General features: G+C 40.0%; 1 protein-coding gene and 2 pseudogenes across 3 annotated transcripts; 2 read left to right on the forward strand and 1 right to left on the reverse strand.

Moving 5' to 3' along the window:
• Positions 1–22,004: 22,004 nt before the first annotated feature.
• On the forward strand, positions 22,005–46,068 carry LOC307051334 (small ribosomal subunit protein eS17-like; annotated as a pseudogene). Its single transcript has 2 exons — positions 22,005–22,198; positions 45,593–46,068. The product of its transcript is annotated as a small ribosomal subunit protein eS17-like (transcript).
• A 19,259-nt stretch (positions 46,069–65,327) lies between these two features.
• On the reverse strand, positions 65,328–65,672 carry LOC307052445 (large ribosomal subunit protein eL33-like; annotated as a pseudogene). The gene has a single exon. The product of its transcript is annotated as a large ribosomal subunit protein eL33-like (transcript).
• A 33,443-nt stretch (positions 65,673–99,115) lies between these two features.
• On the forward strand, positions 99,116–219,600 carry MARCHF11 (membrane associated ring-CH-type finger 11; the record flags this gene model as incomplete). Its single annotated transcript, XM_079702839.1, has 4 exons — positions 99,116–99,658; positions 100,815–100,970; positions 198,744–198,936; positions 219,278–219,600. Exons 1-4 carry the CDS (start codon positions 99,143–99,145, stop codon positions 219,598–219,600), a joined length of 1,188 nt encoding a protein of 395 aa, XP_079558965.1. The 5' UTR covers positions 99,116–99,142.
• Positions 219,601–288,358: the final 68,758 nt, after the last annotated feature.

The following is a 288,358-nucleotide window of genomic DNA, read 5'->3' on the forward strand; positions in this document are numbered from 1 at the left end:
AAAATTAAGACACTATATTCCCAACACAAAAAGCACTTTAATAAAGATGGCTTTATATTTTTATACATATGAATCTTTTACCACATGAAATAGTATGACATATAATGTGTAGGGAGTGATCTTCTTCTGTCAGTTAATACTTTTTATTTTTCCATGTAACTAAAACTATCCCATGTAGTATCCAAATCATATTAAATTGCCCCAATTATATCCAAAATGTCTTTATAGCTGGTTTTTCCAAGAAGAATCTAAATCAGTACTGTATAAATCTAAAATCTAAATCTAAATCTATATCTAGAATCTAAATCAGTACTGTTTTAAGTCTGTAATCTAGAAGAGCTGAGGGCAAAGCCATCAGGTTGCCTGTTTTTGTAAATAAAGTTTTATGGGAATACAGACACTCTCATGTATTTAAGAGTTGTCCATGGCTGTTTTCACTCTATAAAGACAGAATTTAGTAGCTGTGAAAGAGGCCATATGGGTCACAAAGTCTAAAATATTTATTATCTGGCCCTTTACAGAAAAAGATGTGCTCACTCCTGATCTAGAAAAGTCTTCTTTTTCACGACACTACATTGTTGATTTGTCTGGAAGTGTTATCCTCCAGAACGTCACACCCTCTGGATTTATCTGGTTGCTTCTTATAATATCTTAGTTTATTCTTCTTACTGGCTATTTTTGCCCATGCACTACAATAGTCTCAGTTACTTCAGTGTCAGTATGACTGGGCTTTCATACACACTAAAAGGACACATGCAAACAAATGAATGTAGGGAATTCCCTGGTCCTGCCAAATTTTTCTTAGTTTTTTTCTGAAATTTCTTTAACCTGGGATAAGTCTTTTCATTTTCTCAATAGAAAAAATGATTTCAAATGAAAATGCCTCGGGAGAAAGAAGAATGGAGGAGACAGCACAGAAAAATAGCTGGATTTCCAGGCAGGGGATTAGGGGAAGTAGGGAGGATAAAGCATAGTGGGAAACCCAGTCATACAAGGGGTGAATTACAGATAAGATCCAGGCTGGTGAGCAATAAAAGCAAGAAGCCCACAGGAAGATTTTGGTTTTCTGAAAGGGTGGAGAGAAGAAAAACTATAAAGAAGGAAAAATGGGAATTGCAATGACAAACCATGTCAGTTCCAGAATTTTGCCTGGAGCCAATTCTGAGCAGTAAATATTGAGTGGGTAAGATGGATTGCAAGCATTTCAAAACTCTTTCATGTTTCCATCTTCCTAATGGGAGGCATTGCATAGTCATATAGATGAATAAGACAGATGTACCACTTGCCTAGTTCAGATTATATTTCTATGACATCGTTAGCTATAAACTCCACGTATCCTTTAATGGTCTAACTCTATCCTTTACCCTGCAGTATTCATTTTCAGCCAATGACTTACAACAGAATAATTGAACACTATCATAAAGTTTACTACTACTCTAGCTTTTTAAGTACTGGGTAATTCTTTTGCGATCTTTGATTTTAGCATGCTGATTGACTCTAGCCCAAGACCAGTTGGCTAATCAAAGCCAAGTTCACTAAATTTCCTGCAGCAAAGGAGATCATCACCTTATCTTAAAAGGAGGAAGTTAGGGAAGGAGTTTTTTTTTTTTTAAATAAAGTTTTGAGGTATAGGCCAAGTGCTTAAGATGTCTCTTTCAAACAGGGACTGACCCCAACCATAACCCTAGCCCTATCCCTAAGACCCATGGCTTGAAAATACAGGTTTGGTGAACATAGCAAAGCAAGGTTCTGATGAGTAAGCTGTTGACACAAGGTGAGCAAATCATTCTGATGGGAGAGCTATTTGCCCAGATGAGCAAGTTGTTTGCCTTGATAAACTGGCTCGCAAGGATTTCCTGAAGCAAATGGTAAAGTTAATTATTAGTTTACAGTCTTATCTTCTGGAGCATGAATTACCTGGAACAATCCAGGAGACCACATTAACATAGGTGGTCTCAGTTCTCAGTCTCAATGCCGAGTTACGTTGTTTGCCAGGTGGTCTCAGGCTTCAAGAACTTCAAGTGAAGTGAAATTTTAAAAAACAAAGACATAAATCATTGCCTTAATTGTTTTAATGTATTAATCAGAGAGATTTATTTTATTATACTAAAATTATGTTGGAAATTTTCCAATTTGCTTTCAATGATTATTTAATTTATTATGATCATTTACTTTGAGTGACATGATTTGTTATTTATAAGAACAAATATTGGGCTTCCCTGGTGGCGCAGTGGTTGAGAGTCTGCCTGCCGATACAGGGGACATGGGTTCGTGCCCCGGTCCGGGAAGATCCCACATGCCATGGAGCAGCTGGGCCCTTGAGCCATGGCCATTGAGCCTGCGTGTCTGGAGCCTGTGCTCCGCAATGGGAGAGGCCACAAAAGTGAGAGGTCCACATACCGAGAAAAAAAAATACATATATATATATATATATATATATATAATTTCTAAAAAAAGTTAAAATATGATTCTCATGCCACTGTAGAATGACATGAGTCAGAGTTTTATTAACTCATTAATAAGGGAAGCACTAAAATGATAAAGAGCATTTTGAGGAACTGGGTCTTTATTGGCACTTTGAGGAGAGAATGTTAGAATATGATGGGTAGGTTAAATACAAAATTGGTAAAGGTCTAAAGGGCAGTAAAATCGTAACCTTGAGGATTGTGTTTTCTACCAGAATAAAATGTACAAGTAAACATAATTTCACAGAGTCTAAGCCCTTAGTTAATAGTAAATAGCAAAGTCAAATGGGGCCTTTCCTGAGATAATTAAATAATCTTTATATGAGCCTATTTTATACATGACATTGAAAGTAGTGTTTTCATGCGGAAATTCCTATATGACATTTCTTGGGGATGTCATTCGAAATCCTGAATCCCAAGAAAAATCACCTGAGATAATAGAAAACAGGAAGAAGTATTCTAATTCTTCTACAAGAATTAAAGCTTAACAATCAATGTAGAGGCATTATTGGTTCAAAGGAATCCACTGACACCTACTTGAAAGCAAGAGCAATAAATGATCTTACACAGAGAAGAAGGTTATGGTCAATGTTCCTAGGGACCAGGAAATTTTTAGACAATTTTTCTTAACAGACATAAGAAGAAGGATCAGAAAACACTCTTAGAGAAAACTGTTGACAAGGTGTAATTTAAAGTTGCAAATGCAGATAGGGTGCGGGTAAGGAGAAAAGAAAGGCTTTCCAAGCAGAGGGACCTCTGTGAACAGAAGGTGTGAGGAATCTATAAAACTTAAAAAAAAAAGAAATTAAGGTGGGACCAGATGGTAGAAGGTCTTGAAATTCCGTGATAGGATTTGAGTTTTAATCTGTGAGCAGAGTGATTATATGATTACAAGTGGGTTTTGTGTGGGTAATTAAGGCTGCAGAGTGTTGGGAATGGGATGAGTGAAGTTAGGCTGAAGGACGGATGAGGCTGGAGTCAGGCAGATGGGTTAGGGCGACGTGGGCCCAGTTTAGGTTAGATGTAAATCTGGTCTTAGCTAGGTTATGGCAGTAGGACGGAGAATAAGGGGAAAACAGGTATGCTATTTTGGTAGTAGATCCCAAAAGGCAGGGCAGGTTCTTGGATGTGTGTATGGGGTGGGAAGGGACTGATAGGAAGGGAAGAAGAGTTAAAAAATAACTGTGAGACTGGAATACTCATATAGGAAGCCTAGATTTTCTGCTTTGCCATGATAATAAGCTTGAATATTCATCAAAAGAAGGGTTTTCTATAAATTATTTCATTTGAAATAAATTTTGTTTCTGTGTCGAAGTTGCAGAAAAATGAAAAAAAGATTCCAAAATATATTCTGTCTTTTGCACGAGAAGGTCATTTAGATAATAACCAGCATACAGTGAGAGCAGTGGTCTTTGGAAATAAGCCAGCCCAGATAGCAAGGGTCTGGAGAGGACCTCATCAGCTGAAAACCCAAACTTGGGTTCTTTTCAAGCCAGTCTGTGTCTTGGTCAATATCTCGTGGCCATTGGCATTGTGAACTGGCAGTGAGGAAAGCAAGGGAAAGTGCTTTGGAGATAAAAGGGCTCAGGGGAAGGAATAATTTTTCCCTGACCTTGGACAGCATAAGAAGAAAGAGAACAGCTCTATTATAAATCCATGAGAAAATGGAAAATTAAAATCAATACAAACTATTCATTCATCAATTCATTCAGCGCCATATAATAATTCTTATTCAGAGGATCTTGGATTAGCCCTCTGTTTTATGAAGTTTTCTGGTTCTGTACTAAAGAGAATCCTGAATCAGGACACTTTTGTTCCTTATTTTTCTAAGCTATAAAATGCTTAGAATGCTATACATGTATACGTAATGGGATGTGTATATTTGGTATATGTGTGTGTGTGTGTATACAACGCTTAGTTACCTATGTTTCAGTATTCTATCTTACACAAAAATTATCTTGATATTCAAAGACTCTCCATTAACTAACTCATTTTAATTATTGTCTAAGGTGTAATGTTATCTAAGAACCTTAGAAATTCTGCTCAAGCTGATATACTACAAAACATAATTACTGTTCTAAAAATGTTAGACTCATGTTTCAATACACTTGAACACATAAGTTTATATTTTTACATTCCTACACATTATGTAGAATGTTAGTTTTCTGGTCAATAAACCAGTATAAGTCATTTAAGATATCAGATGAACTAGTGTCTTCATGCGAAAACAAAGCGGAATTTCATGCTTGTGTTACATGCTTCACTGATAACCTCAGGGAAGAGACACATAGTTGTTAGGTGTTATTTGTGTTTTGTAATTCAAAATTATTAAAACAAGTCTGACTTGTCCAAAGATTCACCTTAAATATGGGAACCCAAGTTCCTATTTAAAAGAAGGTTCTGGGAATTCCCTGGCAGTCCAATGGTTAGGACTTGGCGCTGTGACTGCCGGGGCCCCTGGTGATTCCTGGTTGGGGAACTAAGATCCTGCAAGCTTTGCAGTGTGGACAAAAAAAATTAAAAATAAAAGAGCTTCTGAGCAGTTTCTGATACAAGTTCATTTTGGTTTTTGTTTTACTTAAAAGGCTAGCATAATAAAATATTAGAAAGCACACATTTATTTCTGTAAAACAATCAGAAGAGAAGTTTTTTAACTTAAGAGGTGTTATAATCTAATTTAATAACAACCTCTGGAGATAGGAGAATATTTGAGTGGTAAAGATCTTTTCTGGTTACAGACACCCAGGTATCCAAAGAGCTTGCAGTTTCAGTCACAGACCTCACAGGTCAAAGAGAACACAGAAACACAAAGCCTCACCCGTCTAGCTCTCAGAAAGCTTATTCTCTCTGAATTGATTTGTGATCACATGTAAGCAAGAAAAGAGAAAAGACTAACCAACTGGAAACTGCCACCCTTCACCAACTCAATCAACACAACTCATTAAATGGGCAAACCATTAAACCAGGTTCCTAGTCATCATTCTAATAACAACGACAACAGCAATCGCAACAATAAGTTACCAGCTATGTGCAAACACATAAGCACACAGACACAAAGAGAGCTTGCAGACTTCCACACAAACCAGAACCAGAACCAAATTTGGCCAAGATTTGAAAGGAAAAGGAAGGGCTTGGCATCAGGTTAAAGAAAAAAGAGAAGAAACAGTGAAGTTCCAGTACTGCTGGAAAATTACCCTGGAGGCCTAGAAAAGACAAGTCCATGTGGAATACTTCTTGGAAAAACACTTTAATTGGTTCTGGCTCGGGAGTCCACTTGGACATGTTCAACTATCTCCAAAACAAAGTCTAATTTTTGGAAACTTAAAAACATTGTCCTTGTTCAATTATAGAATGAGCACATGTCAAAAATTGTATTCTTGGGCTTCCCTGGTGGCGCAGTGGTTGAGGGTCTGCCTGCTGATTCAGGGGACACGGGTTCATGCCCCGGTCCGGGAGGATGTCACATGCCACAGAGAGGCTGGGCCCGTGAGTCATGGCCGCTGAGCCTGCGCGTCCAGAGCCTGTGCTCCGCAATGGGAGAGGCCACAACAGTGAGAGGCCCGCATACCGCAAAAAAAAAAAAAAATTGTATTCTTGTTAGTTAATGAGGGAACCAGCAGGATCACAAGGCTGATTCAAAGAAGAATTCGTGGACCAAAGATGTATATAATCAGAAAGCCAAAGGAATGCAGAAACAAATTTTCTAATAGATAAAAATTTGGTTAGTGTCTTATGGGACCATACAAGTATAATAATTGGAGTGTTATATCTACAAGACTGAAATCTACAAGTAGACTTCTAACTTCATAATGTCTATGCTTTGATCAAATAAACAGTGAAGTCTCACACAGTTGCCTTTGTCTAAATAATTAATTATGACATGTGGGGACCTTGAAGGCTTTGAATAGACTTTGGATTTACCCAATGTGCAGTGTTTTCAGGATAGTGACGATGGTGATGTGGCTTAGGGTATTGGCAAGGGAAACCGAGAATGCTCTGTGGATTCTAGATATATTTTAAGGAGGAAGATATCCAGGATGATGATCAGATTACTGACATGAGCAACTGGGGGTATTTGGGTGTCATTTACTGAGATAGAACTGGAAGTGGAGCAGATGGAGAGGGGGATGGGAAATTTAATTTGGGAAGCAATAGGTGGGAGATGTTTGTGAAATAACTAAGAGGTTATTTTAAGTAGACAGTTGGACATTTGGGTGTGGGGCTCAGAGGAGAGGTCAGGATAAGAGATAATTGACAATTTGGGGATGGGAAAGGGAGGGCATGGATGACCTCAAGGAGGGGAGACTCAGAGTGAGATATGTGCTCAGAATGGAGGCCCTGGCACTCCAAACCTGAGAGGTCAGGTAAGAGAGGAGGAGTCCACAAAGGAGACAAGATGAGGGGCCATTGAAATCGGAGAACCTGGGGAGTGAAGAGAAGAGAGTGGTTTTTGAGTCTTCATCAAAGAAAACTCTGAGAATTGGTCACTCTTAGGGTTTGGATTGTGTCTCCCCAAAAACATATGTTGAAGTCCTAATCCCTAGTACCTCAGAATATGAGTGTATTTGGAAATAGGGTCTTTGCAGCTATAATTAGCCGAGATGAAGTCATACACATGCTGAACATTCATGACTTGAGCGAGAGTGGCCTTGCTAAAGGGGGAGGCAGAGCCATACTGGAGTGGTTGGTGGAGTAAGCCATGGACACGTGGAGACAGCTTGCACAGAGCTAGGATCCCCAGACTTCATGGACTCATAGAAGCTCTAAGAAGTTTTGGAAAACTGTGTACCCCCAGCACAGTGGTACGTGGACAATGTTCATCATAATTTTAAGTAATTTCAAAATATATATGTTTAAATATATATATGTTTCAGCATTCTTTTGGGTTCTGTACCCAATTTCAACGTGTGTGTGTGTGTGCCTCCCACTGAAACTAAGTAGGACCCTGTGGGGGTCCTGGGCATGGAAGCCTTTCTGTCCCCCATTTCTTGTAGGAAACAGACTCCAACCTCCATGAACTTTCCTGAGTTCCAAAGGGCAGATTCGAACAGTTGCTAATCCAGGAAGGGAAGGGATACAAAGACAAGGGAGGGGCAGCCAAGAAACAATGGTGCATCCTAGGGGCAGGGTCCTGGTTCCTCCTCAAGGAAGACACACAACAATGTCTTTAAACTCTTTATAGGATTAAAACCCAACGAATGGAAGATGTCAGCATTCTTCATACCAGAGAAGCTCATCAAGATTACCTGAGACCAGATTAGAGGAGTGCAGACCCTGCACACACCCTAATCTTATCAGCAACCCCACCCTTGAACCATTGCCATAAAACTCCTTATCAAACTCCCCTGGGTTGGGACACATAGTTTTTGAGGGCAGGAGCCTGCTGTGTCCCCCTTTGCCTGACAAAGCAATAAAGCTATTGTTTTCTACTTCACCCAAAACTCTGTCTCTGAGATTTGATTTTGCACCAGTGCACAGATGCTGAGCTTTCAGCATCACCACCAACAAGAAATTTTTGGACACCAGCAGGGTGTCCTACAATTCAACTGAATTCTGACACTCTTTATCTGGAGCTAACATTAGATTCCACAGGTTGAGGGCTCAGTTGTACAGACGGCACCCTGCCTTCCCTTCTGACGTCAATCACAAGTCCAGGTTGTCACCTGTATTTCTGTGCTTTAGATTGGGGGTTCCAATGACCCAATCCCCCTCCCTGGGTTTGATTAATTTTGCTAGAGGGGCTCACAGAACTCAGAGAAACATTTTATTACTAGATCACTGGTGTACTAGAAAAGGATATAATTCAGGAACATCTAGATGGAAGAGACACAGAGGCCAAGGTATGTGGGAAAGGGCTTGGAACTTCCATGCCCTATGAGAGCACACCATTCTCCTCAAATCTCCATGTATTTGCTAACCTGGAAGCTTTCTGAACCCCATCCCTTTCAGTTTTATGTAGGTTTCATTACATGTTCATGATTGATTAAATCACTGGCTATTGGTGACTGATCTCAATTTCCAGTCCCTCTCCCCTTCCTGGAGGTCAGGGTGTGGGACTAAAGTTCCAACCCTCTAATCACAAGGTTCTTCTGATTATTAGAGTCCATCCTTAGGGAGAGTGCCAAAGCCATCTTATTAACACACTAAAAGACACTTCCATCACTCTTTTACAAATTCCAAGGGTTTTAGGAGCTCTGTGCCAGAAATGGAGATGAAGACAAAGGGTCTATATATACTCGTTATTATAAATCAAAATATCACAGGCATGTTGAAATCTTAAGAAAAAACTATTGTATGGTCTTTTAAATTTTACTTAGGAAATCCACATGCAATCACAATTTGATATTCAGAAATTTTACTTAAAATATCCATGAATGAGTTGGAAATTTTATGTCATTCTTTTTCCCTTATAATCTTATTTCCATTTGATTTCTTCTACAGAATTTTATCATATTATATCTTTATGCTTGGAAATCATTTTTTGAGCAATGTTTGCAGCAAATTATAGACACTGAAATTAAATTTTTAAAAAGTCCCATAACCATAATCTTCTAAGTATTAAATATTTTTCTTCTTCAAAATATTAAATATTTTGTACAATTAATATTTGCATACAATTAGTCAAGACAATAGGATGCATTATACAATTTGATAAATTATTGTTAAACATATAAAAGTTACTAGAAATATGCCTGTTAAAGAGATAAATGGAGGTTTTTCTTCAAGTAATTTAAGTATCCAAGGTTCAATATTATTTTTTGTGAAAATGAGACAGAGTTCTGCATCAATACTTTTCATGTTTTTCACTTTTATTAATATATTCCCTGAGAAAACTTTTCACAAAATTAAGTAGACAAGAACAGAAGGACTTTGGTTCTAGCAGTGCCATTCATTTCTTTAAAAGCCTTCTGAGCTTTAGGCAAAAATCAGAGAGTATATATCAAAAATCATTTTATATAGCCTATTGGTTGACAAAAGGATGCAGTTTTTCCTACAGTTAGGTTGAAAGTAAGAATTAGAAAAAGATCTTTTACCCAGTTGCTACAATTATTCACTTTCTCAATGTCTATACCAACATTTTGAATTGCCCCTTTGTTAGGCATCAGAGGGGTAGGATGGTTGATACCTGAAGGCAATGAAACTCATGAAGTTTAAGCTTCTTGATCCCTCAGAAAAAATTATAATTCAAAAAGATACATGCACCTCTATGTTCATAGCAGCACTGTTCACAATAGCCGAGACATGGAAACAACCTACGTGTCCATCGACAGATGAATGGAAAAAGAAGATGTGGTAACTATATACAATGGAATACCATTCAGCCATAAAAAAAATGATAATGCTATTTGCACCAATGTAGTTGCAACTAGAGATTATCATATTAAGTGAAGTCAGAAAGAGAAAGAAAAATACCATATGATATCACTTATATGTGGAATCTAAAATATGACACAAATGAGCTTATCTATGAAATTGAAACAGAATCAGGGACATAGAGAATAGACTGGTGGTTGCCAAGGGGGATGGGGATGGGGGAGGGTTGGATTGGGAGTTTGGGGTTAGCAGATGCAAACTGGTATATATAGAACGAATAAATAAAAAGGTCCTACTGTATAGCACAGGGAACTCTACAATATCCTGTGATAAACCATAATGGAAAAGAATATGATAAAAAGTCTCTCTCTATAAATATATATGTATAATTGAGCCACTTTCCTGTACAGCAGTAATTAACACATTGTAATTCAACTATACTTCAATAAAAAAGAAATTATATATAAAAAAATGCACATGCCCCAGCAAATGCTGTGAGTTAGAGTCTCGCTACTTGAAGTGTGGTTCATAACTGGGCAACACCAATGTCACCTGGGCATGCCCTGGGCATTGTCAAATATGTAGAACTTCGAGATAGCCTCATCCCCCAGAGGGCAGACAGCAGAAGAAAGAAGAACTAAAATCCTGCAGCCTGTGGATTCACAGAAAGAGAGACAAGATGAAAAGGCAGAGGGCTATGTACAAAATGAAGGAACAAGATAAAACCCCAGAAAAACAACTAAATGAAGTGGAGATAGGCAACCTTCCAGAAAAAGAATTCAGAATAATGATAGTGAAGATGATCCAGGGCCTCAGAAAAAGAATGGAGGCAAAGAGCGAGAAGATGCAAGAAAAGGTTAACAAAGACCTAGAAGAATTAAAGAACAAACAAACAGAGATGAACAATACAATAACTGAAATGAAAACTACACTAGAAGGAATCAATAGCAGAATAACTGAGGCAGAAGAACGGATAAGTGACGTGGAAGACAGAATGGTGGACTTCACTGCTGCAGAACAGAATAAAGAAAAAAGAATGAAAAGAAATGAAGACAGCCTAAGAGACTTCTGGGACAGCATTAAATGCAACAACATTCACATTATAGGGGTACTAGAAGGAAAAGAGAGAGAGAAAAGACCCTAGAAAATATTTGAAGAGATTATAGTCGAAAACTTCCTTAACATGGGAAAGGAAATAGCCACCCAAGTGCAGAAAGCTCAGCAAGTCCCATACAGGATAAACCCAAGGAGAAACACACCGAGACACATAGTAATCAAATTGGCAAAAATTAAAGACAAAGAAAAATTATTGAAAGCAGCAAGGAAAAATGACAAATAACAAACAAGGGAACTCCCATAAGGTTAACAGCTGATTTCGCAGCAGAAACTCTAAAAGCCAGAAGGCAGTGGCATGATATACTTAAAGTGATGAAAGGGAAGAACCTAAAACCAAGATTACTCTACCCGGCAAGGATCTCATTCAGATTCGATGGAGAAATCAAAAGCTTTACAGACAAGCAAAAGCCAAGAGAATTCAGCACCACCAAACCAGCTCTACAACAAATGCTAAAGGAATTTGTCTAAGTGGGAAACACAAGAGAAGAAAAGGACCTACAAAAACAAACCCAAAAACATTAAGAAAATGGTCATAGGAACATACATATTGATAACTACCTTAAACGTGAATGGATTAAATGCTCAAACCAAAAGACACAGGCTCCCTGAATGGATACAAAAACAAGACCCATATATATGCTGTCTACAAGAGACCCACTTCAGACCTAGGGACACATACAGAATGAAAGTGAGGGGATGGAAAAAGATATTCCTCGCAAATGGAAATCAAGGGACACCTGGAGTAGCAATACTCATATCAGATAAAATAGACTTGAAAATAAAGAATGTTACAAGAGACAAGGAAGGACACTACATAATGATCAAGGGATCAATCCAAGAAGAAGACATAACAATTATAAGTATATATGAACCCAACATGGGAGCACCTCAATACATAAGGCAACTGCTAACAGATATAAAAGAGGAAATCAACAGTAACAAAATAATAGTGGGGGACTTTAACACCTCACTTACACCAATGGACAGATCATCCAAACAGAAAACTAATAAGGAAACAGGAGCTTTAAATGACAGAATAGACCAGATAGATGTAATTAATATTTATAGGATATTCCAGCCAAAAACCACAGATTACACTTTCTTCTCAAGTGCGCACGGAACATTCTCCAGGAGAGATCACATCTTGGGTCACAAATCAAGCCTCAGTAAATTTAAGAAAATTGAAATCATATCAAGCATCTTTTCTGACAACAACACTATGAGATTAGAAATGAATTACAGGAAAAAAAAACATAAAAAACACAAACACATGGAGCCTAAACAATATGTTACTACATAAACAAGAGGTCACTGAAGAAATCAAAGAGGAAATCAGAAAATACCTAGAGACAAATGACAATGAAAACATGATGATTCAAAACCTATGAGATGCTGCAAAAGCAGTTCTAAGAGGGAAGTTTATAGCTATACAAGCCTACCTCAAGAAACAAGAAAAATCTCAAATAAATAATCTAACGTTACACCTAAAGGAACTTTAGAAAGAAGAACAAACAAAACCCAAAGTTAGCAGGAGAACTCATAAAGATCAGAGCAGAGCTAAATGAAATAGAAACAAAGAAAACAATAGCAAAGATCAATAAAACTAAAAGCTGGTTCTTTGAGAAGGTAAACAAAATTAATAAACCATTAGCCAGACTCATCAAGAAAAAGAGGGAGAAGTCACAAATCAATAAAATTAGAAATGAAAAAGGAGAAGTTACAACAGACACCGCAGAAATACAAAGCATCCTAAGAGACTACTACAAGCAACTCTATGCCAATAAAATGGACAACCTGGAAGAAATGGACAAATTCTTAGAAAGCTATAACCTTCCAAGACTGAACCAGGAAGAAATAGAAAATATGAACAGACCAATCACAAGCACTGAAATTGATACTGTGATTAAAAATCTTCCAACAAACAAAAGTCCAGGACCAGATGGCTTCACAGGTGAATTCTATCAAACATTTAGAGAAGAGCTAAAACTCATGCTTCTCAAACTCTTCCAAAATATTGCAGAGGAAGGAACACTCCCAAACTCATTCTATGAGGCCACCATCACCCTGATACCAAAACCAGACAAAGATACTACTAAAAAAGAAAATTACAGACCAATATCACTGATTAATATAGATGCAAATATCCTTAACAAAATACTAGCAAACAGAATCCAACAGCACACTGAAAGGATTGTACACCATGATCAAGTGGGATTTTTCCCAGGGATGCAAGGATTCTTTAATATACGGAAATCAATCAATGTGATACACCATATTAACAAACTGAAGAATAAAAACAATATGATCATCTCAATAGATGCAGAAAAAGCTTTTGACAAAATCCAACACCCATTTAGGATAAAAACTCTGCAGAAAGTGAGCATAGAGGGAACCTACCTCAACATAATAAAGGCCATATACAACAAACCCACAGCAAACATCTTTCTCAGTGGTGAAAAACTGAAACCATTTTCTCTAAGATCAGGAACAAGACAAGGTTGTACACTCTTGCCACTATTATTCAACATAGTTTTGGAAGTCCTAGCCGTGGGAATCAGAGAAGAAAAAGAAATAAAAGGAATCCAAATTGGAAAGGAAGAAAACTGTCTTTACTGACAGGAAAACTGTCACTGTTTGCAGATGACATGATACTATACATAGAGAATCCTAAAGATGTCAGCAGAAAACTATTGGAGCTAATCAATGAATTTGGTAAAGTTGCAGGATACAAAATTAATGCACAGAAATCTCTGGCATTCCTATACACTAATGATGAAAAATCTGAAAGAGAAATTAAGGAAACACTCTCATTACTATTGCAACAAAAAGAATAAGATACCTAGGAATAAACCTACCTAAGGAGACAAAAGACCTGTATGCAGAAAACTATAAGACACTGCTGAAAGAAATTAAAGATGATACCAACAGATGGAGAGATATACCATGTTCTTGGATTGGAAGAATCAGCATTGTGAAAATGGATATACTACCCAAAGCAATCTACAGATTCAATGCAATCCCTATGAAATTACCAATGGCATTTTTTGCGGAACTAGAACAAAAACTCTTAAAATTTGTATCAAGACACAAAAGACCCTGAATAGCCAAAGTAGTATTGAGGGAAAAAAATGGAGCTGGAGGAATCAGACTCTCTGACGTCAGAGTATACTATAAAGCTACAGTAATCAACACAATATGGTACTGGCACAAAAACAGAAACATAGATCAATGGAAAAGGATAGAAAGCCCAGAGATAAGCCCAAGCACCTATGGTCAACTAATCTATGACAAAGGAGGCAAGGATATACAATGGAGAAAAGACAATCTCTTCAATAAGTGGTGCTGGGAAAACTGGTCAGCTACGTGTAAAAGAATGAAATTAGTCTTGTTTATGGTTTCCTTTGCTGTGCAAAAGCTTTGAAGTTTCATTAGGTCCCATTTGTTTATCTTTGTTTTTATTTCCATTTCTCTAGGAGGTGGGTCCAAAAGGATCTTGCTGTGATTTATGTCATAGAGTGTTCTGCCTATGTTTTCCTCTAAGAGTTTGATATTATCTGGCCTTACATTTAGGTCTTTAATCCATTTTGAGCTTATTTTTGTGTATGGTGTTAGGGAATGATCTAATCTCATACTTTTACATGTCCCTGTCCAGTTTTCCCAGCACCACTTATTGAAGAGGTGTCCTTTCTCCACTGTACATTCCTGCCTCCTTTATCAAAGATAAGGTGACCATATGTGCGTGGGTTTATCACTGGGCTTTCTATCCTGTTCCATTGATCTATCTTTCTGTTTTTGTGCCAGTACCACACTGTCTTGATTACTGTGGCTTTGTAGTATAGTCTGAAGTCAGGGAGCCTGATTCCTCCAGCTCCGTTTTTCGTTCTCAAGATTGCCTTGGCTATTTGGGGTCTTTTGTTTTTCCAAACAAATTTTGAAATTTTTTGTTCTAGTTCTGTGAAAAATGCCAGTGGTAGTTTGATAGGGATTGCATTGAATCTGTAGATTGCTTTGGGTAGTAGAGTCATTTTCACAATGCTGATTCTTCCAATCCAGGAACAAGGTATATCTCTCCATCTATTTGTATCTTCTTTACTTTCTTTCATCAGTGTCTTATAATTTTCTGCATACAGGTCTTTTGTCTCCTTAGGTAGGTTTATTCCTAGATATTTTATTCTTTTTGTTGCAATGGTAAATGGGAGTGTTTTCTTGATTTCTTTTTTTAAATTAGTTTCTGCTTTATAACAAAGTGAATCAGTCATACATATACATCTGTTCCCACATCCCTTCCCTCATGCATCTCCCTCCCTCCCACCCTCCCCATCCCACCCCTCCAGGTGGTCACAAAGCACCGAGCTGATCTCCCTGTGCTCTGCGGCTCTTGATTCACTTTCAGAATTTTCATCATTAGTGTACAGGAATGCCAGAGATTTCTGTGCATTAATTTTGTATCCTGCTACTTTACCAAATTCATTGATTAGCTCTAGGAGTTTTCTGGTAGCATCTTTAGGATTCTCTATGTATAGTATCATGTCATCTGCAAACAGTGACAGCTTTACTTCTTCTTTTCCAATTTGGATTCCTTGTATTTCCTTTTCTTCTCTGATTGCTGTGGCCAAAACTAGGTTGAATAAGAGTGATGAGAGTGGGCAGCCTTGTCTTGTTCCTGATCTTAGTGGAAATGGTTTCAGTTTTTCACCATTGAGGACTATGTTGGTTGTGAGTTTGTCATATATGGCCTTTATTATGTTGAGGAAAGTTCTCTCTATGCCTACTTTCTGCAGGGTTTTTATCATAAATGGGTGTTGAATTCTGTCGAAAGCTTTCTCTGCATCTATTGAGATGATCACATGGTTTTTCTCCTTCAATTTGTTAATATGGTGTATCACATTGATTGCTTTGCGCATATTGAAGAAGCCTTGCATTCCTGGAATAAACCCCACTTGATCATGGTGTATGATCCTTTTAATGTGCTGTTGGATTCTGTTTGCTAGTATTTTGTTGAGGATTTTTGCATCTATGTTCATCAGTGATATTGGCCTGTAGTTTTCTTTCTTTGTGACATCCTTGTCTGGTTTTGGTATCAAGGTGATGGTGGCCTCGTAGAATGAGTTTGGGAGTGTTCCTCCCTCTGCTATATTTTGGAAGAGTTTGAGAAGGATAGGTGCTAGCTCTTCTCTAAATATTTGATAGAATTCGCCTGTGAAGCCATCTGATCCTGGGCTTTTGTTTGTTGGAAGATTTTTAATCACAGTTTCAATTTCAGTGCTTGTGATTGGTCTATTCATATTTTTTATTTCTTCCTGATTCAGTCTTGGCAGGTTGTGCATTTCTAAGAATTTGTCCATTTCTTCCAGGTTGTTCATTTTATTGGCATAGGGTTGCTTGTAGTAATCTCTCATGATCTTTTGTATTTCTGCAGTGTCAATTGTTACTTCTCCTTTTTCATTTCTAATTCTATTGATTTGAGTCTTCTCCCTTTTTTTCTTGATGAGTCTGGCTAATGGTTTATCAATTTTGTTTATCTTCTCAAAGAAACAGCTTTTGGTTTTATTGATCTTTGCTATCGTTTCCTTCATTTCTTTTTCATTTATTTCTGATCTGATCTTTATGATTTCTTTCCTTCTGCTAACTTTGGGGGGTTTTTGTTCTTCTTTCTCTAATTGCTTTAGGTGCAGGGTCAGGTTGTTTACTCGAGATGCTTCCTGTTTCTTAAGGTGGGATTGTATTGCTATAAACTTCCCTCTTAGAACTGCTTTTGCTGCATCCCATAGGTTTTGGGTCGTCGTGTCTCCATTGTCATTTGTTTCTCGGTATTTTTTGATTTCCTCTTTGATTTCTTCAGTGATCACTTCGTTATTGAGTAGTGTATTGTTTAGCCTCCATGTGTTTGTATTTTTTACAGATCTTTTCCTGTAATTGATGTCTAGTCTCATAGCGTTGTGGTCAGAAAAGATACTTGATACAATTTCAATTTTCTTAAATTTACCAAGGCTTGATTTGTGACCCAAGATATGATCTATCCTGGAGAATGTTCCATGAACACTTCAGAAAAATGTGTATTCTGTTGTTTTTGGATGGAATGTCCTATAAATATCAATTAAGTCCATCTTGTTTAATGTATCATTTAAAGCTTGTGTTTCCTTATTTATTTTCATTTTGGATGATCTGTCCATTGGTGAAAGTGGGGTGTTGAAGTCTCCTTCTATGAGTGTGTTACTGTTGATTTCCCCTTTTATGGCTGTTAGTATGTGCCTTATGCATTGAGGTGCTCCTATGTTGGGTGCATAAATATTTACAATTGTTATATCTTCTTCTTGAATCGATCCCTTGATCATTATGTAGTGTCCTTCTTTGTCTCTTCTAATAGTCTTTATTTTAAAGTCTATTTTGTCTGATATAAGAATTGCTACTCCAGCTTTCTTTTGATTTCCATTTGCATGGAATATCTTTTTCCATCCCCTTACTTTCAGTCTGTGTGTGTCTCTAGGTCTGAAGTGGGTCTCTTGTAGACAGCATATATATGGGTCTTGCTTTTGTATCCATTCAGCCAATCTGTGTCTTTGGGTGGGAGCATTTAGTCCATTTATATTTAAGGTAATTATTGATATGTATGTTCCTATTCCCATTTCCTTAATTGTTTTGGGTTCGTTATTGTAGGTATATTCCTTCTGCTGTGTTTCTTGCCTAGAGAAGTTCCTTTAGCATTTGTTGTAAAGCTGGTTTGGTGGCGCTGAACTCTCTCAGCTTTTGCTTGTCTGTAAACGTTTTAATTTCTCCATCAAATCTGAATGAGATCCTTGCTGGGTAGAGTAATCTTGGTTGCAGGTTTTTGTCCTTCATCACTTTAAATATGACCTGCCACTCCCTTCTGGCTTGTAGAGTTTTTGCTGAGAGATCAGCTGTTAACCTTATGGGGATTCCCTTGTGTGTTATTTGTTGTTTTTCCATTGCTGCTTTTAATATGTTTTCTTTGTGTTTAATTTTTGACAGTTTGATTAATATGTGTCTTGGTGTATTTCTCCTTGGATTTATTCTGTATGGGACTCTGTGCCTCCTGGACTTGATTAACTATTTCCTCTCCCATATTAGGGAAGTTTTCAACTATAATCTCTTCAAATATTTTCTCAATCCCTTTCTTTTTCTCTTCTTCTTTTCGAATCCCTATAATTCAAATGTTGGTGCATTTAATGTTGTCCCAGAGGTTTCTGAGACTGTCCTCAGTTCTTTTCATTCTTTTTTCTTTATTCTGCTCTGCAGCAGTTATTTCCACTATTTTATCTTCCACCTCATTTATCCGTTCTTCTGCCTCAGTTATTCTGCTATTGATCCCATCTAGAGTATTTTTCATTTCATTTATTGTGTTTTTAATAGATGCTTGATTCATCTTTACTTCTTCTAGGTCCTTGTTAACTGTTTCTTGCATTTTGTCTATTCTATTTCCAAGATTTTGGATCAGCTTTACTATCATTATTCTGAATTCTTTTTCAGGTAGACTGCCTATTACTTCTTCATTTGTTAGGTCTGGTGGGTTTTTATCTTGCTCCTTCAATTGCTGTGTGTTTTTCTGTCTTCTCATTTTGCTTATCTTACTGTGTTTGGCATCTCCTTTTTGCAGGCTGCAGATTCGTAGTTCCCATTGTTTTTGGTGTCTGTCCCCAGTGGCTAAGGTTGTTTCAGTAGGTTGTGTAGGCTTCCTGGTGGATGGGACTAGTGCCTATGTTCTGGTGGTTGAGGCTTGATCTTGTCTTTCTGGTGGACAGGTCCACGTCTGGTGGTTTGTTTTGGGGTGCCTGTGGCCTTATTATGTTTTTAGGTAGCGTCTCTGCTAATGGGTGGGGTTGAGTTCCTGTCTTGCTAGTCGCTTGGCATAGGGTGACCAGCACTCTAGCTTTCTGGTCGTTGACTGAAGCTGGATGCTGGTGTTGAGATGGAGATCTCTGGGAGATTTTCGCTGCTTGATATTATGTGGAGCTGGGAGGTCTCTTGTGGACCCGTGTCCTGAAGTTGGCTCTCCCACTTCAGAGGCACAGCACTGACTCCTGGCTGCAGCACCAAGAGCCTTTCATCTACCCAGCTCAGAATAAAAGGGAGAAAAAGTAGAAAGAAAGAATTAGTAGGAGAAAGAAAGGAAGAAGGAAAGAAAGGAAGGAAGGAAGAAAGAAAGAAAGAAAGGAGGGAGGGCGGGAGGAAGGAAAGAAAGAAAAAGAAAGAAAGAAAGGAGGGAGGGAGGAAGGAAAGAAAGAAAGAAAGAAAGAAAGGATGGGGGAGGGAGGGAGGGAGGAAGGGAAGGTAGGAAAAAGAGAAAGAGAGAAGATAAGGTAAAATAGAATAAAGTATGTTAAATATAGTAGTGTTATTAAAATAAAAAAGTAATTATTAAAAAAATTTAAAAAAGAAAAAATGGACGGATAGAACCCTGAGACAAATGGTGGAAGCAAAGCTATACAGAGAAAATCTCACACAGAAGCATACACATACACATTCCCAAAAAGAGAACAAGGGGAAAAAAATCGTAAATCTTGCTCTCAAAGTCCACCTCCTCAATTTGGGATAATTCGTTGTAAAAAGAGGAAAAGGGGAAAATATCTTAAATCTTGTTCTCAAAGTCCACCTCCTTAATTTGGATGATTTGTTGTCTATTCATGTATTCCACAGATGCAGGGTACATCAAGTTGATTGTGGAGCTTTAATCCGCTGCTTCTGAGGCTGCACAGAGAGATTTCCCTTTCTCTTCTTTGTTCTCACAGCTCCCTGGTCTCAGCTTTGGATTTGGCCCCACCTCTGCATGTAGGTCGCCGGAGGGCGTCTGTTCTTCGCTCAGACAGGACGGGTTTAAAGGAGCCGCTGATTCGGGGGCTCTGGCTCACTCAGGCCGAGGGGAGGGAGGGGCACGGAGTGCGGGGCGAGCCTGCGGCGGCAGAGGCCGGTGTGAAGTTGCACCAGCCTGAGGCGCTCTGTGCGCTTTCCCAGGGAAGCCATCCCTGGATCCTGGGACCCCGGCAGTGGCGGGCTGCACAGGCTCCCCGGAAGGGGGGCGTGGACAGTGACCTGCGCTCGCACAGGCCTCTTGGCGGCAGCAGCAGCAGCCCCAGCGTCCCACGTCCGTCTCCGGGGTCCGCGCTTTTAGCCGCGGTTCGCGCCCGTCTCTGGAGCGCCTTTAAGCAGCGCTCTTAATCCCCTCTCCTTGCGCACCAGGAAACAAAAGGGAAGAAAAAGTCTCTTGCCTCTTCGGCAGCTCCAGACTTTTTCCCGGACTCCCTCGCAGCCAGCCGTGGTGCACTAGCCCCTGCAGGCTGTGTTCACGGCGCCAGCCCCAGTCCTCTCCCTGCGCTCCGACTGAAACCCGATACCCGAGCCTCAGCTCCCAGCCCCGCCCGCCCCAGCGGCCGAGCAGACAAGCCTCTCAGGCTGGTAAGTGCCTGAGGGCACCGATCCTCTGTGCGGGAATCTCTCCGCTTTGCCCTCCGCACCCCTGTTGCTGTGCTCTCCTCCTTGGCTCCAAAGCTTTCCCCCTCAGTCACCCACAGTCTCCTCCCGCGAAGGGGCTCCTAGTGTGTGGAAACCTTTCCTATTTCACGGCTCCCTCCCACTGGTGCAGGTCCCGTCCCTATTCTTTTGTCTCTGTTTTTTCTTTTTCCTTTTGCCCTACCCAGGTATGTGGGGAGTTTCTTGCCTTTTGGGGGGTCTGAGGTCTTCTGTCAGCGTTCAGTAGGTGTTCTGTGGGAGTTGTTCCACGTGTAGATGAATTTCTGATGTATCTGTGGGGAGGAAGGTGATCTCCGTGTCTTACTCTTCTGTCACCTTCCCCCGGGCTCCTCTTTTTTTTTTTTTTTTAACGTGTGCAAGTGGATTATCAGAAAAAGCCAGCACAATGGATGTTTTCCTTAATTTGCATTTTTGGTTTTTCTTTGCATACAATATTTCTTTTGTTCTGAATACAAATTATTTTTTTTTAACATCTCAGCTCCGTGCTTTGTGACCACCTAGATGGGTGGGATAGGGAGTGTGGGAGGGCGAAGCAAGAGGGAGGAGATATGGGGATGTATGTTTATGTATAGCTGATTCACTTTGTTATACAGCAGAAACTAACACACCATTGTAAAGCAATTATACTCCAATACAGACGTTACAAAAAAAAGATATGTTGTTTTAACTGAAGTTTATAGAGAGAATTTGGCTTCATACAGATATGTCAGTTGGAAAGAGAAGGATAGAGAAAAAAAATGTGGACCCTCAGAGACCATCCAGACCTACTGAATCAAGATCAGCATTTTCACAAGTTCAGAAATTCAGAGGTACTTTGAGGTTTGAGAAATGCTACTCTTGGGTATTCTGTGTTAGGAAGGTAAACCAACTTGAAATCAGTAAGCATTTCTGGTAGATTGTCTAAAGAAACCTCAGAAGAAAAGGACCTGGATTCCGGAGTCTCTAGTGTTTTTTGTGTTTTCTTTGCTCATTTAAAATAAATATTCACTTTCAGACCAAATTTTATATTTGTAATTTTTTCTCTTGAAAGGGATTCCCAATACTGTGTAACCCCCAGGGCTTCCAAAACTTGTGTCTGTCCCTGGACAAGGACATGTGTTGAGAATAGAGAGCCGAGGGGAAGGTGCAGAAAAGACAGTAAACTTAGTGGGGAAAAGCAGCAAGGCTGAGTGTCGGTGAGGATGGCCTACTTGAGGCCGGCACACCAGTATAATGGGCTGTGTGATATTTTTTTAGCATCTCGCGGTGACAGACAGAGAGCTTGTTGGTGGGGGCTTTCTTCCTGTGTTGGAGGTTTACAGGATGCATGCAAGAGAGGGAGGAGAGGGATGAGAAGATTAAAGTCCCGTGACTCTCATTTTTATCCTCACGATACTCACGACATGGGAGGACATGTATGTGATCAGCATTTTAGAGCTGAAGAAACCGAGACCTGGGTCAGATAATTTTCTAAAGTGCCACACTGTTCCTGGCCCCGTTCAACAATCCCCAAGCCCCCCGGATACGCTTAGCTTTGCCTGCTTCCTGGGACTTGGCCACCGGCTCAGTGGAGAGACGCATTGAGCCTCCATTCCTGGTGGGGTGGGGGCGCCGGGGGTGTTGGCCTTGGGCACGGCCTCCATGATGCCTCTGAAGGAAGAGTTGCCCCTGCTTCGAAGGTCAGCCTGGCTTAGCCGTGGTCCTGCTCTCTCCCATCGCCCCAGGGCTCAGATGAGGCGCTGTACTGTAGGCAACGCAATATGGCTGCTCCAGCAGTTGTCCAGCACAGCCAGGTCACACCACTCACGTGTGGGACAGTCAGTGTTGCCGCGGGTAAAGTGAGGGATAGGACACAAGTAGGAGCTGAAAAAATAAATTCCTCTCCTCTGGTGGATGGATCTGAGGGTTTCTACATGGCATATTTGGATGGCATCCTGTGCTGGGAACTAGCTGTCTCTGCAGCATATGTACCACCTTCAATTTGTTTCTCCCTTATTCCTACTGCCTTGGGGTGGGACCTCCCAAGGAAACCATAGCACAGAGCTCCGCCTCAACTTCTGTTTCCAAAAGTGTCCTGGACCAGGACACTTACCTAGGAGGCAGCAGAGTTTGTAGCAGAAGTCCTCATTTTGAGTACTCTCTATGTGCCATGCACCAAGCTAAGTTCTAGGAAGGTAAAATAAACCAAGAAAAATGTGACCCCTTCCTTCAGGGGGTACAGATCCAGGTTTTCCCATCTCCTCATGCTCTGTTCTTTCTAGACTACAGCATAGTGATTGCAATGGATGATTTGTTTCTAAAAACTGGATGGAATGTTTCACCAGATGCATCCTACTGCAGAAAGTGAACTCCTCCTGTCACTCTTTTGTTTTCTGAGAGGATTTTATGTGAAAGTATAATATGCTCTTTCTGTGTATATGAAACAGAAAGAGAGCAGCAAACAATATACCTCACAAAAATAATTTACTTCAAATGGGCTTTTTTTTTTTTTTAGAAAACACGCTTTTTGTTCACTCCTTTGAATCTGACACACCTTGTAGTAATTGAGGTTATTAGCCACTCTACAATGAATGACCACATATGCAGCCTTCTAATTCCCTTGTCTCCTATATGTGTCATTATTCATATTCCGTTCATTCATTCATTCACAGAGATAGGGTTGTAGCACTGAATTTAACAAAATAAAACATTGACTTCTGGTGTAATCTTAGTCTCTGGTGAAGAAGCAGCCTGCTTTGAACAATGAGGTTGGACACTTGGGAGGATTCAAAGTTGTCACAGAATGGGTCATAGGGATCATCATATTACACAAGAAGAAACCGAGTCCCAGAGAGGGTAGAGGGATTCTCCAGCATCAATGATAGAGCTGGGGCTCAAGCAGCATCAGGCCCTTTTACCATCGTGATGTTTGGGAACTCTTTTCTTTATCAGAAAAAACAATTTCTATTTAGGTATGGAAGTATTCATCCAGCTCCTGCAATCCCCTCTTGAACAACTGGGATGAAGCCTACTTCTTAAAGAAAAGGCCATAACCTTGGAGTTACACATTTATGAGGAAAGCATTCCTCTTTGCAATTGCCACACAAGAATTTGGCAACAGCTGTAGCATAAGCAACAGTGTAAAGTGTCTTCTCTCTCACTTCAGTGGCAAAGCCAAGACTACGTTTGCTAAATTTTCTAGGTGATTTCCCCTGCTTTACATCTTGTCCAGATTAAAAATGTCCAGAATACCCCACATGCAATTTTGCAGAACTGACAATATTTAACACTGCTAACATCCTGGTAATCATTACTTTGAAAATGTGCACCTAAATGCTGGCCCTGAACATGGAAAAATGTTTGCCTCATTAGGCTGTTTAGTGGATTTCAAAATGATTGATCCACTGAGAAAGAGTGTATATGAAATTGTTCCACTCTTTTTTTTTAAGTGAATTTTTTGAAATTTGCTACATAAGAATAATAAAATGAACTCCAATGAGATTAATTTAGTATAATGCTTTCTATAATTAAATCTCAGCTTAAGACCAGTGCTGCAAATATGAGTAAGCAACTAAATTAAATATGTTTTAATTAGGCTTTAATAGTCTACGAGGAAAATCGGTGCTGGAACCAGGAACTCAGGTAGTATATCAATGAAACATCTCTCCTATGATATCCAACTATAAAATGGAAATCTTTGTTAAAGCTTTGATAAAAATCTAAATACTTTGCCTTCTTACTTTTTAAACACATTCTTTCCCTAACCCCTGCAATTTTAAATATTTGCTATTTTAGTGAGAACATTCAGGGGAATATCTCCATAGTTAGTATGGAGTAGTTAAAAGAGCCCTACATTTTGATTTAAGGGTTCTAATTCCAATTCTACAACAAAATGGCTGCTTGACAGAACCACTTAATCTGTTTCAGTATCTGTCAAATGAGAAGTTTAGTCTACTCAACAATGTCTGTGTTTCCTGTTCCATTCAATGACTCAAGTGAGTATCAGTTTGGGCTGTAACATTTAAATGAACATTTAGCCCTTGCTGTGATTTTTTACCATCACATATTTGGAGATACTGGCTTAAGTTACTTTGAGAAATAATGTTGTACAAGGAATTAATTTTACAGATACTCATGTGTAACAATCAATAGTGGCCCTTGAATTACTCAAAGCCAATCAGATTTTAAACCATTCAGAAACTTCATATTCCCAAAATATGGTAATACATATCTTCCTAGGAGACATTCCTAAGTGAAAGAAAATATTGAATATCTATAATATTTTCCAATTAGTGAAGAAAGACATGTGGCCTCTTGTGGTTTACCACACTCAGGTGAAAAGCTTAGGTGGATAAATTGTTCATTTGGAGTATACTGCATAGTACAGCTTTCTAAATTTGCATGCATTCAGTCAAAAATTTTGCAGTCAAAGAGAAAATATCTTCCAAGAGCAAATATCTACCTGTCAAATAAAAGATGATACAAATATCACATTTGTCTATTGACCAACTCTGTGAGTTAGACTGAAGTCATATTTATATTCGAACTTCACAGTTATTTTAAAAACTGAGTTTCAGAGAGTTTAATCACCTTTGCCAATTTTACACAGCACTTCAGATGGATCAGAATCTAAGTCTTTTAGTCAGTTACTCTATTCATTACATCACAGGTTCTCTGAGATGCCTAAAAGGAGAAAAATAATCATTTATGCAAGGTAAGAAGTGCCATCATAAATGGATAAAGGGAGTAACAAAACAAGAGCAGACTGTTTGTCCAAGGGAACCAGGGGAATTTGGAACTATGCAAATAATTTCTCTCACATATAATTGCTCTTGTTTCTCTAGTCCTTATTAGAAATGGAAGTTAACTGTTGAAAAGACAGGTTGAAAAAATAGCTTTTATAATCAAAGTTAATGCTTGAATTAGGCAATGGAAGCTAATAAAATCTCAACTGTTGAGGGAAATGCTTTTCTGCTCCATACCTAGAATGCAGAGCAAGAGACAATGCAACAGTGAAGTGAAGATGCCAGTGGGGATGGTGGTCCTTGATGGAAACCTCAAAGGGCAACTGAAAAAAACCTGAATAAAAATAATATGATTCAGGGCTTCCCTGGTGGCACAGTGGTTGAGAGTCCGCCTGCCGATGCAGGGGACACGGGTTCGTGCCCTGGTCTGGGAAGATCCCACATGCTGTGGAGCGGCTGGGCTCGTGAGCCATGGCTGCTGAGCCTGCGTATCCGGAGCCTGTGCTCTGCAACGGGAGAGGCCATAACAGTGAGAGGCCCGCATACTGCAAAAAAAAAAAAAAAAAAAAAAAAAAAAGATTTGATTCAAACTTATGTAGATTAGAAAACAGAGAGTTACTAGATATTTAATTATGTATTCCAAGTCAGAAAAAATATCAATAACTGATTGCAGAACAAATATAGTCTGTTTGACATATTAGAATTTTTCCAGATAAGAAGAAACAATTTATCTTTGTATGATTAAATGTTCATTAACACTCATTAACAAAAGGCACAGTTGAATCATCAGTGAACAGATTACTTGAAAAATAAATGCAAAGATTTCATTTCTTTGTTCCACTATTTTGCCTTTTGGGAAATTTCCTTGAGAATGTAATTTTTTCAAATTGTTAATCTGTATTTAACTATAAGAAGTGTTAACAAAAGGAGTGTAAGGCAGTGATTCTCAACCCTGGATGTCCATTGGGCAATTCAAGTGTACAGACAGGGTGGAGAACTCCAGTTGTAGTTAGAAGGTCATGGACCCTAAAGTCAGAAGAGTTGAGTGTGAAAACCAGTTCTCAAATATATTAATTTAACTTAATGAATGAAAAAACATTAGATTAATCTTACTAATCTATTGTCTATAACATTTGAATTATACTCCTTACCCAGGGCTGGTACAGGTGTGCTGCAGCTCATGTAATTTGGGGGACCTCTTTGAGAAAAAGAATATGAAAATAAATTACCTTTGCAAATACTAGAAAACTGCACATCCAAATGAACACAAGGCTAAATGTCAATATCGTCACAGTAAATCTCATTCTGACTTTCCTATCAAGTTATTGACAGTGTCTTGTTGAAGAGTGGCTATAAGATTGCATTACGCGGTGGGGGGGGCTTCAGATGGAGGAAGAGTAAGACGTGGAGATCACCTTCCTCCCCACAAATACATCAGAAATACATCTACATGTGGAACAACTCTTACAGAACACCTACTGAATGCTGGCAGAAGACTTCAGACCTCCCAAAAGGCAGGAAACTCCCCACGTACCTGGGTAGGGCAAAAGAAAAAAGAATAAACAGAGACAAAGAATAGGGACGGGACCTGCACCAGTGGGAGGGAGCTGTGAAGGAGGAAAGGTTTCCACACACTAGGAGCCCCTTCGCGGGCGGAGACTGCAGGAGGCGGAGGTGGGGGGGCTTCGGAGCTGCAGAGGAGAGCACAGCAACAGGGGTGCGGAGGGCAAAGTGGAGAGATTCCCGCACAGAGGATCAGTGCCAACCGGCACTCACCAGCCCGAGAGGCTTGTCTGCTCAGCTGCCGTTGTGGGTGGGGCTGGGAGCTGAGGCTCGGGCTTCAGCCGGATCCCAGGGAGAGGACTGGGGTTGGCGGCGTGAATACAGCCTGAAGGGGCTAGTGCGCCACGGCTGGCCGGGAGGGAGTCCGGGAGAAAGTCTGGAGCTGCCAAAGAGGCAAGAGACTTTTTCTTCCCTCTTTGTTTCCTGGTGCGCAAGGAGAGGGGATTCAGAGCGCTGCTTAAAGGAGCTCCAGAGACGGGCGCGAGCCGCGGCTGAAAGCGTGGACCCCAGAGACAGGCGTGGGACACTGGGGCTGCTGCTGCCGCCGCCAAGAAGCCTGTGTCCGAGCGCAGGTCACTCTCCACACCTCCCCTCCCGGGAGCCTGTGCAGCCCGCCACTGCCAGGGTCCCAGGATCCAGGGACAACTTCCCCGGGAGAGTGCACGGCGCGCCTCAGGCTGTTGCAACGTCACTCTGGCCTCTGCCGCCGCAGGCTCACCCTTCATCCGTCTCCCTCCCTCCCCCCGGCCTGAGTGAGCCAGAGTCCCCGAAGCGGCTGCTCCTTTAACCCCATCCTGTCTGAGTGAAGAACACATGCCCTCCGGCGACCTACACGCAGAGGTGGGGCCAAATCCAAAGCTGAGCCCTGGGCTGTGCAAACAAAGAAGAGAAAGGGAAATCTCTCCCAGCAGCCTCAGGAGCAGCGGATTAAATCTCTACCATCAACTTGATGTACCCTGCATCTGTGGAATACCTGAATAGGCAACGAATCATCCCAAATTGAGGAGGTGGACTTTGGGAGCAATGATATATATATATTTTTCCCTTTTCCTCTTTTTGTGAGTGTGCATGTGCATGCTTCTTTGTGGGATTTTCTCTGTATAGCTTTGCTTTTACCATTTGTCCTAAGGTTCTGTCAGTCCATTTTCTTTTTGTTTTGTTCTCTTTTTGTTTTTTAATATAGTTTTTACTGCTTATTATCATTGGTGGATTTGTTTTTTGGTTTGGTTGCTCTCTTCCTTCCTTCTTTCCTTTTTTTTATTACATTAAACAATTTTTTAAATAATTATTTTTTATTTTAGTAACTTTATTTTATTTCATTTTCTTTCTTTCTTTCTTTCTTTCTTTCCTTTCTTTCTCCCTTTTATTCTGAGCTGTGTGGATAACAGGGTTTTGGTGCTCCAGCCAGGTGTCAGGGCTGTGCCTCTGAGGTGGGAGAGCCAAGTTCAGGACACTGGTCCACCAGAGACCTCCCAGCTCCACATAATATCAAATGGCAAAAAGCTCCGAGAGATCTCCATCTCAACACCAAGACACAGCTCCACTCAACGACCAGCAAGCTACAGTGCTGGACATCCTATGCCAAACAACTAGGTAGACAGGAACACAACCCCACCCATTAGCAAAGAGGCTACCGAAAATCATAATAAGGTCACAGCCACCCCAAAACACACCACCAGATGTGGACCTGCCCACCAGAAAGCCAAGATCCAGCCTCATCCACCAGAACACAGACACAAGTCCCCTCCACCAGAAAGCCTACACAACCCACTGAACCAACCTTAGCCACTATGGGCAGACACCAAAAACAACAGGAACTATGAACCTGCAGCCTGTGAAAAGGAGACCCCAAACACAGTATGTTAAGCAAAACAAGAAGACAGAGAAACACACAGCAGATGCAGGAACAAGGTAAAAACCCACCAGACCTAACAAATGAAGAGGAAATAGGCAGTCTACCTGAAAGAGTTCAGAATAATTATAATAAAGATGATCCAAAATCTTGGAAATAGAATAGAGAAAATACAAGAAACATTTAACAAGGACCTAGAAGAACTAAAGAGCAAACTATCAATGATGAACAACACTATAACTGAAATTAAAAATTCTCTAGAAGGAATCAATAGCAGAATACCTAAGGCAGAAGAACTGATAAGTGATTTGGAAGATAAAATAGGGGAAATAACTACTGCAGAGCAGAATAAAGAAAAAAGAATGAAAAGAATTGAGGGCAGTCTCATAGACCTCTGGGACATTAAATGCACCAACATTCGAATTATAGGGGTTCCAGAAGAAGAAGAGAAAAAGAAAGAGACTGCGAAAATATTTGAAGAGATTATAGTTGAAAAATTCCCTAATATGGGAAAGGAAATAGTTAATCAAGTCCAGGAAGCACAGAGAGTCCCATACAGGATAAATACAAGGAGAAACACACAAAGACACTTATTAATCAAACTATCAAAAATTAAATACAAAGAAAAAATATTAAAAGCAGCAAGGGAGAGACAAAAAATAACACACAAGGGAATCCCCATAAGGTTAACAGCTGATCTTTCAGCAGAAGCTCTGCAAGCCAGAAGGGAATGGCAGGACTTATTTAAAGTGATGAAAGGGAAAAACCTACAACCAAGATTACTATACCCAGCAAGGATCTCATTCAGATTTGACAGAGAAATTAAAACATTTACAGACAAGCAAAAGCTAAGAGAATTCAGTACCAACAAACCACCTTTACAACAAGTGCTAAAGGAACTTCTCTAGGCAGGAAACACAAGAGAAGGAAAAGACCTACAAAAATAAATCCAAAACAATTAAGAAAATGGGCATAGGAATATACATATAGATAATTACCTTAAATGTAAATGGATTAAATGCTCCCACCAAAAGACATAGACTGGCTGAATGGGTATAAAAACAAGACACATATATATGCTGTCTACAAGAGACCCACTTCAGACCTAGGGACACATACAGACTGAAAGTGAGGGGATGGAAAAAGATATTCCATGCAAATGGAAATCAAAAGAAAGCTGGAGTAGCAATTCTCATATCACACAAAATAGACTTTAAAATAAAGAGTATTATAACAGACAAAGAAGGACACTACATACTGATCAAGGGATCAGTCCAAGAAGAAGATATAACAATTGTAAATATTTATGCACCCAACATAGGAGCACTTCAATACATAAGACAAATACTAACAGCCATAAAAGGGGAAATCGAAAGTAACACAATTATAGTAGGGGATTTTAACACCCCACTTTCCCCAATGGACAGATCATCCAAAATGAAAATAAATAAGGAAACACAAGCTTTAAATGACACATTAAGCAAGATGGACTTAATTGATATTTATTGGACATTCCATCCAAAAACAACAGAATACATTTTCTTCTCAAGTGCTCATGCAACATTCTCCAGAATAGACCATATCTTGGGTCACAAATCAAACCTTGGTAAATTTAAGAAAATTAAAATCGTATCAAGTATCTTTTCCAACCACAACGCTATGAGACTAGATATCAATTACAGGAAAAGATCTGTAAAAATTACAAACACATGGAGGCTAAACAATACACTACTTAATAATTAAGTGATCACTGGAGATATCAAAAAGGAAATTAAAAAAACCTAGAAACAAATGACAATGGAGACACGACAACTGAAAACCTATGGGATACAGCAAAAGCAGATCTAAGAGAGAAGTTTATAGCAATACAATACTACCTTAAGAAACAAGAAACATCTCAAATAAACAACCTAACCTTACACCTAAAGCAATTAGAGAAAGAAGAACAAAATCCCCCAAAGTTAGCAGAAGGAAAGAAACCATAAAGATCAGATCAGAAATAAATGAAAAAGAAATGAAGGAGACAATAGCAAAGATCAATAAAACTAAAAGGTGGTTCTCTGACAGGATAAACAAAATTGATAAACCATTAGCCAGACTCATCAAGAAAAAAAGGGAGAAGATTCAAATCAATAGAATAAGTAATGAAAAAGGAGAAGTAACAACTGACACTGCAGAAATACAAAGGATCATGAGAGATTACTACAAGCAACTCTATGCCAATAAAATGGACAACCTGGAAGAAATGGACAAATTCTTAGAAGAGCACAACCTTCCAAGACTGAACCAGGAAGAAATGGAAAATATGAACAGAAGAATCACAAGCACTGAAATTGAAAGTGTGGTTAAAAATCTTCCAACAAACAAAAGCCCAGGACCAGATGGCTTCACAGGCAAATTCTATCAAACATTTAGAGAAGAGCTAACACCTACCCTTCTCAAACTCTTCCAAAATATAGCAGAGGGAGGAACATTCCCAAACTCATTCTACGAGGCCACCATCACCCTGATACCAAAACCAGACAAAGATGTCACAAAGAAAGAAAGCTACAGGCCAATATCACTGATGAATGTAGATGCAAAAATCCTGAACAGAATTGTAGCAAACAGAATCCAACAGCACATTAAAAGGATCATAACCCATGATCAAGTGCGGTTTATCCCAGGAATGCAAGGATTCTTCAGTATACACAAATAAATCAATGTGATACACTATATTAAAAAACTGAAGAATAAAAACCATCTGATCATCTCAATAGATGCAGAAAAATCTTTGGACAAATTCAACACCCATTTATGATAAAAACCCTCCAGAAAGTAGGCATAGAAGGAATGTACCTCAACATAATAAAGGCCATATATGACAAACCCACAGCCAACATCGTCCTCAATGGTGAAAAACTGAAACCATTTCCATTAAGATCAGGAATAAGACAAGGTTGCCCACTCTCACCAGTATTTTTTTTTTTTTTTTTTCGTGGTACACGGGCCTCTCACTGTTGTGGCCTCTCCCGTTGCAGAGCACAGGCTCCAGACACACAGGCTCAGTGGCCATAGCTCATGGGACCAGGCACTCCATGGCATATGGGATCTTCCTGGACTGGGGCACGAACCCATGTCCCCTGCATTGGCAGGCGGACCCTCAACCACTGCGCCACCAGGGAAGCCCTCTCACCACTATTATTCAACATTGTTTTGGAAATTTTAGCCACAGCAGTCAGAGAAGAAAAAGAAATAAAAGGAATCCAAATCAGTAAAGAAGAAGTAAAGCTGTCACTGTTTGCAGATGACATGATACTATACATAGAGAATCCTAAAGATGCTACCAGAAAACTACTAGAGCTAATCAATGAATTTGGTAAAGTAGCAGGATACAAAATTAATGCACAGAAATTTCTTGCATTCCTATACACTAATGATTAAAAATCTGAAAGAGAAATTAAGGAAACACTCCCATTTACCATTGCAACAAAAAGAATAAAATACGTAGGAATACACGTACCTAAAGAGACAAAAGACCTGTATGCAGAAAACTATAAGACACTGCTGAAAGAAATTAAAGATGATACCAACAGATGGAGATACATACCATGTTCTTGGATTGGAAGAATCCTTATTGTGAAAATGACTCTACTACCCAAAGCAATCTACAGGTTCAATGCAATCCCTATTAAACTATCACGGACATTTTTCACAGAACTGGAACAAAAAATTTCACAATTTGTATGGAAACACAAAAGACCCTGAATAGCCAAAGCAATCTTGAGAAAGAAAAATGGAGCTGGAGGAATCAGACTCCCTAATTTCAGACTATACTACAAACCTACAGTAATCAAGATAGTATGGTAATGGCACAAAAACAGAAAGATAGATCAATGGAACAGGATAGAAAGCCCAGAGATAAACCCACATGCATATGTCTTTGATAAAGGAGGCAGGAATATACAGTGGAGAAAAGACAACCTCTTCAATAAGTGGTGCTGGGAAAACTGGACAGCTCCATGTAAAAGAATGAAATTAGAACACTCCCTAACACCATACACAAAAATAAACTTAAAATGGAGTAAAGACCTAAATGTAAGGCCAGACACTATCCAACTCTTAGAGGAAAACATAGGCAGAACACTCTGTTACATAAATCAGGCAAGATCCTTTTTGACCCACCTCCTAGAGAAATGGAAATAAAAACAAAAATAAACAAATGGGACCTAATGAAACTTAAAAGCTTTTGCACAGCAAAGGAAACCATAAACAAGATGAAGAGACAACCCTCAGAATGGGAGAAAGTAGTTGCAAATGAAGCAACTGGCAAAGGATTAATCTCCAAAATTTACAAGCAGCTTATGCAGCTCAATATCAAAAAAACAAAGAATCGAATCCAAAAATGGGCAGAAGACCTAAATAGACATTTCTCCAAAGAAGATATACAGATAGCCTACAAACACGAAAGAATGCTCAACATCATTAATCATTAGAGAAATGCAAATCAAAACTAAATGAGATATCATCTCACACCTGTCAGAATGACCATCATCAAAAAATCTACAAACAATAAATGTTGGAGGGCTTCCCTGGTGGTGCACTGGTTGAGAGTCCACCTGCCGATGCAGGGGACACAGGTTCATGCCCCGGTCTGGGAAGATCCCACATGCCATGGAGCGGCTAGGCCCGTGAGCCATGGCCGCTGCACCTGCACATCCAGAGCCTGTGCTCCGCAACGGGAGAGGCCACAACAGTGAGAGGCCCAGTACTGCAAAGAACAACTACAACAAAAATGCTGGAGAGGGTGTGGAGGAAAGGAAACCCTCTTGCACTGTTGGTGGGAATGTAAATTGATACAGCCACTATGGAGAACAGTATGGAGGTTCCTTAAAAAACTAAAAATAGAACTACCATACAACCCAGCAAACCCACTACTGGGCATATACCCTGAGAAAACCATAATTCAAAAAGAGTCACGTGCCACAATGTTCATTGCAGCTCTATTTACAATAGCCAGGACATGGAAGCAACCTAAGTGTCCACTGACAGATGAATGGATAAAGAAGATGTGGCACATATATACCAGGAATATTACTCAGCCATAAAAAAGAAACGAAAATGAATTATTTGTCGTGAGGTGGATGGACCTAGAGTCTGTCATACAGAGTGAAGTATGTCAGAAAGAGAAAAACAAATACCGTATGCTAACACATATATATGGAATCTAAAAAAAAAAAAAAAAAGGTCATGAAGAGCCTAGGGGCAAAACGGGAATAAAGACACAGACCTACTAAAGAATGAACTTGACATGGGGAGAGGGAAAGGTAAGCTGGGACAAAGTGAGAGTGTGTCATGGACATATATACACTACCAAATATAAAATAGACAGTTAGTGGGAAGCAGCCACATAGCACCGGGAGATCAGCACAGTGCTTTGTGATCACCTAGAGGGGTGGGATAGGGAAAGTGGGAGGGAGGGAGATGCAAGAGGGAAGAGATATGGGGATATATGTATATATATATATATAGCTGATTCACTTTGTCATAAAGCAGAAACTAACATACCATTGTAAAGAAATTATACTCTGATAAAGATGTTAAAAAAAAAAGATTGCATTACAGCTTTACAGAACTTTGTGGGGTATTACTGTGACAGTAGAAGCCCAGAAGGAGGAGGTGTTGGTCATGACATTTGTAGAGCAGATGGAGTTTATTTTACAGTTTATAGGCTAGAGGAGAATTGACTCTTGCTGAACATATGGTGTCTTCATCATTAGTACAAATAGGTTGAATATTTTTCCCTAATATTTTATAATCAAGAGATAATCACTGACTGTTAGCTTTTCTATTGTTGTTCCAGTACCTTCCTTTAGGAGTGAAAAGATGTCATCCTTGCAATCGCTCTCAGGGTTAGGAATGTACAACTTAGATCTGGAACAAGGAGAGTTTCTTGCTTACATAGAAATTATATATTTATAAATATAACATGAAAATCCCCTCTGACATTACCTATGTAATGTCCTCTTTCTATATCTTGGAGATCTCTTCTATTCACATGGCTACATCAGCCACATATATCTTTTTTTCTCATTTTATGTATAGCTTGGTTGCACATTCATTTCATGTGCTGATGAAACCCAAATATCAGTCTCTAGTCCTCTCTCCTGAGTGCAGGATATATACAAATGCCTATCAGACCTCACATTTCACCTCAAACCTCATCAATTCACAAGTGCAAGCATAGTAAATCCCTAGTCCCCTAGTGGGACCTCATCTTAGTGAAGGACATACTATCCACACAGCCATCTGAGCAGGAAGCCTTAGAATCAGCTAGACTCCTTCCTCTTCCTCACCTCTGATGTTGGATCAGTCACTGTGTCCTATGGACTCTGCCCCTGTATCCATATGTATCCCTTTCTCTGTTCTCCACTGTCTCTAATTTTGATCAGGACCTCATCGTCTTGCACTAAACTACTGCGATATCTGATGAACAGGTCCACCCTCCCTCAAATGCATGATCAGAGTATTCTTTGCACATTGCAAATTTGATCATGTTTGCAATCCTTCATTAACTTCCTTTTTTTGAAGATAAAATCCTCAGGAGGATGCCACATTCAGATGTGATCTGTGATCTACCCTGACCCCTCTGCCCCGTTCCCCCACCTCTGCATTGCTCTTTGGTCCAATATGGAGGAGCCTCTTACAGTTCTTTAAATGCAAGCTTTCTCGTTTCTGTGCCTTTGGCCATGCTGCTTTCCTGGCTTCTTTGGCTGCTTCTTCTGCATACAACACATGTGCATCCTTCTGAGCTCAGCATAGGCATCACGTCTTCATAGGAGCTTCCCTGGCCTCTCTCCACATCCAGGCTGAGGTAGCAGCTTCTTTGCTGGGAATGGGAGAAGAGAGAAGATACAGCAAATTTAAATGACTCATATGAAAGAGAAGAGAAAAATGAGGCAGGATACTAGGATCATATAGTTTCAACTCAGTATAGGATACCTGTGACAGAGCATGGTAAAACCTATCTGAACTCTCACTTAGTGCCCTCAGCTTCCTACCTAGCTTAGGAAAGAATGACAAATATCAGTGCTTTGAATTAGATTCTTGTTTTCATTTAGTTTTATCTATATCCTCAACACAGTTTTTAAGATTTTCATGATTGCCATATCATTTAGAGATTGGGCCAATCTCTAAAACTAGTGAGCTACTCCTAAAATCAAAGAATAAAGACAAAAACATGTTTTGAACTCTAATACATTTTGTAAAATTGATATTATTTTTTCTTTAATTGTTTGGTAGAATTCATGAATGAAGTTATCTGGATTTTACTTTGGGAAGGTTTTTGAATAAAAATACATGTCTTTAATAGGGCTACTTAGATTTTCTGTTTCCTCTTATGCCAGTTTTAGTAATTTGTTTCTTTCAAAGAATTTGCCCTTTAATCTAAAGTGTTGAATTTATTGATATAAAGTGATTCATAAACTTTATTATTCCTTTAACGTCTATGGATCATTACTGATGTTCTTTCTTTCTTTCTTGGTATTGATAATTTGTGCCTTCTCTGTTTTTATCTTAATCAGTTAAGGTAGGGTGTTATCAATTTTGTTAACATTTCAAGGAACCAAATTTTGATTTCATGATTTTCTTTATTCATCAGTTTTCTACTTCACTGATATCCACTCTTACCAGTACTGTTTCCTTCCTTCTGCTTATTTTGGGTTTAGACTTCATTCCCTAGATTCCTAAGGTGAAAGCAGTAACTGTTGATTTTAATCCTTTCCTCTTTTTCATATAGGCAAGTAGAGATATATAATTTCCCCCAAACACTACATCCCACAAATTTTGATAGTGATATTTTTATTTTCATTCACTTAAAAATATGTTCTAATTTCTTCTTTGAGCAAGGAGTTAAGACATAGATTTCTTAATTTCCAAATATTTGGGAATTTTCTGATATCTATTTTTCAATCATTTTTAATTTAATTTCTTTGTTGTCAGAGAATGTACCCTTTATGATTTCAGTTCTTTAAATTTTTTTGTAATTTGTTTTGTGACATGGCGTATGGTCTATATCAATGAATTCTCCATGATCACTTGGGAAAAAATGTGTATTGTGTTAGTTAAGTTATTGATAGTGCTGTTCAAGTCTTCTGTATCCACACAGAGCATTTTGTATACTTATTCTATCATTGAGGAAAGAGTATTGATATCTAAAACTTTAGCTGTGGAATTTCCTATTTCTCCATTCTGTTCCATTAGTTTTTTTTCTTGTATTTTGAATTTCTGTGATTAGGTGTATACACATTTATGATTTTAATGTCTTTTTGTTGACCACGTTTTTATTATAGAATGTCCCTCTTTACCTCTAAAAATTTTCTTTTGTCCTGAAGCCTAATTTGATAGTAATATAGCCAGCCCAACATTCACCTGAATATTTAAGAGGTATACCTTCTTCCATCCTTTTCTCTCTTATAAACAGCATATTGCTTTTTAAAAAATTCAGTCTGATAATCCTTTCCTTTTAATTAGAGTCTAGTACTATTTGATGCAATTACCAAATAATTGATTGTGTTTAAATATGCCATCTTGTATTCACTATGTTTTTGTCCCATTAGATCTTTTTTCTTTTTTTCTTCCTTTCTTGCCTGCTTTTGGATTAAATATTTTTAAAGATACCATTTTATGTCCTCTACTGGTCTTTCAGCTATGCCTCTTCTCTTCTCTTTCTCCTTTAAATTGGTTGCTCTTCAGTTTACAATATTCATTCTTTACTGACATATATATATATACATACATACATATATACTGTATACAAGTATACTTGTAACAGCATACTTCCATTTTTCTCTGGAATTAAGCCACAAGAGAAAATAATTTATATTTATTTACATATTTACTTTTTTTGGAACTCTCCATTCTTTGTGTAGACTGAATTTCCATCTGGAAACATTTTTCATTTAGTCGGAAGAACTTCTCTTAATATATCTTGTAGTGCTTGCCTGCTGATGACAGATTCTTTCTGTATTTGTTTGCCTAAAGATGTCTTTATTTTTCCTTCATGAGGATATTTACAAGATTTTAGGTTTAGTTTTTCCTTTCAGTACTTTAAAGATGTCACTCTAATGTAGTCTGGCTTACATTGTTTTTAATGAGGTTAGTGGTTGGTCTTTTTATTTTTTTTCTTTCTGACTCTTTAAAAATTTTTTCTCTTTGTGCCTTTATCTATTTTGGAAAAAGTCTTTTCCAAAAAAGCTATCATACTTCAAAACATTCAAAGTTTTTTGAGATCTATCTCATTTTGCTAAAAATAAACAATTTACATTTCTATTGACTGACTTTTGTTTTGGTTCTGCATCACATTTTGCTGCTTCTTCACAATGTCTAGTAATGTTTTGTTATATACTGGATACTATGGATGCTATGTTGCTAAAGAGCTGGCTTTTACATTCTCCCTAAACAGAATATTGAATTTTGTTCCAGCAGATAGGTAATTCATTTAGTTAAGCTGAACTTATTCAAGGATAACTTTTACGCTTTGTTAGGGACACTTCATAGTAGTTTTTACTGTGGAACTAGATTAGCATGACCTTCCCTGCGTCTCCATTGAATGTCAGGGATATTTAATGAATTGTCTCCACTCTGGTCAGTACTCAAGTGCCTCCCAGACTAGATGAGTTCTAATAGTTTTTCAACTCAAATTTCTCCAGTATTTTTTCTTTATTAGATAGCTTTTTTTTACCCTGCCTTATGGATTCTGCCCTATGCATACACACTTTTGTATTGCACCAAAGAGTAAGGGGAACCACGTGCAGAATTCTGGAGCTTCATTTCTGTATGACTCCCTTCTCTTCATTCCTGTCCCGCAATTTCCAGCCACCCTTGTAGCCCAGAGCTATGACATCTGCCTTCTCTGTCCAGTGAGACACCTGCACCCTCCTGGGGCTTCCCGCCCTGCCCCCGCCTTACCATTTGCAGAATGCCTCCAGGTAGAAGCTGGTATAACTGTGATCTTAAGGCTCCCCTTGGGGATCACAGATCTGTGTTGCCTACTGTCTAACATCTAAAAATAATCATTTCCTATATGTTGTTCAGTTTTATAGTTGTCTCTGGTGAAAGGATTAGTCTGGTAGAAGTCACTTTGTTATGGCCACAAGCAGAAGACCTCTAACATGTTTTGAAATATCACCTGTGAGGTTTAGCTCAGCCAGCTTTGCAAGTTTTAAAAATACATTTGTCTTATGAATATTCCATGAAGAATAGTTTTCTTTTTCTATTTCAGCAATATTGACTAGACTTTCCCAAGTCCTGAGAAGTAAAGTTTTCACTGTATAAACCTGGGATACTTTCCCAAGGTTTGCCATTTCAAAACTGAAATGGCAAGAAGAAAGAAAAGATCAAAAGTATACAAGCAATTTTATACTCTGTGCATCTCTGTGCGATCTTAATGCTGTTTTATAAAAGGCAGAGGGAGATATATTTTTTGAGTTTGGAATGGTTGCCAAGTTGCAAAGAGCAGTAGACTAAATATCAAATGATATTGAGTCGTCTCTTGGTTTTATCAATTTCTAATCATGTGATCTTGGGTAAAGGTGACAGTTTCCTCATCTGTGAAATTATACCTGGTTTGTCTGCTTCATGAGATTAACATGTGGTTTAGATGTAGTTAAATAGATCAAAAAGGACATTGCAGATGGTAAAACACTGTATAAATAAAGTGTATTGCTCCTCATACTTTCAGAAAGATGAGATAAATTTATGAGTAAAGAGGGTAATTTCAAGTGCAAAACTTTTTTTAAATTTATTTATTTAATTAATTTATTTTTGGCTGCATTGGGTCTTCATTGCTGCATGTGGGCTTTCTCTAGTTGTGGCAAGTGGGGCTACTCTTCATTGTGGTGCGCAGGCTTCTCATTGAGGTGGCTTCTCTTGTTGCAGAACACAGGCTCTAGGTGCACAGGCTTCAGCAATTGTGGCATGCCAGCTCAGTAATTGTGGCTCACGGGCTCTAGAGCACAGGCTCAGTAGTTGCGGTGCACGGGCTTAGTTGCTCCAAGGCATGTGGGATCTTCCCGGACCAGGGCTCGAACCCGTGTCCTCTGCATTGGCAGGTGAATTCTTAACCACTGCACCACCAGGGAAGCCCTCAAGTGTAAAACTTTCAAAACAAGGGGGAGGTCAATAATGGAATGAAAATAAGCACTTAGAGAGGATAACTAATTTATTTTTTATTTCTAGGAATTTAATTGAAAATCACGTGTTCTTAGAAAGAAAGCAAATTTCACTCAACTTAGTCAAAATAAGTTTAAATGTGATATTGTAACCTAAACTGAGCTCACCGCTCAAAAGCCAATGAAGAGGCCGGGTTGGTGGAAAGGAAATTTGCTTTATTTCAAATGCCAGGAATGTGTGGAGGGGGATGAGGAGGGCAGATGCCTGTCCAAAGGCTGACTCCACCCCACACTGACAATCAGGGGGCAAGAGCTTTTATGGACAGAGGAAGGGGGCTACATGCAGAAACAGCAGTCAGCTCTGACAGTCATCTTGATATTGGTCATGTGGTGGTCTGATCAGCATCATCTTGATTGTTTTAAGTACAGTTAGTCTTTAGCTCCAGGATCAGTTTGTTCCCATTTCTTTGAGGCCAGTTCTCGGAACTGTGGCAGCTTATGTCGTGGCTATAGCCTGGTTGTCATTTAGTTAACTTCTTCCACCTGGTGGGGGTCTCAGTATCTATAAGACAGCTCACAAGATAGGGCTCAGAATATTATCTATAGCCCTTGAGGAGGAACTAAAGGTCCTTGACTCTGCTTAATGACTAAACTATTATTATTTAGTCTTCTTGTTATCCTTTGTTTCTGCATTTTCTCATTTAATCATTTTCTGATTAAACTTGTTCTATGGTTAAACTTTTTCCACAAGCAGAAAGCAGGTTGAGGACCTGGGGGGCAAGGACTATAGGGTCCTGCTCCATTTGAGTATGATCAATTGTTTTGGTATTTTAATCCCATATCCTATCTTAGTTTTAATTATGGGGGTGTATTCTGGAAATAGCTATTACACTGATAAAATTTCATTGAAGAAAGACTATCTCAATACCTATGATTTGTTCCAGTAGTTCTGACATAACCATTAATGCTATGTCACCAAATTTTGACCCAAATTCAAAGGGGTCTATTGATGTTCTTGAATAGTGTTTTCCAAAAAGAAAATCATACCTTTGAGAACTTCGAAGATTAAGATTTATCCCTTAGTGTTAAAAATAAACTATTTTCATTTTTTTTGAGCCAAACGGTTACTGCAGAACATCATCAGAGACAGCGCTCTTCCTTCCCCAGTTCATGGGCTTATTTACGTCAAAATGAACTTGCTTCTCTCCGTAATCTTATAATCATGGAATCACAAGACATGAGATCCAGAAGACACCACAGACCTGATCTGAGCCAAGATTCCATTTTACAGAATTACACACTCTGATCGTGACCAACTCCAGGGAGTCCATGTGTAATGCAGACAGGAAAGCACTGCATACAACATGGAAAAATATATCAATGCCATGTCCATCCACAACTATAGAGCATATCACTTTGTTTTTTAGAGTTAATCTATTGATATTTTTGAATGTGTTCGTCATCAGTAGTAAAAAGCACTGCACTCAGTATTTTGGAAAGTTACAAAAGAAGGGAACAACAAAGATTCTTCCCTCAAGTACCTTATGCTGAGAAGAGCAAGAAAGCCCAGTGCAAGGACATTTCATTATCATTTCTATATATATGAGTTTCGGTCGCTGACTTGAACTTAGTTTCATGAGGGCTTACCATGTACCAGGTTGCAATGGGTACAGGAATGTAAAAGAGGCAAGAGGGAAGAGATATGGGGATATGTGTATATGTATAGCTGATTCACTTTGTTATAAAGCAGAAACTAACATACCATTGTAAGGCAACTATACTCCAATAAAGATGTTAAAGAAAAAAAAAAAAGAGGGCTTCCCTGGTGGCGCAATGGTTGAGAGTCCACCTGCCGATGCAGGGGACACGGGTTCATGCCCCGGTCCGGGAAGATCCCACATGCCGTGGAGCGGCTGGGCTCGTGAGCCATGGCCACTGAGCCTGCACATCCGGAGCCTGTGCTCCGCAACGGGAGAAGCCACAAGAGTGAGAGGACCACGTACCGCAAAAAAAAAAAAAAAAAAGATGGGAAGTGGTAGGCTTCAGAAAAAAGATGAAGATTTTGACTTGAAGTAGAAAAGACACATTATCTCAGGTCATGGAGAGAAGAAGTGAGAAATGTGTTTATACAAATTAGAGGAAGGAATGGGCAGCAGAAGCCAGAGAGGTGATATTATCCTTTGCCCTTAAATGGGAGAGGATTTTGTTTGTAGAGAATGAAGGGGGTGGGTGTTGGCATGGAAGCAGGAGTGGCCACATTCTGCATCCTTGGACATGCTCAAACAGCTGCCTCTTGGTTGACTGAAGAGTGGAATTAGCCCAAGAATCTGACCCTGTTAAGTCATGCATCTCTTCACATCCAAGTGAATGAGAGGCCATTGGATTTGCTACTATAATTAGGTTAAAGTACATGCCACAGGGCTTTATCAAGATTTGTAGTGATCCCAGGAGATATGTGACTGCATCAGCAAGATAAAAAAAAAAAGTAAAAGATGAATTAATGCGTTAAGGATAAAAAGGCAATTTTTGCAAAATTAAAGAAGCCATTGTATCTCTAGGGTTTGATATCTTGTGACTTGAGTGTTTCAGCCTAGTACCTATGGAGTGATGAGCAATGTTCTTTTTATTTTTAAATTAAATACATGGATAGTCGTTTGAGCATGATGTGTATGTTCCCAGGCTTCTGGCTCATGTAGACCATTTGCATCTGAGAATCCAGATCTTGTCAATCCTCTTAGCACTCTTAGGAAAGATGGGGAATATAGTGGTCCTTAAAAGGAATCTTGGGCCACTTGATCGAAATATTAAAAAGTGAACATAAGAACTAGACATGATATTATTAACTATTATTTTCTACTGATTTATTAAACAGCAGCAACTACTCAGCTTGGGCCTCTCTTTTTGTATCCCTTGTACTTATTTCGTTATCTATTGCTGTGTAAAGAATCACAACAAAACGACAAAAATCACTTTATTATTTTCTCTCATTGTTCTGGGCGTTGACTAGGTTCAGTTAGGCAGTGTTTGCTTGGGGGTGGGGTTTCTCATGCTATTGCAGCAGATGGTGTTTGGGGCTAGAGTCACCTTGTGACTCACCTAGTCACATGTCAGAAGGTTGATGCTGGCTACTGACTGGGACCTCAAAAAGAGCTTTAGCCAGAAAGTTAGACCTGACCTCCGTGTGGTCTTGCCACTTCCTCATAGCATGGTGGCTAAGTTCCAGAACAGTGTCTCAGGAGCTCCAGGTGAAATCCATATAGACTTTCATGTCCTAACCTTGGAAGTTCCATAGCATCAGTCCTGCTGTTGTCAGATTCAAGGGGAGAAACAAAGCCCCTACACCTCTATGAGAGAAGTTACAGCATCACATAGGAAGAAGAAATGTGGGATGGGAGCTTTTGTTGCAGTCATTTTGGAAAGTACAATCTGCATACTGCTTGACTGACAGAGCGGCACTCTGTCTAGACTACAGTGTTAAGGCAAACGCCTTGCATCTCTTCCAACCCTACTCTGCCCTTTGGAAATTTTGTCTTTGTGTGCTTACTAAGGATGTCTTCGAGGGTCATAAATGGCACCTATGTATGCCATCTCACAAGTTAAATCTGGGATTATTCCTTGCCAGAGACTTCTTTTAAAGCAGAATTTAATTTTTAGAGCAGTTTCAGGTTCACTGCAAAGTTGAGTGGAGGTACAGAGATTTCTCATATACCCCCTGCCCTCTCACAAGTATAGTCTCCCCTCTTTATCAAATTCTGCGTCAAAGTGGTACTTTTGTTACAATTGATGAACATACATTGATGCACCATAATCACCCAAAATTCATAGTTTACATTAGGGTTCACTCTTGGTATTGCACATTCTATGGGTTTGAACTAATGTATCAGATGTGTATCCACCATTATAATACCATACAGAACAGTTTCACTGTCTTAAAAATCCTAGTTTTGCCTATTCATCCCTCCCTCCCTCCAACCCTTGGTAACCACTGAGACTTTTTTTTTTTTTTGAAGTACGCGGGCCTCTCACTGTTGTGGACTCTCCCGTTGCGGAGCACAGGCTCCAGACGCGCAGGCTCAGCGGCCCTGGCTCACGGGCCCAGTCGCTCTGCGGCATGTGGGATCCTCCCGGACCGGGGCACGAACCCGTGTCCCCTGCATCAGCAGGTGGACCCCCAACCACTGTGCCACCAGGGAAGCCCAACACTGAGACTTTTTAACTAAAGCCCACTGGTTCTTCTATACTGTACACTGTTATCAGAATTATATTTTCTATAAAAAATTCTGAACACTTATTCTCCTGATCAACAATCTCCAATGGATTTTTCCACTGTGTATAGATTAAGCTGAAATGCTTCATTTTTTGGATCCCATGTTACAATAGTTAAATGAAAGGAAAATTAGTTGATTGACAAATAGTGGGCACTCAAAAACTAGGTTTGGGGATTACAAATATAGCAAAATGGTATTTTTCTTCATCTCCCATCTTTCCACTTCTGGCTGACCTTTTTCTTGGAATATATTACACACCTAGTTCCATCCTCAAGCCCTGGCCCAAATGAGCTAAATTAGCAGAAAGATGTCTTTGGCAAAACTAGAAAAAAGAGAGACACTTCAAGCACAGTAACACCCTAGAGTTGTGCTAAGAGTTTTGTCTTCTAGATCCTTCATCTTGAAGTTCAGACAAGAAAAGACCATCCTTTTTATCCTTGCCTCCAAAATCAGGTCCTACCCCAGATTCATCCAGACTGGAAATTGATGATTTCAAATAACTAGCAGTCTTGACTGAAGATAGAGAATAGGAACAACTAAAATCCTTTGGAGAAGACAAAGGAGTTGATAATCCTAGAACAGGGGTCCATAAACTATAACCAGTGGTCCAAATCTGGCCTGCCATTTGTTTTTTAAATAAAGTTTTATCAGAATACAGCCACACCATTGATTTACCTATTGTCTATGGGTGCTTTGATTCTTTAACAGCAGTGTTGAGTAGCTGTAAAAAAGAATGTTTGACCTGTGAAACTTAAAATATTTACCATCTGGCCTTTTCCAGAAAATGTTTGTTGGCCTCTGATCTAGAGAGCCATGGTGAAGAGAAAAGGTATCAGAAGCTAAAGAGGGGAGACTGACTTGGGACCCCCTGAGATGGATGCATTACAGGATGAAGTGTTGTCAAGGGGAAATGCATGAACTGTTCGGCATCATTTTCTGGGTTCTGGATAGTGTTATGGTAGGACAACACATTCTGGAAAGGGAATATATGTTTATGTACATCCAATAATGACAAAAAAATTACAAAAGGATAAGTAAGGCATTCCATCTTTTTACAGTTTTATCTCCCACTTCATCCCATCACATCCTCTATACATCCCTCATTGTAGCCTTTTTCCTAGAATGGAATCTGAGCCCTCAAGCTGCTGGGACTTGGTGCAAGTTCCTTCTTGAGTCTGTAACACTCTTCCACTTTGTTGAAGACCTCAGAGCTTCAACTCAATGGTCAACACTCAAAAGGCTTTCCCCGATAATCACATCCCTACCACCCCCAATGAGTCTGAGCTTCCTTTGCATCACTTGGTACAACTCAGTTTGTACCAGATTATTACGACATGTCCTCATGTCTTCAACAAGATATCAGCAACTGGAAGGCAGAAATATGGCGTTTTGTTTGTCTTCATTTTTCAGTTCGATCTTACCAACTCTTCTAATCCCTGTCTTCTCATTAGTACAGTGCTTTATAGACTTTAAATATTTATTGACTTGAACATGAGAGTTTTGAAAATAAAACTTTGTAGTTCTATTCCCCTTCTGGTAGAAATCTAAAGAAAGAATACTTTGGCTCAAGATTATTTTGTGTAGCTCTTCTTAAAAAGCAAAAATTCTCCTCTGAAAAATACTCTGGAGACCTAAAGTCTGTCATCTAATAAAGAAATGGACCTCTTTTACCAAGGACCGCCAACACGGGCCACGTCCGCACCAAAACCATGAAGAAGGCGGCCTGGGTCATCATTGAGAAGTACTACACGTGCCTGGGCAATGACTTGCACACCAACAAGTGCATGTGAGAGGAGATCGCCATCATTCCCAGCAAGAAGCTCCACAACAAGATCGCAGGCTATGTCACACATCTGATGAAGCGGATTCAGAGTGGTCCAGTGAGACATATCTCCATCAAAGTGCAAGAGGAGGCGAGGGAGAGGAGAGATAATTACGTGCCTGAGGTCTCAGCCCGGGATCCGGAAATCACTGAAGTAGATCCTGACACTAAGGAAATGTTAAAGCTCTTGGACTTTGGCAGTCTGTCCAACCTGCAGGTCACTCAGCCTACAGGAGGGATGAATTTCAAAACACCATGTGGAGCCGTTTGAATCTTTCTTCTGTGCTGTAATATTTTCAGTAAACCTCAGACAACAACAACAAAAGAAATGGAACCCATGTTCTTAAAGCAACGGGCTAAATGGAGATTATGTCTGGAGGAAGAAACCAGTGGAGAAGTAGAAGCTACTGCCCACCCCACCTTCTAAACCAAGAGGTCAGACCATCCTCCTTGACTGACATCTGCTTTGTGATTCTCCCCTTCAGCCGAGATTAAGCCAGATGGAAGGCTGAGTAAAGGAAGCTTGACTCTATCCTAGAAAGTACATTTTGTGCTAAGGGGGAGAGAGTACTAATTTTGTACTTGAAAAAAAAGGATCTCATTCAAATATAAACTAATTTCCTCTCTTCAATGGTGGTTGCCATCATTCCCAAACTGAGGTCATCATTATAGTCTCTCTGGGACTTTGACTGGCACAGAAGAAAGTGACTTAATCGACTGTATTAAAATGTCTTTAGAAAACATCATTTTAGACTTGGACAAATGATAGAAACTTTAAATCCTAGACAATTTTCTTAATAAGACTAAGAGAAACTAAGATAAGGAGAATTATATCACAAAATGTGTTTCTACTGTCTTTGTTGTTCTAAATGCTGGACAGTTTATTGTTATTCCTAGAGTTTAGTCTAATATTGAATGAGTCAGTAAGGGCTAAAATTATAGCACTCAGAAGGATGGATATTAGAGGGATAATCTTGACAAAAGTAGTTTCAGTAGCAACAGCAAGTGCACTTTGCACAGTTCTTTTTTTTTTTTTTTAAGTGAGTAAATAGATTTTTCTTTAGAAATCTTTAATATTTAATGTAAATTTACTTACAATGCTTGGGAGAATGTTTCTTTAATAAAACACATTTTGTTCTTAGGAGTCTACTATTTCAACATTGTTTTTTCCCCTCATTGATTGAGTCTTAGAATATCCTCTATTATTATTCTAGCTAAGAAGTATAATGCTTATTCTGATGTAAAGAAAGAGGAAAAGAGCATATTATTTGCAAAAATAAGGCCCTGAATGGTACTCAGTTGAAGAACATCATATTGGTGTATAAATCAGTGTTCCTGGTTTAACTCAGTGAAGGTAGGTAAAGCTTAGCATCTGGGTCACAGCCAAGTATTCTTTAAGAGCCATAAAGTACAGACACTAAATTTCCCTTTACTCATATATAAACCTACTGCCTAATGTTAAGCAATTTTCATTGAATTGATGTTCTTCCTCTCAACTTATTTTACTTAATCATATTTATTAGGGAAGCTTAGCACATCAAAAGCACATTTGAAAATAATGCCATGATTAACCTTAGGGCAAAAAGTTAATGCAATGTATATTGGCAAGTTCATTAACTATCTTCTTGATGGACTAACAGCTGTGTAATGAAGACATTATAGCCATCAATTAAATGAACAGTGATCTTGAGACCAGAGTTTTCAGCAGGGAATAGTCAGCTCTGTTATGGGCAATGAGAGGCAACAACTGAATGGGCGTATTTCCAAGCATTCCTTAGTTTTATGCCTTATGAGATAGTATTTGTGAAAAGCCTATGAAAACTGGCCAATTTGGAAAGTCAAAACACATTTAAATGGTTTGGGAGGATTATAATAAAAACTGAGTTTTAGAATAGCATTTAACATATCATATAATTACAGATTCACGTTCAAAAGTTGTTATTTAAGGTATAAAGAGAGGTACATAATAAGACTTATAAATTATTGAGCTTGCAATTGTCCTTACTTATTTATAGAAAGATGCTATTAAATAGAAATGCAATTTTATAGAGACAGCTAAAACTCATACAATTAGTATGAGTATGAAGTAGACAGAAACTATTTTGGGGACAAGAGTCTACTAACATATGAAAGTAAGAAAGAAATGCTTGTGAATCTTATATTTAAGTAAAGTGTATTATAACATGATTACTCTAAGGCTGGGGTAACCACTGTTAAAAGGTATAAGAGCAAAAATAAACAAATGGAACCTATTTAAGCTTAAAAGTTTTTGCACAGCAAAGGAAACCTTTGACAAAATGAAAAAACAACATAATGAATGGGAGAAAATATTTGCAAATGGTATGACTGATAAGGGACTAATATCCAATATATATAAAGAGCTCATATAAGCCAACATCAAAGAACAAACAAACAAACAAACAAAAAAACCTAACTAACCAGATTAAAAAATTAAAAAAAGAACTGAATAGACATTTTTCCAAAGAGGAAATGCAGATGGCCAACAGGCACATGAAAAGATGCTCAACATCACTAATCATCAGGAAAATGCAAATTAAAACCACAGTAGGACTCACCTCACACCTGTCAGAATGGCCATCATCAAAAAGAACACAAATAACAAATGTTGCTGAGGGTGTGGAGAAAAGGGAGTACTTGTGCACTGTTGGTGGGAATGTAAATTAGTGCAGCCACTGTGGAGAACAGTATGGAGGTTCCTCAAAAAACTAAAAATAGAGCTACCATATGACTCAGCAATTCCACTCCTGGGTATATATCTGAAAAAAACAAAAACACCAATTCAAAAAGATACATGCACCCCAATGCTCATAGCAACATTATTTACAATTGTCAAGATATGGAAGAAACCTGTGTCTATCAACTGATGAATAGATAAAGAAGATGTGTGTATATATACAATGGAATAGTACTCAGCCATTAAAAAGAACAAAGTTTTGCCATTTGCAACAACAAGAATGGACTTGGAAGGCATTATGCTAAGTGAAATAAGTCAGACAGAGAAAGACAAATACCATGTGATATCACTTATATGTGGAATCTAAAAAATAAAACAAACTAGTGAATACAACAAAAAAGAAGCAGACTCACAGATACAGAGAAAAAACCAGTGGTTACCAGTGGGGAAAGGGGAGAGAAAAGATAAGGGTGGGGGAGTAAGAGGTGCAAGCTATTAGATATAAAATACTGTACAACATGGGGAATATAACCAATATTTTATAATAACTACAAACTGAGTATAACCTTTAAAAATTGTGAATCACTATATTGTATGCCTGTCACATACAATATTGTACAGCAACTATACTTTAATAAAAAAAGGTAATATATCAAAGTATCTCTCTCTCTTCTTGTACAGTTTGCAGAGGATCAGGAAGGAAGTTGTTCAAATGTTGATATTCATTAAGGGCATATTCCTAGAGGTTATAGACACTCGCCACAAAGGCAGCAAAAGACCCTTCTGGTCATTGTGCTTAGACTAACCCAAGAGTTGGTCCACGTGAAGCACTTAGTACAGGACCAGGCACTCAGGCTAAGTACTCGAGATACTTAGCTATTATCATTATTATCCCAATAAAAATAATGGCATAAAAACTGCAGGTTGTCCATTCCCACCTTAAGGTATAGTCCCCTTAATATGTTGATTTACTACAGCATTAACATATTATGAGAAGGAAAATCAAGGGTGTAACATTAATATTCTCCCTTGACTAAGCAGAAAATAAAATTCTGTTTAGCCATTTATTAACATTAAGAAGTTTCATTAAACCTGAGGGCATTTTATCCGGGAGAAATCCAAAGTGTGATTAGAGTCAAACTTTGACTGAGAAATTGTCTCTACTGTTCTAGAGATTGTTAAAAAATATTCTAAAAATGTTACTTTCCCATGAAACCTTGGGTAGATATAAAGACATTTGTGTCCATCAACCACTACTATTGTTTTTTTAACAGCTTTATTGGAGTATAATTGTTTTACAATGTTGTGTTAGTTTCTGCTGTATAACAAAGTGAATCAGTTATACATATACATATGATCCCATATCTCTTCCCTCTTGCATCTCCCTCCCTCCCACCCTCCCTATCCCACCCCTCTAGGTGGTCACAAAGCACCAAGCTGATCTCCCTGTGCTATGCAGCTGCTTCCCACTAGCTATCTATTTTACATTTGGTAGTGCATATATGTCCATGCCTCTCTCTCACTTCATCCCAGCTTACCGTCTTCACCCCTTGTCCTCAAGTCCATTCTCTACATCTGTGGCTTTATTCCTGTCCTGCCCCTAGGTTCTTCAGAACCTTTTTTTTTTTTTTTAGATTCTCTATATATGTGTTAGCATACGGTATTTTTTTCTCTTTCTGACTTACTTCACTCTGTATGACAGACTCTAGGTCCATCCACCATACTACGAATAACTCAGTTTTGTTTCTTTTTATGGCTGAGTAATATCCCATTGTATATATGTGCCACATCTTCTTTATCCATTCATCCGCTGATGGACACTTAGGTTGCTTCCATGTCCTGGCTGTTGTAAATAGTGCTGCAATGAACATTGTGGTACATGTCTCTTTTTGAATTATGGTTTTCTCAGGGCATATGCTCAGTAGTGGGACTCCTGGGTCATATCCTCAATCACTATTATTGAGAGCTGGCTTTGAACATGGTAGAACTGAGCTAGGTGTTAATTTCTTCACAAAGAGTTAGTGAGTCATTTTTCTTTTCTGGATGATGTAGAGACTGCAGAGAATAAAGAAGCCAAGTTCCTTTCTATCCAGGAGCTTACATTCCCATAGGGAGTGGAAGGTTAAGTAGAGACAATATACAAATAATAATAAACAATGGCAATATACAATAAACAAAAAACAATGAAATGAAATGAAGACAGTAAACTCAGAGTGACTGTAGGGTAATGTGAGATGGGTGGAGTTGGCAAGTACCTTGGTGATGAAGGCCAGTGATGACATTTGAGCTGAGACTTGAATGCTGAGAAGGAGGCCAGTGGCCATGTTAAGATCTTTGGAAAGAACATTCCAGGCAGAGGGGTCAGTATGATAAACAGCCTTCAAAGATGGCTGCTGTCAATTCCTTGCCTTTCTATACGGGCATGCCACTCCTACTATCCAGAGGCAGTCTTTTTTTCCTTCACTGGCAGATGCAGAGACATGCCTGTTCCAAGCCTATCTTTTAAGCCTGGTAGCTTCTGCTTTCCCTCTTTGAAGCCAGCTGCCTTTTAAAGAGTTCAACTGCTCTGAAACTGCCATGCTATCAAGAAGCCCCAGCTATAAAGAGAGGCTACACTGAGCACCATCTGGGTGAAGACTTCATCAGTTTTCCAGGCCAACCCAATTGAATGCCTCCAAGTGAGTGAACACAAATGACGCAGAAGAGAAGGACCACCCAGCTGAGGCCAGTCAACCCACAGAATTGTAAAAAAGAATAACATGTTGTTTTAAGTCACTACTTCTGGGGATTGTTTGTTATGCATGGATGGATAATGAAAGCAATCAGAACAGAACAACTTAAGGAATAGGGTTTTTCTTTTTAGGGTGACTAAATTCCCGAAACGCAGTGCAGTGGGTGATAAAATCTCCCCAAGTTCTGAAGAGAGATACTAGAAACATCCCCTACAGGACTTGCTAGGAGGTGCACGTGGCGCTCATACAAGGAGGGTGTATAAGAAAAGGCTAGAGTCATCGAGTGCAGCATGCTCTGAAGTGCGTTTGTAGGGAAGAAAATGCAGCAGCGCTTCCCTATCTTCCTCCATGGGTAGAAGGGAATTAGTTCTGGTCCTTCGTCTAAGTCATTGGCAAGAGGCAGCAGCTGAACATTTTTGGGGGGTGGGGGGATGGGGGACGGGGGTGTTCGCAAGAAGGGAAAACTGGAATTCTATTCTGTCTCTCAGGACTTGCTTACAGAAGCTCAGACACCAGCCTCCCAGCAAAGAAAAGTGAGGGGCACTTCTTGGAGAATCTGGGATTTGAGTGGCAAGAAGTCGGTTACCCAGGTTTGGGCTGGAAAAGTCTGAAGATAGGAAGCTGGCTGGGGAAACCGGCCATGGTAGAGCCAAAGGAGAGGGCAGCAGGGCGACACTGGCGGCTCCAGGGCTTGGCAGGGCCCCAGTGTGGGAGAGTGCCCACCAGCCCTGTAGGCTCTGCAGAAGGCAGCACGGCCTGGAAGGACCCCGACCCACAGGCTGACTGACTGCAAGGGAGAGGATTCCAAGGGTGTGCATAGGATGGGGCAGCTGGGGATGTAGGTCTGAATAACCGCTCCAAGAATGCATGGCTCACATCAGGGAACAGCGCTCTACCAAGGCCCCTGTGGTTGGCAGCGGTGCTGCTGTCTCTGAAGAATGTATGGTGAGCCTTACAGGGAAGAGCTAACACTGGGTGTCAGCCCAGACTGAGGGCATTTGAAAGCCAGAGACAAATCAAGTTAAGACAACACAGGTCTGTAAACCAGCCGTCGCATCTTTCCCACAAATCCCACTCCTTGGGAACCTGTGCTGCTTCCCGAGCGGAGAGCTAACTTCGCACTGGGGGTGGGAACACAATTTTTATTTAGAAAATGAGCAGAAATCTAAGAGCACCGTTGGGCATCGTTTTCACGGGAAGGGAAGAGCAGTTCAACAGAGTATTTTTCAGCCCAGTGTTGGGAGAAGAATAAAACTCTTTCCTGATTGGACCCTCTCTTCCAAGTTTAGCCCATTCAGTTACAAGTTCAAGGGCCCTTAAAGAGAAGTAGGTTTACTGGGGAGCTGAAAGAAGGCATCTGTGTCAGGGAAACGATGACCAGAAATCCAGGGGGACGATGGTGTGAAATGAGGCTGGAGAGGGGAAGAGGACAGGGATTGGGTCCTGTGTTCCTTGGTGGCCCTGGAGACGTATCTGGATTTCATTCTGAGTGTTCTGAGTGTTTCAGAAAGCCACTGGAGGGTTCTAAGCAGGAAAGTAAGAGGAAGTTATTTTTCAGAAAACTGGCTGCTCTCTGGGGAATTGGGTGGGAGGAGGCCGTCGGAGGTGTGGAGGGGAGAGATGAGAGACTCCAGAAGAATGTTCCACCACAGAGAGTTTCACCCTTCAAAGCATTTTGATACCTGGGAGAGGTAAGTGAGAGGTATATTTGGTTTTGTTATTTGATGAATTAAAGACCATCTAGACAGGTGGGGATGAGCCCAGTGTTATTTTTCAGTGCTTTGGGCTGAATATATAAGCAGCTCTCAGAACATATTGTGCATATGAATCACGTGGGAGGTGGTTAATGTACAAATTCCTGGGTCTCATTTGAGCTCTTCTCACCCAGCAGGGCCAGCACGGGGCCCTGGAACCTGCATTGTTAAGAGCATCAGGTTTTCATGCTGGTGGTTCAGGGATCCTGAAAAACCCTGAATCCTTGCTCTGAAAGGGTCTCTATTTCCCTGCAATTTTGGTTTTCTCAGATGTCCAGTGGACTCTGCACCCTGCATGTCAACACTTATTAAACATTTTATTTCACTGCATTCTACTTTTTCACCTCCTTTTTTTTTCACCCCTGGAGCTTTATACACTTTGAGGACTAGCTTTTTCCCCTCCTCTTTCTTTGTCTCTCTTTTTTAATTTCCCTCCCCACAGAACAGAATTCCAGGTGCATAAGTACTTTTAAACTGTTTTTAAAGCAATGCCCTGCTCACAGTGTAAAAGCATTTAAAGGACAATGTATGAATCACAAGCAGAAAAATTTAGAGACAGAAGTGGTTTAGTGATATAAATAAAGGACCCATTTTCTTTAGGAAATAAAAGAAGCACAGTCTCCAACCTTTCCCTCCCATAACCAACGACATTTTAGGAGAATCGAGTTCTGAGTCATAGGCAATAAATGGTAAAGGAAGGACACCTTGCTTTTTTACCTACAACAAAATGGAATTCGCTCCAGGTATCTGGATAACCTTGATGCAGCAGGAAATGTATGATTCAATCATACGTGGGCATAATAATGCATATTGGTACAGACTAAAGTTCGTAAATGTTCCAAACTGTCCCAGACAAGATCATCCAGAGGCAGATGGGGGGAGACATTATCTCCTTGATGCTGACAAGGGCATGGAATCATTCAGGTCATTGATGGAGACAGAAGCAAAACGTGGGTGTTATAAGAAGTCTATTCTTTTCTTCCAAGGAAACAGCTTTTGTTTTTGTTTTTTTTCCACAAAAAAAAGTCCAAATGACTCTTGAAGAACAAAATATTTTTCTAACAAAATTTGTGTAGAAAAAAAGTCAAGAATTAGTTCTATCTAGTCAAAGGACTTGATAAAAAGAGAAACGTGGACCTCAGAAAAGCACCATGTATGAGTGAAAAATAAATTTTTCTTCTCTTAATGTTTGTTTTCCTAAGCCCAGAGACACTGCCAGTCAATGCAGACAAGTTCTCAAAGAAAATGTATTCACCCCAAACTGAGGCCAGATTGACATAAGACAACTCACCAGAATATGGTGCTTGCCACACCTGGAGAGCGGGTGGGGTACATTATAAAAGCACCTGATCTTTTGTTGGGTATAAAAGTACCCAATCTTTTGTTCCACACCCCTGGGCCTCAGACAGGGAGACATGTGAACTGCACGTCCTAAGCTGAAAATAATTCAACATGCCTTGTGTAATTGCTTATTTGATTGCTACACACAGCATACAAGTGGAAATCAAATTGGTGTTCTGTCATTTCCGATGGGTAAGCTAGAATAACATTCATCTGAAACAGAACTAAAACAAGTCATCTATCAGTTGCAGGCCAAAAACTGGATGGTTAATTGATACACACCTGGAATATATTAACAAGTTTTATGTGGGGAAAAGTAGTTCCCTAAATATCAATAATAAAATCTTCTTAATGTGACTGAATTCCAAAGTAGAATATGGAATCTTTTGACTTTTATACCTACAGAAAAGGAGATCACTACTTCTTCCCTTTCTTGAGGAAGACATTTCCTTCAGGCAAAAATGAATGTCTGATAAAAAGTATTATTAATGTGAAAATATCACCTCCTCAAGTGTTATGTCATAACACAGTGTTAAGAAAAGAAGTGATCATGTACCACAATGTTCATTGCAGCTCTATTTACAATAGCCAGGACATGGAAACAACCTAAGTGTCCATCAACAGATGAATGGATAAAGAAGATGTGGCACATATATACAATGGACTATTACTCAGCCATAAAAAGAAACGAAATTGAGTTATTTGTAGTGTCTTGGATGGACCTGTCATACAGAGTGAAGTAAGTAAGAAAGAGAAAAACAAATACCGACGCTAACACATAAAAAAAAAAAAAAAAACTTCTGAAGAACCTAGGGGCAGGACAGGAATAAAGACACAGATGTAGAGAATGGACTTGAGGACATGGGGAGGGAGAAGGGTAAGCTGGGATGAAGTGAGAGAATGGCATGTACATATATACACTACCAAACGTAAAATAGATAGCTAGTGGGAAGCAGCTGCATAGCACAGGGTGATCAGCTCGGTGCTTTGTGACCACCAAAAGGGTGGGATAGGGAGGGTGGGAGGGAGATGCAAGAGGGAGGAGATATGGGGATATATGTATATGTATAGCTGATTTACTTTGTTACAAAGCAGAAACTAACACACCATTGTAAAGCAATTATACTCCAATAAAGATGTTTAAAAAAAAAAGAAGGGAAATATTTGATGAGCTAATCAAGTGGAAAAAAACCCCAAACTTCTTAATAATTATTTATAAAAGTTAGTTTGGTGCCTCAGTGGAAATAGCCTAAAGGCCTGCATTATTTCAATGGTATTAAAATCCAAGATGACACAGAATAGTTTGAGATGATTGATCTATTATCTCAAAGTAATGTCGCCACCAGAATCTGCTTGATAGTTTTTTTTTTCATTTTGTTTTAATATAATTCTTTTTTTTTGTTGGAGTAAAATTGCTTTACAATGTTGTGTTAGTTTCTGCCGTACAATGAAGTGAATCAGTTATATGTATACCTATATCCCCTCTCTCTTGGACCTCCCTCCCACCTCCCTTCCCCATCTCACCCATCTAGGTCATCACAGAGCACCAAGCTGAGCTCCCTGTGCTATACAGCAGGTCCCCACTAGCTATCTATTTTACACATGGTTGCTAGATAGTTTTTACAAACTCCTCGAAAAGTGTCCAATTTGAAAAAAGAAATTGACGTGTCTGCATGATGTGCAGAAGTATTTTGTCATTCAGTTCTTTTCTCAGAGGAAAATTTTTGGGACCAGAATGCTTTTTATTCTTATGGTATCAGAATGATCAAGCCACTGGACCACAGGTTTTCAATTGAAAAAGGAATTTGTTTGATCTGGTTAATTAATATGGTAGGCTCTAGATTATAGCGGGACAAGCCAGGATCTAATCTCAGAAAAGGACCTTTCAGGGAACACACTTCATTACCTTCATTTCTATGGAATGCTTGCAAAGCAGCATGCAGACTTCAGCAAGGAGGAAATTCTTTAACCTTGTCATTTACATCATTTACCTTGGAAGGGGGGCAGGGTATCACAGTTTGTCCCTCCCTGTTTCCCTTAGTGCACATGAAATTCCCTTGAAATATTTACCTTTTTCAAAATAATATCTCCATTTGCCCTTCAGCTTAAAAGTCATAGAAACAACCTGACAGACAATAGAAAGCAACTACACAAAGACTGAGACTTTTAAAAATGGCACAAGCAAAATATGCTCTTTCTTTGATATCCCATGGTTTGAAATGATATGTGGTATGTGGTATCCGACGAGTGGTTGGAAATGTTTTGTCATCTAAAAAAGTTCAAGGACTTATCTGGCCAGGGAAACCAACGGATAAAAAAGAGAGGCAACTGTTTAATTTTGTTTGTTTTTGTAGCTAAATAAAGTGATTGTCCTAGATATACTCAAATTTACCATCTGGCTCTCATTCCATATTCTCTTGTTTTAAAAAGTCACTAGATCCAGGACTGCCTATCAGGCTATTCTGATTAAGAAGATATGGGAGGACAGATGGTAGAATTATGTGGTGGAGAAAGTGATGGGGGACAGTGAACTACTTAAAATGAATACTCTGCTGGTGTAGAGGCTGTCACATTGTTGGGTGGAAACTCTAAGTTGAATGTCATGTCTAGAAAAATTCCCATGCAAAAATTATCACTAACAGAGGGTAACAATGTTTGACAAAAATGTGTGTACGTTAATATAAAAAATCTAATTATGTGTGGATCATTATTATTATTATTGCTTGTTGTAGTTAGTACTTCTTGAGAATGTATGCATTGGAGATTGCACTAATTTCTTACATGCACTATCTTATTCACCCTTCAAACAACCCTAAGAATCAAGTATTACTGCTACTTCATGTTTTCAGACCAAGAAACTGAGACTTCTAGAGTTCTACAACTTGCCCAAGGTCCATCAACTAATAAATGGCTGAATGGGAGACACAAAACTGGTCTGATTTTGAAGTTCTTACCTACTAAGCACACTGCTTTCTGTTACTTTGAGTAATTGGGAATGCTGCCAGTTCGTATTTATCTGCTTTAATCCTCCATTCAACTTGCTTTTTCCAATGTCAATCCTCTCCTTCCATTCTTCCTTTGATATATGACTTCAACTTGTCTGTGATTGAGGGAGTTTCCAAGTGATTACACATCCAAAGCAATATCAAATTCTAGATGTCATCTCACCAGTCCTCTACATTTTCCTTCCCTACGGTACCTCCTTACTTGTTGTACAAAACAGCATTGATCATTTTCTAGCCCATCTCAGTTCTAACATGCATGATTAAGTTTGCCATTACCCTCAGGTCTTTTAGGACATTAATATTTGACTGATTTCACACATCCATTGACAGTTCATGTTGTGAATTCTTTTTCAGTTCTCAGATATATTAGATTGTAACTTGCTAAGTTGAATTTCAGTTACTCTGTGGTTTTCTCCTCAATTTATTCCTCTGTCATTGCAGCAACTCCCAATTTAGAATCAGATTTCATTACTGTGGTGTTTTCACATTCTTCTCGGTTGCCAACAAAGATGTTAAACCAGACCAAACCTTCAAAGTGACCCCTTGGTTCCCGTTTGTATGCTCTTTCAGGGAGCCCATCCAGGAAGAGCTTAGAGTGAATATAAACTGTGAATATGGATTTCAAGAAGCTTCTAAACTTGTTATCAAGGGTCAACATAATTCCCCATGCAGTAATCAAATGGAAAACAGCTTGGACTAGAGCATGAAGTAAGAAGCAGAAAACGTAAGGAAAAGGATGAAATAATTTTAGTTCTTGTTGCTAGAGATGACATAGGAGCAATGTTTATAGTGGACAGAATATGGTAACTAGTTTTAAAAATCTTTCTCCAATGCCAAGAAATAGTTAATATCACATTACTTTCACAGCACAGGTCTTGTTTTCACCTCTTTAAAATCATGATACCAGCGGTGAATGTTATTGCCATTTACTTCAGAAAAATAATGAGGGACACAGTGACTGAACAAAGCCACACTCTCTTTGGCTTCAGACCAAGGTCCACTAATATACACTAGGTCTTGACAGGTGTCTGAAATTTAATGATGCAACTAGTGACTTGTACATAATAAGCATGCAATAAATATTTGTTTAATAAAATTCTTTATAATCAAATCAGAAACTCTGTCATGAAGATTTGAGATGTGTTTCTCTAGGATAGACCATACCTTGATCTTCCCTCACCTCCCCCTGATGTCTGTGGGGCATTTGACTCCTATTTATTGTACCTGAGATGAAGACTTGCTGTCCTAGTTGGATGGGCTGCCATAACAAAATACTACAGACTCGGTGGCTTAAACTACAGACATTTATTTACTCCCAGTTCCGGAGGCTGGAAGTCCTAGAACCAAGTTCTGTCAGGGTTGGTTTCTGGTGAGAGCTCTCTCCCTGATTTGTAGTTGGCCACCTTCTCTCTGTGACCTCACATGGCGTTTCCTCTGTATGTGTGTGGAGAGAGATCCCTGGTGTCTCTTCCTCTTCTTATAAGGACACCAATTCTAGTGGATTAGGGCCCCACCCTTATGGCCTCATTTAACCTTAATAACTTCCCTAGAGGCCCAATCTCCAAATCTCACACTGGAAGTTAAGGCCTCAATGTATGAATTTGGGGGGATGTAATTCAAGCCATAACACCTGCTGATGCTTCCCGTCACCTCCAAAGTTGAGATATAATCTGCTGTACGTGTGTTACTACTCACCTGTGGCTAATGCTCCAGTCACAACCCTACTCTCCCTCCAGAGCTAAGAGGTAGAGTCTCCATGTACTTAACACTCTTTACCACCTCATTGCAAGACCAGGCTTCAGAAGACAATGAGGTAGTTCTTAGCCTCATGAGCCTGAGTGACACCCTTGCCTGAGCCTGTGCTGCCTGACTGTTTACTTAAGAGAGAGCAGTCCCTTGAAGAGAACCGTGCAGACCCCTTGGTTACTGTAGTGGGTTGTGTAGTGTCCCCTAAAATTCTTGTCCATCCGGAGGAAATAGGGTTCTTGCAGGTGGAATCAAGTTAAAGTGGGCCTTAGGGTGGGCCCTAAGTCCCATGAGTGGTGCCATCATTAAGAGAGGGAGACACAGACACACAGAGAGTAAAGACAGCCTTGTGAACATGGAGGCAGCAAGTACAGTGATGCTGCTACAAGCCAAGGAATGCCAAGGATTGCTGGCAGCCCACTGCAGAAAATTCATGATTTGTTTCTTTCCCTCCACACGTTCCCATCCAATTCATCAGCAGCTCTCACTGAGGGTCTTCTAGGATGTGTCCTGGATCTGACAACTTCTTGCTGTTTCTATTCTTGTTGACCTCATCTAAGCCATTGACAACTTTCATGTAAGCTCTTGTGATAGTTTCTTAATTTGTTTCTCTGCTTTCGCTCTTGATGACTTATGAACCATCCTGTGCACAGTGGCCAGTGCGATTTTTAAACATTTAAATCTCATCTCATCACTTTCCCTCTTAAGACCCTACAAAGGCTTCCCGTAGTAAGCGGGATGAAATCCAATCTCTTTTCCTGCTCACGATGCCCACTTTCTATGAGCCGCCAGCTTACATCTCCACCATCACCTAACACCCTCCCTGCTCATCCACCACATTCCAGCCACATCTGCCTCCTTCCATGCCAAAGCACATATTTCCTCTGCTTGGAATGTTCTTTCTCCCAGATCTTCCCTTGCTTGCTTCCTATTGCCACGCATACTTGCTTAATTTAATTATTGCCTTCTTAGAGAAACCTCCAGTCACACAATTTAAAATGTGATATATAGATATATATATAGATATATATATAGATATATATACACAGACACACACACACAGAGACACACACACACACAATGGAATATTGCTCAACCATAAAAAAGAATGAAATATTTCCATTTGCAGCAACATGGATGGACCTAAAGATTATCCTACTAAGTGAAGTAAGCCTGACAGAGAATGACAAATATCATATGATATCACTTATATGTGGAATCTAAAAAAATGAAACAAATGAACTTATTTCCAAAACAGAAATAGACTCACAGACGTAGGAAACAGACTTAGGGTTACTGAAGGGGAAAGGTGGGGAAGGGACAAATTAGGAATTTGGGATTAACAGATACACACCACTATGTATAAAATAGGTAAACAATAAGGATTTACTGTATAGCACAGGGAACTATATTCAGCATCTTGTAATAACCTATAATGGAAAATAATCTGAAAAAGATTATATATGTAACTGAATCTCTTTGCTGTACACCTGAAACTAACACAATATTGTAAATCAATTATAGTTCAAGAAAAAAAAAAGGAGTCACCATCTTGATCCATCACATCAGGTCTCTCAAGAGCACTTTGTCACCATCTGACTTTTTTTGTGTGTGTATTTGTTTGCTTGTTTTCCTGCTTTACCTGTAATGTAAGATCCACAAGAGCAGGTAATGTTTCTATTCATACAAACAGTATGAACATGGTGTGACACAGAGTAGTTGTTGAGTAAAAATATGAGTGAATAAATGTAGGGTGGAAGAAATTGTCACAATTGTATTCATGGAGGTTGCCAAGGATCATTCAAACTTCCATCACAGCTGAATGATTACAGAAAGCATGGGCTATGTAGGCTAGTAACACATAAGAATATTGCAGGGCTTCCCTGGTGGTGCAGTGGTTGAGAGTCCGCCTGCCGATACAGGGGACACGGGTTCGTGCCCCGGTCCAGGAGGATCCCACATGCCGTGGAGCGGCTGGGCCCGTGAGCCATGGCCGCTGAGCCTGCGTGTCCAGAGCCTGTGCTCTGTAACGGGAGAGGTCTTAACAGTGAGAGGCCCCCCAAAAATATTGCAATAAATGGTAATGAAACCCGCCTTTCTTTTGTTGAGAAGATCTCCTATAGCCAGCCCTCAGCTTTACCCACAACCATTACATTATCCAGTTTTGCAACATGCTTAGTCTCTCATCATCCTGAATATTTCACGTATTCAACCCTAATAAGTTATCAGCATTGCCAAGTTATATATTTTTGCCTGCCTCAAGGGCAAAAAATAATTAAAATTATGTAAAATACACAAGTAATAGATTCCACGGGATTGGGCAAAAAACTTTCTTTGACTGGTCAATGATGCCTGAAATTCCTTTACTGAGGCAAAGTTTTACATTCTAAATCAGAGATAAAGTTTCAAGATAAAAGACCTGGGAAGAGGCTTAGTGGGCAAGCACTTATTTGGTAGCTGAAAAGAGGCATGGGGGAAAATGCCTTTAAGCACAAAAGTTGAAGAACATCAGTTTTTGCCTATGGCTTCTGGCAGGTACTGGCAGGATTCTTAACCATTACACAACCAGGGAAGCCCCCCTTTGCAATTTTTATTCTGGTAGAGAGGTGCAAATGTGGGTCATGAGAGCTCTATAATTCTGAATTGTTGGCACATAAACATATAATACCCTGTTATGCATCATAACTGCCTGTGAATCCCTTCCTTCCCTTGTTTTGGTCAAATTTCATTCTTCCTTTGCCCATATAGAGTCTTTTCATGATTTTCTCCAGATCTTGATATTCCCTGTTGCCCTATAAAATTTTTTAGGCTGTTTCTTATGTGTGAATAACATATTTCTCTTAGGCTTTTCTCAGCAAAATCCTTCCCTTGCAAATTTGTTTTCAGAATTATGTTTCATCAAATCTTTTGAATCTGATCCCCTAGTAAAATTCTCCCCCTTGGAGGAGAAGACATGCGAGGTGGGTCAGGGAAGAAGAGAAATGAGACGGAACATCAGTAACATCTCATCCGTAAAGCTCGCCTTCCTCTGGACTCATGTTTCTGACTTACTTGGTCTATTTCCTATTGTGTCCTTCAACCGCAGTCCCAGTGGACAAAGGCTGTCCCTCTTTTATGTTCTCAAAAGCACCCTATAAATAACAAGAACACCTGCTTTCTGTTTTGTGGTCATTTTCTAATGTTATCTGAATTGCTTACCTTATGCATATTTTTTCACAATGATAAATATCCACAACGTCTTGATATGACATCTGTTTTCAGTGAGGGGCACAGAGCTGATGTTAGTTCAAGTGTTCAGAGCATGCAGCACAAAGCCCAAGATACGGATCTAAATGTAGGAGTTGTGCATCCTTACTCTGTACTTGAAATTGAAATTCAGACCATATTTTATCTGAGAACCTCTATTTTATAGTAAGAAAAGGGAAAAAGGCAAGGTGAGAGTTGTATTGGAACTCAAAAATAAAAATAGATGTTCATAGAAATGAATAAGATAAGGGATACAGATACACTTTGTAAAATATATTCATGTACAAATATAAAAAAATAATGTGTTATACTGACAGTTGATTTTTTTTCACCTTCAAACTGGATGATTGTTTTAATCTTTCAGAGACAACTTCTTTGAATTTCCTATCATGTAAAAGGGGGGGGGGGAGGGTGGTAAAAGGCAGTAAAACTAAGCAAACTTAGCTTTCTCCTTCCATGATTGTGATTGGTGGTTGTCAGAGCTTGCTAAAGAAAATGGGTGGAGAATTTACTCACTTATTTTCATAATATGTTTGAGTATTACTTTATTATCTTTATTTCCTCAAGTTATGAATAAGCCAGTCAAGATTGTATATGTCCAGTCTATGTCCTACTCTCAGAAAATATTTTCTCCTTGACATGTCACTAATAATCAACGCTATTAGTTAAAATTTATTATTCAATTTAAATTAAATTCTTTAATTTATATTGTCAAAAGTTACTGAATATTGGAATAGTTAAAAAAATTTTTTTTTGCCTTAGTTAAATCTTAACATCTCTGAGAAGACAGAGAAGCAGATGTGTTATGCCCACTTTAGGGATGGGCAAACTGAGGGCCAGGGAAATTTACACCTAGGATTACAATCAGTGGTGTGTTCTTAGATGTTTAAACACCAGCTCTCCTGGGGAGAGGGGAGGGAACCCCAAGTCCCTGAATTGTAGAATTTACTAGTTCTTGTGGTGTAAATACTCCCACCATGGCTGACCCAAGCTACCCATGTGAGGTCGTTGACATGAGGTTGGAAGAGGTGGACATAATTGGTTCTTGCAACAGTAGCTCAGAACCCTAATGCTTCATGGCAACTGACTGCAGCATCTTTAAGAGTGCTTTTCACTCTTTTAGGTTATTTTGAGTGAAATTAAAATAACCAAGAGCCAGCCTAAGCAAAAAACCCCAAAAACAACAAAAAAGGAAGAACCCATAGGATGTGTGTGGTGTAAGGTGGTGTCTCAGGGAACACAAAGAAGAGCTGACCCACTGGACCTCTTGATGTATGAGGACCATGGTAGCTCTGAGGGCCTCTGCAGTGGAATGGGAGGGTCTTTCCTCTGGAGTGCTGGCATTTATTTGCCTCGATTACTGATAACTCCTAATTCTCTCATCTGGGATCAAAGTCCAAACTCTGAGGGGAGATCGTCCAGTTGGTCCAACTTGGGTCCATCGTCCACAGCCAGGGGAATCCACAGCACAGATGCTGCTGCTGGGGCCTCACCATCATGACACATGCCGTTTCTAGAGAAGCAGGAATCACTGTGCCCTTCAAGCTCCTCTTCATTTAAGAATTAGGTACCTGGTGTGTGCTATTGCTGGGTCATCCAGCAGCCAAGCACCCCTTTTCCAGACAATACAGTGTCAACATGTCCTCCATATTTGAGGTCACGCTTCTCAGGCTCCTACGTTCTTAGCCTAAATTGTAAATATAATCACCACCAGCATCCCCTGTATATAACCATCGGGGAAGAGGAGAAAAGAGAAAGAGAACTTCTGTTTTAAAATGGGGAAGGAAATAAAATGAGAGACCTTCAGTTAAATGTGTAGATTTGATTACACATGTACAAACAATTCTGCCCTTGCAAAACCTCATTAAGATAATTAGAGAGCTTTTGAAAAGGAAAAAACTCATAGGGTAAAAAGAATAGAAGTAAAGAGAATACCAACATAATTTTGGAAGCTGGAAAGGAAACCGGCGAGTGGTAACTGAATTAGCAATGCAGAGGAAATTGAAATAAAAATTGGAGAGGCAAAGCCAAGTCAAGTTTTATCACAGAAGTCCAGAAATGGACATTTTTGGAAATGGAAAACACCATAGGCCTCCAAAAATGAGGTATTCAGCATGGGGTTGAAGACGACAGATTGTCTCCAAGTATTTATAAGCAGTTACCATCCTCCTCCCCACATCCCCTGCCTTCTTCCCGTTCAGTCCTGATTCCAGCTCTTTTTACCTGGCAGAAGACTTGAGAATCGGTCTATGAAGAATCTGAAACAGGAAATCCAGGCTCGGGAATTCCTGGCTGAGGATGGGGACACTGAAAACAAGGGCATTAAGTGAAACGCTAGACACTTTACGTGGACAGTTAGACCTCCCAATCCCTTTTCGATATTGAGCTCCAGAATTCTTGCCGCTAGATGGATACCTCTGAGAAAGGAAGAAAGCAGCCCCTTGAAGCTGAGAATCAGCTAGCTGCTGGGGTGGTGAGGGGCCGGGGTGTGGCCGGAACAGTCACACAAGAACTCCCACACAGCAAGACCCCTTGCTTGGGGTTTCCTGCAATTGCCGCCGTGAAATTCTTCAGTTTTAATTCATCCGAATGCGTGCCGCGTAAGCGGAGCCTATAGGACGAGGAAGCATGCACCATGGGCTTGGAAGCAGGTGCAGATCTACCTTCCGACAGGTTTCCCTCCTGCCTCCCCAGAAGCAGTTCTCCTGAGCCCCTGTGCCCCACTCAGCCTGCCTCTCCATGGCCCTACCCTGTGAGTACCACTGCCCTCTGCCCGGGACGGAATCCCATGGGTCAGCTGGGGAAGGCAGCCCTCCAGCCCATCTGGGCCCTGGGCACAGGTAGGGGAGGTTCAAGTTCAGGCAAGATCCCCTGGCAGGCAGTGCCAAGGAGCGTTTGATGAGTGCCTTTGCAGAATCCCTTCCTCCTTATTCAGGTGTCACCAGCACAGAAGTGCAATCCATTGGAAGGGGTGGGGAGGGCAGGGCTTGGGGGCGTGTCTGCTGCAGGCTGTGCCTTCTTGTCTTTTTTTTTTTCCCCACACTTTTATTTATTTACTTTTCAATAAGTTTAAATCCTTGAAGTGTACAACATCACATGGATTCTGTGTCCAGTGGCCTTAGCAGGAAGGTTGCTTCGGAATTTGGCACAAACCATGCCACAGTTTCCATGAGCGCGAGTTATCTTTCTGCAGATTACTCTGGTTGTGTTAGGTTTTCCACCAGGAATTACTGTGTTCTTTGCTTTGTACACATAAGCACATCTCTTGCCTAGATAGAATTTGGTTTCATCTCGAGCATATACACCTTCAATTTGCAGGAGAGCTGTGTGCTCCATCTAGTTCCATAGACCCCACTTATAGCCAGCAAAAATGGCCTTAGACCACAGCCGTCCAGACATATTTGTCATTTTAGAAGTCCTCCACAGGGTCCAAGATGGCTGAAAGAGTGTGCCTTATTTTCTTATTTAGCTATTTAAGAAAATGCAGTGTCCTAAAGCTAGAACCGTAAATAATGCCATCAGGACTCTCTTCTATGTTCATTAAAATGTGGAAGAAACGGACAAAGCCAGTTTGTTCTTATGTGAGTGTCCACAGTAAGGGAGGTTCAGAACTGCAGAACAGAAATCAGACTTGCATGATCAGACGTGGGAAACTGCTGGAATGGATAGTTAAACAGACATGTTCTTGGTTTCAGTTCAGTTTGAAATAAGCTATTGAGTACAGTTAAGAAAACTTTTAGTGTAGACACCGAACATGCACAAAGAACTTCTATGGATTATCTAATTTGGAGAGACAGAGGGAGAGACACCACATGGTGGTTGGTCTGCCTGATATTGTACCAAAGAACACGTGCTCTTAAGTGAGAATTAAATGGGAGGTAAACCTGATGTTGATCCCAGGCGCCTCTGGTTTCATGATCATGTCACAGTACTGAAAATAATTCTTGTTTGCATATATGCTGTTCATACAAAGTGGCCCTTAAATGCAAGCCGGTAATTTCATTTGGTGTGGAAATGATGAAACAAATCCATGGTGATGTGAGAAGAGATCAGGCTGCTTTGGACTTGGGAGAGAAGGAAGGTCTGCCTTTGTTTGGCAGACGGGTAATTTTCTACACATGATTTTTGCCAAATAGGCTGATTTTAGAATCTAACCTGGATACAGTGCAACTCTACTGGAATTAAAATTTACATTCTCAAAATAATCAGTATGTTAACACTTGAATTAGTATAAGCAAACATGTTTTCAAACATGTTTTCATATATATTAGAAACTATAAAAGATTAAACATAATTTGGATAAAATTAACCAACTGCTAAAACAATCTATCCTCAAAATCATATGAACACCCTCTTTTCTTCCCAAATCTCAATATAGGTGCAAGGGTATTTATCAAGTATTGAGGAAATTAAGTTATAGCTACTATAAAATAAATGTTGATGCATCTAATTGTAGTAGGTCAGGAGTAATGTTCCAGAAAATATAAAATCTCACAAGAAGAGATTCAGAGTCAGAATTTTCCAGGGCTAAGTAAACACTGTCCAGGAGGTAGACCAGGAAATTTTCTACTTCTTATCACCCAACAGATAAATAATGCACAGACTTGGTGAGCACACAATGGTAGCAAAGGGAGTTGAACTGTTCTGCAGGCTATATTATCCAGGTTGTGGTAGACTGGACACTCTGGCTATAGAAATTATCCTCCTAGGAGGTCCTGATTGAAGACACGGGAAACTTACTACAAAATCCTAACAGAAAGCATGCAAACTATTATGTATGGACTAGACTCCAAAGGTTCCCTACCAATTTGTTGTTTGAAAGAATGTATTCCATATAATTATAAAAGTCACAACTAACCATCTGTTTCCATATCCTAGCATCATGTTGGTCAGCAGTGGAAAAATGAACATCTTGTTGTTTTTCATGAGCTCCATTTAGGTTTATCTGAACATATGAAACACTAATGATAATTTAATTCAGCTTTTATTGTGTGTCTAGAATGTGAACAGCATGGTAATAGACAGTGGGAGAAAGACTTGGGGAAAAAAGTTCTGATTCTCAAAGAGTTTGCAGGCAGCAAAGGAGACAAAGAATGTAGAGTGTGGTCATAGAAGGTGCAGTGGGGTTACTTACATAAAACATTTATTGAATGTCTACTAAATGGCTGGTACTATGCTTAAAGCTGCAGATACAGACATAAGAGACACAGTCCCTGCTCTCAAGGAGGTGATGATACAGTTGCAGGGGGCAGTGGGAAGAGACAGGGTTACTGACAGTTACAATATGCTGTTCTAAGTGCAATCACAGAGGACAACCCAGTGTGCCGCAAGGAAGATGATCATACACTATCCTCCTTTGGGAGCATCAGGGAAAGCTACCCAAAGAGTTGAAAACTGGGCTGAGCTTTTAGGACTGAGCGTTTATTCACTGTTTTATTGGACACATGTGGATTGACTTCCACCCTCTTCTGGGCACTGTTCTAGGCATATGGGATCTATAGCAACAACACAGCTGAGGTCTCTGGCTTCATGGAGTGTATTTTCTGGGTGGGGGGCACCTGGGGTGGAGGGAATAAGTGGGTAGATATATAAGGTCATATCAGCTGCTAAAACTGCTTTAAAATGTTCTATGGGGACAAAACTGAGAAATGTACTTTAACACTGAATCATCTTAATAGTCAAAAAACCCAGATACTTAAATTCTAATACTTTCATTATTTTGCTGAGTTACAAACACATCTTCTAAATACAGCAATAATTTGTTAATATTTGGTTTATCTAATTCATCTAATTAGATTAGCCATTAAGAAAGGGGTAAGATGGGAGAAGGATATACCAAAAATATGAAGAAAAAAATAATAGAGCAAAATGTCTCATTGGCAAGTCATAGACATGAAAGAGTATGATGCACTCAAGGAATTGCAAACATACTTAATGTGACCAGTGTGCAGGGTATGAAGCAGCAATTGGTGGAATTGGAAAGGTGAGCAGGGATCAGATCATAAAGCCCAGCCTGCCAGATTGAGGAACTTGGACTTGTTTCTCAAGGAAGATTCTAATCATGTCACCAAGATCATCAAATGTTTATTTTAGAAGGATAAATTTTTCACTGGAGTGGAGAATAGTTGGCCAAAGGACAAAGTTGGAGATGGGAGTTAATTAAAAGACTGCTGCAATAGTCCAGGGGAGAAATGATGAGGGTCTGAGCTAAGGCAGAGTCAGTGTAGTTGGACGTGAACTAATTTAACAGAGGCAGAATCCTTAGGATCTGGTAATTGATAGGATACGGCGGCTCTGTCAGATGCTTCCATGAGAATAGTGCTAGTCCCCAAGGTGGAAACCTTAGGAGGAACATATTTAATCAGGCAGGTGATGAGTTTGGTCTTGAACCTGGAGCATTGGAGATAACCGAGGGACGAGTAAGTGGGTATCTCCAAGAGGCAGCTGAATCTATGAGTTTAGGGCTCAGCAGAGTGGTTGGGACTGGGAAGCATTGAATTGGGAGCTGTTTGGGTGACTGAAGAAGCTACCGGAGTGTCTGAGAGCATTGAGGTGGCCCCTCAGGAGAGAAGCAGGAACATGTGAGAAGTGAATATTCACACATGTGCAGGGAGAGAAAAGAGGCCACCCGCTTCCCTGCCCTCAAAAACAAACCCCAAAAATGAGAAGGAGTTGCAGGGGTGAAGAGAGAATGGTGTCCTGGAAAGCCAAGGGGGTTGTAAGCAGGGGGATGTGGGCAACTGTCAATCATAACAGAGGGTTGTGATGTGGAGACTGAAAACTGTCTGCAATTTAGCGACAATGAAGTGAGTGGCCACATTTACCAGAGAAGTTTTAATAGAATGAGTATGTGATGGGGATGAGGGTGAGGGCTGTGTATAGGAATGAGGAAGTAGAAATTATATAAGATTAAAGAGTCAATGAGGGATTCAAAGTGGAGACGATGATTGCAAAGAACTCTTCCAAGAATGTTGACTCTGAAAAGACAAATGAATGGATTTAGAGAAAGAATTCAGAAGGCTTCTCCCCCTTTATCAGTGTGAGAGGATTTGGGTTATTATTTTAAGCTGGAGCTAATGAAGGGAAAAGAGAGAGAGAGAGAGACAGAAATTTTGGAGAAAAAAGGACCCAGGCTCCCAGAGTTCAGGGACTGTGTATCCAGAGCAGAGACAGCGTGGCTTTCAATTGAAGAAAACAAGTTGTTCTATGAAAATGTTGTGATGGTTAATTTTGTGTCAACTTGATGGGGCTAAAGAATGCCCAGAGAGCTGGTAAAGTGGGTGTGGTTGTGAGAGTGTCTCTGGAAGAGATGAACACTTGAATCAGTAGACAGAGGAAAGAAGATGGTCCTCACCAAGGCTGGCAGGCATCATCTAATTTGTTGAGGCCTCAACTAGAACAAATAGCCAAGGAAAGAGGAATTCGCTCTCTTTGCTTGAACTGAGACATCCTTCTTCTCCTGCCCTCAGACATTGGTGTTCCTGGTTCTCACGCCTTCTGACTTGGGCTGGGGCTTACACTGGCCCTATTCTCAGGCCTTCAGAATGGGACTGAATTATACCACTTGTTTTCTTGGTTCTCCAGCTTGCAAAGGGCAGGTCAGGGGCTGTCTCATCCTCCATAACTGGTGAGTCAATTCCTACAATAAATCTCTATCTATCTGGCTGTCTATATCAATATCTATCAATATCTATCTGTCTACCTATCTATCTATCTATCTCTCTACTTACCTGCCTATCTCCTCTGTTTCTCTGGAGAATCCTGACTAATACAGGAGGTTGCTTGCATCACAGATGCAGTTGTGTTTGTGGATTGGGGAGTTGGAAACCAACAGAACTCAGTGCTCACAGGTTCCATTTTCTCTATGAAGTGAGTGGAAAGGCCAGATGCTGAGTAAGGATGATAATATGTAATATTAAGCTTGGGAGAGGAGGAGAAAAAGAGCAAAAGTCAAAATAAGGGATGAAAGTAATTCTGCCTAATGGATAAGACAAGGTTTTGTGAACAAGGTCGTATTGGATTTGGCCCTAATGTGGACACGATTTAGGAAAATGGAGAGGGAGAAGTAAGTTCCAGGGAGAGGACCAGCATGAGCACAAGCAAAAAAACAGAAGAGTGAAGGTCATGTCAAGGTCACCAACTCACAAAAGTGTGAATGTTGGTTTGATAACAGGATGCACAAAGGGAATTATACAGATACAATGATTCAAAAATGTCATATTTGTCTATGTGTCTCTGGGACCCAACATGATTCCTGGCACCAATATGGGCCCTCAATGAATATGTGTTACATGAGTGAGAGCAACTTCATTTGCTCCTCAGCAAATTATGAAAATTAAAATAAACATCCAAGGACAAGAAATGAATACTAATTTCATTTTTTTATTAAATAGCAAAACATCATTACTTCTCACTTTTCATCTATATAGGTGCTCCATAGCATACTAGTGCTACATAAAAACTGTCCTAAAACATAGTGGGTTAAAAAAGCAGACTTTTTAAAAATTAAATGTCATAGATTCTGTAGGCAAGGAATTCAGGCAGGGCTGGGCTGGGTCATTCTTCTGCCTCTAGTGAAGTTGACTGAGATGACTCAGTGGTACTCAGCTGGCAGATGGACTACTCTGAGGGTCCAGAATGGCTCCTTTCACAAACCTAGCACCTTGGTGAGGGTGGCTGGCAGGCTGGGCTCCAGCTGGGACTGTGCACTGGGGAGCACCTACATGCAATGTCTCTAGCATGGCAGTCTTCAGTAGTTGAGCTTCTTCAATGTTGGCTGGCTTCCTACAGAACAGAGGCTCTCAGCAGAAGGTGAGTTTGCCCTCCCAGAGGACAGCTGGCAATATGATCAGGAGCTAGGTTTGGTTGTTACAACTGGGGGAGAAGGTACTCCTGTCATCTAATGGGTAGAGGCCAGGGATGCTGCTAAATATCCTCAATGCATAGGACAATGCCCACCCACTCCTCCCAACAAATAATTATTCAGCCCAGAATATCAATAGTGCTGATGTTGAGGAACTTTGCAGTAGATCCAGGGAGCCACAAGAAACAGACAACAGCTGCAAGGCCTCCCTAAGGTCAGGCAGAGTCACTTCTCTCCATTGTGTACATGACAAGAGATTCACAAAGCCAGCCTGGTTTGAAAGGGGAAGGGAACAGACTCCACCTGTTGATGGGGGAGATGGCAAGGTCACACTGTGTTAGAGCATGCGGATGGCACAGCTTTGAAAAATACAATTTACTGCAATAGAGATGGAAGCATAAACAGATATGTGGGGTTGGATGTGCAGGGGAGGGGGACGGTTTAGCAGTCAAAGCCATTGAAGTTGGAGTCCTGAACATACATCATATCAGATGAGGAAAAGGAATGGACCCAGTTAACATGCTTCATGGGAAAAGCTTCCTTCCAATAGGAAAGCTGAGTAGGAAAATTGCCTTTCTCCCATCTCTGTTCCAATTGACAAGCAAAAAATCAGTGAAAAGTGGACTCATCAGAAAGAGTTAGATTCTCCCCCTGCTGATTCCTTGGGACACCAAGGCCTAGAGTCTTCACTGATGGTGAGAGTACTGAGCTGAGGCCACCAATGTTTTCACCAGAGATTCTCTCTCCCTGAGCTCTTGGTGCCCATGGAGGTTATAGAGAACAGTTTGTTGGTTTGTATTCAATCTTGCATTGTCCTCTCCTTAAGGGGACTCTGTGAGGTCTTTCGTACTGGGTTGAGAACAATCTGAGTGCCAGATTCAGTGCTGTGCTCAGAACAAGCCCTTCCCTCCCAGCTGGGCCTTTTGTCCCTCCACCAAACCTCCAAGCCTCCACTCTGCCCTCCATTAGCATGAGTTCTTTCCCAAGAGTCTCCTTTTGTCCCATAAAGGATAAACTAGCCACGTTGGGTTTGTAGCTGTATTTTGTGTATTTCTTTTTAAAAGTTTATTTATAGTATATTTTTTTTAAAAAACATTTGAACAAGTTGTCAACATCTATTACAAATTAGGCAATGTCACATAAAATTAAAAAAAAAAAAAACCTTTCTTGCTTGTTTTGAATCCCTGAAAGATCTGGACATATTGAACCCACAATCTTAATGGCAACAACTGTCTAGATTTGGGTAGCATCTGCCTTGGAAGATACCTTGTCAAAAGAATCTGTGAAATGCTACAAGGGAAATTCCCCATTTTAGGGATTCCCATTGTATGGTAGTATGTCTAACTCCCTGAGAAGCCCTGAATAATGCTGATATTACTGATAATGATAAAAATAACTGTTTAATTTTGTTTAATGCAGGATTTTCCAATGGACAATAATACTTTTTTTTTTTTTTTTTTTTTAGAAAGTAAATATACTTTGACACATGTAGAAGCAAAATGTAAGCAGGACCTCATGGAAGCCAGTGCTCCAGACCTGCATGCAAATGCCTGAATCTGGGATCCTTGGTACATGACATACATGGAATTTTTTTTTGCAAAAATGGCTACAATAATTTCCCTCTCTGTGTCTATGCCCTTGTTAAGTCACCCTCCACAGTGACTTAGGCCTTGGCCTAGTGACTTGTTTGGCTAATAGAGCAAAAACAAATATGACACACACATACACTTAAGATTCTTTGTGCATTAGGTCTTGCCTTCACTTGCTGGGCTTAGAATTCTGAGACCATCATTTGAATAAGCCCGAGCTAGTCTGCTGGAGAGATCACGTGGTGGAGAACTGAGGTGTCCCAGACTACGACCCAAGCCAAATGCCAGCCTTCAGTAATTTCCAACTTACTACAAATATGTACGTGAACCCAGCTGCTATCACCTGGTGCAGGTAAATCTTCCCAGCTGAGCCCTGCCCAAATAGACAATGCACAGAATCATGAACAAATAAGTGGATGTTATTTTAAGTCACTAAATTTGGGGACTGTATACCAATGGAAGACAGATACCCATCACTATCTGAAATTAGTCTACTTGCTTATTTGTTGCCCTCCCTTCCAGGATTTAAGCCTTGTGAAGCCAAGAACTTTGTCTTGTTTACACTGTGGTCATCAAGCCTAGAACAGAGTCTGGGAGCCACCCACAGAAGCCCAAAGGAAATATTTCTTGAATGAATGAACCATTTCTCATGGGGTGACCTCATCTGCTTCTCCTTTTTAGGGAACGGCAGGGAAGAGGTTAAAGAGAGGAAAGAGAAGGAGAAGTTAGGAGAAGTGAGGGGATTATAAACCTAGGTGTCAACAATGCTCAACATTTTTTTTTAACACTGGAAAATTTCAACCTACACAAAAGTAGAGAAAATGACTTAATAAACTCCTTTTGAACCTGAATTCCTGCTTCAGTAATTATTATTCACTAATTTTGAGCAAAAATATTTCTGAAATATCTGGATAGGCCAACACCATTAGATACAAGGTGTGTGTGTCTGTTTTTTAACTCAATTGATTCTTAGTCTATTAGAGAGAAAAATGACTTGAAGACCTTTTAATTATTTTCCTAAATACAATATTACAAATGAAGCAGCCATTCTTACTCATAAAACTTCAATCCTTTCAAAATCTTGGCATGTTATTTTAAAGACTGCTATAGATTAACTACATTATAAACTCAATCCAGCAGTCTTGGATGAAAAATTGCAATAATTTTAACTGGTAAAAAGGAAGAAATGAAAGGAAATGCAAGATTAAGACCAAGTTTTTTTTTTAATATGAAATCATCAACATAGGTGAAATTATTTCAGAGCAAAGATCAAAGACCTGACAGTTTTCAAGGAAGCTAAAGAATGTACCATATGTGTACTGTGGATCTACACATATGTAGACACGTGGGCTTACATCCTGGATTGGACAGGTGTTTTAAATGTCATTTGCTCAAGTTCTGGGTCAATATTAATTTCAAATGACCAACGTTTGAGCATTGGCTATTATTCTTCAAAGCTATTTTACTATCTAATGAATTTACTGCCAAGATACCTCTGCAAATAATTTTGCCTCCATTATTTTTTTAAATTAGCCTTTATTTGGTTTATAAAATTGCCTGAGGATCTTAGGATCAAAAGTCATATTACTCCTGCCTCGATTTTTACCATTAAAAATACACATGCAGAACAGTTGAAACACTTGTACATAAAAAAATGGGCAGCTGTATTATGCAATCTCATTAAGACTTTGATTGTTGTATTTTTGAAATCATGTGTATTGTCAAATATCAAATGCTACAGAAGCCTCAGAGTAAAAAGTAACTCTGTATACCACCCTTTCCCACCTGTCCCACAGTGCTTTTTCTAAGAGTCAGTAATATGACTTGTATCATATTATTGTTTCTTGTATCCTTTTAGAACTAATCAATGCACATCCAGCATTTAGGTAGGTGCTTCCTTTTTATTTCTCTCAGGTGATAATATGCTATAAATACTATCCAGGACTCTGTTTTCTTTTCTACTATTTCCAATGCATCTCGGCAATTATTCTGTGTTTGAATGACCAGGGTTATGTCAGTGTTTTCAGTGTTGCATGGTATTCCATCATATGATGTCCTATAATTTATTTTATGATTTTCCTATTGATGGAAATTTAAGTTGTTTTAATCTTTTGCTGCTATAGAAGATGCCACAATTAAAAAGTATAGTACACTATCTTTAAGCATATGTGTAAGTGCATCTGTAAGATAAAAGCCCCAAAGTGGAATTGCTGAGGCAAGAGGTATACAAATTTTAAACTTTAATAGCCATTGACAACATTCATAAAGATTGTACACCACCAATAACAATGTATGATGTTCCTATTTCTCCAAACCTTTGCCCACTCAGCGTGCCACATAATTTTGCCAAGATGACAGGTAAGAAATGTAATCATATTGTATTTCATTTGCAATTCTCTTACTTTGAGGTAAATATATTTTCATAAGTATAAAAATATTTATATTTCCTTTTCTGTGAATTATCTATTCATGACATTTGCCCATGTCTATAAGATTATTAGTTTCTTTCTTATCAATACATTATAATAAATCAGTAATATTTATAGTAAGCATTATATATATTTATGGGCATTAAAGACATTAATCTTTACATGAATATTGCTAAATATTTTTTGCTATTTGTCAGTTGACTTTGATCACGTTATGGTGGAAATTTTTTATATGTTAACCTATTTTATAAGCAACATATTCTGCCTTTGAAGTTTCCTGTTTGGAAGTCAAGACTATACCGAATATACCATATTTGTTCTGTGACTTTAGATTTAATCTAAATTTTAAAAAAATGTTTGCTAGGGCCATGCAGATCATCATGCTTTCTAGGTGAAATCTGAGATGATTCTAATAGCAACCAGGTGGACAGTGAGTCCCCAGAAGCAACTTATATTCCTCATACTAGTGGATCTTTGAAAGGATTCTGCATCTCAGATGACAGAGAACATAGCACTTAAGATACAGGAAAAGAGTCTACATTTAAAATTTTACTATGGAGGGCTTCCCTGGTGGCGCAGTGGTTGAGAGTCTGCCTGCTGATGCAGGAGACATGGGTTCATGCCCCGGTCCGAGAGGATCCCACATGCCACAGAGAGGCTGGGCCCATGAGCCATGGCCACTGGGCCTGCATGTCCAGGGCCTATGCTCCGCAATGGGAGAGGCCACAACAGTGAGAGGCTCGCATACCGCAAAAAAAAAAAAAAAATTTTTTTTACTATGGAAAACAAAGGTTAGCTGGGGGAAGCATTTGCTTTTATGCTCAATAAAATTTAAGAGTAGATAAATTCTGGAAAGAAGAGATTGCTGAAGAGATGAAAATCCCAGTCTCACATGAATAAGAATACACCTGAGAGGCAGGTAGAAATAACTGATTGCAAAGGGGAAGACTGAAAATAATGCAAAGAAAAAATTACAGAAGTCAAGTTGTCATCTGAAGACCCATTGATACTGCAGAAAAAAAATCATTAGGTGAAACACACACACACACACACACACACACACACACACACATATCTTAGAATACACAGCAAAGGACAAAAATACAAAAAGGTGAGGCTAAAGAAGAAAGAAAAATAAATGAAAATGGAAGATGAAGAGCAAAGATGGAGAGCTGCCGATCTTGATGAAGACACTAGAAGGAATGGAGTAAAGTGATAATGAGGACATTTGAGCACTCAGCTTTCTTCACTGCAAGCTAAAGAAAACCATTCTGGTTAATCTAACAAAAAAGAAATTTACTTAAAAATATTGGTTAATTCACAATATCTCCCAGAGGGTCCCAGAATCATGCTTGGAGTCTAGGTAACCAGGAAGTAGGCAGATAATCAGGCAAAGATATTACAGCTTGGACTGCGGAAGTATTGAGTGCTGGATCTGAAGTGCTTCCACCTCACTGCTGTGCCTGGCACTTGGATACCACTGCCCAGTTGTCACCACCCTGTTTCTTCCCATAAGATGCTTTTATTTCAACGTCTACAGTCGCACACCTCAGTGAATAAGCATAGATCATGTATCTGTATGCCAGCCGCCAGGAAGGTAGTGAATATGCAGCATCTGACATTTTCATTTTCTGTAGAGGTTTATAGGCTTTTCCAAGTACAACATGGGATTCTTCAAACATAGAAAAAGCCTAGATTAACAGGCACAAACTTCTATGTATAAAATAAATAAACTACAGCTCAGGGAATATAGCCAATATTCTGTAACAACTTTAAATGGACTATAATCTATAAAAATACCAAATCATTATGTTGTACACCTGAAACTAATATAATAATGTAAATCAACCATACTTCAATAAAAAAGAAAGAAAGAAAGAAAAAGCCTAGAGGGTGGGCTGGACCCAGGGACTTGCTTCTAACAAATAGAATACAATAAAAGTGATGGGATATTACTTCCAAGAGTAGGTTACAAAACACCGACTTCCCTCTTGCTGAATTCCCTCTCTCTGGCTCTTCTCACTTGCTCAGGTGATGAAGCCAGCTGCCCTGTTGAACTGCCCACCTGGCAAGGAACTGAAGACCCACAGGGCAGCAGCCAGGGTGGAACTGAGGCCCTCACTTCAGTATCCTTTGGAAAAATGGAATTGAGCCAACAAACCCATGAGTGAGCTTGGAGCTTTTCCTAGTGGAGCCTTAAGGTGGTTCAGTCCTGGCTGGCACCTTGCTTGCAGCCTTGGACAGGTGCTAAGCCAGGGGCACTCAGCTGAGCCCTGCCCAGGTTCTCGACCCATAGAAATGGTGAGATAATTTATGCTGTAGTTTTAACCTACCAAGTTTTAGAGCAACAGAAATAGAAAACTAATTGACAAAAACAAAACCCAGTATACTTCTTAATGATTCTTCAGCCAAGAGTTAATCAAAACTAAAACTCTTAATTATTTAGGGAAAAGTAGCAATGAAAAAAATCACAAATCAAAACATACAGATGAACTTTCACTTCTGACCTCAATGATATGATATGTAGTAGACCAATGCTTCTAGGAGAACTACCAGGAAAGCTGGATATATTGAAAGAGGGATTCTGTTTGAAAGCTTAGATACAGCTGAAGTAGCTTGGACTTGAGGGACCAAGTTCCTGGAGAGAAAGGAGCTTATTGGGTTGGATTTCTGCCAAGGCTGGGAATTGAGGAGCTAATATCCCAGAGAGAAAGAAGAGGATGGAAGCTGGTAAATTATTTCCCCTTCCTTGCCAAAGAATGTGCCATTCTTCCCCATTCCCTTCACATCCCCCGACACCCGCACCGCCAAGACTGGAAGTGCAGTTCACATAGCTCCTCAGGGGTGCGTCCTGGGCTTGGAGCGAACACACCTACAGACAGCCATCTCCGTAGCACATGTTCACATGGAATCCCCCATCTCCTCCTCTTCACCTCCCTTGTGCCTCTTTCCTGCTCCCAGGAATGGTAATTCCTGATAAACTAATTGCTCATAAGCCCTCTGCCTGAGGCTTTGTTCAGCATTAAAACTAGATTCACAATAAATGAACAGAAACTAAAACATTTTTAAGACACCAGTGATGGGTAATTAGGAAACATAATGGAAAACACACCCCATAATTTTTATTAGGTTGTGTTTTCATTATCAGTTCAAAATATTTTCTAATTTCCATTGTAATTTCTCCTTCTGAACCATAGATTAATATATGTGAAGTGCTTAAAAGGTACATGGTAAGCATTATATAAGTGCTAGCCTTTATTATTGAAAAGCATAAAGATATGTACACACACTCCTATATATATATATATATATATATATATATACACACATAAACATACAGAATTACAAGTAGAAGACAACTTTTACAATATATATGACAGAGAAAATAATAACAACAGCTAGATTTTATGGAGTGCCCTGAACAGGGTCTCTCTATGGCAACACTATGTCTTATTATTCACATTTTGCAGATAAGGAAACTGAGGCACAGTAATTTGTCCAAGTCAAACAGCTGGTAAATGATGGAGCCTAATTTTGAACACAGGCAATCTTATTACATAAAGAACATTTGAATTCTGGTCCAGTTTACATAATGAGAGGCATAGTTATCACCTTCCCTTCTCAAACCCTATTAAAATAAGGATATCTAAATAAATCCACAAGATATTGAAAAGCCAGTGGGGGGTGCCAGTGGCTTAATAAAATGGAAAATTCTGTGACATACAAAGCAGTTGGTAATTGATTAATAGTAAATGCTAATGGAGTTGAGAAACTACAACCTTACCACTCTGTAACTTGAGCTCCAAAAAATTCGCAGGACCAGGAGAAAGCACGAGTACTGGTGGTCTGCCAGATTCTGAAAAGGCAACAGCTGAGAAAGAATTGGTTTTTTCCCCAACCCCACCCCTAGAGAGAGGCTGCTTCTGGAACTGATTCCCATCTCACTCCCTCTGGAACTGTGAAGGAGGAATTCTGACATGGGAGGCCTTGGGAATGGGCCCCGGGCTGGAGCTCAACCCAAGATGCAAGGTTCCTTAGGATCCCAGGTCCCCTAGGGCATGACAAGGGATGTGGGATCTCACATCCACAAACATGGAATATAGCCAATATTTTATAATAAGTATAAGTGGAGTATAATCTGTAAAAATATCGAATCACTATGTTGTACACCTGAAACTAATATTGTAAATCAACTCTACTTCAATAAAAAGAAAAAAAGAAAAAGCCTAGAGGGTGGGCTGGACCCACACTTTCTTCTAACAAACAATACAATAAAAGTGATGGGATATGTCTTCCAAGAGTAGGTTACAAAAGACTGACTTCCCTCTTGCTGAATTCCCTCTCTCTGGCTCTTCTAATTTGCACAGTTGATGAAGCAAGCTGCCATACAGAGCAGTTCCACATGGATCCAGCTTTAGATATCTACATAGTTTTGCAGGAAGCCAAGGTCAAAGACCTATCTCAACAAGCACAGCCAGCAGCTGTTGAGATTCTCAAAGTTCAAGGCAGGGCCATCTGGAACCTAGAGAGCAACTGCAGCTTGGTTTTACACCTGTACTGTGTCCATCCCATTATGGTTTCAGTTTTATACTGCTTGGCCCATGGGTTCTACTTTAGTGATTTTCCCTTAGGAAATAATCAGAAAAATGAAAAGAAAAATGTCTGTATTGATGCATATACAAACATTATTGCTAATAGCCCTGGTCTGCCCTTCTCCCATAAAAAACAAAAAACAAAACAAAACAAAACCCAAAAGTAGAAAAAAGAGAAAACAATAGGCAATAACCAAAACATCCTAGGAGGAAATAAATAAAGGAGACATCCATGTAATATATGGTGGCATCTCTCCAATAAAAAGTATATTTTAGAAAGATATGAAAAAAATGCTCAAAATATACTCTCTGTAGAGTAGAATTCCCTTAGCTGAGCCATAATGCTTGGGAGGACTAGAGGGTTTAGTTAATTAACTAAAGGAAATCTTTCTGATGAGTATGCATCCTAAAGACTAGCTTGTAGAGAAGATTTCTTATGCTGATAAGGGTGTTCTTGGTCCTTATGTCCCCTCCTAAAGTAATTGGTCCGTCTCTCCTCTGGCTCTTACTCTAGCATTAAAACCCATCTTAAGGTTTCCTTGTCTTTGTCTCCCTTGGAGGCTATTGCAACCTAGTCAATTGGTACTTTCCTGTTTACCCCCACCCCCAGGTGGAATGGAGGGGCTTGTGGAAGGTATCTCTGGGTGCTTCAGAGAAAAGTATGAAACAAAAAGAAAGCATTTGCACAGCATAACTTTTCCCTCCAGGAGACACACTTTGACTCTACCTCTGCTGCGTCATTCTTCCAGTGGAGACTGTGGTTCTTTTCCTCCTCTTACCAAAGATCCTCCTCCTTGGAAGGGGTTTCTAGAGTGGAGAGAAAAGTTGCTTCCCTACAAATGCACATGTTTGTTTTTCCCGGATGGTAGAATTAGGAGTCACTGTTTTCTTTTTCTATTTGGTTTTCTGTGTTTTTCAAAATTTCAGCAAACAACATATATGTAGGGGAGAAAAAAATAGTATTTTCTTTACCTTTCTGGACTCTTGGCTGAGAAGCCTCCATTAGTAAAAGATAGATTAACAGGAGAAAAACAAACAGAAGTTTAATGACATGTATAACTCCTGTATACACTTAAGATATTCAGGAAAACTGAGTAACTCCTTGAAATGGCCCAAGCCACCACCTTAACTACCATCTTCAACTAAAGACAAAAGATAGATATGTGTGTGTTGGGACAGTGGGTAGAGTTATGGGGAAAGCACAGTAAACACGGGTAAGGTTGTTTTGCAGATTTAGGTCATTGCCTTCTCCATTGACAAGAGTTTCTAGAGATTTAGAATCATTCTTCTCTTCCTAATACGGAGAGGGATACAAACTTACAAATGGAGATTTTCCTTATAAATGTAAATGTCCCTTACAAAGAGCAACTTCTTAGTTTTCAAAGCTTTTCCTGAGTCTGCTGTTTCTTAAAAATAATCAGCTCAAGGTAATCCTTATGCCAAAGAGGCATATTTTGGGGTGGCATATTCTGCTCCTCTTCATATATAAATGATAAAATTTGAAAAAAATGCAACTAATATCATATTAAATATTTTCTTTTTGTCTGTTTAAGAGTTACTAACGATCTTTTTAATGATTGAGGATTTCTTCTGTGTGTTTTTGGTTTCAAACTCACTTTATTAGGATAACGTTTTCTTACACTAGTCGGATTTTTTTTCATATCATCACTAACACCTCTTCTAGAAATACAGATATAATTCTCATTACCATCATCAAAATATTTATCATTGTTTAGTACATGTTGTTTAGTAGCATGTCCCTTTACTTTAGGAGTTTCAAAATCTAAATGACCAGGAGTCAATAATTTTTAATGTCTAATTTTTAGCTTCTATAAAGCTAATCTCAGAGCCAAAATATACTTTGAAGTAAGTGGGAAGGCTGTCCACTGAGCATTGGAAAAGATGAAAAATAAGCTGAAAGAAAGTGACTCTCACCAGCCTGAGTTACATCATGCTCATGCATTACTTTAATCTATTTTAAATTATCGTTTTATTTTAAGCATATGCTCTTGCATTATGCACAGCCTGTTCAATTAGTCTTTGGACATTGTCCTTTTTTCCTAATTGTTTCTACTGCTTTCAAGATTTAAAAGACTCTAATTTTAACCTTTCTTTTTTTTTTAATTCTAAGAAAAAATTAGAATATCCTCCTTTGTATAATTTATCATTTCCTTTTTAGTGTTGCTTTAAAATTTTTAACTCTTTCTCCTTTACTCAGATCTTTGGGGAAATTCTGCTGTTATTTAGGGTGAGAGTTCTCTACCTCAGAACTATTAAAATTGGGGGCCAGATAATTCTTTGTTTTGGGGGCTGTTCTGTGTATTGTAGGATATTAGGCTGCACCTCTGGCCTCTACCCAACTCCGGGCCAGAAGCAGTACCCCCATCCCACTAGTTGTGACAATCAAAAATGCCTCCAGGGCTTCCCTGGTGGCGCAGTGGTTGAGAGTCCGCCTGCCGATGCAGGGGACACGGGTTCGTGCCCCGGTCTGGGAAAATCCCACATGCCGCGGAGCGGCTGGGCCCGTGAGCCATGGCCGCTGAGCCTGCACATCCGGAGCCTGTGCTCCGCAACGGGAGAGGCCACAACAGTGAGAGGCCCGTGTACCGCAAAAAAAAAAAAAAAAAAAAAAAAAAATGCCTCCAGCCACAGACAACTGTCCCCTGGAGATAGGATCGAGAGGGGGCAAAGTTGTTTCCTGTTGAGAAACAAAGAGCTAGGGTAAGTTTTAGGCTTGTGTTTCTGTTTTCAATCATGATTTATGAATGAATTATTCTCTGAAGCATTAAAGTAAATAGGCCTTCTATGGCAGGATTGTTTTTTCAGTCAGTACACAGAGAAAGGTGTGCAAATTAATAAAGGGAAGCTTCAGTAAAAAGTGAGTGAGGAGATCAGAAGGGAGAGCTGTCATGCACATACCGCTGGACGTCAACATAAATCCCAATAGGAAGAGACATACCTGCATCTCTGGAGGGACGTGACACTACTTTACCACTGCCGGGAGGAGGAAGAAAGATTTTCTCCTAGCCTGGCAACAGCTCAGCCAATCAGAGACTGTCACAACTCAGCCAATGAAAAGCCACTATATTTCAAATTCCAAGTTTCCTCCAATGGATTTTTTGTTCATAACAGTCCTTCCCAGTTTGCCTCTCTCCTCTATAAAAGAGCTACCTCTCCTTTGCTTTAGTTGCACGTCCTGAATTGCAATTCTTTGCGGCCCCCAAATAAATGCTGGTAAAATAAACTGTCTGTTTTATTGTTTTAACATTACACCAGGAAATGTATGTCATACTTACTCAACTCAATGTCCCTCCACTCTTGTTATTTTCTTTCTGTCAGTAGCATCAAAAAACAATTAAAAGAGTATGGTTATGACACTTCATGCTATCAATCTCAAAAGGTCAGGCATGTAACACCCCCACCCCCTAAATTTCCCTGCTACTCAGGAGCAAAAATCTGAAAATGTAGATGAAAGTTCAGTTTACCTCTGTTAAAAACAAGACAACAGACGCAAGATGGATTTACTTATGCTAAGCCCAATGTCACCAAATTGAGACATAATTATAGTTTCAGCTCTTCCAGAAATGAAATTTTAAACCAGTCAATCAGGAATCACCTGATCAGTACTAGTTAGGTAATCTGCATGATAGCTTGCTGCCATCCCCTAAAGAAAAGTAATCTTCCAATAACTAACCCACTTTGTTTTACCTGATATAACTTCCTTGTTCCTGCTCCCTTCTACTTATAAAAGTCTTTCATTTTGTACAGACCTCTGAAGTTCCTTTCTATCTGCCAGATTGGTTGCTGTCCCATATGAATACATTTTTACTCAAACTCTTAAAAATTTTAATATGCCTCAGTTTATCTTTTAAGACTGTACTCTCATTTCCATTGTGGCATTAGTCACAATAGCCAAAATATGGAAACCATCTAAGTGCCCATCAGAGGATGAATGGGTAAAGAAAATGTGATCTATAAATACAGTGGAATATTATTTAGCCTTAAAAAAGAAAGAAATCCTGAACTGCTGAACAATCATCAACAGGAAGACACTGGAACTCACCAAAAAAGATATCCCACAACCAAAGACAAAGGGGAAGCGGCAATGAGGTGGTCGGAGGGGCACTATCAGAATAAAATCAAATCCCATAACAGTTGGGAGGGTGACTCACAAACTGGAGAACATTTATACCACAGAACACAGAAGTCCACTCACTGGACTGAATGTTCTGAGCCCCATGTCATGCTTCCCAACCTGGGGATCTGGCAATGGGAGGAGGAATTTCCAGAGAATTAGACTTTGAAGACTAGCAGGATTTGAGTGCAGGACTTCGACAGGACTGATGGAAACAGAGATTCCACTCTTGGAGGGCACACACAAAGTAGTGTGTGCATCAGGACCCAGGGGAAGGAGCAGTGACCTCATAGGAGACTGAACCAGACCCACCTGCTAGTGTTTGTGGGTATCCTGCAGAGGTGAGAGGTGGCTGTGGCTCACCAAAGGGACAAGGACACTGGCAGCAGAAATTCTAGGAAGTATTCCTTGGCGTAAGCCCTCCCACAGTCTGCCATTAGCCCCACCAAAGAGCCTGTAGCCTCCAGTGCTGGGTCGCCTCAGGCCAAAAAACCAACAGGGAGGGAAATCAGCCCCACCCATCAGCAGACAAGCATATAAAAGTTTTACTGAGCCCTGCCTACCAGAGCAACAACCAGCTCTACCCACCACCAGTCTCTCCCATCAGGAAGCTTGCACAGGCCTCTTAGATAGACTCATCCACCAGAGGGCAGACAGCAGAAGAAAGAAGAACTACAATCCTGCAGACTGTAGAACAAAACCATATTCACAGAAAGAGACAAAATGAAAAGGCAGAGGACTATGTACAAGATGAAGGAACAAGATAATACCCCCTAAAAAACAATTAAATGAAGTGGAGATAGGCAACCTTCCAGAAAAAGAATTCAGAATAATGATAGTGAAGATGATCCAGGACCTCGGAAAAAGAATGGAGGCAAAGACTGAGAAGATGCAAGAAAAGTTTAACAAAAACCTAGAAGAATTAAAGAACAAACAAACAGAAATGAACAATACAATAACTGAAATGAAAAATACACTAGAAGGAATCAATAGCAGAATAACAATAACTGAAGCAGAAGAACAGATAAGTGACCTGGAAGAAAGAATGGTGGAATTCACTGCTGCGGAACAGAAAAAAGAAAAAAGAATGAAAAGAAATGGAGACTGCCTAAGAGACCTCTGGGACAACATTAAACGCAACAACATTCGCATATAGGGGTCCAAGAAGGAGAAGAGAGAGAGAAAGGACCAGAGAAAATATTTCAAGAGATTATAGTTGAAAACTACTCTAACATGGGAAAGGAAATAGCCACCCAAGTCCAGGAATTGCAGAGAGTCCCAGGCAGAATATATCCAAGGAGAAACACACCGAGACACATAGGAATCAAACTGGCAAAAATTAAAGATAAAGAAAAATTATTAAAAGCAACAAGGGAAAAATGACAAATAACATACAAGGGAACTCCCATAAGATTAACAGCTGATTTCTCAGCAGAAACTCTACAGGCAGAAGGGAGTGGCACGATATATTTAAAGTGATGAAAAGGAAGAAACTACAACTCTAATTACTCTTGCTGGCAAGGATCTCATGCAGATTCGATGGAGAAATCAAAAGCTTTACAGACAAGCAAAAGCTAAGAGAATTCAGCACCACCAAACCAGCTCTACAACAAATGCTAAAGGAATTTCTCTAAGTGGGAAACACAAGAGAAGAAAAGGACCTACAAAAACAAACCCAAAACAATTAAGAAAATAGGAACATACATATTGATAATTACCTTAAATGTGAATGGATTCCAACCAAAAGACACAGGCTCACTGAATGGATACAAAAACAAGATACATATATATGCTGTTCTACAGGAGACCCACTTTAGACCTAGGGACACATACAAACTGAAAGTGAAGGAATGGAAAAAGATACTCCATGCAAAAGGAAATCAAAAGAAAGTTGGAGTGGCAATACTCATAACAGATATAATAGAATTTAAAATAAAGAATGTTATAAGAGACAAAGAAGGACACTACATAATGATCAAGGGATCAATCCAAGAAGAAGATATAACAATTATAAATATATATGCACCCAACATAGGAGCACCTCAATACATAAGGCAACTGTTAACAGCTATAAAAGTGGAAATTGACAGTAAAACAATAATAGTGGGGGACTGTAACACCTCACTTACACCAATGGACAGATCATCCAAAATGAAAATAAATAAGGAAACAGAAGCTTTAAATGACACAATAGACCAGATAGATTTAATTGATATTTATAGGACATTCCATCAGAAAACAACAGATTACACTTTCTTCCCAAGTGCACACAGAACATTCTCCAGGATAGATCACATCCTGGGTCACAAATCAAGTCTCAGTAAATTTAAGAAAACTGAAATCATATCAAGCATCTTTTCTGACCACAAGGTTATGAGATTAGAAATCAATTACAGGAGGAAAAAAGGTAAAAAAACACAAACACGTGGAAGCTAAACAATATATTACTACATAACCAAGAGATCACTGAAGAAATCAAAGAGGAAATTTAAAAATACCTAGAGACAAATGATGATGAAAAGACAATGATGCAAAACCTATGGGATGCCATAAAAGCAGTTCTAAGACGGAAGTTTACAGCAAAACAATCTTACCTCAAGAAACAAGAAAAATCTCAAATAAACAATCTAACCTTACACCTAAAGAAACTAGAGAAAGAAAGACAAGCAAAACCCAAAATTAGTAGAAGGAAAGAAATCATAAAGATCAGAGCAGAAATAAATGAAATAGAAACAAAGAAAACAATAGCAAAGATCAATAAAACTAAAAGCTGGTTATTTCAGAAATAAACAAAATTGACAAACCAGTAGCAAGACTCATTAAGAAAAAGAGGGAGAGGACTCAAATCAATAAAATTAGAAATGAAAAAGGAGAAGTTACAATGGACACTCAGAAATACAAAGCATCCTGAGACTACTATAAGCAATTCTATGCCAATAAGGTGGACAACCTGGAAGAAATGGACAAATTCTTAGAAAGGTATAACTTTCCAAGACTGAACCAGGAAGAAATAGAAAATATGAACAAACCAATCACAAATAATGAAATTGAAACTGTGATTAAAAATCTTCCAACAGAGCTTCCCTGGTGGCGCAGTGGTTGAGAATCCGCCTGCCGATGCAGGGGACACGGGTTCGTACCCCGGTCCGGGAAGATCCCCCATGCCGCGAAGCAGCTGGGCCCATGAGCCATGGCCGCTGAGCCTGCGCGTCTGGAGCCTGTGCTCCACAACAGGAGAGGCCACAACAGTGAGAGGCCCGCGTACCACAAAAAAAAAAAAATCTTCCAACGAACAAAAGTCCAGGACCAGATGGCTTCACAGATGAATTCTATCAAACATTTAGAGAAGAGCTAACACCCATCCTTTCTCAAACTCTTCCAAAAAATTGTGGAGAAAGGAACACACCCAAACTCATTCTATGAGACCACCATCATCCTGATAACAAAACCAGACAAAGATACTATAAAAAAAGAAAATTACAGACCAATATCACTGATGAATATAGATGAAAAAATCCTCAACAAAATACTAGCTAAGAGAATCCAACAACACATTAAAAGGATCATACACCATGATCAAGTGGGATTTATCCCAGGGATGCAAGGATTCTTGAATATACACAAATCAATCAATGCGAAACACCACATTGACAAATTGAAGAAGAAAAACCATATGATCATCTCAATAGATGCAAAAAAGCTTTTGACAAAATTCAACACCCATTTAGGATAAAAACTCTCCAGAAAGTGGGCATAGAGGGAACCTAACTCAACATAATAAAGGCCATATACGACAAACCCACAGCAAACATCATTCTCAATGGTGACAAACTGAAAGCATTTCCTCTAAGATCAGGAACAAGTCAAGGATGTCCACTCTCACCACTATTATTCAACATAGTTTCGGAAGTCCTAGCCACGGCAATCAGAGAAGAAAAAGAAATAAAAGGAATACAAGTTGGAAAAGAAGTAAAACTGTCACTGTTTGCAGATGACATGATACTATACATAGATAATCCTAAAGATGTCACCACAAAACTACTAGAGCTAATCAATGAATTTGGTAAAATTGCAGGATAAAAAATTAATACACAGAAATCTCTTGCATTCCCATACACTAACAAAAAAAGACCAGGAAGAAAATTAGGGAAATAATGCCCTTCACCATTGCAACAAAATGAATAAAATACCTAGGAATACACCTACCTAAGGAGGTAAAAGACCTGTACACAGAAAACTGTAAGACACTGATGAAAGAAATCAAAGATGACAAAAACAGATGGAGTATACCACATTCTTAGATTGCAAGAGTCAATATTGTGAAAATAACTTTACTCCCCAAAGCAATCTACACATTCAATGCAATCCCTATCAAGTTACCAATGGCATTTTTTACAGAACTAGAACAAAAAATCTTAAAATTTATATGGAAACATAAAAGACCCCAAATAGCCAAAGAAATCTTGAGGGAAAAAAAAAAGGAACTGGAGGAATTAGACTCTCTGACTTCAGACTATACTACAAAACTACAGTAATCAAGACAAGATGGTACTGGCACAAAAACAGAAATATAGATCAATGGAACAGGATAGAAAGCCCAGAGATCAACCCACACACCTATGGTCAACTAATCTATGACAAGGGAGGCAAGGATATACAATGAAGAAAAGAGCCTCTTCAATAAGTGGTGCTGGGAAAACTGGACAGCTACATGTAAAAGAATGAAATTAGAACACTCCCTAACACCATACACAAAAATAAAATTAAAATGGATTCAAGACCTAAATGTAAGACCAGACACTATAAAACTCTTAGGGGAACATATAGGAAGAACACCCTTTGACATAAAGCACAGCAAGATCTTTTTCGGCCCACTTCCTAGAGAAATGGAAATAAAAACAAAAATAAACAAATGGAACATAATGAAACGTAAAAGCTTTTGCACAGCAAAAGAAACCATAAACAAGACGAAAAGACAACCTTCAGAATTGGAGAAAATATTTGCAAATGAAGCAACTGACAAAGGATTAACCTCCAAAATATATAAACAGCTCATGCAGCTCAATGTTAAAAAAACAAACAACCCAATCCCAAAATGGGCAGAAGACCTAAATAGACATTTCTCCATAGAAGACATACAGGTGGCCACGAAGCACATGAAAAGCTGCTCAGCATCACTTATTATTAGAGAAATGCAAATTGAAACTACAATGAGGTATCACCTCATACCAGTGAGAATGGACATCATCAGAAAATCTACAAACAACAAATGCTGGAGAGGGTTTGGAGAAAAGAGAACCTTCTTGCACTGTTGGTGGGAATGTAAATTGATACAGCCACTATGGAGAACAGTATGGAGGTTCCTTAAAAAACTAAAAATAGAATTACCATATGACCCAGCAATCCCACTACTGGGCATATACCCTGAGAAAACCATAATTCAAAAAGACACATGCACCCCAATGTTCATTGCAGCACTATTTACAATAGCCAGGTCATGGAAGCAACCTAAGTGTCCATCGTCAGTTGAATGGATAAAGAAGATGTGGCACATATATACAATGGAATATAACTCAGCCATAAAAAGGAATGAAATTGAGTCATTTGAAGAGATGTGGATGGATCTAGAGACTGTCATACAGAGTGAAGTAAATCAGAAAGAGAAAAATAAATCTCATATATTGTCGCATATATGTGGAATCTTAGAAAAACCGTACAGATGAACCGGTTTGCAAGGCAGAAATAGAGACACAGATGTAGAGAACAAACGTATGGACACCAAGGGAGGAAAGCGGGGGTGGTGGTGGTGTGATGAACTGGGAGATTGGGATTGACATATATATACTAATATGTTTAAAATAGATAACTAAGAAGAACCTGCTGTATAAAAATAAATAAAATAAAATTCAAAAAAAAAAAGAAATCCTGCCATTTGCAACAACATGGATGAACCTTGAGAGCATTTGTTAAATGAGAAAAAAAAGAATAATGTATGATCTCACTTATATACAGAATGTAAAACAGTTGAACTTACAAAAACAGAGGGTAGAAGAATGATTTAAAAACTGAGTTTTTTTCAAACTGGTGAAGCTACGTTGATGATCTTAGCCACCTCTTGTAGCACAAGTTGCTTTTCGGGTCTGTAATAAATTCGATGATGTAGGAGGCAGATAACTGTGTGGTTAAGGGTGCAGGCGTGGGAGCCAGAGTGCCCACTTGTGAAGGCAACCCCTTGTCTCTCACAATTCAGCTGCCTGAATCGTCACAACTCATTTTCCTTGGCTTCACTTTCCTCATCAGTGTAATGTGGGTAATAGTACCTGCTTCACAGACTGTGGCTGAGGATTGAGCAAGTTAACACATGTGAAGTGCTTGGACCAGTGTCTGACGCAGTAAATGATCAACCAATTTTAGTTATCATTGGTAAGTGCAAAAGAATTCTTCACATAATTGGAGGCTCATTCATTTTTAACATAAATCTTCTTTAAAAGTGTTACAAAAACTTCATTTTTCTCTTGTTCATCATATAAAACTTTTTTGAATAACCATTATGTACCAATGCATTTGTACTAAGTGCTGGGGACAAACTATAAATTTTATATGTATATAAATGATCTGGCCTCAAATAACTTGCCATCTGCTGATGGAGTAAGGGGAGAGCGCTGGTAGCGCATGCTCCAAAGGGCGCAGTGCGATTGAATACGGGCACAGCCCAGGGTTGGGGGTGGAGGGAGGCCCAGAGAAGGATAAGGGAACTTTCTAATCTGGATATTTTAAGTGGTAAAAATTTGTAATTAACCATGTTGAAAGGGGGTCTTATGAACACATGTCTCATCATGCAACATACATGCCCAGGTGTAAATGTTTCTTAGATATTTGCACCCTTCATTAAAATTACCAGTGATTGTGCAAGTCTAAAAGACAGACAGACCTCCAGTGGCTTACTACACTGCCTATAGAGCTGTCTGCTTTTAAATAAACTCTTAAACTGCGGAGGTTTAAAAATCACTGGATCTGCTTCTTCAAGAAGGCTGGATTATTAGCTGTTGTTTCCCGAAGCTGCTATTCTGCTTACATTTCTAAGTTTGTTACTTGTAATTTGCTGTGGACAGAGAAATTAGGTAAGCATGTTTATTAGGATTATATTTTAAATCAAATATAACAGATTTAGTAGTCTCACCTGACAGGAAAGTTGAAGCATTTGTAAACGGATTTTTATGCGGTAGTGTGTGGGGTGGACTGTAGCGGTTTTTGGAGGCTGATTTGCTTATTTCCTGGTCCTCAGGTGGCTCTGGTTGCATTTGATGGGACAGTGACTTCTTGGTAATTAAATGATCTAACTTCTACTTATAGTGACATTTTTCTAACAGAAGGTGTGCCTCTCTTCTAGTATTTCAGTATGTAGTAGGTTCACTTTTATCCTACTTGTCACCATCTTCATTTTTTATGAGCTCGAGTCATATCCTCTCTCATCCTTCCTTGTCTCTATAGTCCTCACACTTAAGTCTAAGGTCCACAGCAGTTTCTCTAACCTACTGAGTTACTTGCTGAGATGGATCATACCTGACGCACTCCTATCTAGCCTTCAGAGCCCAGCTCAAATACCCACTCTGAGAAATTTTTTCTTAGGATGAATCATCTTTCTCATGCAGAATTGTTTATATCTGTACTTTCATAACACTTTTACTCCTCCTATTGTAACTCTTAATGTATGTAACATGTTTATATCTATGTGCCTATCTTCTTAGTTGGACTAGGGCTTTTTTGAGGTCAGGTCCATCCATCTCTCAAAGTGCATTACCAAAAATTGTCACTTGCTGATTATTGATTGCACAAAAAGGTGGTGTTTTATGGCTTGCACTCATTTTCTTTTTGACGATACCCATCATTTGTGAGATACCCTACCCAGTCATCCACTCATCCTCCCACCACACAGACATGTGGTCACGTGCGTGTGTGCACTCACACACACACACACACACACACACACACACACCGGTATGTTGAACTTGTGCTTATAATATCAAAGGTTATTTTTCTTTAAATGTACTGTTAGGTCCACTTATTTAAAACTTCCTGCATTTAAGAAGCCTTGCTATAGTTGCAGTTTATAACTCTCGATTTTGCATTTCTGTATCTTTTGGAGTGCAATTTAATGTTGTTGGCTTAGCTTGGAGGAGCTAAGTTCAGGAGTTCAGCTGGACAGGAAGGAGGAAGGAGCTGACAAGTACTGTATATTGTATGCACTAGATGTCAAATTCCACAATGTGGGGAGAGTTGGCATCTAGTTGTATCTGTCAAGCAGTCATTCCCCTGAAAGCATCATTTCTCTTTGAGGAGTCGCTGTTTACCCATAACGATGTAATTCTGTTGAGGATGACTTCAGCGACTGGTCAGCAGCTCATATTCCAGACTGAGTCACTCATGGTCCTTTCCCGAAAACTTTAAAGTCTGGAAAAGGGGTGGATTGAGGTAGAATTGGGGGTGGGGTATGAAATTTGTGACCTGGTGTAGGTGTGGTGTTGCCTCCTCTTCTTTTCTGAACAAGGACTTTTCTAAGACAGAGGGAAACAGACCAGTGATCCTCATCTGGGCAGAGGCCCTGTGGAAAAAATAGAGACCCCAGGATTCTACGGGTAGAGAAACCAGGATTGAGACCAGGAACCCACTGGAGCCAAGCTCTGGCATAGCATCCTTGCATGTTTCCTGCTTCATTTCCACTCTTCTCAGATTGGTGGTGAAACTGATCACATCCTAGGTGAGTGAGATAAATCTCCTAAGGGAGAGTGGGCAGAGGAAAGGAGAAGAGAAAGGACACTCAGGTGTTTCACTGTACTTATTAACCTCAGATTGATCCTGAGGGACTCTGAATCCTTTACCCATACAAGGGTTTGTCTTTGTCTAGCAAGTTCTCTGTCTAGTATATAAACTAATTTACTGCACTTCATCCAAACATCATGGAAGCATAGCTATCTTTGAGTTGTTATTTGTGCAGAACTCTATCAATAACTTTTAACAAGGAAATAGTAGTTCTTTTGAATTAAGACTTCTGTTAATATTTACTTAGTGCACATTTATTGAGCTGCCACTAATGTCAGCCATCGGAGTATATGAAGATAAAAGGTTCATTTAAACAGATAGGCTCAAACTCCAAGTAGCTTACAGTCTAGCACAAGAGGAAAAAAAAACCACAAAAAACGCAGATAAGTGCATAACAAACCACAAGGCAAGGTATAATATAATAGAGGTCATAAAAATCATATTTAATATGTGAGTTTGGTAGAAAAATAGATGATTTTCAGCTGAGGGGAATCAGGGCTAGCTTTATTCAAGATCCTTGTAAAGCTTGGGTGGCCCTGTCAGGTCCTGCTGATTCAACTGCATTCCAGATGTCGGTCAGGTTTAGGATTTCCAGTGTACACAGTGACTCAACATATTTCCATGTTTTCAATCTGTCAGGTAAAAAGCCCTTCTACATTTTCAGGTTTCACGGTAGGGAGACCAAGGGAGAAGGGGAGACCAAGGGAGACCAAGGGAGACCAAGGGAGACCAAGGTAGGGACAGGGAACTGTGGAGAGATACAAGAGGCAAAGATAGAAAAATGGAAGGAGAGTATGGTATCAAATTCTACAGGTAGAACTGACAAATGTTAGAATGCAGTGTAGTATAAAATCAAAAGAGGAGCATGATTCATGATCAATGAAATTGGTCAGAGATGGAGACCATCCATCACACTCCTTCACTTTCCCTTAAGACCAATGGTGTGCGTTTTCAAATTTCTGATATCTTCATTGAATGTGAGGATCAAGGTCAACCAAGACTTTGACTTCACATACATAGTAGCAAATGACAAATTAGGCAGCTAATATAAATTACTAAGGGACAGAATATTTTTAGGTAAGTTGGTTAAGCAATGAAAAAAAATGACGTCACACAGAGTGCACCAAAATGCTGTGATGACATCCTTCCTTGTCCTACAGATTGCATTCCCACCTGGAAGCTATGGTTTAACAAGCTGCACAGTGCCTTAAACACAGAAGCTGATTAATAATTACCTGCTTGATTGCTTGAATTCTTCATATAATTGTTCTCTAAGTATTGGCCGAGCACTACTCTGACCAGGCACAGTTCTAGGCACAGTTAGGACAGAGCAGTGAACAAAATAGTCTCCAATGGAGTCAGTGTTCCAGTGGAAGATATTAGATGAGAAAAAAAAAAAACAAAACAAACGCACACAATATGTAAATATCAATATATAATGTTGAATAGTAAATTGATATGAAAAAGAGTAAAACTGGGTAAAGGTTAGAGTTAAAAAAATGGGAGTGGAGGATTCTATTTCAGTTAGGAAGGTTGAGGAAGGTTTTTTTTTTTTTTTTTTTTTTTGTGGTACACAGGCCTCTCACCGCTGTGGCCTCTCCCGTTGCGGAGCACAGGCTCCGGACGTGCAAGCTCAGCGGCCATGGCTCATGGGCCCAGCCACTCCGTGGGATCTTCCCGGACCGGGGCACGAACCCATGTCCCCTGCATCGGCAGGCGGACTCTCAACCACTGCGCCACCAGGGAAGCCCGAGGAAGGTTTTTCTGATGAAGTGTCTCTGAGCAAGATCTGAGAAGAGTGAGGGAGTGAGCCATGATTACTGGAGGAGGAGTGAGGAGGGAATGTACTTGGGGAGTGGCAAGGAAGTCAGTGGGGTAGGAATGAATAATAGGGAGGATATGGAGATTGATATCTTCAGAGACGCAGCCAGGAGCTAGACTGAGGATTGGTAGGGCATGCTAAGAGTTTTGACATTGCACCAAGTGTGTTGGGGAGCCATTGGTGGGTACCAAGCAGTGGGATGACATGACTGGATTTACATTTGAATAGGATTATCCAGGCTGTTGTCGGGGACAGATTCAAGAATAAGAAGCAGGGTGACAGGAGGCTATTTTGATGATCCTGGTGCATCACGTTGGTTTGAACTGGGATGGCGGGAGTGGAGGTGAAATATAGTAGTGAAATTTGAAGTATATTTTGAAAGTACATGCGAAATAACTTTGTGATACACAATATATGACGTGAACAATTAAAGTCAAGGGATGACTCCAAGGCTTAAGTAACTAGATGAGTGAACAACTGGTTTACCGGCATGATGAAGACTGGAAAATGAGCAGGTTTGAGAGTGTTGTGTGCTTTTGGACTGGGTTAGTTTAGAATAGCTCTTAGGTATCTAAGCAGAGCAGTCATAGAGGCGACTTGACACAGAAGGCTGGAATTCAATCAAGAGGTTAGAATGGGAGATATAAATTGTGGACGTTTCTGTACATGGCATTGGGCTGACACTACTTCGTTTCTGGTGTACGACAAAGCTATTCTCTGCACCAAGTACTCGCAATCCACAGATCACACTTCACTGTCCTCTTTAAAAATTACCCTCCCACTCACACAACGTAACCTTATTGCTCTATAACGTACTTGGAGTTCTCAAGTTCTTTTCTCTCAGATATTTGAAGACAGTTGAGAATTCTCTGTTCTGTACTCAGTGACCACAGAGACAAATAAATGCACCCCAAAGGTGCCAAGTGAAAAATTTTCGAACGTCTCTAAAAGCTAAACTTAAAAAGAATTGAAAGACCATTTTTTAATTTTAATTTTTTACTGAAACTATACTTGGTTTACAAAGTTTCAGCAAAGTGATTCAGATATATATACGTATATATACATTCTTTTTCAGATTCTTTTCCATTGTTACAAGACAGTTGAATATAGTTCCCTGTGCTATACAGTAGGTCCTTGTTGTTTATCTATTTTATATATAGTACTTTGTATCTGTAAATCCTGAACTCCTAATTTATCCCTTCCTACCCCTCCCCCTTTCCTTTTGGTAACCATAAGTTTGTTTTCTATGTCTGTGAGTCTATTTCTGTTTTGGAAATAAACTCATTTGTATCTTTTTTTTTTAAGATTCCACACGTAAGTGATGTCAAATAATATTTGTCTCTGTCTGACGTACTTCACTTAGTACGATAATCTCTAGGTTCATCTGAAAGGCAATTTTAAAGAGCTCTTCAGGCTAACTCTCCTATTGGAGGACACATCAAGGTCATCACACCTAATATAGCTTCAAAGTCATTCTGAAACAACTCTGACCTAGTGTAGCCTGGACTGTTTTCTACCTAATATCCCTGAGGTGACTTCAGGGGACACCTTCAGGACATGGTCACTTGGGAAGTTCAAGGAGAATATCCTACAGATATCCATTAATATCACCAAAGAAATTTTTGGGACATACTTGCTTGGGACGCTCCCACCTCCCCTCCATCCTTGGATTCAACTCAAGAGATTCCTGGTGTCTAAAGAGTTTGCATGTTCATAATGAAAGACCTCTTTTGGTAAAGGGTATATTTAACTCTCTGCATGTATGGGTGCGTGGGTAGGGAGAAACATGAGAATGAAGACTTTTCAAGCATTTGTTATATTTATATCTTTCTCTTCATTTATATAGGTTGAAGCAGGTTGGATGTGCCTTTCACTATTTGCTCAAAGTGATAGAATTGCCTCTCCCTTCATCCATTTTTTTGTTGGTGGATCCATGTTGGCTATTGGATGGCTGTCAGCGGCTGTGGGTGCCCTGTTGTTCTTTATGCAATGTCTGTGTCTCTCTAGCAGCTCTTCTACTTGGGTCCCAGCAGCTGAGAGTGGTTCATCCTTTTTGTGTTCCCCATTGTTCTATATTTTTATGGCAGAGGATGCAGTCAAAGTAACAAAGGTATTTTTCCTTGATCCATTGAAAACTCACTGAGTTAACTGAAGATCATGAACAAGTTTCCCTTTTTCATGGAGAGGTCAGCTTTGGAGGTCACAGATGCTAGGAAATAATGTTTTTATGTGGCTACTCACCATATCAAGGAAGGTTAATTCTCTCTTACCGGAGTTATTTTCCAACAATCAACTGAGAGGATACATCTAGCATTGTGGCCGTCTCCTCTTCCATCCATGTTACTTTGCTGCCTGAGTCACTGAGCATTGTTTATCCAGAACCCACAGCTTTTATGCTGTCCTTCAAATAATAATGTACTTTATCATACTTGGTAGAAATGTATTAGTCATAAATTGAATTTAGACACCGTTTAATTCAAGAATTTAGAATCAAGGCTTATGATTATCTTATGACTGTGGCAATACACAATCTTGTGCAATGTCATTTTGACAGGTGAAGACTGAAAATGAAAGCATTATCTACAACCACATTTCTTCAGTGTGATAAGTTCCTAGGGCATTCAGGGATTATTATTTTTAACAAAATGTGCTTGCTGCTTGCCATTCCGCCACCAAAAATAAGCCGGTCTGAGGGGGCTAAGTGTTAGAGGACATTTCTGGTAACTATTTCATCTGGGACCATTTGTAACAAAGCATTCTTGACTTTTTTTTTTTACTACCTCCTTCTCTGCTTTCCAACCAGACGAATTTCTGTCAAAAGAGCTGGACCTTTTTTTTTTTTTTTTCTTAAACCAAATATACTTCTTACTGCCAAAATGTACACTGGAAAAATTAACTTAAGCTGGTAGTTTATCTTAACCATTTAAGAACATCTAACTATTAACGGGAGTCAGTGTCACCAAACACACCAGGTACTACATACTGTTTTAGGAGGCAGGAGGAGAATTGGGGGGGAAAAAATCATTCAGTGTTTGAGCTGGAAAATCTGGAGTCAGTGAGCTCAAAAGTTCTTCGTTAACAGTTCTGTGACCTTGAACAAGTTACTTTGCCTATCTGACCCCGGCTCTTCAGCTATGAAATGCAGCCAAAAATGACTGCCGGAAGAGCAAGTCGGTTGCGTCAAAGACATCAAAGGGTTACACTAGCGAAAATCACCAAGGCTTTGACTAGACACATTGCACTATATATAAATCTATTGCTTTATGCGTTTACACTGTTCTAATTTAGAAACTACTGCCTGTACACTGTTTTCCGTCTACTTTCCTGCAGGTAAGGTAGTTCTTTTCAGAAAAGAATTGAGGGCACTGTTGCCCTGCCGGAAGATAAGTCCCAGAGAGGTTTTGCGGAGTGGAGTTAACTATAGAGGAACCAGCTGGCTTCGGGGTGCATACAACCGAAATCCGCGGATGCAGCAACTTCTGCACGAGAGGTGTCCTTTGAGTCCTTTTTCCTACGGCAAGGGTGGAAGAGCCCGCCCGCCACAGAACGTGGCACCAGCGTTCACTAGGAGGAACCACGGCAGGAAACGATATTCACAAAGTCACCAGAACAGTTTCAAATAAACCCAGATACTCCCTGCAGGAGGGAGAGGGCAAGGAGGGCAGAGGGAGGATGCAGGTTCCAGAGGCGTCTGTTCTGGGGGCTCTGGAGGGTCAGTGAGAGTGCCCTCGAGGGAGAGGGCGCACAGGGCTGGAAGCGGTCTCCTGGGAGCGTCCGTTCGTCCTCGGGGCCCACGCGCCCTTCCCCTCGCCCCCCGCCTAGCCGGCTCGGGCGCGCCCGCGGCGTCAGTCTCGCGAGCCCCTTCGCCCTCGCGAGTCTCGCGTTCGATCATCCCGGCCCCTTCCAGCCCCGCGCCGCGGCATCCCACTTGCCCAGCCAGTAACGGTTTCTGGACCCGTGGCCCCCGACCCTTCCCCCCACCCCCACCCCCACCCCCACCCCCAACCCCGCTCACGAGAGCTGCAGCGCCGCGCGGCTTGGGGAGGGGTAATCCGCCCCGGAACACACGTGAGCGTCCCCGGGGCGGGGTCGGCGGAGGCGGCTGAGGGGTTTCCCCCACGCCCCCAATGCCGGCCCGCGGTCGCCGCACCTCCCGCGGGGTTCGCACCCGGCCCTCCACATCCCCCTTCCCGGGAACGACCCTCCGCTCCTCCACACCTACCGCCCCGCTCCAGTTCCCTCCAAATACCTCCCCCCCGGCCCATCCCCTCCGCTGCGCCGCTCCTCCCCCCTCCCCCGGTTTCCCTGGCCCCCGCCCGCGGCCACCCCCCGCCCCCCAGCGGCCCGGCTCGCACGCGCCGCGGAATTCGGCACCTCCTCCCTCAGAGCCGAGCCCGCGGCTCCGCGGAGCAGCCGCCGCCGCCGCCGCCGCCGCCGCAGCAGCAGCCGGGCCCTCTGCGTGCCTCCCCGTCCCGCCCCTCGGCCCCTGGCGCCCCAGGCCCCCGTCCCCACCGTCCTCCCGCCCCGCTTCCCTCCCTCCTTCCTCCTCCCCCCTCCTTTCCCCCTTCGCCTGCAGCCCGAGCCGGGCGCGCTAGCCGGGCTGGCAGGAGGGCGGCGGCGGCGGCCCCACCACCATGAGCTTTGAGGGCGGCCCCAGCGGCAGTCGGCGCCGCGGGGAGGAGAGCGGGGACGCCGAGCCGCCCCCGTCGCCGCCGCCAGGAGAGCCAGCCTCGGTCCCCGCGTCCCCGCGCTACCTGCCACCGCTGCCCGCGCCGCCCGCGCCGCCCGCGTCTCCCAAGCGCCCCGCGGGGCCCGACGAGCCGCCAGCGGAGGTGGCCCCGCGGCGCAGCGGCGCGGAGGAGCTGCCGCCGGCAGGGCAGGAGGTGGCCGAGGCTGGCGACTCCAGGGCATGTCCGAGGCGCCTTCCGGAGACGACGGTCCCGGAGGCGGCGGCGGGGAAAGGCGGCCCCGGGGAGCCGGAGGTCGGCGCGGGTGGGGACGGCGAGCGGCGGGGCTCCGGCGACCAGCCCGAGACGCGCTCGGTATGCAGCAGCCGCAGCAGCAGCAGCGGCGGCGGCGACCGGCGCTCCGGGCACCAGCACCAGCACCACCAGCCCATCTGCAAGATCTGCTTCCAGGGCACCGAGCAGGTAAGGCCCGGCGGGTCCCGGGCGCGCTGGCTGTGGGGTCCGGCAGGGCTGGGCTGGCTCCCGCTCTCGACGGCGCCCTGTCAGCACCACGGACAGCGCCCGCCTCTGGGTTCCTGGGCTGAGCGGTTGCCTGGCGGCTCCTGCGCGTTCCCTTTCCCTTTCCTGTGAAGGCAGATAAAATTGTCCCGGTGGCGAATAGTGTTTGCTTTGGGCTACACTTGATTTTTTCCACCTGGTTTTGCAGTTACACATTCCTCAGGTGTTTTAGTGTTAATGCCATAAGTATCTCTTGTATGAATTCCTTGATGGTTCTGGTTTATACATAGAGACAAACCTATATTCCTTTTCTACAGGTGTATCGTGAGGCAGATAGTCTTAGAGGACAAACAGGGGGTGAGTCACGTCAAAACCAAAAAGGGCAGGGTCTTTCCTTATTGCCCATTTTGGTGACTCAATATCACTGCGGTGAAAAGCATGTTAGAGTTTTCATAAGAGAACTAAAACTACTTTGACCTTGTGAAAGAAAGAAACACAATTCTAGAATTATAAACTCCATTAGAGGTGCATGCAAACTTACATGCGAGTAGTCACAGAGACAACAGGGATAATACATCTGTCTTACAAAATGTGTGGTCTGAGCAAACATTAGGTTTAATATTTTTCAAAGTAAGGAAATTGCATAAGAATATGCAGGCTTTCAGGAATATAGTCCCCTAAGTCAATATTTATGATGCTACAGTTAGAAAAAATGAAAGCGTAATGCTATTGCAAGCTACTTTCCGGGATGGCATGCATTTCTTCTTTAGCAATGATTAAGAATAACTGCAGAGGAACTGCATCTGACCGTCCACTTAAAAGTTATTAAAGAGATTTAATAGTACAGCTTTTCCCCTAGGGTATTGGGAGCTGTATCCTGCAGACATTTCGTATGTTGGTAGAACATTTATGTCATAACTCTAAGTAATATCTTTGAAATAGTTTTAAGACTTTAGTTGCATTCCCACCAGAGGTATGAACATTTAATTTCATTTTCTATGATAGAGTTTGATGCTTGTATCCTTCTGGGTAAGTGGCTTTGAAAGAAAAGAAAGCAACTGTTGGATTTTTAAAATAGAGACACAGTATAAATATTCGTACTGAGTTGTTTTCTTTCCAGGGGGAGCTGTTAAACCCCTGCCGATGTGACGGGTCCGTTCGGTATACACATCAGCTGTGCTTGCTGAAGTGGATCAGTGAGAGGGGTTCCTGGACCTGTGAACTCTGCTGTTACAGATACCATGTCATAGCCATTAAAATGAAGCAACCTTGCCAGGTAGACATTTATGACATTTTTCCCCCTGAAATAATTTTGCTAGACATGAGAATATTTGCATATGCTACTTAAGAATTTTATGCAAATCACACTAAAACCAAGATTTAGAATTTGTAGAGATGTGCTTTGAGAAATCTGTGACATTTTTATCTGAGAAACTCAAAAGTCATTTTTATTCAAATGGTCTCCTTTATTTGTTGTTTATTGATGAAATTATACCCATCCTCGTTTCTAAAAGGGCAAGTTGGTACAAATGTCTTACACTCAATTAACTCAATTTTATTCATTAGAAGTGTTACACAAATTATTTTGTTAATTTAAGCATTGAAACTTTAAATGGGCTCCATTTACAGAAAATAGATACACGTAAAGCAAAACTTTACTAGTCTGGAAACTTTGGTTGAACCCATTAGTTCTAATCTGAACAGTCTTTTCACTTAACCAAGCTTCCTTTTTCATCTGAGTTTTTTTCACAGTTACGTTTTGGCTACTTTCATTCACGCTCTGTTCAGCTACATAGTGGATGCGGAAGTATTCCCAACAGTTACTCTCAGTAATACTACTGAAATTGTATATGTTCTTAAAACTTTTCGTGCATAATCACATAATAACATAATGCCCATAACCTGACAAAAGCCCATGGAAAAATAGGCTTTTGGGTTTTTTTGGTATAGTGGAATGGATTCAGGTTCTTGGAATAGACTGGTGGATGTAAAATAATATTAAGAATGACATCTTAGATTAAAGCAGAATAGTGTGTAATTGATGAGATCTGACAATGACATGGGACTGAAGTTCAGCGGACATAAAAGAGGACGTTCAAAACACAGAGACAAAGGAGGTAATGGAAGGAAAAGGAAGAGGGACTTAGGAGGGAAACAAAGTGATAAGGTCTAGTGTTCTCTATTTCTATTTAAATTAAAGGTCTAGTGTTCTCTATTTCTATTTAAATTACCAAATTTAGTTTGCATTGAGCAATAAAACAGGTGAAATTGTTAGTGATTGCAGAAGGAATCTGGATGCTGAATTAATAATTTAAATTTCATACTTTTTAATTTGTGCATCCTTCATATAGTTGCAATTAATTTGCATCTCTGATAGTCACCGTTTAAGGCATGACTAGCAGGTATGAAATGAAAGTATGAATTTTCTCAAGCTGATCTCAGGCTTATAAATAATTTGGAAAGAAGATGAATAACTAATGTGGGTGAATGATGTTATCATGGTGAAGATAGGCACAAACCTGACATATTTTCTCAGAACTAATTGATTGCACTACTTGGTATCAATTTATTGATCCATCATAGTTCTCTTGAAAAACAGAGGGAACCGTGTCCAAGTACCAGAATATGAGTAGTATAATTGAATCTGCAATAATTTTATGAATAGAGTATGTGGAGATGAGAAATGGAGAGCTTTGAGACTCCAGTGGAAAATCCCATGAGAAGTGCTATGGTCAGATGTTCAAAGCTGAAATAGATTGCTAAATATTTCAAAAACTTTAACTTATGGCCACAATATATTAATTCACTTGGGCTGGTTACTTCTGAAGTAAATATAAATAAGTCCTTGATATAATTTTAAAATAGAGAAGAGACAAAGGGTTGGGGCAAAAAGTACTATTTACTAATTCTAATCCTATGGCAAAATGAATTATTACTGTATTTTGCTTCATTTAAAAAAATCAATAGTCATTTTAACAAAAGCAGTTCCTGAAGTGTGTATACGATATGACCAAAAAAATCAAAAGAAAACAAAAAACAACCAAAAGCCAAAAACTAACCTGGTATTACTAATACCTTTAGGATTAATTTTATTATGACATATGCAAAAACTGCCATAATCTGTAGCCTGATCTGTTTGTTCCAGTGAACTTCAAAATAATATTTAGAAACAAAATTGATATGAGTATGATGGTGATAGTTCAGATCATGCCTGAGAACATAACTTACCAGGACTGCATTATATGTTTATAAAGCTCAGGACACTTAATGAAGAGAAATCAGTTATAAAATCCAAAGTGTGGATTATTATATCTAGCAGTAGTTTATTCTCAGATAAAATGTGACTGATTGTCTGACATTTCTATTACTGATGACCCAGAAACTGAGCATTTACTCTGATTTTTGGTTTTCTCCCTTACTGGTGTGAGGCTAATCAGATTTAGCATTTATCATATTCAAGCTTTTATGGCATGGCAGAGATCCATTTCCTCATGGTACAGGATCAAACAGGAACCATGTTATGACCCTCCCCTTCACTTTCCATATCCCTTTGTTCTAAGTATAGAGCCCTCCCAGAGCTGTGAGTGGGTGGTTCCTTGGATGTACAAGAGAATAATAAACATTTACCGAACACTTACTTTGTGCCAGGCACTGTTCTAAGTGCTTTACACATAGTGATACTGATATTTAGTCTTCAAAATAAACCTATGAGGTAGAGAATATTATTATCTCTATTTTATATGAAGGCAAACTGAGGCACAGAATAGTTAAATAACCTCTACTAGGTGCATATCTAGTAAAAGGCAAAGCCAGGATTCAAACAGTCTGGCTCCGAGGTTCATGGTCTTAGCCACTGTGCCCCCCGTTGGAAAGTGTTCTTTTCAACTTCATTGTAGCCATCCTGATGTTTTTGGGTCCACCACAACTTATCCTGTGTTATGCTAAGTCAAGCAGGAACTGGTTTCAGCCTGAGTCTCTATGAGGGTCTAGAAAGGCTTTGACTATCTATTGCTGTAGAGTCAAACTCCCTCATATACTTAGTGGTTTAAACAACAACCATCATTTATTATCTCAAGAGTCTGTGGGTTGACTGAGATCAATTGGGAGGTTCCTCTCCACATGTGGCATCATCTGGGGCTGTGATCACTAGAGTTTTGACTGGATGGGAACATCCAAGGTGGCTCACTCATTTGACTTGCTGTTTGTGCTGGCTGTTGGTTGGAAGCTCAGTTGGGGCTGTCAGCTGGTTACTCACTTCTCTTTCCATGTGATTTGGATGTCTCACAATGTGATGATATAGTTCCAGGAGCATAAAAGAGGAAGTTGCAGATCTCTTAAGGCCCAGCCTTGGAAGTGACATGGCTTTATATCTGCTTCATTCCCTTGATTGAAGCAAGTCACAGGATCAACCAGATTAAAGAGAAGGAAAAATAGACTCCACCTCTGGAGTCTGCCCTTCTTTAAAGGGAGTGGACATCTTTAATCCACAATAGGAGATAGCTTCTAAAATGGCACTATCTACCTACTCTGGTCTTTACATTTGGTCCTCACCAGGTCCAGGTCAGTCAACAGGCGTCACCATAACTTCCCTCCCAGGGCTCAGAAATCAAGAAGTTTAAAAAATATATGGGAGTTTGACTTCATCAGTGGTGCTTGATGCGTATACTAAACCACTTTCAGAAGTGATTATTGCCTTGATGTACCTCTGGGTGCTCAGAGGGACATGGGGACAGAGAAGGAAAGGAAGAGCTAACCAGGAAGCAGGTGTGTGTGAGGAAAACATGTTGCACTGTGTCTAAAACCTTAGTTTTAGACACAGAATTCTAATCTCAATGAGAATTTGGGTCTAAATCTCCCCATTTCATGAGATTTTAGTGATGATTAATCTGTTTAATCATGTTTAATGCTTAAACATGACCCAATAGAAAACTGATGTATCCTCTACAATATATTTAAACCTAAATTACTGTATCATTAGCAGTAGGAGTTAATTAAGACATTAGAAATAATTAACACGCATTTACGTTCCTACCTCCTTGCAGAATCTCTTTTATTGATTACCATATTCAAGATGATGCATTAATGATATTTTAAGAGTAAAAGCTAATTCTGTTTTGAATCTCACAGTATGGTATAAAATAAGTGCAATCTAAGAACCTATAAGATCAAATTTATTTTGAGATGGTGATATTTTAAACTAATTAAGCGAGTATATTTAAGTTTATGAATGCGTTCAGTACTTTTTCGAGAAATAGAGATGTTTGAAGAGATAACATTTACTAGATGAAGTGTTGTATGGGAAACTTTAAACTTTTTGTAAGAGATGGACTATAATGCCTAAACATAGGAAAATAGAGTGTTAACGGAAGGCAATAGCTATGTTGCCATGGACGAGTTACTTAACTATTTGTGCCTCAGTTAACTCATCTTTAAAAGATAATAATGGCACCTGTTTTGTACATATTTTGAGGATGAAATACATATATACCTATAGAGTGCTTAGAATAGTGCTAACACACAGTAGGTGCCATTTTAATGTTGGCTCTGATGATTTTTACTTGTTCAGTCAGCTAGCCGATGGGGACCTTCATTTGCTCACAGCAACAGTGCTCACAGGTCCCTGTTGTCTCCTTCAATCTCTTGTCAGCAAAATGAAGTTAATGACTCTTCTTTCCATATCATTCTTTATCTCTGGATATTTATTCCCTGCTTTTTCTAGGCGAGCCACCTTGGTTTCTGACCAAATTTGTTATTGTGAATAAAGAAGGAATCAGCATTTAAAAAATCAGATGTAGTGAGCGATAATGATCTCAGCACATGGGAGCGTATTTACTCTCCAGTCGTCCCTCCCCATGGGTCTTCACTGGAGTCAGCTCATAAGTGGAGTTATGAGATGCTTTTGCATGTGGCCAAGCACAAGGCAGCACTCTTCGGCATCACTGGGTACCAGTGTGTGTTTATGCTTTGGAAAGGCCCCTGGTGGTTGGAGTGTATGTGAGCAAAGCAGGAGGTTGAAGAACCCCCAGAGATCCCAGGCAAGGGGCAATCGCAAAGGGCACAGGCAGGTAGTCCAGCATCAGTCACAGCGAATCGTGGTGTCCATCAGCTTTCTTTCCTCCTTTGTTACTCAGAGCACCAGAGGAAAGGACTGGCAAAGGACTTGCAGAGTAGGGATTGAAACTTGCAGATGGGCCACCCGTCTTTGTGGATAGTAGAGCCCTGGCCATGTTTACCAGCCTTTAACTTTTGTATCAGTCTCCCCCTTACTGCTTTTCCTTTAAACTCTTAAAATGGGCTGTCAGCAACAAGTCTTCTTACAGCAGTGAGAATGACTGGAGAGACTCCTAGGAAGGAGAGTAGTTTTCATTTTTATCCATATTCTTATCATGATGGGGTTCATCATGATAGTTTTGAATTAGAGAGGAAGTTGGCACCAGGTAGGTTCACCTTGGCTACTGTTCTGAGGTGCAGCTTCTGAGCCTATTTGTAAAGCGTTTATAGAACTTTAATGAAATTCTTGAGGGCCCTCTGATCATTATTTTCCTAAACAGGGCTCTGTCATGAAAGAGGTATTTCCTTCTTCAGAACTGATTAAGTTGTTCTCATGACATAGCTGACGCACTAGAAGAAGCCAACAAATCCTCATTGAAAATTGACTGCGATTTTGAAAGTGTATTAAGAAAACGTCAGCACATGACAGTGTTGCATGCTGTCAGTTGAAATACTTGAAGGCGTTTGTATTCTATGGATTAAGAATGTCTGCATACATACAGCCTGGTTGAAGTGGTAAAGCCACCACTTTTCTTTTACTTTTTCTCGAACTGTTGCTCTTATTAACATTCTCTGTAGGTTTGATAGCAAATGACAAGCAGAGGGGAAGCTTTTCATTACCATGCCTGAATAACTAAGAAACAACGTTAAAACATAATATTTAAATACATGTACTGACATATTTGATAGGTAATTAAAAACATCAGAATTAACAAAAAGCACATCACAAGGCCACTCTCTGACCTTTGAGGTGATTTTTGTTTCATCTGCTTACTAAATCTCAAAACACTCAAATCTGCATTTTACTCACTAGAACAGATTAATGATCCTCTAGTGAATAAAATATGTAAATTATACTTTGTCTACTACTATAGCCATCTTATTTACTGTATAGACCATATGTACAGTGATTTTACAATTTGTTTCAAAGCCAGATGGTTCTGAGATGGTAGTAAAAAAGAAAAAAAAAAGATGGGGACCATTTAGGGCATTGTGGACTGGTGTTTGCTTTTATCCTGTATGCAGAGAGGATTGGGGCTGATGTGGTCCCGATGGTGATAACTCTCCAGAACTTTCTTCTCCACATGTGTTTGCTTTTCTACATTCTTTCTAGCTCTTTTTAAAATGTATTTTCCTTTCGACGCCTTTCTCTTCTTTGCTCTCTTGGCCTCTCCAGTCAGCTGCCTGTAGAAGAAAGGAAGATCTGAGTGGGACAGATTTTGGAAAAAATTATGTGACACAGCTCAATGTAGCTTGACAGCCATTTTCTTGGTCACTTTGTATGTATTCAGTGAGTATTTGTGGTATGAATGAGTGAATGAATACATGAGTGAGTGTTTTAGAAAGGTAGAGAGAATCATAGGGGTCATGTTCATATTTCTGCAGTGAGAATATGACTTAAGGAAACAAGTTGCATTTACCGCTCACCCATTAGCCATCTACTGTCAATTTTCAGCTTGTTCTTAAATTGATCTGATAATTCTATTCTGAATCTGCCTGGAAAAATATGTTCAATTCTTCAGACCACAGGAAGAAGTCTTAAGAGCAGGATCTATTTTTAAAAACCTAAAATAAAAAAAAATGCTTCCAGTGAGACATATCTGCTCTTTTCAGAAAATAAAATGTCATGAGAAAAGACTCCATGAATGTGAAATTACCCATGTGTGACACACTTTGTTTCTTGAGGTTGTCACTGGTTGAAGGATTTCATCTAGCATTTGTTCAGAGAATTTGAATAATTTGTTGGAAATTTCACTGTATGATTGAAGATATAGATGAACTGCTAAGAATGTCTACTCGGTATAATTTTTTTGATGTGAAATCTGCCACTGGGCTGAAAACAAGGTGACGGATTTTTTTTTTTTTTAATGAGCAGTTTGTACAGCTGCAACATAACTTCGAAAATGAGTTTCCACTGGTGAGTACAATACTCCAACATAGGGAAAGGCAGCAAGAGAACAGACTCTTTATTCCTTACTCATTTCCTGCTTTGTCTTGGCGTGTGGCTTTGCTGTGATATGACTGATGTTTGCTGAAAGGATTGGAACAAAGGAAACTCAGCTTCCTTCTTTTTTCGGACCTTCTAAGAGTAGAATGGGATGACTCTGAGGGCAAAGCTAGAGTGCTTCCGACCCTTCAGAGTGGCAGGGAGGGGACGAGATAATCACCTACAATTACAAGTAAATGGATGGCAGACACTGAGGACTTGGCCAAGAAAAACTGCACTTGTGGCTTGTGCTTTCTGTATCCTTGGATATTTGACAGCTTCTTGCCTGTGCCCATAACTCATAATTCAACAGCTGTTCTTATGATTCAGCTAGATGAAGTCCCACGTAAGTAGAGGTGGGCTGGAAGCAGTCCCGTGGGAAGATGCAACAAAAGCCTGGAAGCGTTTCTGTGTAGGTAAAGTCAATAAGAGAACTTATTGGGGAGATATTTCTTATTCAGTCCTTCCTTTAGGTATATATGCTCTGGAAGCTACTGTCTGAAAACCTGTTTTTTCTCCAGTTTTCATCTCTTTGACATAGTTCATTTTGACTGATGACACCTGGGCAGTGTATCCTTAACATGGTAACAGAGTTGCATTGCCCTAATGTGCCTTTTGGTTTCATTTCTCATTTTGGCATGCTAATTATGTGCAAGTGGCCAAGGCTTAATTTGGGCATAGGGGACCCTCCTCCTATGAACTGAGCATCAAGCTCTTATTTCGGGAACCTTCTGGGCACTCCTTTGTTATATATGGACCTGCAGTTGTGCGCTGACACTTATGTGTCATGGCTCCGAGGTACAAAATAGTTCAAGTAAACAAGGAACTATTTCAAGAAATGTACACAGGCTTGCCTTGGTTTGTTCAGCTTGTCTTTTTTTTTTAAAAAAAAAAGATTTTAAGAAGGGTAACATCTCGCACAAATACTAGGGGATTTTACTTATATTATTATGAAAGAATATTCCAGAAACCACGGGAAATACTTTTGCTCTTTTCTCCCCCCACCCCAGTATTAACTTCTTTTCTGTGTTACATTTGCAGATTTTAATATCAGTATGTATGTAAGTGTCCCCTCTATTAATTTAAAGGCAAAAAATAAAGAAATTTTTTTAAAAATTACCAAATTTTGGTAAAATTAGTTGTAATCTTGAGAGTCGAGTAGTAAAGAGCACAGGATTTGCCAGGCATACATTGAGCATTCAGTATTTCTCTTACCCTCCTTCCACCTCTTTCTTTCTTTTCTTGACATACCCGTATCTTTTTAGTGGGAGCAAGTAGATGGGAGGTTTCCGGGGAAAACTCCAGTTCTTTGGTGAGAAAGACACAGTGAACACGGGTGACAACCCTTGCCCACGTTGTGTTCTCTAGGACCAACAAGCATGCCCAAGTGCAAACCGGGAAGGTTAAAGAAAATCTCGAATGCAAAATCCCTTTCAATCCCCTCCCAAACTGTCTTTCTTTACCTTTCATACCACAGTAGCTTCTATGAAAGGCATTTTCAGATCCAGACAAGACTTTTCAGCAATTTGAGAAGTAGTAGAAAGAAGTAGGAAAATGCTAAGCCAACAAAATTACAACTAACTGTAGCTTTGAGTGACACATCGTCCTTAGACTATGGGGGGAAAGACACTGAAACCTCCTTGGGTAGTTTAGTGAAACATGTAAGGATAGGTGAGGAATCTCCCTACCTCCTGTCTGCCTCTTCTCTCTGACCTACACCCTACTAAGACTAAAGATAGTATATGTAACATGGGAGGAAATCTGAGGAAGAAATACGTTACTTTCATTTTGGACATGATTAAGCTCTACTACAGTGAACTCTAGGGGAAAATTGTCAAGCATTCCTTGAATTGCTTGTGGGGGAAATTTCAATGCCAAGTGATGGTGAATGCGTGGAGATTATTAATATAACAGGGCATAGCATTGGATGAATATGTGTTTATTTTTCATTTAGAAGATGATCTTACTCATATCAAGGGGTAGCCTCAAAATATTTCATCTTTTTTTCTACTATAAATTAAATAATCAGTACTTCTTTATTGATTATTTTTTCACTGATCAATAAACCACTGCTATGTTGCAGGCACTGTTCTAGGTTCTACAGCTCCAGAATTTGGTAAAACAGGCAAGACCTCTGCTTCTAAATTTAAATTCTTGATGATGAGGGACAAGCAGTAAGTAAACAAACTAAGTAATTTTAGATTATGTTAATAATTCCAGTGGAAAAGAATCGGAGTGATTAAAAAAATGGAATCCTACAACGAACCATGTGATACTGGATTAGAGGTGGGAGCATCAGTATAAACTCATGTTTTGCTTAATATAGATACAAACGGTTACATATGGAAATATTTATAGATCTGTGCTTGTGCATGGGTTAGTATACACACATACATTTCCTAGCTCTGTCTATTGAGAAGGCCTAATAGTAACACCCCAGTAACAATAAGTTTACTTAGCACCAGATCTTGGTTTCCAAAACCATTCTCCAATAAAAGGAACCAGTCTCATACAAGGTGCTATTCTCACACAAGATGAGACTGGAGTATCTTGTTCCAGAAAATAAAGTGTTCAAAAAGACAAAAGGATGAGGCATAGCAAAGGAACATTAAGAGACAACTTGAAAGAGCCCCCAGTGGCTAAACCAGGAATGATTTGAGCAATGAAACAAACAATGTAGTTTTGGATTATAACCTAAACTCTAATATGAACATCTATGAGTGCATATTGTTATAAATAAATGACTGAATGAATCAGTAAATGGGGGAAATAGACAATCTCCCTTACAGAAGAATTCCTAAGTATTTATTTATATACCGTCCCCTCCAGGAGGTGGACCTCAACTCCCCCTGGCCCTTGAGCGTGGGCTGTACTTAGTGACTTGTTTCCAAAGAGTAGATTGGTTACAGAGTGGCAAGTGGGGAGAGGGAGTAACTTTACAGTGGAGAAGCCTGGCAAATGCTACCTAAACCCGGTGGCCAAGTTTAACATTATCAGTGATGTCATGTTGATACTGTATGCCTTCGGTATGATGTAATGAGACTACTTTATCTCTGTGGTCTTCACCCTAAAAATCCATAGCCCTAGTTTAACCATGACAAAAACAGCAGATCAAACCAAGTCGGGGGACAGTCTGCAAAATACCTGACCAGTACTCTTCAACACTGTGAAGAAAAAACAAGGAAAGTCTGACAAACTGTCACAGAGCAGAGAAAGCTAAGGAGACATGATGACTAAATGTCATGTGGTGTCCTGGATGGAATCCTGGAAGAGAAAAAGGACAGTAGGGAAGAACTAGTGAAATCTTAGTAAAGTGTGGAGCTTAGTTAATATTATAGTAACGTACCAGTGTTGGTTTACTAAGTTGTAAATAAATGTACCTTAGCAATGTAAGAGGTTGACAGTAGAGGAAACTGTGCACAGCATGTATGGGAACTCTTTGTACTATCTTTGCAACTTTTTTTTTTTATTAGTTTCTGCTTTATAACAAAGTGAATCAGTCATACATATACATCTGTTCCCACATCCCTTCCCTCATTCATCTCCCTCCCTCCCACCCTCCCCATCCCACCCCTCTAGGCGGTCACAAAGCACCAAGCTGATCTCCCTGTGCTCTGCGGCTGCTTCCCAACTTTTATGTACATCTAAAGCAACTTTAAAATTCAGTTTCTTAAAAATTAAAAAAAAATTTAAAATTTTTGTAGGCGCTGTGTGGCATGTGGGATCTTAGTTCCCTGACCAGTGATCAGACCTGCACCCCCTGCAGTGGAAGCACTGCAGTCTTAACCACTGGACCGCCAGGGAAGTCCCCAGTGTTTTGCTTGTTTGTTTGTTTTAAAGGGTATGGGGAAGGCTAAGTGTATTTAGGTAGAAGGGGTAGGGAAAGTCTTTCTGAAGAGATGACATCTGAGCTTAGATCTAAAGATTGATGATGATTCCCCTCTGAAAAAACTCTTTGAAGAGCATTCTGGAAGGGGGAACGGCTAGACTAAAGACTCTAAGTAGGAAAGAGCTTGTTGCGTTGAAGGGAGTAAGAAGAAGTCCATGAGTGAGGAGGAGTAGGAGATCTTGGGGAAGTCGGGATGCACCTTACCTTGTAGGCCATCGTGAGGGAGGCGTGTTTCATTCTAAGAGCAATGGGACATCATTGTAGAGTCTCAGGCAGAGGAGTAATATAATAAAAGTAACAAATGCCTTTGGTTACCTTGTAAAGACTGGATTGGAAGGAGCCTGGGCTGAGAGCAGGGGTGCTGTGAGAATGCTCCCTGATGGGTGGGAAGGACATAACAGGGGCTCATATTAGGATGATGGCAGCAGAGATGAAGAAAAGTGGATCCATTTGAAAAATGCTTTGAAGGTAAAAGCAAGAGTTAAATAATTTTTTTGTAATTTATTTTGTGACAAAACACCTGAACTGAGTTGAAGCTATTTATAGTCTTTATCTCAGGTAGTGTCAATTTTCATATATTTTGCCATAGAAATATTGTGATTGGTTACAGGATGTTGACCTAGATCCTGCTGAGCATGTGGGATATTACATAATACAATAAAAATGTACCATGTCATATTTTAAAAATCTGGAAAATTTGGAATTCTGAAACACATATGGCCCAAAGTGTTTTGGGTGAGGGATTTTGGTCTAACATATTGTCTATCTTGTAGAATTGTTCCATGTGCTCTTAAGAAGAGTGCGTATTCTGCTGTTGTTGAGTGGTGTGTTCTATAAAGTTCTGCTTGGTGTAGTTAGTTTTTAGTGTTGTTCATGTCTTTTATTTCCTTGTTGATCTTCTGTCTAGTTGAAAGTGGCATATTGAAGTCTCTAAATGTCATTGTTGAATTGTCTTTTTCTCTCTTCAGTTCTGTCAGTTTTTCCTTTATATATTTTGGGGCTCTGTTATTAAGAGCAAATACATTTGTAAGTGTTAAATCTTCCTGACAGATTGACTTTTTTGTCATGAGAAAATGTCCTTGGTCTCTGGTAACAACTTTTATCTTTAAGATATTGGTATAGCCACTCCAGCTCTCTTTTGGTTACTGTTTTATGATGTATCTTTTTCATTCTTTTACTTTCAGCCTATTTGGTTTTTGAATCTAAAGTGTGTCTCTTGCAGACAGCATATAGTTGGATTATTTGGACCTGTATATAGTTATTCCTGAAATAGAGCCTTACAAAAGTCAACGAATGTTGTTGAGATTGCTTTTTTGTGCAATTATCAATTTAGAAGGATCTATTATTCTGTTGGAACACGTACATTTCTGCCAGGTTTTGGATTTGTTGTATTTATTCATCCATTTAATAATCCAGCAAATATTTATTAATTACTTTACTAGGTGCCAGGCACTGTTCTAGGGACTGGAGATGAACAAAAGAATAAACAAAAGAAATAAAATCCCTGCCCTCAGAGGGCATACATTCCAGAGAGGGAGATTGATAATATACAAGTAAAAATTCCAAGTAAAAGAATTAGTAAATTAATTAATGGTAAGTGCTAAGGGAAAAACACTGGGCAAAGAAGGGGGATATGAAATGTTGAGAGGGATGGTTAAAATTTTAGACGAAGTGGTTAGGGAAGGCCACCAATGCATGATCTTTGATACTGATTGACAGAAATTCTTCATCTATAGCTTTCTAGAAATAAGATATACTAGTGAATGTTTACCATGATTAGTTTTCCTGCTGACGTACATTTCATTCTGAGTTTTAGTTTTCCATGAGTGCACTGGAGAGGTCAATATTTTACAGCCTATAGTTTTATAATTTGAATCAATATATTAAATGCCTCAATAGGGGCCCAATTTCCTTGATCCATTGTATGTATATCTTGGATATTATGGTGAATATTCAAGACATTGGTTTTAAAAGCCAGGAAAAAAGTGTATGATCAGACAGGTATTAAGAGAAAAAGAGTAGTGAGAAATAGTGAAAAATGTATTCTAGATTCTAAGAATCACAAATGCTCAATTTGCTCTTCCTGAGTTATTTAAAATATATATTTATGTTGTCACATTCACTGTTTAAGCTACAGAATTATCAAGGGGTTAGGATCTTAAAAGCCATCATCATATATGAGAAACATGAGAAATTCAGCCTATTTGGATTATAACTATTTTAAATACTGATTTTTTTTGTTTGTTTTTTGCGGTACGCGGGCCTCTCACTGCTGTGGCCTCTCCCGTTGCGGAGCACAGGCTCCGGACGCGCAGGCTCAGCGGCCATGGCTCACGGGCCCAGCCGCTCCGGGGCATGTGGGATCTTCCCGGACCGGGGCACGAACCCGCGTCCCCTGCATCGGCAGGCAGACTCTCAACCACTGCGCCACCAGGGAAGCCCTTAAATACTGATTTTTATGAGTATATTTTATAAATATAGTGATAATAAAACACTCTTCTAGGACAAATACTTTTTTTTTTCTGTTGAAAAACACATTTTCTGAGATGGATTGTTTTGAAGAGAAGCTCCATCATCTCATGGAATGCCATCTAGGAAACTTGGCTCTTTGGAGAATGGATGTGTGAGGCTGTAATTTTCAAGTTACTATAATTAGGAGCTATTGATGTGGCTTGTACATGACTTGGCCACTATGAAAGTCATGCAGTGGCTGAAAGAGGGGAAATGACTTTTTATGTTGCTCTGAGAGCTACAGAAATTGATATTTGGGCTTCCAAAATCCACTTGACATAAATGGCTTCCATTAAAATCAATGCAGTGGAATGCCGGGCAGCCCATCTTTGTTGAATCACTGTCATTGACAGAGAATGAACACAAAGGAGTTCTGGAGGTTGAACACTTCTTCCTCCTCTTCAGAAGACTTTTAATCATATGGAGACAAATTTTGTTTGAGCTTATGGTACTTGGAATAATCCGTTCCCCAAATTTGATGGGAAATGTCATCTGAAACTTAAAACCCCTAGCTTTCGAAGGCATGAGCATAAGTGGGTTAGCAAGATCTTTTATTCAGGAGAAAAGTGATGGTCGTTTCATGGGGAGTGAGATGTTATAGTCATGAATATGTGCAGGAAGGAAGATAGATCATTCTTAGGACAAGTATTCTCCATGGAGCCCTAGTGTGGGTTTCCTTTGTTTGTTTGATTGTACTGGACTAGTTTAGATCATCTGTTAAAAGTCTAAAACCTTTCAAGACAAGTCAGTATCTTGAGGGTTTATATAAAGAGCAAGCATCTGATTATTGGTATCCCTTTTGCTAATTAGATGTCAGAAGAGCTTCTCTGTGCAGCTCTGCCCTCTAGTGTCTCCTGATAACTACAGTCATGTTCTCGAAATTTGACCCATGGTGCCCAGAATTCCATTAGGTTAGAGATATTTATATATATTTTTTCCATCTCATTTGAAAATAAATTTGGCCTAGGTTCCATTTACTTAAAAGGCTTTGACATCTGTTATTATTTACCTAATTTGTTTCAGAAAAGGCACTTCCCCCACCCCCCAGTTTGATTAGATTTTGATTATATCAAACATTGTCTGTTTTCTTTATTCCACTTTGCAAGTTTGGGGGTTTAAACTTTAGTCTGTTCAGAGATTTTGGAATAACTGCTTATTAAATAGTTTAAGAATATAAATCATGTGAACTCAAGAAGAATGTTAAATCCATTTAAAGTTATTTTAGGGAGTATATTCACATTTTGATTGCCCATTGAATATTTGGGTACAACAAGTTTAAATAGAAGATAATTATGACATCTAGCGTTTCTGCCAAAGTATTTGTAACATATTGATGATCAAGTATTTTAGATATTTTTGAAATAAGACAAAAAGAATATCCCTTATTTGGATTCATGTATTTAAGAAAAACTGTTGACCAAATATTGGGGCAGTTTTATTATTTGAAAGAGAAACTGATTATATTTCAGCTTCTTTTGTTCAGCTTTAGTCTTTTTCAAAGAGGGCCTTTTATTTTGCTCAGGGCAACATTTTTAAAGAGTATTAGATGAGAAGCAATTTTCATGATGTAAAACTTAGGAACTGTGTGTGAAAATGAGGTTTTTAATTACTGCTGATTGCTTTTACTAATGGCAGGTCATCTTGCTTGAGGGAGACAATTTTTTCCAAGAGGGTTAAGTTCTTAGTTAACAAACAGAGGAACCTTAATTAAGCAGTAACTGTTGAGGTCCCGGCCATCTCCTGAGGTTCATCACTTGGGGGACAGACCATGAAGAGTGAGTGTTTCGGTCTGGTTTTGAGTCCCCAGGAAATGCTTTGTACCCTGGAAATAACTGGAATAAATAAAAAGAAATAGAGGAAGGAAAAAGGAAAGATAAATAGAATTTTCTTTTTCTAAAGGGGAACTATATTTTTATTTTGGAGGTACAAAGCATTTCAAGAACATTAATAGTGGGTATTAGACAAACAGATTATTTGTCTGGAAGCATGTGACTATCCTTTCCAGAGCAGTGAGGCCACAGTTACTCTTGGCTCAATGCTTGGAAAAGATGACCTATTAGTTACTGAAAATGAACAATACATAACTAGCTCAAAGAACTTGGTTAGTAACACTGTCCCTGCCTTCTTGGCTGAGTAACTCATTTATTAAGAAGGACAGGAAAGCATGGTAAAAGGTGGAAAGGATGTTATGCTCTGTCAGGGAAAACCATTTCAACACTGTGGTTTCCAGCATCACAGGCAGGGCGGGGGCCTGTAGGTATATGAGGCTTCCAATAGATGACTATGGGAGCATAACGTTCATTAAATACATTTTAAATAGGGATAAAGTAGGGGGGGATTTTAAGTGAACAGATAAATATATAAAAGAAGTACACTGCCTTTTACATAAAGATACACGTGTAGTACTCTTGCCTTATTAAAAATTGGGAAGTATTTTGAGGCCAGCATAGATTTCAGAGAAGATTTAAAAAGCTAAACATGATCATGATTGCATAAATTAGCATGGTTAATTTATAGCTGAATATCTTGATCGTGTATGTTTTAGTTTGGACAGCTAGAAAAATGTTCTTCATCAGATTTTCATAGGGTGAGAAAAATGGCTTATGTTACTTAGTAAATGCCTTTTTGTCTGAGTAGCAGACCATTAGGTGCTAATGAAATAAACACAAGTAAATAAAAATTATTTTGCGAGGACAATAACATGTTTTCAGCAGTTAAGTCTTTAGCAAAATTCAGAGCGTATTCATTTTATGGTGCTATCGCAGCAAAGGGTTGATAGCAAATTGGGACAGTTTTCAATGAAATAGCATGAAGTTTCATTGAGAGTAAGGAGAGAAATTCTTACATCAATAATGTATCTGCATTACATGTTCTGTATTAAAACATATTCATTTAACCATTTCCCAGCAGCTCCACATCGGCATAAGACTAGTATTTCTATAAAGAACTAGGAGAATATTGACCATCGTTGAAGGCAGTTTTAGTTTATAGTTTGAAGGCAAACTATACTTCAGATAAGGTGCTAATTATATATGGATGACAGTTCTATGATATAAAAAGTAACACAGAACTCCTTATCAATTGTGAGTCAGAATTTGGCCAGCGCTTTAGAAGCGAGCTCATTTTTCATGTGGTATCAGAGTCTGATAATGGAATTCCTTCTACATGTCTGATCAAAACCAACCAGTGCCAGCAAAGTGACTTTACAATGATTAAATTATACGATTATTATTTTTTAAGGATCTAGTAAATCCATTCAGAACTCAGTACAAAAATTATATTGCTTTGTATACTTAGAGATATTTATGGATTAAAACTAACTTGATTGCATGGCAAGCAACAGTGTAAAGTGATGTAGATCAGACAAGCATTTACTTTAAGCAAATCCCAATATGTCATTTCCAGGACTGAAAATATTTCTTAAGTGTGGTTGAGAGCGATCTGGTGTAGGAGGATTAGAGTATGTTTGGGCATCTCCCCTTGTACACGCTTTCTCAGGCTGACTGTGGCTGAGCCTTTGATGAGCTTGGAAAATAAGCACGTTTATTGTAAAGTTTGTGTTGCACTACAAGGACTGCTTGTAGAGATTCTAACTGATAATAATAATAATAGCTGCCATTTATTGAGCTCTTATGTGCTTAAGAGGCATTGCCTGACTTAATTCTCACAAATGCTATAAGAATGAACATCTAGAAAAATATATCTCACTTGGAGGTGCTTCAGTATAAGTTGTGCCCACATTTACAGGATCAATCAAACTCTCTGGCCTTCAGAAAAGTTTCAATCATTTTGGGAAAATGGAAAAACACTTTCTGATCTGTTAAGGAGCCTGAATCCTAGTTTATGAGTCACCACACATCACTGTGAGATTTGGGGTAAATTTAATAATTCACTGAACTGTTTTAACTACACAAGTAACTGAGGAAAACATAATAAAAAGTATGTTAAAATTTTAATAATTCAGATAATATAGAGACCAGTAAAAATGGATAATTCCTCTCTTTTTTTACCCCCAAGGCCCCACCCCAATCCAGGTAATCACTGTTAAAACATTGGTTTGTAGCCTTCTAGTACTTTTTGAAGAATGCATTTACATGTATATACATATATGTTTGTGTATTTATAGTATTTTTCCCTCACTTTGTGCCTTATTCTTTAGTTTCTTTTACTTGATAGTATGTCATCACATATGACTATTATTTTTTTAACTAATGCATTAATTATATTCTTCAGAATGAATCTAACAATTTATTTAACAGTTTTCCTGTTGAGGGACACTTAGGTAGTTTATAATTTTTCACTGTTACAAAAATGCTGCAGATAACCCTACACACATGTTGGGAACATTACGGTAGGATTGAGCCAGTTGTGGAAATGTTGGGTTATGAAGTATGTGCCATTAAACTTTTGAAAGACACTTCCAAATTGACCACCATCAGCACTGTATTAATATGACTCTCCATCAGCAGTGTAAGACAGTGGCTATTTTCTGTATCTTCACCAACACTGGAAATCATCAATTAATTAATTATTAGTAAACTAAATTATTAATGTTTTATAAAAGTAATACCTTGTTATTTTAAATTGCATTTTCTTAATTATTAGTGAGGTGGAATACTGCTTTCTGTGTTTACTAACCATTAGCATTTCTGTGTGTGTGCAAATATGTTCATATCCTTTGCCTGTTTTTGATTGAGATCAAGTTTATTTGTTTAAAAATATACGTTCACATCATTACAAACTTTTCCCCTTTTCTTGGACAGCTTGATCTGTCAGTTTCTCTTATATAACTTAGAATCTAATTGGGATATAGACATTAACAAGTCATCATGCAGTTAATTTTTAAACGTATGAGGATTATCTTGGTGTTACTGATAGCCTTGTGATTAAAAAACATACTTGATATGAATTCAGTCTTTGAATATTTGGTGAGACTTGAATTTTGGCCAGCTATATGGTTAATTTCTGTAAATGTGTAATGTGTGCTTGGAAAGAATGTGTTTTCTTCAGTTATTGGTTGCAGTTTCTCAAGTTTAATTGGATTGTCCAGTACAACTTGCCCCACCCCTTACAGAATTCTTGAGTTCCTAAGGTGAAGCTAACAGATTTGTTGGACATGTAGCTACAGAAAGCTCCTTTCCCAACCACGTCAGATAGGATTTGGTTTAGATGCCAGTGGTGAATATCCAAAATATCTGAAGTTCAGAGAATATAAGAATTTCTTTCTTTCTTTCTTTCATAAAAATGTCAGGTAAGGTGCTCCGGGGCAGTGCAGGTGCTCCATGTGTCAGAGTCCAAGCTCTTCCTCTTATTGTCCTGATATATGTGACCTCCATCTCACGTTCATCTTATTGCCCATAATGGCTGCTTCAGCTCCAGACATTACATCTGCATTCCAGGACAAAGGAAAAAAGAAGGGAAAGGACACTCCTCTAGAGATGTGTGGAGATGTCTAGAGGCCACTTCTCAGAAGTGGGGCACAGTACTTCAGACTATGTCCCATGGGCTACCACTTAGTCTGATGATCACATCTAGCTGCAAGGCAAACTAGGAACTGTTTGGTCTTTATTCTGGTAGCCTGTGACCAGCCTAATTTTGGGAGTTCTTTAACGAAAGGGATAAATAGGTATTGAGCAACGATTAGCAGTCTCTGCTATAAGTTCTATCAATACATACATCTATCAATTAATACTCAGTTTATTGAATACAAGTGTCCTGAAGTGTAAAGAATACCACACTTAAGTTTGTGTGCAATCTTTGTTAAAATACTTAGAACTCCACCTTTTCCACACCTTAAACACAACTCTGAGCATGCTGTACCCCTTCTTAAGAGCCTCTTCAGCAACTACCAGTTGCCTACAGAGTGACATTCATGCTCCCTAGCATGGTGTCGACGTCAAGGTCTTACTGAGTTGGCCGTATCTGAAGTTACCAAATGTATGCCTGCTTCCTGTGCTTCTTCTTGTGATCCTGCCAAAGAGTGATTCTTGTTTTCCCAGCACAAACCGTGAACGCTGTCTTAGTTCCTGTGCCGATGGCACTCCTTTGTCATCTAGGAGTGCGATTTCTCTATTTTCTACATGGAGAAATCTCCTCTTGCTTCTTGAGTCTAATCTGAAAGCCACGTGTCCTTTGAGACATCTCTGATCACTCCAAAATGTGCGTAATCTTCCTGTTGGAACCACCACGACACTTTATCTTTTCTGTGCTTCTGTAACTGTGTCCACATTTTGTCTCTCCACTACACCAGGAAGCACTTGAGGGCAGAACTTGTGCCTGAGTTACTTTTCCATCCTAGCCATGTGTATATCATTGGACACTGATACATCAATAAAGGAAGTTAAGTAAAGTGAATGATTGATTGACTGTAAAATGTGTGCATCTAGTGCCATAATATTTATTTTATACAAATCTACAGTATTACATTACATTAACGTAATCTATTCTCTGTGTGGTCCAAATGACATGGTCAGTGCTTGATCACAGTAGTAAGCAGAGATGCTTTTAGTTCAAAGATACCATAAGTAGCTGCAGGTGGTGAGAGAAAACATGATACCATTTACTGGCATATCTTAATATTTTAACAGATTTATTCTTAACCAAATAGAGGAAGCAGAATTTAGAAACAATGCCAATTCCTGAAATTGGATTCATCAGGGGGCACTTTGTTTCATAAACTTTGGGAAGGAGTGATGAAACATCTTGGGCTCCATTTGTGTCTCACTGAGGGTAAGAAATGGATGTCTGATTTTGCTGTGAAAGCTGTTTATAGGTAATCTTATCCTGTGGTTTTATATCTATCTTGTCTCAAACAGCATTTCTTTACATCAGACTGGATCTTGCCAAAATTTGGCTTAGTTTCTCTAAGATGAAATTAATCCACAGGGCTTGATATGTTTTGTGACATGGATCTTGATAATACTTATTACTCTTATGCTGTACATATGCTCAGGACATGTGTTTTAACTATATTTTTGCACGTTAGTCCAGAAACATGGAACAAACCTCATGTTTGGACAGAAAATGAAAAAGTTCTTTGTTAGACAGATGGGTAAGCAGGTAGAAACTGTCTGGTTTATATCACACCCATTGTAAGCATCTGAATCAGTGTATATTTATCCTGAAAGATACGCAGAAACTTCATTTGGTAAAAGTCATTTAATTATAAGCAAACTGTGAGTGAAATATAAATAAAAATATAAAGTTCAACTAAAAACTTTTTTGTGCTTGATGACTGAGATGCTGGAAATACCACTACTAGTGTCAGGATCAGAACATGCGTGCTGCTATCACCACAGTAGTTTGAAATTTTTCTGGAAGTGCTAGCCACCGCAATTAGGAAAGAGAACCAAAAAATGAACATAAGTGTCTTTTCCCCACACTTGAATCAACAGAGAATATTATTCTTTGCCTTCACCTCCAAATGACAATAAGAAAATAAAACCAAGACAGTCATTATTATTTTATTTGCATTCCTTTGATTAGTGGGGAGATTGGGTATCTTTTCATATGTTTATTGCCGGTGTTAAGAGTGAGAGTTGAAATGTTTACTTGTGGCAATAACTAGAGACATGGAAGGGAGAACTCTGATTGACATCGCCTTTCAATAGTGCACGCGCGTACGCACACACACACTCTTAAGGCAAAATGCAAAATTAAGCTGCCAGGTTTTTGTCCTTCTAGGAGAGAAAGTAATTAATCAGTCTCAAAGAGTGGGATGTAGTGGAGGAGTGGTTCTGGGCAAAGGATTTGGGCCTGTTAACTGACACTGTGTTTTTGGAAAGTAATCTAGGAATGTTTATACAAATATAAAATCTTTGACTCTTTGACTTGGCAATCACACCTCAGGAGGTTTACTCTAAGGATATAATTATATCAGTCTGAAATGATGTATGTACTAAGATATTGATTTCTGCCTTGTTTGTGATAGAGAAATATTGGAAAACACTTAAATGCTCATCCATAAGGGTGTAGTACACCATACAGTGGTGTACTACGAAGGCAATGAAGTGTATTGAGTTGGGAGAATTTCTACAACCTATTTCGAGGACAAAAAGGAGGTTCCAGAACACATGTATGCTCTAATTCTACTTAGTGATTGAATAGATATGTAGATTCATATCTATATATCTAAACATATCTATGAATGTAAAGAGATACCTAGAAAAAACTTTTGCTAAAATATTGACGTTAATAATTAAAAATCTAACTGGGAAGATACATGCAAACTCGAAGCTGATGGGGAGTGATGAGAGATACTTACAATGAACCCTTAAAGGCCTCAGGGTTTCAGCGAAGGGGAAGCTCAGTGTAGCCAGAGAGGTCAAAGAGAGTCTCACACAGGAGGAAGCACTTGAATTGAGTCATTTATCCAAGTTAGGGTTTGGATGGGTGGAGAGGCGGGAACAGCATCTTAGGTTGGGGTAAAGCATTCCTTTGTCAACAAAGTTTGTGTGATGCAGTGAGGCAGGCACCAAGAATCACATATACGTTGTGGCCTTCAGACTCAAGGAGCTTATAGCCTAGCAGAGAATAAAAGCACATAAATTACAATCCAGTGTGGGAAATGCACCTAGGAAGCTGTGCCCAGGGCACTGTGAGAATACTGGAAACGGGTAACTACCTAAGCCTAGAGTGTGGTGAATCGGGGGAGAGGGTGAGGGGCTGTGTGTGGGGAGTTTGCAGGAGTGGCGAGTGTGAGCTGAACTCAGAGGATGGGTTAGCAAGCTGGGGAGTAACCAATGCTAGAAATAAACATGAACGTTTACACGGATAGAAGAGGCTGCCTTCAGCCTACCAACGGGTAATGCATTTAACTTGTCTGGAAATAGCAGTACTTTTTCACTCACGGAGACAGTGTAGCTTTAGCAGGCTTGCCCTGGAGGCCAGTCAGCCTGTATGTCCAGAAGCAGCGCATATTGTGCTTCTCAGGTGAATTGATTTCTGGATTTGAGGGGGCAGGAAACACACGTCTCCTCATCTCTACTTTCTCCAACTGCGTGACGGGCATCCAGGGCCTGGGAAGTCAAGCCCCTCCTCCTACTCTATCCTGGTTCTGAGCTGTGCAGCTTCTTCTCTTGGTGCAGCCAGAACTGGTTCTCAGAGCTTCCTGCTGTTCCTGAAGCAGACACACGACCCCTCTAAAGCCTCAGAATTATGTAATTTATTTGTAATAATGCACTCTTTCATGGAAGAATGATTCATAGAGAATGAAGTGCAGAAATCTAGCCTGATGAATTTTTACATGTGTATACAACACACCTGTGTAAACACCATCCAGGTCAGTCCCCAACACGCTTCCTGGTGCTCCCTCCCTGTAGATGGTCTCTCAAAGATAAGCATGATTCCAATGTCTATTAAACTAGATTGGTTTTATCTGTTTATGGACGTCATAGAAATGAAATCTTACGGTATTTACTGTTTATCTTGGACTTCTTTAGCTTATCATTACATCTGTGAGATTCATCATTGCATGCAGCAGTAGTTAACTCTTTCTTATTGCTGTGTAATACTCTGTCATATGGCCACCCTAGAGATGCACATCCATTGGTCAGCTATACTGCTGTCTTTCCCCTTGGACCACTGGACATGTTGTTTTTAAGGAGGTGGCTTAGGCACAAGAGAACGTGACAAAGCATGCAAGCAACATCTGCCACCATTCCATCGGCCTGAGCCAGTCACATGGCTGGGCCCAAAGTCAAGGAGCAGAAGGTGTATCAATAGATGTGGGAACACCTGCAGAGTTACACTGCTAAGGACATGGATATAGGGCCAGGTGAAGGGCTTGGGCCATATGTAGTCGGTGACACTGGGTTATAGGCCATGTGTGTGTAGAACTGCAGTAGACTCCACCAAAGAGTTTCCTAAGTGCTTGTACGAACTTATATTCCCACCAGCAGCATAAGGAAACTCAAGCTGTTCCACATCCCTGCCAATACTTTGGTACTTACGACTTTTAATTCTAACCACAGCCAGGAAGCATGCATAGTGTAGAAAGGCTCTTTCCTCATCTCAACTTTCCATTGCCCTTATTCTTTTTTCATTTAGACACCAGGTCTTTGAAACAAGATGTATTCATGACTTTCCGGGAAGACCTCACTTAGGTTTCAAAAGAAGGCCTTGGAAGTTGGGGTGAGGGCTTGGGGGAAGAGCAGGGCTCCGGGGCAGGAGCAGTGCTGGACAGGGTAAGTAGGACACTGGGTAAGGAGATGGGTAAGGGGCGGCTCACAAGGTACCTAGCTGTTGGCTGGGGGAGAATGAATAGGTGGCATGGGGAGCTGGCCATGAAAAGATGGGAGACTTATTCTCTCTTTCCCTGTCTTCATCACCAAACCCACCACTGTGCACATGCGTTTGGACAAGGGTCAATACTAATTATAGTTGGACTTTGGTGCCAGGGGTAGGGGAAGATGGCCAAATGTCAGTGGGGTCTGTGTAGGCTAGTGAGGAAAGAAGGAAAGAGGAGAGGAAAATCCCACGTGGCCACTTGAATTTGGTCAATTTCTGGGTAGCCATTGTTTTGTAAGGGGTATAGAAATCATCTGAACTTGGGACCGTGAAGTAGTGTTCCATTTATGATGTGTATGTTTTTTGACTCATTGTGTGTGTGTGTGTGTATATATATATATATATATATATATATATATATATATATATACACACACACACACACACACACACACACGTATAGACATATATGATTTTCCCATAACTTTAATCTTACAAGTTGTTTTTCTTTTAACAAAAACTAAATTCATGTCCTCTGCTTCCTAATAGCACGCTTACTTCATACTCTGATCATTCATTAAATAGATATGCTGTTGAATGCAACTGCCTCCCCGTTTTTCCTGAAAATTCCTAAAGTGTGCAAAATTTTAGAGGCAGATTAAGAAAAACACACTTTATAGAAATTTCCTCATGACATGTTAGTGCCACCGAGGGTGCACCCCAGTGGCCTTGCAGGTGGCGTAGACATTTCCTGGAGTATACAGTTGTATAAACCAGCCGTTCCTCCCTGGGTTCCGTAGCTGATTCAGTCCATCGGGGTGTGCTCATTGAATGTGAATCATTCTCAAGACACCGGGTAGACAGTGTGGAGGAATGCAGTGATGAATTATGTTTCCTGCCTTCAAGGATATCTAGTCGGACATAGACATGGACCCAGATAACTACAAACCAACGTTCAGAGTGTTAGGAGTTGCTATGTGTGCAGCATGATATTAAATTAGCATAAATAGATCCAGTAGGCTCCACTGTCCAGGACAGGCTTCTCTGAAACAACTAAGACAGAGTCATGGTCTTTCAACATATCTGGGCGATCCCAATTTTAGATTTCCCTGGGCACATTAGAGATCATCTAGACCAATCCTCTTTACTCAAAGAAGGGATGAGGTAGCCAAGCTCCCCGAGGTAATTAATGGCTGAGCCGTGTCAAGAACTAGGGTCTGCTGTCTCTCCAAGTGGCTTTGCAGGTGAGGGCCTGGTTTAGTAATCCCACAGGTCAGGTTTTGAGTCTGTCTGCTTTTCCTTGCTTTGTAAACTTGAGCCAGTTTTTAAACCTCTCAGTGTCCCAGTTTTCTCTGTTGTCAAGAGCAGATGATAATAATAGTAACTGTGTCATAGAGTTTTGGGGAGGATTAAATGAGGTGATGCATGTAATGCATTTAGCAGAGTGATGCACGGAGTAAGCACTCAGTGAATGTCAGCTGGCGTTAGCAAGGTTTCTCTAAAGGAAGGGCTTTACAGTTCAAGGCAAAGAGAAACTAAGTATTGATTCAAAGTGTTCTAGGTGTTCATAGAAGCACCTATAGATTAACCTGTCAAAACCAGTGCTGTCATGGCTGCGACCTACTCTAAACACAGTCACCTCAAACATGACATCTACCATGACAACAAATGAAGGGAGTTCTTTGAAATGTTCCTTCTTTTGAGAAAATTGATCTGAGAACTCTTGAGCTACTTCCAGTGTTTCCACTCTGGTTGACTTGAAAGCTGTTATAGCTCAGCATCTTCTCTGTCTCTGTCAGTCAGTCTCTGTTTCCATCTTTTAAAGATTTTTAGCACAGAATAGCTAAGCTAGAATTTCCGGTTTTACCCTTAATATCTAGTCTCCTACAAAGCACTGTAATAGAAGGCAGGAGTTGTACTGCTTAAGCCACGTGCCTGCTACAGCCTGTATTTCTGCTTCTGCACTAGCTGGACTGCTTTCAAATTGTGTTACAGCAGAAAGCTGAACTGAGATGATTGATTATCCTCCGGTTTAGCTTGGTTTAAAAACTTGGACACAACACACCCCAAACAGTTTCTTCTTCTTCTCTCAGCCTTTCAAATCAGAACCTTGAATTAGTTTCAGGTTTTTAGTTGTTCGAGCTGCAGGTACTTCAGACATCATATACTCCAAACCTTCAAGATCATAGAGCTGGTGGAGTGAGCCCTGAAGTCCCAGTCCCCCAGTCCAGGGATATTTTCACTCTTCTCCAAGTGGTGGTGAACCAGAGAGAATTCTGCAGTCTTGAGTTGAGGTCTTCCCTTCTTAGCAAGAATACTCTTTTTGAAACTATTTCAATCATCAGAGCCAAAGAGAAAAAAAATAGGATGCTTTTAGCAAATCAAAGACTGCTTGTACCTTGTGATTTTAACTGATGCGTAAGTAGTAGGCATCAACTTCGGTGAGTTAGAATGATTGATATAATACAAAGAAGGCCACTGTGAGAGATTATAGGGACACTGCCTGCCCCTTTATTTTAATAAAATAGAAACACATTGGGTCTTGGCAGTTACACAGGGAGATGAACGAGATCATCAGCCGCTCATGATTGAGGAGCTTGACCTTATGTCCCAATTCTTTTAATTATTTACAAAATCAAGCTGTTTTCCCCTGTTCTTGAAAATTATTATGAGCTTTGCATTCAGATGTTCACTAACTGAATGCAACTGGATGATGCACCCCAGTTATGAAATTTGGGGGAGTATTAACTGAATTAGACATAAGGGATTTGAAATGCTTCCACAGAGGACCCTCTTTTAAGATCCAGTGCATAGAAATGGTAAAATTTTATCTGATTTTTTCCCTGGATAAATATGGATAAAACTTATCTAGAAAAGGAAGGAAATGTACTGTGTGTAGGGCACCCATCTGAGGGTCATGTGTCACATGCGTATTGAAATATGGAGATAGTGATTCAGTGAATCACTTTTTTCCCATAAAGAAATAATCTTTATGCATTCAATTGGATAAGAGCGTGTGCTGGAATGAGAAAAAAAGGGACAGGGTTTATACTTTGCCAAAATACACTCTGTCAACATTGACAAACTGATCTTTCCAACAAGTATCATTTTATATAGAGTAAATATGTTTGCTCCCATATTCTAAAACTACTTTTTCTTTCCTAAAGAACTGTATTAGTCAGCTTGTGCTGCTATAACAAAATAGCACAGGCTAAGTAGCTTAACCAACAGACCTTTATTTCTCACAGCCCTGGAGGCTGGGAAGTCCAAGATCAAGGTGCTGGCTGGTGCGATTCCAGGGGTGGCTTTCTTCCTGGCTTGTAGACGGACATCTTCTTCCTGTGTCCTCACATGGAGGACTCTCTTCTTCTGTCAGATTAGGGCCCCACTTTTATGACCTCGTTTAATCTTCATTACCTCCTAAAGATCCTATTTCCAGATATGGTCACATTGGGGATTAGGGCTTGAACATACAAATTTTGTTGGGAGACATAATGCAGTCCACAGGAAGGACTTACTTTTGGTCTTAAGTAGATAACTACAAAATGAAAGCAGTTTAGTTGTTGATTTTCTTTAGAGTCTGAGTAGGACACTGAGATTAGTTTACACATTCCATCCAGCTGTCTCCTTGAAGAGTGGGCCCTCTAACATTCCCTGGGCATGATGGAAAAGTCCAGAAAAGCTTGCTTTACCCCCCAATTTATGGACCTTTCACATTAAATTCATTTTGTTGTCTTTAAATGAATTACTCCAGGTGACCTGTAGATTACTTAAGAGCTATTGATACATTAACATCAATAAATGGATCATTTACTCCCAGGGAACAGGGGGTGGAGTTCAGGGTAGAGCCAGGAAACGGATTAAGTTTAGGGCCTTTAGAGGGAGAGCTGGCTAGAGATGGAGGCCTGTCCTTGGCAGTTTAGTGGCAGCAGAAGACACCTAGCACCAGGGCAGAAAGGGGGACAAGAAGAAGATGAAAGAGAGGCCTGATTTGGAATTTGAGGTTGTAGAAACAACAATAAAACAAAATTTACCTTCTATTTATCTGAGCCCTATAAAGTGCTGGCAATGAAAGTAATTAATTTTAGTTTTTCCAGTTAATGATCGGTGATATTTTGATAAACTTTTTATTTTAGAATAGTTTTACTTTACAGAAGGGCTTCAAAGATAATATAGAGTGTTCTTCTTAAATTATTTTTATTGAAGTATAGTTCATTTACAATATCACATTAATTTCAGATATACAATGTAGTGATTCAACATTTTTATAGCTTATAACCCATTTAAAGTTATTATAAAATATTGGCTATACTCCCTGTGCTGTACATTACATCCTTGTGTCTTATCTATTTTATACATAGTAATTTGTACCTCTTAATCCCCTGCCCCGATCTTGCCCTCCCCCTTCCCTCTCCCCACTGGTAACCACTCATTTGTTCTCTATATCTGTGAGTCTGTTTCTGTTTTGTTATATTCATTTATTTCTTTTTCAGACTCCACATATAAATGAAAACTTACAGTATTTGTCTTTCTCTGTCAGACTTATTTCACTAAGCATAACACCCTCCAGGTCCATCCTTGTTGTTGCAAATGGCAAAATTTCATTCTCTTTTATGGCTAATTAATATTCCACTGTATATATGTACCACATCTTCTTTATCGATTTATGTGTTGATGGACAGTTAGGTTGCTTTCATATCTTGACTATTGTAAATAATGCTGCCATGAACATTGGGGTGCATGTATCTTTTTGAATTGGTGTCAGTTTCTTCAGATATAGAGCCAGGAGTGAAATTGCTGGATCATATGGTAGTTCTATTCTTAATTTTTTGAGGAATTTCCTTATTGTTTTCCATAGTGGCTGCACCAATTTACATTCCCACCAACAGTGTACTAGGTTTCCGTTTTCTCCACTTCCTTGCCAACATTTGTTATTTGTTGTCTTTTTGGTGATAGCCGTTCTGGCAGGTATGAGGTGATATCTCATTGTGGCTTTGATTTGCATTTCCCTGCCAATCAGTGATGTTGAGCACCTTTTCATGTGCCTGTTAGCCATCTGTATTGTTTTCTTTAGGAAAATTGTCTATTCAGGTCTTCTGCCCATTTTTAAATTTTTTTTATATTGAGTTGTATGAGCTGTTTATATATTTTAGGTATTAACCCTTTATCAGATGTATTATTTGCAAATATTTTCTTCCATTCCATAAGTCGTCTTTTCATATTGTCAGTGCTTTCCTTTGCTGTGCAAATGCTTTTAAGTTTAATTAGGTCCCATTTGTTTATTTCTGCTTTTGTTTCCCTTGCCTGAGGACACAGATCCAAAAAAATATTGCTAAGACTTATGTCAAAGAGTGTATTGCCTGTGTTCTCTTCTAGGAGTTTTAGGTTTCAGGTCTTACATTTAGGTCTTTAATCCATTTTGAGTTTATTTTTGTATATGCTGTGAGAAAGTGTTCTAATTCATTCTTTTTCATGTAGCTGTCTAGTTTTCCCAGCACCACTTGTTGAAGAAACTGTCTTTTCCCCATTGTATATTTTTGCCTCCTTTGTTGTAGATTAATTGATCATATGTGTGTGTGTTTATTTCTGGGCTCTATTCTGTTCCATTGATCTATGTGTGTCTGTTTTTGTGACAGTACCATACTGTTTTGATTACTGTAGCTTTGTAGTATAGTCTGAAGTCAGGGAGCATGATATGTCCAGCTTTGTTCTTTTTTCTCGAAATTGCTTTGGCAATTCAGAGTCTTCTGTGATTCCATATAAATTTTAGGATTATTCTACTTCTATGAAAAATTTCATGAGTATCATAATAGGGATTTCTTTAAATATGCTGATGGCTTTGGGTAATATGGACATTTAACAATATTAATTTTTCCAGTCCATGAACACAGGATATCTTTCCATTTCTTCATATCATCTTCAATTTCCTTCATGAATATCTTACAGTTTTCAGAGTATGGGTTTTTCACTTCTGTGGTTGAGTTTATTCCTAGGTATTTGATTCTTCCTGATGCAATGTTAAACAAGGTAGTGTTCTTGTTTTCTCTTTCTGATAGTTCATTATTAGTGTATATCTCCCTTTATTTCTGTTAATCTTTGCTGTATATATTTACTCCTATATTTGGTGCATACATGTTTATGAATGCTATGGTCTCTTCTTTATTGAGCCCTTTATCATTATATTGCTTATGTAATGCCTATGTAATATAATTATTTGTCTTTTGTTATAGACTTTGTTTTAAAGCCTACTTTGTCTGATATGAGTGTTGCTACCCCAGGTTTCTTTTTGTTTCCATTGGCATGGAATATCTTTTTCCATTCCCTCACTTTCATTCTGTGTATGTCTTGAGCTCTGGAGTCTCTTGTAGGCAGCACATAGATGGGTCTTGTCTTTTTATCCAATCGGCCACCCTACATCTTTTGGTTGGAATGTTAAAGCCATTGACATTTAAAGTGATTATTGATAGGTCTGTACTTATTACCATTTTGTTGCTTTTTTTCTGGTTGTTTTTATAGTGCTTCTCTGTTCTTCTTCTTTTGTCTCTTCCCTAAAGAGTTTGATTTTCTTTAGTGTTATGCTTGTGTTCCTTTCTCTGTAGTTTTTGTGGATCTGTTGTAGGTTTTAGATTTGTGGTTACCCTGGAGTTCATATATGTTGAATATAACTATATCTACATGTTTTAAGCTGATAGATCATGCCACTTCCTCTGTCCTGCAAAATTTCTGTGGAAAAAGCAACTGATAGCCTTATGGGGGTTCCCTTGTATGACTCTGTTTTTCTTTTGCTGCCTTTAAAATTCTCTCTTTAACTTTTGCCATTTTAATAATGATATATATGTCTTGGTGTGTGTGTTTCTGGGTTCATCTTGTTTGGGATTCTCTATGTTTCCTGTACCTGGGTATCTGTTTCCTTCTTCAGGTTCAGGAAGTTTTCGGCCATAATTTCACCAAATACGTTTTCTACCAATTTTGCTCTCTCTTCTTCTGGGACCCCTATAATGAGAATGTTAGTATGCTTGATGTTATCTCACAGGTTCCTTAAACTATCCTCATTTTTTTAAAATTTGTTTTTCTTTGATTGGGTGCTTTCCATTATTCTATCTTCCAGATTGCTTATGCATTGCTTATTCATGCTTCTGTATCACCTAGTCTGCTTAACAGTGTTCCTTCTAGTGTATTTTTCATTTCAGTTACTGTATTCTTTAGCTTTGACTGGTTCTTTTATATATTTTCTAGTTCCTTGTTAAAATTCTCACTGTGTTCATCTGTTCTTTTCCCAAGTTCAATTAGCATTCTTATTACTGTTGCTTTGAGCTATTTATCTGGTAAATTATTTATTTCATTAGGGTGTTTTTTTTTTCAGGTTATTTTTCCTTGTTCTTTCATTTGAAACATGTTCCTCTGTCTTCTCATTTTGTTTTAACTTTCTCTGCCTCTATGAAATTAGGTGAAACAGCTACCTATCTCAGTCTTGAAGGGATGTTCTTGTGTGGGAGCGTCCCTATGCCGTCTGTGTGTGCCCGGAGGCTTTGGTAGGAGAGCTGGATCTGAGTGAGCATAGGTCACAACTTCCCCCAGGTGTGCTGCAGCCACCTCCTTGGTAGGAGGTAAGGCTGGAGATGGAAAGCTAGAGCCAGAACCAGTTGTGAGCCAGGGCTTCTCCTATGCTCAGTGGGGGTCACCATCCTATCAGGGATAAGGTCGGGGCACAAGGGGCTGGAGGAGAAGCCCTGAGGGATTGGGCTTCTCCTGAGTGTGTGAGAGTAGTCTCCACCTTGGTTGGGGTAGTGGCAAGTGGCTTGGGGCTGCACTTCTGTGCTGGTTTCACTTTGTCCTCACTGTGGGTCCTTTGTTTAGAGGCTGAGTCGGGGCCAGAGGGGTTGGTGCCTCACCACTGAGCTGGCTTTGCTCCTGCAGGGAATGTTGTTCTCTGCCCCGGAGCTAGTTTTGCTCCTCCCAGATGTGGACAGGGACTCGCACACTTGTACATGCCACCTTCACCCTTGTTAGAGGCAAGGTTGTGTCTGAGTTGGTTCTGTTTCCTCTAAGTATGCACATTCTCCTTGGCAATGGCAAACATTGCCCTAGTGGAGAGCAGGACCAGAGCAAGAAGGGCCGGAGCAGGTGCCTGGTTCAGGCTGGGCTGCACGCTGGGGCCGTCCTGACCAGCCAACCTCAGGACTAGGCAGTTTCTATCTGCTGCCTCCGTTCTGTGACCAGGAGTGAGCAAGTGTGCATGTGCTCTTCGGGAGTGGAATGTCGGTTTCTTCGAGCCCTCTGGTAAGTCCCACTGGTGTTCAAACCAGCTAAGGGGACTCATCTTCCTGGTGTCTGACCCCAGGGCTGGGGTGCCTAATATGTGGCTCGAACCCCTCGCTCCTTAGGGAGGATCACGGTGCCTGTGATATCCTCCTCCTCTTCTGTGTCCCCTGCTAGGGGTACAGGTCCCCGCCCTTCCTACCAGACTGTGTGGACCTTTCTTTACAGCCTTGGCTGTAGGAGAGCCTTTCTGCCAGTCTCCTGGTTGCTTTCGGTGAGAGATGCTCCACTATAGTTGTATTTTTTTTTTTTTTTTTTTTTTTTTTGCGGTACGTGGGCCTCTCACTGCTGTGGCCTCTCCCGTTGCGGAACACAGGCTCCGGACGCGCAAGCTCAGCGGCCATGGCTCACGGGCCCAGCCGCTCCATGGCATGTGAGATCCTCCCGGGCCAGGGCACGAACCCGTGTCCCCTGCATCGGCAGGTGGACTCTCAACCACTGTGTCACCAGGGAAGCCCTATAGTTGTATTTTTGATGTGTTCATGGGGGGGAGGTGAGCTCAGTATCCTCCAACTTGACCATCTCCATCTCTGCCACCTAGCATAGAGCATTCTTGTATACCCTACACCTGGTTTTCCTTATTACTAGCATCTTATATTAACTATGGTACACTTTTCACAACTAGGAAAGAAACACTGGCACATTATTATTGATTAAACTTTACTAAAATTTCACTATTTTCCCCCCTAATAAATTTTTTCTCTTTCAGAATCCTCTCCAGGGCACCACTTTATGTTTAGTTGTCATGTCTCCCTAGGCTCCTCTTGGCTGTGACATTTTCAAGACCTTCCTTGTTTTTGATGACCCTGACAGATTTGAGGAGTATTGGCCAGGTGTCTGCTAGAATGTTCCTCAGTTTGGGTATGCTGATGTTTTTCTCTCTTAGATAGACTGGGATTATGATTATGGCTTTTGGGGAGGAAGACCATAAAGGTGAAGTGCTGTCCTTAACACATTGTATTAAGGGTACGTGCTACCAACAGGACTTATATATAACCATTGATATTGACCTTGATCACCCAGTTTGTGGCAGCGTTTGTCAGGTTTCTCTGCTATACACTTCCTTCCTCCTCCCACCTCCGTCCATAACTTGCTCTTTGAAAACAAGTTGGCAAGTGCATCCCACATTCAAAGGGTGCAAGATTTTTGACTTTATTAAATGAATGTATTAAACTCTCTTCTGTTAACCTGTAATGTCTAAGTGAATCCTGGTTCTTATCCTTATCCTAACTCTAATGGGAAGATTCTGTCTAGTGATTTTCCTGCAAGCTCCATGTACTTTCTCCTTTTCTCATTTCTGTCAGCTGTCACTCTTAATTTTGCCTTTTTTCTGTTGTGCACACATGGCATTTAAAATCCAGATTAAGACTGAAAAATTTAGTCAGCTATCCTCATGTTTCCACTTAATTTAAATGTTTGCCTAATAGCCTAAAAATTCAAATAACAAACTGAAAATTATTTTTTAATCACAGAGTTTGGCGCTGCAGAGTGAGACACTTACTTTGGCCCATGAATTTCTCACTTTGCTATTAAACTATATACAGTTTCAAGGGATGTGGAGCCATGTGACTCATATCTGAGCCTTCCTCTGTGTGCTTGATAAACAGATGGCAATATGTTGCTTTGATTAAGAATCAGAGTGCTGCGTGCTTTAACTAAAAGCAAAAACCCCCAAATCAATCAAACGGGCTGATGGAAAAACAAGAAGTAGGATTATGTATGGGATAACGAGGAGAGAAGGTCGGTGAGCACACATTTAATAGTGCTAGAGAATGAAGAAAAGAGAGAATAAGAGTGTAAGTGATGCTGTTAGAAAGTGTTCCATTATGGAGAGGGAAATGAGGACCTGCTGATGATGGCAGATGATTGAGATGATAACACACCAGGAGAGGATGTATGGTCTGCGCGTCTCGGAGCAATTTGATAACTCTTATTTTAAAGGGCACTAAGTCACCTCAATGAATATTTAAAGAGTATTCAAAAACGTATTCTTGACTTTTTTCTTTTCTAAACTCATTTTACAGTGTTAATTCTGTTTCTCTGAGAAACAATAATTAACATTTTCTTCTTGTTTTTCTATGTATGAGGTGCTTTCACATGCATTAGCTCAGTAATCCCATGTGAAAATATATGATGTTAATTTCATCATTTGTCCCATTTTACAGTTGGGTCCATTGAGGCTTGGTGAGGTTAAGCAATTTATCCTGGATCACTTGTTCAGAGATAAAGAAGCAGGAATTTCTGTTAGTCAGTTCAAGTCAGTTGGCTTCAGTTAACACAAGTGAGTAAACTTCACTGCTAGGGAGGGCTGAACGGGGAGGGAGCCCTGCACATGGGTCTCTGGACGGCGGCTCTTGCAGTGGGATCCACTGCAATCCATTTAAATCAAACGACTTCTGATGTCCTGCCAGTTTCCTTTTTGAGGAGCTTTTGCTATCAGGATGTCTAAGCCAGGTTTCTTTTTTGGGAGCAGTCACCCAAACTCGGGCCTGAGGATTACGACTGCACCTGCCACTCCATGCTCACCCTCTGCTAGACAAAGACGAAATTCTCTCAATACCTGCCTCCCTCTCTCTCTTTTTTTTAAAAATTATTTTATTTATTTGTTTATTTTAAAAATCTTTTATTTTTGGCTGCGTTGGGTCTTTGTTGCTGCGCGTGGGCTTTGTCTAGTTGCGGCGAGCGGGGGCTACTCTTCGTTGCGGTGTGCGGGCTTCTCATTGCGGTGGCTTCTTTTGTTGCAGAGCATGGGCTCTAGGTGCACGGGCTTCAGTAGTTGTGGCTCGCGGGCTCAGTAGTTGTGGCTCGTGGGCTCTAGAGCGCAGGCTCAGTGGTTGTGGCGCACGGGCTTAGTTGCTCCGTGGCATGTGGGATCTTCCCGGACCAGGGCTTGAATCCATGTCCCCTGCATTGGCAGGCGGATTCTTAACCACTGTGCCACCAGGGAAGTCCGCCTTCCTCTCTTTGACCTTGCTGTAGTCTGTCTGGTTGAGGTAAAAAGAGTGAATTGGAGTTGAGGGAAAATTCCTTTGTTCCTGGAATGCTATCTAGGGCGTGGCTCTTGCTCAGGACAGCTCTCATCCGAGGACACATTCTTGTTGAATGGCGTTCAGGTTAGCTGCTTGCGAGGTCAAAGGGACTCTAAAAACAAGTTCATTTCAGAAGGGGGAACGTCTACCTTCAGTGGCACAGTGAGCCAGCTCCTGGGAGCCAGTGAGGAGGAGCAGGCCAGCCAGGGAGGACCAGGGCGGCCAAACTGCCTTGGCCCAGGAGGCCAGCCAGGCATTGAGTTGTCAGAGGGACAGGGAATGACTGGGAAGCAGGAGCAGAGGGCGGGTCAAGACGTGTCTCCCCATCAGCTGTCCTCTCCCATCCCACCCTACCTCCCCGACTCCAGCACGTTCACGGTGCTCCCTGACTCTCCACCTCCCTGTGCTGTCTTAGAAACAGGGATGAAACAAAGCCATCAGCTAGAAGAGTCTCAGAGTGGAGAGTCAAGGACAGGTAAGGGGACAAAGGACAGAGAAAGGAGAAGGGAGGAGATGCGGGCATAGGGTGTTTTGCCCCTTTTAAGGTCTGATACTCTTTGCTTTTATGCAGTAGAAGGTAAAACGCACAAAGTGTAAGCAGGGCTTTCCCTCTGAGTGGACTAACAAAGGAGAGGAAGGCAGGGGTAAGAGAAGCAGCGATGGTGGTGAACTTCCCCTGGTCCACCAGATGGCACAGCACACTGAGCTCCACTGAAACGCTGGCCTCCGGAACTTATCGGCAGTTTGAATCCTCAGGGCAAAACCAGGCTGCCTTGTGGTACTTACTCTATGATATATTTTTTATCTGGTTGAATTATGAGCCATCTACTAGGCTTAAGACACTGTTGGACTCAGAAGAGGGAGTTTTGAAATCTGTCCCAGTGGTCCCGGAGCAGAATTACTCTTCATGTTGTTATTTTAACAAGGAAAGTGAGTGTGGGTAGAGGAGATGATGAAGGTTCCAGGTGGTCCAGAAAGCCATGTTATGGCTGTCAAGTTCTTGGATGCTTTTGCCTCTTAAACATCTTACCTCAGAAATGACTTGCCTTTGCAAAATAGAGTACACTTTAATAGTTTCCCCTCAATTTTAACTACTTGTTGATAACTATTTTGGTTTCGGAAATAGTGATGCTAGCTCTTCCAGTGAGGTTTTTAGTCATACTGGCCTGAGTTGATACTCTGTGAATAAGATAGAATCTGCTATTTTTCCTCTTAAAAATGATCACACGGCTGGCTTCTAAATTTTTGGCAGTGACTCATGTGGAAACCACGGGGAGGCTCTGACTTGCCTTTTTAAATCTCTGTATTAAAGTGATTTGCCAGGAAAAAGGAGAGAAATCTCTTAAAAATCAAGCAACATCCTGGTTGCCGTAGGCCTTGAGGGGTCCCTGTGCTGTGAGGTAATGAGCATGAAGTGCTCAGGTCCTGGAAAGTACCTTCCACAACGTAGAGGTTTTGAAGGCAATGTCACTCTTTTTGCTCAAGGTCAGAATATACTGTTCTCATGTGCTTCTTGGCTCTGAACTTCAATTCACATTTTCAAGGTGAATGGAAAGAAATTTTATTGGTTTTTAAAAATGTCATTTTCCTTCAAAATATTAAGGTGATGCTGCTGTGTAGACAAGGGTGTTGCCAAGCCATTACTTAGCTGCTGGTGGGTGTATTTCTCTCCTATTTCTGTTTATGACTTTCCAAAGACACCCTTCTTTTATTTTGCCAATAGGAAATGACTAGGGTAGTCACAGTTCCTGTTTCCACATGGCCTGCACGTCCTGTGTGCACCGTGGGCACCTTGGGAAGGACCGCAGTTTTGTTTTCCTTTTACTCAATGCCTAAGATTTGGGGAGTGTTTGCTACTAATAAAGAGGATTTGCACTACTCACTTCTTCCTGCTTTTAGATTTAGGACCAGAATGTGAGACAGACCAGGGCAGTTTATTCTAGTGGTAAACCTCCAGCACCTAGAACGCTGCCTGGCACCCAGCCGGCACTCAGTAAATATTCGCATGTTCCATGAGTGTGTTTGCCATCTGATGGGTTATGCATCAGCTACTGGATAAAGCAGAGTACTTTGTACATAGTGCCTGAGGTGTCCTGTCTAGAGGTTGAAGGAACTCTGGGAGGTAGGCTTTAGATGTTTCTTCTTCTGGTCTGGCAGCTAGATGATTTCTGCACCGTTCAGAAGAAATCAGGAGCCTAGAGCGAGGGCTCTGCTTCCCTGCATCCTTTGCTCCCACTGCCATTGCCTTACTTCACCATCACTTTAGGAAAAGAAAAAAGCGCAGTTCTGAATAGGTACACATCCACCTAAAACAGCACCGGGCACGTAAGAAGCACTTTATAAATGTTAGTCATTATTATGATGTTGCGATGTCGCCGTTTCCTATTTTATTAAGAGTTTTTTAAAATCAAAAGTGGATACATTTTAAATTCTATCAAATTTTGTCCAATTAATTAATTAGTGGAAAACATAAACTTTCTCTTTTTACTTACTAATACAAAGAATTATGTCGACATATTCTCTAACGTTGAACAGTCCATGAACACCTGTTGTGAGCCCCAGTGAGCTGCACAATTGGTTCATTGGGGCTCACAGAACATATTTAAAATTTTTGCATTGAGAATGTAAGTGAAATTTGCCCATAGTTTCTTTTTGTGTGGGTGTGCTGTCTCTGTCAGATGTTGGTGTTGATGTTATGCTGGTTTTGTCGAAATCGTCAAAAGCTTCTCTTCCTTTTCTGGGTGCATTGTAAATGGCATTGAAATTATCCCTTCCTTTAAGGATTTGTAGAATTCACAAGTGTGAAATTGATTAAGTCTGGTGCATTTTGGGAGGGATCATTCTTTTCTTTTTTTTTATTAACATCTTTATTGGAGTATAATTGCTTTACAATGTTGTGTTAGTTTCTGCTGTATAACAAAGTGAATCAGCTATACCTGTACATGTATCCCCATATACCCTCCCTCTTGAGTCTCTGGGAGGGGTCATTCTTTAAAAATGTACTACAGTTTCATTTGTGGTAATTGGTAATGTACAAAACTCATCCATTCATTTAGGTTTTTACATTTATTATAATATTTTTCAGCCAAGAGGTTTTTATAATTCATATATTTCATGAACAATTTGTGATTATTTCTATATTCTCACTTTATTTATTTATTTTTCTTTATTTTGGTTAGTCAGAGGTTTATCTCATTCATTGGCCTTAGAGTTCTTAACTTGAAAAGACGACTCTTTGTTTTTTTATTGATATAAGTAGTTTAGGTGGTACATTTGCCTTTGAGCACATCATAGCTATATCCCAGAGACTGCAATAGAGAGCACTCGATTTTATTATTTTCTGCATATTCTGTGTTCTTGGTTTTAATTTCATTTTTGACACAAAGTATATCTTGGAGAAGTAAAAATTTTTCAGATGGTGGGATCTCTTGATTTTCTGGTTTTTTACTGTGAAAGAAATTATTTTTATTTCATTTTAATTTTTGTAATTGATTGAGGCTTTATTTTTGAACTAATAAACGGTCAAAATATTCCATGGAGATTTGTAAAGAAGTCATATTTTCTGCTTTAAGATGTGGAATTCTATTTATATATCAATTAGAACAGCTTTGTGATTTCATTCTTATTTCTTGTTCATGTGATCCTTCTTCAGCAGAAATAAATTTCAATAGTATTTCTTATGCTTTTGTATTTCATATAGGTTTTGCTATATAAACGATGATGCCATATTTATAACTGCTTATTGTGGATTGTACTCTCTTGCAGTTTTAAAGTAGCCTTTTCTTATTGGATGCTATTTGCTTTGAATTCAGTGTGCTTGATACTAAGATCAGGATTTCTGATTTTTTGTTGGTACTTGCCTGGCATGCCTTTACCCAGACTTTTATTTTCAACTTTTCGAGTCACTTTATTTTAGGTGTTTCTGACAGAGAATACAATTTGTTTTTTACTCTGGGAACCAGTCTGAGGCTTTTTGTTTTGATTTTTGCACATAATGCAAATATGTTTTTTACTATAATAGATGTATTTAGTCTTAATTCTGTAATTATACTTTATGCTATTCTTAGCTTTTTACTTAACTTTTAATTATATGGTCTCAGTTTAATTGTATGTTTTCTTCCTGTTATTTGGAAAGTTCTTGCCTGAGTTATGTCATAACTCTTTTAGTGATAACCTTTATAACTATAGCTTCATAGTTATATTTAGTTAATTATAATCTTTTAACCAGTATCTATCTATGCCTCCTAAGACTCATGAAGAAATGTGTATAATTCTACTTATTTCTACATTCCATTCCTTCCTTCTACCACCTAATTTTAGTTAATTACACGACATATTTTTAGTTATTCTACTATTTCCTATATTATTCTAGAATTTCCTAAATTCTACGATATTTTTAATCTGCTTAAATTTCTTTTTCTTTTCCTTTACCGGACTTAAATGTTATGTTTTTACCCTGGCTATAAAAGGTGAGTCAACCAGTGCATTCTGCCACCTCTTGGTTTCTCTTCCTGTTTTCACGGTGGCTTTAATTCTCATTCCTTGATTAAATGCAGCCAGTGATCACTACCAGGCATTTTGCTGAAGTTTTTTATTTGTCTCTTGGCTTTCTTTGCCCAAGGGCTTTGGAGGCCTTATACCATGTCTCAATATTGTATGTTTCTGGGGAGAAGCCAAGGTTAGCTCACGTCTTTTCCTTCAAGATATATTTATCTCTTTATCCTATCTGGATGCCCAAAGGATTTTTCTTTATCGTTGAATTCCACTAGCTTCATGTTTATTGTTACTTATCTTTTTTTTTTTCTGATACCCAATGTGCACTTCCAGTCTGTTTATTTCTAAACATTTTCTTGTATTACTTACCTGTATGTATGTACATACGTATGTATTTATCTGTCATTTTTGCTTTACCTTTTTCTAGGACACCATTTATGCAAATATGGCATCTCCTTATCTAACTGCTATCACTTTCTCCCTGACTTTTTAGAGATGATATTTCATTTATCATCCTTCTTAATTTGTAGATGAGAAACTGAGGCATAGTAAGAGACAGGACTGGCTAGGATTCAAACCCAGGTCTACCTTCTCTCTGTCTTTTTAGAGGGGCACCTGTCTTCCTATTGAAGACCTTTCCAAGTTTGTTCCTCCTCTTTCCCTCGTTTTCTCTGCCCACGCCCTCCCCTGACCACACACCTCCCTCACTCTCCTTCCCTCCCCTCCTTCATTCTTATTGTCTTTGATATCTTTTCCCACATCTTTTACAGCCAAATAAAAATGTGGCTGTAACTGTGCATGTCGTTGGAAGCAGGGGTGGAAGAGAGGGAGCTGGCATGATTATCACATGATTTACTCATAAGTTTTTGGGGGGCATTTTCTCAGTAGACATGGAGACCACCTGGTCACTGGCAGCTTTCACCTATCCTAAGACTTCTAAACTTTTCAATAGTGTTCCCTTTGGGCTACATGATCTCTATCTGAAGAGGTACTATTATATAATGTTTTCCTTTGAACTTTTCTTTTTAAACTCTGGATCCAAAAAACTATAGATGATATTCATAAAGACTATATATGGTCAGTAGGGTGGGGAGGAATTAATCTCATGTTTTATTGTAGTTTTGATGTAGTTTTCAATAATGTACTTGATTTTATATACAGCTTTCTAATTCACATCCATTCAGCTTCTGGTCCACCAACTCCTGGATCTGTATTAGACACACCTGCACTCACTCTCTGTATTGCATTGTGTAATTAGTGCATCCTCTGTAAATGACCCAGCAGATGTCCCTTTTGGATCTCATCCTGTTTGTTTCTGATCACTTCAGCATTTAACAATGTCATTCTGAATTCATAAAGTCCTCCGGTTTGGTGAAAGATCCAAAGTTATTAAGTTTATATACTGTGCCACTGTGTAGTGACCAATGAAGAGATTATAAAATGTACCGGGCCAGGAATTGACTTCAAAAATTCATCCAAACCTATAACAATTGTTTTTTTTCTTCCAGTTTTATTATTGACATACAGCACTGTATGAGTTTAAGGTGTAGAGCATAATGATTTGACTCACAGAGATCATGAACTGATGACCATAGTAAGTTTGGTGAACATCCATCTCATATAGATACACAATTTGAAAAATAGAAAACATATTTTTCCCTTGTGATGAGAGCTCTTAGGATTTCCTCTCTTAACAGCTTTCCTGTATAACACAGCAGTGTTGATCATATTTATCATGCTGTGCATTACATCCCTGCTACTTACTTCTCTTATGACTGGAAGTTTGTACCTTTTGACCACCTGCATCTAATTCTCCCTCCTCTCACCTCCCACCTCTTTATCCATTCGTTTATTGATGGGCGCTTAGGTTGCTATATAACTAATTGTTTAAAAAGTGAATTTATTGGTTATATTTATAAAATTACTGTATGCTTACTGTAGGACATTTGAAAACTCTGTGTATGTGAGTGTGTGTGTGTAATATCACCCATAATCATACCCCTACAGGTACAAAGTTTACTTAGCATGATTTGGTGTTTCCTTCTGGTCTTAAGTATATATACACACATAATTTTATTAAACTTTAGTCATGATTTAAATACCTAAACTTTAGTATTAAATTTTTCTCTTTGTATTGCTATGTTATCTCAGTTTGGTAAATATTCTTTATTTACAGTTTTTGTAATGGCTGCATACTTTTAAATGATAAAACTATACAAGAATTTAGTCAGTCACTCCCTTACTGTTGAAGTTCTTGTATTACCAAATTTTGTCCATATTTATAACTCTTTTATTAAGATAATGTCCGAGATGTAGAATTAATAAGTGAAAGAGCATGAGGAACTTTTTTCAGTGCCAATTTGCTTGTTTGTTTTTTAAGTGTTTTATTGTGAAGTACTACATGTACAGAAATATAACATAAGCATGAGCTTTTTTCAGGCTCAAAATATGAGATTAGTCATGAGAATGGCTGTACCATTTTACATTCTCACCAGGAATGTGTTTTGAGTGGTTGCCTTCCCATGCCAACCTCAGCATGTAGCCTTATGAGTTTTAAATTTTGTTGTCAGTTTAATATAGGAAATGGAAAACTAGCATTTCTTTGCTTTAATTTTTCTTTCTTTCATCTATGGAATTGTGTAAACTGTGATATTTATTAGCCATTTGTATTTTTTCTGTAAATTGTCTAAAGAGATTCTTTGCCCAGTTGTCTGTTGATGTATAGAGTTTTGCTTATTTCCTTTGAAGGCATTTCAAATGTTTCAAGATTTTTCATAGTTTTACAAATATATGTGTATGGATATGTGGGTGCATGTGTGTGCATGTGACGATTTTTTGTTCCTACTTAGGTAAATTAGTTAGCTAGAGCTGTGTAACAAAAAATTTCCCAAACTCAGTGTCTTACAACAATAATCCTTTGTCATTGTTTATTAGTCTTTGGGCAGTCTTTGTGGTCTTCTGGTCTTGGCTGGTGTGTCTCATGCCTCTGCAGTCAGCTATGAGGTAGGGAGTTGTTTCTGCTGATCTTAGCCAAGATCTCTTGCATTTTGGGCAATGGCAGGCTGGCTGAATCCTGGTGGCCTAAGCTAGGGCAACTCAGTTCTTTCTTCTTCAGCAAGCTAGCTTGGCTTGTTCAAATGGTAGGGTTCCAAAAAGGCTTGGAACTGGTACACAGCTATTTCTGATACATTTATTGGCCAAAACAAGTCACAGAACCAGACCAGATTCAAGGAGTGGAGAAACAGCCTCCACCTCTCAATGGGAAGAATTGCAAAATGCATTGCAAAAGGCATGGATAAAGGGAGGAGGGGATAATTGTGGACATTCTTTTAAGTTTCCACAGTAGGTGACTAGTTTGGTTTTTGTTTGTTTGGTTTTGTTTTTGTTTTTTCACTGGATTCTTTTAGGGTATTTCCTCATCCTTTTGTTTCAAAGATTTTTCTAGGATGTATCTAAGAGACATTTTAAAATTAATTTTACTCTTTTTTTTAAGTGCAAGAAGATTTTCTTCAGTATGTCTTTGATTATTGTATCTATTCCTATTCCTTGTGTTAATGTCAGTTGCTTACTCCAATGTGAATTTTGATTTGCCTATTATGTTTTTTTTATTTCCTTGCAATTATTTATCTTTACCTCTGTCTTGGTAAGTTGTGTTTCTATCTGTTCCTGTTGACTTTTCATCTGAGGATTTTCTTTCCTTGTTATTTTCTGCTTCTAGTTCTTATAGGCATTGCTTCTTTTATACTTCTGAGGCTTCCAAGAAGCCTTCTAAAATGTTCTTTGGGTTCCTTTAATAAAACATCAGCTCTCTTATTTTTGGTCTCCAGGCTAACACTCCACACATCTTGTTCTCTGACACTTTAAATAGAAATCATCCAAATCCAAATGCAACCTTTCATTTGCCTGTTACTGAAACTTTTTCCATATCTTAGTACCTTGCTTGTAAAAAGCTCTCCATATACAACTAAATTTCCATGTACTGTTGACCCTTGAGCAACATGGGTTTGAACTGCATACATCCACTTATACATGGATTTTTTTTCCGTATTACAGTACTACACATCCGAGGTTGGTTGAATGAACAGATGCAGAACCTCAGATACAGAAAGCTGTCTATGGGACTTGACCATCCACAGATTTTGGTCCTGGAACCAGTCCCCTGCAGATACCAGGGAGGAATGTACAAACTTTCCATCATTAAACATCATTGGTCCTGGCAGTCCAGACACTATAGGGGGGTTATGAGGACCATGTTAGGGAGGAAGAAGCCAAAGGTGGATGCAAAATGGAAGCTCCTAGACCAGCAAGGAATGGAGCCCTGAAATACGTACTAAGTTGGACTGATAGGTCACACTTACCTGGCCTGAGGCTGGTAAGAACAGACCAAAAGGAACATATTCAGAATGGTGCCCATTATACTTTATACCTTCTCCTTCTCAGCCAGATGATTATTTCCTCTTTGCTCTTAAGCCATTTAAAGACCTTGAGAATAACTCACGTTACACTTGGTTCTGAACATGGCAGCTGCTCTGCTTTAAAGGTAAGAGGAAGTGCTGCCCTTGCCACATTGTCCTGCCACAGCTGAGGATGCTTTGAGCTCTTGCCCTGGGGCTATGGATCAGAGATGAAAGGAATCCTCCATAGCTGGCTCTGGACTACACTCTTGGGCCGAAGTCATTGGCTTCCTCTCTGCTTTTCTTTTCTGTTCTTTCTATGTGGGTGAACCTTACCCTACCTCAGAGCATCTGTGACTTGATTATTGTATCTCCCTTTTAAATGCCACATCACCACTATTTAATACCTCACATCAGAAGTTGGCAGAAGAGAGAACTGTGTCGGTATTTAGATTAAAAAAGGACACGTATTTCAGTTCATAAGCACAGAGCAAAGTGATCTTTCTGTTTAAGCTGTTCTTTGCGAGATGGCAGTGTTCCCAGAATATTTGAGCTGAAAGGGATCTAAGAGATCATCATCAGGTTTAACTGGAAGAAACCAAGCCCCAGAGGGGTAGGAATGATTCACTCATGATTCCAGAATGGGAAATCAGATCCAGGTCCCATCAATCCACTGCCTTTTTATCCTTTATTTTCCCCCTAGCTCTTTACACTACTTTGCTGATAACATATTTTATTTTAGATTGTATTTTCTTTTCTTTTCTTTCTGCTACCAGGGTCCAAAACTTTTTCACATTTGTCCTGGTATAATTACAATTTTCTATATTTCAAAATTGAAAATATTTCCAGAATCTATTTCTGGTTATCTAGAAAATCATAAGTAACAAATTGTAATTTACTATCTTCTGCTTCTATTTCTACACAAAAGGTAATTCTACTGGGATTATGTTACTGCTTGTGAATTAAACTACATTACTGCCTCCTATTTCTTTCATAATGATTGTTTGGTTTCTTCCTTACAAAGTAATGAGGAGTTATTGCCATTAGGATTAGAATTTGGAGCTTTTTTAAAAAGAATTATGTTTCACTGTTGTAGCACTTGCCTTAATATTACATGTGCATCCGTGTTAGTTCAGCCTGTTCTTCTATCCTAGTTCTCCAGGCTTTCCTCTGTTAAATGGAAGAGTCAAGCTACTGCTGGCTTTAAAATGCGTATCTAAAGCATGTGTAAATATTCACCATTATTTCATCTATTTAAAATGAAGGATTCCGTCAGATCATATTTGCCTGGTAAATTAACATGAGCCTTCGGACATATAGATCACAGTAAATTTTGTCAGATGGAAAAACATTTAGGAAGTGAACTAATTTCAGTAAGAATGGAAAATGTAGTGCCTATTATGTAAACACATCTGAAGTTAGACTGTCAGCTTATGGTTGGATCTCTGGCAGTGTTACTGGTTTGATTTATGAGTGATGACGATTATCTTCTACCTCAATAATGACAAATTAGAAGTATATTTTGAGCACTCTGACTTTGTTTAATAATGCTTTCTCAGTTGTTTTCATCTATGAAATTATTATTGCCTTTTGCCCTTTTATATCTATCCCTTTAATGTATGTCATCATCAGATTTTTTCTTATTTACTTACTTATTTATTTATTTATTTTCTTATTAGTTATCCATTTTATACACATCAGTATATACATGTCAATCCCAATCTTCCAGTTCATCCCACCCCCACCCCCCGCTGCTTTCCCCCCTTGGTGTCCATACGTTTGTTCTCTACACCTGTGTCTCAATTTCTGCTCTGCAAACCAGTTCATCTGAACCAATATCTAGGTTCCACATATATGTGTTAATATACGATATTTGTTTTTCTCTTTCTGATTTACTTCACTCTGTATGATAGTCTCTAGATCCATCCACGTCACTACAAATGACCCAATTTCGTTCCTTTTCATGACTGAGTAATATTCCATTGTATATATGTACCACATCTTCTTTATCCATTCGTCTGTCAATGGGCATTTAGGTTGTTTCTGTGACCTGGCTATAGTAAATAGTGCTGCAATGAACATTGGGGTGCACGTGTCTTTTTGAATTATGGTTTTCTCTGGGTATATGCCCAGTAGTGGGATTGCTGGGTCATATGGTAATTCTATTTTTAGTTCTTTAAGGAACCTCCATACTGTTCTCCATAGTGGCTGAATCAATTTACATTCCCACGAACAGTGCAAGAGGTTCCCCTTTGCTCCACACCCTCTCCAGCATTTGTTGTTTGTAGATTCTCTGATGATGTCATTCTCACTGGTGTGAGGTGATACCTCATTGTAGTTTTTTTTTGTTTTTTGTTTTGTTGTTGCTTTGTTTTTTGTGATACGCGGGCCTCTCACTGTTGTGGCTTCTCCCATTGCGGAGCACAGGCTCAGTGGCGATGGCTCACGGGCCTAGCCACTCCGCAGCATGTAGGATCCTCCCAGACTGGGGCACGAACCCATGTCCCCTGCATTGGCAGGCAGACTCTCAACCACTGCGCCACCAGGGAAACCCCTCATTGTAGTTTTGATTTGCATTTCTCTAATCATTAGTGATGTTGAGTGCCTTTTCATGTGCTTCTTGGCCATCTGTATATCTTCTTTGGAGAAATGTCTATTTAGATCTTCTGCCCATTTTTGGATTGGGTTGGTTGTGTTTTTAATATTGAGCTGCATGAGCTGTTTATATATTTTGGAGATTAATCCTTTGTCTGATGATTCATTTGCAAATATTTTCTTCCATTCTGAGGGTTGTCTTTTCATCTTGTTTATGGTTTGTTTCCTTTGCTGTGCAAAAGCTATGAAGTTTCATTAGATCCCATTTGTTTATTTTTGTCTTTACTTCCATTTCTCTAGGAGGTGGATCAAAAAAGATCATGCTGTGATTTATGTCAAAGAGTGTTCTTCTTATGTTTTCCTCTAAGAGTTTTATAGTGCCTGGTCTTACATTTAGGTCTCATTTTGAGTTTATTTTTGTGTATGGTGTTAGGGAGTGTTCTAATTTCATTCTTTCACATGTAGCTGTCCAGTTTCCCAGCACTACTAATTGAAGAGACTGTGTTTTCTCCATTGCATATCCTTGCCTCCTTTGTCATAGATCAGTTGACCATAGGTGCCTGGGTTTACCTCTGGGCTTTCTATCCTGTTCCATTGATCTATATTTCTGTTTTTGTGCCAGTAGCATAGTGTCTTGATTACTATAGCTTTGTAGTATAGTCTGAAGTCAGGGAGTCTGATTCCTCCAGCTCCGTTTTTTTTCCTTAAAACTGCTTTGGCTATTTGGGGTCTTTTGTGTCTCCATACACATTTTAAGATTTTTTGTTCTAGTTCTGTAAAAATGCCACTGGTAATTTGATAGGGATTGCATTGAATCTGCAGATTGCTTTAGGTAGTAGAGTCATTTTCACAATGTTCATGCTTCCAATCCAAGAACATGGTATATCTCTGCATCTGTTGGTATCATCTTTAATTTCTTTCATCAGTGTCTTATAGTTTTCTGCTACAGGTCTTTTGTCTCCCTAGGTAGGTTTATTCCTAGGTATTTTATTCTTTTTGTTACAGTGGTAAATGGGAGTGTTTCCTTAATTTCTCTTTCATGTTTTTCATCATTAGTGTATAGAAATGCAAGAGATTTCTGTGTATTAATTTTGTATCCTGCAACTTTACCAAATTCATTGATTAGCTCTAGTAGTCTTCTGGTGGCCTCATTAGGATTCTCTATGTATAGTATCATGTCATCTGCAAACAGTGACAGTACTACTTCTTCTTTTCCAATTTGTATTCCTTTTATTTCTTTTTCTTACCTGATTGTCATGGCTAGGACTTCCAAAACTATGTTGAATAATAGTGGTGAGAGTGGACATCCTTGTCTTGTTCCTGATCTTAGAGGAAATGCTTTCAGTTTTTCACCATTGAGAACGATGTTGGCTGTGGGTTTGTCGTAGATGGCCTTTATTATGTTGAAGTAGGTTCCCTCTATGCCCTCTTTCTGGAGAGTTTTTATCCTAAATGGGTGTTGAATTTTGTCAAAAGCTTTTTCTGCATCTATTGAGATGATCATATGGTTTTTATTGTTCAATTTGTTAATATGGTGTATCACATAGATTGATTTGCATATATAGAATCCTTGCATCTCTAGGATAAATCCCACTTGATCATGGTTTATGATCCTTTTAATGTGTTGTTGGATTCTGTTTGCTAGTATTTTGTTGAGGATTTTTGCATCTATATTCATCAGTGATATTGGTCTATAATTTTCTTATTTTGTAGTATCTTTCTCTGGTTTTTTTATCAGGGTGATGTTGGCCTCATAGAATGAGTTTGGGAGTTGTCCTTCCTCTGCAGTTTTTTGGAAGAGTTTGAGAAGGATAGGTGTTAAGCTCTCTGTAAATGTTTGATAGAATTCATCTGTGAAGCCATATGGTCCTGGATTTTTGTTTGTTGGAAGATTTTTAATCACAGTTTCAATTTCATTACTTGTGATTGGTCTGTTCATATTTTCTATTTCTTCCTGGTTCAGTCTTGGAGGTTATACCTTTCTACGAATTTGTCCATTTCTTCCAGGTTGTCCATTTTTTTTGGCATAGGGCTGCTTGTAGTAGTCTCTTAGGATGCTTTGTATTTCTGCAGTGTCTGTTGTAACTTCTCCTTTTTTTTTTTTTTTTTTTTTTTTTTTTTTTTGAGGTACGCGGGCCTCTCACTGCTGTGGCGTCTCCCGTTGTGGAGCACAGGCTCCGCGGCCATGGCTCACGGGCCCAGCCGCTCTGCGGCATGTGGGATCTTCCCAGACCGGGTTATGAACCCGTGTCCCCTGCATCGGCAGGCGGACTCTCAACCACTGTGCCACCAGGGAAGCCCTAACTTCTCCTTTTTCATTTCTAATTTTATTGATTTGAGTCCTCTCCCCCTTTTTCTTGATGAGTCTGGCTAATGGTTTGTCAATTTTGTTTATCTCCTCAAAGAACCAGCTTTTAGTTTTATTGATCTTTGCTATTGTTTTCTTTGTTTCTATTTCATTTATTTCTGCTCTGATCTTTATGATTTCTTTCCTTCTGCTAACTTTGGGTTTTGTTTGCTCTTCTTTCGCTAGTTCCTTTAGGTGTAAGGTTAGATTGTTTATTTGAGATTTTTCTTGCTTCTTGAGGTATGCTTGTATAGCTATAAACTTCTCTCTTAGAACTGCTTTTGCTGCATCCCGTAGGGTTTGGATCGTTGTCTTTTCATTGTCATTTGTCTCTAGGTATTTTTTGATTTCCTCTTTGATTTCTTCAGTGATCTCTTGGTTGGTTAGTAATGTATTGTTTAGCCTCCACCTGTTTGTGTTTTTTTACCTTTTTTACCCCTGTAATTTATTTCTAATCTCATAGTGTTGTGGTTGGAAAAGACGCTTGATATGATTTCAGTTTTCTTAAATTTACTGAGGCTTGATTTGTGACCCAAGATGTGATCTATTCTGGAGAATGTTCCATGCGCACTTGAGAAGAAAGTGTAATCTGCTGTTTTTGGATGGAATGTCCTATAATTATCAATTAAATCTATCTGGTCTATTGTGTCATTTAAAGCTTCTGTTTCCTTATTTATTCTCATTTTGGATGATCTGTCCATTGGTGTAAATGAGGTGTTAAAGTCCCCCACTATTATTGTGTTACTGTCGATTTCCTATTTTATAGCTGGTAGCAGTTGTCTTATGTATTGAGGTGCTCCTGTGATGGGTGCATATATATTTATAATTGTTATATCTTCTTCTTGGATTGATCCCTTGATCATTATGTCATGTCCTTCCTTGTCTCTTGTAACATTCTTTATTTTAAAGTCTATTTTACCTGATATGAGTATTGCTACTCCAGCTTTCTTTTGATTTCCATTTTCATGTTATATCTTTTTCCATCCCCTCACTTTCAGTCTGTATGTGTCCCTAGGTGTGGAGTGGGTCTCTTGTAGACAGCATATATATGTGTCTTGTTTTTGTATCCATTCAGCAAGCCTGTGTCTTTTGGTTGGAGTATTTAATCCATTCACGTTTAAGGTAATTATCAATATGTATGTTCCTATTACCATTTTCTTAATTGTTTTGGGTTTGTTTTTGTAGGTCCTTTTCGTCTCTTGTGTTTCTCACTTAGAGAAGTTCATTTAGCATTTGTTGTAGAGCTGGTTTGGTGGTGCTGAATTCTCCTAGCTTTTGCTTGTCTGTAAAGATTTTGATTTCTCCATCGAATCTGAATGAGATCCTTGCTGGGTAGAGTAATCTTGGTTGTAGGTTCTTCCCTTTCATCACTTTAAGTATATCATGACACTCCCTTCTGGCTTGTAGTGTTTCTGCTGAGAAATCAGCTGTTAATCTTATGGGAGTTCGCTAGTATGTTATTTGTCATTTTTCCCTTGCTGCTTTCAATACTTTTCTTTGTCTTAAATTTTTGCCAATTTGATTACTATGTGTCTCGGTGTGTTTCTCCTTGGTTTCATCCTGTATGGGACTCTCTGTGCTTCCTGGACTTGGGTGACTATTTCCTTTCCCATGTTAGGGAAGTTTTTGACTATAATCTCTTCAAATATTTTCTCCGGTCCTTTCTCTCTCTCTTCTCCTTCTGGGACTCCTATAATGTGAATGTTGTTGCGTTTAATGTTGTCCCAGAGGTCTCTTAGGCTGTCTTCATTTCTTTTCATTCTTTTTTCTTTATTCTGTTCCTCAGCAGTGAATTCCACCATTCTGTCTTCTAGGTCACTTATCCGTTCTTCTGCCTCAGTTATTCTGCTATTGATTCCTTCTAGTGTATTTTCCATTTCAGTTATTGTATTGTTTGTCTCTGTTTGTTTGTTCTTTAATTCTTCTAGATCTTAGTTAAACATTTCTTGCATCTTCTCAATCTTTGCTTCCATTCTTTTTCCGAGGCCCTGGATCATCTTCACTATCATTATTCTGAATTCTTTTTCTGGAAGGTTGCATGTCTCCATTTAGTTGTTTTTCTGGGGTTTTATCTTGTTCCTTCATCTGATACATAGCCCTCTGCCTTTTCATCTTGTCTGTCTTTCTGTGAATGTGGTTTTTGTTCCACAGGCTGCAGGATTGTAGTTTTTCTTGCTTCTGCTGTCTACCCTCTGGTTGATGAGGCTATCTAAGAGGCTTGTTTAAGTTTCCTGATGGGAGGGACTGGTGGTGGGTAGAGCTGGCTGTTGCTTTGTTGGGCAGAGGTCAGTAAATCTTTAATCCGCTTGTCTGCTGATGGGTGGGGCTGGGTTCCCTCCATTTTGGTTGTTTGGGCTGAGGCGACCCAACACTGGAGACTTCCCGGGCTCTTTGGTGGTGCTAATGGCAGACTCTGGGAGGGCTCACGCCAAGGAGTACTTCCCAGAACTTCTGCTGCCAGTGTCCTTGTCCCCTGGTGAGCCACAGCTGCCCCCTCCCTCTGCAGGAGATCCTCCAACACTAGCAGGTAGGTCTGGTTCAGTCTCCTGTGGGGTCACTGCTCCTTGCCCTGGGTCCCAGTGTGCACACTACTTTGTGTGTGCCCTCCAAGAGTGGAGTCTCTGTTTCCCCCAGTCCTGCCAAAGTCCTGCAGTCAAATCCTGCTAGCCTTCCAAGTCTGATTCTCTAGGAATGCCTCCTCCCGTTGCCAGACCCCCAGGTTGGGAAGCGTGATGTGTGGCTCAGAACGTTCAGTCCAGTGAGTAGACTTCTGTGGTATAAGTTTTCTCCAGTTTGTGAGTCACCCACCGGAAGTTATGGGATTTGATTTTATTGTGATAGCGCCCCTCCTGCCATCTCATTGCAGCTTCTCCTTTGTCTTTGCATGTGGAGTATCTTTTTCGGTGAGTTCCAGTGTCTTCCTGTCGATGTTTGTTCAGCAGTTAGTTGTGATTCCCACGTTCTCAAAAGAAGGAGTGAGAGCATGTCCTTCTACTCCACCATCTTGAACCAATCTCCATATATATATATATATATATATATATATATATATATATTTTTTACCAGAACCAAGGGTGTTTTATTTTCCAAAGAGTGAGTAGTCTTCCAGTGAGTGGCACCCTGCACTGATTTTGTTCTGTAACATCCCACAGCTCTACAGAAGTCTGGAAAACAGCAAAACTATGTTTATAATGCTCAAATATCATCAGCACAGCATTTTGTGTGACAATATCCTAATTTTTGAGTGTATTTAGCATAGCAGAAGTATTCAAGTTCAAGGTCTGTACACACAGTATTTTTGAAGAGCTCATGATGTTCATTGGTTAGAAACATTGACCAACGTTTAACAAATGGTTAGTAAAAATGTGAACACACCTATAATACGTGTGTGTCTATCACCTAGAGTTGATGGTGCTTCCATCAGCACAGCAGCTAATATGAATTATTATCTGAGAGGTGGACCAAATTTCCAAAATTGAATCTGGATATAATTATTGAATTTACTAAATTGAGATTTTACTTATATTTATGTAATTCAGTTAGGTAAAATCTTAAGGGCAATAAATAATTATCTCATTTTCTCTGTAACTGATGAAATATTTTGTCTTTATTAATTTCCTAGGAAATACATCTTGAAATGCTAAGAAAGGGAAAACATGGAAATTTCATCCTCTTTGTATTTCATAGCACAAATTTGACTGCATTCTCTTCTTTTTTTCATGTTGATTTATTTTTCTTTTGGTGCTTGTCTCACTAATAGGCATTCCTCACTCTGGTAACATAGTCCCAGTGCCATGTAAGGACAAAATTAAGTTGGGACAAGTGGCATAAAATGACCTCAAACAAAACAATTATGTAACTTACTGTGATGAATGTCAATTGAAAGTTACTATTTCTCTATTGAAACACCTGAAAACAAACTCAAGAATGGTACTGTATTAATAATATCTTAATTCTACAGCTAACTTTTATACAGTCTTTTTTGGAATTGCTGAAACTCAGTGTAGACATAAAGTATTGCTCAGTCAGCAAGTTGTTTGAAAAATAATTTACTTAAAGTATAATAGGAATGTAAAATAACCCTAAAATAAATATTTTAAGTATCTCTATTTGGACATCTTTATATTAAATAAAGTTAAATTTGGTATAGCTCTTTCATATAAAACACTTGTCTGAAAAGTAAGGAAATTTTTCTATTGTAAACTGTGACTTTAAAAATTGTTTGTTCTAGTACATTGCTTTATAGAAAAAAATGAAGGGCACAAACTATATGCTAGAAAAAGCATTTCCTGAGCAATGCCAAGAAAATATAATCAAAAAACACTGATAATGGTGTTAAGATGATAGAAAACATTCCCAGCTATTCCCCAGCTTTAAATACCTATAAATGTCTTTGGATGGTCAAACATATACTGTTTTATTTGTAAGACATCTGGCTTTTCAGAAATGAGAAAAGGTATTACTCCAGGGTAAGCAGCAGCATAGCAGCTCATGTCAGTTACATGTCAATTGTGCCAATTGCGTGAACTATGATTAACAGTTGATAAGTTCTGAGTTGCCACATGAAGGACTGAATTATGATACTAAAATTAGAGACATTTATCTATAAGCCCGTCTTTTAATCAACCTTTACTAATCAAGGGTTAATGGGACTTCTTTGCATAAACATAAATGTTGAAAGGGGAGTGGTCTTATGTACAAAATAAAAGAGACATTTTGGAAAATGAAAACAACTAGGCACAAAAGGGCAGAGTAAGTGAATGTATAAGGTTTAAACATCCATCTGGAATTGTTGTTTTATGAATTACTTGCAGGAACAGATGGTCAAGCTCACTCACATTTTTTCCCCTAAATTTTGGAATATTGGATCAGTTTTCTTATGGACTCTGAAAGACACATTTGAAGTGGTGGTTTTACACACACACACACACACACACACACACAGAGTTTAGTACATGACTGGTAAACTCTAAAATTCATTCCAAGGAGGTTATTTCTTTTGTTAGGGCACATTCTACACTCAGAGAGTTTTCCCACACCACCTTCTCTAAGAAAGATTATCTCCCCAGGCCATGTCAGTATAGAATTACATAGCTGGTGACTTCAAGAGCATTAAATTCTATTTCTCTGGTTTTTGCCATTCCTTCCTCAAGAGGGACCCTGAACAGCTTCAGACTCTTTCCCGAATATTTCTGGCCATCCCCAGGGGTCATTTCAGTGGGCTTGAGTACGCCTTGGCAGTTAGTAGTTGTTCAGCAATTTGCAAAGCTGCCTGGAAGTACCCAGCTGCAACCTCTTGGGCCCACGTTTGAGCTGCCTGAAGACTGGTGTGGTCCCTGTGGGTCCCTCCAACCAGAGCTGTGAGGCTGCCAACTCACTCACTAGGGCCCTCATGTGCCCGTGGGTTTCTGGGAGCCTGCAAATAGTGCAGCTGCACTGTGCCTTGAGTCAGAACGGGGGAACACCTCACTTCCTTTGTTCGGTCACACTTCACCTGATAATGCTGCCAGTGTCTTGGCATCTTACAGAAGTTTCAATAAAGATAGTTTTAGCTTTTTAAATTACACGTGGCCTGCATCAGCCCTGGTAGGAAACAGATGGATCACTGGGTGTGTCTTGTGGATGCTGTGAGCAGAGTTAAGAGAACCAACAAGCGATGGCGGACACCTAGGGTGTGAAGGGGCGGGTGGAGGCTTCCTGGAGACCGTCTGTTCAGAGGTGTGGCTGTGGGAGAGGAGGGGAGCTGAGGTGAGAAGAATGTAGCCACTGCCCCGTTCATGGTCAGGTAAGGAAAAGCAGGGGGAGCAGATACCCCGACTTCTCTCTGTTCCCTCCCTCTGACCTCCTGCAGGCTCCTCCCAAAGCTGCATCCAACCTGAAGCCAGAGGGCAGGGGAGCTAATGTGATGGTTTCAAAAAGAAGAGAGCAGGAAAAGGCAGAATTGAGATGTGGAGGCCCAAACTAAGAGTATTTGGCACATAGCCTTTCCTTCCCCTCCGCTCTCCCACACTGCACTAGACATGGGTCCTAGGAGCTGGGTCAGAGTAGAGATCTGCAAAACAGATGCCTTGCCACACTCAGAATAGTCCCTCTTCTCTGCAGAGCAATGAAGATGGTAATTGTGGTGCTTGAGTCCTCGTCCAGGGGGCTGGTTACTCAGGCAAGTAAACTTCTCCTACATTGACCCAGGCACTTCACCAGACCTGCCCAGACATGCCTCGTATTAATCAAATGAGGTTAGGTTTTGATGTGGGTCAAACCCCCAAATCTCAGTGACTTAACCCAAAGAGAACTGCTTGCTCATGTTCCAGTCCAAGATGGGTCAAGTGCCTTCTGTCCTGTAGATAAACCGTTTGCAACGCGGGGCCTCCAGGATCCAGAGAAGAAGGAAGAGAGAGGGGTCACATAAGATGATATTATGGCCAGGCCTGGTGTGGCTGACATCTCGCCCCTCACATCCTCTTGACCACTTAGTTCCATGGCTCCACCCTGACTGCAAAGAAAGGCAGGATTTTGAAGAGTTTTGACAGTCTCTGTTCTGTGCCTGAATCCCAACGATGAATGTAACTTAGAGTGAGTGGAACTCCTTAGCCCAAGTTAATTGAATACTCAGCCCCCATGATTGCATATCCATTAATTCTTGTTATTCTAGGGATTTCCACCATACCCTGTGAAACCTGAATGTTTAACTAGTTACTCTAGATATGCTAGTTTAATTATCTAATTATTTAATTATATGTGACTTTAATTATCTCCACCATTCATTTTTGGAAGAACCGTGGGAGATGCTTTTTATTTTTATTTTTTTTTGATTGAGTCGAAACGATGTAAGTAGGTAGATTTATGTTTTTATTAAACATTTACAACCCTTCAAAAATATACCCCCAATTTTTAGTGATTTAATCAAGTTATTAATTTAACTCCATATAAATCATCCATGGCCATTAAAAGTAGATACTTATCAAAGCAGGACTTCTGAAGATGTCATATCTTAAGGTTAGAACAAACAGTATATGCTGAGCAGTTAATACGGTGAATTGATTTAATGTCAGTACTTATTAGAATCTTAACTCTGCAATAAGAAACTTAACTCTACATGTCCCATTACATGAGACTCTTGAAATATTTGAAACCAAATATTTAGGACCAAAGAGAGGTCCAGAGGAAGAATATATCATTTAGCTTTTCTTGCCCTAAGAAATATAGGACCATCATATAACGCTAATATTTTTCTCTTTTTTTTTTTCAGGAAACTTCTGCCTAAGACTTTATTTATTTATTTTTAAACATCTTTATTGGAGTATAATTGCTTTACAATGGTGTGTTAGTTTCTGCTTTATAACAAAGTGAATCAGCTATACATATACATATATCCCCATATCTCCTCCCTCTTGTGTTTCCCTCCCATGCTGCCTATCCCACCCTTCTAGGTGGTCAAAAAACACCCAGCTGATCTCCCTGTGCTATGCAGCTGCTTCCCACTAGCTATCTATTTTACATTTGGTAGTATATATTAGTCCATGCCACTCTATCACTTCATCCCAGTTTACCCTTCCCCCTCCACGTGTCCTCAGGTCCATTCTCTACATCTGTGTCATTATTCCTGTCCTGCACTTAGGTTCATTTTTTTAAAAACATCTTTATTGGAGTATAATTGCTTTACAATGGTGTGTTAGTTTCTGCTTTATGCCCTTAGGTTCTTCATAACCATTTTTTTTTACATTCCATGTATATGCGTTAGCATATGGTATTTGTTTTTCTCTTTCTGACTTACTTCACTCTGTATGACAGACTCTGTGTCCATCCACCTCATTACAAATAACTCAATTTTGTTTCTTTTTATGGCTGAGTAATATTCCATTGTATATATGTGCCACATCTCCTTTCTCCATTCATCTGTTGATGGACACTTAAGTTGCTTCCACATCCTGGCTATTGTAAATAGAGCTGCAGTAAACATTGTGGTACAAGCCTCTTTTTTTTTTTTTTTTTTTTTTTGTGGTACGTGGGCCTCTCACTGTTGTGGACCCTCCCATTGCGGAGCACAGGCTCCAGATGCGCAGGCTCAGAGGCCATGGCTCACGGGCCCAGCTGCTCCGTGGCATGCGGGATCCTCACAGACTGGGGCATGAACCTGTGTCCCCTGTATTAGCAGGCGGACTCTCAACTACTGTGCCACCAGGGAAACCCAAGACTCTTTTTAAATTATGGTTTTCTGAGGGTATATGCCCAGTAGTGGGATTGCTGGGTCATATGGTAGTTCTCTTTTTAGTTTTCTAAGGAACCTTCATAGTGGCTGTATCAATTTACATTCCCACCAACAGTGCAAGAGGGTTACCTTTTCTCCACACCCTCTCCAGCATGTATTGTTTGTAGATTTTTTGATGATGGCTATTCTGACTGGTGTGAGGTGATACCTCATTGTAGTTTTGATTTGCATTTCTCTAATGATTAGTGATGTTGAGCATTCTTTCATGTGTTTCTTGGCTGTCTGTATATCTTCTTTGGAGAAATGTCTGTTTAGGTCTATTGACCATTTTTGGATTGGGTTGTTTGTTTTTTTGATACTGAGCGGCATGAGCCGCTTGTAAATTTTGGAGATTAATCCTTTGTCAGTTGCTTCATTTGCAAATATTTTCTCCCATTCTGAGGGTTGTCTTTTCATCTTGTTTATGGTTTCCTTGGCTGTGCAAAAGCTTTTAAGTTTCATTAGGTCCCATTTGTTTATTTTTGTTTTTCTTTCCATTTCTCTAGGAGGTGGGTCAAAAAGGATCTTGCTCTAATTTATGTCAGAGTGTTCTGCCTATATTTTCCTCTAAGAGTTTGATAGTGTCTGGCCTTACATTTAGGTCTTGAATCCATTTTGAGTTTATTTTTGTGTATGGTGTTAGGGAGTGTTCTAATTTCATTCTTTTACATGTAGCTGTCCAGTTTTCCCAGCACCACTTATTGAAGAGGCTGTCTTTTCCCCATTGTATATTCTTGCCTCTTTGATCAAAAATAAGGTGGCCAGGGCTTCCCTGCTGGCACAATGGTTGAGAGTCCACCTGCTGATGCAGGGGACACTGGTTCGTGCCCCGGTCTGGAAAGATCCCACATGCCGCAGAGCAGCTGGGCCCGTGAGCCATGGTCGCTGAGCCTTTGGGTCCGGAGCCTGTGCTCCGCAACGGGAGGGTCCACAACAGTGAGAGGCCCGTGTACCGCAAAAAGATAAAAAATAAAAAAAAATAAGGTGACCATATGTGTGTGGGTTTATATCTGGGCTTTTTCCTGTTCCATTGATCTATATTTCTCTTTTTGTGCCACTACTATACTGTCTTGATTACTGTAGCTTTGTAGTATAGTCTGAAATTAGGGAGCCTGATTCCTCCAGCTCCATTTTTCTTTCTCAAGATTGCTTTGGCTGTTTGGGGTCTTGTGTTTCCATACAAATTGTGAAATTTTTTGTTGTATTTCTGTGAAAAACGCCAGTGGTAGTTTGATAGGGATTGCACTGAATCTGTAGATTGCTTTGGGTAGTATAGTCATTTTCAAAATGTCAATTCTTCCAGTCCAAGAATATGGTATATCTCTCCATCTGTTTGAATCATCCTTAATTTCTTTCATCAGTGTCTTATTGTTTTCTGCATACAGGTCTCTTGTCTCCTCAGGTAGGTTTATTCCTAGGTATTTTATTTTTTTTGCTGCAGTGGTAAAGGGGGGGTGTTTCCATAATTTCTCTTTCAGATTTTTCATCATTGGTGTAACGGAATGCAAGAGATTTCTGTGCATTAATTTTGTATCCTGCTACTTTAGCTCTAGTAGTTTCCTGGTAGCATCTTTAGGATTCTCTATGTATAGTATCATGTCATCTGCAAACAGTGACAGCTTTACTTCTTCTTTTCTGATTTGGGTTCCTTTTATTTCTTTTTCTTGTCTGATTGCCGTGGCTAAAACTTCCAAAACTATGTTGAATAATAGTGGTGAGAATGGGCAACCTTGTCTTGTTCCTGATCTTAGTGGAAATGTTTTCAGTTTTTCACCATTGAGAATGATGTTGTTTGTGGGTTTGTCATATATGGCCTTTATTATGTTGAGGTGAGTTCCCTCTATGCCTACTTTCTGGAGTGTTTTTATGCTCAGTGGATGTTGAATTTTGTCAAAAGCTTTTTCTGTGTGTATTGAGATGATCATATGGTTTTTCCCCTTTGGTTTCTTAATATTGTGTATCACATTGACTGATTTGTTTATACTGAAGAATCCTTACATTCCTGGGATAAACCCCATTTGATCATGGTGTATGATCCTTTTAATGTGCTCTTGGATTCTGTTTGCTAGTATTTTGTGGAGGATTTTTGCATCTATGTTCATCAGTGATATTGGCCAGTAGTTTTCTTTCTCTGTGACATCTTTGTCTGGTTTTGGTATCAAGGTGACAGTGGCCGTGTAGAATGTGTTTGGGAGTGTTCCTCCCTCTGCTATATTATGGAAGAGTTTGAGAAGGATAGGTGTTAACTCTTCTCTAAATGTTTGATAGAATTCACCTGTGAAGCCTTCTGGTCCTAGGCTTTTGTTTGTTGGAAGATTTTTAATCACAGTCTCAATTTCAGTGCTTGTGATTGGTCTGTTCATATTTTCTATTTCTTCCTGGTTCCGTCTCAGAAGGTTGTGCTTTTCTAAAAATGTGTCCATTTCTTCCAGGTTGTCCATTTTAATGGCATATGGTTGCTTGTAGTAATCTCTCATGATCCTTTGTATTTCTGTAGTGGCAGTTGTTACTTCTCCTTTTTCATTTCTGATTCTATTGATTTGAGTCTTCTCCCTTTTTTTCTTGATGAGTCTGGCTAATGGTTTATGAATTGTGTTTATCTTCTCAAAGAACCAGCTTTTAGTTTTATTGATCTCTGCTATTGTTTCTTTCATTTCTTTTTCACTTATTTCTGATCTGATCTTTATGATTTCTTTCCTTCTGCTAACTTTGGGGTTTTTGTCATTGTTCTTCTTCTTCTTTCTCTAATTGCTTTAGGTGTAAGGATAGGTTGTTTATTTGAGATGTTTCTTGTTTCTTGAGGTAGGATTGTATTGCTATAAACTTCCCTCTTATAACTGCTTTTACTGCATCCCATACATTTTGGGTCGTCGTGTTTTCATTGTCTTATGTTTCTAGGTATTTTTTGATTTCCTCTTTGATTTCTTTAGTGATCTCTTGGTTATTAACTAGTTTATTGTTTAGCCTCTATGTGTTTGTATTTTTTACAGATTTTTTCCTGTAATTGGTATCTAGTCTCACGGCATTGTGGTTGGAAAAGATAACTTGATATGGTTCAATTTCTTAAATTTACTAAGGCTTAGTTTGTGACCAAAGGTATGATCTATCCTGCAGAATGTTGCATGAGCACTTGAGAAGAAAGTGTATTCTGTTGTTTTTGTATGGAATGTCCTATAAATATCAATTAAGTCCATCTTCTGTAATGTATCATTTAAAACTTGTGTTTCCTTATTTATTTTAATTTTGGATGATCAGTCTATTGGTGAAAGTGGGGTGTTAAAGTCCCCTACTATGAATGTGTTACTGTTGATTTCCCCTTTTATGGCTGTTAGCATTTGCCTTATGTGTTGAGGTGCTCCTATGTTGGGTGCATAAATATTTACAATTGTTATATCTTCTTTTTGGATTGATCCCTCGATCATTATGTAGTGTCCTTCTTCATCTCTTATAATAGTCTTTGTTTTAAAGTCTATTTTGTCTGATATGAGAATAGCTACTCCAGATTTCTTTTGATTTCCATTTGCATGGAATATCTTTTTCCATCCCCTCACTTTCAGTCTGTATGTTTCCCTAGGTCTGAAGTAGGTCTCCGGTACACAGCATATATACGCGTCTTGTTTTTGTATCCATTCAGCCAGTCTGTGCCTTTTGGTAGGAGCATCTAATCCATTTACATTTAAGGTAATTATCAAATACGTATATTCCTGTTATCATTTTCTTAACCGTTTTGGGTTTGTTATTGTAGGTCTTTTCCTTCTCTTGTGTTTCCTGCCTAGAGAAGTTCCTTTAGCATTTGTTGTAAAGGTGGTTTGGTGGTGCTGAGTTCTCTTAGCTTTTGCTTGTCTGTAAAGGTTTTAATTTTCCATCAAATCTGAATGAGATCCTTGCTGGGTAGAGTAATCTTGGTTGCAGGTTTCTCTCCTTCATCACTTTAAATATGTCCTGCTACTCCCTTCTGGCTTGCAGAGTTTCTGCTGAAAGATCAGCTGTTAACCTGATGGGGATTCCGTTGTATGTTATTTGTTGTTTTTCCCTTGCTGCTTTTAATATTTTTTCTTTGTATTTAATTTTTGATAGTTTGATTAATATCTGTCTTGGCATGTTTCTCCTTGGATTTATCCTGTATGGGACTCGCTTCACCTCCTCGACTTGATTGACTATTTCCTTTCCCATATTAGGGAAGTTTTCAACTATAACCTCTTCAAATATTTTCTCAGTCCCTTTCTTTTTCTCTTCTTCTGGGACCCCTATGATTCAAATGTTTGTGTGTTTATTGTTGTCCCAGAGATCTCTAGGACTGTCCTCAATTCTTTTCATTCTTTTTTCTTTATGCTGCTCTGCAGCAGTTATTTCCACTATTTTATCTTCCAGGTCACTTATCTGTTCTTCTGCCTCAGTTATTCTGCTATTGATCCCTTCTAGAGAATTTTTAATTTCATTTATTGAATTGTTCATCATTGCTTGTTTGCTCTTTAGTTCTGCTAGGTCCTTGTTAAACGTTTCTTGTATTTTCTCCATTCTATTTCCAAGATTTTGGATCATCTTTAGTATCATTATTCTGAATTCTTTTTCAGGTAGACTGCCTATTACCTCTTCATTTGTTAGATATGGTGGGTTTTTACCTAGCTCCTTCATCTCCTGTGTGTTTCTCTGTCTTCTCATTTTGCTTATCTTACTGTGTTTGGGGTCTTCTTTTTGCAGGCTGCAGGTTCGTAGTTCCTGTTGTTTTTGGTGTCTGCTCCCAGTGGCTAAGGTTGGTTCAGTTGGTTGTGTAGGCTTCCTGGTGGAGGGGACTAGTGCCTGTGTTCTGGTGGATGAGGCTGGATCTTGTCTTTCTGGTGGGCAGGTCCATGTCTGGTGGTGTGTTTTGGGGTGTCTGTGACCTTATTATGATTTTAGGTCGCCTGTCTGCTAATGGGTGGGGCTGTGCTCCTGTCTTGCTAGTTGTTTGGCATGGGGCGTCCAGCACTGTAGCTTGCTGGTCGTTGAGTGGAGCTGGGTCTTAGTGTTGAGATGGAGATCTCTGGGAGAGCTTTTGCCGTTTGATATTACATGGAGCTGGGAGGTCTCTGGTGGACCAGTGTCCTGAACTCCGCTCTCCCACCTCAGAGGCACAGGCCTGACACCTGGCCGGCGCATCAAGACCCTGTCAGCTGCATGGCTCAGAAGAAAAGGGAGCAAAAAAGAAAGAAAGAAAGAATTAAATTAAATTTAAAAGTTATTAAAATAAAAAATAATTATTAAAAATAAGAAAATTAAAAAGGAAGAAAAGAAGGAAAGAAGAGAGCAACCAAACCAAAAAACAATTCCACCAATGATAACAAGCGCTAAATACTATACAAAAAAAAAAAGGACAGACAGAACCCTAGGACAAATGGTAAAAGCAAAGCTATACAGGCACAATCACACAAAGAAGCATAAAGCTACAGACTCACAAAAAGACAAAAAGGAAAAAAAAAGTATATATCGTACTCCCAAAGTCCACCGCTGCGATTTGGGATGATTCATTGTCTATTCAGGTATTCCACAGATGCAGGGTACGTCAAGTTGATGGTGGAGATTTCATCCGCTGCTCCTGGGGCTGCTGGGAGAGATTTCCCTTTCTCTTCTTTGTTTGCACAGCTCCGGGGTTTCAGCTATGGATTTAGACCCGCCTCTGCATGTAGGTCGCCGGAGGGCGTCTGTTCTTCACTCAGACAGGACGGGGTTAAAGGAGCAGCCGGTTCGGGGACTCTGGCTCACTCAGGCCAGGGGGAGGGAAGGGTACGGATGCAGGGCGAGCCTGTGGGGCAGAGGCCAGCGTGACGTTGCACCAGCCTGAGGCGCACCGTGCGTTGTCCCAGGGAAGTTGTCCCTGGATCCCCGGACCCCGGCAGTGGTGGGCTGCACAGGCTCCCGGGAGGGGCGGTGTGGATAGTGACCTGTGCTTGCACACAGGCTTCTTGGTGGCGGCAGCCTTAGCGTCTCATGCCCATCTCTGGGGTCCGCGCTGATCGCTGCAGATCGCGCCCGTCTCTGGAGCTCCTTTAAGCGGCGCTCTTAATCCCCTCTCCTCACGCACCAGGAAACAAAGAGGGAAGAAAAAGTCTCTTGCCTCTTCGGCAGGTCCAGACTTTTTCCCGGACTCCCTCCCGGCCAGCCATGGCGCACTAACCCTCTTCAGGCTGTGTTCACGCTGCCAACCCCAGTCCTCTCCCTGGGATCCGACCTCTGAAGCCCGAGCCTCAGCTCCCAGCCCCGCCCGCCCCAGCGGCCGAGCAGACAAGCATCTCGGGCTGGTGAGTGCCGGTCGACACCGATCCTCTGTGCAGGAATCTCTCCGCTTTGCCCTCCGCACCCCTGTTGCTGTGCTCTCCTCTGCGGCTCCGAAGCTCCCCCGCTCTGCCACCCGCAGTCTCCGCCCACGAAGGGGCTTCCTAGTGTGTGGAAACCTTTCCTCCTTCACGGCTCCCTCCCCGAGGTTCAGGTCCCAGCCCTATTGTTTTGTCTCTGTTTATTCTTTTTTCTTTTGCCCTACTCAGTTATGTGGGGAGTTTCTTGCCTTTTGGGAGGTCTGAGGTCTTCTGCCAGCATTCAGTAGGTGTTCTGTAGGAGCTGTTCCACATGTACATGTATTTCTGATGTATTTATGGAGAGGAAGGTGATCTCCACGTCTTACTCCTCCACCGTCTTGAAGGTCTCCATATTTTTTTTTTTTTATAAGCACTTAGTTCTTGCTTATAAAATGTCTCTGCAGGGCATTTAAAAAAAGTAGCTATTATAACAATAAGAACAATCTAAAGAGGCTTTGCTATTAAGAACTTAAGTTTAATTCCTGCTGCAAAGTATTATAATTTGAAATAAAGTACAAAATAATTCATGTGTTAAAAATTGGTCTATGTGCCAACGTTTTCTTGTAAATGATTTAGTTGTTAATTAGCAGCATTTATATGGCACATTCTTGGCATGTGACTTCATGGAATTGGTGAGCGCCATGCAGATGAGAAAGTGATTTATCTTAATTCTTTATTCTCCTTTCTGTAGATGTCAAGTGATCCCTATGTGCTTCTTCCACCCACCACCCCAACTTACAACCATCCATAGTTTATGTTAAAATGACTCCTTTATTCCTTTGTTAACAATTTCTTCTTGACTGCATCACATTGCAGTGCTTAATTTGCACAATAACCATTAGCTGAAGTGATGTTATTTAAGACACCCAAGCTCAACTAAAACAGTTAAGGGATTCATCTGAATTCTTTACAGTGAGCACATATTCTGATCACTTTCTAAAGATTTGCAAGCAAGAAGTTATGTTCACAAATCAGCATGATGAAATTCTCATCACATTGGCTTAGTACATACAGTTTTCAGGGGCAACATGTCTTTGTTGTGTCTTTTTTCTCATAGAGAAAACGTAGGTTACCTCACACACCTCCTGACATTTGTCAGCTGAACTTGAAAGTGATTTGTATTAAATTTCTTACGACTTATTTATGTAACTTTTCAGTCCCTCACAGAGCAAATGTAGTTAGATTTTCTCATAATCAGGCCACATATTCTGGATTTCTTGACATGGATCCCTTAGATAATATTATGAAGCAGAGGTCAATATGAACTTACAGGTAGCCAGGGTTCCCCAGCTGAGAGGTGTCCATGGATGAAACAGTCCTAAGGTCTTGGCTACTTTTACAAGCTCCAAATCCATGCTTAGATGCCAGGCTTGGGGCTAGATTCTTCATGGCAGCTCAACCATTGCTGGAGAGTTATTCCATACTTTAAAAGCCACATGGCAGGGGTCCATTTTGGAGACTTCACAACACTGAGGGCTCTAGGATAGTGATAATATTAGGATTTATTGAACTTGAACCACGTGCCATCCCAGTTCTAGGAGAGTTACATGTATTATCCTCAATCCACACAAGAGCAGCTTTACTGATGTTTAATATACACGTTGGCTTTTGTGCCAGTGCTCAGTTCAAACGTCAGATGGTCATGAATATGCTATCAGCAATGTTCCAGAGAAGGAGCGGTTGGCAGTGTCACCCTCACCAGAGTTGCATTTCAGCTTAATGTGACATATCACGTTATCAGGACCCTGTGGGATTGATATTGTAGATTACAACACTTGGTTTAAACTCCACTTTACCATCACATAACTGACAAGAGGCTGGAAAATATTCTGGCAAAGAAACCTTGGATTGAAGGCAATTATAACACTACACTCCTAATCAAACAATAAGAACATGGCTCAGCTGGCCTTCCTCATACCAGTGCAAATCTAGCAGATCTGATGAAAAGTCAGCCCAAAACTTAGAAATGATTAACAGATTATTAGAAATCCAAAGATGTGGATTTGCATCTTCTACTGTTAATTATGAATCTTGCCCCTAAGTGTATTGTTGTGTTTGAGATATAAACTAATGATGGTATAAATCTCTGGCTTTGAAATTTATGCCCAGAAGCTTCCGGGGATACCACCGGATATTGTAAATTTTCAAAGAAAATACTGCACCACCTGTTGGGAATTGGGTGAATTATTAGCTCAAGGTACTTCATGGTTTCAGGTTTCAAGTTTCCTTTTGATGATATCATAGTTGGTAAAGTCAGATTTTCAGGATTGCATTGATACAATGAAAGTGACCCATGAAGATAGATGTGGAACAGAGAATGGCAGTGCCAGTGTGTTCTCTCAGTCCAAAGTTTGAGAAGCTGAGCAGTGCCCAACAGGGTCACATGTTCTATTACAAGTAATTGTGGTCATTTAATAATGACAATTATTATTATTTTTTCAAATGGCTGCTAAGTTGTTAAGAAATAAGCACTTATTAAATTGTCTGGATCTGACTACTTCATAAACAGAACTGTAAGCTATTTCTTTTGGCCTAGGGGCAATGTGAGAAAATTTACTGTGATGCTAAGGGCTCCATGAACCAAGAAATATTGGGAACCTCAGCTGTAAAGCCATCATTATGCAGACCTGTTCAAAAATTAATATGCAAAACAGAGAGACAGATCTATTACATTGTTTCTGTAAAGATAGTTTCCAATCATGTTTGAACAAAGATCATTTTTATTCACGTGCCTCAAACCTTTTGAAGGTCTTATGAAATCTGATAGTTCTCACCATGTCTACAAATTTGCATTAGGCTAACCTCAGTTCATATCTTGAGACATTATTTACCCTGAATTGGTGACTGAATTTCCAAAACCATGGCTTACCTTGGGTTTTAATTTGATTATGCAACTGAGATGACACAGGCTGAGGACATGCCTCAAACACCAAATTCCCTGTAGCTGTCACTGAAGTGAATGGATGTGAGGTTCCTTAGTAGGGTAGCATGTTTCAGCCTGCCCTATGGGAAGTAGCGAACTTTATTAATAGAGAATATAGAGAAAGAGGCCATGCCTCCAGTTTTGACTCCACTTCTAGAAAACATGCTTTTGTATTCCCTGCTCGTCTACTTTCAGTCCATTATGCTGGCCTCCAGATCCAACTCTCCATCCCGTGTAGAACTGTTTGCCTACAACTCATGGTTCTGTCCTCTCTTGGATTAACGAAGAAGAGGGGTCATTTTTGTCCAGATTACTGAGTCTCATCTTTGAATTCCTTGTCATCCTCGCCACATTCTAACAATACCAGGCAACCAAATCAAGTCATAAAATAAAACCCTAGGTGTTCAGTGACAAGGCAGCACAGGACATATCCTAAGCCCATTTATGGTGTATGAGTTTGCTAGGGCTGCTGTAACAGAGTGCCACACAGTGGTTGGCTTGAACAACAGAAATTTATAGTCTTACAATTCTGGAGGCTAGAAGTCCAAGATCAAGGTGTCAGCAGGATTGGCTCCTTCTGAGAGCCATGTGGGAAAGGTCTGTTCCCGGCCTCCGTCCTTGGCTTGTAGATGGCTGACTTCTCCCGTGTGTTCACATGGTCTTTCCTCTGTATGTGTCTTTGCATTTCAAATCCCCACTTCTTATAAGAACACCTGTTATATTGGATCAGGGCCCACCCTAATGACCTTATTTTACGTCAGCTACCTGGTGTTATGGACTGAATGTATGTACACCTCTCAGATTCATGTGTTGAAATCTAGTCTCCAATGTGATGGTATTAGGAGGTGGGGCCTTTGGGAGGTGATTAGGTCATGAGGTGGAGCCCCATCATGAGATCACTGCCCTTAGAAGAAGAGGGAGGCCAGAGGGATGCCTAGCTCTCTTTCTGCCTTGTGAGGATGCGATAAGAAGGCAGTCTGCCACCCTGGGGAGGGTCCTCACCAGAACCAATTATGCTGGCACCCTGATCTCAGACTTCCAGGCTTCAGAACAGTAAGAAAAAAAGTCTTTTGTTAAAAGCCACCCAATCTACGGTACTTTGACATAACAGTCCGAATGGACTAAGATACGTGGTAATACCTGTAAGGACCCTATCTCCAGATACGATAACTGAGGGTTAGAACTTCAATATAGGAATTTTTTAGGGGGGCACAATTCAGCCCATAACATGTGGGAAATAAATGGAACAAACAAGAAGTGATGAGTTTGAAAGAGGGATAGGTTTGCATTGGAGGAGGTGGCTTCTGAGTTGAGTGTGGAGAGTGGCGGCTTTTCAACAGGGACGGGCAAGGCAAGCTCGTGAGGAAGTGCCTCTGAATTTACAGGCTCTCAGCACAGTTGCCAAAAGAATGGCTCATTGTAGGTAACACGCAAGACTGAGATGGCATAGACTCACCTTTCTGCTTAACAGAGCTTGTCTTACCAGTGGTGTTTTCTTCAGGGAACATGGACGTGTGTGGTCTGGTTTCTCTCAGACATCTCTATGTCCCTCTCTTTTGGCGATGTGCCCTTCATTCTGAAATGGGGCAAACAAACCTCCATGGTACTGGGCTCCTCGCCTTACTGCCCAGGTGGTTTAATCTGCAATTAGAAAGGGACGCACTGGGTAACCAAGGCAAAGGGAAGCCAGGGCCACTGCGATGTGTCGTGAGAGAATGCTAGAGAGGAGGAGGAGAAAGCCACAAGCCTGCAAGGAGCATCCAGGCTTGATGGAGCAAAACTGTCAAGGCCACCACTGTAAGATAGAAAAGCGATGCAGTGGTTAGGCACAGTGAGAAGAGAGCCATTCTGTGAGCCTCTGGCGTTTGCGTAATTCTTCTTGTTCTAAAAATACTTTCCTAGATGAGTCACAGGTATAAAATGTACAGTGTGGGGAATATATTCAATAACTGTGTAATATCTTTGTGTGGTGACATATCGTAACTAGACTTATCATGGGGATCATTTTGAAATGTATGGAGATATCGAATCACTGTGTTGTGTACCAGGGGCTAGCATAGTGTTGCAGGTCGATTATACTTCAAATACCAACTAACCAGCAAACTCATAGGAAAAGAGGTCAGATTTGTGGCTACCAAAGGCAGAGGGTGGAGGAGGGGGAACTGAACAAAGGCAGTCAAAAAATAAAAACTTGCAGTTATAGGATAAAAAGGTACTAGGGATGTCATGTACAACACGATAAATATAGTTAACACTCTATGTTACATATGAAAGTTGTTGAGAGTAAACCCTAGGAGTTCTCATCACAAGGAAACACGATTTTTTTAAACTGTTTCTTTAATTTTGTGTCAGTATGAGATAATGGATACTCACTAAACTTATTGTAATTGTTTCATAGTGTATGTAAGTCATATGATTATGCTGGACACCTTAAGCTTATACAGTGCTGTAGGTCAGTTATTTCTCAATAAAACGGGCAGAAAAAATACATAATTTTGTTTTCCTTAAATATTACTTATTTCTGCTGGGCTCTTCAGAGATAATAAACATGAATATCACATATGTGATGAGCACTGGTATTTCAGATTGCTGACCAAACGTGGGTTCTGGAACTTGGACAGTCAGTAGGTGGCACAAGGCTGGCTTTCACCTTTCACTGTGAAAGTGGAGAAGCTTTTCTGTTCTCTGCTGGGAGACTCTGCTTCCTCCCTCTAGACCCATGCCCCGGTGCCTGCTTCAAGGCTTCCCAGGGAAGGCATGATGCTTAGGTCCCAGGGCCCAGAAGTTTCTTTCTGTCAAAGTTCTGAGCAAGGCATTGGGATCCACGTGAGGCAGTGTGTAGTGGATGAGAAAGGGTGTGGGCGACAGAGCCAAATTGCCTGTGGTTTTTTTTTTTTTCCTATGTAAATAGGTACTTTATTTTTTTATTTTTTATTTTTTTCAAAGCACCTTTTTATTGAAGTGTAGTTGATTCACAGTGTTGTATTAGTTTCAGGTGTACAGCAAAGTGATTTTTATACATACACTTCTATTCTTTTACAGATTCATTTTCATTATAGGATATTATAAGATACTGAATATGGTTCCCTGTGCCATAGAGTAGGTCCTTGTTGTTTATCTATTTTATATATAGTAGTGTGTATCTGTTAATCCCAAACTTCTAATTTATCCCTCCCCCAACTTTCCCCTGTGGTCACCATAAATTTGTTTTCTATGTCTGTGAGTCTATTTCTGTCTTATAAATAAGTTCATTTGTATCATTTTTTGTATCAGTCCATGTATAAGTGATATCATATGATATTTGTCTTTCTCTGACTTACTTCTCTTAGTGTGATAATCTCTAGGTCCATTCATGTTACTGCAATGTACTTTTTAAAAAATATTTTTATTTTATATTGGAACATAGTTGATTAACAATGTTGTGTTAGTTTCAGGTGTACAACAAAGTGACTCAGTTATACATATACATGTATCCATTCTTTTTAAAATTCTTTTCCTATTTAGGTTATTACAGAATATTGAGCAGAGTGCCCTGTGCTATACAGTAGGTCCTTGTTGATTATCTATTTTAAATATAGTAGGTGTACATGTCAATCCCAAACTCCCAATCTATCCCTCCCTCCTACACTTTCCCCCAGGTAACCATAGTTGTTCTCTAAGTCTGTGAGTCTGTTTCTGCTTTGTAAATAAGTTTATTTGTATAATTTTTTAAAGATTCTGCATATAAGTGACATCATATGATATTTGTCTTTCTCTGTCTGACTTAATCACTTAGTATGATAATCTCCAGGTCCATCCATGTTGCTACATGTGGCATTATTTCATTCTTTTTAATGGCTGAGTAATATTCCATTGTATATATGTACCATATCTTCTTTATCCATTCATCTGTCGATGGACATTTAGGTTGCTTCCATGTCTTGGCTATTGTAAGTAGTGCTGCAACGAACAGTGGGGTGCATGTATCCTTTCGAACCATGTTCTTCTCTGGATATATGCCCAGGAGTGGGATTGCTCAAATTGCCTATGTTTAAATCCAGTCTTACTGCTTTTGAGTCCTGTGCCTTTGGACAAAGTACCTAAATTCTCTGTCTCCTAGTTTCTGTCTGGACAATGAGGGTAATGACAGTACCAATGAGTTAAAACCCATGTTGTACCTTGGACATTACCTGGCACAGTACAATCATTTGAAAAGGGTCATGTGATTATTGGCAGCTGTGATAGTGTAGCTATAATAATATTGATGGTGTAATTGATGAAGAGGACAGGAAAAACTACCTACTTCAGGACGGGTACAAAGCTTTTCCTTGCTTTTTGGATCTATCAATGGACACTGTCCCTCAGCCATTGTAGCAGAGTCAGCTGCAACTGGGGACAGTGACATTATTGGTGTGACACTTACATGCAAACTGAACCTTGTATAGTTAGAACTTGAATTTATTCAGGTGTCCACTCAAATGTCACCACCTCGGCGATGCCTTCCGTCACCACTGAATCTAAAGTGAGCACCTGCTCACTTACTACCTCATCACCCTGTAGCAGTTATTACTGTCCTATATTTCCTAGTTTGTTTCATTCACTCATTGGCTTATTCATTTAACCAATGTGTATTGCATTCCTACCATGTGCCATGCATTGTCTTAGTTACTGGAGACATAAAGATGACGAAACAAGAGAAAGTCCTGGTCCTCATGGGACTTATATTCTAATGGGCAAGGTAGATTAAAAACAAATAAATAGGTTAAATATATGGTAAATTTCATATGTCAGATGGTGAGAAACCCTATGCAGAGAAACAAAGAAGTGCTGGGCTGGAGTGGTGGGTTTGCAATTCTATATAGTGTGTGCAGGGAAGGCCTCCCTTAGGGCTCACAGTTTGGCAGAGATCTGAAGAGAGTGATATGTGTGGATATCTGGGTGAGGAGTGCTCTTAAGTATTGGGAATAGCAAGTGCAAAGGGTCAGAGGTACAAAAGTTACTTGTATTCATGTAATGGTAAGGAAGCGGGTGTGGCAGGGATGAAACAGATAAGGGGAGATGTATCAGTTAGCTTTTGCTGCATAATAAGCCACCTCAAATCTTAGTGGTTTAAAACAATGACCATTCATTTAGCTTAGTAACCTATTTGTGGGCATTTGGCTGGGCTCAGCTGGGCAGTTCTTCTGCTGGTCTTGACGGGGCTCACTCATGTGTCTCTGACAGCCATCAGGAAGCTGAGTGCTGATTGGCCTTGGGGACCACAGGCAGGATGGCCAGTCTCTGGTCCACATTGATATTGCTCCAGTAGGTTATTGGATGATTGTTCATATGGCGGGTCACTTCTGCCACATTCGGTTGGTGAAAGCAAGTCCCATGGCCAATCCCAGATTCAAGGGGTGGGGAACTGATTCCACGTCTTGATGGGACAAACTGCCAAGCACTGTGGCCATTTCTTTGCAATCTACCCTGAGGAGAGTGGCAGGGCATGAGGTCAGAGAGGAGTGCAGCCTTGCAAGCTGTAAATGTAAGTTTGTATTTTATTCATAATGTAAGTTGTAAATGTAAGCTGGAAAGCCATCTGAGGCTTTGGAGCAGAACTTTGACATATCTGAATTAATAATTGAAAAGCGTTTCTCTGGCTGCTCTGTGGAGAAGAGATCATAAAGGGGCAAAGTGGAAGTTGAATGTCCAGTTAGGAGGCTGTTGCAATAATCTTAACTGAGACCTGGTGGCAACTTGAATTAGGGTGGCAGCAGTGAAAGTGGTGAGAATTGACCACATTCTAGATATATGTTGGAAGCCATCCCCTGCTTATTCTTGCTCTCTGTCATCTTGAGTGAAAGATCCTTGTGGGCAAGGAATATTTTATTTTCCACAGTTTTCTCAGCACCTAGGACCATGGCTGCCACGTGGTGGATGTTCAATACATACTTGTTGAATGAGTGAATGAGTAAATGAATCTGTTGGACTTTAGATTTCCAAGGTGAACTTACAGAAAGAAATGGAGCCCCGTTCTCAGAAACTCCTCCAGGGACCCCACTGGCTCTAGGATGCTCATGGATGGTGCTCAGGTGTAAGTCCTGCTTGTTGTCCTTGGACCATCTGCTGGGAGGAGATTGTCCTTGAGTTAAGCACTTAGTGGCATAAGTATGGACATAAAGCCTAAGGGAATCCATTTGTGAAGGGTTATTTAGTACACAGTGCATTTTAAGCTAGTTCATTTTACTTCATTTCATTCTGCATGTTTATTTGAATCTGTGGGTTGAGTTTTTATTACTATCAATAGAAGTAATAAAACAGAGCCTTGGGTTTCTTTGCCTTAGAGGAATAATTGGTGAAATAAACTCAGACTTGGAGGATTCTTAAAAGGTATTGTCAGCAGTCAGTAAAAATAATTGTTTTGTTGGCTGATAGGACTTCAGCATCCCAAAACGTATAGTCTTCATGGGTAGGCATCCTTTAACATTTTAAAATCTCAAGGCTTCCAATCTTCATGGCTCTGGGAGTTTGGATTAAAATCAGTTTTTTTCCAAGCCCTGTGTGTAATGTCAGTGATGCTTCCTGCATGATCTCTCCCCACCTTGTACCAGAGAGGACATAGTAGCCTCTTCAGGACTCATGTTTCTTCTCTTCTTTTGTTCCCTGGTTGTTTCTTCTCTTTCCTGACTCTTCAGCATCTCCTCTTCAACTGGATTATTTCCAAGAGTAGCTGTATAGAGTTCTATAGTCTCCTCCCCCCATTCTAAGAAACAGAACAGAAAAAGCAAAAAGCTAACAAATAAACCTTCCTTTGACCCACTCAGCTACTGCTCTCTTTTTCTTCCCCATCACACTCCTTAAAAGTATTGCCCATGATTAACTGTTTCTGCCTCTTCACTTCCCTGTCATTCTTCAACCCACTCTAAGCAAGATTCTTCTTCTACTTTCCTGAGAATGTTCTTGACAAACCCAGTCATGGCCTGGAAGAGGGGTCTTCAGACATCCCAGAGCATGGCACGTGGGCAGTGCGCTCTTCCTTTCTTCTATTGCTCTTGATTCCTCTCTCCTGGGTTCTTATCTCTCTGACTGCTTTGTTTTGGTTTGGTTTTCATCCCGGTTCTTCCTTCTCTATCGAATATGGTAATTCTTTCATGCTCATAAATCCAATTAACGACTTGATATCTCCACTTGAATGTTTAATGGGAATTTCAAACTAAATGTCTGTAACAGAACTCTTGGCCTTTCCCCTCAAACATCGTCCTCCTCCAGTCTCCCCATCTCCATGTGCTGTGCCCCCATTCACTTGCCTTCTCAAGCCACCATCTGGCCCGAGTCATGGCCACCTCTTACTTGGACCAGTTGAATGACCTTTTACATGGATTTTCTACCTCTCTCCTGCTCAGATCCATTCTCTGCCTATATGGCAGTGAAGGAAACACCACCCCCTGCCTTAAAACCCTTCAGTGGTTGGTCCCCCTGTGAGCTTGGAAGAAAACCTCAATCCTTAAAAGGACTCACAGGCTCTGCCTGACCCAGGCCATGCCTGCATCTTCGAGCTCCTTTCACGTTACTTGTATGTTCACCTGCCATATTTCATCTACGGTTCTATGTGTTCCTCAAAATCCCCCCAGGTGCTCAGTGCTTTTCCCTTTTCCATTCACACCTGTCCCCTGGCTCTTCTCCTGATGAATTATCTTGAGACCTTAGACCCATCCCTCAGGTCTCAGGATAAAGAGGCTTTTGATTGAAGAGGCTTCCCTAAACCCCTAAACCCAGATGAGTACTTTCTGCTTTCCTCCTTCAGAGCAGCCTGTGCTTTCCCATAGTAAGTGTCACAATGTATAGTTACATGCCACTTTCTTTGTGCCATTTTTGTTCTAACGTCTGCATCTTCTACTAGCCTGTAAGCATCCCATATGCAGGATCTTGCCTGTCTTTTCACCAACGCACGTCCCACATCAGACACATAGTAAGCACTAAGTTGTAGGATGAACGAGTGAGTTTTATTTCCTAGTTTAATTTGGAAGAAAGCGGTCATCAGTTTCCTTGGGCCTGTGACCATCCTGAGGGACCAAGTCCACATGTGGGTGTGACTGTGCTCCGTTGCTTTGTGTACAGCACTTCCTACATGTATGTTGTTTTTTCTGGATGTATAAATGGAAGTTAGTTCAGGACTGCAAAGAAAGAAGCTGGTCCTGAAGCATATCTACCCAAATGAATCCATTTAAGAAGTTTGCATCATTTTATCAGAAGGCTTTAAAAGGTTAGTGAGTCAACATGCCAAATGGGTATGCAGTCGGGAATAAATAATTCACAGCATCCCAAATGAGCCATGTTACAGCACAGCTGATTCCGTCATATTTTATTTATTTCTGGATTGAAGGAAATCAGTTTGAGGAGATTTCCAGAGCAATCCTGGTATCCTGGTGCTTACCCACTTCCCCTCCTCTGTGTGTTAAGTTAGATGGTTCTTTTCAGCTGGAACAGCTGTAAAACTCATCCTCTCTCTTGCTCTTATTACCTCTCTGGTAAGATCCCCACTGCCGGTGCTACTGCAGTGTTTGTGCATTTGTCCTTCTCAGTGTAATTCTGACTTGCAGTTTAAATAATTGCTTTGAGGTTCTAATCGCCAGAATGACATTTACATTAGAGTTTAGTTCTTCTCCATTATCTGTGTCCTCCTTAATGTCCTAGCTGGACAGTGTCAGCTCTTTTCCTTGAGCTTTTATCCCTGTGCCTGAAAAAAGTCTTAGCACTTCCTACTGTCTGACCCTTCATGAGGTGATGGGACTCTGAGAAAGCAACTTCTATTATAAGAGTGCTTTTGGGAATTTTACCCAAATTCGATTTCTTAAACATTTCTTCCTAGGTTTAGATAGTTTTGTTTAAATTTCCAGAGCCATGAAAGTAACAAGCCTTGAGATTTTAAAATGTTAAAGGATGCTATTCATGAATACTATTTGTTTTGGGATGCTGAAGTCCTGTTCATCATTGCATGAAGTGATACCTTTGAGTTCTTTCCAAATATTTCAAAATGTGATATCATTGTGCACAGTAGCATAGCAGCTTTTACTTGTCATTCCAGTAACCTAAGATTAACTTTTCTAAAGTCCTTATAGGATCTTTTTATTCTGTCAAAGTAGACAGAGTACAATCAGTGGTTCAGTATTGCTTTCTTTGAGGAGTTCACATGGTAGCAGAAACGATTTTCTAAATCACCTGTAATATCAGTTCTCTGCAATTTGGGGGTAGAGGTTACAGGGAACTAAGCCATTGGAGGTACTCAGAGTTGTTTGATGAAATCATAAGCATGGAAAAGCAGGTCATCCCAGCTCCCTGTTAGATGGGGCACATGTCGTGAAGGTAATGTAGTGGGTGCAGTACATTTCCTGGTGAGAGGGAATCAGTCCCAGGCTCTAGGCACCAAAGTGCAGTCAGTTTGATTTCTTACAGATAGATTCAACTTTGTGATTGCCGACAGACAGATGAGATTGGGGACACTAACATCAAGAACACTATTCACTGGCTTGATATAATTAAACATAAAGCGGATGATTGTCTTTGCTGCCTGCAGTGTCTCTATTGACGGTCATTAATAAGTACGTTTCTGAAGGCGAGGATCATGCCACTAAACTTTTGCCATCTCACTGTAAATGATGCTCAGCCTCACAAAATGCATGCAAAATGCATGTCAACCTGTGCTTCCTGTTCCCACAGAGGAACCTGCAATACCAGTCTCAACCCAATTGTTTATACTGAAATTTTCCCAGAATAAAAGATGAGGTTTAAAAAACTAAACAAGCTCCAAGTTTCAGTTTAACTGATAACAAAATTTTTATATCACTCTTTTTATTCCATCCCTCTTACCCAATTTGTTAAAAATTCCAGATGACTCCTAACTCGCATGCTTCCTGCAAATCCTTCTTTAAGAAGCAGTATTCTCTTTGCTTGTCATGGCTTCTGTCCTCTCCTCTATCTTGCTGGGCACTTGATTCAGATTTACTGATGAGTTCATTCTTCTCTCCTAAACTCATGAGGCTGTGACGTCAAGCTGCACTTGACGGTGCTCCTCAGCTGAGGAGAAAGCCAGCAGCACAAAAGACGCAATTCAGGAAGAGGATCTAAGTGCATGTTGAATGCAAGTGTTATGACGGAAATGGATGAATTAAGGAATGAGAGGGCACTCATTACAAAATAATGGTTTAAATTCGACTCACAAATTTTATCATAAGAAATAGATTGAGTAAATATTTCATTTCAAGTTATGCTCATTGCAAAATGCCCTTTACAAAGTCCCACCTCAGCTTCCGTTAAAAATGTTACTGCAGAGTCAAGACTCACAATCTTATTCATGACCTTCACTGATGACAAGAATTTATTCACTGCAAAAGGATGAAATAATCGCAGCGGGGTAAGCCATGGTGTGCAGGTAATTGCTGTAGATAAATACCATCAACTAGAAAAGCCTAGACTAATGGCTTTTGATTCCACAACACAGGTCTTTTTTTATTCTTAAAAGAACAATCCAAGTAGTCAAAGCAGATTTAATCAAGGGGAAATATGAGAAACCACATTGTATTTCATTTTCATATTTATAATTATGGCAATCGTGTCTTCCTTATAATAAAAGACTTCCAAGAATGTCAGCCCTTGTGCACATGACAGAAGGTCTTCCAAATCTGCTGTTTGCGCAATGTGACACTTCTGGACCAAAAAGGGAGATTACTACTCAAGAGTAATGATGCTTTCCTGGAGACAACCAAGCTGGAAGTAAGAAAAAAGGGCATGTTGGCAATCAACCTACAAACCTAATCACTGCACAAATGAAACACAAAAAATCTTTTTCAGATTTTAGCCTCTTTCTATATTTTTTTCTTGAGTTGCATAAATCTCAGTTTACATATTAAAACCAAGATTTCTGTTAACTTTTAATTCTTGCACTATAAACCAGCTCTGTGAAAAACTAAGATAATAGCTTTCTTTTGAAAATAAAAATATGCTCTTGATATAAAGTATTGTTATTAGGAGGGAGGATTGTATTTTAAAAATTTTTTCAAAGACATCACGGTGCTGAGATTTTTAAAATTAAAGCATAGTTGATGTGCGATATTATATGTTACAGGTATACAATATAGTGGTTCACAATTTTTAAAGGTTATACTCCATTTATAGTTATTATAAAATATTGGATATATTCCTTGTGCTGTATATTACATCCTTGTATCTTATTTATTTTATATATATTAATTTGTACCTCTTAATTCCCCATCCCTACACTGCCCCTTCCCCACTTCTCTTTCCCCACTGGTCACTACTAGTTTGCTGTCTATATCTGTGAGTCTGTTTCTATTTTGTTATATTCACTAGTTTACTGTATGTTTTACAGTCCACATATAACTGATATCATACGATATTTATCTTTCTCAGTCTAACTTATTTCACTTAGCATAATGCCCTCCACATCCATCCATGTTGTTGCAAATGTCAGCATTTCATTCTTTTTTATGGCTGAGCAGTATTCCATTGTGTGTGATATTCATTCATCTGTGGATGGACACTTAGGTTTCACCCATATCTTGGCAATTGTAAATAATACTGCTATAAACATTGGGGGGCATGTATCTTTTTGAAATAGTGTTTTCATTTTTTTTCAGATATATACCCAGGAGTGGAATTGCTGGGTTATATGGTAGTTCTATTATTAGTTTTTTGAGGAATTTCCGTACTGTTTTCCATAGTGGCTGCACCAATTTACATTTCCACCAACAGTGTAGGAGGGTTTCCTTTTCTCCACACCCTCTCCAATATTTGTTATTTGTGTTCTTTTTGATGACAGCCGTTCTGACAGGTGTGAGGTGATTTCTCATTGTGGTTTTAATTTGCATTTCCCTGATGATTAGTGATGTTGAGCGTCTTTTCATGTGCCTGTTGGCCATCTGTATGTCCTCTTTGGAAAAATGTCTATCCAGATCTTTTGCTCATTTTTTAATCAGGTTTTTTCTTTTTTGATGTTGAGTTGTATGAGCTGTTTATATGTATTGGATATGAACCCCTTATTGGTCACATCATTTGTAAATATTTTCTCCCATTCAGTAGGTTGTTTTCTTTGTATTGTTAGTGGTTTCCTTTGCCATGCAAAAGCTTTTAAATTTAATTAGGTACCATTTGTTTATTTTTGCTTTTATTTCCTTTGCTTTAGGAGTGGGATCCAAAAAATATTGCTGAGATTTATGTCAAAGAGTGTTCTGCCTGTGTTTTCCTCTACGAGTTTTATGGTTTCTGGTCTTACAGTTAGGTCTTTAAGCCATTTTGAGCTTATCTTTTTATATCATGTGAGAAAATGTTCTAATTTCATTCTTTTTCATGTAGCTGTCTAGTTTTCCCAGTACCACTTATTGAAGAGATTGTCTTTTCTCCATTGTATACTCTTGCCTCATTTGTTGTAGATTAAGTGACCATAAGTACGTGGGTATATTTCCGGGCTCTCTAATTGCTTCATTGATCTGTGTGTCTGTTTCTGGGGCAATACCATGTTGTTTTGATTACTGTAGCTTTAGTAGCTGTAGTTTTTGATTACTGTAGCTTTATATATACTACTATACTGTAGTATAATTTGAAGTCAGGAAGCATGATATCTACAGCTTTGTTCTTTTTTCTCAAGATTGCTTTGGGAATTCAGGGTCTTTTGTGGTTCAGTATAAATTTTGGGTTTATTTGTTCTATTTCTGTGAAAAATGTCATGGGTATATTGATAGGAATTGTGTTAAATCTGTAGATTGCTTTGGGTAGTATGAACATTTTAACAATATTAATTTTTCCAATACAGGAACACAGTATATCTTTCCACTTCTTTGTATCATATTCAAATTTCTTCATCAGTGTTTTATAGATTTCATAGTACAGGTCTTTCACCTCCTTGGTTAAGTTTATTCTAGGTATTTTATTCTTCTTGGTGAGATTTTAAACATGATTTTTTTCTTGCTTTCTCTTTCAAATACTATATTATGTAGAAATGATGAGAGTTGGCATTCTTGTCTTATTCTTGATTTTAGAGCAAAGACTTTCAGTTTTTCACTGCTGAGTATGATGTTAGCTTTGGGTTTGTCATAAATGGCCTTTATTGTGTTGAGATATGGTCCCTCTATACCAACTTTTTTTTTCTTTTTTTTGAGGTACGCAGGCCTCTCACTGTTGTGACCTCTCCCGTTGTGGAGCATAGGCTCCAGACATGCAGGCTCAGTGGCCATGGCTCATTGGCCCAGCCACTCCGTGGCATGTGGGATCTTCCAGGACCGGGGCACAAACCCGTGTCCTCTGCATCAGCAGGCAGACTCTCAACCATTGTGCCACCAGGGAAGCCCCCTCTATACCATCTTTGATGAGAGTTTTTATTATGAATGGATGTTGAAGTTTGCCAAATGCTTTTTTCTGCTTCTATTGAGATGATCATGTGATTTTTATCCTTCTTTTTGTTAGTGTGCTATATCACATTAATTGATTTGTAAATATCAAACCATCCTGGCATCCCTGGAATAAATTCCACTTGATCATGGTGTATTATCCTTTTTATATGTTGTTAGATTTGGTTTGCTAAGATTTTGCTGAGGATTTTTGCATCTATATGCATCAGAGATAATGGCCTGTAATTTTCTTTTTATGTAGTGTCTGTGTCTTTGGTTGTGGTATCAAGGTAATGGTGACCTCATAATATGAATTTGGGAGTGTTCCATCCTCTTCAAGTTTTTGGAATAGTTTGATAAGGATAGATATTAGCTCTTATTTAAATGTTTTGTATAATTCCCCTGTGAAGCTGTCTGGTCCTGGGCTCTTTTTTACTGAGAGTAATTTTTATTACAAATTCAATTTCACTACTAGTGAACAGTTTTCCAATTGTTTATTTCCTCCTGATTTGGTCCCAGCAGGATTTTGTTTCTAGAAATTTGAACATTTCTTCTAGGTTGTCCAATTTGTTGGCATGTAACTGTTCATAGTAGTTTTTAAAGATTTTTTTGTATCTATGTGGTATTAGCTGTTATTTCTTCTCTTTCATTTCTTATTTTGTTTGTTTGGGTCGTCTCTCCCTTCTTCTTGATGAGCCTGACTCAAGGCTTATCACTTTTGTTCATCTTTTCAAAAAACATGACTCTTGGTTTCATTGATCTTCTCTATTGTTTTGGGGGCCTCTGTTTTATTTATTTCCTCTCTGATCTTTATTATATTTTTTCTTTCAGCTGACTTTGGGCTGTGTTTATTCTTCTTGTTCTAATTCCTTTAGATGGCAGGCTAGGTTGTTTATTTGAGATTTTTCTTGTTTCTTGAGGCACACTTTCTGCTTTTTTTTTTTGACCTCTAATATTCTCTAGTTCAAATTAATATCTATTTAATATTATATAGTTTTATTTTATTGTATTACAATTGTGCATTCATATATGAAAAATGCTGGACTTCACCCACAACTAGTATCCTACATATAAGCAGTGGAAAAGTGCAATAGATGGCTGGGCTATATGGTTTTCTTCAACTACATCTGGTCTCCTTTGAGTCCAGTGACAGGATGTAATGATTCATGTGCACAAAACAATCTTAAAAGTATGGAAACTGAATTCTGTGATCTCGGTCTCAGTTAGTGTCCTAAACAATATCCTTTGTCTTATCATTTGTGTCTTCTAAAGGAGAACTTTAAAGTTGCATATATTATAAATTTTCTAAATTAATAAAAATATATGAATATAATTTGCCTAGTTTTTTAGAGATCTGGGAAGAAAATATATTCCCTAAGTGAAATATCAATGGTATGTTATACCAGTGGTCCTGGGAAAAAAAAAAGTGGCAGTTGCTCTTTTTGCCTGTTGGATTAAACATGCCTGGGCCTGCTTTCTCTCAGGGCTCAGCTGGTGAATTTCTGGGAACTCTGTCTTTTTTACAGTTAATAGCTAGATGTAGTTCATTGAGCACTTCTGTTCCAGGGATGCCGCTAAGCATTTTATGAAAATTATCTCCTGTGATGCTCACAACAATCCTATGAGGTAGGTATTATTATCCTGTTTTGCAAGTGAGGAAACTGAGGCTCTGAAAGGTCAAGCAAATTTTCAAGGTTATGTAGGAAATAGCAGAATTAGGACTCTCACTGAGGCTGGACCACACTGAGGCTTGTGATGTTAACCATCACCAACAGCAGGAGGAGGACACAGGTATGTGGTCATAAACACACACACACTCACACACACGTACACACGTGTGTGTCAACTGAAGAAAAACGCACAACATACAAGTTGTGAGTTAAGTTATTTGGGGACCTTACTGAGGACTATAGCCCAGGAGCCAGCCTTTCAGATAGCTCTGAGGAACAGTTCCAAAGAGGTAAGGGAGGAGCCAGGGTATATAGGAGTTTGTGCTGAAAAAAACATGCTGTCAAACATCACAAGTACTGCTAATCACAAAAAAATGATTATAGTGATTTTCTATGTATGGGAGATGCAGGAGTCTAGACTCATTGAAATTGTTTCTTAGATATGCATCTTAACTATCTAGGGCCAGTATCCAGAATATAGATCATTTCCTGTTTTTCTTCATTCTGCATTCCCCTCAGGGCACACCACTGGATGCCACTGCAGGGGCTGATGGCTTGATGGTGGGCAACAATGGCAGTTTACTGGAATGGCTGGCAGTGTTCCCTTTTCATAGGCACGCGCACACACACATACACACACACACACACACTACACACACTACACACACTACACAAACGCTGTCTCCATAGAGCTCTTTATGCAGAGTTCTGTTTCTGCAGCTGCAGGAGAAACACAGACCAGAGCACACTTTTCTCACGTGCCTCAGCTACCAGGAAATACTTTGGCCTTGTTTTGTGTTGCCTGCTCTCTTGGGCCACTTCAACTCCGAATCTCTCACTTTGCAGCCCCCTCTCCACCCTCCCTCCCCTGCCCCAGGCCACTGGGGCTTATGAAAGTGAACAGATCTGATCCTCTGTGCCCCTCCTTTTCTGCATCTGGAGCTTGTCCTGGGCAGGGACAGTTCTGCCACCGGCAGGTCCCCCTTCTCTTCCCTGATAGATGTAAGACAGGACGTTCCAAGTTCTGCATCTACCACTGCAGCCCTGTGCCTGCCCTCCCTCTCCAATCTCTTAGCTCTAACTTGCCCAGATTTAGGCTTTATGTCTTTTAGTGGGGAGGCACATTTAATATTGTTGTAGCTATTTAATAATTTATTAATTATTTGGGGATACAGCTTGCCTTATTTCACTGTTTGCAAAGCATGCTCAGTTTCAGTCATTCATTCCTGCTTCCAATTACAAAACTTTTGTCAAAGAAGTTTGTTGAAGAATAAATTATTGTTTAATAGGGATATAACCTCCTAAAAAGCAATAATGCGGTAATCTAATTTCCAGAAAAATCAATAGTACTTCCCTCAAGCCCTTCTCTTTTCTCTAAACCACTTAGTTTATTTTTTTCACTCTAAGCATTTCTTGGGGGAGGGAAAGCTCTAGATAAGCTGCCTTCACATCCCCTATCAGATAAATCCTGTTTATAAGTAAAATGGCTTAAAAGCTAGCTCAGCTGTCATATGAATAATTTCATATTCATGCCTTCTGTAATGTGCATCATTTTGGAATGTTTTTCAGGATAGACAGAGATTTCCTAAGACGAAGTACAGGAGCAGCTTTGTGAAACATCTGACCTGCAGCCAGGTCCCTGGCCAGGGTCGAGGGTCCTCCCCGAGCTGCCTCTGACATTGTGGGTCATGGGGCAGGTGGTTTCTGCCACCATCATAAGTAATGGGCTGTCTCCGTGGGACTGGCAAGAAAGAATTAAGAGTGAATCGTACATTAGCCCATAGGAGTGAGAAGATGACCCAGTTTGAGACAGGGAGAGGTTTCAGGGTGAGTTCAGAGGCATCATGGCAGAGTAGCAGGATGGCTGGATCAATGCCAGTGGTCATGTTGCTGTCCCGCCAGCCAGCTTGTGGCCTTGCCCAGCAGCTTATTTCTCTACTTGGACAACTCTTTTCCCTTCCGTAAAATAAAGGGCCTCTGAAGAGCTTTCTGCCTCCTTCCAAATCTGTTTTTATGAGGACAGGTTTTCAGATATGTATGTTCAGATCTGGAATAGGCTGATGTCTCTCCTCAGTAGACACATTGTTTTTTCATCCATGCCCATCATTTATCTCAGAACCAGACTGATTTTGCTTTTCTCTCTTATCTGAAGAGCTATCCATTCTCCAGAACAGCACAATCATTTAGTTTGTAAGGTAGTTTCCCTCTCTGATTTGCCGAATCCGGAAGCTGTTTGGTGTCAAAATATTAGAATTATCCTAACATTTTTGAATAGCTTTCTTCCAATTCCTAATCAAAAACAGAAAAGGCCAGCTGCTTTTACTAATCTGGGTTATTTCAGTGAATGGAGACACAGTGCAGGATGACCATACAGTTATTGATGTTATAGTGACCTTGGCTGTGGCCTTGGATGAGGGTAGCTCAGTCTGTCTGTCCATCTATCCATTTATCCATCCATCCATTTATCCATCCATCCATTTATCTGCCTATCACCCATGCATCCACCCATCTATCCTTCCTTCCTCCCTGTATCCCTCCCTCATTTCTTTCCATGCGTCCCTATCTATCTATCCAGTGTAATAAAGAAATCTTTCCTTAAGCAACATGCTTTTCCTTCCTTTATCAATGCTTCATTGAATCATCTATCATTCATTTCAAAAATTAGCAGCCTGTGTTACTATATAGCTGTAGCTTATTTCATGCAGGATCACAAGGAATTTGAACTTGTTTTTAATTAGGCACCTTGAACATATCAGCATATTAGTCACCATTTGACATTATCCTCCCTGCACTGTTTCTCATGCATTTTCTGGCTGAGTCACCATGTAATGCAGTTTGCTGGCTGATGAGATGACCCGTGACACACTTTGGACATCACTGCTGTTAGGTTTCCCAGGAAATTAAGTGCAATTATCTTGAAAAGAATCAGGCTCTTTCCCCCTCATTTTTTTTAAAGATAAGCATGCTTTAAGTTCAGAAGAGAGTACAACTAAAACAGCCACAGTCCAAACACAGCATCTATTTTAGTCTTACATGTGATAGACTAGGGTTTCTTGACCTTGGCACTATCGACACTTTGGGCCTGGTTGAGAACTAGATTAGAAAGTTACAGTGACTTTGGGGTCCTTTCATGCTGTCAAAACAAATCACTCACATAAAGAGAGAAAGCAAAACTAAGTCTCCTTCACTGACCCAATGTGGGTTCTGCTGATGTGCCAGGCACTGTACCAGGTAACAAGGACTCAGTCAGACATCCATAAGGTCCCATCCCTGCCTGCACGGAGCTCACAGTGAGGTCAGGGAAGCAGGCGTGTAAACAGATAATCATGTATCAGCGTGACTTAATAGGGAGAAAGTTAGTCATATTGCTGGATGTTCTGTATCTATCAGATTGTTCTCTATCTATCACTTATCACTTCTCAAATGGTTCCTCAGGGGTTCTGCAGACACAGCCTTATTTTAAATTGGGCACCACAGAAACATCCCTTGTTCATTTCCCCACCTTGGAGCCTTGCTTAGGTCGCTCCTGCCTGGAAGGTCTTAATCTCAGACTTGTACATCTCCATATTCTCCCTGCCATTCATAGGCAGGCCAGTCTCCTCCAGGAAGCCATTCTAGATTGCTTGAGTTTGTATTGATGTCTGCCCACCAAACTCCCATTATGAAACTCACAGTCTCTTCTGCACAGTTTATGGCTTAACTGCATGCTGCATTATCTGATCCCCCTCTGTTTACCATGTATTGGTCTCATCACTCAAGTAGATTATGGGCTATTTGAGGTGGAAGCCAGGTCTTATACTGGAATATTTATGTTAATGGTCTAAGAAGTCACTATTTGACTGCTATTGGCTTGCAAAACTAGGTGTGGGAATTGAACTCAAATCTATTAGAAAAGATGAGCGAAAGATAAAATGAAATTAAAGCAAAACCTGTAGCCAAAGAGTGAGAGCTGCTTGGTCTTCTGTCTGGCACGTTCTTTTCTGCCGAATGCACCTCTACTGATGCTTGCAAACCCCAGAGCACGTTACCTCCTTCTTATGCTTTTGTGGCTCCCTGTCATGAAGGGTATCTCTGCTCTGCACTTGGAGAACGCTGTGTGCACGGATGTGGTTGCTGGGAGATCCCCTGTGGGCACCTGTCATGTGGACACTCAGGTATCCAGAACAGGGGTTGACATATCTCACAGTAGTATCCCATCCTGTACTTCTGCCTGACCTGGCAAATAGTAGGTTCTCAATTCAAATGCGAACAAATGACCTCAAGTTTAAGCAAAGGGAAGCTCTCTTTAGTGAGGAAAAGCTTCTTCTTTATTATTCCTATAAAACCTTTATGATGGGAAAACTATGAGACAGTGAGGAATTCCAGGAACTAGTAGGAAGCATTTGTCTGTTTGTTTTGTTCAAAATATTGCTCAAAGTAAACAATAAAATACGAGAAGATATCATCGCTATTCTTCCCACCACTCACCTCCCCCTTACTGGCGATTAATGAGTTGCCAAATCTTGCTTAAGGAATTTATAGTTTCTTATGTCAGTGGAAAGGATGTTTTGCACTCAAGCAAAGTGTTATGTTCACCGTGGCAGGATGTCAGGAAATGGGTCACGGTTTGAGGTGTATCTGGGAGCTGGGTGGGGTAGCCGTCCCCAGACACACTGGTGATCGTTCTCCATCAGACTTCATCTAGAAACATCTAAAAGTGGAGGGCTCAAGGTTTCCCTGTCTCAGAGAAGTTTTCAATTAAGGCTCTTTTGCCTCTGGAATGATAATTATAGCTCCCTGAGCACCGGCTATGTACCCAGGCACTGTGGTATGTGTGACAGGACTAGGAAGCATCCTGTCACCTTCAGACCTCGTTCTTTCTTGTGATTATCTAATAGCCGTTGCCTGATGGGATACAGTGCAACTCCATTGCCAATCCTGGAAGCCCCTCGTGAGCTGGCCTGCACCACTTGCCAACATGAATTCTACTCTGCAGTGACAATAAAAACCTCCCTCTTTCCAAAATATACTAGTTCCTATGTACGGGCTTCTCTTTGCCTGTGCTTCCCATCTCTCTGCCAAATCTCCATCATACTTTCTTTCCACCGAGCCCTTTTTTTTTTAACCTAAACTTTTAAACTCAGCTCACTTGTCCTGGAAGCCTTATGTATTTCTTTTTCTATTTGTGAGTGATCCCATGAGAAAAAGGCTTTTTCCTCAGTCTAGTGCCTTCTGTAGGGCCTGGCACATACCAGGCTGCCAGTAAGTAAGTGTATGTTGAATGAACAACATATACATGTCAGAAATTTAAAGGCGGCAGAATTCCGTGCACTTTTGCTTTGGTGGTGTCATCCCACAGTGAGACTTCTCTAACCAAGAACTGAGGCGAAGCCCAGTTTCACGCAGTAGACACTGCACGTTCAATGCTTAGTTTGATGGGGTCTGTCCTCCCTGTTACTGATTCACCAGCTTCACTGTCTTACAGCCACTGGTTCAGAGTCTAGAACCCAGTTAAGGAAGGAGAGCTAGGTATGGAGGTGTCAGTACACAATTATTCTCAGACAACTATGTCAGATGTCACTTTATAGTGAAGAACACTGAGGTCCTTATGAGAAGAATAACTCACTTGGTCCAAGAGCCAATTCACAGCTCTCTGTCTGAAGCAGCACATTATACTGCCTCCCCATAGCCAAGGAAAACCACTATGTAAAGACTCTGCATAAATTACACAGAAGAGGTGACCTTGATTTATGCTATGGTCCTTAATTACCAAGGATGCTCTTCTGACCACCAGGAGAATATACAGTGTTTGGTCTTGTTGATGAAAATAATAAATAAACAATCTATAATAAGAATAGAGAAGAGTTTATTTGAGACAAACTGAGGACTGTATCCCAGGAGACACCCTCTCATATAACTCCAAGGAACTGCTCCAGAGAAGCATGGTTTTCAGCACAGTTTTATATCTTGTCAGAAGAAAAAACGTGAAACAAGTCAGGGATACATTCCTTCAAGGTTTCAAGAAAAACAGAACAGCACATACACAGCCAGACAGTATGGCCTTGGCACCTGGGAAGACAGTCTTATCAAAGAAGTACCAGCATTGGCATCCAGAAAGGGAGGCATTTAAACTTTATTTTTAACCTGGACATTCTTTACTTCTGGTCAATGCACCCTTTTCTTTAATAATTAAAGCAGGTGTACAATGTATGTTTGATGGGCCACAAACAGAATGTTTTAGTTAGCATAAAATTCATGTTAACTCATGTATAAGCCAGAATGATTTCCCCATACCTCAATATGTGAAAATTTCTTTTATCAGTCCACATGAACTGAGTATTTCAAATGGGAAGGTAGTTGCTTTCCATGAAAATTCTGTTCCAAAACCAAGATTGAAAACAGTTAACAGCCCATTGAGAGTTTTAATAATCTCCTTTAGCAAAGGTAGCTTTCAGCTCCTTGTGGAGAGAACAAATAAATATGATTATGACCACCTACTAATTACTTAGAGATCCCCTGGGGAGCTTCTGTTCAAACATCATTAATACCAAATACTGAGAAGAATATTGAAACAAAAACGCATTACATGCAGACGTACACTTTTAATTCATACGGGACAAAATCTGGTTACTGAGATTAACTGTATTAGACAGTTGACACTTGGGGCAAATTTCCCTGATTTGAAATAATGGATAGCACCTGCTTTGGACGAAAGAATTAACACACAGAGGGAAAGGGCAGTACAAGCTCTTGAACACTGAAGAGCTAAAGTGTATTTTTATTTCAACATTTAGACTGTTAAATCTGGATCACCATGCCCTTGAAAAGTATGGAAATCTGTAGCAATCAAAATAAAGAGATTACATTGAGAAATGAGATATGGATGGTTTTGAAAGAATTAGGAGAAAAAACTGGAGGAATAAATATGTTTTTTCTTAAGTGAGATCCAGAATTACGGTGTCCTCGTGTAGACTCCATACCCTGCAGTTGCTAAAATAATGCTTGTTCAGAAAGCTGTTGCTCCCATTGATTCCGTCACTTGAGAGATTTTTCTCAGTGAGGCGAAACCTTCCAACTAAGGATACTCGTCCCTTATGAGAAGATGTCACACCTTCTACTCCTTTGATCTGCTATCTTCCTGGGCATCTGGAGACAGCCAGCTAGGAGAGTCTTCGGGACTCAGCCTCCCATTTCCAAAGACATTTTCTCTTTTAGTTTTTAGTTTATGATCAATTACCTTGATTGATTTTTTAAATTAATTTTTAGTGGACTGCAGTTGCTTTACAATGTTGTGTTAGTCTCTGCTGTACAGCAAAGTTAATCAGTTATACATATATATATATCCCCTCTTTTTTAGATTTCCTTCCCATTTAGGTCACCACAGGGCACTGAGTAGAGTTCCCTGTGCTATACAGTAGGTTCTCATGAGTTATCTTTTTTTTTTTAACATCTTTATTGGAGTATAATTGCTTTACAATGTTGTGTTAGTTCCTGCTGTATAACAGAGTGAATCAGCTATATGTATACATATATCCCCGTATCCCCTCCCTCTTAGGTCTCCCTCCCACCCTCCCTATCCCACCCCTCCAGGAGGTCACAAAGCACCGAGCTGATCTCCCTCTGCTATGCGGCTGCTTCCCACTAGCTATCTATTTTACATTTGTTTTTTGTTTGTTTGTTTGTTTTTAGTTTCTGCTTTATAACAAAGTGAATCAGCCATACATAAACATCTGTTCCCACATCCCTTCCCTCATGCATCTCCCTCCCTCCCACCCTCCCCATCCCACCCCTCCAGGCGGTCACAAAGCACCGAGCTGATCCCCCCGCACTACGCAGCTGCCTCCCACCATCTATCTACCCCACGTTCGGCAGTGTATACACGTCCATGCCTCTCCCTCGCTTTGTCACAGCTTACCCTTCCCCCTCCCGTATCCTCAAGCCCATTCTCAAGTAGGTCTGTGTCTTTATTCCTGTTTTACCCCTAGGTTCTTCATGACTTTTGTTTTCCTTAAATTCCATATATATGTGTTAGCATATGGTATTTGTCTTTCTCTTTCTGACTTACTTCACTCTGTATGACAGACTCTAGGTCCATCCACCTCATTACAAATAGCTCAGTTTCATTTCTTTTTATGGCTGAGTAATATTCCATTGTATATATGTGCCACATCTTCTTTATCCATTCATCCGATGATGGACACTTAGGTTGTTTCCATCTCCAGGCTATTGTGAATAGAGCTGCAATGAACATTTTGGTACATGTCTCTTTTTGAATTATGGTTTTCTCAGGGTATATGCCTAGTAGTGGGATTGCTGGGTCATATGGTAGTTCTGTTTTTAGTTTTTTAAGGAACCTCCATACTGTTCTCCATAGTGGCTGTACCAATTCACATTCCCACCAGCAGTGCAAGAGTGTTCCCTTCTCTCCACACCCTCTCCAGCATTTATTGTTTCTAGATTTTTTTGATGATGGCCATTCTGACTGGTGTGAGATGATATCTCATTGTAGTTTTGATTTGCATTTCTCTAATGATTAGTGATGTTGAGCATTATTTCATGTGTTTGTTGGCAGTCTGTATATCTTCTTTGGAGAAATGCCTATTTAAGTCTTCTGCCCATTTTTGGATTGGGTTGTTTGTCTTTTTGCTATTGAGCTGCATGAGCTGCTTATAAATTTTGGAGATTAATCCTTTGTCAGTTGCTTCATTTGCAAATATTTTCTCCCATTCTGAGGGTTGCCTTTTGGTCTTGTTTATGGTTTCCTTTGCTGTGCAAAAGCTTTGAAGTTTCATTAGGTCCCATTTGTTTATCTTTGTTTTTATTTCCATTTCTCTAGGAGGTGGGTCCAAAAGGATCTTGCTGTGATTTATGTCATAGAGTGTTCTGCCTATGTTTTCCTCTAAGAGTTTGATAGTGTCCGGTCTTACATTTAGGTCTTTAATCCATTTTGAGCTTATTTTTGTGTATCGTGTCAGGGAATGATCTAATCTCATCCTTTTACATGTCCCTGTCCAGTTTTCCCAGCACGACTTACTGAAGAGGCTGTCCTTTCTCCACTGTACATTCCTGCCTCCTTTATCAAAGATAAGTTGACCATATGTGCGTGGGTTTATCTCTGGGCTTTCTATCCTGTTCCATTGATCTATCTTTCTGTTTTTGTGCCAGTACCACACTGTCTTGATTACTGTCGCTTTGTAGTATAGTCTGAAGTCAGGGAGCCTGATTCCTCCAGCTCTGTTTTTTATTCTCAAGATTGCTTTGGCTATTCGGGATCTTTTGTTTTTTCAAACAAGTTCATTTGGTAGTGTATATAAGTCCATGCCACTCTCTCACTTCATCCCAGCTTACCCTTCCCCCTCCCCGTGTCCTGAAGTCCATTCTCTAGTAGGTCTGCGTCTTTATTCCGTTTTTTTTAGACATTGATTGATACTTGAATGTTATATTAACCTTACATTCCTAGGATAAACTCCACTCACTCGTGCTGCATTATTATTTTTATATATTAATGGATTTGATTTGCTAATATTTTGTAGAGGATTTTTTTTTCACCTATGCTTATAAGGAATATGGTCTGAAATTATTTTTTTCTTGTAATGTTTTTGTCAGGTTTTGGTATCTGGTTTATGCTGACCTCATAAAATGAGTTGGGAAATATTCTGTCCTCCTTTATTTTCTGAAAGAGTATATGTTAAATTGACATTGTATTTTCTAAATGTTTGATAAAATGCTCCAGTGAAACCATCTGGTCCTGGAGGTGTTTGTTCATTTGTTTGTGGAAGGCTTTTAATTAAAAATTCAATTTATTTTATATAGCGTTATCCTATTTCTATACATTCTGCTTCTTCTTGAGTCAGTTTTGATAAGTTGTGTTTTTCAGAGAACTTGTCTATTTCATCTGTATAATTGAATTCATTAGCATAAAGCTGTTTATAATATTCTTTTACTTCTCTTTTCATCGGTAGGATCCGTCATCATATCCTCTCTTTCATTTCTTGGTTAGTCTTGCTAGTTTTATCAATTTTATTAACATTTAAAAGAAGCAGTTTCATGTTTCCCTAATTGTTTTCTCTAGGTTCTTTAGATTTCACCTTTCTCAGACAAAGCAAATTTCTTTTGTCTGACTTTAACCTCATGTCTGATAAGTTTATGAAAATGCTTTTCTTGCAGAGAAGATGCATGTTAAACCATGAAATCATTTTTAATATGCAGCCTATAAATACAACTCTACAAAGAATGGGCATATAATTAACTGAATGTCTTATCCGCATGTCAAATTGATTACACGTTGAGATGTTTTCTGCCAGCATTTAAAATCCCAACTTTAGTGGTTCAATTTAAACACTATCTAAAGATTACTGAAAATAGGTCTCAGCTAAATTCATTTTTCTGAAGAGGACACTTCTTAAGAGGAGGTGTTCTCTCCTGTGACACTAGTAAGTAATCCCACCTGTCACACTGCGTGCTATAAATCATTGTACTACAAATCTATTAGCTAAGATTCATATCTGGCCTACCTTGTAAAAACAAAGATGAAACAGTGCTTCAGACTGAGTGATTTAATGCATACTGAAAGATCTACTTTCTCTGAGTTCAGCCTCATTCCCTCTGAGCACGTGTTATTTTCAGGGAGGAAATTGACTCTAAATTGAGAAGCTGCATCAACTATTTCAGACAATGGAATGACAGGAGCATCTTTCTAAATAGCTTCCTGGAGGCCTGATGGAGTGCACTCCTTTCTCTGGTTCTTATCTTACTGGCTAGAAGTGATTTATACAAGGGGAAGACTCGGTCTTGTCATGGCTTGGACTCCCATCATTTCTTTAAAGAAAATTCCGAGCTTTTTCTTCTATCCATTTTTGTCTGAAAGCAGTAATAAACCTGAGATATAATTTCATTGGTAAGGGCAACAATTAGTGCCATGGTTTCAGAGCAGTCTGTGGTAATTATTGGGGTACTTATCCAGTTTCACATGAAGGGTGCCACACCAACGTGGACCCTCACACACAGTGATGCCCAATTTGGGGCCACACACGTTGTATCTTTCCAGGGCTGAGGGACCTTACTTCGTGCATCTCTGAACAGTCATATATAAAGAGAATATTAAATAATTTCCAATATGAGTTTATTTAATTCCCTCCAAACTTCACTAAAATTAAAGACGCATAACTCCTTGAGAGTGTTATCTTTATGTTAATACTCATTTAATAAACTGCAGCTTTCAGACTCAAGAAGTCTGTGAGGATTCCAGTTGGGAAGTTATAGGTCAGATTTAGTCGGTACTCTGCTGAGCTGCGTTTTGCATTTGTTGACTTTTTTCACCCCTACAGCTACCTTTTAGATAGGTGTAACTATGTCCTTTGTGGTTTTGCTTTTAGATGTAAAATGTGTCAGTTTAAGTAGGCAGAGAGAAGGTGGGAAGGACAGATGTTATGCAGAGAGAAGGACACGTTAGAAAGAACTTAGGCTTTGGAAGCAGATCTGAGTTTAAATTCTCACTTCTCTACTCACTGGTAGTTTAGCCAGAGCTGAACTTTATCTTGTAGGCAGTGATAGAATGGATGTGGAGAGAATGTTAATCTGGCAATCAGATAGGTGATGGAAACTAAAATCAGGCTATGGTGTATTTAAAGCATTGACTAGATGTGTTCAGCTGTTTGGTGAACCTAAGGGGAGGTGAGACTCAGCTTCTGCTATCATGGTATGCATTCCGTGGACAACAGGGAGAGAAACAGCTATCTGGGATTCCAGTGAAAGAAATACACACTAAGCAGAAGTATACATAGTGGATTGTGGGGTCCCTAAGGAGGATTTCTGCTTAGAAAAGGAGGGGCAGGAGGGGGACAGCTTTTTAGAAGAGCTGGCGTCATAGCCAGTTATGGATGGATGAGACGTTTCATCGGGTGAGAACGTGCTCAAAGGCAGAGAGGGACCAAAGTACCTGGCATTTGGGAGAATACAACGAATCAGATGAAGCTGAACTGAGGAGTGTACCTCTGTCTCTTCTCCCTCCCTTCCTCCCTTCCTTTTTTCCTTTCTTTCTTCCTTCCTTCCTTCCTTCTTTCTTTCCCTTCATCCTTCCAACTTTCTTCTTCTCTTCTTTCCTCTCTTCCTTGTAATATTCCTACATCCCTTTTTTTCATCGTTCCTGCAGCAGTTATGTGCCAGGCACTGGGAATATGTGCTGAACCACATAGTTAGCCTCCTTGATGGAGCTTGGAATCCAGCCCAGCAGGGGCAGCTTTTCTTTCATTAGGAATGTACACTGGGGAGTTACATAGAGGATCAGCGAATGACTCACCGCTGGACATCCAGCTAAAAAGCTATTTCAGTAGACCAGAGAAGACAGACTTGAAGCTTTTATCAGGAAATTGCCATGGCACTGAAATGATGGGGGGTGTGCAATTAATTGTTATCAGAGCTCAGTGGAATCATTACACAGAATAGTATAAGGGTGAAGAGCATGAACCTAGAAGTCAGACTATCTGTGTTTATATCTCAGCTCCAGTCCTTACTGGGCGTTTAACCTTGGACAAATTGTTTAACTTATCTCTGCTTGTTTCCCAACCTGTAAAATGGGATTATAGTAGTACCCTCCTCCTAAGGTTGTTGTGGGAATTGAATGAGTTAGTATGCAGGACTTAGAAAAGTGCCTGGCACATATTAGCCCTGGATAAATACAGGCTGTGAATATTAAATTACTTCTTCTAGTACACAAAATAAGAATGAACTTCCCAAAGAGGAACCAGTTGGGCCCATTTTTGCTAGAAACAATAGGTTCAACAGTTGTGTAGAAGTGGACAGCTTTTTAGGTCTATAAAAGAGTCACACATAATCACATATTATGAAAAGAAAGAAAAGAATAGCAATTATTGGCTCTAAGCCAATATGGTTATTGTTATATTACTTTCCAAATATGGGAAGAAATTTAAGTGAAAAAATATATATACATACTTATATATCAACTTTTAGAGGAGAAACGTGTGTTCAGCAGTTGACAAATTTTGTTCAAGATTCAGAAGTGCTTTACAAACTGAAATTCAGGCCTTGCATACCATTGGGGTAGAGAGAGAAGACTCAAGACTCTCATCTTCTGTTTTTATTGTCCAAGCAAATGGTCCATTAACACAGCTCCTTTAGGCTGAGCCTGGTAGATGATGTGTGTCTTCCAGGGCAAGGATGCTATGTGGGTGTTTCCTAGTGGTAGGAAGCAGCATTATTTTTCCTAAGGCAAGAATGTGATCAATCCCACTTTTCGCACATAATGGTAAAAATAAGAGAGCAGTACATAGTGAGAAAAGAAATTATCAAGATGTTATCAGCGTTCAAAGGGAAATCCCTAAGTTCATAATTGGTTTAATAAACTTTGTTTCGATAACAGTTTGTCCGCATTAGCTATTCAGTGAAATGGTATTAATTTTAGGGTTCATCAGTATGTGAAGAATATCCATGCACTTTCAGACACATTTGCACATCTGCATTATTAGCAAAGTGACGTAAAACCAAAATTTTAAGGGGCTCATTATAGATTTTAAACAGTTTATCCTTCTTTAAAAGTAAACTTCAAAAATCCCAAATTACTTCTTATATCCACAACAAAAAATCATTTCTATGATAATAGTAAATAATTGAGCCTCCCAGTGTATTGTAATCAAGAGTTGTTCTTTTTTTCCTAGCTTTCTGACATAATTTTAAACACATTAATTTCAAACGACCAGGCATTTGAATTTTAAACCATTTTAAATTTGGTAACACCAAACAAGTGTGAAGCATTGATGTTTCTTTTTTTTTTTATTGAAGTATAGTTGATTTACAATGTTGTGTTAGTTTCAGGTATACAGCAAAGTGATTCAGTTATATAATATATATTATATATTATATGTATTCTTTTTCAGACTCTTTTCCCTCATAGGTTATTACAAAATATTGAGTAGAGTTCCCTGTGCTATACAGTAGGTCCTTGTTGCGTACCTATTTTATATATAGTAGTGTGTGTGTATTTTAATCCCAACATCCTAATTTATCCCTCCCCCCACCTTTCCTCTTTGCTAGCCATGTTTGTTTTCTATGTCTGTGGGTCTATTTCTGCTTTGTATATAAGTTCATTTGTATCAGGTTTTTTTTAGATTCCACATATAAGCCATATCATATGTTTCTTTTTCCTAGTAAGTCTGCCCCTTTGCTCATTCACCTTCCTTGTCAAGGAACAGCTGAGCCTCATGTGTGGGAAGCCTGCCACCTGAGCATGGCCTCCCGGTCCTGGCAGTCATGCTGACTCTGAGACCAAAGCCACCAGTTTCCTTGTCCCAGGACACACCACAACACCATAGAACTATACCCACCAGTTCACCCAAATCCGAGTGCCTACTAGGGTCCACCATGTTGTTATTGAATGGGCATGCAGGCAGCCTGGATCAACTAATTAATTAATAATCCTAACTGAAACTAAATATAATTAATTATACAATATTGAGCTGTCCAAATTTAACTCCACTAAAATCACATAATGAATCTGGAACATAAAGGATTCCTGGCAAAAGGAAAATAGATTTCAGTAGGTAAAACACATTCTTGGTGAATCCTCTTCACTCATTTTTGATTACCCAACTTCTGTGTTTCAGGCATATGTATTTTGAAACATGTAGCACATCATGGGAAAATCAAACACACACACATGCACACAAGTCGGACACCTTTGCCTCATGGATTTATAACGATGATTTGTTTTCATCTATTTGGTGTAATTAATAAGTTGACAAAGGCTAACATAGTGCCTACAGACATGATAGCATCCATCTAGGACGGATATTAGTTGGAAGTAGTTTTCTATATCATTTACCATGTTTTTGTATTTAATGCAGATTTTAATGAGCATCAGAACTAAACAAGACCACAGACATTGACACTTCACACTTGTGACACCAAATTTAAAATGGTTTAAAATTCAAATGCCTAGTTATTTGAAATTAATGTGTTTAAAATTATGTCAGGATGCTAGTAAAAAAAGAAAAAACTTCAAATACATGCTTGAAATACAACATTGATTCATTTGTAATGATAAAATAATATTGTCTAGTTCAGTTATTATTCGTGCAAAATTGTAAAAGCAAGAACACTTTACAATCAATGAATCTTAGTATTAAAATGGTGAGAAATACCTTTTTTATAGAATCTACCACCTTTGTCATTTGGTTCTGTTTTTTTTTTTTAAGAGAAACATGAAGTAAATGATCTGAGAGAATGAAATATTTCAAATGCATTTTGATATTTAATCTTTAACAAGTATAGAATTTAGAACCTTGCATCTAAGAATATGCAAGGCTCAAAGCATATTTAAAATCATTATATGTTAATTCTTTATGATGAGAGACAGAGGCAGTGAGGGAGAGAGGGAATTTATGAGTAGCGATAGACCCCTATCTGGGGATGCACATATTCAGACTCTAGGTAAGTAAAGAGGTTAAGGAAATATCAGATTCGCCCAATGGATGCTGACTGTTCAAGTTTGTTTTTTCAAGGTTATTTAAACTGTTTAGGGATTCTGCTGACAAGCCACATGTTTCAGCAGCCATAACTCTCACACACAGGGAGATTGTGCAGGTTGTTTTGAGTTTCATTGTTTACTGGCAGACTATAACAGAAATTCTAGTTTTGTTTCTGTCTCAGTGATACGAAAGTGAGAACATGACTAATTAATTCTCTCAAGCTGATAACACCCTTTGAAGATTTTTCATCATTTATACTATAAACCCTCTCAAACGCTGATGCTTCAGACACCAAATTACTTTCTCCATTGAATGGTGTGTGTTTACACAGTTTGTGAGTTTCAAAGATACTCCTTCAAGTACAAATTCTAAATCTTGACAAGAATGGCTTCATGGATTACTCATTAGATAATGAATGGCCAGTAATATCTGAGCATATGAAATGTACCAGTAACAGATAACATACAATTTTCTAGTTCCCTTATAATTATTTCAGTGTGTTAAACGACTTTTTCACGGATGTTCTTATATAGCTTATTTATTTGCTTTTTACATTTTTTTCATAAAAAAGAGATAATTCCCTTTTTTTGCAGTAGCCAAATGTGTTAAGAGCAAAATAAATTTCCAAATAGAAGAGTCCTCACCATATTTCTTCAGAGTGTATTTAATTTCATGCACATGTGAAAGATGATAATGTGATTCCTAGGTACTAAACATTCCTCAGCCATTCACACTCAGTGTGGTTATCTGGAATAAAACTAGATTAAACTTGTAGAATGGTGAATTACTGAAAATAATGAAGTAGAGGCCATTCATTAATCTTTACCTGCTTGTCTATTTTTTATAGCCTGGATGAAATGGAAAAATTTGTTTGGGGGCCGATCAGATTGAAAAGGGTCTAACATGAAGAGAAACATGGGGCTGAAAATGTTTTTTTTTTTCTTTTTCAATTATACACAGCACCTTTTTCTTACATGCCTCTGTTTTTCTTTTAGTGGCAAAGCATTTCTATAACACTGGTTGAGAAAGTTCAGATGATTGCTGTAATCCTAGGATCCCTGTTCTTAATAGCGAGTGTGACCTGGCTCCTCTGGTCAGCCTTCAGCCCCTATGCAGTGTGGCAGAGGAAGGACATCCTTTTTCAAATCTGCTATGGAATGTATGGTTTTATGGATCTAGTGTGCATAGGTAAGATCATGACCTTCAACGTTAACAAACGGTCAGTAATCCATTTCTTGCAGCTCTTATGTTTTCATCAGTTGGATCTAACACAGAATGTTGTGGTTCACGTGACCTTGGTTATCCAGCTCATTGGCTATCTGGGGCGTCACAATCTCGCCACTTTTCTCAGAAAGCATAGCATGTCTATTCTCAAGTAGTCTGAAAAAATGAACAGGATAATGCCCGTTTAAAGTGATCTATTTTGCAACACAAAGAAGGAGGAGTTGAAGAAATTATTTGGGGTGGGCGATAGAAGGAGAGTCATTTATTTCTAAGGGATAGGAGCAAATAAATCCCCCTCACAAAGCTGGGAAAGCACTGACTAGTGCCAATGGCGATATTGTATCTCTGGGGAGAGCACTGATAACCTGGAGGTGTAACATGGTGGTGTGGTGACTCCGAGGGCATAAAGGGCCCCTTGGAAGGGTAAGGACTTGGGGACAGTTTTCCTTGCTGTCCTGTGCCTCTTCGTTTCACTTATTAAGTTCAGTGGCTTAGAAGAGAAATAAAGGATAGAACATTTTAGCTTAAATAGACCGTACAAAAAAGGTTCTGTACGTGTTTCACTTAACGAATCTCGTTTCCCTTATACCATGAGAAAATGGAGGTTGATTCAATTCATGCAGCATCTACCCAGTGTGTGTGAGGTGCCACAGGCATTGTGATGGTGACCAGTTGGCAATAGGAGATGGGGATGGAGAGAGGCAGCACTGCACCGTATCCAGGAGATTCCCTGCTCTGATGTGGTTTACAGCTTAAAGGATGTAAAAATGCCGAGGGAGGCAGCCGTGGTTTGCAAAGAATGGTCCACGGACCACCCATGGCAGCAGCATCTGCAGTGCTTTTTTGAGAAATGCACATTCTCAGGACCCACCCTAGATCTGCCGAATCAGAAACTTCCGGGTGCCCCCCTCCCCAGCAGTCTGTGTTCACAAGCTCGCCAAGGTGCGATGAAGCTTGAGAGCCACTGATTTCAGGGAAAGGATTCTCAACCTGGGATCAAGTGCCTTGGTTTGTAACGCTGGCCTCTGCTTGGATAGATGAACTTCGTCTCTCCATATTCCTCTTCTCTCACCTATAAAAATGGGAATAAGCATCCCTAGCACACAGGCTTAAAGGAAATAACTATTATAAAATAATTATGCTATTAACTGGAAGTTGTAGATTAAGAGTATTTAAATAAGTCACAAACATTGAAATACTTTAAACCACCTAAATTAGTGCCTCTACTCACTAGACCCTTAATTTAACTAGCAGTTTTAATAGTCTCATTTTTTCTAAAAGAACTCTATACATTTAAAAAATATGATCAGCTTGGATTTCACCTCCTTTTCTTCTTTCCTCTCTTTTTACTAATATAAGACTAATAAGAAAGAAATGTATAAAATTTCAGGCCAGAAACGAAAAAAGAAGGGAGGGAAATGTCATGAATAATATGTAAACTGAACAGATGTTGCCTGAATAATTGAGCTAATCATGTATATGAACAATTTGCATTAAATGTGACAATGCATATGTAAGCATTTGGAAATTCTAAATCTCTATACAAATATAGTCTCTGGGGTATTGCTCTAAATTAAGAAGGATTACAAAATTGTTCTACAAATACCTCAGCAAATTCAGAAATAGTGTTTATTCTATATTTCAACATAAAAGTTATAAAATGTGGTATTCCACTGCTATTAAAAGGGGAGATGAAAAGCAAAAGAGCCATTAGGCTCCCAATCCAACCTGAAGGGAAAAAAATTCCAGTTGACTTTATTACAGCACTGAAAAGGGCCATGTATTTCTTGGTTAGGAAATCATTTTCTTGAATTCCACAGCCTGCATTTAATGCTGAGTTATTGTATCTTAAATTTTCATTGTTAATGCCAGTCTTTTAATCAAGATTATTAGGATTCTGGTTTTAAGAGCACATACGTATAAACTAGTGATCTTTTTGACAATGTATGACGTCTTTGGGCCTCCCTTTTGAAATCTGGGTGTTTGCCCTTTTTATAAAGTCAAGTTTCTTAGGAACAAAAACCAATTGACATTTTCCTGAATAAGCTTTGGAGAGTGGATTTTTATCTAAGTTTTAAATATCGACAATACTTTTCATTGTCTTTTTGTTCATCAAATCAAAATCCCATCATACAATAGTTTATGTATATTTTGAAAAATATTAAAGAATTCAGATTGAACAACAGTGCTCATTTCATTTGGCAATCTCATTAATTAGCCTATTTGGACCCAGAGAAAATCTTATTTTTTTTTCCCAAGAAATTGAGAAACCACTAAGTCAGAAAGCAAATACATGTAGGCTACCAACAGCCAACTGGATCATAGCAGGTAATAGCTCCTGCTAGCATTTCGAATTAATTAAAATGTCTTCTAATTAAATGTAGACAGTAACAAAGTAGATTACATTGATTATACCTCAGATACATACCCCTGACTGCAAGAACAGAGTCAGAGTTAGAGTGAAAAGCAGGCTTTTCAACTTTGAGTCCGATTTGTTCAGCTCAGTTCAATAAGCTTTGTATGTGTCAAACACAGTACTAAGTGCTGGGGATGCAAATGAGAGTCGGTCACTTTCCTGTCCCCCTAAGGGCTCCCAGACACAAGAGCAGGACAGACGTGGAAATAACTAGAACTCAGCTGGATGTGCAGAGTGATGGACGTATGCACAGGAGATGGTAGTTGGACAAAGCAGGGGGAGATTGATGCTGGCTGTTTTATGCAGGGAGGGAACATTTTCAGGCAGATTTCATGGGGGAAGTGATAGCCAAGCAGGCTGATGGATGAAGAGATGCTTGGCAAGGGGGGAGATGGCCCCGCTGTCACCACTGGAGGATGTAAGATTGGCTCCCCGTACAGAGGGCTTTAAAGTAGTTGGAAACATTCCCGTATTCCTGTTCATCCAAGTTTTCAAACGTGTTTGTACCTAAACGAGAAGGAGCAGATGACAGCTTCGTAAATGTTCTTCTTAAAAAAGAATTCTGCAAATCCGTAGAAGATTATTGCAGAACCAAAAATATGTTATAATCCAGCCAGTGTATGTAATGTTTAGGAAGAGATTTTTATTGGATTGTTAAATCGAAAAGTAAAGATTTGTCGAAAATTTATTTACTTGGGGAAATTTACTTATTTCCAGGCAAAGTAAATTTGTTTGTTGCTTTCATTTATTTTTATGTAAAACATTTTCTGCTTTTGCAAGATCCACTTTCTTCTTACTATTAAAGTTTGAATTATCCCAAGGGTCTAGGTACCATTATTGTTCAAATACCTAGATCAGGGCTGTCCAACAGAACTTTTCTGCGGTGATGAAAATGTTGTATATCTGTGTTGTCCAATACCATGGACACTAGGTACATTAAGCTGTTGAGCACTTGAAATGTAGTTAGTGAGAATGAGAAACTGAATCTTAAATTTAATTTTATTTAAATTAATTTAAATTTAACTCAGTCACATGTGGCTAGTGACTACCATATTGGACAGATTTCTAGATGATGGAATGGTAAATGTGTGAGGGCTTGATGAACAAGTTTCACCTTGTCTATATAAACAGGCTGTATTTCCTAAATGATAAAGTAACTCTGTTCCATGAGAGATGAATAGAGTGAAAATGAGTTCAAGAGGATTAGGAGAAGGGTGTTAAAGGTGAGAGGGTGGTGGTCAAGAGATAAACAGAGAGCTGTAAGAGGGAGATGTCTTAAGGAAATGGAAGTACAGAGAGATATAATTTTGTATTATGTTTGTGGAGCTCTTTTAAATATTTACATCAATGGCATTCAGACTATGATTGTGCACCAGGAAAACTAATATAAAGGATTTAAATCACCGAGATGTTGTAGCCCAGGGTCAGCGACTTAGGGAGAAGTAATAACCACAGCAGGCCTGCATTGGCTCCCTAAGAAGATTTGCACAGTGGACAAAGAAAGATTAGCAAACTTAGAAATGAAAAGCAAATGCCTGGCGGAAGGCTCTGGGCACAGGACCACTTTGCACATAAAACACTTCCATCGACTGGGTAACTCAAGGGAAGCTTGGGCCATGAGAGGAATCCATTTATGAATGACTCACAGAAATGAGGGACTAAGTAAGACTCGGCCATAAGGACGGGGGGTCATTTGATTACCTTGCCTCTGGGAGGTGAGGGCAGTTTACCAAGTCTCCTCAGTGCCTGGTAGAACCTCATGAGGTGAGTTCAGTCTCTTTGTAGAAGCAACAAACTAAAACGAAAACCCTATTATGTTAGTGGGATTCCTGAAACTTGTACCTAATCACATTAACACTCCAAGTTAGTGCCAAAACCACGTTGGGAAAATATTTGTATCTTCCCTGGGATGGTAAGGGAAGGAACTGGTTATGGCTACAAAATTTAAAAACTTGAATTACTTTTGTTCTTTTAAAAGATTTTCTTAATCGTCCGCACAGTATAAATATATGCCTATTCAAATTAAAAAGCATTTTGTGTTTACAATTGTGAAATATGTAAAGTTTTTAAAAAGACGATTTCCCTCACACTGCCCTTTTGTTATGTCACTTCCTTTGCAGAAATGTCCCCTCTCAACATTTTGATGTGTATCCTCCAGATCTTTTTCACAGTTCGCTTTTTGACATTGTCATTTGTAGTTTGGACTATATTTAACCCCATTCTAGTGGTTTTCTTAAAAATCCATTCTATGACAATTTAGGTTTATGGGGCAATTTTATCTAAGAAAGTAAGAGTGGGCCTTGCTGCTATGCAGCTCATCCTGCCTGGCATCTTTGGGGGACACCAGGGATGCCATGTGAAGCTTTCAAAAGCAGGATGGCATAAACAATCATCTTTCATTATTTCAAAAGTGCCCTGAGAGGTACTTCTGGTTGCTGCTGGTTTCCTGTGTGTGTGTGTGTGTGTGTGTGTGTGTGTGTGTGTGTGTGTGTGTGTGTGCCTCTTCTGTTCTGCATGCTTGTACTTGAATTTGAGAAATAGAATAATCAGGAGATCCAGCAATAACAGAATCGGTACTTTATCCACAGAGCCATGCGACAGAGGAAAGCAATTTTTTCTTAAAGCAATTTCAGGGAGCCTTTACTACACGAAAAGAAGAGATTGAAAAGTAAAATCCCCTCAGTGTCAACAGTATAATAGGTAGAAGAAACTGACCCCAGAGCTCCTAAATGTGCTGGCGAAGCCAGGGGTTTTGAGAGGCAGTGATCTGGACCACCCCTGCTGGATTTTATTTTCTAAAAGAATCAGTGCAGTGTTTATAGCGCAGATCCAGTATTTCAGTATGGTATTCAAAAATAACCTGAGATATACTAGGATGAGGATCTGATCAAAGTTTCTTCTTCTTTCTGTATCAATTATAGTCAATATTTAAGAATGCTTCTTCTGCAGAAATCTCATGCTCTTCAACATGAAGTTTTCTTTTCCTAAGTTTCAAATCTAAATAATTTTTTTTTAATTCAGATAAATTCTTATGTATATCATGGCCCTTTTGAAAAATCTGTTTTTCACAGTTGGTAATATATCTAGCTAAAGCTACTTGGGCACATGTAAGAAAACTATTTAGAGTTACCAGTTGGTAACTTTTATTCATATTTCATTATAGAACTTTAGAACAGTAAATAGATAAACACAACCTATTCCTATGGTTTTGGATTGAGGATATAAGACCTATATTTACTTTTTAAAAGACACAGTAATTCTCTCTTGCTTTTGGTATTGCTTTGCTTTGCTATTTTTTTCTCTGGATAGAGCAGCTAACAGTAACACATGATTTAACGTTTTATTGATGTGAAATGTAAAGTGTACATTTTCTATTTTTTTGATATTATATGAGGAAAGGTGAAGAAGTTTGACAAAGAATTTCAGGATAATCAGAGTCTTGGTTACCACAAATGAGTCCTTGCCATGGAGGATGACCAGTTGTCTATTGAATGCCAGAGTTATTTCCGCCTAAAATGTTGCATTTAGGTCATCTTCCTTCCTGTGGCTCATTTTCAACACGCTTAACCCAATTAGCATAAGCAAAGCATAAGAAAGTGAATCAACTAAGGGAAGAAAATTCTAATGCGTTCCAAACAAAATATAAATGACATTGAAACCATCCCCTGTTTAAAATTGTCCATGCTTGCTGGCATTTCCCAGCATGATTCAGAAGGTGACAATATTTCTTAAAGTATTTTAGGTGAAAAACATATTTACTGAAAGAAATTAACATTGGAATTGAAACATGCCATAATTTAGAGCAGAGAAAAATGGGTTTGCTGGGGAGCACCCTCCAGAGGGCTTCTGCTTCTTACCTTGTCACATAAGGTCATTACCATACAGATGTGTGATTGAAAGGACAGCAGTTGGTGAGATTTATAAAAAGTTCAGCTCCCGGGTCGTGATAGAGAGATAGCATTTTTTTAAGCTGCAGTATATTTATGGGCAAATATAAAAGTTATCAAATAGTTCCAGGAGAAAAATGTAAAATTACCGAGAGAACACTCAAGTTCACCACGCTCTCTAGGGCCTGTGGGGCGCTCTTCTTCACAGAGGGGGTTGTGGATGTCGGACAGACGTCTCAGCCCTCCCAGGGGACAGCCTAGACCACAGAGTCAGTCCAGTGTGACCTGACATGGGGCGTCTCCGCATCGAAGCTACTCTCTCTGGGAAGTGGGGACACCTCTTCTCAGGGCCACCAAATGGTACAGCACCGACTCATTTAAAATTGTCAGGGAGTCTGATCGTAAGATTTCAAATCTACTTAATGTAGATTTTTTTGGTGGGCGGAGCCCACCTTTCATCACACTCCACCCCCTCCCACCCCAGTCACCACCACTACCACCAAGTTTGGGAACTGAGCCACTGGGATCACTCAGGAAAACGGAGCCTGGACGTCAGTAGGTCCACATTCGGCCACGGAGGGGAGGCGGGGGGCTGGGGGGAGACGCAGAAGGCTGCTTGAGTGCCTGGTTGGCACTTTAGGTTGCAGCGGATGATGGGAGGTGTTGTTGCCCTTGCCTCGCTCTGAGATTCATGGGAAGCACGGATGTGGGTGAGTCTGCGTGAATCATATAAGGCGTGAGAAAAAAGCAGCTCAGCTTGAACAGGGTCTGGCAAAATAACGAAGGAAGTCGATTAGCCCGATGTTTCCTTTTTGAATCGTCCAATCACAGTTTTCCCTCCAGACGGGAGAGGACTGTCAGCCACCTCTGCTCCATTTCCTGCTTCTATTTCCTGATCTGTCATTTGATCGGGGACCAACGTCCCTCCAGCGTCTCAATTTGGCCCCTTGGGAGACCCTTGCCCAGCCGCTGGACAGAGACTTTCTACTCTGGCCCAGAGCCCCTCTGGGTTTCCCTTCAAAATTCCTCCCAGACGAGGACTGGGCTGCGAGGTGGGCCACGCTGGTTGGTCTGTCATCCTTGCAGCCATGCCTGTTACCAGATTCGAATGCTCTCCTGGCTTGTTTGGAATCATTCCTTAGAGCAGAATTCCTTTACAAGCACAGATCATTATTTCCTGATCTCAGAATGTATCAGTGTGCTTGATGCCCCAGGAAATGCCCCAGCTTCACTTAGAATCTAGCCAGGCCCCTTGGACGGAGAGGCAGAATGGGCCCTTGTAATTCAACATCGTTAGAGAAAGAACAGATCTTTACCCTTTATATGCTTTGAGAAGCAGGCCGTTATTATCTCTTTACTCTGGAAGTACAAATTATAAGCTATTCTATGCCTTGATCACACTGATGTTTACCAATTTTTCCAAAGATTATTATCATAGTTTGTTATTAGTGGTATTGCTGCCTTTAAAACCCCAGGAGAGAAAGTAGAAAGGAACTTGCTTTTGCTACTTGTCCTCAAGGCTGTGCCTGAAATGGTCTCTCAAAGTGAGTTAACTCTTTATGCCTCCTCCTGGGGGAGAAAACCCAACCCCAATCCTTCCCCTCTTGTGACCTTGTACAGTTCAAGTTCTTTTGGAGAAACATGGACATGATTAGCCAAGCAGCAGACCAAATATATTGTTATTGTTGACTTTTGTTTCCTCCATAGGAAATAGTGTGAATCTTTCAGCCTGTCTCAGTTGGGATGGTTTAGCCAAATAAGTATTAGTCATCTATTGGGCCAACATTCACTGGGTATTTATTGTGTCCCAATAATAAAGTACAGGATAGAAATACAAATAGTTCACAGTCTGCTGCCTGTTTTTGTATAATCCATGATCTAAGAATGGTTTTGAAATGGTCAAACAAACATTAAAAGAAGAATATTATTTCACTGCATATGAAAATTATATCAAATATAAATTTCAGTGGCCCTAAAAAAAGTTTTCTTGGAACCCAGTCATATCCATTCACTGATGTGTTGTCAGTGAGTGCTTGCAGCCTCATCAAAGAGGGACCATGATGTGTGCATGACCTACAATATTTACTATCTGGGCCTTTGCAGAAAAGCTTTTGGAATATAGCATCCTCCCTGCTCTCCAGCTGCTGGCAAGAGACAGTCAGGAAAATAAGCAATTAAAATACAACGTGGAAGGTGCCAGGAGATAAATATATGTGAGTGCAGGTGGTGGAAGGTTAATCATACTTAGGGTTGGAAAGTTGAGCTGGGGATTTGTATCTGGCGGTTGAAACCAGCGTCTGCGAGGGCAAGTGATTCGGGTGATATGAGCGGCCGTTTGAGGAGCACAGTGAGACACAGGGCAGGCAGAGAGGGGACAGCGGCCACAGGAGGAGGGAGTGGGGCCAGGCGAGGGGAGGAAGGGACTGGGGCAGAGGAGCATGTGGCCAGGAGTGCCAGATGCCTTACCAAGAGCAGGTGAAATCAAGACAAAACGTATCACTGGATCGGGCGATACGGGGGTTCGGTGGATAGACACAAGATTGCTGAGAATGGCTGGGATAGGCAGAAGGGGCTCAAAATGTAAGTTTATAAGCCTTGGCTGTAAAGGGGCACAGTTAAATGAGGGTAGAATCTGGGGGTGGGGAGTAGAATTGAGGAAAGGTCCTGTTTATTTGTTTTAATGGTGGAGCGAGGTTTGAGCAAAATGCTGAGAAGACAGACCCAGAAGAAATCTGAAGGCAGATTGGAGATCCAGGTGGGAGGGGACAGCTTGATGCCCCTGAGGTGCAGAGATAGAGCCCAGCACACAGGGGAGGGGTCTGTCTTGCACAGGAAGGGCGCCCTCACCCCTGAGATGGGCAGGCGGGGGAGGAGAGGGTGGGCGCAGCTGGAGATGCCGCACGCGCTGCTCTGGGAGGGGAAACGGATGGTCCTCCTTGCCACAGATCTCCCCTTTCTCAGGCAGGCAGATAGTAGGGTCATCTGTGGAGACAGGGAAGGCACAGCCTGGGGACAGGAGTCTGCGGAGAGAATTAAAAATGACCATCAGCAGCGCAGGGCTTTGGGGAGGGGAGCTGAGCCAGGAGACATGAAGAACCACTGGGCATGATTGCGTGCCCTCCCGAGGCTGGGCCGGGGGTGGCCCCAACATCCAGGGCTGTGAGGCTCTGTATTCTTACCCACTAGTGCTGAGAGTGAGTGCAGAGTGGGGAAATGGTGAGACTGGGCCTGGATGAGGTTTTATATACAGAGCTGCTGGAAGACCAGCAGCAAGATCAACCTTGCCCTTCACCTTGAGCGGTGGAGGATGATTACAGGATGGGGCTGCTTTCTCAGTGGCTGGGGAAGGAACCAGAGCCAGAAAGGAGCTGGCAGATTGGAGAAAGATTGCCCAGTAGAGGGGCTCGAGATCTTCAGTAAGTAGAATGGGTGCACTCATTGAAAGGAAGAAAGCGGGTAAGTGAGAAGCACTGGAGGTGGTGGTTGTCAGCAGTGCTGGTACAGTGTCAGGGCTTTTGCAGTTGGACCAGTTTCTGGAAGGGAAAGGCCCGGGGTGGAGTGAAGGAGGGACAGTGGAGGGCAAGGGTTATGCAGGTCAGGTCATGGTCAAGCCTTCCACATGGACCTGAAGAGTGTGGGTCTGTGGGGCTGAGGAGATCCAGGAGCCAGGGGACAAATCATCTGAGATTGTAGGGATCAGCTGAGGCGTCAGGAGGGGACATCCCTTGTGGCTTCACTCTGTACGTGAGCATCTGCACATGCACGTGTGCACGTGTGTGTGTTTTGTGCGACTTCACTCTTTCTTCATCTTTACTGTTTTCCACGAGAGTGTTTGTGTGATTTCTAAACACATGAGGTTTGGGACAATTGCAACTACCTTAGAGAGATCTGAGTACATCCCTAGGCTACTCTAAAATGAGGTTATTAAAGAGGCCAATTCAACTTGGACATGGGAAGTTTTCCTTGGAAGAGAAAGCAGAGTAGACCGTGGTAATGGGAGCCATGACAAGATGACACAGTTCCCTTAACCTAAGAACCTGGAGATTGTTCTCCAGAACTGGCACCAACCTCTTTAGGGGCCTCCTGGCTTCACACTATTTTGCAACAAAGAACTTTCTCATGACGGAGAGTGTGAACATGATTTTTCTAAATGATGCTCCTACTTAGCACACAGAGGATGTGGGACTGCGGCGCACTGCCAGGGTTTCTCTGGGGTCATGAGGAAGCACAGAGGAGCAGAGAAGTGGAGCCTGTATATGTTTTCAGCTGCTTCCAAATACGTTGAAAGGAGGCTTTAAAATCAAATCTCCAGTGATGACTGAGAGTGTGTTTACCCGGGTCCAGGCAACATTCTAAGCACTTTCCCTGCATTTTCACACTCAGTCCTCACAACAACCCTATGAGGTGTAGGTACTGTTCTCCTCACCTCAGAGATGAGAAAACTAAGGTGCCACTAACCAGTTTCCAGAGGTCACACAGATTTTAAGAGGGACCCAAGATTGGACTCCGGACACTGCGGCTCCAGAGCCTGTGTAAAAATATTTATGTGATTAATTCTATCTATCTCCTTATATGGTGAGCTCAAATGGCTAACTTACAAAATATTGTCTATTCAATAAAGTGAAACTACTTCATCAGTTGCTGTCTCGAACACCTAAGGCACGGAATCAGGAATAAATACTTTCTTTAACTACTGATTTTAGATCAGAAATAGAGAAAAAATTTTCCCTAGAAACCCAAAATAATGTAGCTGTTTTGTGAAGCCTTTATTTATTGTAGATTCATAGAACCACAACATACAGAAACATTAGTAAAGAGAATGGAAAATATTTAATATACCATACCAAAAGCCATTTCTCTCTCTTTGCATTGTTCTGAGTGAAACAGTTTCTTGATAAGAATAATTTATGTAAAGAATCACATCTCAACCTTGAATTTTCTTGCTAAATCACAGAATAGAATATTAAGGAAACTTAAGGTCTGAGCATTTTTATATTCAGGTTAAAAATTTGTATTGCTTTTTCAATTAAAAAATCTTACTGATGTTATGTGGATGAATTCAAAGAGTTAGAAACTGTACTTATGCTGAGATGGCAGCTTCTGTTTGGAATTTTTACCCACAGTCTGTGTGATTCAAGAGAAATGAAAAGCAAAGCCAACAAATGTGAAATAGCCTATGTCAGGTCCAAAGATAAACAGGTTTTAATTAGATATTTCAATTAAAACTTTTAAAATGCTGTTCTCACCCCTGAAATGGAACAATCAATACATGTATTGTTTACCCCAAAGATTAATAAAATCATAATCTGCAAGTTTGGAGTAGACAGTTTATCCATTGGAGATGGAAGGGAAAATCAGTTGTACATATCTTGACTTGCCACTAGGAAAAGTCCACTAATACACTCCTTCTAAGAACTGGCTTTGGTCCAGAGTGTGGGAAACAAATGGAAATCTACCAAAGTAGATTCCCAATCCTTGAGGCATTAATTAACCCAGAAGATAGATATTGATAGGCTTTTTAACCAAATACTGTAATATTGAGGTTTGCAGAGTTATTTATTTTATAAACTGGGAGGATCACTCCCATCTCCTATCCAGCTGCTGCAATGCACACTTTAGAATAAAGGCCAGAGGAGAACTGACCATCTTAGTCTGAAAAGAGATTTTAATTCTGTCTACTTCATAGTCAGTGTAATATCCCTTGGGCCAAATAGACACTAGTGAGGACCAGCTTCAGCCAGGGGTGGCTCCTGAGATCTGAGTTCTTGCAGAGGGAGTGCATTGGATCAGGCATCAGGGGTGTGGCTCTGATTCTGGGCTTGGACACTTAACTGTGGCCCATTGGTCAAGCCATGTCACTTCCCTGAGCTTCAGAGACTTCATCCCCCCATATGAACAGGTTGGGTTAAATCATACCCAATATTTCCTAATTTTGAAATTCAGTGACTACGTTTGACAGCTTCTCATCTCTGTGATATGATGTTACTCTTTGCTACCAGGTGTTCCATCCATCCGTGAATTGAAGGACAGAATTGGAGTTGCATTCAGCTGAAATTAAACCAATTCTAAGTCATGCTCCCAGTTACAGGGGAACTCTAGGATACCTTTATTACCTATAAAAGTATTGGACTCATTCCTGTATTTCTTTTATTGAAATAATCATATCCATAGATCTTTTTTTCCTCAAGCACTTTTGGATGGAAACTTAGATAATATAACAATTCTTCTCTCCAGTGAATTCTTTTAATCATTTTTTCTTTAAAAATTAACATATCATGTATTTTATAATGTATAACAAGTTTGCAGCTTTTGAGGAATATTCTGTGAATATGCCTATGGTAGATTTGTGCTCCAGGGCTAGTAATTGAAAGTTCAGGGGAATCTCCTGTCTACTAAGGGAGAAAAAAAATCATTAAAATAATTGATTGATGGGGCTTCCCTGGTGGCGCCGTGGTTGAGAGTCCGCCTGCCGATGCAGGGCACACGGGTTCATGCCCCAGTCCGGGAAGATCCCACATGCCGCGGAGTGGCTGGGCCCGTGAGCCATGGCTGCTGAGCCTGCGCTCCGCAACGGGAGAGGCCACAACAGTGAGAGGCCCGCGTACCGCAAAAAAAAAAAAAAAAAAAAAAAAAATTGATTGATGGATTGGCTTCTAAGAGCAAGTGGTCAGATAAATGGACAGCATTTTTTTTATTCTCCTGTTTTGTCTGGAAATAGAAGAGAGGAATCCATGTCTGCCTCTTAGGCTTTTGGCCTGGGCACTGTCATTTTGTAACTGTTGGGTTCATGACAGTAATTGAAGTAGGAATAGGGTTCCTGTCCTCAGGGAGCACATGACTGATTGGGGTCATGGAGAGATGATTCTCTGTTTCATGGTTTTATCTCAGATTTGCTAAGAAGACAGAATTAGCAGAATTTAGTGCAAGAGGATAGACTAGTCTAGGTGATTCTTGGGTTTCAGCTTAACTGACTTGAGGGATGATCATTAACTGAAGTAAAGATGGTAGGTTAAGAACCAGATTCAACCTATGTCAGGACCTTCTAGGAAAGGGGGTGCTTCCCTCACTGCCAGCTAGTGAGAGGTTACACTCCATGTTAAAATTTGCCTTTGCATCTTGTTCTGTGCCCAGGCAGTGTTGGTCATCATCACTGAAGGAACAGCACAAATGTGTTCTTTGCAACCAGGCTGATGACAGCAGATTTCATTGAGTGGAGAGGAAGACATAGAGGGTGGCAGTGTTGTAAAACAAACACCATGAATTTCCTCTTGTGTGCTCTCAGGGAAACAGTCATTTAGGCTCTATTGTCATAATCATTGTCGTAATCATTTCTTCATGTGTGCTGTTCTTTACTTTGGGGGTGAGGTGGATTAGATCATCCATATGTGGAAACTAGCCAGCCTCTAGTGTCAAGGGTTTTCATGTTGTGGAAAGTTTCTGAATAATTCGTTGTCCTTATCACATTTCTTAGCAAAGAAGATTTTACTACCAATGCTAATGATGAACCTGTGTTTGAACCCCTGAGCTTTAAACTTTGATGACCAGCCTGCCATTCTCAACTTGGATTTTATTATATATATTTTCATATATATATATATATATATATATATAAAATATTCAACAATAGAAAACTCAACTAATCTTTTAGAGATATAAGTACATTTTATGCAGGATATTTCTTTTCATTATTTGTTCTGATGGGCAGTACTGGAAATATGTTTCACAAAAATCCCCATATATAATCAGGATATTGTAGTGCCCAGAGGCCTAGATTTTAGGATATCAGCTGATGATAGCTCTCTCTTTTGTGAGCTTAGTGATTTCTGTAATGGAATATGTATTGTCTTTCAATCTTTATATCTCTCTTTAAGTTTTATATTTTTGCTTTTTTTTTCTTTCCTGGTTTTTGTTTTACTTTAAGCTTCATATAGAGTTGAGTCCCAACAAAAACCATTCAGTGTATATAGAAATGACTTGTGGTTATTTCTTCAAGATTCATATTAACAAGATTCAACAATGGAAGAGTAACTTTTAAAGTGATTACCTCTACACTTACATTTACGTTTCCATAATGGTTGGGCATTTAAATGTAGAGTATCTTAGGAAGATGTGCCAGGAGGATTCATGCGTTTGATTACATTCTAGCAGCGATGATCCCAACCAAGGGTATCTTGGGCCACAGTCTCATTTAGTTAACCCTCTTTTGTACAACTACACTCTGGTCTTCCCCAAGTTCCAGTGGGAATTAAGGACTAAAAAATGGAACCACTTAATAAGGTTGACTCTAATCTTCTCTAATCTGTTCTTCTTCTTTTTTTATTTAATTTAATTTATTTATTTATTTATTTATTTTTTATTTATTTATGGCGTGTTGGGTCTTCATTTCTGTGCGAGGGCTTTCTCTAGTTGCAGCAAGCGGGGGCCACTCTTCATCACGGTGCGTGGGCCTATCACTGTCGTGGCCTCTCTTGTTGTGGAGCCCAAGCTCCAGACATGCAGGCTCAGTAGTTGTGGCTCATGGGCCTAGTTTCTCCACAGCATGTGGGATCTTCCCAGACCAGGACTCGAACCCATGTCCCCTGCATTGGCAGGCAGATTCTCAACCACTGCACCACCAGGGAAGCCCTGTTCTTCTTAACTGTAACTCTAGGGGCCCCAAAGTCACCATTCTGCTCCTGGTGCACACTGACTTTCCAGAATGACACAATTATATGTATAGAGTTTGGTTATATGGAAACTCACTGAGAGAGGTAGGGGGAGAGAGAGAGAATGAGAATGAGAATCTTGGCCAGGGAGAATGGTTAAATTTAACTGAGAAATCTTAGACATTTTCACAATCAAGAGAGCCTTTTCTGGCCAAATATCCGCTGCGAGCTGTGAGTTCTTTAGCTTTCCCAAGGGTCTCTGTGATTGAACAGCACACAGGCATTTAGGCTGTGTTATCAGGATCTTACATTACTTGGGAAAGCTCAGGATGAGTGCAGCTTACCAGATGGAGTGTTCACCACTTACAGTGTTGCCTTCATATAAGGTTCCTCAACCCTTTTCTCTCCTAGAATGGGGACAGATGGAAGGCACTGTTTTATTGGCCCTCCTAGAAATGAAACAGTGTCGGTGACGTACAAGGATATTAAAAATGGCAACTAATTGTATAACTTTGCCCAAATCATAGTCTCGCAGGCTTAATTTACTCATATTTTAAATGAGGATGATGTAGGTTTTTATACCAGGTCTGTCTTAGCCTGTTTGAGCTGCTATAACAAAATACCACAGCCTAGGTGGCTTAAACAACAAACATTTATTTCTTACAGTTCTGAAGGCTGTGGGAAGTCCAAGGTCAAGGTGCTGGCACATTCAGTCTGGTGAGGGCTCTCTTCTTGGTTTGCAGACAGCCAACTTCTTGTTATATTGTCACATGACCTTTCCCTGGTGCATGCACACACACATACACACACACACACATACACACACAGAGAAAACTTATGTCTCTCCCTCTTTATATAAGGGCATTAACCACCCCCATGAATTACCTCCCAAAGATTCCACTTCCAAATACCATCATGTTGCAGATTGGGGCTTCAACATATGAATTTGGGGGAGATACAAACATTCAGTCCATAGCAATATCTCTTTCAGTTGGTCATTCTATGACTAAGAGAGGCTGCCATCCACTGGATATTTAGAATGAATAGCACTGTAGCACTCAAGGTTTACATATAGACAAGTTTTGGGCTTCCTTCTCAGAGCTGATATCTTCATAATGTTGGACAATTGGCTAAATCTCTCTAGGTCTCAATTTCCTTAACTATGAAGCTATTCAATAATATATGTTTGTAGAGTCACAGTCAAGATTAAATGAAAATTATGCATGTAAAAGCACTTGTCACACAACAGATCCTTGATAAAAATTTAGTTTTTAAATTATGAAAAATGACCAAATCTATTCAAACAAAAGCTGAAACAAGCAACACAAGAAGTGAAATAGTTAGACTGGTGGTTTGGTAGTTAATATCAACATTTGTTTGTATTTGAACATAACTTTTGCAAGTCTCTGTTAATTGTAACACACCATTTGTCTATATTGAAATAAACATAGACAAATGGTGAGTGTGTATGTGTGTGCACACACATGCACATATGTGAGTCTGTGTACCTTGAGAGTCTTCCCATTATATCGTGGGTAGTTAGCCTATTTTCTACTACCTTGTAAGAATTTCAACTAACACACCACTTCCAAATTTGGGATATATTTTACTTACATAAACACTGTGATTTTATTTCAGTGAAACCAGAAAATACTTAAACCTGCTCTGTCGTTAAAGACTATTCCCTAACAAAAATGTTCCTTTGCACATCAATAAGGGAATGCTCCAATTAATGTTACTGGCAAGAAAATTATAAGAAGCAACCAACTGCACACACAGGGACACCTACACACACACGCTCCTCAAGTTTCAAAACCCCAAGTTCCCATAAATCACACCTTGTTGACATCTTTGCCATTAATAATGTATCAAGTAACATAAAATATTTAATATTTACATTTTATAGAAATTATCATTGCTTTTCCCTTCAGAGTTAATGACTCAGATGAAGCAAATCCAAGCGTGTCTTCCTATGACCTGAAATGTCAAGGTGACAGGTTCATTTTAAGGCTTAACTTGAGGTATTACACAGAGAGTGAAGGCTACTCAAGGATGTGAACTGATCAGTTATGAAACAAGAGGGGACCCATCATCAGTAAGACAGGAGGGCAGTACGATTTTTAATAGCCAGATTCTCAACACATTGAACTAGAGTTAAATGAATCCTTATCTCTGGATTTCAATGATCACAGTAGTCAAGTCTTCTCATAACCACTAGTACAAATGGCATTTGCCACTGCCCCAGAAAAATCTTAAGGAGAAAGGGGAAAAGTGTACATTACAAAGGAGGGTGAGATGGGGTTCCTCCTATTTCAGTAAAATTTAAGCCTCTAGAGGATGAGGAGTAATTCCAAACTTTCATGGGGAATAAAGCAAAGTCTAAACATCGCTCATAACCTGAATGCAATGAAGAAGCAGCTCATGGAGCTGGAAATTCAAAAGGACTATGTCTTCATGAGAACTTCAAGTAGTTCTCTTTCTTTAAATTCAGTTCAAAATGTACTATAAAGACCTGTGGGATTTATTTCTGCACGTTGGGTAGATTTAATATTTAGAAAAGTGCTACCAGGAATATATTCCCAGAAAATGACTTTCAGCTTGAGTAAATGATCTGATTTCTGGCCTTTCAAAGGAAATCACTAAAAAAAAAAAAAGAAAAGGATCCTGTGAAATGAGTGGTTTCCCTGGTGAAGTCAGCCCCCCATCACTGGACTTAACAAGAATGAACCTGTTGCAGACTGTAATGGTCTTATGATTAGTGTGAATGAATACTCCTCACTACATAGATTCACTATTGATTTTTTAATCAATAATAATGTCTTGTATTTAGATAGTTACCATCTCCAAAGAAATCTGAGTGCTTTATAGTTGATGAATTCCAATTTATCTTCATACCATCCCACTGAATGTATAGATTAGGTATTCCAATTGCATTTTAAGGAGGAAAAACAGAACCAGAAAAGTTAAATCATTAGCCAGGGAGATTTCAGAAAGCTAATATTAGAATTACCAATTAAATTCTGGTAGTCTTGACTTATAATTCTGACTGTTTCCCCAAAACATCTGGTCAGTTGGGTCAACTCTGATTATTCCTTAGGAAAAAGGAATCAAACCATTGAATTGCTATGATTAACAGAAGTTTACATTACTTCTCGTTATTTTGGTGGTGCACAATAATTGGGCTTAAGATGTTTTCATTTATTAGAGCATATGCATTTTTTAGTGCCCTATGTTAGTACCTTTGGAATGCGCTTAAGTCACGTGTGCCAGAAGTTTATCTCCTGGTAAGGGATAGATGTAAGATTTAAATTCTCATATTAGGTAGGTGTGATTTTTCAAAGACCGGTTATCTCCATCACCTATGTGACATTGTTTTAGTTGACAAAAAATAATAATAATAATCTCCTCAATAAAAGCTTGTTCAAAACCTGTACTTATTATACCTCTGGGAAGGTTACTGTCATCCTTTCAGTCACCCAGTCTTCTAACCTTAAAAATGTGAGCCTCTGATTTTTTTTCCCCTTCTTGCATTTACAATTTCTGTCCGTTTTTCCTCTGACAAGTTGATTGCTTTGTTTCTCTGTGTTCTCCTTACTGCTAACACTCTGCTCCTCACATATGACATGGTAACCTCCTTACTTGTCTCCCCTACTTCTGTTGTCCATTCTTCAACCCATCTTAGGTCAACTTTCCTAATAAATTTTCCATAACTTTTGAAATTATGAATTATTTGAGTACATGAAAAGTATATAGAATAACACGTTAAACATTCATATCCCCACCACTCAGCCTAAAAAACCCACGATATTAAAGACACAATAGAAAGCCCTCTTTGAAGCCTCTCTCCAATTTTACCCCCACTCACTATCATGAATTTAATGGTTATTATTCCCATGCACGTTTTAACAATATGTATCTGTATCCATAAAAATGTATAGTATTTCTTCACTCCAATCATTTATACTTCTGAAATTTTCATTTGTTATGTGGCTTTGAGATTTCCACTCTTATTTTAAGATTTATCCATGTTAGTGCATGTGACTTTGTTCCCTTCTCTTTCATTGCTGTAGTCCTCTGGATCCACCCAGTACAATTTATCCATTCTTCTCAGGATGGGCATTGAGATTGTTTGTGATTTTTTTCTCAAACAAATATGTAATAAACATTTTTGAACATGCTTCCTTTTTCATATTTATGAGAGTTTCTCTAGGACATACTCCCAAGATTCTAAATGCTAGGAGGTGGTAGGATCTTCTCATTTTCAAATTTTGGTTAAAAGTGATTGTGTCAAAACTGACACATCCTCCTTACGTGCCATATTCCATCTTAAGAAAGACTTCATTGGCTTCTCCTCCAACTTTCAATGGAATTTCAAACTCCTCTAAGAGAAGCTCCTCCTCACTTTTCTGTCTGAAGCGACCTCCCCACCAGGGACTCCTTTTTGTGATAGGTCACAGATTCAAAAGCTTTTGGACTACACATTGAAATATAAATGTGTGAAAAATGCAGGGTATGGTGGGATCTGGAGTGGATGGTGGAGATGGAGCCATGCGACAGGGCACCATATCCGACTTACAGATGGCTAGTTTGTAGTCCCCAAGGTTCCCGTATTATTTTGTTTACTTCCCTGAAAGTTTGTCTCAGAAATGTGTAATCATCAATTCCCTGTATAGCAGCAAAGAGCCCTCTGGAGCCCGCCTGCCTGGGTTTGAATCCCCGCTCCCCTGCTGCCACCTGTCTGCTCTTGAGCAACTTCTTGTTTGTAAAATGGGGGACATGCTAGTGCTTACTTTGTAAGGGGGTGGTGAGAAATAAATGAGATAATAGCACTTAATAAATATTTGTTGAGTTGTTGAGGAGAGGAAAAATAACAAAAGGTTCAGTCGTATCTCCTGTGTGTCAGGCATTGTTCTAGAAGCTGGGGAGATGGCAGTGACCTTGATATTTGTCTCTTTCACAAATCAAGTTGCCAACTGGGACCAAGTCCCCAACACATTGCTTGGCTCATGGTGGGCACTCAAGAAAGAGATGCTGAATGAAGAAAGGAACCTAATGATTCTCCTAAGGCAACGTAAATGCCTAAGCATGTTCTGAGCCATAATGGAGCAAGTACTTTATACCCATGATGACTTTACTGTCTGCATGGCAGTGGATTCTTATTTTTGAATATTGACAACTCCCGTGTAATACAGGTAGTAACTTGCCATTAGACATAGTATTTGAGCAGTCAGAATACCACGTTTTTGATGATGATGCATCACAGAGAATTGACTATTTCTTTAATCTTACTTGTATACAAAATAACATTCTCAACTTTTGATGATGACCAGTCTTTTTCATTTTTCCCTCAAATTTAGGTCTCATTGTCCATGAAGGAGCTGCAGTTTACAGAGTGTTTAAACGCTGGCGAGCTGTCAACTTACACTGGGATGTATTAAATTATGACAAAGCCACAGACATCGAAGAAAGTAGCCGGGGAGAGTCTTCCACAAGCAGAACTTTATGGTTGCCATTGACGGCTCTACGAAACAGGAACTTGGTCCACCCAACACAGCTGACCTCTCCAAGGTTTCAGTGCGGCTACATGTTATTACATCTGTTCAACCGGATGAGGCCCCATGAAGATTTGTCAGAAGATAACAGCTCGGGGGAGGTTGTGATGAGAGTGACTTCAGTGTGACAAAGCTAAGAAGGTGCAGTGTGGACCAGCCTGCACATCTTGGAATGTAATTGCAGTGAATGGCAAAACCATAGCACTTCTAAAAACACACATCTATGAACTTTTTAAAATTTATGCTTTTTATATGAACATTTGAATTGCAAATACATTTTTCTGAAAAAAAGAGTCCTCCTGTTCTTTGCTTTCTGACTTATCACATCTTTTATAAGTTGGTACTTGAAATCATTATACATATTATTTAACTCTACTTGGTTAAAAGAATGGTGAACGTTATCCTTAAGGTCAAAACTATTTTTTTTCTTGCTTGTTTTAAATATATTTTTATCAAACGTTTTGCTCCATGTGTAATTTTTCAGGCATGCTACCAATGGGGAAGAGTTTAGAATGCTGTAGGCAGATTCCAAAGTGCCCATCAAGGACGAAGCACAGGGGTGATTCTGTGATGCACTGGTCTTCCTCATGCCTCAGGCTGGTTGGCAAACTTGAGCATGACTTTTTGTGGGGGATAAATTAACCTGTCACCAGGAATGCAAGTTCTAGGAATTATGGCTTGTTTTCTAACTTCTGAAACAGTACAGAGAGCTTGTAAAAAGATAAAGATAATTGGAATAAAATAGTCTTACAGGCATACTTTGAAGATATTGTGGGTTCAGTTCCAGACCCGCAATAAAATGAGTATCTCAATAAAGCAAACCACTCAAAGTTTTTGGTTTCCCAGAGCATATAAAAGTTACGTTTACACTATACTTCAGTCTATTAAGTGTGCAATAGCATTAATTCTTAAACAATGTACATACCTTAATTTAAAAATCTAAAATATGCTAGCCAACATCTGAACCTTCAAGTTGTAATAATAACATCAAAGATCACTGATCCCAGGTCACCATAACAAGTATAATAATGGAAAAATTTGAAATATTGTGAGAATTACCAGAATGTGACACAGACACACGAAGTGAGCAAATGCTGTTGGAAAAATGGTGCCAATAGACTTGCTTGACACAGGGTTGCCCTAAACCTTCAGTCTGTAAAAAACGCAATGTCTGCGAAGCACGATAAAAAAAAAAAAAAATGAAGTGCAATAAAACAAGGTGTGCCTGTCCTGCAGTACATATTACACAGGCAGGGCACCCTGCATACTTATAACCCTAAAAGCTCACCAAAATGTTGCACCATTGCACGTGTAATAATAACACTGCCTCACATTTGCATAGCCCTCTCCTAGACCAGCCGCAATTATTTCTGTTAATTATTCATGACTTGATTTCTATGAGTATTAGATTTTACTTTTGTGAAAGCTTATATACCTACTTAATCATCTAAACACTGATTCTATTACTTGGTTTAATGAAATCCTGGGAAATATATTCTCCAGCAGCGAGAAGTGTTTCTCTTTTACTAGATAAGTATTTTTCAAATGAAAAAAGGAAAAGAAAAATGAGGCTATTGACTCCCCAGGAACAGGTTGCTAAATAGTGATACCTGGGGATTTTGCACCTTTTTCTCCTTCTAATGGAGGTAAATGGCATATTTTAATGGGTAGCAACAGAATAGATGAGGAGGCAGGAGGTCATGCTTTCCTTAGAAACAGGAGTTGGACATGTAGGTCATATGAAGTAATTGATGATTAGATTTTAAAGCATATGAAATAAAATGCTTTACATTCTATTAATATTTTCTAAAAATAACCTTTGAATGATTCATAATAGAATAGTTAACATTTACAGGTAGCATTGTGATTCCTACATAGCAAATTCTACCAAAACTTGAAATAATATTTTCCCAGTTAAAAAACTGTCACAAATGAATTAAAGATGTGACCATTTGCAGAAATATGAAGAATCAGTAAGCAATGAAAGAAGGAAAATTCAACCACTCTTTCAGGGCACATATAGGAAATGAGAGTGTTGTGGATTGTTTGACGTCACGTGAGCACAATCCTGGGTGAGGCACTGAGAGGTGGAGATCAGTCCTATCAACCTGGTCTCTGCCCTGAGTTTTGCCACCTGGGACAGGAAGGCAGACTGTTTAATAGAGAAGCCAGGGATGCAGAGCTGCTGTCAAAGCAGCAATCCATTATTTGTGCCCCGCAGGTGTGGGTACTTGTCCTGGACACTTTAATCACTAAGGGAAGTCATCAATGGCACCACATTTAATGGGGAATAATTGTGGGTGCTGTTGTTTAGAGTATTGTGTTAAAAATACCAGATAAAGAGACTTTAGACACAGATTAGACTATCACTGCTCCAGTATTTAGCAAGCATACACGTTTGTATTCTAACTAGTGTACACCTTTGTATTCATATCAACTCACTCAAAAACAAGGAGAGGCAGAGGATGGGAAACCGTCTCTCTGTAACCCCTGTATGGGGTGCACAAGGCAGAGACACCTGGAGATGAGACGCACAGCGGGTTTGTCAGCCTGAAAGGAACATGTGCCCCGAGCTTCCCCTCCTTCCCAGGGCCTTGCCCTTTGGGTGCCCCTTTTGTCTACACCCATTTTCTTCCCTCACCATCTTCACAGGCCCCAGCTCCTAACACGCCCCCCCCACACTCACACACCCATATGTGACACAAATCAATATTGGAATAAGGATCTGGCAGAATTTCCAGTCAAAATGTACAATCCATGATATGATTACATAGAGACCCCAACACTCTGGGTGGAGGGTGGGATGGGTGCATTTAGAGAATTGAATTCACTGCTTAAAAATTCTAGGGACTTCCCTGATGGTCCAGTGATTAAGGCTCCATGCTTCCACTGCAAGGGATGTGGTTTCCATCCCTGGTTGGGGAACTAAGATCCTACATGCCACGCGGGAGTGTGGGCAGTGGACCAATAAGTAAATAAATAAAATTCTAATATGCCGTATGAGTTATGATATAAACAATTAAATTTCAATTATGAATGCTGTAATTCAAACTCGGGCTGCCTTAAATCGCAAAACCATTCGTGGTAAAAAAAAAATTAGTTGGAAATACTTTAAAAATCTTTTCAAATATATAGAAACTTAGACCTGTATCCAGTCTGTATCTTTCAACCACTAATCTGCAGAACAAACATTGATGGGGTACCTGCTGTGTGCCAGACACTGTGAGCTGTGGCCACGGAATGACCCAGCTTCACAGGGAGACTCAGAGTGGGTGAAATGCCACCCAGCATGGTAAGTGTCAGGTCACAGGTGAGTGGAGGTCAGTGACGGTCCACTGGAGCAGTCAGGTTGCCCTGAGGCAACTGGAGAAGGCATCACTGAGGAGCTGGCGGGACCCGGGTGTTGATGCATGAGTAGAAGTTTGCCAGAGGCAACTGGAGAAGGCATCACTGAGGAGCTGACGGGACCTGGGCGTTGATGCATGAGTAGAAGTTTGCCAGAGGCAACTGGAGAAGGCATCACTGAGGAGCTGACGGGACCTGGGCATTGATGCATGAGTAGAAGTTTGCCAATCAGGTAAGTGGAGAAGAACATTCTGGGAAGAGCTTGGGGGTAAAAGAGAGGTGTGTCCTGGTAATGGTGGGAGATTTCATGTGGGAGAGAATAGCGCACATCTGAAGACATGACACAGCCCTATGGGGTTGGTTCGGTAGCTGGGACTGAAGCCCACAGGGACCCATGAGAAGATGGTGCCCATGCAACAGATGGTAAGGGTTGGCAAGGTCATCTCTGGGGGATGGGTGCCCTCTCTTGACCTTATACCTATGGGTAACACTCCCAGTTCTCAAGGTCAGGGGTAAAACGTAATGAATTGTGACCCTATCCTCAGAAGAGTTTGAAGACATCCTACAAAATGAAATAGTAGGCAGCAGTCACATGCAGGCGCTATTGCAGTAAATTAGCTGAAAGAGTAGAAATATTGGAGCATCACACGGGCTTTCCTCCTCTCTCCCAGAAGACAGTAAAACCCTTAATTCAGAAGAGGAAAGCATATTGTAGCTCTTGTAAGGTAGAATATAGTTTCTCCGTTATTGAAAGTACTTCCAAATATTTCCCAGAGTAAATAAATTTTATCATCTGATTTTTCTTAAACATCATTTAAAAATATTTCAATTCTATATGTTCAGCTAAAAATATGCCAAAATAAAGCACGCTCTCGTGGTTGCTTCTGTTTCCATCTGGGTCTGCTATTCTTTTCCTTTTTTTCCCTGTAGACTAGCAATGTTAACATAGCCTATTATGTTTGATTCTCAGTCCTTCTTTATCTATGGAGTTAAATTGCAAAATTAATTTGTCTTTGCTAATCCAGAATTTGATTTGTTGTCATCTAGCAATTGATGTTCATTTTAAACAGAGGTCATGATTTGTCCATATTTTCCTTTAAAACTTATTTTTTTTACTTACACATTTTAATGACAGTAGATTACAAATATCAGATATTCTATAATTTTCTTTCCAAGATCATCCTTTATCAAACTTCAGTGGTGAAATTTGGTTCTTATTTTCAATATATATGTTTGTATAAATGACATAACTCATAAATTTATGTTCTGTATATTTAGAAATAATTGGTTAAAGATCTTAAGAAGATACTTTACACAACTAATTTAGTTCCAGTTTATCAGTTCAGAAAAAAAATGTTCCCATCATGTGTGTGGTACAGAACTGCAACAGGTACCATAATTTATAGCAAAACTCAAAGTTCCAGGCCTCAGTGGAATCTACAGAATTATTCACCATCTTCATAAAGGTGCTATTTTATACACAGTGATTTTATCTAGTAAATTAGTCAAAGACTAATAAACAAAGTTATTTTAAGGGATTTTCCCCTGGGAGCCTGTGGGAGAATGAAAACAATGCATGATCTCCTGTAAAATTTTGAAGGTGTATTTTTTTTAAATAAACCTTACCCCAAAGCATTTCACATTGATCTTCCAAGACAAGTTAGCAGTCCCTTAGTTTTCTTGAAACTTTTTCATATTTTTGAGACATTTTTCAGGGCTTTAAGGGAAAATTATCTTTTTCTAGTGCTACAAGAAGAAAAAAGAGGTTTGCTCTCAGAGGCACCGGCAATGAAGCCTAATGTATGTAGGCGGGTAATGATGACCCGGGCATTTTATATCCTGCCTACGGAGCCATCAAGCAGGAACACTCATCCTGACTGCTGGACCACAGAAGGATATCACTCGTGGGTGAGTAACCAAGGGAGAAATGTCTTCTGACAGTGCCACCTTTAGCTCCTCATCACAGCTGTACAGGGGCTTTGGGAATACAGGGGATCTGCCCAGAGGCTGCTATGGCAACAAGGACCATGTGGATAGAGTCTGGAGATGCTCTGTTGGACACTCTTCCCATAATAGTCTTGGGAATGTCAGGACTTAATAAGAAGAAGGAACCAAAGCATTGATTCAGAGAACAGTAGAAGAAAACAGCAGCGCCATTTAACTCTGCTCTTCACAATGTGATTGGCTTTGTTAGCTGCAACTCTCAGGATGCTTCCTTCTGTACCTCCCCCTCCTTATTCATTAATCCTGCCTTAGGCAAATGAGGTGGCTTCATCCCCATTAGACCATTGTTACAAATATTCTGACCCAGGCGCACAACAGGCTGCTCCTGGCGGGCACACTACTAGGACCAGCTTCCCAGATGGGCTGCACAGAGTGCCTCCCTTAGAGAGGTCAAAAAGGGGTCAGGAGAGGCAGCAACAATGACGGGACAGGAAAAAGTGGGGCGTGGTGGCAACAAGTCCAGGAGGTGACAATGAGGGAAGGCCACCTGGGGATGGGGATAAGAGACAGGCTGATTTCAAGAAGTTTGTGGTCTTGGGGAGGATGAAGTCAAGTAAATTGGAGATTCAATGAGGCGGTTTTAAGTGCTGCGATGCCACAAACAAGAATTTAAGAAAGGAATGCCTAAGAAGGGCAGATGACTCAGATGGAAGGTTCAGGGAAAGTTTCCTAAAGAAGGTAACCTCCAAACTGAGAACCTGAAGAAGCAGAAGCCAGGGAGCGTTCACGGGAAGCCAGTACATCTGGAGATGAGCAGAAGACTTGGAGATTTAAGGGGTGGAGGGAGACAGGAACTGAGAGCTGTCCAGGGTCTGGACAGCAGAGCTGCAATGGGCGAACAGGGAGCACAGGGCAGGAGGAGGGGGCAGAATGACTCTAAGTTCTGTTGCGGATTCGCTGAGTTTGCGTGGCTGTAACACAGCAGCATGGAGACGTCCAAAAGGCATTTGGATGTGTGAGTCCAGAGCTCAAGAGCAAGGTCTCTGCGGGATGTACGTACGTGTGGGAGTGATCAGCGTATAGATGGACCGGCACCTGGGGGCCATGTAAGAGGAGCAGCCAGAGAGGGAAAAAAACAAAGGAGTTGAATGTTTAGAAGCCAACGGGAAAGACTGCTTCAAAAGGGAAAAGGAGCTCAAGAGTGTCAACTGCAACTAAAAAGTCAGCTCGTCACTACGAAGTATCAGTGACATTTAGCAAGGGGGCCTTGATGCTCTTGACAGAATCGGTTTCAGTGAAGATGTTGGTGGGGAAGAAACTGTGATCGAATTATGAATGACGGTGAAAAGTACAAGACGGCTGTATGCTCAGAGCAGAGTTTTCTTTTCTCCCTCCCTTAAAAATAATTGTTTTTCTTCCTCTCCTTCATTCCAATGAGCAAGTATAAATAGCATTGGAAAGAGGCTGGGATGGGGTTGGGGTACCACTGAGAAGCTGAGATTGTCAATAAATGAGGGAAGAAGATGATTCTTACAGGTTCCCAGAGGAGGGCATGGGGGATGGGATCTGGAGCCCACAAACAGTGTTCAAACTTCAACTTCAACCCCCGGGGGAGGGATGAAAGAGAAGCGAGAGGCGCAGGTGAGTCTGAGGCTTTGGGGATGGAAATGAAGGTGCCTCTGCCTAGAGGAGGTTGTTTTCTCTTTGAAATAGGCAATGAGGCATCTCCAACTCTATCCAAACCAGAACTCTGGATCTTGTCTCAAAAACCTGCTCTCCTGCCATCACCATAAATGGAAGTTGTACACTTGCAGTTAGTTGTTCAGGCCAAAAATCTCAGTGCCATCCCTAAATCCTCTCCTTCTCTTGTCTCCCACATTAAATCCACTAGTGAATTCTGTCGATTCACCCTTTAACAATTTCTCCGAGTCTAATCACTGGTCATTACCCCCCTTGCTGGTCTAAACCACCATCATTGCTCACGGGGACTGTTACAGTAGCTCCCTTACCCAGGTGTATTGGGTTGAATTTTTCCCCAACAAATTCATGTCCACATGGAACCTAAGAATGTCACCTTATTTGGAAATAGGGTTTTTACATGTATAACTAGTTAAGATGAGGCGATACCGGATCTCCAAATCCAGCAATTGTGGATTGCCATTGCCAACTGTACGAAGGCCATTTGAAGACACACAGAGACACAGACACACAAGGAGGAATGTCACGTGTTGACAGAGGCAGAGACTGGATGGTTCCTCTGTAAACCAGGGATTGTCAGCAGCCACCAGAAGCCAGGAAGTGGCGAGGAAGGATGTGCCCCTAAAGCCTTCAAAGGTTGGCCCTGCCAACACCTTGATTTTGGACTTCTGGCCTCCAGAACTGTGAGAGAATAAATTTCTGTTGTGTGAAGCCACTCAGTTTTGGTTGCTTTGCTATGGTGACCCCAGGAGACAAATTCTCTCTTCTTGTTCCCTCACTGCCCCAGCTCAATAGAGCAGCAGAGTCATCGTTTTGGAATGTAAATCAGGTCATGTCTTCCTCTAGTCAAGTGCCCTCTTAGCAGGTCCCTTCCCGCTGAGAATGACATCAAGATCCTCATTCTCACAGGTCCCACGTGATCTGCGTCTGGATGCTCCTCTGACGTCAGCTCCTCTTACTTTTCTCACAGCTCAGTCTGGTTCATGCTGGTTTTCAAGCAGATAAAGCACCTTCCTGCTTCAGAACTTCAGCACTTGCTTTTCCTTCTGCCTAGAGCACCCCTGCTCTCACATCCTTGTGGCACCACTTTAGTTTCTTCTCATCATGAGGTCCTTATAGACCACTCTAGAATGGCACCCCCTCCCTTCCCCTATTTCCTTATGCTGTTTTATTTTCCTGGTAAAACCTTTACTCACACAATAGAGTACATGCCTATTTGTTCAATTCTATCTCCATACAGTGTAAGCTCCATGAGAGCTGGAGCCATGTCTGTTCACTGCTGCTTCCCTGACGCCTAGAAGAAGGGCTGGCATAAAGTGGATACTGAACAAATATTTTTTGAAAAACAATCAATTAATGAATCTGCTAAGAATAAGAAGGGAGATGTTGGGAGATTGTTGAAAGTATATAAAAAATGGTGAAGAATGGGAAAGAGAGGGGACTGAGAAAGAGAAGGACTGCCTAGAATATTGAGGGGACAGCTGACATCAGACACTGAATTTACAGGGTCACCCAGGTGAGTGCCACACCTGGGTTTAAGCACAAAATGGGTTAAATTGTGCAAAAAAGGCCCTGCTCACTACTGTGTACATCACTGACTAAACAGCCTTTGCATTAAAAAATCATGTGACAATTTTTAAAACAAAATAAAGCACTTTCATTGACCTGCTAGGGGATTGCAGTGCATCTCCTGGTCAAATTAGACAACCTCTAAGATCTTGTTAAGTCTAACACTCACCAGTTTCCCTTTTTCTTTCCCTTCCTCTTTTCCCTCTCCTCCTCTCCTTTCTTCCTCTTGTTCTTCTCCAACACCCCCATTATCAAAATCCATAATTTACTTCTTGTTTTTGGAACAACAGACCTCTTCCTGTCATCATTTCAGAAAAAAAATAAATGAATATAATTTATATTAAGCCTAGAAAAAAACATTTTCTCTTTCCTGAATAGATCATCTTTCTAACAGTTCTTATGCCAGCTGGGATCTTTGGAAAAGTCTCACCAATATCTTAAGGGCATTCGTGCTTGGAGTAGAATCTCCTGAAAGGAAGAAGGCATTAGTGTTTTGGGAACACCATAAGTCAGGTTGCTTACAAGCTTCTGATTGGATGTACTGGGCTACGATTAATCTTATCACTGCTTATCTAGAACTGATTTAGCAGCTATTGAATGATCGATTTTTCATGATATCAGCTTCCTAGAGACTCCTCTATGGGCTGTAAAAAATGCCTATGCAATTAATGTCTAAATGCCCTCTGTAGCAGGTTGGTGCAAATAGAGTTGAATAAAATTACTTCTTTAGTTACACAGAGTTCTTCCCACCCGCAGAAAGAGTGAGGGTCTAGAAAAAGCCAGGTTGAGTGGTCCAGTGTCAGCTTAGAAAGAAGCACTTGATGCAAAAGGAGTTTGGCAGAAAGTTCTTCAACGGGGAGGAAGTTAATTTTTATTTTTAATAAATTTATTTATTTATTTATGGCTGCACTGAGTCTTCGTTGCCGCGTGCAGGCTTTCTTTAGTTGCATTAAGCGGGGGCTACTCTTCGTTGTGGTGCGCGGGCTTCTCATTGCGGTGGCTTCTCTTGTTGCGGAGCACGGGCTCTAGGTGTGCGGGCTTCAGTAGTTGCAGCACACAGGCTCAGTAGTTGTGGCTCACAGGCTCTAGAGCACAGGCTCAGTAGTTGTGGCGCATGGGCTTACTTGCTCCACGGCATGTGGGATCTTCCTGGACCAGGGCTTGAACCTGTGTCCCCTGCATTGGCAGGCAGATTCTCAACCACTGCGCCACCAGGGAAGCCCCAGGGAGGAACTTATAATGTCAGCTGAAGAGACACTGTACACACGTAGGAGACAGTGTTTAAACTGTTTTTCCCTAAATATTCTTTCAAACTCATAATGCATATGAATCACAAGTTTGGAATTGGCAATTGTGGCTTACTGAGGCCGTGCTTCAAATAAATCTCATCAACTAAAGGTGGATTGCCATAGTCCCACTTCCAGCTGGCTCTTGCCAAGTTTGAACAGCCCCCGTTTCCTGGGGTTTAATGGAACCATTAGGGACAAAAAAGACTCTACAACTCTACTTCTGTGCCTAGAGAAGACAGTTGTGTGTGTGTGTGTGTGTGTGTGTGTGTGTGTGTGTGTGTGTGTGTGTAGAGGGGGTGAGCAGAGGGATGTGGCCTGGAGGAAGGACCAGAAGCTATGGCAGTTCATGTCTCAATGTTACTTATTAGGCATCTCTCTGAGATTGAATAATTTGTGAGAAGAAGAGTGTTGAGACAAATGACCATGAAACAAACAAATGATAAGCTCTTGTATTAGTTTCCTGTTGCTGCTGTAACGAATTACCACCTACCACAAATGGATTAAAGCAACACATCGTTATTATCATACATTTCTGGAGGTCACAAGTCCAAAATGGATCTTAAGGAACTAAAATCAACCAGGCTGGCTCTTTCTGGAGGCTCTAAGGAAGAACTTCTTCCTCGTACTTTCTAGCTTCCAGAGGTTGCCCACATTCCTTGACCTGTGGTCCCTTCCCCCATCTTCAAAGTGCATCACTCCAGTATCTGCTTCCCTGCCACATCTCTTCTCTTACTTTAACTGTCCTGTCTCCTTCTTAAAAGGACCCTTGTGATTACATTTGGTGTCGCCAGATAATCCAGAATAATCTCCCCATCTCAAGGTCCTTAATGTAATCACATCTGCCAAGTCCTTTCAGGACATCTTTGCCAGCCCATTCTTCTGCCTCCTGCAGAATAATGATCTTCAGTTTGTGCTCATGTGCAAGCTCATTATTCTCAGTGTCTAAACTTTTCCTAAGTAAGGCTGCCTCTTCCAAGTTTTGGGTCCCAGTTGGGCTTAGGTACTGCTGAACATAGTTCTTTGCAGGAACCAGATATGTCTCCAGAGATGCCTTCATCATACTTAAGTCATCAAATTTTTTGCTGTTAAATCTTAAAGGCATATAGAGTCTAGGTCACCAGCTAGCCCAACAAGGGGAGAGGGAAAGCATTGTTCTGCTCGTACCTGCAGGACCCAGAGTGGCTGCTCTACTAAGAAGGCAAAGTCTTGAGAGCACTTGTTTCAGCCGTCCTGCTGAAGTTGCAAATTGCTTACATGCCCAGGCTCCATGAAGACCCCATCACAGAGCAATAGGCTTTAGTTTCTTTGTAATCCCTTTCTGGCCTAGATCCCCTTTACCCAGGGACTGCCTCTTGAATTAAGAAGCCCAGTGGAATTCACTGGCAACGAAATGGAGTCAGATAGACCTGCAAGCAGAATCATGTCACTCTCTAAATTTCCCTTGCTTTTGTTTTAATTTATTTGTTACTGTTATTTAATTTTAGAATTTTTTTGAACATACAATTTTATTTGGCAAGTTATAGATGAGAATGTTTTTTAGAAAGCACAGCTTCAGAATAAAAACCAACTGATTACTTCTTTAAATATAATTTTCCATTATAATAATTAAATATAATGACTTGTTTGAAGACCTTCAGAATGAAAGATTTAATAAAAGCAGCTGACATCCATGAGTCTTTACTCCATGCTAGGCAGTATTTGGAATGTTCATTATTTCTAGTTTATGGATGAAAAAACTCTGGCACAGGAGGTAACTGAAATGTGGAAGGCTACCACTTGGTGAGTGGCAGACCTGAGTGGAAACCCAGGCAGCCTGACAAGTCTCTTTCTCTTCTGCTCCAAGATATCCCACCTACCACTTGGTTGTTTTAGTGTCATATAAAGGTAAAGCTCTCCAAATCCGTTTTTTAAAAAATTTTCCCTAACTATCCAAATAAGGGGTTTAAAAAAATCTATTTAGTTAAGGTATTAAGACCTGCATGAAGGACAGAAATAGAGACACAGACGTAGAGAACAAACGTATGGACACCAAGTGGGGAAAGTGATGGTGGTGGGATGAATTGGGAGATTGGGATGGACATATATACACTAATATGTATAAAACAGATAACTAATGAGAACCTGCTGTATAAAAAAATAAATAAAATAAAATTCAAAAAAAAAAAAACTCTTACAAGTCAATAATAATTAAAAAAAAATAGAAAAAGACCCCGCATGATTCCCTTTATAGACTTCTCCAACTTGCCTCATCACTACCACCTGTGTATTGCTTTGGACTCTGCAAACACTGCTGCTTTATCAACCCAAGACCCATCTCCTACTACGTTGTATCTTGTCTCTTGCAGCTATATATGTCACTTTGTAAGTATACTCACTTTTCCAGCTTTTTGGCCAGGATTGGCTAAGTGCCACCACTCTGGGAAAAGAGACACAGGCACAAGCCAAGTAGGGTAGCTCTGGAGAAGTTTCTGATTTCTTAATAAAAAGAATCAGAGCAGTGATACTGTCTCCTCCTTGCTTTGAATGGATATGGTGGCTAGAGCTGGAACAGCCGTCTGGAAATTGTGAGGATAACAGAACTTCAGAGACGTTGGTGATGACATCATTGAACATCTGAACCAATGTCAGCAACCACTTACCTCTTAGCTTTTTCTTGAGACGAATAAAACTCTGTCAAGTAGTTGGATTTTCTGATTTGGTTTTGTTTTTACAAAAAAAGCAATCTTGTTGCAAACTGAACACCCAATCTTCCAATTCTCCTTACCACTCCATTGTAGAATTTTCAGCCAAGAATTTACTTTATTCCTTTTTGATCTCTTTATTTTCTTTAACTTCAAGCCAAAACTCTTTGCTGAGTTTTAAAACCTAAAATGCAACAGGACCTTGGAGGTGTCCTCCTGAAGCGGCATCTCACGGTAACAGGATAGAAGCTAAACTTGTCATCTTCCTCCCTCTGTCCCTCAAATCCAACCCCCCTGTATTCCTTCCTCATTAAATGGCATCACAATCTACCCAGTTGCCCAAGCCAAGATATAGGCATCATTCTTTTTTTTCTTTTTACTTCTTTATTGGAGTATAATTGCTTTACAATGGTGTGTTAGTTTCTGCTGTATAACAAAGTGAATCAGCTATACATATACATATACCCCTGTATCCTTCCCTCTTGCATCTCCCTCCCACCCTCCCTATCCCACCCCTCTAGGTGGTCACAAAGCACCGAGCTGATCTCCCTGTGTTATGTGGCTGCTTCCCACTAGCTATCTATTTTACATTTGTTAGTGTATATATGTCCATGCCACTCTCTCACTTCGTCCCAGCTTACCCTTCCCCCTCCCCGTATCCTTAAGTCCATTCTCTAGTAAGTCTGTGTCTTTATTCCTGTCGTGCCCCTAGGTTCTTCAGAGCCATTTTTTTTTTTAGATTATATTCTGCCTTCCTGTGGATTGACTTCCTTGATCTCATTCAGTGCCATTTTATCCATACCCACTGCCACTCTCTTAAAAACTACCCTCACGATTCCTTGCCTAGCTTTCTGCAATAACCTCTTATCTAGTCTCCCAGTTTCTAATTTTGCTCACACCAAACCCCATACTTCTGTCAGAGTCATTTTTCCAAGTCACAAATCTAATTGTGTCACTCTCTGATTTAAAAAATGTCAAAGCCTCCTCCTTTCTGCCTTCAGGATAAGATCCAAACTCCTGAAATTGTACCCAAGGGCTTGGTTCCTTTCTCTCTCTCCAGCCTCATTACCTGTCCCAGCCAGAATTAAGACTGAAAATTAGAATGAATCAAGGTTGAAATGTATATACTGTGGCTCAAATGTTCAAAAACAAAACAAAAGAAGGGATTTTCATTTTTATAGCTGTGGATCTGGAGTTTTGGAGCCCCTGTTGTGCGCGAGGGTATAGCCTGTGTGGGGAATTTAAATTTCCTGGTTAAGGTGACTCCAACCTCTTCTGCTTTAGAACACAAGTTTCTAAATAAAAGCTGTATTGTGTGAACAAATGTCTTTTTAAAAAATGATTTTCAACACTCTTTTTTCTTCTCTTTTATTCAGGAGGCAGAAGGGAAAAGGGGAAAGATTTGTATTATATACCACTGGTGGGAGGAGGTTGTCTGGTCTGCATGTGATCTTACTTGGCAGGCTCCACTGACCTCAGTCTGTGGTGTAGCTAGTTGCCCTGGGTCTTTGGGCATCAGCCATGCTGCCCACTGCCTCTGCTGCTCCAGTAGCCTGCATGCCTCCTCTCTTACTTGGGCTTACATGGTGATTACTCCAAGGGAGTCTGGTTATCACTCCTGGCTGAGTGACACCCCAACCTGGGCTCTCACCCGGATCCTTCAGTCAGTTCCTAGCTTTGGGCTGCCTGTCCTATGGGATTTGCTTGTCCCAAGAGTTGAAAACTCCCTGCAGACATGCTAATTAATTTTTTCTTATAAATTAATTCTATCGTTTTAATGTACATACAGCAAAATACACACAGTTGGTGAGTATTGACAAATGTATACACCTGTGCAACAAGTATCCGAATCAAATGTAAAATATATTCATCACCCCAGAAAGTTCCTTTATGTCCCTTTTCAGCCAGTTTTGGTGCCCCCCAGAAGCAACTGCTGTTGTAGTTTCTATTGAGATAGATTAGCATTGGCTGTTCTTGAACTTTATGTAAATGAAATACATATATACTCTATACTACAGTGTGAGTACTTTGTGCCTGACAACTTTTGTTCTTCAAAATGTTTTTGAGATTTATCCACAATATGTGTGTATCAGTTATTTGTTCTTTTTTGTATTTTTGAGTAGTATTCTACTACACGAATAAACTGTTTATCCATTCTCCTTTGACGGACATTTAGGGTATTTCTAGTTTGGGGTTACTACAAAGAAAATGGCTACGACCTTTCTTGTACAAGTCTTCTATGAACATATATTTTAAAGTATTTCTCTTGGATAAACATATTTAAGAGTAGAATTTCTGGTTGTAGTTTAGTACTGAGAACATTTAGTGTAAGCCCTCCAACTTTGTCTCATTTCTTCCAAAATTGATTGGATTAATTTAGAATCACTGCATTTCTATATGCACTTTGGAATCAGCTTGTCATTTTTGCCAAAAAAAAAAAAAAAAAAAGCCTGTTGGGCTTTTGTTTGGCATTGCATTGAAGTTATAGATGAATTTGGGGGCAAATAGTCATTGTAAGAATATTGAGTCTTTCAACACATAAACATTTATTTAGGATTTCAATTAATTTATCTCAACCACATTTTATAGTGTTTTTGTTTTTGTTTTTGTTTTTGTTTTTTTTTGCGGTACACGGGCCTCTCACTGTTGTGGCCTCTCCCGTTGCGGAGCACAGGCTCCGGACGCGCAGGCTCAGAGGCTATGGCTCACAGGCCCAGCCGCTCCGCGGCATGTGGGATCTTCCCGGACCAGGGCACAAACCCGTGTCCCCTGCATCGGCAGGCAGACTGTCAACAACTGCGCCACCAGGGAAGCCCCCACATTTTATAGTTTTAACTGTAGGGGTCCTTTATATATTTTGTTAAAGTCATTTCTACGTACTTTATACTTTTATGCTTTTTTAGGTGGTATTATATTTTAATTTAGCTTTTTTACTTGTTTATTGCTAGTATGTAGAAACATATTCATTTTTCTATGTAGCCCTTGTGTCCTGAGTTGTGGCTAAATCTCCTCATTATTATCAAGGTTTTTGTTGTTATTATTGACCTGATGTTCTCTAATATATAATCAGGTATGTATCTATACATAATGACTGTATTATTTCTTTAATTCTACTAAATTTGGGTTTAATTTTCTCTTCTTTGTCTAGTTTTTTAAGGTAGAAGCTTAGATCATGAATTTTAAACCTTTATTCCTTTCAAACATAAGCACTTAAAACTATACATTTCCCTCTAAATGTAGTTTTAACTACACAGTATATCATGACATATGTTTTCCTTATTATTCGGCTCAAACTAGTTTATAATTTCCTTTGTGGTTTCTTCTTTGATCCATAAATGGTTTAGAACTACGTGCTTAATATCAAAATATTTGTAGGCATATAGATGTCTTATTGTTATTGATTTATAATTTAACTCACTGTGGTCAAGAAGATGCTGTGTATGATTTAAATCCACTGAAATTTGTTGAGGTGATTTTATGTCCAAGAACACAGTCTTTCTTAGTGTATCAGTGATCTGTTGCTTCATAACGAGCCACCCCTAGCACTTAGTTGCTTAAAAACAATAAATTATTATTTTTCCTGATTCTGTTGGTTGTCTGGATGATTCTCATGCTAATTTCCCTTGATCTCACTCATAAGACTGCATTCAACTGGAGGGTTAGCTGGGGGCTGGGCCCAGGTGGGACACTGCTTTTGCTGGACCTCTCTTCATGTGATATTTCAGTCTCCTGGAGGTTAGCCTCTGCTTCCTTGCATAGAGGCAGCAACGTTGCAAAAGGGTGGAGATAAAGTGGCAAGGCCTCTGAGGCCTTGACTCATGAGTACTATAGCATCGAGTCTACCATATGCCATTGGTCAAAGCAGGTCACAAGACCAGCTCAGATTAAGGAGGTGAGAAAGTAGATTCTACCATTTGACAGGAGGAGGGACAATTAATTGGTGACCATTTTTAACTTACTACACTTCATGACGTTTTCATGGCTTCTTGAAAAAAGTATGCTCTTGCAATTGTTGGGTGTGGTATTCTATAGATTTCTATTATGAATTGGTCAGTATTATTCAAATCTATATCCTTACAGATTTTTAAAATTTACATGTTGTTATAAATGACTCCACTATGATGTAGATTTGTCTATTTTTCACTTGTAACTTTTTATTTCACTTATTTTAAAGCTTTGCTTTTATAGACATCATTTGTCTTCTTGATAGATTGCCCTTTTTCATTATGAAATGTTCTTTATCTCTGATATGGAAATTTTACTTGGTCAATATTAATTGTGCCATATCTGCTTACTTATAATTATTCTTTGCAACAGTATATATTTTCTCATCCTTCTACTTTTAATTTTTTTGTGTTTCTATACTTGAAGTTCACCTCTTGTAAACAGGATATAGTTGGGTCCTGTTTTTTTATTCACTCTGAAAAATTTTGCCTTTTAACTCCCCTTTGCCATGTAAAATAACATAGTCACCGTTTCTGGGATTAGAATTTGGGCATATTCAGGAGGCCATTCTTTGATCTAGAACACATCATCGCTGCAACTCTCACCTCCCATCACTTCCAGGACCCAGTGAAATTCTCCTCATGGAAAGTAATAATAATAATAAACAAAAACAAAAATAAACTGCCCATAACAGCAAAAAGGTGCCAACACAGCCTTGGAGATGGGGGGAGTATTATTCTCTTATATTTTAGTTTCCCATGGACATAGGGGGAAAAAACAATTAATAGTTAATAATTAATAAATTCTCTCTCCACAGTTTGCTTTCTTCCTCCCCCCCCATTCATGAAACTCTCAAAATCTCTAAAGATAAAAGTACTATTTAGGGCTTCCTTGGGGGCGCAGTGGTTGAGAGTCCACTTGCCGATGCAGGGGATGCGGGTTCGTGCCCCAGTCCGGGAAGATCCCACATGCCGTGGAGCGGCTGGGCCCGTGAGCCATGGCCGCTGAGCCTGCGTGTCCGGAGCCTGTGGTCCACAATGGGAGAGGCCACAACAGTGAGAGGCCCGCGTACCGCAAAAAAAAAGAAAAAAAAAGTACCATTTAAAACAATTTATATAATTCTTTGTCAATATCTATGCCCACAGCACCAAACATGAGTTTAGGTAGAGATGGATTTCTTGAAGCTGAGGGATGTTTTAGATGTCAAAGAACATTCATGGAGAGGGTGCAACATTTATTTCTCATGGTTTTAATCCTTGTTGCTTGGTTTGGATCTGATAGCTTTAGAGGAAACAGAATTCCGAGTGCACTTTTGAATTAGACCCTAGGAGAATTATGCCTCAGCAATTTGTTCCATTAGAAATCTTCACATAGCCATGTTTATGAAGAATTTGCATTAACCCCCTTCTAATTAAAAGTAAATTAAATTTAGTGACAGAATTGCAGGATGAAAAGTTTCCTTTACTTTTCACTTTTACTAAAAATACATAGGGGTATAACTTACCTTGGTCTTTTTCTGAGGCTAGTAGGACTATGTTTAATCAAAATGACAGGGAAATTTTTTATAAGACTTCAAGACTCAAGGCCTTTATGTTTGGACTAAAATTGTATATATCTAGCTCCGATTAACCAAAACAACTACTTCCATGGGTAATGATTTTTCTGGACGTAGCAGAGAATGTGCTTGAAACACAGAACTGAAACTAAGTGGGGTTTTGTCCATGACATACACAAGTTTGGAAGGTCTGTGACTTGCAGGTCTGGTGAATAATAGTGTGCTACGATCATTACTAGTGTTGGACCTGGAATATTCTGTGGTTCTGCAGAGGCTGCTTTGAAAATACAATCAGGATGAGTAGTTCTCTTTAAACAAATCTCCTAAATGTGCAGTTGCAACATTCTACAGAGGAACAAAGCAACTATTAGCTCCAAACACTTGCGCTTTACTTGGTTGTCTTTACCAGAAGAATATATGTACTTGGGTAGGGAGGGGGTGATCTCAGCTGGGCACGGGTGTCTGGGAGAGATTATAGCAGTTTCTCAGTGTCAGTGGGAAACATCATTGTCAAGACAAAACACTGGGACAGTCAGTGCTCAAGGTTTCATTCTCAAACGTCTGGTGCTTGTGTTGTGCTCCCATTCATTGAGCCAAATCTAATTCCCATTCATCATGTTTGCTCTTTAGACTCAGTTAGCATCAATTGTAGCTGTGCTCAGAGGTGTGGGAAAGTCTGGCTCCTATTCCAGCCTTACGACCTCACCCAGGGCTGACAGGCTTAACCCCCAGCAGCACCCAAGACTGAGTGGGTAAAACTTGCCTTTGGGAATAAGGCTACTCTATTCAGTAAATATTTACCCATCCCCATCATGAGTCAGACACTGTGAATGAGGGTGTGGGAGAGAGGGCTTGGAGAGAAACACCAGGTGGGAGGTGGAGTCACTACTGTCCTAGAACCTGAGAATAGGGGTCCCTGTCCTGTGTCCCTCATGGTACATGTGCTGCTCTAGTCTCCTCTAGCTGCACTGCTTCACATGACACAAGGGGATGGTAGGCCAAGGGTATCTGCCCACCAGAGTCCATCCAGAGCCCACTTCTACTTCTTTATTTGGACCATGTTCTAAGCATTAGGATCCCAGAATTTTCTACCTAAATGGCTCAAGTCTACTTCCTGAGTCTTCATGAGCCTCTTTCCTCGGTTATTCTCCTGGAACTGACCATCCACCAGGATGAACATCCCTAGGACTTAGGGTTGTCCAAGAGGCAGCTGATGGGGCAAGAAGATCCATGAATGAAGCTTGGATGTATAGGCTGGAGGTTGCACATATGTGACCAAAACCACTGCAATGAGGTGAGGATCCAGGGGTAGAAAGAGAGGAGGCAGAACCATGGAGTCCAAAAACTCAAACCTGGCCATTTAGACTTCATGAAGCTATTTGTAAAGCTAAGAGGATAAAACTTACTTCACTGTTTTAAACTTCATTTTAAACTTTTAAGTGTTCGACATCTTGGGATTTATTTGTACTCCTGCCTTGGACCCTGTAAATGTTAAGAGCTTGTCTGTAAGCATGGAGTTAAGAAATCAAACCAACTTATTGTGAATCATCAGCTGTTATATATGGTTTATCAGGGGCTTATAAAATGTTTTCAGGGACATAGTCATATAATTCTGAAGTCAGACTTCTGGGTTCAAAACTCGGTTTTATCTTTTAATCCTTGTATAATCTTGGAGACGTTATAGGGGATGTTTACCTAACAGACCCACTGATTGACCTAAGTTCTCCATTCCCTCTTTGAAACATACCAGTGAAACCCAAAGCACTCACTGCAGTTATCCACTGCTGCGTAGCAAACGGCCCAAACTCTGGCTTAAAATGACTATCTTTTATTTTGCTGACTAATCTGTATTTTGGAAGTGCTCAAAAGGAACGGTTCCTCCCTACTGCCCATGGTAGAAGGCAGAGTGGTCTGACTGGGCCTGGAGGATATGCTTTCCAGATCGTTCATTCACATCACTGGCAAGTGGTGCTGGTGTCAGCTGGGAGCTCAGTCAGGGCCGCGGGATAAGGGCCTTGGTTCCTCTCCACGGGACATCTCTACAGTTTGCTTCACTTCCTTGCAGCATGTGGCTGGGTTCTAAAAGGCAGTGTTGCAGAAGAACAAGGTGGAAATGTGTGGCATTTTTATGACTTAAGATTGGAAGTCATGGGCTTCCCTGGTGGTGCAGTGGTTAAGAATCCGCCTGCCAATGCAGGGGACACGGGTTTGAGCCCTGGTCTGGGAAGATCCCACATGCCACGGAACAACTAAGCCCGTGCGTCACAACTACTGAGCCTGTGCTCTAGAGCCCGGGAGCCACAACTACTGAGCCCGGGAACCACAACTACTGAAGCCTGTGTGCCTTGAGCCCATGCTCTGCAACAAGAGAAGCCACCACAATGAGAAGCCTGCGCACCGCAAGGAAGAGTAGCCCCCGCTTGCTGCAACTAGAGAAAGCCCATGCACAGCGATGAAGACCCAACACAGCCAAAAATAAAAATTAATAAAATAACTCATTAAAATCTATTTTAAAAAAAGATTGGAAGCCACAGAGCATCATTTTCACCATACTCTGTCGAGGCGGTCACCAAGGCCCCTCCAGCTTCAAGGGGAGAGGACGGAGATTCTAGCTGAACTTGAGATCGTATACATAGTTACAACCATCTTAGAATGTAGAATCCTCTCTGAGTCCCCTACATTTCTGCTCTTACCAGATGAGTTGTCTAAAAGTTAGTTCTTAAATGTTTTAATGCCAGTTGTCATTAGATAATTTAATTAAATATGATAACTAATAATAAAATCTGAGTGTGAAAAAAGATTTTTTTCCCCCCTGTGAAAACTAAGTGAATGCTTTTGAAGGACTGGATAAGAAAAACCATGCAAGTTGGCTGAAAAAATAACTATAAAATGTTAGAAAAAATTTTAAAGTAACTAGAAGGATTCCACATCAGATTGCCTCACACATGCCTCCAGGTTTATTTTGCATCAAAGAAACTGAAACTAGAAATGCTGAGCATATGTCATGTGTGTGGTTTCTGCCAGAAAAACAGGGCTGAATTCCAATGAGTGGTTTCTACTTAAAGAGAAGGCCTTGTCCAATTGATATACATTCATGTTTTAAAGAAAATAGAACGTTGAAGGTATGCATGAATCCATTTTTAATATTTTCTCATTTCAGTTGGCATTTTCAATTAACAGACTAATTACTGATACTTATTGCAATCAGTATGAAGGCTTCCACAGTACTAGACCCCCTTTTTCCTCAGTTCACTCATCTGTACTATGGGTATGGTAATTATGATACTTATTTCAGAGTGTTTTTGAAATAATTAACTAAAACATTCTACTTAAACATTTAGCATATAGTAAGCATTTGATTATTAGAGTTATTATTATTATAATTACTTTGGGTCACAAGGAGGAGAGAGAGGCTTGAGATAACCTCAGGGGAGGGGGGTCAAGCAAGGAACACTTGGGGAACTGGGAGGGGTCAGGCAGTCACGCCCATTCTCCCACAGGAGGTGTCACAAGAGATGAAGCATCCTTCTGGATCCTCAGGGGCTCTGGTCCCTTGTCGTCTCTGTCAACAGCACCTATTCTTGTGGGTTTGCCCTTTTCACCACCTAACCACTTTTCTAGCTGCTTCTCTCTTTACTCTTGGTTTCTCTCTATGGCTGCCTTGCCTGTATTTCTTCCTTCTACTTCTTGTATCACTCTTTCAGTCCCTCCAGAGAAAGGCTCTTTCTGGGTGGGCTGGTCTTCATCCAAAAAGGAGCACACTTATCCAGCACTTGGCCACCTTATAAGCTACTGGGCTACCATATATGTCATGTGGCTTTTAGCTGAGGAGGCAATCTCTAGTTCAAACCATCATGGCCAGGATATCTGTGTCTAGTGGCCCAGAGCAAGAAAACCCATGTACTTTCACTCTGGCAGTAGGTGTAGCAAGGATGGGGAGTCCTTGGAATATCAGTTCGTGGCTGGTGTTTGCTCAATGCATAGTTACAACCATGTTAGAAGTTTACAATGGATGTTAATTCTATTTGAGCACAGCTGGGGCTGTGCCAGTTGTCTTGACTCTCACCTTTGCATGGTGATTATTTGATGAAAAGCCTTAGGAGACAGGAGCATTGTGCAGTAGGTCATGGGTGGGAATCCAACCCCAGTTGTAATCTTGGCTTCTGCACTGGAATTTCTCTCTCTCTCTCCGTCTTTTTCTGTGTGCCTCTCTCTGTCTCTGTTTCCTCTCTTTCTCTCTCTCTCAAACACACACACACATAAATACACTTGTCATTACAATTACCCTTAAAACTAATTTGAAATAAAAGTCATTTATTATTATTGCAAAATATTCTCAAAGTATGCAACTGAGCAGAGATGTGGGCAATTCATCCTACAAATTCATTCTGTGGTCCCTAATTTGGCCAGGGTTTCTGTCTCAGATACATCATAGAAGCACCAAGAAATAAAGAATTGAAGCCATTTACACAAAGTGACACCTGGATACAGCAGGATTTGCCATCCTAGTTGCTTAATATTTCAGCGTGCATTCTATCTTTAGAACTCATTTAGAGAAAACTATTTGAAAAATGATACAAAAAATCCATCTGGTATCAATTGTTTCAAGTGTTCAGCAAAGCTCTCCTTCTCTTTGGAACACTCCAATCCCCTAAATAGAATTAAGATTAAAATAACTCTGCCATCTCACTTCTGGCCAGAAAGTTGGGGGAAAGAGATATTCCAACATTATAGAGTAAGAATTCCCACAAAAGATCCCTTTGTATTTTTAACCAGCACTATGTGTAGCTGGTTTCTTCGGGCCATACATCTCCCTACAGCCACCCCTAGCTTGTATGAGCCTAGCAGTTCATTTCTTTTCTAAATAGATAAAGGAAGAGTGAGCTCACTCTAAGAAAGAGAAGTTAGCACCAGGAGGTACAAATAAAATGACCAGTAATCAAGAGGCCTATCTGGCCGTCACATCAACCTCAGCTGACAGTACAGTATCCAGAGCCTTTCTCAATGGCGTGCATTTTATCACTTGCGGCAGAAGGAAAAATATCTTTCCAAACAAGCCAGGAACAGAAGATCCCTTCTTTAACAGGGAGCAAAACCCATTCACTCTTCCCAGCTTGGACCCTTAAAGCCCCTTCAAATTGGGTTTCCTGAAGTGTAGTTTTATCAGAAATACCTGTGGTTCTTACTACATGCAAATATCAGGGCATAAATAATGGACCAGACACTATGTGAAATGGTTTTCCAAAACACTAGGAAAAATTGGTTTCCTCCCATCAAGCGGCTTTCACTACCCATAATTTCAAGCTTCACAACTCCCAGTGTCTCTTTTTATTCATTCTAATTAGCAATAAGTGAATCCAGTCATGTGCTGTGATCAGCCAACTTACAATTGGATTTTATGTGCAGTTCAGACTCAGTGACCTACTGTTATCCAGCTCCAGGCACTGCTTCATCTAGGGTCAAGGGAAGTGTCTGCTTTTGATTTATTTCTACCCAGCAATCAAAAGGTTGATTCTGTGTGCATACCCAACACTCTGCTCTTCCAATACTCTTTTTATATATTCTTCATTTTTGAGAAGTTTAAAATTTGACCACGCTGCTTTGCTGGATTTAGCGGGTGGGCATCAGGATTCATTCTGTAAAGACGGTCTCACTTAATGATGCAAAGGCAAGTGGAATGTCAGGTAACAGAGAAGGACAAGGACGTTATTGACTCAGAATGTACTTTCCAAGCAAGGATTCGAGCACAGTCCTCTTTGATATAAGCCCACCTTAATGGGACACAACTTGGGAATGTCCTCTGCATCCCTTTTGTCCTGTCCCCCTAACCCATCTTAGTGATTGGCGCTTTGCAGTTAGGACACCAATGCTTTCATGAAGAGGAAATAATGATCTCTGCATGTATCATTCAATTCAGGACCAAAAAACCCTCTCAACATTATATCATAAAAAATGATCCATGAGGGCTTCCCTGGTGGCGCAGTGGTTGACAGTCCGCCTGCCGATGCAGGGGACACGGGTTCGTGCCCCAGTCCGGGAAGATCCCACATGCCTCAGAGTGGCTGGGCCTGTGAGCCATGGCCGCTGAGCCTGCACGTCCAGAGCCTGCGCTCCGCAACAGAAGAGGCCACAACAGTGACAGGCCCGTGTACTGAAAAAAAAAACAAAAAAAATCCATGAGAATTGGATTTTCTATCCATTTCTCATGGATCATTTTTTATGATATAATACAGACCTTGCTCCCTTTGGGGAACTCTTATTTGTCCTATTCTGGGCTCAGGCTGGGCCCTCTGGGATTTCTTAGCTGCCTTTCAGAGTGAGAAGGGACTGCTTAAGAGCCCCAGCATCCCCCATGAGGCAGACTCAAGATCTGTGAACAGAAAGCTCCACCAGCCTCTGAGAATGCTACCCTCCAGGCTCCCGTTAGCCAGTGTTATACCCATAATTCCACACTTCAAATTTTCCAGCGTCTCTTTTTATTCATTCTAATTAGCAATGAGTGGATCCCACCTCGGGTCTCACCCTTGGAAGGAGCCTGGGAGGGGAAGTTTCCCTGTTGATTGGCTAAAATTCAACCTGAAGGTGCAAACTTCTGCTGCACAGCAGAGACAGCAACCCAGGCAGCTTGACCCAAGTCCATCCGGTTCATCCTTCTGGCGGCCTGTGTGGTCCTCACAGCCCTGAGGAAGGTGTTTCTTACTCTGTCCTAGGTCTCACACGAAAGTCGTGACCTGCAGCAGCCTCAGACCAGGACTGGCCAAAGACCCTGCCATCTCCACTGACAGTGTCAGTTAACGCTGACTACTGGTCCCCCACTGACCATGATGACTGTTACCATCCCCAAATAGCTGCTTTATCAGAGGTCCTGGAGAAGGGCTGCTGGAACCTACCTTGTGCCATGCTTTTTATACTGGTCCCTCTAGGGGGAGCACTTTTACAATCCTTCTTTGAAATTTCCCCTCTCACAAAACAGCGGGGTTACCATCCATTACACAATCTAAACTAGTTGTTTCCAAACTATCCTTACTTGCTAATACCCTCAGGGAGGCGCTAGATGCAGAACTACACATTCATTCACTCCATTCACTCCAAAAATATTTATTGAGCATCTGTTACGGGCAAGACTTGATGGGTCTATGAATTACAATACGTGTCCTCTGCACACTGGTAATGGCCGGTGATGATGACTTCGCCTGAGACTCTTCCCTGTCAAAGTGTGTGAGAAGTGTGTGATTGTTCCAGGACATCTAGTCTCCATGGATTCTGCCCTCCCACGCTCTTGCTTCCAAGAACCTACCCCTTTCAGACTCTACCCCTACTCACTAGGCAGGTTGCCTGGGTTCCACATAAACAAACATTTTAGTTACCTCCCAGCTACACAGTAAAACCTGAGATCATGGTGCATTTGGCAGGGGAGAAGAGGTGTGGGGCTGAGGGGTGGAAGCATTTATTGAAGTCATGATGGAGTTAGGGAGGTTGAAAATGTATAATCAGAGTGGAGAAAATATATTCTCTTTGCTCTTCAATTATTATTTGAGCCCATTTTTAGTATCTGAGTAGATTTAAATTTGTTCTTTCTTTACTCATGACCTCCATTTTCCTGTGATGGCTCATTACTCAGTAACAAGAAAGAAGTATAAATAACCAGGACCTGCAGTGAGACCTCCTAAGTCCAAACATCATTTGCAATTACTCAGGCTTTGGATTCAGAGCCATTAAATAGTGACATTTCATGGGGATGTGGGTGAGTCAAGAACAATAAGTACTTCAATTCTATATCGCTTTATCTTCCCATCTCTCTCTCTCTCTCTCCATCAGTGTATGTATGTATATTTCTCTCTCCATGTCTCTCTACTCATCTGCTCATTTAGCTCTCATTTCTACATCTATCATCTATCTATCTATCTATCTATCTATCATCTATCTAATAGTGTCAACAGACTGAAGAAATGATTAGATATATGGAATTTAAAAAATGGTTCTGATGAACATACGGGCAGGACAGGAATAAAGATGCAGACGTAGAGAATGGACCTGAGGACACTGGGAGGGGAAAGGGTAAGCTGGGACAAAGTTAGAGAGTAGCACTGACATATATACACAACCAAATGTAAAATAGATAGCTAGTGGGAAGCAGCTGCATAGCACAGGGAGATCAGCTCGGTGCTTTGTGACCACCTAGAGGGGTGGGATAGGGAGGGTGGGAGGGAGACGCAAGAGGGAGGAGATATGGGGATATATGTATATGTATAGCTGATTCACTTTGTTATACAGCAGAAACTAACACACCATTGTAAAGCAATTATATTCCAATAAAGGTATTAAAAATAAATTAAAAATAAAAGAAATGATTACAAGAGTGTTTCCAAGAGATCTGGACTTTGGGGATCAAGACAGTCATTAGAAATGTGTATATTTGGTATAAGTGATGGAAACACCTGAAAGTCCACCCAGACAATAAATTACTAAGCAACTACTCTTTGCCAAGTACTGTCCTGGATGCCTTACATAGATCACCTCATTTCATCCTCACAGCAATGCTGTGTGGCAGGTCCAAGTCTCTCTATTTCACAAAAGTAGAAATATGAGGCTCAGAGAAATTAAAAACTTCTTCCTATGTCACATAGCTAACAAGTAGTAAATTTAACCTCCTGACACACAGGAAAATGGATTCAGAAGAAAATAATTTTAAAACAATTAAAAAATAAATTAAATAAAAAACAATGCCTAAATGTATGTTTTGGGGATCCAAGTAGTTCTTACAGATGCACATAGCAAATTGGTACCCTAATGTACCCAACAATTAGACATCCCTTAGCCCGTGTCTCTACTTCATTTGTCCTCCTTCTCCTGTTAAGCATCCTTTAATCCACCACTTCTTCCTTGACAAAATTCCTCATCTCTCAAAACAAATCACCTTGGCCTTCAGCCACTTACCTGGCCTGGGGGCCCCAGCCACGCTGACTGTGCAATTGTTCTCAGGCTGTTTGCAGGAATGGACCCTTTCCTTGAGCAGAAGACCCCTCCAAGCTCCTACAATACTCACATCATATGCTACCTCCATCCCCCCACAAATCCTCACAAATGAATTTGTGAGGATTTTTGATGAGATTTCAGTGAGGTGGGATTTTTAAAAATACTAAGTATCAGTATTTCAGGTAATTTTTTGTTCATAACAAAAATGTGCTCCCACAAGTACTTCAAAGTCACTGAGCTAAAAAACTACCAGAGTGCACTTTTAGAAGCTATGGTCAAGTTTATCAACATCCATTGTACTATATTAGAACTGCATCATTGGTGATAAGCCTTTGTTTGCCCTGAGGGCAGAAACAATGTCAGCCAGCAATTTGAAGAAGAGACTGGTGATCCAGTAAAAGGAATATTGGGACATGCATCTGCCACTAACCAGCTTAACTAGCTATGTGACCTTTGTTAAGTCAACTTTATTTCCCATAAGATAAGACTCATGAGGTGCATCTTGCTGGCTCCAGAAGGTGCTCTGTCAATAAAATGAGATAGTGGCTGAGGAGAGTTTTTTTCAATGTATTTTATATAAATATATATACATATATATATAATATATATACAAACACATGTATAGTATTATATACACTATAAACACCACTTCCATTAAGCTAGGTGCTGAGTCACTCAGTCTGGTAATGAGCAAATAATGAAGGAGCAAGGTCAGGGGAGAAGCAGACATAATACTGAGCTGAGTCATTCTCCTTGGGCCCTCATTACACTGTGGCAAGTCAATCAATGGAGCGTGACACAGTGGAGGGCATGTCAGGTTAGCAGGAGGAAAGGGAAGGGAAGTGGGTCTGGTGCTGGAAGATGAGTGAAAAGGGAGGAAAGGTTTGGCAGCTGAGGACACCCTATCAGTGAGCTATTATCTGCCCATTAAATCATTTAATCAGTTGGTCACTCCACTCACAACTATTGAGCACCTACTGTGTGCAAAGCAGGGGGCTGGATGCCATGGGGGATTCAGGCTGCATGATACAGTTCTTGCCCCCAGTCATACAAGCAACAAAGTCTAGTGAAGGGCAAGGTGAAGTAAATGTAGTAGGTGAGATACAGTAATCCCTCCCCAGTCACGTCTTATTCTCTGTAAATTCTTTAGGAGCTCAAAACATGACTCCAAGAAAGTATGTAGGCCTAGCCCTTCCTATGTGTGGAAGAGTTATATATTTTCATTCAGGGGCTGGGCACAGGATGGGGGAGGTAGACCAGATGGCTGCCGTGGTAGAGGTTTGGCTGCTTTGAAAGAAACCTTTGAAGGACTTAGGATGCTGAAGGATATGGAATGGTCACCAAATATGGCACAAAATAGCCTTCAGTTTGGCCTAGTGGAAACGAGTCAAGGGAGAGTTCTATTCATGCTTCCAGGGCACTGAACTACCTCAGTCCATTTAATCTACCCCTTTGGAGAGCTGTGACAATTAGTATGGTAATAAGTGTAAATCACCAACCAGAGTGTTGGACAGATAGGCGTTCATTAGAACTCATGGCTCTTCATGCCAACTTTTCCCCAAGAGTAAATACTGCCTCAGTTATTGTCTTCTGGAGGTTAATGTTGACAAAATAAAAATTCACATTTTAAGGCAAGATAAGAAAAATTTTAACATAAATTTTTGTTTCCTCTTCCTATTTGAGCCTCTTCCCTCCCCTCTAGTGTGCATTGCACATCTGCATTATGCACTAACCAGACTTCCCCAATGGCAGAAGTACCTGCTCAACCATAAAGATCAATTCTTTTCCTTCTGGCCCCAGTTATGTGACTCCTTAGAAGATAACATCCCTTTATCAATCCTGTAAGGGGTTACAATGACCCACCATTCACCTTGTACGTGCAGACATCTTCAGTGAACTTTATGGACAATGTCAATATATCTTTTCCCTTAAAGATAGCAATTGGTACAGAACAGAATGCATCAGATGACTTGGAGATATACTGGGCTGCACCTAATGGAAGTTCTTAGCTTAAATATTGATACTTATGATCTTCGGAGTCATGGAGGAGAGCGCAGCAACAGGGGTGCAGAGGGCAAAGCGGAGAGATTCCCGCACAGGGGATCGGTGCCAAGAAGCACTCACTGGCCTGAGAGGTTTTTCTGCTCACCCACTGGGGCAGGGCAGGTCTGGGAGCTGAGGCTTGGGCTTCGGAGGTCAGACCCCAGGGAGAGGACTGGGGTTGTCTGCATGAACAAACCCTGAAGGGGGCTACTGCGTCACAGCTAGCTGGGAGGGAGTCCGGGAAAAACTCTGCAGCTGCCAAAGAGGCAAAGGGCCATTGTTTCACGTGCGCGAGGAGAGGGGATTCAGGGCGCCGCCTAAAGGAGCTCCAGAGACGGGCACGAGCCGCGGCTATCAGTGCGGAACCCAGAGACGGGCATGAGACGCTAAGGCTGCTGCTGCCGCCACCAAGAAGCCTATGTGCAAGCACAGGTCACTATCCACACCTCCCCTCCCGGGAGCCTGTGCAGCCGACACTGCCAGGGTCCCGTGATCAGGGACAACTTCCCTGGGAGAATGCACGGTGCGCCCCAGGCTGGTGCAACGTCACGCCAGCCTCTGCCGCTGCAGGCTCGCCCTGCATCCGCACCCCTCCCTCCCCCCGGCCTGAGTGAGCCAGAGTCCCCGAAGCAGCTGCTCCTTTAACCCCTTCCTGTCTGAGCGAAGAACAGACACCCTCAGGCAACTGACACACAGAGGCGGACCCAAATCCAAAGCTGAACCCCAGGAGCTATGCGAACAAAGAAGAGAAAGGGAAATCTCTCCCAGAAGCCTCAGGAGCAGCAGATTAAATCTCCACAGTCAACTAGATGCACCCTGCATCTGTGGAATACCTGAATAGACAACGAATCATCCCAAATTGAGGAGGTGGACTTTGGGAGAAACTGTAGACGTGGGGTTGGGTATATGAGACTGACTGGTTTCTGGTTTTATGTTTATCTTAGTTTAGCATTTAGGGTTTATTATCATTGGTACATTTGTTTATTGATTTGGGTGCTCTCTTCCTTTTTTTTAAATATATAGATACATTTTTTTTCCTCTTTCTATTTTTGTGAGTGTATATGTGTGTGCTTCTTTGTGTGATTTTGTCTCTATAGCTTTGCTTTTACACTTACCCTAGGGTTCTGTCTGTCCGTTTTTTATTTTAATATAGTTTTTAGCACTTGTTATCATTGGTGAATTTGTTTTTTGGTTTGGTTTCTCCTTTCTTTCTTTTTTCTTTTTTTAATTACTTTTTTAAATTTTCAATAATTAAAAAATTGTTTTCTTTTAATAACTTTATTTCTTTTTATTTTCTTTCTTTCTTTCTTTCTTTCTTTCTTTTTTTCTCCCTTTTCTTCTGAGCCATGCGGCTAACAGGGTCTTTGTGCTCTGGCCAGGTGTCAGACCTATGCCTCTGAGGTGGGACAGCCAAGTTCAGCACATTAGTCCAACAGAGACTTCCCGGCTCCATGTAATATCAAATAGCAAAATCTCTCCCAGAGATCTCTATCTCAATGCTAAGACCCAGCTCCACTCAACAACCAGCAACCTACAGTGCTGGACACCCTATGCCAAGTAACCAGCAAGACAGGAACATAACCCCACCCATTAGCAGAGAGGCTGCCTAAAATCGTAATAAGGTCACATTCACCCCAAAACACACCACCGGACATAGTCCTGCCCACCAGAAACACAAGATCCAACATCATGCACCAGAACACAGGCACTAGTTCCCTCCACCAGGAAGCCTACACAACCAACTGAACCAACCTTAGCCACTGGGGGCAGACACCAAAAACAATGGGAGCTATGAACCTGCAGCCTGTGAAAAGGACACCCCAAACACAGTAAGTGAAGCAAAATGAGAAGACAGAGAAACACACAGCAGATGAAGGAGAAAGGTAAAAACCCACCAGACCAAACAGATGAAGAGGAAATAGGCAGTCTACCTGAAAAAGAATTCAGAGTAATGACAGTAAAGATGATCCAAAATCTTGGAAATAGAATGGAGAAAATACAAGGAACGTTTAACAAGGACCTAGCAGAACTAAAGAGCAAACAAACAATGACGAACAACACAATAAATGAAATTTAAAATTCTCTAGAAGGAATCAATAGCAAAATAACTGAGGTAGAAGAATGGATAAGTGACCTGGAAGATAAAATAGTGGAAATAATGACTGCAGACCAGAATAAAGAAAAAAAAATGAAAAGAGTTGAGGACAGACTTAGAACCCTCTGGGACAACATTAAACACACCAACATTCGAATTATAGGGGTCCCAGAAGAAGAGAAAAAGAAAGAGACTGAGAAAATATTTGAAGAGATTATAGTTGAAAACTTCCCTAATATGGGAAAGGAAATAGTCAGTCAAGTCCAGGAAGTGCAGAGAGTCCCATACAGTATAAATCCAAGGAGAAACACGCCAAGACACATATTAATCAACCTGTCAAAACTTAAATACAAAGAAAACATATTAAAAGCAGCAAGGGAGAAACAACAAATAACATACAAAGGAATCCCCCTAAGGTTAACAGCTGATCTTTCAGCAGAAACTCTGCAAGCCAGAAGGGAGTGGCAGGACATATTTAAAGTGATGAAAGGGAAAAACCTACAACCAAGATTACTCTACCCTGCAAGGATCTCATTCAGATTCAACAGAGAAATCAAAACCTTTACAGACAAGCAAAAGCTAAGAGAACTCAGCACCACCAAACCAGCTTTACAGCAAATGCTAAAGGAACTTCTCTAGGCAGGAAACACAAGAGAAGGAAAAGGCCTACAATAACAAACCCAAAACAATTAAGAAAATGGTAATAGGAACATACATATTGATAATTACCTTAAATGTACATGGATTAAATGTTCCCAACAAAAGACATAGACTGGCTGAATGGATACAAAAGCAAGACCCGTATATATGCTGTCTACAAGAGAACCACTTCAGACCTAGGGACACATACAGACTGAAAGTGAGGGGATGGAAAAAGAGATTCCATGCAAATGGAAATCAAAAGAAAGCTGGAGTAGCAATTCTCTTATCAGACGAAATAGACTTTAAAATCAAGATTATTTCAAGAGACAAAGAAGGACACTACATAATAATTAAAGGATGATTCCAAGAAGAAGATATAACAATTGTAAATATTTATGCACCCAACCTAGCAACAACTCATTACATAAGGCAGATGATAACAGCCATTAAAGGAGAAATCGACAATAACACATAATAGTAAGGGACTTTAACACCCCACTTTCCCCAATGGACAGATCATCCAAAATGAAAATAAATAAGGAAACACAAACTTTATAAACAAGACGTACTTAATTGATATTTATAGGACATTCCATCCAAAAACAACAGAATACACTTTCTTCTCAAGTGCTCATGTAACATTCTCCAGGATAGATCATATCTTGGGTCACAAATCAAGCCTTGGTAAATTTAAGAAAATTGAAATCATATCAAGTATCTTTTCTGACCACAACACTATGAGACTAGATATCAATTACAGGAAAAAATCTGTAAAAAATACAAACACATGGAGGTTAAACAATACACTACTGAAAAACCAAGAGATCACTGAAGATATCTAAGAGGAAATCAAAAAATACCTAGAAACCTATGAAAATGAAAACACAATGACCCCAAACCTATGGGATGCAGCAAAAGCAGTTCTAAGAGGGAAGTTTATAGCAATACAATCCTCCCTCAAGAAACAAGAAACATCTCAAATAAACAACCTAACTTTACATCTAAAGCAATTAGAGAAAGAAGAACAAAAAACCCCCAAAGTTAGCAGATGGAAAGAAATCATAAAGATCAGATCAGAAATAAATAAAAAAGAAATGAAAGAAACGAGAGCAAAGATCAACAAAAATAAAAGCTGGTTCTTTGAGAAGATACAAAAAATTGATAAACCATTAGCCAGACTCATCAAGAAAAAAAGGGAGAAGACTCAAATCAACAGAATTAGAAATTAAAAATGAGAAGTAGCAACTGACACTGCAGAAATACAAAGGATCATGAGAGATTACTATAAGCAACTATATGCCAATAAAATGGACAACCTGGAAGAAATGGACAAATTATTAGAAAAGCAAAACATTCCGAGACTGAACCAGGAAAAAGTAGAAAATATAAACATGCCAATCACAAGCATTGAAATTGAAACTGTCATTAAAACTCTTTCAACAAACAAAAGCCCAGGACCAGATGGCTTCACAGGCGAATTCTATCAAACATTAAGGGAAGAACTAACACCTATCCTTCTCAAACTCTTCCAAAATACAGCAGAGGGAGGAACACTCCCAAACTCATTCTATGAGACCACCATCACCCTGATACCAAAACCAGACAAAGATGTCACAAAGAAAGAAAACTATAGGCCAATATCACTGATGAACATAGATGCCAAAATCCTCAACAAAAGAGCAAACAGAATCCAACACCGCATTAAAAGAATCAATCATACAGCATGATCAAGTGGGGTTTATTTCAGGAATGCAAGGATTCTTCAATATACGCAAATCAACCAATGTGATAAACCATATTAACAAATTGAAGGAGAAAAAACATATGATCGTCTCAATAGACACAGAAAAAGCTTTCGAGAAAATTCAACACTGATTTATGATAAATACCCTTCAGAAAGTAGGCATAGAGGGAGCTTACCTCAACATAATAAAGGCCATATATGACAAACCCACAGGCACCATCGTTCTCAATGGTGAAAATGAAACCATTTCCTCTAAAATCAGGAATAAGACAAGGTTGCCCACTCTCAGCACTATTATTCAACATAGTTTTGGAATTTTTAGCCACAGCAATCAGAGAATAAAAAGAAATAAAAGGAAACCAAATTGGAAAAGAAGAATTAAAACTATCACTGTTTGCAGATGACATGATACTATACATTGAGAATCCTAAAGATGCTACCAGAAAACTACTAAAGTTAATCAACGAATTTGGTAAAGTAGCAGGATAAAAAATTAATGCACAGAAATCTCTTGCATCCCTATACACTAATGATGAAAAATGTGAAAGAGAAATTAAGGAAACACTCCTCCTTACCACTGCACCAAAAAGCATAAAATACCTAGGAATAAACCTACCTTAGGAGACAAAAGACCTGTATGCAGAAAACTATAAGACACTGATGAAAGAAATTAAAGCGGATACAAACAGATGGAGAGATATACCATGTTCTTGGATAGGAAGAATCAACACTGTGAAAATGACTCTACTACCCAAAGCAATCTACAGATTCAATGCAATCCCTATCAAACTACCACTGGCATTTTTCACAGAACTAGAGCAAAAAATTTCCAATTTGTATGGAAACACAAAGATGCCAAATAGCCAAAGCAATCTTGAGAAGGAAAAATGGAGCTGGAGGAATCAGGCTCCCTGACTTCAGACTATACTACAAAGTTACAGTAATCAAGACAGTATGGTACTGGCACAAAAACAGAAATATAGATCAATGGAACAGTATAGAAAGACCAGAGATAAACCCATGCACATATGGCACCTTATCTTTGACAAAAGAGGCAAGAATATACAATGGAGAAAAGACAGCCTCTTCAATAAGTGGTGCTGGGAAAACTGGACAGCTACATGTAAAAGAATGAAATTAGAATACTCCCTAACACCATACACAAAAATAAACTTAAAATCGATTCAAGACCTAAATGTAAGGCCAGATGCTATCAAACTCTTAGAGGAAAACATAGGCAGAACACTCTATGACATAAATCACAGCAAGATCATTTTGGACCCACCTCCTAGAGAAATGGAAATAAAAATAAAAATAAACAAACGAGACCTAATGAAACTTAAAAGCTTTTGCACAGCAAAGGAAACTATAAACAAGATGAGAAGACAACCCTGAGAATGGGAGAAAAATATTTGCAAATGAAGCAACTGACAAAGGATTAACCTCCAAACTTTACAAGCAGCTTGTGCAGGTCAATATCAAAGAAGGAAACAACCCAACCCAAAAATGGGCCGAAGACTTAAATAGGCATTTCTCCAAAGATGATATACAGATTGCCAAGAAACCCATGAAAGGATGCTCAACATCACTAATCATTAGAGAAATGCAAATCAGAACTACAATGAGGTATCACCTGACAACATTCAGAATGGCCATCATCAAAAGATCTAAAAACAATAAAGGCTGGACAGGGTGTGGAGAAAAGGGAACACTCTTGCACTGTTGGTGGGTATGTAAACTGATACAACCACTATGGAGAACAGTATGGAGGTTCCTTAAAAAACTAAAAATGGAACTACCATACAACCCAGCAATCCCACTACTGGGCATATACCCTGAGAAAACCATAATTCAAAAAGAGTCATGTACCACAATGTTCATTGCAGCTCTATTTACAATAGCCAGGACATGGAAGCAACCTAAGTGTCCATTGACAGATGAATGGATAAAGAAGACATGGACCATATATACAATGGAATATTACTCAAAAAAGAAACAAAATTGAGTTATTTGTAGTGAGATGGCTGGACATAGAGACTGTCATATAGAGTGAAGTAAGTCAGAAAGAGAAAAATAAATACCGAATGCTAACACATATATATGGAATCAAAGAAAAAAAAGTGGTTCTGAAGAACCTAGGGGCAAGAGAGGAATAAAGATGTGGAAAATGGACTTGAGGACATGGGGAGGGGGAAGGGTAAGGTGGGACAAAGTGAGAGAGCAGCATGGACATATATACACTACCAAATGTAAAATAGATAGCTAATGGGAAGCAGCCTCATAGCACAGGTAGATCAGCTCGGTGCTTTGTGACCATCTAGAGGGGTGGGATAGGGAGGCTGGGAGGAAGACATAAGAGGGAGGAGATATGTGGATATATGTCTATGTGTAGCTGATTCACTTTGTTATATGGCAGCAACTAACATACCATTGTAAAGCAATTATACTCCAATAAAGATGTTAAAAATATATATATATATATATATATATATCCTTAACATCAAACTCCGCCTCCCCTAGCTTTTATTTATTTATTTATTTATTTATTTTATTAGTTTCTGCTTTATAACAAAGTGAATCAGTCATACATATACATCTGTTCCCACATCCCTTCCCTCATGCATCTCCCTCCCTCCCACCCTCCCCATCCCACCCCTCCAGGCGGTCACAAAGCACCGAGCTGATCTCCCTGTGCTCTGCGGCTGCTTCCCACTATATATCTACCTTACGTTTGGTAGTGTATATATGTCCATGCCTCTCTTTCTCTTTGTCACAGCTTACCCTTCCCCCTCCCCATATCCTCAAGTCCATTCTCAAGTAGGTCTGTGTCCTTATTCCCGTTTTACCCCTAGGTTCTTCATGACTTTTTTTTTTAATTCCATATATATGTGTTAGCATACGGTATTTGTCTTTCTCTTTCTGACTTACTTCACTCTGTATGACAGACTCTAGGTCTATCCACCTCATTACAAATAGCTCAGTTTCGTTTCTTTTTATGGCTGAGTAATATTCCATTGTATATATGTGCCACATCTTCTTTATCCATTCATCCGATGATGGACACTTAGGTTGTTTCCAGCTCCGGGCTATTGTGAATAGAGCTGCAATGAACATTTTGGTACATGTCTCTTTTTGAATTATGGTTTTCTCAGGGTATATGCCTAGTAGTGGGATTGCTGGGTCATATGGTAGTTCTATTTTTACTTTTTTAAGGAACCTCCATACTGTTCTCCATAGTGGCTGTACCAATTCACATTCCCACCAGCAGTGCAAGAGTGTTCCCTTTTCTCCACACCCTCTCCAGCATTTATTGTTTCTAGATTTCTTGATGATGGCCATTCTGACTGGTGTGAGATGATATCTCATTGTAGTTTTGATTTGCATTTCTCTAATGATTAATGATGTTGAGCATTCTTTCATGTGTTTGTTGGCAGTCCGTATATCTTCTTTGGAGAAATGCCTATTTAAGTCTTCTGCCCATTTTTGGATTGGGTTGTTTGTTTTTTTGCTATTGAGCTGCATGAGCTGTTTATAAATTTTGGAGATTAATCCTTTGTCAGTTGCTTCATTTGCAAATATTTTCTCCCATTCTGAGGGTTGTCTTTTGGTCTTGTTTATGGTTTCCTTTGCTGTGCAAAAGCTTTTAAGTTTCATTAGGTCCCATTTGTTTAACTTTGTTTTTAGTTCCATTTCTCTAGGAGGTGGGTCCAAAAGGATCTTGCTGTGATTTATGTCATAGAGTGTTCTACCTATGTTTTCCTCTAAGAGTTTGATAGTTTCTGGCCTTACATTTAGGTCTTTAATCCATTTTGAGCTTATTTTTGTGTATGGTGTTAGGGAATGATCTAATCTCATACTTTTACATGTCCCTGTCCAGTTTTCCCAGCACCACTTATTGAAGAGGCTGTCCTTTCTCCACTGTACATTCCTGCCTCCTTTATCAAAGATAAGTTGGCCATATGTGCGTGGGTTTATCTCTGGGCTTTCTATCCTGATCCACTGATCTATCTTTCTGTTTTTATGCCAGTACCACACTGTCTTAATTACTGTAGCTTTGTAGTATAGTCTGAAGTCAGGGAGCCTGATTCCTCCAGCTCCGTTTTTCGTTCTCAAGATTGCTTTGGCTATTCGGGGTCTTTTGTTTTTCCAAACAAATTTTGATATTTTTTGTTCTAGTTCTGTGAAAAATGCCAGTGGTAGTTTGATAGGGATTGCATTGAATCTGTAGATTGCTTTGGGTAGTAGAGTCATTTTCACAATATTGATTCTTCCAATCCAGGAGCATGGTATATCTCTCCATCTATTTGTATCATCTTTAATTTCTTTCATCAGTGTCTTATAATTTTCTGCATACAGGTCTTTTGTCTCCTTAGGTAGGTTTATTCCTAGATATTTTATTCTTTTGTTGCAATGGTAAATGGGAGTGTTTTCTTGATTTCATTTTCAGATTTTTCATCATTAGTGTACAGAAATGCCAGAGATTTCTGTGCATTAATTTTGTATCCTGCTACTTTACCAAATTCATTGATTAGCTCTAGTAGTTTTTTGGTAGCATCTTTAGGATTCTCTATGTATAGTATCATGTCATCTGCAAACAGTGACAGCTTTACTTCTTCTTTTCCAATTTGGATTCCTTTTATTTCTTTTTCTTCTCTGATTGCTGTGGCTAAAACTTCCAAAACTATGTTGAATAAGAGTGGTGAGAGTGGGCAACCTTGTCTTGTTCCTGATCTTAGTGGAAATGGTTTCAGTTTTTCACCATTGAGAACAATGTTGGCTGTGGGTTTGTCATATATGGCCTTTATTATGTTGAGGAAAGTTCCCTCTATGCCTACTTTCTGGAGGGTTTTTATCATAAATGGGTGTTGAATTTTATCGAAAGCTTTCTCTACATCTATTGAGATGATCATATGGTTTTTCTCCTTCAACTTTTTAATATGGTGTATCACATTGATTGATTTGCGTATATTGAAGAATCCTTGCATTCCTGGAATAAACTCCACTTGATCATGGTGTATGATCCTTTTAATGTGCTGTTGGATTCTGTTTCCTAGTATTTTGTGGAGGATTTTTGCATCTATGTTCATCAGTGATATTGGCCTGTAGTTTTCTTTCTTTGTGACATCCTTGCCTGGTTTTGGTATCAAGGTGATGGTGGCCTCGTAGAATGAGTTTGGGGGTGTTCCTTCCTCTGATATTGTTTGGAAGAGTTTGAGGAGGATGGGTGTTAGCTCTTCTCTAAATGTTTGATAGAATTCGCCTGTGAAGCCATCTGGTCCTGGGCTTTTGTTTGATGGAAGATTTTTAATCACAGTTTCAATTTCGGTGCTTGTGATTGGTCTATTCATATTTTATATTTCTTCCTGAGTCAGTCTTGGTAGGTTGTGCATTTCTAAGAATTTGTCCATTTCTTCCAGGTTGTCCATTTTATTGGCATAGAGTTGCTTATAGTAATCTCTCATGATCTTTTGTATTTCTGCAGTGTCAATTGTTACTTCTCCTTTTTCATTTCTAATTCTATTGATTTGAGTCTTCTCCCTTCTTTTCTTGATGAGTCTGGCTAATGGTTTGTCAATTTTGTTTATCTTCTCAAAGAACCAGCTTTTAGTTTGGTTGATCTTTGCTATCGTTTCCTTCATTTCTTTTTCATTTATTTCTAATCTGATCTTTATGATTTCTTTCCTTCTGCTAACTTTAGGGGTTTTTTGTTCTTCTTTCTCTAATTGCTTTAGGTGCAGGGTCAGGTTGTTTACTCGAAATGTTTCCTGTTTCTTAAGGTGGGATTGTATTGCTATAAACATCCCCCTTAGAACTGCTTTTGCTGCGTCCCATAGGTTTTGGGTCGTCGTGTCTCCATTGTCATTTGTTTCTAGATATTTTTTAATTTCCTCTTTGATTTCTTCAGTGATCACTTCATTATTGAGTAGTGTATTGTTTAGCCTCCATGCGTTTGTATTTTTTACAGATCTTTTCCTGTAATTGATGTCTAGTCTCATAGCATTGTGGTCGGAAAAGATACTTGATACAATTTCAATTTTCTTAAATTTACCAAGGCTTGATTCGTGACCCAAGATATGATCTATCCTGGAGAATGTTCCATGAGCACTTGAGAAAAATGTGTATTCTGTTGTTTTTGGATGGAATGTCCTATAAATATCAATTAAGTCCATCTTGTTTAATGTATCATTTAAAGCTTGTGTTTCCTTATTTATTTTCATTTTGGATGATCTGTCCATTGGTGAAAGTGGGGTGTTAAAGTCCCCTACTATGATTGTGTTACTGTCGATTTCCCCTTTTATGGCTGTTAGTATTTGCCTTATGTATTGAGGTGCTCCTATGTTGGGTGCATAAATATTTACAATTGTTATATCTTCTTCTTGGATCGAACACTTTATCATTATGTAGTGTCCTTCTTTGTCTCTTCTAATAGTTTTTATTTTAAAGTCTATTTTGTCTGATATAAGAATTGCTACTCCAGCTTTCTTTTGATTTCCATTTGCATGGAATATCTTTTTCCATCCCCTTACTTTCAGTCTGTATGTGTCTCTAGGTCTGAAGTGGGTCTCTTGTAGACAGCATATATATGGGTCTTGTTTTTGTATCCATTCAGCCACTCTGTGTCTTTTGGTGGGAGCATTTAGTCCATTTACATTTAAGGTAATTATTGATATGAATGTTTCTATTCCCATTTCCTTAATTGCTTTGGGTTCATTATTGTAGGTATATTCCTTCTGTTGTGTTTCTTGCCTAGAGAAGTTCCTTTAGCATTTGTTGTAAAGCTGGTTTGGTGGTGCTGAACTCTCTCAGCTTTTGCTTGTCTGTATACGTTTTAATTTCTCCATCAAATCTGAATGAGATCCTTGCTGGGTAGAGTAATCTTGGTTGCAGGTTTCTCTCCTTCATCACTTTAATTATGTCCAGCCACTCCCTTCTGGCTTGTAGAGTTTCTGCTGAGAGATCAGCTGTTAACCTGATGGGGATTCCCTTGTGTGTTATTTGTTGTTTTTCCCTTGCTGCTTTTAATATGATTTCTTTGTGTTTAATTTTTGACAGTTTGATTAATATGTGTCTTGGCGTATTTCTCCTTGGATTTATTCTGTATGGGACTCTCTGTTCCTCCTGGACTTGATTAACTATTTCCTTTCCCAGATTAGGGAAGTTTTCAACTATAATCTCTTCAAATATTTTCTCAGTCCCTTTCTTTTTCTCTTCTTCTTCTGGAACCCCTATAATTCGAATGTTGGTGCATTTAATGTTGTCCCAGAGGTCTCTGAGACTGTCCTCTATTCTTTTCATTCTTTTTTCTTTATTTTGCTCTGCATCAGTTATTTCCACTATTTTATCTTCCACCTCACTTATCCGTTCTTCTGCCTCAGTTATTCTGCTATTGATCCCATCTAGAGTATTTTTCATTTCATTTATTGTGTTTTTAATTGATGCTTGATTCATCTTTAGTTCTTCTAGTTCCTTGTTAACTGTTTCTTGCATATTGTCTATTCTATTTCCAAGATTTTGGATTTTGGAAATAGAATCTTGGATCAGCTTTTCTATCATTATTCTGAATTCTTTTTCAGGTAGGCTGCCTATTACCTCTTCATTTGTTAGGTCTGGTAGGTTTTTATCTTACTCCTTCACCTGCTGTGTGTTTTTCTGCTTTCTCATTTTGCTTATGTTACTGTGTTTGGGGTCTCCTTTTTGCAGGCTGCAGATTCGTAGTTCCCGTTGTTTTTGGTATCTGTCCCCTGTGGTTAAGGTTGTTTCAGTAGGTTGTGTAGGCTTCCTGGTGGGGGGGACTAATGCCTGTGTTCTGGTGGTTGAGGCTCGATCTTGTCTTTCTGTTGGACAGGTCCACGTCTGGTGGTGTGTTTTGGGGTGCCTGTGGCCTTTTTATGTTTTTAGGTATCCTCTCTGCTAATGGGTGGGGTTGTGTTCCTGCCTTGCTAGTTGCTTGGCATAGGGTGACCAGCACTGTAGCTTGCTGGTCGTTGACTGAAGCTGGGTGCTGGTGTTGAGATGGAGATCCCTGGGAGATTTTCGCTGCTTGATATTATGTGGAGCTGGGAGGTCTCTTGTGGACCCGTGTCCTGAAGTTGGCTCTCCCACTTCAGAGGCACAGCACTAACTCCTGGCTGCAGCACCAAGAGCCTTTCATCCACCCGGCTCAGAATAACAGTGAGAGAAAGTAGAAAGAAATAATTAGTAGAAGAAAGAAAGAGGGATTGAAAGAAAGGAAGAAGGGAAGTAAGGAAGGAAGGAAGGAAGAAAGAAAGAAAGGAGGGAGGGAGGAAGGATGGAAAGAAAGGAAAGAAAGGAGGGAGGGAGGGAGGAATGAAAGCAAAAGGAAGAGTGAATGGAAGAAGAGAGGGAGGGAGGGAGGAAGGAAAGAAAGAAAGAAAGACAGGAGGGAGGGAGGGAGGAAGGAAAGAAAAAGAAAGTGGAAAGAAGAAGGGTGGGAGGGAGGGAGGGAGGAAAGAAAAAGAAAGAAGGAAAGGAGGAGCGGAGGGAGGGAGGGAGGAAGGGAAGGGAGGAAAAAAAGAAAGAGCAGGTAAAGTAAAATAGAATAAAGTATGAAATATAGTAGCGTTATTAAAATTAAAATGTAATTATTGAAAAAAAACACGGACCAATAGAACCCTGGGACATATGGTGGAAGCAAAGCTATACAGAGAGAATCTTACACAGAAGATTACACATACACATTCACAAAAAGAGAGCAGGGGGAAAAATCAAAAATCTTGCTCTCAAAGTCCACCTCCTCGATTTGGGATAATTTGTTGTAAAAAGAGGAAAAGGGCGAGAAGTCTGAAATCTTGCTAAGTCCACCTCCTTAATTTGGGATAATTCGTTGTAAAAAGAGGAAAAAGGGGGGAAAGTCTTAAATCTTGTCCTCAAAGTCCACTTCCTCAATTTGGGATGATTCGCTGTCCATTCATGCACTCCACAGACGCAGGGCACATCCAGTGGACCGTGGAGCTTTAATCCGCTGCCTCCGAGTCTGCACAGAGAGATTTCCCTGTCTCTGCTCTCACAACTCCCGGGTCTCAGCCTTGGACCTGGCCCCGCCTCTGCGCGTAGGTCGCCGGAGGGCGTCCGTTCTTCGCTCAGACAGGACGGGTTTAAAGGAGCCGCTGATTCGAGGGCTCTGGCTCACTCAGGCAGAGGGGAGGGAGGGGAATGCCCTCTCCTCGCGCACCAGGCAACAAAAGGGAAAAAAGTCTCTTGCCTCTCCGGTAGCTCCAGACCCTTTCCCCGGACTCCCTCCGGGCTAGCACTAACCCCTTCAGGCCCTCTTCCTGCCGCCAGCCCCAGTCCTCTCCCTGCGCTCCGACTGAAAGCCGATACCCGAGCCTCAGTTCCCAGCCCCGCCCGCCCCGGCGGCCGAGCAGACAAGCCTCTCGGGCTGGTGTGTGCCTGAGGGCACCGATCCTCTGTGCCAGAATCTCTCCTCTTTGCCCTCCGCACCCCTGTTGCTGTGCTCTCCTCCGCTACTCCGAAGCTTTCCCCCTCCGCCACCTGCAGTCTCCGCCCGCGAAGGGGCTTGTAGTGTGTAGAAACCTTCCCTCCTTCACGGCTCCCTCCCACTGGTGCAGGTCCCGTCCATATCCTATTGTCTCTGTTTATTCTTTTTTTCTTTTGACCTACCCAGGTATGTGGGGAGTTTCTTGCCTTTTGGGGGGTCTGAGGTCTTCTGTCAGCGTTCAGTAGGTGTTCTGTGGGAGTTGTTCCACGTGTAGATGAATTTCTGATGTATCTGTGGGGAGGAAGGTGATCTCCGCGTCTTACTCTTCCGCCATCTTCCTCCGGCTCTCTCCCCTAGCTTTTAAAATATTCTCCATATGTAGAAAGGACTCCTTCCATGTGATCAATTGTCATTCTTTATGTACAGGATGCATAGTAGGTTGGGATGATGAACAGACGAATTGCACCTTGTTGACTTTGCATTTGCCCAACGGTGGCCATGTTCTCTGGAAATATAATTTTCAAGGGTATTTTGTGACTCCTCACTGAGTCTGTTTTAGGCTGCAGTGGATGGAAATAATTTCACCTGCAATATTTAGAGCTGGAACTAGTGAATCTTCATGTCTTTTCAAACTCACCTATTCTTATTTAAATGTGATGAATAGTGGCAGTTTGGAAAGATGTACTTGTTCATTGGCGTAATAAAAAGTAGATGAAGTTGCAGCAAAAAAGTTCTTACTCTCCTTCCCCAAGGGGAAACAGATAACTGCTGCAAGAAATTAGAATTTAACTCCTTGCTCTTATTCCTTCAAAAATGTTCACTAACGTTTTTACCTTTTCTTAAAACTTTTCCCCCCATAGTTTGCCCAATTCAAGTACATAACATTTTACATTTGCTTTAATATTTTCTTATCTAATATCTAATATTTAGTATACTGATAACCAAAGAGATTTTAATTTTTGGATTTTTTAAATAAAAAACTCAAAGGGCTTGAGAGACAAATTCAACTGCAGATTTCAGACTTTGGGAAAGTAGAAAGGGAGTGTCAGGATGTACTGATTCTGACTTTGACATTTTTGCTAACTAATTATGTCATCTTGAGAATATCATTTAATGTTTTTGGAGCTCAGTTTCCTCATCCATAAGAAGAAAGTGTTCGATTTGGCAGAAAATACCTAGCATGTCTTTCTACCCCAAAGACACTCCCCAATCTTGTCTCATAACAGACATCAATATTGATCCTGTTATTATTTCCTGTTGAGCCCACTCTTGACCTTGGGGCATTTTCAACATCATGCTCTAGGTAGCCACAATTAATTGCTAAGGGTTAACTAAACCTCTTTGCCACTCCTGGACTACAAGATTACAAAGGTACCATCTAAAATCCTAGGCTTCTCTTCCTTATACAGCCTGCCTAAATTTAATAACAATGATTTAAAACAACTGAACATTTGGAAAGCACCCATAACGCCCTTTGTTAGATGAAAGCCCCAGGGAACACAGCCCCAGACTAATGAAGTACTTAAAACGTCATATACGTAGCCCATGGCAGTGTTAACTGATGGGCTTTTGGAGTCTTGACTCAGGATATAGAGATATAATCTGATTTCTCCTAAACATAAGCTGTACTACGTGGTTTTAAAACTATGCTGCAAGCAAAGGAGAAAGAGAACATTTAGCAGTAAGAAGATCCAGATACTGGCAGCAATACACGATTCGATCTCTGTGGAATTTTTGTTGTTGCTTTTGAGATGACACAGCAAAGGCAGATAGCTCTGAGCCCGTTTCTCTTGCCTTCTGGACCTAACTGGAGGATGACATATATCAGCAGGCTGGGTCCGTAGTAAGGAATTACACATTTGCATATATTACCCAATGTAAGTGACTTACTGAGAGCATATTGCTTAATGATTGCACTGATTAGGTCCCTATGAACTGATACATATTGATGCTGATACATATTGTCCAGGCTTGTTTTATTTCACTCTGGACTCCAAGTCATTTTGGCCTGGAGAAATCAAGACATTCATAAAAGAAGCCAGGCATACTGAAATGCACTATTGATTTATATACTTGCAAATGGACAACAGCCTTGGGGAGAACGAGGGCTCCTTTTGTTCTGTGTGCTCTTTTGGGTACGATTTGAAGCTCAGTCTCCTTCCAAAATGAGTCTATAAATTGATACCGATGAGGATGCTCTGCTTTCCTCTGTCTGCAAGTAGCTGTGATGCTTACCAGAGTTTCCTCACTGACTTAAGAAAACAATCTAATGATACTGCTCTGGTGCCAGAAAGATGGAGCAGCCTGAGGTCCAGAGAGGTCAACTCAAGAGGGAAGCTATAACCATGTCCATTCTTCTGTAGTGTCCTGGGTACACATTCATTTTCCCCTCTCTGCCCATCTCATCTCTGTAGAGCAAATGTATATTGAGCACTTACATTAGTTTGCTCAGTCTGTGACTGCAAAATATTACAGACTGGGGAGCTTAAACACCAGACATTTATATTCTCATAGTTCTAGAGGCTGGAAGTGCAAGGAGCCAGTAGGGTTGGTTTCCTCTGATGGTCATAAGGAAAGGACCTGTTCCAGATCTTGCTCCTTGGCTTACAGATGGCCATCCCCTTGTGCACATGCACCCCTGGTGTCTCTCTCTGTGTGTCCTAATCTGTTCTCATAAGGACAGCAGTCAGATTGGATTACAGTCCATCCTAACAACCCCATTTTAACTTAATTACCTTTCTAAAGGCTCTGTTTCCAAATACAGTCACATTCTGAGGTATTGAGGTTTCAACCCTGTCCAACTCATAATTTTACTCATTATGGTTCAGACTCTCTCCATCTAAATTCTTTACTTATGTTATCTTACCCAATCCTCACAGCAACCCTAGGAATTAGGTGTGGTTATTGCCCCCAATTTACAAGTAAGAAAACTGAGGTCCAAGATCCCCAATATATACAGTTATATTGTTTGACAAAAATTCACTTCATTCTTTGAAGAGTGCTCTAAATAAGCTTTATTATATTTGCTAATATAATAACAGTATCATGTACTTTCATGTAAACTTTAAGCATTATCCTTTCTCGACATATGTCTACATCAGGATTCCTTATTGTATACAGTGCCTTGCATTCATTAGAGCTCCATATTTCATCATTTGATCTGAAAGTTTTTGAAGGCAGGAAAAGAATATAGAAACTCTTAGAAGAGGTCCGAGTAACAGGACTAACTGGATGGCAGTTTACAGTGATAAGTGCTACATAAACTTCAGGACATGGAAACTGTGATCAATACATATTTTTGAAAGCTTGGTGAATATAAGGAGATGTTATATTTTCCATATTATTATAGAAAGTATGGATTGGGCATATCAATGACTCTCAAAGAGGCTGAAAATATAGTTATAATTTTATAACTTTTTCTAGTTATGTAACTAGCAGAAGAGATGAAGAACAGGGAGGAAAATTATTACTTTCCCAAGGTTATAAAGCAGGGGTGAGGTGGCAGTAGGGCTGACACCCAGTAAAGCATAATAGGTAAATACACATTAAAGATTTTTCACTGTGGGGATATTTAGGCTCCAACATCTCAATTTCTTAGGCAGCAACTTTCCACCAATTAAAAGATCTGTCAGAGCAGACAATGTTTCCTGCCACTTGTCTATACATCACTTCTGCAGAAAGGCACATCATAAATCCAGAGAATATTGAATATTTATATAATCAATATGTAGTTGTTTCTTTGTTCAAATTTGAAGTATCCATCAGTTGCACTATCTATTCACACAAAATGCCACAGCAAAATGTCTTTCTCTCTTCATTACCACAGCCAGACAAAAGCCCTTAAGTCCATTTCAAAGATGGAATTTGCTTAGACATAATGGAAGGTTTCCCTTTGTTTCAAACCCACAACCCCCTGGATGGGAACTCATGGAGTCATTCCTTGGATTTTCTTTGTAATGACCTTGTCTACCTCTTAATTCCCACCAAGGCACAATGATGAAGACCACCATTATTTTTCATTCAGATTTCTCACCCTCCAGGTTCTTTCTTATTAGAAAAGCAACTCCATCAAAGCTAAAGGCTTAGAGAGTATGGTGGCCCACCTCTAGATTTAGAGCTTGCTGCAAGGGATAAGAATACAAAACCAAATTGGAGTCTCGAACCCTAGTCTCTGCTTTCAGAAATTCGGCTTGGAGAGATTCAAAGTGACTGGTAATCAAACAACCCAATACAAAGAACCAGATGAGAGAAAGTCCTTGGCATCACATGGGGTGTCTTGTGGCTGGGAGATTTGACGTAACCCTTACATCACCCAAACTTTGGGATGTAGGTCAGGTTCTGACTCTATTCTAATGTGGTTTTTGAACCTGAGACTTATACTTACATATTGTATACAGCTGTAGCTACTTGCAAAAGCAAACCTCTGTGATAATAATTTTGTTTTGGAAAGAAATACTATACTTATATTCTTCAATAAGCCTCTAAACTTTTCCTCTCTATGAAACCAGCAGTTTTATCTGGCCTTTGGTTTCTAATGTATGTCTCTAATTTGGCTTTGATGTGAGAGAGATGGCTTCTCCAAATGTTATTTCCCTTGAAGTCATCATTTGCCTGATTCCACTGTAAAGAAATGGCTCTATTGGTGCCTATATTATGCTCCAAAATCTATTTGTGGGTCAAAAGCCTGAGTCTATCTGTCTTAAGAACAGGGAATCATGGGGTAACTATCACCAAAATACCTCCTTACGGCTATGGATGCCCTGAGCTAAATGAGAATATTTCTCAGGGTAATAAATAGAAAAATGTGGCTTGTCTATACATCTATGTCACTTTAAGAAACCTAGCTGAGAGACAGGGTTGAGTCACAGTTTTCTTCCAAATATAGAACTTATCAGTCTTAGGGGGTAGCTCTGTCTCTGTTATGTTTCAAGAACCCAAGAGAAGCCAGAAATCAATTAGAACTATTACATTGAAAAATGTAAGTTAGCAGAAATGGTTTGTAATATCCTTGTATTTCCCCTTTGGATAATTCAGGCTTTTTCCCATTAAGTCTAGGCCAAGAAACTGAGGCTTATTGTTCAGGAGAAAAGGGTGGCTATCCCTTAAAATAATCATGATAATAATAATAATAGCAGTTAATGCTTATAAGGGGCATATTATTTGCCCTGTGTTGATCTATGCAGTTTGCAGTAGCTCTTTGAATCTAGTCTTATACCTTACACAAAGCAGGGAAAATTTTTATTCTATAAAACGCCCATTTTCTTCACAGAGTGAAGAGCTGGGTATAAATATATTAGGATGAAGGATGTGCTTCGTGTTCACATCAGGCCATAGGAAAAACAAAGAGTCCTTCACCCCAGGACTATATCCCTAGTCTGTGCCTTTGCTGCTTCCCAATGGGCAAATTATGTGACTGGCATGACTCAGTCTTGTTTTCCTCTCTACCTGTGTTAGGTCTATGTTCTAAGATACTCCTTTATTACAGGTAGACAATATAAAAGGTACAAAAATATAATCTTATGGAATATGTATAGCTCAATATTTATATATGAATATGCATAATTAGTATTATTAAAATTATATTCTGTATGTCTCCCCAATAAAACAAGAAAAGTAAAGATATATTCACTAAAATTTGGAAGAAGACTCCTGAGAGCTTCTAACATGAGGTTGGGATGTACTATAGAAGTATTTATTTATTCAAAAAATAAATATTATCTCAGGGGATTGCATAGTGCCAAAGCATCTCATTCACTCAATAAAAATTTTCAACCTACCTTCCCCCAGCAAATTTTCCCAAAGCTCCTGTAGATAACACTCTGGAGATAGGTGGAGCATGCCCCTGAGTGAGGGTGACCCATGTGCCCTGGAGGTGAGGGTGAGGGCGGGGTGTGCAGGTGTAGGGTGGGGTGAGTGTTAGAGACATCTCCAAAGAGCTCTGTATTCTCTTATCTGTCCCTGTGTTGGAAGTGAGCACTTAACCTCCTGTCCCATCTCTGAGGACGTGTGGGGAGAAAATGGCCATACTGAGACCAGCAGGTGGGAACTAGAGATGGGGTTTCCTTGATATCCCTGTTTCTGTGGGTAGGAAGGGTCCAGGGCTCTGCACTTTCCACTGAGGGCAAACTGCTACTAGAAGCATTGGAATCCAAATTCCCAGGTGTTAGAGACTTTGCAACTTGAAAGCAGTCTTGAGAAGGAACAAAGCCAGAGGCATCACACTTACTGATTTCAAACTATATTACAAAGTTATAGTAATCAAAACAATATGATACTGGCATAAAAACAGACACACAGACCAATGGGACAGAATTAAGAGCCCAGAAAAAACCCTGCATACATGGTCAACTAATATTTGACAAGGGAGCCAAGAATATTCAATGGGAAAAGGATAGTCTCTTCAATAAATGGTATGAGGAAAACTGAAAATTCACATGCAAAAGAATGAAATTGGACCTCTATCTTACACTACTCATGAAAATTAACTCAAAATGAATTAAAGAATTAAATGTAAGACCTGAAACCATAAAAATCCTAGAAGAAAATATAAGGGAAAACTCTTTGCCATTCATCTTGGCAATGACACCAAAAACACAAGCAGCAAAAGCAAAAAAAAAAAAAAAAAAAAAAAGTGGGACTACATCAAACTAAAAAGCTCTCTGCACCAAAAGAAAATGAAAAGTTACCTACAGAATGGGAGAAAATATTTGCAAACCACATATCTAATAAGGGGTTAATATCCACTATAGGTACTAATACAACTCAACAGAAAAAACCTCAAATAATCCAATTAAAAATTAAAATGGACAAAGATTCCAACCTATAGATGGAGGAGTTTTCTTTATTTGTTGCTCTGTTTTAAGGAAAAGGAAAAGGATGCAGAGTAGGAAGTAGTTTTTTTTAAGCCACACTTCATCTACACTTATACAAAAATCATAATAATAAAAGCTAACTCATATTAGCTTATTATTAATATTATTAGATCCTTATTACTGCCCAGACTCTGTTTTAAACACTTTACAGATATTAGCAGACTTAACTCTCACAACAGCCCTATGAAGTGTTTTTTATAGATGAGAAAACTGAGGTACCAAGAGTTTAAGTCCAAGGTCACAGATTAGCAAGTGGCAGTGCCAGGATTTGAACCCAGGATGTGTGGGACCAAAGTTTATGCTTTTAATTTCCACGCTACCTGCCATAATGTAATAGATATGCATCATAACTTCATATGTATGTATCATCATCAAGCAAAATTTGGAAAATACTTTAAATTTAACTAGTAATAATGACTTTTCTAATGTATGAAATCCATGTCTTCATGTAGGAGATGGTTGTAGGAAAAAACACAAGAAAATTTGCAGATAGTAGAATATATTCAAGCATCACAAACAAGCAGAGTGCCATAATCAAGGGAGAAAAACATTATTCCATATTAAAAAGCTATAATTTGGGGAATTCTATGAGAAAAGTACAGACCCCCAACCTCCATTATAGGAATCACCCATCTTTGGATGTACCTGCAGAGTAGGGCCCCTTGGGCAGCTGGATCAAGCAAATTACATCTGGGGAACAATGGCCAACATGTGTCAAAACCATCTTCACATCCATCTAAATTATGACTCTCCACACTTGCCTTCTTTAAAAAGATTCTTGGATGAAGAAGAAAGAAGCATAGTAAAGATCAGACAGAGAGGTGATTTCAGCTAAGAATTTTGCCTCACCTGTAGAGAACATTTAAAGCCAAAGTCAGCTGAATTGTTCCATCCTGGCCTGCAGGCAGTTTCCAGTGGATTCTGCTTCCATGTTTCTGGATTGGGAACCAATATTTGTATATTTAAAAGGCTTTCCCATTGATTTTTTGCCGAGGACATCTAAAGTCTAGGCCAGGAAAATGAGGCTTGGGCTCAAAAGGCTTGGGTTTCCCATTTGCTGTATACATCCAGGCTCAGACTCATGTACAGAACTCCAGGAAATTCAGTGCTTGTGTTCAGTACATTAAAAATCCTAACATATTAACTAAGGCAATGTTTCCATTGAGCGAGCATCTTGCCTAATTTTAACATAGAGATACACTATAGAGCTGACCATTTCCATAAACATACTTGAAAACCATGCAGTGTCTCCTTGTCCCACCTCTGACCTTGAGATCTGTTCACTGACCCTGATTTCTGGCTCTGCTTGTTGAGTGAAGGACCTCTCAGTTCCCACCCAGGGCAAAGGGCTCTGGAGACAAGACCAGAGCAGCAGAGGAGTGTTAATATATCATTGGTCAATGGTGACTTCATGCTCTAAATATTTGACTCTGGGATTAAACTAATTGAAACCATGCCTCCCTTCTCCAAACACCACATAACAATGATTGTCTCTTACATCTGTACAATTTTTCTCCAAGTACAATTGTCAGTGTATCAATGTTTTCCCCAGTATAAGGTTTTATTCTATCATGTTCATATGCCAGGGCAGCGTGCAGTAACTAAGTGACGTATTCCAATTTTATGCTCCCCAAATGTCCTTAAACTCTATTTGCTGGATATTTCCGGAAAACATGTGCACAAGTATGAACATAAGCATGTATGTGTGTTACGTGTGCATGTGTGCACAAGTTGATGAGTCTATTAGCATACATGTTTCTACTTAGTTACAGAATCAGGAATGAAATGTTGGTGGAACACTTTATTATTGTTCAAAACGATGTGTTATAACACCACATAGCCATTTTGGAGTTCACAGGGACTCAGACTTGGAAGAAATATGAAAGATCCACTAGTTCAAATCTTACACTATGTTTCATGTCACAAAATAAAAAGCAATTTTTACAAACCCCAGATCATAAGTTCACAATATCTTCTTTTGAAAAGAACCTGCACTTTCTTCTAGTACTTTGTCTTTTGCTCTCTCTCAATTTTATTCAGCTTTGAAATCAAGAAAACACTCCCATTTACCACTGCAACAAAAAGAATAAAATATCTAGGAATAAACCTACCTAAGGAGACAAAAGACCTGTATGCAGAAAATTATAAGACACTGATGAAAGAAATTAAAGATGATACAAATAGATGGAGAGATATACCATGCTTCTGGATTGGAAGAATCAATATTGTGAAAATGCGTCTACTACCCAAAGCAATCTACAGATTCAATGCAATCCCTATCAAACTACCACTGGCATTTTTCACAGAACTAGAAAAAAAATTCAAAATTTGTTTGGAAAAACAAAAGACCCCGAATAGCCAAAGCAATCTTGAGAACAAAAAACGGAGCTGGAGGAATCAGGCTCCCTGGCTTCAGACTATACTACAAAGCTACAGTAATCAAGACAGTGTGGTACTGGCACAAAAACAGAAATATAGATCAATGGAACAGGATAGAAAGCCCAGAGATAAACCCACGCACATATGGTCAACTTATCTTTGATAAAGGAGGCAGGAATGTACAGTGGAGAAAGGACAGCCTCTTCAATAAGTGGTGCTGGGAAAACTGGACAGGGACATGTAAAAGTATGAGATTAGATCATTCCCTAACACCATACACAAAAATAAGCTCAAAATGGATTAAAGACCTAAATGTAAGGCCAGAAACTATCAAACTCTTAGAGGAAAATATAGGCAGAACACTCTATGACATAAATCACAGCAAGATCCTTTTGGACCCACCTCCTAGAGAAATGGAACTAAAAACAAAGATAAACAAATGGGACCTAATGAAACTTAAAAGCTTTTGCACAGCAAAGGAAACCATAAACAAGACCAAAAGACAACCCTCAGATGGGAGAAAATATTTGCAAATGAAGCAACTGACAAAGGATTAATCTCCAAAATTTATAAGCAGCTCATGCAGCTCAATAGCAAAAAAACAAACAACCCAATCCAAAAATGGGCAGAAGACTTAAATAGGCATTTCTCCAAAGATGATATACAGACTGCCAACAAACACATGAAAGAATGCTCAACATCATTAATCATTAGAGAAATGCAAATCAAAACTACAATGAGATATCATCTCACACCAGTCAGAATGGCCATCATCAAGAAATCTAGAAACAATAAATGCTGGAGAGGGTGTGGAGAAAAGGGAACCCTCTTCCACTGCTGGTGGGAATGTGAATTGGTACAGCCACTATGGAGAACAGTGTGGAGGTTCCTTAAAAAGTAAAAATAGAACTACCATATGACCCAGCAATCCCACTACTAGGCATATACCCTGAGAAAACCATAATTCAAAAAGAGACATGTACCAAAATGTTCATTGCAGCTCTATTCACAATAGCCCGGAGCTGGAAACAACCTAAGTGTCCATCATCGGATGAATGGATAAAGAAGATGTGGCACATATATACAATGGAATATTACTCAGCCATAAAAAGAAACAAAACTGAGCTATTTGTAATGAAGTGGATAGACCTAGAGTCTGTCATACAGAGTGAAGGAAGTCAGAAAGAGAAAGACAAATACCGTATGCTAACACATATATATGGAATTTAAGAAAAAAATGTCATGAAGAACCTAGGGGTAAAACAGGAATAAAGACACAGACCTACTTGAGAATGGACTTGAGGATATGGGGAGGGCGAAAGGTAAACTGTGACAAAGCGAAAGAGAGGCATGGATATATATACAGTACCAAACGTAAGGTAGATAGATAGTGGGAAGCAGCCGCATAGCACAGGGAGATGGGCTCGGTGCTTTGTGACCACCTGGAGGGGTGGGATAGGCAGGGTGGGAGGGAGGGAGATGCAAGAGGGAAGGGATGTGGGAACAGATGTATATGTATGACTGATTCACTTTGTTATAAAGCAGAAACTAATAAACAAAATTTTATTCAGCTTTTAAATGCTTATCTGTATATGTTATATTTTGTATGTCCTTATTTCCTCTGCTTTGACTCTTACTATATCTGACTGCAGTTTCTATTTTAAAGGCATCATTCTTCTTGTAGACTTTTATTTTCTTCTACATTTTCTATGTTCTCTTTCCCTTTGGGATTAACATATGCACACTACTATTTAGAAAATAGATAACTAATAAGGACCTACTATATAGCAGAGGGAACTCTATTCAATATTCTGTAATAACCTATATGGGAAAAGAATCTAAAAATGAATGGATATATGCATATGTATAACCAACTCACTTTGCTGTACACCTGAAACTAACACAACATTGTAAATCAACTATACTCCAATAAAAATTTTAAAAAATACTATACCTCCTAAGAGATCTGAATCAGAAGAAAAAAGAACGTGGATTCTGGCCCCCCTCATACCAACAGCTCATTGGTAGAATGTTGAATACCTCCATGACTACTGGAGGATATAATTAGATAATTAAAATGTCATCTCACCAGCGGATTATAATGACCACATCAGCTGCAGACTCGTCACTTTCCCCAAAAGGCTGCACTGTCAAAGGACAGTGGTTTACAAGTGGAAGGTAAAATAACACTATATTTAGAACTTTGTCCCCAAACCCCAATGAGAAATGCTTTTAATCCACCTGAGCCATATGGAGAATTTCTAAGGGGACCTCTTTATTGATAAAGCCCAAACCCAAATCTGTTGTTTCAGCAGGCTGTAAGAAGAGGACTATCCAACGAGCATGAACTAGGGCCAAGAGGCGTGGACCCTAAATGCAGTCATGAGTGTCCTTATAAAAGAGAGGTTTGACAGAGAAGAAAATAATGTGACCACTGAAGCAGCATGCTACTGCTGGCTTTGAAGATGGAGCAAGGGGCTGGGAGCCAAGCAATATAAGGGATGCAGATCTAGAAGTTAGTAAAGGTGAGGGCACAGATTTTCCCTTCGAGCCTCTAGAGGGAGTGTAGCCCTGCTAACCCCTTGACTTCAGCCCAGAGAAACTGATTTCAGACCTCTGACCTCCAGAATTGTGAGAGAATAAATGTATATTGTTTTAATTTTCAAGTTTGTTACAGCAGCAATAGGAAACTAATACTCTATGTGACCGAGTTTTAGCCAAAAGAAGTTGAGTAGATTGAGCATACTTTCAGGCATGGTCCATAATAACTGCCCACGTGGTCTCCTCAAAGCTCTTTTTGACTGGATGGAGAAAAACACGGCGATCATAGAAGCCCCATGTTGACAATGTCAGAGCTTCCTATGCCCTTGAAAAACCGTGTATAGAAGAATAAACCTTGATGATTTGTAACTACTCAGCAAGAAATAAACTTCCGTTGTGCTTAAGCTGTGACTTATTTTGGGGTTGATTTGTTACCGTGGTTGTTGTCATCCTAACTAGTGCCGCTGGTGCATGGTTTCGTTTACCCTCAATATCGTTCTTTTATCAGTAGATTTATTCTTTTCCTTCCTGGGTAGAGCCAGTCATGGCCCTTGCTGGATGAAACTCTTGCAATGTCTGATCATACCAGGCATGCATACAAAATTATGCTTTGTGCTCTTTTTGCATCTGCTGGTACCGCTTCTGAGAAAATACAAATGGGACTGATGGTCTGAAGCAGCAGTAGGGTATCAGGGTACCTATAGCTGTCAACTGAGTGTTTACCATCTGGAATTCCATATTCCTCTCAGAGGGAAAGAGCAAAAAGAGTAAGACTGTTTCTATCTATCTATCTATCTCTCTCTCTATCTATATATCATCTATTTACTTATCTATCTATAGCTACTATATAGATACTCATTCAATACTCACAATGGACAAAAGATAGGTAGCTAGACAAATGGAAAAATAGATAGATGATAGTTACATGTATACATACATAGATATATAGGTATATATATATATATATATATATATATATATATATATATGTGGGTGTGTTGTGTGTGTGGGTATTTTTAGTACAGTACCTAGAACCTGTATAAGTAATTGCCATTATTATGACGAAGACAAAGGAAACATAAGGTGCTATGAAACTGTATAGCTGGAGGATCTAATTTTATCCAGTGGATGAAAAATGTCTCACCTAGAAAATTATGTTTCAAGCTGATATCTGAAGACTGGAAAGACCATCAGCAATCAGAAGTGAGGGGATGGGCCTCCCTGGTGGTGCAGTTCTTGAGAGTCTGCCTGCTAATGCAGGGGACACGGGTCCGAGCCCTGGTCTGGGAAGATCCCACATGCCGCGGAGCAATGAGGCCCATGCGCCACAACTACTGGGCCTGCGCGTCTGGAGCCTGTGCTCCGCAACAAGAGAGGCCACGACAGTGAGAGGCCCGTGCACCGCGATGAAGAGTGGCCCCCGCTTGCCACAACTAGAGAAAGCCCTTGCACAGAAACGAAGACCCAACACAGCCAAAAATAAAAATAAATTAATTAAAAGAAGGCTCAACATAAAAAAAAAAAAAAAAGGGAGGGGAAACAGAACAGGCAAAATCACTGAGACAGGAAGGCGAGCACAGCGTTTTAGAACAAAAAGAAGTTCCTTGCAGCTAAAGCAACATGTGAAGGGATAAAGGAGAGGCAAGAGTTGCAGCTAGAGACGTAAGCAGAGGTCAAGGGTAGAATAAAAACCACATGGTGTTTACTCCTGCTGTTCACAATTGCTAACATTGATGTGCTGTCCAAATGGGATTTTTGTTTGTAAAATAACAGTCATTGATAAACCAGTATTTTCAGAATCGTTATATGGAACAATGTGTATACTATTTTAGAGAAACTTTGATGGGTTCAAATGAACTCAGTTTGCCTTTCTGGTTTGTTTCCAACATTTGTGAATTAAACATAATAAACTGTAAGTTACTGAAAAAAAGGAGCAAAACCAGCCCCATCAGGATTTCACTTCCCCACCACTGCCTGAGGCTAGTGTGAGACACCAGTCCTCCTTGTCCAGAAAGTGAGCTCAGTTGCTGAGGGACCATCCTGGGCCAGGACACAACTGTGCATGATGTCAACCATGCAAAGAGGAAGGCTCAGCTCACACCAATTTACTGGTCCTCTGCCTTCCCTCTCTTCAGAGAGTCCTGAAGTATCCGTGTCAGGGGACACATCTTTCATTGACATGAGCTGATCCAAGCTTAGGAACCCAATGCTGTAACGGGCAGAAGTCATTTCACGGCACTTCACCGGTTCTAAAACCCAACTGAGATGCTCTGTGACGTCATGCAGAGTCACACCTAAGAGGCAGTCTTGTTCAAGTGCTGCATAGATACAGAAGTAGCAACTGACACCGGATCCCGGATCTTGACTGCTTCCACCCTGGCTTCATGTTTCACGCCAGAGACCCGAAGCATCACGTGTTCACTCAGGGTTGGGAGCACATGCTCTGCCTTAAAAAAAAAAAAAAAAGTTAATGCTTTTGATTTTCATAGCATCCCCGTTTCATCATGTTGTGTGTTCAGTCCCTCATTCTGGGTAGTTTGATTTCTATCAAACATACCTGGAGCTGTTTTCCCCTTTTTACTTTGAGAACAGTTGCTGGACTTTTACTGAGACTGTAGAATTTTTTTCTTTTAAAGAAAAATAATGTAACAAACATTATCTGCTTGGGGTTGGCATTTTGGCTGGATCACGCAACATGAAGGTGGGTTGGAAGATTTAGGTTATTTTAATAGATGATATAAAAGCATTTTGTAATTGTCAAAGTGTTTTGCAGGTAGTTGTTATTTCTGTTGTTTTCATTATGGCTCTTCATCACTCTGTCCACAGACTGAGGAGGATGCAATTACTGAGATGGGACATGATTTTAACTCCTACTGGCCAACCTTGACTGACCGATGTTGAAGGAAAAGAAACACTCTTTATGTGTTTAAAGAAGGGGGGGGCTGGTCCTTAAAATGACAGATGTCAGTGGAGATTCCACAGCTTAAAGGAGTAGTTTTCCAAATCTGAAGGAGGAGAAGATAATTAAAAGTTGAGCTGCCCGTTCTGGTTACAGGATAACATCACCAATAAACTTATTCCCAGTGGGCCATTTTGTATAATTACCATGTATCTGTATCGGAGTGAGATAGAGAAGACACATCCCATTATGAAATACTAGTTGTCACTAGCGTGGATATTACCGATCACCTCTGCTGATTTGAATTGGTGATAATCAGGCAAAGGAGGGAAGAGTTGCAGATGATCAATGAAGCTACCAGTGGATGACATCTTGGCTTTGACAGATGTTAAATAATCTCCTCCTTAGTACAGGGGATCTTTTATTTCTCTTGGGAGTTTTTGTGATATTGATTACAGAATAATTTTGATGATTTTCAAGAGGAACTGAGGCCAAGAGTCAAAATTCATCGTGCACTTAAAATTTGCAATGCAATTATTTCGTATAATCAGATATGAAGTTCAGCTGGAAAAGGTGAAGATAAAAGCCTCCATTTCTTGGCACTGCAGCATCTGGGCCCTGTGTTTGCCATCTAGGCCCAGAGGCATAGATGTCCTGCGCATCCAGACACCACACAGAGAGAGGACTTTGTTGTTCGCCTTGGCTTTATAACTTGACCTGAGAGCTGACACTGCCTCTCCAAAGTCATTCACCCACTGTTGGTGCCAGGAGGGTCAAAGCAGCACAGTCTCTGCTGCTTGAGCTCAGAGATCTCTGCTCTGCAGCCCTGAGCCCCACCTCCCATGAGATCCACCCCTTATAAGATCCTTATCAAGAACGGCGTCTATTCAAATATTTGGCAGTGGGGTGGTGCTATAGACTGAATGTTTCTTTTCCCTCAAAACTCATATGTTGAAGTCCTAACTCCCAGAGTGATGGTATTAGAAGGGGCCTTAGAGAGGTCATGAGGGTGGAGCCCCCATAACGAGATGAGTGCCCTCATAAGAAGAAGAAACTCGGTGAGATTAGAGTGCTCCCCCTCACCACTACCCTGTGAGGACACAGCAAGAGGGTCCCATCTGCAAACCAGGAAGCAGGCTTCCATCACACACTGAATTGGCTGGTGCTTCAGTCTTAGTCCTCCCAGCCTCCAGGACTGTAAGAAGTAAGTTTGCTCTTTATGTTCCTCAGGATGGTATTGGTTATAACTGTCTGAACTGACTAAAGTGAGGAAGAATTTTAGCAAGCTTCTGCGTACGTCTTTGAAAAAAAAAGGGGGCTGGTGAGTAAGCATTTTAGGCTCTGTCTACAGCAAGATATTGACTACAAACCCACCAGAAGGTGGACCCCTAGTGCTGAGGGTGGAGGAGAAATGAGAGGGAAAGAGCCTGGGTCTCTAACTGCCCAGAGCCTCAAACCTCCCTCCCTGCACCACTCTATGTTAGAAAGAAATACACTTCTAGCTTATTTAAGCTGTCGATTATGAGTTTTAGGCTGCTTGTTGCCAAATCTATTTCTCACTAATACAGGCACCTAAACTATTACAAATTTTGAGTAAAACTGATCCTATATGCTTTCCTACTTTATTTTTTTCCTTCACGCAAGATGGAGAAGAAAAATAGAGTCAGAATGGTGTTTCTAGGAGAAGGTGGGGAATAGGACTAGAAGTGACATTAGCACAATAAGAGAGAGATTGGTGCCTGTGTCAGTCACAAAGGGATGGAAGTTATAGGGCAGCAATCCCAGCTCTGCCCAAAGACCATATTGATTGCCTGTCCCCAGTGGGTCACAGTCAGGGTTCTTGGGTATGAGAAACTAAAAAAGCAAAACAAAATCAACACAAGAGACAAAACCTTTGGCTACTTTAGGCAGATAAGTATTTTATTGAGAAGACAATGCGTAGCTCTCAGAACAACCAGGACGGCCATAAAAACAGGCTTGCTCAGGAACATGGATGCTGGCAGCAGCTAGGATCATGCCAAACCTTGGGACAAAACCAGCCAGGTGGGGACACCATTGCTGCTTGCAGAACCAAACAAGTATGCCATTCTTGCAACATCCAGGCTCGACTTGCTGAAAACGTTGTTACCACCACCCACAACCAGAATGGAATCTCTCTGCTTCTGTACACCTCAAGCTCCCAATTCAGAATTTGGGACAAGGACATCTGATGGCTATAACCTTGGTCGCATGCCCATGCCTTAGCTGCAAGAGAGGCTGCAATGTAAAATCTGGGGTTTTCAGCAACTAGAGTGAGAGTCAAACTTTGTCTCCCATTGATGCACTTGAACTGAGGAACCATCCATTTGTAAAAGGGTTTCAAATGCCCAGTAGCCAGAGCCAGAGCCAGACAGAGACAGAGACAGAAAGACTAGACTGTCTACAACAGCCCTCCAGCTGCTCTTCTGCAAACTGAGCAGGTTGAATTAAATGATCTCTGACATTGTTTTAGCTTTTTGGATGTTCTGATTCTAGAGAAGTAATACCTAGATACTTATGCATATCATAAATACGTTTATTGTCATTTTAAAGTATGGGAGGGAGCAGCACATAAAACATCTGCTTTCCGAGCTGCTTGGACCTGGCTAAGAGTCTTGATGACAAAGAGGTTTCATTTTGTATGCTAATTTCTACTGCTTGATGGTGGTTTCCAAAGCTGTCATGCAAAAAGTAATTCAGAGAATGACCCTGCAGTCATCAGGAAAGAGAGTTGGGGTCAACTACCAGAAGCGTCGAGGATGAAAGTGGGGAGGGGTAGCACCTGTGTGACCTATCTAACAATTCTAGCCTAACTCAGAAATATTAGGGGCCAGAACCTCTCCTTTGCATGCACGATGCCTTTCTCCTCAAAGAGGGAGATACAAGTGGGGACCAGCCCCTTAGGAGAGCTTCAGGTCATGGTTGAAAATAGCCAGGATGTGATGACTAGTCGTACGTGTCAGTTTGACTAGGCCACAGTGTGTCCAGACATTTGGCCAAACCTCATTTTGTGTGTGTCTGTGAGGATGCTTTTGGATGAGGTAGCATTTGAATTGGTGGACTGAGTAAAGCAGATTGCCCTCCCTAATGTGTGTGGCCCTCATCCACTCAGCTGAAGACCTGAATAAAAGAAAAAGCTTGAGTCAGAGGGAACTTAGCCTGCCTGACTGTTGAGCTAAGACATTGATCTTCTCTTACCCTTGGACTGGAACTTACACACTTTGCTCTCCTGGTTCTCAGGCCTTTGGACTCAGACTGTACCTACACCACCTGCCCTCCTGGGTGTCCAGCTTGCCAACTGCAGATCTTGGGGCATCTCAGCCTCCATAATCATGTGAGCCAACTTCTTATAATAAATATTATTTATATACATATATCTCCTATTGATTTTCATTCTGTGAAGAACCTTAAGACACAGCACTAAGCTCAGTGAGGACAGAGGGCCAAAGCTGGAACACTGATTACCCCACACTCCTGCAGCCTGTCTGATGACCAAGGGTCTCGAGATCATTAGTCACTAGTGTAGACACTTGTCTAGACCCTGGTTTGGTGGCCTCACTGTAAATGGTTTAGAAGACCTAGGTGTAATGGTCTAGGCCAGCTCCTCCTGCATATGGGAGTTTCTTTCCCTGGAGCACAGGTCCTGAGGCCTCTCCATGGTGGATTTCAGAACAAAAGTGACTGTGCTGGTGTGAAAGAGTGCTAGAAAAGCATATCCAAGGAAAGGGCTGAAATTTTTTCACCCGGGAATATCTTCCACGCAAATTCTTTTCTGTTGGTGGATTCTATATTTTCTTTCAATTCATCTGCCTCATACTCTCCTGTATTTGCTCCTCTTGACTATTACTAACTAGGTTCACCAGAATAGTAGGCACACCAAAGGTAAAGAGGACAGTTGCCTTCCTATTATTTGACACACAGATAGTTTATTCATATTTATCAAAATACCCAGTAGCAATGTGAGTTTGTCCTTTGGCATTTGCTTGCAGTTGGAAAGTGAGACTCTGGCCACAGAGGGAGTGGAAGCTTCAATCATTTGCACTCCTCACTTTATGTGGCTGCCTGTTAATGAAGTGTGAGACTTAAGTAGACACAATCCATCTATTAAGGTAGATTAGAAATACTACTATTTAACAGAGTTAAATGTATTCTTTTCCTTTCACTCTTTTTCCTTCTGGCATTCCTGTTATGCACACATTACACCTTTTATAGTGGTCTCACAGTTCTTGGATATTCTGTTCTGTTTTTTTCCAGTCTTTGTTCTCTTTACTTTTTGGTTCTTGAGGATTCTATCGATAGATCCTCTAACTCAGAGAGGCTTTCCTCAGCCATGTCCAGTCTACTAATAAGCCCATCAAAGACATTCTTCATTTTTGTCATCATGTCTTTTATCTGTAGCATTTCTCTTTTGTTCTTTCCTAGGACTTCCATCTCTCTGTTTACATTGCCCATCTGGTCTTGCATGCTGTCTACTTTCCCCATTAGAGCCCTTTAGGATCTTAAAGGTCGTTTTAAATTCTCAGTCTGATGATCCCAACATCCCTTCCACGTCTGGCTCTGATTCTTGCACTGTGTCTTCAAATTGTGGCAGATTTTTTTGTTTGTCTTTTTGCCTTTTGGTATGTCTTGTAATTTTTTCTTACAGAATATTTTTCTTGTCTGATAGTTGGATATGTTGTACTCTATAAAAGAAATACCTATAAATAGGCCTTTAGTAATGTGCTGGTGAGGTGTGGGGTGAAGGGAAGTGTTCTGTGGTCTATGATTGGGTCCCGGTATTTTAGTGAGCCTATGCCTGTGCCCCTGGACTGTGAACTTCACAAGTGTTTCTCAGTTTTTTTCTCCCCCTTTAGGTGAGACAGGAAGACTAGAGCCAGTAGGAGTTGGGTATTTCCCTTCCTCACATCACTGCAGCTCTGATAATACCTCAGCAGGGTAGGCTCTAGTTAACTAGCTTCCCCTGAAGGCAGGCCTTGTTCAGAGAACAAACTACTATGGCCTATTTCAAAATGGTTCTCCATCCTCTCCCCCTTCCAGAAGTCTGAGGGGATTTATTTAGTATGAGAATCCACTGAGCTCCTGGAGTTAAATCTCACAATGTTGTGAGGATCTCCTTATGACTTGGTCCCCTTGGAGTTTTTATACTTTCAGAGTTTTCTGCTGAGAACGGAGCCTCCAGCAGTTCTTCAATTATGGTTTAAGTTTTCCTTCCCTGGCACTGGTTCCCATAGTGGTCCACTGCCAAGTCTCTGCTCTGGTAAGCCTCAGCTCTTTATATTCACCTGTCTGTCCCTCCAATCTCAGAGCAGCAGTTTGCCCTGTGTCCTCCCCCCTTTTAAGGATCCAAGAAAAGTTGAACAAGTCTGTTCAGCTTGTTACTCATTGTTAGGACACAGTTGCAGCTTCCAAGCTCCTTATGTTGTCAAACTCAGTTCCGGCTGCTCACCACTCAAAAGCCAATACTTCAGAGGCAAACATTGTTAGAAAGGAAAGCTTGCTTTATTCAGCAGGCTGGCAACTGGGGGAGAAGGTGGATTGCTATCCAACAACCAACTCCGAACTGTCAATCAAGGGGCATAGAGCTTTTAAAGGGAAGTTTCAGAGGTGTAGGTGGAAGGAGGGGCTACATGAATAACAGCACAGTCATCTCTGACAATCACCTTGAAATTAGTCATGCGGTGGTCTGATCAGCATCATCTTGATTGTTTTAAGTACAGTTAATCTTCAGTTCCAGGGTCAATTTGTTCCCATTTCCTTGAGGCCAGTTCTTGGAGTTGTGCAAGATGGAGCAACTTATGTCATGCCTACAGTCTGCATTATGTAGGTAACTTCTTCCACCTGGTGGGGGTTTCAGTATCTACAAAACAGCTCAAAGGATGTGGCTCAGAATATGATCTACAGCCCTTGAGGAGGAACTAAATGTCCTTGACTTTGCTTAATGACGAAATTTTTATTATTTTGTCCTGTTCGACTGCTTTTCTCTGTTTCTGCATTTTTTTTTAATATCTCTGATTAAATTTAATCTCTGGCTAAAGTTTTTCTACAGTCAAGAGGCAGGCAGAGGACATGCGGGTGGGTCTGTCCCATGAAGGCTCCATAGGGTCTTGCTTCGTTTCACTTACATGGGGAACTAGAAATTGGAAGACTTAAAAGAGACTTCTTTAGTCACTGCCTGTGACTAAATCATGAAATGATGAGGGAGTTAGGAAAACATACTGTGAGGCTCTGAGAAGAGCTGAGAAGAGGTGACTTTGGGGGAAGCTAGATTTCTCTTTTTTTTTAATTCTGAAATTAGTCTTTTTAAAAGAATTTTTATTATGAAATATTTCAGACTCATCACAAAGGACAAAGACCATGGTAAACAATTGTGTTTCAGCCATCTAAGAAATAAAAGGCAATTTCCACTGCATCTATAACTAAAACATTACCTATTAGGCCATAAGAAGTCATCTTCATTTCTAATCTATTCGTATGATCTAGAGCCCATGTGTGCAAATGTCAGCAATTGAGCCCTTTAAGATTCTCTTTCACTGTATAGCCACCTCTCTTCAGTGGCTCTGAATGACTTTTGTTTGTTTCTAAGTCACATCAGCCCTCTAAAGATGACAACTATCCCTGATAAAGGGATGTCAAGGGAGTACATTACACACTCTGAAGGATGTTTTAGTGATGAGGTACAAAACAGCGTTTTCCCAAAAGCAATATCATTTGGATCAGTATATAAATTCCCAAGGTGGTAACTCTGATGTGATGACAGTCACTTGACTATATAAATTCTTGAAGGTCCAGAGACATCCATCACATAATTTTATAGTCAGGATTTTTTTCAAAGGTCTTCATGGAAGGAGTTTCCATAAATTTTCACTGTAAGATTTGTAACTCTTCTGGGAAGCTCCTTTTTATGTCAACCTTAAACCTCTTCTCCTGCAATTCAGGAGATTACATTCTATTTGACCTTGAGTGGTGTTAACAACAGCTACAGTTTGATCCTCAAAACAACTCTCTGCCTGTGAGCTGGGTATTTTTATAGCCCTTGTTTACAGATTAATAACGTCAGGTTTAGTGGGATGAAGGACTTTACACAAAGTCACATAGTTAGGATGGAGGAGAGCTGGGATTCATATGTACTCAGAATCTGACACCCTTATCCATTCCTCCCCACCACTAGAGAAAAGGTTTTCTTAGATACAGGAGCTAATTTTTCCTAGAGGTGGAAATGGACACAGATTTCCCCAACACATAAAGAGAACACATCTTGGGATAGGTTGCTTTGTTCTGAATACCCCCAGGTCTTGCAAACCCAATAAAAGTGGCCCAGCACAGAGTTGTATGTAGGATATCTGCCACATACCCATAGTGAACTGTTGTCTCCAAATGAGGTTTCCCTAGAGAAGCATTATTAACTCCATTTCCTTGGAAGATGCAGGACCTGTATCCTTTGCATTGGTTGCTAGGTGACTCACTGCCCCGGCCAGCCAGGATTATGGATGCAAGGCAGAAATAAGAAAAGGCCAAAAATAGTCCTCTCCTTAAAATCCCATTTTCTGCATGTCCCTGGGCCCTTGGGAGACACTATCACAATAATTTATGCCACTACCATCCAAGAGAAGGAGAAGCTTCTCTTTTTTAAATCAGGGGACCATAGCCATGAACTTACATACAGTTTCTGGGGTTTCTGCATTAGTATTTAGAACCCACCTAGTAAAATACAAACATACATTAATAAATTGCTGGGAAAATCTCAAGGGGCAAACTATATACAAAGGTGAATAACTGATGGAGCCTTGGTTGTTAAGGATCCCACCCACCCAGCATATTAATCTCACAGTATTAATTTCTATCCCCCACCACACCCTAAATGGTCCCTTGTTTCTTGAGAAAATGTAAAGGCCACCCCACACCAGTTTCAGGTCAAAACTACCTTTGCCAAAAATCACTCAGTGACTTCTCTGGTTTAACAACTTATTTAAATATCTCTTCTTTCTGGGCTGTTGTACCTTGGGAAAGGTTTTTCTAATAGCCTCCCCAGCTCCCAATTATTTTAACTACACTTCCTCTAGACAACAGATGCTCATCTTCCACCTCAGTTCTATTGGAGAAGTTTAAAATATTGGCTCTAATTTTTCACTATCCTGTAGTCTTACATTTAAGATTGGCCACAGCCAACTGATAGGCAGAATGGCCTTTTTGACCCTTGACTTTGGGCTTGGCCACATGACTTTCATCAGCTGTAATATTTCCTATCACTGCCATACCAAATCACAACAAAGATATTGGCTTTAAAAAACTTCCATTTATTATCTCATAGTTTCTGAAGGTCAGAAGTCCAGTGGGCTCAACTGAGTCCTCTGCTTAGGTTCTCACAAGGCCTAACTCAAGGTTATGGCAGGATTGGACTCTTAGATGGAAGTTCTAGGGATGAATTTACCTCCAACTACATCCAAATTGTTAGTCAAATTCAGTTCTTTGTGAATGTATGGCTGAAATCTACAGTTCCTTGTTGGCTGTCAGCTGAGGGCCAGTCTTTGCTCCTATGGGCTGCCTGCATTGCTCCTCATGCTTTCCATGTGATCGTCTCCAGCAATGGTGGGTTGAGCTCCTCTCATGCTTCAAATCTCTCCAACTTCCCTTCTGTTGCATTTCTCTCACTCCACCTGGAGGAAGCTCTCTGCTTTTAAGGACCCATGTGATTAGATTGAGCCCATCCAGATAATCTTGAACAATATCCTTATTTTTAGGTTCATAATCTTAATTACACTGTAAAGTCCCTTTTTCTATGCAACACAACATATTCAGAGGTTTCTGTAAAAAAAACAAAAAAATGCTCCAGCCAAGGACAGAAAATTTGGTCTAGAATTCTGGCTCTACTTTTGACTTACGTGATTTTGGACAAGTCATTTGCTCTCTATATGAATTGAGCTCTTCATATATAAATGAAGAACATAAACCCAAACTCATAGGATTGTAGCAAAAATTAAATGAGGTAGTGAATTCCTTCATTCAACCGTTCTTTAGTATATTCATGAAGCTAATACGTAATGAATTCCTATTATCAGCCAGACATTATGTTAAAGACTGAGAACCCAAAGATTAATTAAGACAAATTTCTTATTTTTAAGAAGTCTAGGGCTTCCCTGGTGGCGCAGTGGTTGAGAGTCCACCTGCCAATGCAGGGGACACGGGTTCGTGCCCCCGGTCCGGGAAGATCCCACATGCCACGGAGCGGCTGGGCCCATGAGCCATGGCCGCTGAGCCTGCGCGTCCAGAGCCTGTGCTCCGCAATGGGAGAGGCCACAACAGTGAGAGGCCCCCGTAACGCAAAAAAAAAAAAAAAAAAAAAAAAGAAGTCTACATTCCAGTGAGAGAAGTATTTTGTAAATGCTAAAGCAGTCTGCATATCCAAGGCATTATTGTTCTATTTCTTCTTCTAATTTTTCTTATCCCTTCCCATTGGGTATGAACTAACTTTGCATATTTCCTGTCTTATTTTCCTCCAAACTGTCAGTCATTTGTGAGCTTATTATAAAAATTAACATCCCTCAAATTCTACCTTCACATTCTTTACCTGAAATAAAAGGTGGTTACACTTACTCATTGGAAAGAAATATTCACTTCAGAGAGACCCAAATTTACTAAGTCCTGTAGGCAGGCACAGGAGCTTTTCAGTTGAAAAGGATTAACCTTTCTTATATCTATTGAAAATCCTCTTATTTTCTTCACTCATAAAATGCACCTCAGGGTATATATGTCTCAGTATCAAATCCCAAGAACAACACAAATGACTTACATGCAATTCCAAATAAAAGATTACAATGGAAAAGGACAGCATTTGTTGCTATAATCCTCCAAAGTCCCATCTAACTATTCATCTTTTCTTCAGGATGGGAGCATTTCTATAAATGCTTATGGTCCTTAACTGTTCTCTTTTCCAGACATAGTCATTATTCAAAGTGTAACCCAATAGAATATTTTTGGAACGTTGCATTACTGTCATTCGCTGAGCTATTTCAGTTGTTGGTCTGCTTCCCTGTTTCTCTCCATCTCCTCTTCCCCTTTTACTATGTCCCTGGACCAGAGCAAATGCTCCTTTTGTTGGGCTGCCCCTAACAGTCAAAAATGATGCTAAGTGTGCATAGCTTGACCTGTTCTGGAACAATTCACCAACAGTCTAAATAACAGAATATTGGCATAGAAACTGGCCTTGGGGATGCATCAACACCCCACAAAGAACTGCCAGCAGGGCTGCTGCACTGTGATAACTTCCCCTTCCCTCCCAAGCCAAAACTGACAAAGTCTCCATGGAGCTGTCTTAACTCAATGTTAAGAAGGGCCTCTGGTCCAGGCCCAAAGTTCATTCAAAAGACAATGGGATGCTCACTCATTAGGTTTTATCACTGCTCTCAAAGATTTTCTTACCTTGAAGATATTTTCACACAGAGCGAATATATTAAATGGTAACAGGCACTCACAACCATCATGCTTTCAAAGGAGACAGCCAACAGGGTAGAATTTGCAGCCACGCCCAGCTAAGGGATAGGTCAGTCACAGCCAATTGCAGTGTGTTTTTGTCGTTCTGGTCATCACTTGTACCAGAATATGATATCAGACATTTGAGCATAAGAGCCAGAGACGCTATGACACATCCAGGGAATGAGGGGGACTGTCTACTAGAGCTCTCCTTGGGGAAGAAGCGAGGTGTGTCAGAGAGGCAAATCCATGGAATCCGTGCTAAGGACCCTGAGTCAAGAAAGAGAGACACCCCTGTGTTGGGGGCTGTAGCTGGTGTATTAAATTAAGCACTTGCAGATGCTGACCTGCTGAGTGGGGAGTCACAAGCCACCCACAGGGGTCGGCAGGGAGCTCCCTCAGCATCTGAGCTCCCACTTTGGGGAAGTGAAAACCCTGGGGCCACTTTGACTGACGGTACAGTTTCAGTACACTCACACAAAAGAAGTCAAGTCACAAGATTTATTACTGATGGATCCTAGGAACAGGGCAATGAGCTGGTGGAAAGGCAGCCCTCTGTCCCAGGTCAGGAGGGAGACGGAGATAGAGAGCAGGGTAGCAAGCACCTACTGCTTATAAGGTGGCTGGGACAGAGGTCTCTAACTTTTCACTAGCTCAAATCTAAGTGGTTATTTTTAAAAGTGTCCCGGGAAAAAAACAACGTGGGAACTTGGGGCGGGGATCC

Source organism: Hyperoodon ampullatus (assembly GCF_949752795.1).
Source record: "Hyperoodon ampullatus genome assembly, chromosome: 4".
Classification (NCBI taxonomy): Eukaryota; Metazoa; Chordata; class Mammalia; order Artiodactyla; family Ziphiidae; genus Hyperoodon; species Hyperoodon ampullatus.